Below are 282109 nucleotides of genomic sequence, written 5' to 3'. Positions count from 1 at the left end.
AGACAAAACCATGACAGGCATTTCGAAAGCTGAGGATGGCTTAGTGCAGGTGATTGTCGACAACTTCGATGCTGACATTTCCTCGCAGAATGGGAAAGTTTCAACCCATTCATTAGCCGTATTGGTCACCCAGCCAGATAGGGGTGGTTCGGTCGATAAGTGCGAGATTCGACGAATCAGTAAGGATGAAATGTCTGAAGACATTCCATACGATGTTGACATTCAAAGGTATCTCTGCCTGTTACGGCTATCCTAACTCGAAATCATTGTCTGAGGCACGTCTTTTTGTTTGGGCTAAAAAGAACGGAAAAGGAGTCACTTCAGCACCAAAACTCTGTGCGATACCTCCAACAACTGAGGCGTTCCAAGAGAACGTAAAGCGAGCGCATTACCAGGCAATCATCTGGCGATCTTTGGATAGTGATGATGTGCCAGACCTAGACCAAGAGAACTTTGGTTGGAAGAAGGACATGTCAACTAAGTCGCTCACACCAGTGACAATCCCTGAAAGTGTTCCACTGGCCCCGGACTACATTCTGAAACTCATCTGTTGTGGTTGCTGCTCTCAAAATCCATGCTCAAAGAGATGAAGCTGCAAAAGTGCAGGGTATCCTAAGTGTTCAGTATTTTGTGCGTGCTACAGTGTTGGTTGCTCGCGTTAATCTTTCTCGGATGAAAAGGAATGTATAGGCTTTGGAACTTGTTTCGCTTTGTCACTATACGGTTGGCCACCCTTTGTGGGACAGGTGTGGGGGTAAAAGGGCTCTTGAACTTCTTAAAGTATCACTGGAAATGGAAAGGTGGAAATTTGTAAATAAAGTACAGAGTTAATTTCACAAAAACAAATATCTCTGGATTTTATATCCGATATGCACTACATTTTGGGCTGTGATTTTGAATTCAATATGAAGCACTCACAGTAGCTTTGGTTTCATCTGATTTGTTGCCCATGAAAACCTAGGGTTAGACCGCAAATTCAACATCTTCATAATGTACACTGTCCACAGTATGGCATTTTACAGGTTAGCGGATATGCCATGGTGGCCATATTGAATACGTTATGATGCAATCATCTCAGTTCCCTAGGAATGGTCTCATATGATTCCTTGACCTTGAAAACCTGGGTATAGACACCATTTTCATTGCTCTAGCATGTTCACTTCCACCAATATTGGGCAAAAAAAGATTTCTGGTAATGGCCACCTTAATTAGCATATTACTCAAAATGCCCAAAGGTGATGCGATGTCAAGTGGATTCTCAATTGGGACCACCTGGGCTACCAGAATCTGCAAAGAAAAAAACTTTATCAGTCGGATCCAGGTCCAACCCCACGGCACCTGGACTATTAGGTAATTGACATGTAGCAGATTTAGTGTCCCTCTTGCTCCAAATGCCCCTTTTCCTTCTGTCTCCCTTGCTTTCAGCCTGTCCTCCAACGTTTCCAAGCTCAAATGAGGCAGAACACACTGTAATAGTGTTGTGTAAGCCATTTAAGGTGACACACTGAGTAGACAGCTAGTGGAAGTGAAGAAATATTCACTGGATTTGATAAAAGTGTACGGGTTTAGAACTGTGTCTCGTGATTGTAAGTTGTATCCCCTTACACTAATTGCATTACTTCCAAGTTGAACAGTAGAGTATTTGCTCTTATGTAACTGCGTAAACAAACAGTTTAAATTAATGGAACAAGTCAGTACTGAGATTTTAATCTGTCTTTTGTTTTCAATACCTTGTATTTTCCACGTTAATTTTTAGTGAAGGACTCGATCCTGATCCACACGGAGTGTTGCACAAATTTCTGTAGGCGTGTTGTGTTACTCATCAGAGATTAATTAATTCAGCTGCTCTTTGTTGGAGAGGGTGTGTTGCTCTGCCTTTCTCTTTAAAATACTTAAAAGTGTTCTTTTAAACCTACATCCTATTGCATACTGGTTCACATCACAGCTTTTTTTATAGTTTGGGATGTAATGGGCAGCAAGAATTTCTTGATACTTCAGGCTGTTGATGTTTCCATCCACTCTGCAGAGCTCTCATACACCCCATACTGGATGTAACCCCAAACCATGATTTTTCTTTCACCAAACTTGACTGTTTTCTTGATGAATCTTGGGTCAGTGCGGCTTCTGCAGAATTTGCGTTGATTGGGATGCAGTTCAATGGATGATTCATCAGAAAAATCAAACTTCTGCCACTTTTCATTGTCCCAGCTGTGGACCTTGACAAATGCAACGCGATTTTTTGTTGTCTTCTGTTTGATGCGGGTTTCTATGCACTAATTTGACTATGGAGAACACCGCGTGAGAGAATTTGACAAACTGTTCGTGTAGATACAGGGACTTCTGGCGACCAGTTCATGTGTAACTCTGTTGCAGTTGAAAAAGGGCTGGCCCTGGACTGTGGAAGTAACAAATGCTCTTCTCTCACAGGTGTCTGCCTAAACTGGGCTTGTCATAAACATCACCAGTTTCTTCAGATCTTTTTCTTAGCCTCTCTACTTGACATCTGGATACATTAAAGCTGTCTGCCACCTCAGCAGCAAACTTGGTCTTCAGGGTCTTGCTGATCAGCACTTTGGTCTGTGGTTGGATCTTTGGCATGCTGACGGGGTCAGGTTGGGCTTCATATGAAGGTCTTTTTATACACACCTGGGAATGTGTCAGTTACAGTATTTGTCACAGGTGAACTTCTAATCTGTGATTGGTTGAATCATTCAAAGCCATGACAAGACTTTTGTCCTTGCAAAAACAGATGTCATGGGCTTTACCAAGACGTGAACATCAGGACACTTTATGACGGGTTCAATTTTCACCCAGTTATTAACGTGAAACCCCTTGACATTAAAATGAACCATTTTTTGTGAGAACTGATTGATTAGAAATAAAGTTATGTGCCATTTAAGGTTACTATATCCTTATGCGACAAGATTTTTGTCAGGGACTGTAGTGGCATGGCCTCACTTTAACTATGACAACAAGTGAACACTACGTCAGCTGCCTGCTGACGATCACATGATTGTGATTGTACTACAAATCCACCACTGAAGACTTCTCAGGACTTATCCGTCAGAAATGATACAACAACTGAGCAGTCTTAGAGTACTGCACTCTCTGAGTGCTTTTCTTGTTCTTTGTGTTTTAGTTTATGCTTTGTGGCCTGTACTATTAACATACACTTTGTAAATGTACTTGATTGTTTTGTTCAAGAGGAGATATTCTACTTGTCAACTTAGAAATAATGCAGTTATTGAGAAGTGATTCAGTTGTGAATATTTTGACCTTTAGGCTACGATGCACAGGGGTGTGCTCACTTCTGTTGTATACTAAATTAAAATGTGCTGTAACTTTTTCAGTGCATATGATTAAAGACAAACACACAAAATGTTTGTTTCTGAAATGTTCTAGTCATTCATAGAAGTCAGTCGTTCTGATAGTCAGGTCAGACGGATTTACTTGTTTCTTCAGTCTTAGCTTCCAGCCAGCTGTTGTAGTCTCCCACATCTGTCAGCCCAGTAATGATTAATCAAAGTCACATGCTTCTGGATATTGCACACAGCTACAGTGCTCCACTGTTTTGTGGTCGAGCATAGACAGACAAAGTGTTTCCAATCATTGTTTTTGTGACTTTTCAGCTGAAGTGGTTCTGGTTCTGGATTTCATCACAGTTTGGAAATTGTGGCTTCTCTTTCCTTTAGTGCAACCCTGGTAATAGCAATGGAAGACCAACACTTCAGCAGAGAGTTTGTCAGACCTTTTGGCTTGATAAGCCCTGTAAAACTAGATAGTGAATAGGCCTGTGAACACAAAGGTAAACAATACAGATTTTTTAAATGTTTTTTTGTTTTTTTTATCTCTTCATGAGGAAGGAATCATATAGAACTAGGATCTGACCAGTGTGGTTTTACCAAGTAATGGAGGAGACTAACGCACAGAACTGATGCACATTTGCAGTAAAGATGAAAATCTCGCTGCCAAAATGATGATTAATACAAAACACAACAATAAACTTGCCTTTGTGTATCTACATTTTATATTAAATGTGCTGTGGAGCCAATCAAAAAATGATCATCAGTTAACAGTCCAGAGGAACACCTATTATAAACAGGGGCCAAGTTGAATTTTTACTGAAATAACAGAATCTTGTTTCATGAGCTCAACATAAATTCTCTTCATTCAGCTTAGGGTCATAGACTGTATACAGTCTATGCTTAGGGGTCATTCCAGAATTGAAAGACATTTTATGTCCCACCCATCACATTTCAAATAATCCATGTACAAAATACGAAAACGTGCAGTTGTTACGTAAATGTCTTGTCCTGACTTGTCCTGATTTGTGAGAACAAATTGAAAAAAAAAGCTAGGAGAAAAGAATGTTCGAAAATATTTTTAAAAATACCAAATAGGTCTGCACCCTAAAATGCCATTTCCTCTGGTCCCCATCCCCTGATGACCAAACTGAATCTGGAAATATAACAGTTAAAATCAGATTTAATAGATTTTTTTCATTGATGTCTCTTGTAACTGTGAAACATTTTTTCAATCAACATAATATTTTAAATAATAATTATCATGCAGGGCTGCACGGTGGTTAGCATCGTTGCCTCCATTGCTCCCCGGTTCATGTCCCGATTAGGGAACCTGGGATCTTTCTGCATGGAGTTTCCATGTTCTCCCTGTGTAGCGTGGGTTTTCTCAGGGTTCTCCATCTTCCTCCCACAGTCCAAAAACATGCTGAGGTTAACTGGTGATTCTAAATTGTCCATAGGTATGAATGTGAGCTTGCTTGGTTGTTTGTCTCTAAGTGTAGTCCTGCGATAGAGTGACCTGTCCAGGGTGTCTACTGCCTTCACCCTAAATCAACTGGAATAGACTCCAGCCCCACTGCAACCCTACAGAGGACAAAGCAGTGTCTAGATAATGGATGGATTGTCATGCATGGAATGTGTGTCCCACAACATGTTATCATAACTTTTTTAGCTGGTAGAATAAGAAGAAAACCGTGAATCACATGATACGCTGGAATTAAAATCATCAAACTGTTTTCCTAAAGAATGGGCTATGTCCTCTCTTCTATTTTTCATATTTTCATAACATTGTCAGCCTTGATTGAGTGTTTCACTCGACATCATGTTACTAGGATAAGACAAATTCTTTTGATTTTTTTCTTTACTTTTTTCCATCAGTAAGTTTGTCCTCTTGGTCAGCAGTAACAGCTAGCTACAGTCGTGGTCAAAAGTTTACATACACTTGTAAAGAACAAAATGTCATGACTCTCTTGTGTTTCCAGTTATTGCTACAACTCTGATTTTTCTCTGATAGAGTGATTGGAACAGATACTTCTTTGTCACAAAAACATTCATGAAGTTTGGTTCTTTTATGACTTTATTATGGGTTAACAGAAAAAGTGACCAAATCTGCTGGGTCAAAAATATACATACAGCAACATGAATTAGCAATTTTGGGTACTTAGAAAATTGTGTCAATGAAATGAGCTTCATAGCATTGCCTCTTAACTTCTTGTGAGTGATTATGAGTGACTACAGCTGGTTACTTCTCTGAGGCCATTTAAATAGGGCTCAGTGGATACAAATGCCCACAAACGCTACAACGGGAAAGTCAAAGGAGCTCAGCACGGATCTGAAAAAGCGAATCATTGACTTGAACAAGTCAGGAAAGTCACTTGGAGCCATTTCAAAGCAGCTGCAGGTCCCAAGAGCAACAGTGCAAACAAGTGTTTGTAAGTATAAAGTGCATGGCACTGTTTCGTCACTGCCATGATCAGGAAGAAAATGCAAGCTATCACCTGCTGCTGAGAGAAAATTGGTCAGGAGGGTTAAGAGTCAACCGAGAATCGCCAAAAAGCAGATCTGCAAAGAATTAGAAGCTGCTGGAACACAGGTGTCTGTCCATGGTCAAGCGTGTTTTGCATTGCCATGGACTGAGAGGCTGCCGTGCAAGAAGGAAGTCCTTGCTCCAAAAGAGACACCTTAAGGCTCAACTGAAGTTTGCTGCTGATCACATGGACAAAGATAAAAACTTCTGGAGGAAAGTTCTGTGGTCAGACGAAACAAAAATCGAGTTGTTTGGCCACAATGCCGAGCAATATGTTTGGAGGAGAAAAGGTGAGGTCTTTGACCCCAAGAACACCATGCTTACCGTCAAGCACGGTGGTGGTAGTATTATGCTGTGGAGTTGTTTTGCTGCCCATGGAACTGGTGCTTTACAGAGAGTAAATGGGATAATGAAGAAGGAGGATTACCTTCAAATTCTTCAAGATAACCTAAAGTGATCAGCCTGAAGGTTGGGTCTTGGCCACAGTTGGGTGTTCCAACAGGACAATGACCCCAAACACACATCAAAAGTGGTAATGGAATGGCTAAATCAGGCTAGAATTAAGGTTTTAGAATGGCCTTACCAAAGTCCTGACTTAAACCCCATTGAAAACATGTGGACAGTGCTGAAGAAACAAGTCCATGTCAGAAAGCCAACAAATTTAACTGAACTGCACCGATTCTGTCAAGAGGAGCATTCAAAGATTCAACCAGAAGCTTGCCAGAAGCTTGTGGATGCCTACCAAAATCGTCTAATTAAAGTGAAAATGGCCAAGGGACGTGTAACCAAATATTAGCGTTGCTGTATGTATATTTTTGACCCTGGTCACTTTTTCTGTTAACCCATAATAAAGTCGTAAAAGAACCAAACTTCATGAATGTTTTTTGTGACAAAGAAGTATCTGTTCCAATCACTCTATCAGAGAAAAATCAGAGTTGTAGAAATAACTGGAAACTCAAGAGAGCCATGACAGTATGTTCTTTACAAGTGTATGTAAACTTTTGACCACGACTGTAAATATCTAGCTTCTACTGCTGAGAAAAAGTTAACAGCATGAATTAGCAACCCTGTTACTGTGATTAGAGTACGGTTAGCAAAAAACTACATGGAACAAAAATGGTCCCATTGATGTGTAAGCTGAGCGAATCAAGCCTTTGATAGCTTGTTACCGATTATTGATGAATATAGCAGAAAACTGTAAAAGAGAAGGTATATTTTTCATAAATTTTGAAGCTCAAATCTTCAATTCTGGAGGGACCCTTAGTTTGACTTCCTGACATGTTATTCTCCTGTTCGTCTGTGCTCCACTCTCTCCACTGTTGTTGAAACACTGTGTCACTGCTGTGACACTGTTGCTGTCACTCTGTCCTCACCACAGCTCCACTCTGCTGGTGAAAGAAGACACGTTTCCACCAGCAGGGGACGACTGTGAAACAGGAATGACTGAAGCTGCTGTCTGTCTGCAGCTCTAACAGGACAGCAAGCTTAGAGTTTTTGTTTCAGACAGCGCCACCTACCACACTGGATGACTGCTAAAGTGTGCAACTTTCAGTTTCAAGGGCTGATTACACCCGAAAGTACTACTTGATGTTCAGGTTCTTATAGATTCAAAGGTCATTGTACCAAAATACTACTTGTAGTTTTAAAGGTTTATTTCACCCAAACAGTACTTTCTGTCTAGTTATGGATTTAAAAGTTTATTAAGATAAAATGTGTCCTTCATGTCCAAGTACTGATCATTTTAAAGGTTTACTCCATCCAAATAGTATTCTGTAACTAAAAAGTTGTGGTTTTAAACCTTGATTTTAAAATACTTCTTTCTGTATTTCTTCCTGACTTAGAGTTGCATTAGGACAAGTTGTGTCTGGAGCATACTGAGGTTATTATCAGATCAAATAAGACTGGAATCATAAGTTAGGGGCTTTGTAGTCACTTGATCTCACATTGGAAGGCTGGAAATGTAAGGCTTCACAGGAAGTTGTAATTTTCTAAAGTGACATTTTGCAGAGTGTGATGATAAGTTAAAACATTGTTTGCTTCACACATTTTGGCAGGTAACGATAACTGTGCTGTGCAACATCAGAAGTGTTTTAACAAAAAAGCCTGATTCACAGACTCAGTAGTCACACTGCGACTATCATTACTAGTGCTCAGAAAGGACATCTACAGACACACTTCAGCTGACTGAGATGGTCACGAAGGCCTTCTGGGATCAGCACATCATCTCAGCTTGTGATTCCAGTGCGCAATCGTCAAAATATTTTTCTCTTTCTAGAGGAAGCTTTTTTGGATTTCAATCTGAGAAATGTGAAAATGTTCGGTGTTTCATGGTTTCATGGTCTGCTGCTGTGTCTGTCACTGTTTCTGATGCACTTTGTATTGAACTCTGTTAGCTTGTGCGTCAGCAATTCACTATTTATTTTATTTTGGTATATGCACATTTAAATTCTACTATTAATATTGCTTAATGTTTAACTCTGTTTATTGTTATGAATATGTTATTGATTTATGTAACTGTTATTTGAATTTATGTATATACAAGCTTGAACAACTTTCTTTTTTTAAGAAAAGGAAAAATTAATGTCTTGAGCATGGTCCAATGCTTCCGAGTGCTTCTTGTGCTTCTTATGACAAATTATGAGGGCACAAAATACTTCTAAATTATGCTGTGTATGGATGAGAATCTGGAAGCACTTTGAAGGCTCATATTTCAAAGTAAGATACAGAGATGATTCCAAGTGTAAATGGTAGCTTGCAGACAACTGACAACTGAGTGTCATATATATGTGTGTGTGTGTGTGTGTGTGTGTGTGTGTGTGTGTGTGTGTGTGTGTGTGTGTGTGTGTCCATATTTTGACTTTATCCAAGGTGTAAATTTGCATATTTGCATGTGGTCTGAAGTCTTGGTGACCTTGTTTAAAATTTTCAGTAGCAGCACTTACTCTGCACAAAGTTGGACCCAAGTTGAAAATCTGGTGTTTTAAATGGGAACCTGTAACCCTCACAATCATTTCTTCAGAACACTCCTGGCTGCATGTTTCCATCCAGTAGAGCAGGCTTGTTTTCTAGTCGTCTCATTATCGATTTGCTATTAGGGAAAAATGTTGTGGCTTGTTGAATAACCTGAAAAAGAAATAAAGATCAGATTTTAATTATCAGTTATAATAGCAGTTGCTAATGTTCGCCATTGGAGCTTAAATATTTCTGTAATATATTTATAATTATTCCAAAAAATATCAGAAAAATTTGATATGATTGAGTATTAACACTCTGATGAGTCTGCAGGCAGTTCAGAAGGTTTCGGACTGGATCTGTAAATCCCTCCCATTACCAAGCAAGCAAAGCACTCAGAGAGCACAGTCGTCCATAAGCTATATTCTTCTTCTTGTACAAATTAAAGTACCCTTTTACTGTAGGTTGCCTGTCACATCTCTTAGCTTTCACCTGAGCCTTATCAGTGGTTTCCTAACAGTAGCATTAATTTAGACCGAGATCCAACACCACATTTCTCTTCTGATTGTCAAGAGGGCTGAAACGGAGGTAAATTAGCCTGAAACTCCTGTAGTGTGAGCTGGACCTTAGACATTTGGCATCTGGGTGGGTCTGGGAAATAGACTTAGAAGGGAAATTTTGACAATCTTCCAATGAAGCAATGGGCATCGGAACTGGTGTGCTGATTTCCATGGGATTGATTTGGAGCTCCTGCAGGAATGTGTTATGTTCGGTAGCCACTACACTTGTAAGAGTACGACGGAATTATGTGACAATCGGTGTTCATTTGTCTGTCTGTCGTGTTTGTTTGCCTGTTAGCAACATTAGCAAATTAGCAAAAAATCGTTTAACGGATTTAGATGAAATTTTCAGGGAAGGTCAGAAATGACACAAGAACAAAGTGATTAGATTTGGCAGTGATGCGGCTTATAGTCTGGATCCACAGATTTGTTGGATTGCAAAATAGTGGCATGGCGTCACTGTAACCATGACAACAAGTGAACACTACGTCAGCTGCCTGCCGACGATCACATGACTGTGATCCTACTACAAACCCACCTCTGAGGACATATGAGGACTTATCTGTCAGAAGTGATTCAAGGAACAATTGATTAAATTGTGGAGGTGTTTCTGAGTCCCATCAAGCCCCGCTGCGCTACATATTTAGGTCACATGATTCTGAATCTATACATAAGGTACGCATGTATAACACATGCCTGTGCTCAGCGCAAGGTCATTTTGTTTGTGGGTACATCTATATTAAATGAACACATTCTATGACGTCATGATTTGTGGTCATCAATAAAAAATAAACAAATGCTGCATTCCTGACAATGCCATCTTGGGGAATGAACAGCCTTGGCAGAGTACTGCACTCTCTGAGAAATTGTCTAGTTTAAAAAGTTGGAATTTTGTTCAGGAATCAGTGCATTCTCTTTTAAAAAGTGCTGTGTTTGGTTGCTCTACAGACTCTAGAGAAAAACAATAAAGTTCTAACAGATTGCACAACCTACTTTTGATGTAAGGCTAGATTACAGTTGGGATATGGTTAAATTAGTGCCAGTTAAGGATGTAAAGATTAGACTAAAGTTAGATTAAGGTTTGTGGAAGGCTTGATTTAGGTCACAGTGACATCAGATTTAAGTGAGGGTAAGGTCAGGGTAATGCTAGCCTCAAGTTAGAATAAGGTTGGGGTTTGATTGGAGTTAAGTTCAAGGTTGGCTTAGAATACCATTAGAGTAAATGCAGGTTAAAGTAAGATTGTGTGCGGGCACTCCGATAGCTCAACGGGTAAAGCGATGGACCCAGGGCTGGTGCCCGATGCCTCGGCCTGGGTTTCAGTCCTGCTCACAGCCGTTTACTGCATGTCTTCTCCATCTTTTCCTGTCTGTCTCCACTTCACCTATTGAATAAAGGTGAAAAAGGCTAAAAAAACAACTTTAAAAAAATAAGGCTGTGTTTATGTTAGGTTATTGAGGGGTCACGGTAAGGTAAATAAATGTTAGTCACTTAGGCAGTGATGGAAGTCACTAACTTTCAAACCTGTATTGGCTCTCTGATGCAGGGAGTGAACTGGGCTGAGTTTTCCCTCCTTCCGTTATCTAAAGAATCAGACATGCTTAAAATATAAATCCATATAATCTGATTATTGTCAAGAATAAAGAAAGAGAATAGCTGGAGCCAAACTTCCCAAAATTCAGAATAGAATGTCTCGGTTGTTACAGCTGCCATTTTGCAGAGAAGCTTTAAATGAGATCATGTGGCAGGCTGCTTCAATTTAAAGATTTCAAGCTGTAATCCTGAATATAAATACAGACGGTGGAATTCAAGCATTGCATTTGCTCTGTTAATTAACCTTAATATGAAACACTGAAGTTTAAAAATTGAAATTAGATTTTCTTTCTTTCTTTTTTTATTTTTTGTGGGTGGCTTCTGTCTGTCTGTAGATGTAAATGGTAAATATGTAAACCTCTTAGAACTCTTAGAAAGTTTGACTTTGGTGCAGTAGGATGAGGTTTATCTGAAAGGACGATCAAAGCTTCTGCTGCTCCGGGTAGACAGAAAAATAGAAGGGAGAGAGGGAGGGAGTGGCGGAGATAATAAAACAGAAGAAAGGGGAAAAGAAGAGAAGGAGGAAGAAGGAGGGAGTGGTGGAGATATTACACAAAAGAAGAAGGGAAGTGAAGCGTTTACTTTCACACTCAGTCCGGTGGAAACGACAACAGAAGATCTGAGGCTTTACAGACTGGAGGAAGTTCATATCCGTGTCTTCTTATTCTCACCACCACCACTATGTTGGACCAGTGACACGCAGCCGAACAAAGAGGGATTGTGGGGAAAAAAAAGTGGCACGCCAGCTTGGTCTAACACGGCTGTCAAACAGAAATCCTTCCAGTCCGAACAGAGTTAGCATAATCCTCTGAATCTCCCATACCACATACACATACAAACATACATCCAGAGTCGTGTGCTCAGAGGGCAGACAGAAAACAGAGACCAGCATGAAAGTGTAGATCTCCATCAGAAATAACTCGAGAGTTTAAATGTTTCTGTAAACTGTTTCTGTTTTTGCTGCAATTAAACAGGCAGAAGTTTGAACCGAAGCCGTGCAGCTGCCACAAATGAATTTGTTTTTAACTCTTTTAGTCTTTGCTTAAAGGCCCATTTTTTCATGAGTAGTCGATATCTCAGCCCATCTACTGCTGGTATCCCCTGGTCGACCTCTGGAGGGTAATGTGAACCATAAACTGTAAGATGCAGCTACATTTGTTCCTTTTAGCTCTGTTCTTAGGCTCCACCAGCTACTAGCTGCTATCTGTTCTCTATTTTCTCTCAGAAAACAACAAAACTGCAATGCTCAAGTGCTTTTAGGCACTTGTTTAGAGATGTTTAGGAAGGGTTCCATTTCAAGGGGAAACATGTTTTATTTAGTCCAGACAGACAGCAGAAACTAAGAAGAAGCATCTTGACTGACAAGCTGAACTTTTCCCTGAGAATGATTTCATAGGAACTTGTGATTTCTTTACTTTATTTTATAGGCACAGAGGAGTTCATTATTTTTTCTTAAAAATTAAAACTTTTAGCCACTTTTGCCAAAAATATCCTAGTAACAACAGATGAACTGAAAAACAACCAATAAAATTGCAGTGTGGCAACAGACAGTGAGCCATCTGCTTTCATCACTAAAAATAAAATAACTTTTTATGTTCCTCAAGCATTTTCCTTTATTTTTACTGGGGGTGTCCCATGGCAACTTCAAAGATCAGGATCAGGGTGTCATGGCCCCTCCCTCTCCTGCTTTGCGCATCAGTAATCACCAAAGTATAAACCCAGAATCTCCCCATTGCTCCATTGCTGGGTCATTACCTGCACTCCCCAACGTATGCACACCTCTGCCTGAGCTCTGTCACACTGCCCCCGGCCATCGGACTTCCTCGCCTGCTCCGTCCTCCCATCATCCTGGAACCCTCGTCTGCTCATCTCCCCTCCTCCAATCTGCACTCCCCTTGTCTTCCCAGATTCCGCCTGCTCTGCCGTCCCTGCCACCGGCTTCATCAGCTCTGCCCCCGCCTCGTCTCCTGATTCCCCCCTGGACTACCGTGAGTGACCTCTCCCCGTTTTAGTTTAGCTCCCACCACGGTCGTGAGCCGTCGCTTTAGTTTCAGTTTAGGTCCCCGTTCTGTTCATTCCTTGTGCCTCCCGTTTTGGATTATTTGCTGTTTAATTAAACTCACTGTTAATTCACCCGCCTGCCTGTTTGCCTGCTGCTTGGGTTCTAACCGCCGCAGCTCCTAACACAGGGCTGATCGGAGCATTTTTAAACATAAGCCTCATTCTTTCTTTACAGCTGCTGGCAAACAGGTGTCATGAAGAGAGAGGAGCACAATTTGTGGCAGAATGCAAAAGATGCAAACTCTGAATAATTTTCTTATTGACTACAACAATAATAATTGATTCACTTAGAACACAAACTGAGCACAATGATTATGTGTCCTGGAGCTTTGTCATAGTAAATCCTTGATTGCAACATAGAAGGATCTCTGGAGATGTCATTAAGTATCACAGAAGTCTTTCTCATTATGGCCCATTGCTAGCAAAAAGCCCCACAATGCTCTCTGTTTGCCAACACACAGCTGCTAGTAGTCCATACGACCACCTCCTCAGGTCAGTACAGGTTTAGTCTGACTCAGCATATGCAGTTTACTGGTAGAAGCCTGCTACTGGTCAATTATCTTAGTTGGTATTCTCCTCCATTTTCTCTTTCAACAGAAACATCCAGGCAACAAACTACCACAAATTAATGAAGCTGAAATGAAAGTTTTGCCAAGAATTTAGATCGTACAGTAAGGCAGCTCTGCTTGTTTTTTTGTTTGTTTTTTTGTGATGGATGGTCCATTTAAATCACAGCGCTCATCTTCCTGCTGCAAATGTTCCACCACAACAACTTCAGCCTTCACTATTTTGAGGGAACACAGAAGTCACTTTCTTTGTTTAGCTCAGCCGACTACGACAGTTATAAGTTGAAAGAGATGCAATAAAGACAAAGCATGTTCTTTACCCATGGCAGAATGATGATAGTGTGGGGCAGCTAAGTGAGACTATCCATCCAGTCCCTATACACCGCTTTATCCTCACTAGGGTCATAAGGGGCTGGAGCCTATCCCAGCTGACCCAGGGGAAGGCAGGGGACACCCTGGACAGGTCACCAGTCTGTCGCAGAGCTACACAATCACGCTCACATTCACACCTACGGGCAATTTAGAGTAATCAATTAACCTCAGCATATTTTTGGACTCAACTTGTCCAGGGTGTCCCCTGCCTTCGCCCGAGTCAGCGTGGATAGGCTCCAGCACCCCCCGCGACCCTAGTGAGGATAAAACGGTGTATAGAGAATGGATGGATGGATGGATATTTTTGGACTGTGGGAGGAAGCCGGAGTACCCGGAGAAAACCCACGCATTCACAGGGAGAACATACAAACTCCATGCAGAAAGATCCCAGGCTCAGGCCGGGATTTGAACCAGGGATCTTCTTGCTGCAAGGCAAAAGTGCTAACCACTACCGCACTGTGCAGCCCTAGGTGAGACTACTATAGATTAAACAATGAGTAGTTCCAGCTGCTGCAGCAACACATATGGATTAACATAGGACGGCCAAAGTGCACTTGCTGGCTGCTTTTCCTTGAATCTGCACTCCAGCTCATCCCAAACCATCCGAGCTGAGTTCATGGGATCATGTGGTGGATCGGGTGGTGGAGCACTCCGCCACTCTGCCTGTTGGCCAAACAGCTAACAGAGTCTGGAGGTGTTCTGGTTCACTGGCCTGCTGAAAAACTAATAGAGGAGTCCCTCTAAACCCAGACCAGATGGGACGGTGCGTCTCTGCAGGATGCTGTGATTGTCATGTCGGTTAAGTGTTGTCTTGATTTCTGAATAAATGCCTAACAGTTGTGTGCTGCTTGAACTCTGGGAAATACTGATGCAGCTCTGAGCTATGAACTTCACATCATAATTTAATAGTTTTCACACTTGAAGAAACATTTTTGAAATGCTCTTTAATGACCAACCTTCTTGTTTTAAAGTAACGGCGGACTGTTGTTTCTCCTTATTTAACAGTTCTTGCTTTAATATGGATACCTGATGCACTTAAATTGTTTGCTGACTTGTTTGTTTGTATAACAACATTCTCTAATACAACACAAGTGATCATCTCAAACACACACAGAGAAGAAAGAAATTCCACCAGTTAACTTCACCTGTGAAACTATTTCAGGTGATGGCCTCATGAAGCTGACTAGCAACCATGTGTAAAGCTGTCATCGAGGTAAACTGTGGTTACTTTGAGAAATAAACGTACACAACAGATTTTGCTTTGTCTGCTCCTTTTTGGGGCTGCACACTGGATGGTGGTTGACGCTGTCGCCTTGCAGCTAGAAGACCCCTGGTTCATGTCCCCGCCTTCCTGGGATCTTTCTGCATGGAGTTTGCGTGTTCTCTATGTGCATGCGTGGGTTTTCTCCGCATTGTCAGGCTGCCTCCCACAGTCCAAAAACATGCTTGATTGATTATTCTGAATTGTCTGTAAGTATGAATGTGAATGTGACTGTCCAGGGTGTCCCCTGTCTTCACCCTAAGTCAGCTGGGATAGACTCCAGGCCTCCATGACCCTATAGAGGATTAGCAGTGTATAGATAATGGATGAATGCTTCTTTTTGGTCCACTTCATGTAGTTTTCTTATGTTTAGCTTTGTTCTACACTGTAAGCTGTCAAAATCTATGAATGAGCAGGTATTTTGAAACTTTTGACTGCTACTGCATGTATATTATGTTGTGTTCACATCCTGTGGGAGTAAAAAGGTAATTATACAAACCTTCCCATATGTATGATGCCACTTTTCCATCTACTTGAGTAACCATGGCAGCCGCCACTTATGCAGTAAAAATTTAATTTACTTGGCTGTGTAAACTGACAGTTTTGATTTGACTCATCTCTTAAATCTTCAGGTCAAAAGGTGAAATATTTACTTGTTTCATAAAATGTTGAAACCTCTAGAAGTCTGCAGACATAAAAGTGAACCGGTTACAGTTTACAAAGTGCATTTTATGAACATGTCAGAGAGCTTTACGTTGTATTACTGAGGCTAAAGGTCACACTACAGACCTGGAAATTTCCTTCACACTGATCAAAATTCAGTTTCATCAGCAATAACAAGAGTATCTTTCCTGTATTTCTAATCCATCAACACCTTCCTCTCTCCTCTCCCCTCCTCCTCTAAGAATGACAGACAGTTCAGAGGACTTCAAGAGATGCTGATTAGAGGGTTTTGGCTTTCAGTTGACCTTTAATTCTTTAAAAAAAAATCCTCATTTCAGAACAGGATTATTTATTTGCTTCCACTTTCTTCCCTTTGTGTTTTTTTCTCTCTCTTTCTGTTCTGTCCTTGTCAGAAAGGTTCATGTCGTTCAGCTCACCTGCTCTTTCTTCTTTTTTCTTCACATTTTCCTTTCTTTTGCTCTCTGACTTTATCCCTCCACACTCTCCTCCTCCTCCTCTTCTTCATTGTTCCAGACTGAACAAAAGCTGTCCTCCCTCCTCAACATCTCTGAGTCTGCTGGACACTGACCATATAGTGTTTAATTTTTGTAGTTTACTGTTGCAGAAGCCACTGCTATCCTTCCATAGTACAACATCATATTTTACTCGAAATAACTGACTTGTGTTTTTTGCTCTGTGACAATCAGGTTTTTGTATGTTATATCTTTTATTTGGCCCTGTGACAGACTGGCAATCTGTCCAGGGTGTCCCCTGCCTTCTCCCGAGTCAGCTGAGATAGACTCCAGCACCCCCCGCGACCCTAGTGAGGATAAAGCGGTGTATAGAGAATGGATGGATGGATGTATAATTATAAAAAAGGAAAAAGGGATGTTCGAGATGAAGCAAAGTCAGATTAATCCCAGAAACAAACTCCACTCTGCTGCAGCTGACCATCTACTCACCTGTAGATTGTCATTGACTTTTTCTTGTTTCAGTTCAACTACTTCTGATAAATCTTTAAAACGTGTCATGCTTGTGTTTTATGTTTAATCTGTCCCTAAAAACAGAAAAAAAATGTTTTCCATTTCATTTCACTGCAGACAGGTTGACCTTTGAACTTGTGTTCACTTAGTTTCCTGCAGGGAAACTTTGTAGTTTTGTGTTTCCTGTGGGCTTTAATCAGAACCTGCAGCGATGGACTCTGTGTGAGTCTTCATCTTCACCTGTTGGTTGCCCGACAGTGAAGAGGAGGATTTTATTTGGATGTTCCTGCAGGCTATGATTAGGGGATCTGAGGAGGGGGAGGAGGGTAGTGGCTCTTCCTCCTGACCCCGCCTGCAGCCATGATGCAGTCCCTTCATTTTTCTGCTTTGAAAATGAATTGAAGGCATAGTTACAGGTTTGATTTTTTTTTTTTAAAACACACACACAAACTTGAAGTTAAGCTAGAAAGAGCTGTTTTTGCCAACCAGCCTGCTCCAGTAAACATCCAACTGGTACAGAGCTCCTCAACAAGAATTTTAGTGTTTAAATTTAAAGTTTGTCTGGTTAAGAAACCTCCATGTTCCCTTTACATCTAATGTGTTGGTCACAGTTAAAGCAAATTCTGATGTGAGTCAAACCAAACCAAGACTACCGGTAAATGAAAACAAAAATCTTGCTCTGCTTCCAAACAAACTTCAGTGCATTATTTTAGTGTTTCTCAGATTCCTTCTCAATGTTGTCCTCTGCAGAAGTGGACAAAGTAGCTTGTAAGTATATATATAATTTTTTTATATATTTGACATGCTTTAGCTTAATTATATTCCCATTATATATCAAAGGCCATTTCACGTCATAAGCAGTACTGCACATGTAAAAGCCTAGCATGGTTTCTTGCTGACATTCAAGCCGTAGCACAACTCAGAATTTGTCACCTCTCACATAATTCCTAAAACAAGATAATTATGTGTAGCCACAATGGCAGCCATCTTGGTGCCGCTGGAAACTGGCACGAGTGAGAGACAAGTAGTGAAAAAAAAATTAAGCTCTCTAAGCTGTTCATTACACCAAGAAAAATCAAGCCCAACATGATGCTACCAGATTGCTAGCTGGTCATGACAGGCAACGTCTCTCTACCCACCAGATGAATGTGCACTCATCCGTTCCTATGTCAGGAATTGTTGCCTGATCTCAACTAAAAATGAGTGGGCACTGGGGAGAAATGTGACTTGTTCAGTTGGATACCGAATCTTGTCTGAAGTCACAAAGGGCATGAAAAAGCCTTTCATCAACAAAAGGCAGAGGAAAGCCCTTTTACTCTTTGCTGGGGATCACAACGACTGGGCTGTTGATGGTTGGGCTGAGGTTCTCTTCAGTGATGAATCCAATTTTCAGTTGATGTCCACTCCAGCCAACTTACTGGTTAGGAGGAAGCCTGGAGAAGCTACAAACCAGACTGTCTTGTCGCTACAGTGAAACCTGGGGGTGGATCAGTGACCATCTGGGTTGTTTCAGTTTGGGTGGAATGGGACAAATTCAGTTGTGTGGAGGGTGAATCAACCAGGTCATGTACAGGGCTACTCTTGAAAACGGTCTTCTTCCATCAGCTGGAAAACTCTTTCCTGCCTCCAATGACTGAATTTTCCAACAAAACAGTGCCCCTTGCCACATGGCAAGGTCAGTTCAAATCTGGACGGAGAACCAGAAGACTGGAACCATGCCTTGGCCTGCTCAATTACCACATCTAAATCCAATTGAAAACCTGTGAAAAATTATCAAACGCAAAATGGAGAGCCACAAGCCCCCCCAAAAAAAGCAAATTAGTTTGAATTTGTGCATCAGGAATGGGCTGTTGTGACAGCAGAACAATGTCAGAAACTGGTGGAAAGCATGCCAAGACTCATGGCTGCAGTCATCAGGAAAAATGGTTATGCCATCAAGTAGTAACTCCTGTGTGAATCATGTGACTAAACAGACAGAAAAGAAAACATGAAATGCCTAAAAGAACTGGTTTTAGTAGTACAATGCCCAACCCGGTCTCACGGGGATTCGTGAAACTGTCACATAAGTTTTAGTTTCGGTTTCGTGCGCACCAACACGATTTCGTCATGTTTTTCGTGCCGCTCACCACGAAATGTTTTTCGCTGTGGTAATCACATCTGAAAGTGGTTTATACCGGCGGATTCATGACGATCTAAGCTGTCCATCGGCGTATACTGCTTGTGTGATCGCGTTTGCGTCCGCCAGCCGCCGGACATTCTCGAAATTCCTATGCAAATTAGGTAAGTGTACTACCGGCTTATGGTTAGGTTATGGTTAGGTTATGGTTAGGGTTATGGTTAGGGTCATGTTTAGGGACGATGTCATGCAAAATATAGCGTTGGATTCGCCACGGTTTTACATTAAAAATATAATATACACATTCTTTTGAAATACGTTCTGAGTGGCACGAAAAGTCCGCCGTTTAAAATACATTGGTGCGCATTTCGTGGTGAGCGGCACGAAAAACATGACGAAATCGTGTTGGTGCGCACGAAACCGAAACTAAAACTTACGTGACAGTTTCACGAATCCCCGTGAGATCGGGCTGCAATGCCATAGCTATTGATGAAAGAACTTAAGTGACTTTGGTAATTATCAAAAAAAACATGGAAAATGGCTAGATATCAGCTCTTAAATTAAACTCTTATGAGCTATTTTTGTTGTAATCATTATATTTGTCCAACCAGGCATTAAAATGAATAAGAAAACAAGGGTGGTCTAATATTTTTTTCCATGACTGTACATGTATATATGGAGAGACTCCATGTGCCAGCTCCAACCTGCTATCAACAGCGAAAGTACAACATCAAATTTATTGCATCATCTGATGCAGCAGCCCAACAGCACTGTGAAACTGGTCTAAACAAAAATTGTCACTGATAGGGAAGCCTCTGCTGCCAAAGATGCATGCACTCCAGTTAAACAACAATTTCAGATGTAGTGGTGGAGGGACCTAAAGTGGACATGATCCAAGAAGCTCATCACTGGATGCATCTTAGAGGAGATGATCTCGACTTTTACAGATGATTCACTTAGTCGCACTGTACAGAAAATAGCCACGAATGCCACAGAGAAAGATGTTTGCTTGCTCCAAAGAGAAAATACGCAGTGATGAAAACTGATTTGAAGGCCACACTTAGCGAGGCAAACTTTGTTTCCACCACTGCTGGAACTTCAACAGCAAACAATAAAAGTTATTGAATCTGTATGATAAATATGATTTACACCAATTTAATGCAGTTCCTTTGATCCCTATGACATGTTCCAGTCTCTGCAATAAGATGCTGTGATCAGCTGTATCAAATTCAGCACTGAGATCCACTGAACAAGGATAGAAACTAGTCCACTGTCTGAAGCTGGTAACAGACAAAGCAGCACTCCATGTATCTCATGTCAGAAAAGGAGGTTTACAAGACTCACTGTTGTTATGGAACTTTATAATTTACTCTCAAAGTCTTAAAGCTGCTGTCCGGAGTTTGAATCGCAGCGTCTCCCAAAACACTGTTGGTCCCACCCTCCCTCCCTCTGATTTCGCCCCTTTATTTGTGCATGCGCGTACATGAGAGTGGTGCCCGGAGTGCTGCAGCATCTTGCCTGTTTTGCTGTTTTCCCCTCTTCTACATTTAGTAAATAATAAAGGAATTACGTTAGAATGCTGTATTGAGTCTAACTTGTCCTAATACCAAAATAACATGAATCTGCTAGGACGAACTAGTAAAGTTTCAATATGTGATTACACTCGTGTATCCCTCTCGATGACGTTGTTTATCAAACTTAGTGCATTTACGCGTGTATATGTGTTACATTGTTTATTTATTTCTATCTAGAGTTCAGAATTGCATGACTCCTCTGATGAAGAGTGTGTCCCAGATGCCCCAACATCTTCCTCCAGAGGTCGGGCATCTAAACGAAGCCGTCAGGCGGGCTATGGAGGCCGTGGTCGGGAGCGACGCGAGCACCCCGAGCCAAAAAACGTCCTGCAGTCTCTTGGCCTGACAAGCCGTGGGATTGGTAACTTTTCTGGAAGTTGCTGATCCCTGCTGCTCTCTCCTCCACAAGCAAAACAAATGTGCTCGCGGTTGCGTAGTGCGTAGCTCGCCCACCTCTGCATGGGCTTGCTTGCTGTGCGCGTAACCGTTGATTGACAGCATGACAAAGCTGAAGCTCGAACTTGATTGGTCGGCAGTGACCGGCGCTTTTTGGAATAACATGGGGGTCTATGAGAGGAAGGCGGAGCTCATGAATAAATTTTCATATCGTGTTATACTAACTTTATATTATAGTATCGAACTAGACTAACACATTTAAGCTTTGTTAAAAAATGATACATAAATTGAAAACAAACGGAAACTCCGGACAGCAGCTTTAATGTCAACAACTCTTGCCCTAAAAGATACCCTTTGGTCTTCTAGATGTTACAGTATGAAGGTATCCCGATGTTCTCTTATACCTTTTTCATAGTTATGCAGTTTGGCTGACTGATTCCTCCTATAAGGAGTAGGAGGCCATGCCAGGTAATAAGCAACATAATACGATTATAAAATATAGATCATTCTGAAAGGGGTAAAAGGTAAAAAGTATGCTTACTTCTTAAGTAACACCAAAAACAATCATAAAGAGACACAGAGATAGACTGTCTTATAGGAGAAAAAGTCATTGATAAACACAAAAAAACTGCTATCTGTCTTTTTGTTGAAATTTAGCTTATAAATTCTAACTGCGGGGATTGAAATATTAAAGCATCATTAGCAAAGTAATTACAACTTTTACCTGTAAGAGATTATTTTTCCATTGGGATGCTGTTGCTGATACTTCAGTGAAGGATTTGAATGTTTTTTCCTCCTCTGAGGTGAAGGGATTTTAGATTTCTTCATAGTTTGGGAGTTTTCAGAGGCCAGCAGGGAACATATTGGCTGAGCTCACCAAGGTGTGCTAATGCCTGGTGGGCAAGTATTTTAAATGCTAATTCTACCCGCCTTCCATCCTGCACCAAAAAATATCAGCCGCTAACTACCTCTGAGCCAATCTCTTCCTCCACATTTTTGCCTCCACCCCCTCCGCCTGGCTGCTCCCTGCCGAGTGACCGCCGCAAACAAACACAACCAGGCTGTCAAACTGCTAATCCAGCCGCTGCCCGCCCAAACACACTGTTTGTCTCATGAGCGGCCACCACTCGATGAGAAGTCACGCGTGTTTTGACATGTTTGAGGGGTAGAAAAAGAGGAAAACAGTGTTTAGGCAGAGAGTAGGAAAAGAGGAGAAGCTCAGCATGCAGCTAATGGCCATCCGGCTGACAGGTCCATCATGGATTTAACCGGCCGCCTCGACTGCTTTGCATCTGTCTGACAGCTTCAGTGCTTCTGCCTAAAAGGCAGATTATGCAGACGTTCGGTTCACTGGCCTCCATCACCACCAGTACCTCCCTGACGGTCGACCATCAGCAACCCCCCCAGGCTGCTCCATCCTGGTGTTTCTGTGATTGGGAGGCAGCAAGTAATTCTGTCCATGTGTGATGAGATGTGAATAATCGGCCATTTTCAGGTGTCGAACCAACAGTAGTCCTCTGGGTAATAATTAACCCCTTAATTCTCTCTGAAAAATTACCAACTGGTTGGTTTGTGGGAGACTTCTACAACACATGCACACTGGTATGATAATAGTTATGAGGACCCTCATTGACATGAAGCATTCTCTGGTACCTTACTCTAACCTAAACGGATTCTGTCTAAAGCATGGAACGCTTTGAAGCAACAATGTAAAGAACAACCTAAATTCACCCCAACATCACACCAAGTTTTGTCCTGATGTTACACACAGGTTAATGTCCACACAATATGAGTAATACACTAATACACACACACACACACACACACACACACACACACACACACACACACACACACACACACACACACACACACACAGGCAGCAGGTCAATTAAAGCCTGATGGACGAATCAGCAGACAGTCCATTAAATTGTCTGTCTGTCTGATTCAGAGGTTGGACCCCTGCAGAGATGCTTTGTCTCCTTCAGCAAGGACAAACAGAGAACTGAGCTTCAGACTAAGCAGGGTCTGAGGTTTTCTTTAGAAACAAAGACAAAAAGAACCATTGAACTCAAATACAAATCAGACCTGATTTCCACCTGGTGTGGACTTGTGATCTGGATCTGGTTCATACTGAGATCAGTATGTGGAAAAACCTACACTCCCCTCAAAAAGTATTGGAACAGTGAGGCCAGATCCTTTATTTGAATGAAAACATTGGGGTTTGACATCAAACGGTGAATATGATGACAAGAGATCAACATTTCAGCTTTTATTTCCATGTGTTTACATCTGGATCTGTTGCACAACTTAGAAGATAGCACCTTTTTTTTGAACCCACCCATTTTTCATCTGAGCGAAAGTATTGGAACATGTGACTGACAGGTGTGTTTTGTTGTCTTAGTGTGTCCTATTACATTTACTATTCAAACAATAAATAGCACTCAATGTCTAGGTTCAGTTTCAGATTTGGGTTTTGCCTGTGCAGACTGCATCTGTAGTTAGAGGTGTAACCAACATGAAAACCAGAGAGCTGTCTATGGGGGAAAAACAAGCAACTGTAAAGTAGGGAGAAGATGGAAAATCAATCAGAGTCATTGAACAAGCATTGGCCATAGAACAGTACAACCATCTGGAATATCCTAAGGAAGAAAGAAACCACTGGTGTACGAAGGAACAGACTTGGAACAGGTAGACCAAGGAAAACAGCAGCAGCTGATAACAGAAACATTGTGAGAGAAAGACCCTAAAACAACTGTGACATCAGCAACAACCTCCAGAGGGCACGAGTGAAGGGATCACAATCTACTGTTCACAGAAGACTTCATGAACAAAGTACAAAGACTACACCAGACGATGCAAACTACTGATTAGCAAGAAGAATAGGATGGACAGACTGTAATTTGCCAAAAAGTGGAAGGATGAGCCTGAAAATTCTGGGACAAAGTTTGATGGACTAAAGAAAGAAAGCTGAACCTTTACCAAAGTGAGGGAAGGACTAAAGTTTGGAGAAAGAAAGGATCTGCTCAAAAGCACCCAAAACAACAAAGGAGTTCATCGGGATAGGAAATGGAAGATTTTAGACTGGCCAAGTCAATCTCCAGACTTCAACCCTGTAGAGCTGCGATTTACCTGCGAAAGAGAAGACTGAAGGGAGTAATCCCCCAAAACAAACAACAACTGAAAGCCTGGAGAAGCATCACAAAAGAAGAATGTAAAAGTTTGGTGATGTCAGTGGGTCACAGGCTTGATGCAGTTATTGCAAGCAAAGGATTTGCAACTAAATATGAAGTCTTATTTACTTTAATCTATTTTTAGTTAATCTGTTCCTATATTTTTGACCAAGAAAATGTGGTGTTCTGTGACAAATAATCCTATCTTCTAAGTTGTGTATCAGATCCAGATGTAAATACTTGGAAATAAAAGCTGAAATGTTGATCTCTTGTCTCGTATTCATCTTTTGATGTCAAACCCAAATGTTTTCAGTCTACAGTCACTGTTCCAATATTTTTGGAGGGGAATGTATGTGGGCTAACACTTCCTTCATATCCCTTACATATAGCACCAAACTGTATGAAACTTCCTTGAAAATATCCTGTAATAAATTGCTATAATGGGCTGCACAGTGACTTGGTGGTTAGCACTGTCACCTTGCAGCTAGAAGATCCCCGGTTCACATCCTGGCTTGGGCCTGGAATCTTTCTGCATGGAGTTTGCATGTTCTCCCTGTGTATGTGTGGGTTTTCTCCAGGTACTCCGACTTCCTTCCACGGTCCAAAAATATGCTGAGGTTAATTGATAACTCTGAATTGTCTCTAAGTGTGAATGTGAGTGTGATCATTTCTCTCTATATGTAGTTCTGTGATACACTGGTGACCTGTCCAGGGTATCCCCTGCCTTCGCACTAAGTCAGCCGGGATAGAGTCTAGCTCCCCTGCGCCTCTAATGAGGATTACTGGTGTATACAAAATAAGTGGATGGATGTTCACCTCCTTTCGTATTGCTTTTGCTTTTTTTTTAAAGTTTACGTTTTGTTCATTTAATATCTGCTCTCGGTGTCAGCATTTGGGTCCTTTAACTCACTGTTTCATGTCAATGCCTTTCAAACTTAGAAAAGGTGATCAATATTATGATACTTTCCAGACTGGACTACAGAAATTCACTTTACAATTACAATTTCATTTAGCAGACACTTTAATCCAAAGCAACGTACATCTGAGAGGTGACACAACACAAGGTAGGTAGGTGGGACAGTACGCAGGACCTTGCCTGAGGGCCCTAACTGGACAACTGCAAGTGAAATTTACAGAGTTGGTTCATAATATTACTGCCAGATTTATAGAGCGTATTAAGAGAAGCAACCAAATGTAGCCACAAGGGAACACAAGCCAGTGTTCCAAGTCAAGTCGGCCCCCAGCAAAGTCGGCCCTGACTAAGTCGGCCCCTTGTCTACTCGGCCCCATCATGACAGCAATTACAGGCAGTGACTGCAGTTGTTGCAGTAAATGATTGTATTGTTAGTAATACAGGGCTATTATGACGGCAATTACGGCCCCATTATGACAGCAGTTACAGGCTGTTTTTACAGGCAGTGACTGCAGTTGTTGCAGTAAATGACTGTATTGTTAGTAATACAGAACTAATTAGAACCAGTTTTCAGTTTTTCCTAAATTTTGCGGCTCTCCAGTCAACATCCGTTTGGCTATTACTCGGCTAATGCCTGCTAAAATAGGACGAGAGCCATCATACTAAACTATGAAGTTTTTTGTCCGTTGTCCCACGACATACTAAACTATGACTTTATTTGACAGCCTGTCAAATAAAGCCGAAATAGGCCCAAAAATAAAATTAAAAAAAAAAAAGTCATAGTTTAGTATGTCGTCCGAAAATGGAAAAAAAATGTCATAGTTTAGTATGTCGTCCAACAACGGAGTATATTGCTGTCATAATGGGGCCGTAATTGCTGTCATAATAGCCCTGTATTACTAACAATACAATCATTTACTGCGACAACTGCAGTCACTGCCTGTAACTGCTGCCTGTAATTGCTGTGGGGCCGAGTAGACTAGGGGCCGACTTGGTATGTTGCCGACTTGGTCGGGGCTGACTTGGCTGGGGGCCGAGTTGACTGGTTCCCACAAGCCAGTGTCTTATTGTGTCGGTCCCAAGGCCGGATAAATACAGAGGGTTGTGTCAGGAAGGGCATCTGACGTAAAACTTTGGCCAAATCAAACATGCGAATCAAATGTATGACTTCCATACCAGATCGGTTGAGGCCCCGGTTAACAATGACTGCCATCGGTGCCGTCGACCTACAGGGTGCCGGTGGAAAATGGACGACTGTTGGTCGAAGAAGGACGGGAGGAAGGTGTGTTCGTAGGAAGAGAGAGAAGAGGAACACCAAGAGTCTCGGACTGAGAGTAGGGACTTTGAATGTTGGAACTATGACAGGAAAAGGTAGAGAGCTGGTTGACATGATGCAGAGGAGGAAGGTGGACATACTGTGTGTCCAGGAGACCAGGTGGAAAGGTAGTAAAGCTAGAAGTTTAGGAGCAGGGTTCAAGTTGTTCTACCATGGTGTAGATAGGAAGAGAAATGGAGTAGGAGTTATCTTGAAGGAGGAGTTTGTTAAGAATGTCCTGGAGGTAAAAAGAGTGTCAGATCGAGTGATGAGCCTGAAGCTAGAAATCAAAGGTGTGATGTTCAGTGTTGTTAGTGGGTATGCTCCACAGGTAGGATGTGAGCTGGAGGAGAAGGAGAAATTCTGGTTGGACCTTGATACAGTGATGCAGAGCATCCCTAGAAGTGAGAGAGTTGTCATTGGTGCAGACTTCAATGGACATGTTGGTGCAGGAAACAGAGATGATGAGGAGGTCATGGGCAGGTTTGGTATCCAGAAGGACAGATGGTGGTTGACTTTGCAAAAAGGATGGAAATGGCTGGAGTGAATACTTTCTTCCAGAAGAGGCAGGAACATAGGGTGACCTGTAAGAGTGGAGGTAGGAGCACACAGGTAGACTACATCTTGTGTAGACGGTGTAATCTGAAGGAGATCAGTGACTGCAAAGTAGTGGTAGATGAGAGCGTAGCCAGACAGCATAGGATGGTGGTGTGTAGGATGACCCTGGTGGTGAAGAAGATGAAGAGGACAAAGGCAGAGCAGAGGACCAAATGGTGGAAGCTGAAAAAGGAAGAGTGTTGTATTACTTTCAGAAAGAGTTGAGGCAGGCTTTGGATGGCCAGGAGGTGCTTCCAGATGACTGGACAACTACAGCAAATGTGATCAGGGAGACAGGTCGGAGAGTACTTGGTGTGCCATCTGGAAGGAAAGGAGATAAGGAGACTTGGTGGTGGAATGAGCAGGTGCAGGAGTGGATCCAGAGAAAGAGGTTAGCTAAGAAGAAGTGGGACACTGAGAGGACTGAAGAGAGTAGACAGGAGTACAGGGAGATGCAGCGTAAGGTGAAAGTAGAGGTGGCAAAGGCCAAACAAGGGTTTTACGATGACTTGTATACTAGGTTGGACAGTAAGGAGGGAGAGACTGATCTGTACAGATTGGCAAGGCAGAGTGACAGAGATGGGAAGGACGTGCAGCAGGTTAGGGTGATAAAGGATAAGGATGGAAGTGTGTTAACAGGTGCCAATAGTGTGATGGGAAGATGGAAATAGTACTTTGAAGAGTTGATGAATGAGGAAAATGAGAGAGAACAAAGAGTAGAAAAGGTGACTGTTGTGGACCAGGAAGTAGCAAATATTAGTAAGGATGAAGTGAGGAGGACATTGAAGAGGATGAAGAGTGGAAAGGCACTTGGTCCTGATGATATACCTGTGGAGGTATGGACGTGTCTCGGAGAGGTAGCAGTAGAGTTTCTGACTGGGTTGTTCAACAGGATCTTAGATAGTGAGAAGATGCCCGAGGAATGGAGGAGAAGTGTGCTGGTACCCATCTTTAAGAACAAGGGAGATGTGCAGAGTTTGGGACACTACAAAGCTGATGAGCCACACGATGAAGCTATAGGAAAGAGTAGTTGAAGCTAGACTAAGGGAAGAGGTGAACATCTGTGAGCAGCAGTATGGTTTCATGCCAAGAAAGAGTACAACAGATGCAATATTTGCTTTGAGGATGTTGATAGAGAAGTACAGAGAAGGTCAGAAGGAGCTGCATTGTGTCTTTGTAGATCTGGAGAAAGCTTATGACAGGGTGCCCAGAGAGGAACTGCGGTTTTGTATGAGGAAGTCTGGAGTGGCAGACAAGTATGTTAGAGTGGTGCAAGACATGTATGAGGACTGTAAGACAGTGGTGAGGTGTGCTGTAGGTGTGACAGAGGAGTTCAAGGTGGAGGTGGGACTACATCAGGGATCAGCTCTGAGCCCCTTCTTGTTTGCTATGGTGATGGACAGGATGACAGACGAGGTTAGACAGGAGTCTCCATGGACTATGATGTTTGCAGATGACATTGTGATCTGTAGTGAGAGCAGGGAACAGGTGGAGGAGAAGCTAGAGGCATGGAGGTTTGCCCTGGAAAGGAGAGGAATGAAGGTTTTTTTTTTTTTTTTTGGAATGAAGGTTAGCCGCAGTAAGACAGAATATCTGTGTGTGAATGAGAGGGACTCAAGTGGAAGAGTGAGGTTACAGGCAGTGTTGTTTTTGGCAGCCAATTTAGATTTAGTCTTAGTTTTAGTCTTTTGGACGAAATCCTTATTCTATTTAGTCACAATTTAGTCATTTCTATAAGTGATAGTTTTAGTCCAGTTTTAGTAGACGAAAACTCAAAAGGTTTTAGTCTAGTTTTAGTCTAGACGTATTAGCCTTTTAACAAATTATGTATTATTAACCTCACTGACAAAATGACAGTGGATTCAATGTTCATTACTACAAAAAAGCCAACAAAGATATTCCTTCTTCAGGACTTGTGGGTTTATTTTTTTTGTCATTTTAGAGTAGTATGTTAAGGTTAAGGTTTTGTAGAATAAATATCTTCGTCTCTATTATTGCTCTACGTCTTTAGAAATAAAAAAAATACCTTTAATTCTGTTTTCTGTAAAGTCAGTGCATTTAATTTACAATGCATTGATTCTATAGAATACAATGTTGATTAACTTGCAATGTCCCAGTAAAATAAATAAATCCTGAATAACGGGGGGGGATTAGATGAAGCATATCGACGTTCTGAAGGCTGGAATGTGAAATCTCTGGTTAGAATGTGGTTAGACGGTTTATATGATATCATTGTTTGACTTAAAATCTGTTTAAAAGTAGAACAAGTCAGGTCCAACTGGTTTATCGCAGTAAGCTTTGAAAACGGTATGAGAACTTCTCTTGCTGTTTCTGTCTGACTGTCGGACTGAGGCCACAGACTGTCACCAGTTAATCTGATCGTCACTCTCTGCCGCAGTGAAGCGATATTTCCACTCCGTTAGGTGGAAGTCCTCATTAAACCGAGAATTTTACTGGTAGACTGAACAGCCGTGAGTCCAAACAGAGCAATAATGACAACGTTAAAGCTGACAACAAGAACATTTCGGAACAGTTTATTGACATCTGTGTGTTTTGAACAGGCATCGGTACAGTCACCTATGCTATGCATTGCCGTTGTAACAGCTGCCTCGCTCACTGAATATCACCAGTTGATCGAAACCATCCATTAACCTTTTCGTCCAGTCTCGTCTCTTGAACGAAAACTAGCCCACGTCTCGTCATGTTTTGGTTATCAGAGAGCCGCGTTTATTTCGTCATCGTTTCGTTTTCATCATGAAAAAAAGGGGCGTCAACGAAATAATTTCGTCATCGTCATCGTTAACGAAAAAAAACACTGGTTACAGGGAGAAGAGATCAAGAAAGTGGAGGATTTCAAGTACTTAGGGTCAACAGTACAGAGCAATGGAGAGTGTGGAAAAGAGGTGAAGAAGCGTGTACAGGCAGGCTGGAATGGCTGGACAAAAGTGTCAGGTGTGATGTGTGATAGAAGAGTTTCAGCTAAAATGAAAGGAAAGGTTTACAAAACTGTGGTGAGACCAGCCATGTTGTTTGGTCTGGAGACAGTGTCCCTGAGGAAAAGACAAGAGGCAGAGCTGGAGGTAGCAGAACTGAAGATGCTGAGGTTCTCTTTGGGAGTGACCAGGATGGATAGGATCAGGAATGAGTACATCAGAGGGACAGCACATGTTAGAAGCTTTGGCGATAAAGTCAGAGAGGCCAGACTGAGATGGTTCGAACATGTCCAGAGGAGAGAGAGTGAATATATTGGTAGAAGGATGCTGAGTTTCCCACTGCCAGGCAGGAGGCCAAGAGGAAAACCAAAGAGGAGGTTTATGGATGTGGTTAAAGAGGACATGAAGGTAGTTGGTGTGAGAGAAGAGGATGCAGAAGACAGGGTTAGATGGAGGAAATTGATTTGCTGTGGCGACCCCTGAAGGGAAAAGCCGAAAGGAAAAGAAGAAGATGAAGAAGATTAAGAGAAGCAACCACATGACACAATCCTTGCTACACCTAACTTCTGATCTCTTAGCTAGTCACCAGAGGTAACTGGGTCTTTGATTTTTTTTTTGGCCCCTTGGCTACAGAACTCCCTGTCTGAGGATCTCAGGCAGGCAAACTCAGTGATCTCTTTGAAATCTTTTCTTAAGAGTCACTTATTATATCTATTTTTCTTAGCTGATAGTATTTGTTTTCACTGCACAAGTCCTTGTTACATCCTCCAAGCAGTTAAAGTCTACTTGTCCCGTCATTTGCTCCAGTGTTTATGCTCTCTGGCTTGTTGTCTGTTTGTTTCTGCTATCATGTCTTCTCTCCCCATTTCCCTCACCTGGTCAGGTGGAAATCCACCCTCCCTGAGCTTGGTTCTGCTGGAGCCCTCTTCCTGTTACAAGGGAATTGTTTCATTCCACTGTCTAAAATATAACATAAAGTCTCAACTTCAATATATAATCTTGTCAGTGTATAGGTACTTTTGTATGCAGTCAAACATGGCATACAGAATACTTTTTACTGCAAGGCACTTTGGCGCAATAGCTGTAATTGTAGGAGTAGAAGAATTAAGAATATTAGGTGCTGTTATTAGGAGTAGTGGTATGGAGTTAACAATGATTTGGATTTCACATCTGATTTAAATTCCAGTTCTTAATGATTCTTGACTCTGACTGTGCAGATGTTACGCGGCGTGGTGGTTGGAGAACCCAAGCGCAGACACAAGACAGGCAACAGGTGTGATGGAGATGGGGGTTTTATTTACTTGGTTCTCAAATTATACTCACAGCGCTTACTGATGGCTGGAACTATAACCAGGGCCGGCCCTAGGACTTTGGTGGCCCTAAGCAAGATTTTTTTGTGGCCCCAAAACATGCACAGGGTAACTACCAAATCACATGCACAGCTTGTAATTGGGTTAAAACACACATGCACATGATTAACAGCAAATATTCAGCCCACTCCTGAACTTCCTTTTTGGAGCCATGATGCCATCTCTAGTGCTACTGCTTTTCCATCTGTGGCTTCTCCAGACCAGTGTAATCGATCAAGTTTGAAACGGTGCCGTGGTGTCACAGTAGCCTAATTTACGCACGAAGCATGGAGTCACCAACTGACTGCTGGTTTATTTTTTCTTTCCTGTATTTTTCCCATATAGTTTTCTAATAAGCCAGTTTAAATTGATATGTTACCATGATGACTTATGTTTTATTGGAATAAAGGCAGGCATGGGCGTAACCACCATCTCAGAAGTGAGGGGGACAAATTTTTCAGAGCGATTTATCATTCTCTGACATTTAATTGCACCGTCCTTAGTGGCTAAAGAACCACATAATCCCTAACAGCCACAGTACAATACCAGGGGACCAACTAGGCTAGTTCTTTAAACTATAAAGTATAAAACTTTAAACTATAAAATCTAAAGTTTCAGTGGCCAAACTCTAGTTGAGTTGACAACAATGTCCCTTGAACATCTACTGGACGAGTAGCCAAAGGTGCCAAAGACTGAACATGAAATGATCAGTACTGCCTGGTTTCTCCCTGCAATAGATATCTTATTTTCAGGAAGTTATAATCTCTCCTTACCTGTAAAGACCCTACATCCTTGTCCCTGCTGCTGGCCTCTGATCCATCTCCTCCCTGACTCTGCTCTTTCTGTTATGGCAATAAACATAAAAAATGTGGTAAGAAAAATTCTGAAATAGCATTAGGAAGAGTAAAAATTGCAGTAGAATTTAACCTCAAAATCACTTTAACCCATAGATACATATTTTTTTCTCAGCCACTTATATATTTTTTTCACCTCTGCAGACCCTGCATGGTTAACATTACTGCTGGCCGCTGCCTCTGGTCCATCTCCTGCCTGACTCTGCTCTTTGTTATGGAAATAATCGTCAAAAAATCTGAAAATCAAAATTCTGAGATAGAATTAGAAAGAGAAGGAGTAAAAAACAGTTGTAAATTTATGCCATAGATAGCCTATTCTTTTTTCTCCTCCCTGACTCTCCTCTTTTGGGACCAAAAGACTTAAATACATGGAGAGCAATTGTGAGCACATCTTCTGCCCAGAAATGAAAGAGGACTGGGTTTATTCCAAGAATAAACTAATTAGCGGTAATGTAACAGAGGCAACCACATTTGAATGATTGTTAACTAGCTTAACATATTGATATATTGCCACGTTTTACCTTGTCATCATTTAGCTAACAAGTCTAATATTGTTTGCATCCAACAAGGTCACACAACTTACACGGTTTGTTTGGAAAAAACAGTTTTTATGCTTCTTGCTGGCTCTAGTTGGTTTGCTAAACATTACTCCAGATGCACGTTCAGCACTGCTCAGCACAGCAGCACGTCTCCTGTGGAACACCTGCGTTAGCATGCGCTCATGGTGCATTCACAGACGGCTCGGGAAAACTGGATGCTAATAACGGGTTTAGCTGTTGTAACGGCTGAAAAAAGTGCCTTGATATGTCTGGGGCTGCGGCTGCCGCCCAATCAGCGACACTGAACTTACAACGCGTGTTGGGTGGTTGCCAGGTTAGTCCGAAGCAAGTAATGTTAGATGGCAGTCTGTGGGTCAGACCATCAGACACAGTCAATTCGGGGCCCCCGAGTGGCGGCGGGGCCCGAAGCAGCCGCTTAATTCGCGTATAGGGAGAGCCGGCCCTGACTATAACTACTAAGAAACACAATCACTACTCTCGGTGAACAACACTCAAGCACTACAAATCAGCCGCTTTCTATAATTCCTTAGTGTGAGAGAATGCTATGATTAACGAATTCTCTTAAACGCTGCTCTATACGGGAGCAGAAACTACGGTTGGCTGAGAGGTACTCACACACTGGGAGTTGTCTCCCAAGAGAGCAGACATACGGTGGCCCTGAAGTGCAAACCACAACATCAAATAACTAAACACATTGGCAAATGACTAAACACAACAGCAAATTAAAAAACACATTGGAAAATAGCTAAACACAACAGCAAATTAAAAAACACAACGGCAAATAACTAAACACAACAGCAAATTAAAAAACACAACGGCAAATGACTAAACACAACAGCAAATTAAAAAACACATTGGAAAATAACTAAACACAACAGCAAATTAAAAAACACAACGGCAAATAACTAAACACAACGGCAAATAACTAAACACATTGGCAAATAACTAAACACAACAGCAAATTAAAAAACACATTGGAAAATAACTAAACACAACGGCAAATAACTAAACACAACGGCAAATAGCTCTGTATACCGGAAGAGGTAGGTACTTGTGGCGGTATTAATTGTCCGTGATTGGACGAGAGAGAGAGAAGGAGAACTTGCTTGTTTGGCCAGGCATCACGCCTATCGATGCCTGGCCAAGGACCTGGACGCTTACGCCATGAACACGGACATGACAATGGACGGCATCGGCAGCCTCCACGGCGGGGTGGCAGTGAGCTCCGTGGCCCCTAATGCGGAGCTGATGAGCGGCGACAGCCCGCATCACGGCCGCGGCGGCTCATCGGGGAGACACGGGGCTGCGGCGGTGGCTGCAGATATTACAAAACAGGGAGAAAGAGGAGTGCTCCTCACTGTCTTGCCCACTGTGTGCAGGAGAACATGTCACTAGGTGGAACACACTAGTTTAGCTGTGTTTAATTCATTAAAGGTTTGTTTATTTTAATGCACTGTTATTAATATGTTGTGTAAAATGTTTGTTAAAGCTTTATTAGAACAGGGTCACGTGAATAAAAAGTTTTGCTATTTGTAATAGTAGTGCTGATTTCAACCCCCAAATCGTTGTCTGTGAAAAATCAGATAGTGATGTTTGACTTTTCCACAGACAACGATGACCCCAGCACACTGATTGTAAAATATTTCTTGAATGAATGGACTTTAATACACTGTTAATACACAAAATACATTTATTTTTAATACAGTGTTATATAATGTGTTTACATCATTAAATACTGATGTTCAAATTCCACGAACCCACATATTTATATGACATTATGCATAATAGAAAAGAGAACAGCAGATGACTGACATGACAGGCTCCGCACAGATTCACCTCGAATCACGGAAGCGCCTTCATCACTCAGATTACCAGCCAATCACGAGGCGCCTTCATTAGACGGCTCATTAATATTTATGAGATTCCTGGATCTATCCTACGAAAAAAATATCACTCACCGGTAACCATAGATATGCCGGTAACGCTAATGTTTAAACCACACCAAATGCACAATAACTTCCTGGTCAAAGGTAAAACGGTACTTTCGTCCAATCAAGCAAGTTCTCCTTCTCTCTCTCTCGTCCAATCACGGACGATTAATACCACCACAAGTACCTACCTCTTCCGGTATACAGAGCTATTTGCCGTTGTGTTTAGTTATTTGCCAATGTGTTTAGTTATTTGCCGTTGTGTTTTTTAATTTGCTGTTGTGTTTAGTTATTTTCCAATGTGTTTTTTAATTTGCTGTTGTGTTTAGTCATTTGCCAAAGTGTTTAGTTATTTGCTGTTGTGGTTTGCACTTCAGGGCCACCGTACAGACAGGCTAGGGTAAGTCCAAAAACAATTGAAGCACAACAGAGTCCAGGAGGGAGGAATCCAAAAAGGGGGAAAGCTGAAAAGTCCAAGGCTGACGAGGTCCAGAAGGGAGTGGGTTTGTTGAACAATGTCCCAGCCCAGAGTGAGGGGAGCAGCGGCATAAGGTACAGGCAATTTCCGCCCGAAATTTCTACTGAAGATGTACGCAAAGTAAATTGAATGCTGTTCTTGAACTGTTTTGAGTACATGCATGGTTATGGTCTCATTTGAAAGCTGACAACCTGAATTTTCACCCAGTGCAGTCAGAATTATTCTAAGTGCTACTGGCACAGAGTATTTTATGTTGAAAGACAGTGAATTAGGATTAATTTTTTCTCGCCTAAATTTTTTCCCTATTAAAACACCTGAAAATAAGTGTGGCAGCACTGTGAAAGCTTGAAAACACAATAGTGCAACAGCCTGGGGTCTTACATAGTTCAGGTCAAAATTTCAGAGCAATACTACAAGAAATGAGTGTTTCACACATGTAGTTGTAGAGATATGCACAGGCGTTATACATTCTGTACACCCTCTGTACACCCTCTGCACACCCTGGGCACAATGCTATATTTTTGTTTTTCAGTCCATTTTGAAGTTATTTTCACTCCAAAAACTCATAAACAACTCAAAAAACACTGAATAATCAGCTGCAATGAGGAGCACTCCAGTGGGAGACTCTGTCTCCCCAGCTGCAGACACACAGAGCAGCAGCGAAGGGGGGGAGAGGTGTGAAAATTCACAAAACTTTGCTAAAGGCCCGGTCACACCGCCCAAACTTTGCTGGAGCGTTCCTGGAGCGGTGAAAAAAATCATCACCGCTCGTAAATGTTCACCACCGTTTAACAGAAGATGGCCCCCGTTAAAGCAACGCCGTCCACGCTCGGCCACCGTTGATGTTTCTGGAGGGGCCCTCCTACCGCTCCGAAAGTTTTGAGCTGCACAAAATATTGCGAGCGGTGAGGAGGGGGCAATTTTCCGCCCCGGCAAAGTTCACCCCCGCTCCACCAATGCCCAGTCAAAGTTTGGCACCGCGAGACGCAAGTTCGTGGACGCTTGGGTCCGCTAGGCCAACGCAGAAATCTTGAACGCTGGACCACCGCTGCTTCGCCAGCGTTGCCCGGGCGGCAATTAAACATTGCACAAACTTCGGTGGAGCGGTTGTAAGCATTTTACGAGCGGACATGGGGTTGCTGGAACGGTGTCGGGAGTTGAAGCAGCGATTCATGGCGGCGATGAACTTTGGTTTGGCGTTGGTATAGAGGTGTCGGAGCAGGACCAGAATTTGGCTGTAAATACGGGGAAAAATGGACCAGGAGCTCATTTGGAATCGAGCTGCCGTTGAGTTCAGACCTCATCTATATTGAATTTGCTCAACGTTACAGTAAAACTGTATCACCATGGATGCTGAGAGACTTGCTATGATTGGTGCACTAGTCCAGCAGCAGAATCAGAACCTCCTCAGATTGCAACAAACTGTTGACAGAAGGAGAAGAGAGAGAAGAAGGAGAGACAGAGTTGTGTGGGTCAGACAGTGGATACTGAGAAGGCCTGAACATGGACTGTATGACAAGCTGATGGTGGAGCTGAGGAATGAGGATCCACAAGCCTTCCAGCACTTCTATCAAAAATCTATCAGAACTTGTATCAAAACGATCCGTTCAGCTCCGTAGTCACAAGCGGTATGCTGCTAAACCAACTTTATACCCCCGCCGAGCCAACGCCCGCATGCGCAGAACGCCGCTAAACCAACGCTCGCTACCGCTCGTTTTGGACAAAATATTTTACTTGCTAGTTTTTTCTGGATGTCCAAGCTTGGATTATGGCTGTGTCTTGTGGAAATTTTTCATCTGTGACTAGTTATGAGCGTTCAAAGGTGAGTTATTCTGTTTACGTGATTTGTTGTTTGTTGGACAAATGTGTTTATATTACCCACTGTGGTAATCACATCTGAAAGTGGTTTATACCGGCGGATTAATGAGAATCTAAGTTTCCATGGGTGTATAGTCAGGGGTGAAAGTACTTTTAAATTCTTGCCGGAACTATTACCAAAACCCTCATCTCACTTTAACTTCATCCATTTTAAAATAGCAAAGTCAAAACGCAAATGAAACTGAAACTCATCTCCAGTGCCCCTGTATTTTCTTTTAAACAAAGAGATTATTTTCCTCTGCATTTTTACTTTGACAAAAAAAACGACCATTTTTCGTGCTTCTCCCTGTTTTTATTAAATGTCTGTCAATGCTAACCGTTGTAAATCCTGTTGAAAGTTTTTCAGCCAATCACAAGAACGTGTGGAATTTCAGGTGTAATTTATTGCTCGCCCCGTTCTGGCGCAAGCGGCGCTTATTGACGTGTATTGTCTAGTTGTGGAAAATGTCCCGGTGCAATAAATCAAGTGCACCTATGCTGCTACTGGCCATAACAATCGCTGTGTTACGGAAGTAGACAAGCATGCGCACTCACGTACTGCTGAGTGAACGGTCAATAGCAGGCAGCCGGGCGGCGTACCCATAGATACCAGTGGAAGAGCGGCGTACTGCCACCAGATCTTTTCCCGGAACTGCGTTCCGCCACCAGATCTTTTGCCGGTACGCAGTTCCAGATCGTTCCGGCATACTTTCACCCCTGTGTATAGTGTTTCTATCATCGAGTTTGCAGCTTCGGACATTTAGTAAAATGCTTATGCAGATCTCAAAACGCTGAACCGCAACGGGTTAAGGCAGAGGAGGGGACAGGTGAGTGGAGTTTGGCTGATTAATTCCAGCTGACGCCCATCCACAATCAATCGGCAAAGCCAGGGGGCGAGCAACTGGGACTGAGAGAGGAGGAGAGGACGGGAGACAGAGGAACTGAAGTGGAACCATGACAGCAGACAAGGTCAAAACGGGCACCATACCTATTTAATTTCAGCTGGCAAATACTTTGGGCATTGTTGTTGTTCATTCTTAAGCGTTTTATGGTTCAAGATTCACAGATGTCAAAATTTTCATTTTGTTTTTGATTAATTAGTAGTTACTGAGATTAGTACTGGAATAATACAACAGGCCAGTTTCTCAAAATAATGACACCAGTGTTTCCCCTCCTATATGACCGACGAGGCGAGCCGCCTCGCTGGTATAGGCCACCGCCTCATTACAATTTTGCCGACATTGCCGCCTCACTGGTCCGCCCCAAAAAAAAAAAAAAAGTAATGCTAAATATTAGAAAGCATTGATACATAAGTCCGGTAGATTCACCGCTGAAATCAACAAGCCAGAATGACAGCCTTTTCTCGCCGTGGCTGAAGACAGCAAGGCACATCCCCGTTGGTCGGTAACACTCAGTTCTCGTATGACATCCTGTGAGATCGTGTTTCAAATGTCGGTCGTTCCGATTGGCAAATGTTCCTAGCGTCAACCCGTTCTCACGAACGAGACAAATGATTTCAACGAAATATAAAGTTCCTAGTTTCTTTTGCTAAAATGATTTATAGAGTGCCCGAAATTATATCATTCAATGTCAAAACAAATCCTGTGTTCAAATTCTAGTTCTTTGTTCAAAAAGGTAACAGTTTTGAAAACAGAACTAACTCCTTCAGAAAACCAGTTGTTAACCCAGAGTTGAAGTTTTCTTTCACATTTTTAAGTAAAATGAAGGTCATGACATAACCTTTTTATTATAAATAAAAATGAAGTGGGAATTTGGTACCTAACATGTAATTGTTTTTAGAAAAAAAGCAAAAGTCACCACTTGATTCCAGATTCAAGTCCTTTGTCATCTTTTTCAAATTTGTAATAAGAACTGATGTGGCATTTTGGAATGACTTGTGGAAATCTGACCAGAATATAATAGACTGGACTAGTTGACATGTTTTGATCACAAGGACAAGTGGGTTTATATTTTTCATATTTTCTCCCTATCACTAATTTTTAGAAAAGAAACATGAAAATTTTATTTAATTTAGTTTTTGGAAATGGCTACAAATACAACAAAATGTGCTCCAAATTGTGCCAGAATGCCCCATTTTGCATCTTGATTTTCGGCCCTTGCCTACACCCCACCACCTCACAGCCATTTCAACCCAGGGGAAACACTGGACATAATTTAAAACTGATTGTTTTCTGAAGTTCACTGCATTATTATGCAGAACTGAAGGAGTTTCTAATTCACTTGATCACACCTGATTTCAGTATTTAAGATAGCTGTCATGACTAAACAATGCCAGAATGATCACTTTGCTGTGAAATGGCAGATGAGTTAGGTCAGACAGGACATTTTCTAAAATGTAGCTGTTTATTTTGGAATTTAAGTGACTTGATACGAAGGAAATATACTATGAGAGATAAAGACTCTGTGTGGTGTCAAGCATGGCACATTGCCTTTGAATTTGGGCAATCATGCACAACTTTCAAGACCTGACGTGAAACAGTGCTACACATAGTTATTACATATTATGTATAATATGAACTAATCATGACCTTTGAGCAATATTTGATTGTGTTCAGGCATTGGAAATGGTCACATGCTGCCGAGGATGAGTGGAAAGAAGGGGTTGTGCAGCTTTTGTGGGAGTCCACGGCGTTGACATCGAATGTGGAAGCAAGCAAACCAAGGCCTGGACAGGGCCTTACCAGAGTCCTTGTTGAACGAAGGCTCATCTTGCATTGGTTAACCCTTCCAGCACCTACTCATAGAAGAGAAAGAACAGAAAGCATCTGAGTGTTGGCAATGAAGATCAGAGCACCTTACAACAGTATTAAACAGCCTAGATGCCTATGGTCAATGAACAGCTAATGCTCATCAGGAGAGAAGACAGAGGTCATACAATAAATACGTTGTTTCACTACATGAAATAAACTTAAAAGCATCCTGAGCCACAAGGACGACTGTTCGAAGATGGTATCTACTTATAACCCCTGGACATTAAGTGAAAACTGATTTTGCACCAAGAAAGTCTACTGGTCAGATGTTTATTGTTGCCTTCTGAATGAACTTCTTTGGTCCACCGAAGAGTAGGTTAAAATATCCTTTCCCAAGAAAGCTAGAACTGCAGGGTGTGGAGATGTGCAAGAGATGATATAGGAGCTTTTAAACTTCTCCAAATAAATCTAGCTTGTCCTGGGACAGATACTCATTTGCTGTAATCTAGAGACAAAGTCAAGTTGCTGATAATGTAGCGTATTTAAAACAAGAGCTGTTGTGGCAAAGTGATCCCCAATAGAGAAATATATAAGTACGTACTACCTGATGAGTCAAAGTTTTGTGTTTATGTCCATACTGAGTTACGATGATGTGAATTTCCTGTAGTAAAAGCAGGTTTAAGTCTCTTGAACATATATGATACTACTTTACCTGACCATAAGACTTGCAAAGACTAAAACCCTGTGGTGTTATTAATTCTGGACATTAACCCACCCAGTTTAACATTATCGCTCAAATGTATGTAATGTATGTAAGGTATTATTAAATGTGGAAATTTTGTTCCATTTTACATCTGGAAATTTACCTAAATTTAATAAAATAGCTCACAGATCTCAATGCTATTTTAAAGACAGATCAGCCCACCCAAGCATGATCACAGTCAGAAAGTAATACCAAATGTCCAAACACTGAGTTTTATAACCTGTATCAGGATTTCTGATGAGGAGATAAACAGCAGCGATGATTTGTGGCTCTTTAGTAGCTGGTGTAGCAGTGATGTGGTGAGTTTGGAACAGGCAGAATGAATGAACACTGCTTCAGTTAGAGAGCACATTAAATGAGTGGGCTGGACTGCAGGAAACGACTGGACGGAAAAGGGCCTTGTGACGCCCTGACTCCATGCTTGAGTGAATTGGTGTGAAGCTCCATTACTTTCAAACTCTAAGCTGTTAACTCTAAAGCCAGATCTACACAATATTTTTGCCTTTTTTTCAGAAAGAAATGACCAATGTGAGAGGACTGTGGTTGGATGTAGCTCCAAAATGGTGCTCATAGGTCAAGAATTGTAATTGCAGCTCTTGGATTAGTATCAAGCCAACAAACACACATACAAATTGCACTATATAGTAAAGTCATGTCACTCTTTTAACATACATGATTTACATTATTTATTAACGTGACACTTGATACCTTTGCAAGGCCTCACAACTAAAGAAGTAATAACCCATTTAGTCCTCTTCTGCACTTAGCAGGGAGTGCAGAAGAAGGCTATTGTACGTACACTTTACATTTCTGCTATGCATTCCATTCCATTAAATTGTTATTAGTGGGCTAAATGTCTTAACAGTTAACAGCTCGACTTCCTTATCTGGTATAATTATCTTATGAGTTCATGTGAGTAAAATTAAATATCATGTTTAAATCACTTGTGCATAAAAATCAGATAAATAATTCTAATTTGCTCAAATGTGTAAGTAGCATAATGAATTAGATCAAATTACTTAACTGAAAGTATACACAGAGTGGAAAATAGGTTGCACCTTGGCATAATCATCATTTAACAGGTTTCATAAATGTATAATAACATCTAATACAAGAGATTACATGTCCATATTTTGTCCTTCATTCAGCTAGATCAAATTACACAGCCATCAGTGCTAACAACACCTGGATAATTCTGACACCAAGGAACTTTTCTCGTCAGCATACTCAGCACAGGACCCATGGCAGCAGCATGAAGCCTTACCTAGTACAAATTCAAATTTCAAAACAATACCAGCAAAAAATACACACGTGGACAAAATTGTTGATACCCTTCCATTAAAGAAAGAAAAATCCACAAAGGTCAGGGTTAGGGTTAGGGTGTGCCACACTGAACATGGACTACAGAAAGCTAAGGAGAGAGTTGTCTCTGGAGTTTAGAAAGAAAATTATAGACAAGATGTCTGTCAAAGGTATGTTTAAGGTAAAGGCTGTAAGACCATCTCCAAGCAGACGGATGTTACTGTGACAACAGTTGCACATATTGTTCAGAAGTTTAAGGTCCACGGGACTGCAGCCAACCTCCCTGGATGTGACAGGAGGAAATTTAATGACAAATTGAAGAAACATTAATATGAATGTTAACCAAAGAGCCCAAAACAACTTCCAAAGAGATTAGAGGTGAATTCCAAGGTCAAGGTATATCAGTATTAGATTGCACCATCTTTCACTGTTTGAGGTAAAGTGAAATTATGGAAGATGACTAAAGAGGACACAACTGTTGAAAACAAATCATAAAAAATTAGACTGGAATTTGTAAAAAAGCTTCTGGGAGAATTTCCCATGGACAGATGAGACAAAACTTCCTTCATTCATCTGGGGCAGGGTACAATGAAATCTCAAGACTATCAAGGCATTCTGGAGTGACATGTGAAACCCAGTGTCAAAAAGCTTGGTCTCAGTCGTAGGTCATTGGCTATCCAACAAGATAATGACCCAAAACACACAGAAAAAACATCCCGGAATGGCTAAGAACAAAACTTTGGACTATTCTGAAGTCAAGTGATTTAATCCTATTGAACATCTGTGGAGGGATTTGAAACGTGCAGTCTGGAGAAGGCACCCTTCAAACCTGAGACAACTGGAACAGTTTGCTCAAGGGAGCAGGACAGAATACCTGTCAACAGGGACAGAAGTCTCATTGAGGCTTTCAGAAATCGCTTGATTGCAGTGATTGCCTCAAAAGGTTGGGCAACAAAATACTAAAGGTACCATCATTTTGGACCACATGTGAATATATTTTGCACATTTTTCAATGGGTATGTCTAGGAGTTTACTGGAAAACATCATTTGGGGATTCCAAATTGGTTTCCATAGTCACATATACAAGGGTACTTTGAAAAGTTCTCCCCAGAAAACATCCCAGGAGAGAGATTGTTCTTCCATTATTTACAGCAGTTTTCTTTACCTTAAATGCACTTGATCCACATTGTTCCATCTTTAGTATCCCTTTGCAGAAGAAACTCACATCGTAAGCCTCAAGAGAGCTGGGATTTGGATAGAGAAATAACAAAGGATCAATCTACCTGTTTTAGAGACCATTTGTTCCTAATACAACTACAACTAAGACAAATGTGGTAAAAGAGGCAGCTGTCATTCAACAAAACACACACACACACCTGTGCAGACTGTACTGCGCTGTTATCCAGTGAGTCGTCCCGAGTAATTATGACTCCCTGCCTGGACTGTAATTAGCTTCATTAACTCAAGCACTAATTACCTGAGGCGAGACCAAGAGCAGCTTTCTGAAACTCACTCTGAACCGTTTCTCTGGAGCTGGTTTGGTTTGTGATGGACAGACTCAAATCAACATTATCAGGGAGTGAGAACTCAACAGTAATTTTAGAGGTAGTAGCAGCATAGTGGCTGGAGTAGAGGTAGTAAAAGTTTTAGTGATACCAGTAGTTGAGACACACTGTAACTTTGCTGTAGTGGTTGGGGTGTTAGAGTAGCTTTATAGGAGAACTGAATATGGAAAAATTAAATTTACAATTTACTTTCTTGATTTTTTTGTTGATTTTCCTGAAATCTTTGTTTTGTAAACTGTTTTACAAAATCAGTTAGGGCCATCCTTATCCATCTGAGGTGATGGTTTTGTAATATTTGATAATTCATGCTTCAGTTCTAACTGAGAAATATAGCGGGTAATTACAGTGGTGCTTGCACGTTTCTGAACTCTTTAGAATTATTTATGTTTCTGCATTAATGTGATCTAAATCGTCATCAGATTGTCTCCTAAAATGAGGTCATAAATCTATTCTAACATCTAATACAGTAGTTTACATGCCTGTGTTTTGCCCTCTATTCAGCTCAAATTTTACTGCCATCAATGCTAATGTTGACTAACACCTCAGTAATTCTGACATCAGAATCTTCTCTCATCAGCATACTCAACACAAGACTCACAAAACCTGCGCCTCATTTATACTGGACACTTTTTAGATGGTTTTCTAACAAATATGAAGCAAGTCTTTGCTCAACCTCTGATATTGTTAAGCATTTGCTAGAAAACCACAGTTATGGCGAAATCATCATGTAATTCCATACTCCAGCAGCTTATGCCATGTAGAATGAAGAAGTGCTGAGGTGGGATTTATGAATGGTATAAGTGAACTAATAAAGAATGAAGAATCCTCTCACGACAGACCTCCAATATAAAATGAGGTAGAAAAAAATAATTAAGCAAATGACACAAAACATATTATAATTGTTTATTTAAGAAAATTATCCAGTATTGCATATCTATGAGTGGAAAGAAACTTTTGCTTTGTATCTGCTGTGACTCCTTTGTGTGGAAATAATTGCAGCAATCGAGGCTTAACAAGCTGCCAGTTACCAACATATGACTAGTCGCTAGAACTAAGAATTGGTCGTCAAAGGCTAAAAAAGCAGTTATAAACTAACAATTCGTACCTCCTAACAAGCAACCAGCATCCAACATACAACAACTGGCAAAACAACTAATAAGCAGTTGCCATTTTATTGTCTATGTTGTGTTTTTATGACCCTGTTTGTCTGGAACCGAGGGTTGTATTGTATTGTTATATTGTCTAGTTAGGGCCCCTTGATGCTGTTTGTCAGTAACTCAATGCTGTCTTGTTGTGTTATTTAAGGACAAATCTCTCTTAGAAATGAGACTTAGTGTCTCAATGAGACTACCTGTTTAAATAAAGGCTAAACAAAAAACAAATAAAACAATATAGAACCACTGGTCAAACATGGTAGCTAGAAACTATCAGCTACCTACTAACTAACAACCAGCAGCCAGTGATCAACAAAAGGACCCCCAAGCTAACACTTAGTACCCGCTAAAACACAGTGAGCAATATGACAGCCATTAGTCAGACCTAAAACCCAGTTGCAAATAACTCCCCAAAAATCAGTTGCTAACATATATAACTAACAACTAGTATTCCAAAATCAACATTAGTGCTATCACTACTAAAAACCAGTAGTCAACAACTAAATGCGGTAGCCACAAGCTAATAACCAATAGAACGACACCGAGTTCTTCGCTCTGATTTAATGGTATTCTTTGAAACCAATCAAGCGGCGCTTTAAGAGCAGAAGGACCAGTGGAGAACCTACTTTCCTTCTGGTTGATGTTACCTGAACCAGATGTTTCCTGAGGGTTAAAAAGAAAACTGACTGAGGTAATGCAGTTTTGGTATTGTGCAGTAAGCTCTCTCTCCCTCCTTCTCTCTCTCTCTCTCTCTCTCTCTCTCTCTCTCTCTCTCTCTATGTCTCTCTCAGTGTACATGGTCAGTGGTTGTCGAACGCCCGGCGGTCTCTGCATTTATTCATGGGACCCTCTGAAAGTTTAATAGTGCAGCTCCATTAATCTGTGGGCCCATTTTAAAAGCAAGAATTAAAGATTCATCTACATTATTCTCTCTCTCGCTCTCTCTCTCTCTCTCTCTCTCTCTCCCTCTCCCTCTCTCTCCTCCCACTCTTTTTCCCTCTCTATCCCTCCTCCTCGTTTTCTTGCTTTCTGTCTGAAGCTGACACTCTGAAATATTTATGAATGCTGAATCACTGGATGAATGGAGGAGAGTCCTTACTGCATCAGAGAGCAGAGTAACGGCTTCACTGCCATCTGTAGTCAAGAAGTACTAATACTATACATTCTCAAATAAAAGCTGCTGTTTGGGAAATAGCTCAGTGTCAAATAGTACAACCTGGTATCATAAAAAGGTGTGTGAATAACAAACTAAGTCACTTTGTGTGTAATCAAAACGCAATTTCTACGTTTAGTCTAGGCGCAAACAAATGACATCCCTCCCCTTGACCTCAACCCTAACCTTATGTCGTGGGTTGTGTTTTGGTTTTTATTTTTCCTTGCTCCTCTCATTCCCTCCCTGTTTTTGCTGTCATTCCCTTTCAGTGTGTATTTGAGGTTGGGGCTTGACTCACTGCAGCTGGCTGGTTGAATGCATCCATAACAGCCTTGTGTGCTACTCCACGAAACTTCAGTGTTGTAATGTATAGATCCTTCTGTGGCCTTCAATGCAAGCTGTTAATTTTACTCACCGGTGATTCAGCTTTTCTCATGTTTTGCCAACTCTTCAGTCCCACCATGCCGTCTCCAGTCGATCACCTCTACCAGCCAGGCATCAGCAGAACATTTGTTCTGATTTTAGGTCTAAACAAAAACCAAAACTTAACAGAATATTCTGGACCCAGCAGAAACTGAGAGAATCCGGCAACCTCTCTCCACCCAAGGAACCTTTGTCAGGCAGTATGAGATGGCTCTGTGGGAGATCTGCAGAAGCCCTGTATGGAATAACTGCTGGTGTGCTGCAGATGGGCAAATGCATGGACCATGTGGCCACCCAACTCACCTCAATGGCACTCGTATCCAGAGGCATTTCTTATTCCTCTCTAACTGTAGCTCTAGTCTCCAGCTTGAGCGTTCCTCGCTAGCCCATCGCCCTCACTCCCACAAGATACTCAGGTGACATAGGGAGGTGCAGTCAGTTTTTACACCAGTGTAGCCTTATTTTTGAGCACCAGCTTCAAACCCTTAGCTGCTAGATGCCTGCTCCATCTGTGCTCACAGCAAGGCTTTACACCTACCTCCTTCAGAAGATAACATTACAATTCACACTATTGTTGACAGGTTTTGTACGGCCTTTCATTTTGTTTCGCTTCCCAAGTTCCCTCCGCTTGAGAGACTGATACCCTCCTAGTACTACACATATTTAGGCTTCATGGTATCACACAGAATAGTGCCAGATTGTGGCCCCACTTTGTCGCCCCAGTTTGGAAAACCTTCTATCAGGCATTGGGGGCTTTGACACTCCTATAATGTGGATATCCCCAGACAGAGTGGGTTAACAAAGGGCTGGAGTTGACTCTTAGTTGTGTTGTCCCCTCATCACCCTGTCTGGTGGTCAACAAATAACTCCCTGGTCAGCTTCCCCACAGGTATGTCTTCATTCATGGCAGTGAATAGTTTCCAAACCCCCCACTCTTCTCTCTCACTCTTGAAAGCAGCAACTCCTTCAGCATGTCCATCGAGTCTGGACCACACTTACCAGAACCTCTGCTAGAAATCAACAACTTGTGTGTGTGTGTGTGTGTGTGTGTGTGTGTGTGTGTGTGTGTGTGTGTGTGTGTGTGTGTGTGTGTGTGTGTGTGTGTGTGGGTGGGTGGATGGATGGATGGATGGATGGATGGATGGATGGATGGATGGATGGATGGATGGATGGATGGATAGATAGATAGATAGATAGATAGATAGATAGATAGATAGATAGATAGATAGATAGATAGATAGATAGATAGATAGATAGATAGACACGTGGACAAAATTGTTGGTACCCCTCAGTTAAAGAAGGAAAAACCCACAATTCTCACTGAAATCACTTGAAACTCACAAGAGTAACAATAAATAAAAATTTATTGAAAATTAAATAATCAAAAACAGCCATTACTTTTGAATTGTTGATTAACATAATTATTTTAAAAAAAACAAACTAATGAAACAGGCCTGGACAAAAATGATGGTACCTCTGTAAAAGATTGAAAACTATTTGACCAGAGTGACATGATTAACTCAGGTGTGTCATTTAATTGACATCACAGGTGTTTCCAAACTCATAATCAGTCAGTCTGCCTATTTAAAGGGAGACAAGTAGTCACCCTGCTGTTTGGTGAAAAGGTGTGTACCACACTGAACATGGACAACAGAAAGCGAAGGAGAGAATTGTCCCAGGACATCCGAAAAAAAATGATAGACAAACATCTTAAAGGTAAAGGCTATAAGACCATCTCTCAACAGCTTGAAGTTCCTGTGACAACAGTGGCTCATATTATTCAGAAGTTCAAGACCCACGGGACAGTAGCCAACCTCCCTGGACGTGGCCGCAAGAGGAAAATTGATGACAAATTGAAGAGACGGATCGTTGGAATTGTATCCAAAGAGCCCAGAGCAACCTCCAAAGAAATTAAAGGTGAACTCCAAGGCCAAGGTACATCAGTGTCAGATCGCACCATTCGTCGTTGTTTGAGCCAAAGTGGACTTCATGGGAGACGACCAAGGAGGACACCACTGCTGAAAAAAACTCATAAAAAAGCCAGACTGGAATTTGCAAAAATGCATGTTGACAAGCCACAAAGCTTCTGGGAGAATGTCCTTTGGACAGATGAGACCAAACTGGAGCTTTTTGGTAAGGCACATCAACTCTATGTTCATAGACTCAAAAACCAAGCATACGAAGAAAAGAACACTGTCCCTACGGTGAAACATGGAGGAGGCTCAGTAATGTTTTGGGGCTGCTTTGCTGCATCTGGCACAGGGTGTCTTGAAAGTGTGCAAGGTACGATGAAATCTGAAGACTATCAAGGCATTCTGGAGAGAAATGTGCTGCCTCGTGTCAGAAAGCTTGGTCTCAGTCGCAGGTCATGGGTCTTCCAACAGGACAACCATCCAAAACACACAGCCAAAAACACCCAAGAATGGCTGAGAGAAAAGCGTTGGACTATTCTAAAGTGGCCTTCTATGAGCCCAGATCTGAATCCCATTGAACATATGTGGAAGGAGCTGAAACATGCCATTTGGAGAAGACACCCATCAAACCTGAGACAACTGGAGCTGTTTGCTCATGAGGAGTGGGCCAAAATACCTGTTGACAGCTGCAGAACGCTCATTGACAAATACAGAAATCGTTTAATTGCAGTGATTGCCTCAAAAGGTTGTGCAACAAAATATTAAGTTATGGGTACCATCATTTTTGTCCAGCCCTATTTCATTAGTTTGTTTTTTTAAATAATTATGTTAATCAACAATTCAAAAGTGATGGCTGATTTTGATTATTTAATTTTCAATAAATTTTTATTTATTGTTACTTTTGTGAGTTTCAAGTGATTTCAGTGAGAATTGTGGGTTTTTCCTTCTTTAACTGAGGGGTACCAACAATTTTGTCCACGTGTGTATATATATATCATGGTAGGGACTGCGATTTGGTAGAATTGGAGTGTCTACCAGTAGAGATTGCGATTGGAGTCTCTACCAGTAGAATTGGCAATTCTACTGAATTGGTTAAGGTTAGGGTTAGGGTTAGCAATCGCAATGTCTATGAGGAGAATTGCCAATTCTCCTAATAGAGATTGTGATTGGCATCTCTCCTAGGGGAGACTGCGATTGGCATCTCTACTAGGAGAATTGCCAATTCTACTGAATTGCCATCTCTACTGTGACATATATATATACATCATGGTAGAGACTGCGATTTGGTAGAATTGGAGTTTCTACTGGTAGAGATTCCAATCGCAATCTCTACTGGTAGAAACTCCAATTCTACCAGGTTAATGGTCTAATTCAATAGAGGTCCATCAAATTGTTGCCAATAGTCTCACAATTAATGAAATGAAGATCACCTGAGTGGTGTGGGTGTGTTTCAAGTGATTGAGTTGTAAAACACCTGTGTCTGAAGGGTCCAGAGAGTGGTTGATCAGTATTCCTGGCCACCATTACACCATGAAGACAGAAGAACACTCTAAGCAATTTTCATTTCACTAATTGTGAGAGTATTGGCAACAATTTGATGGACCTCTATTGAATTAGACCATTAAATTAAAAAGGGGGTGAATAATTATGCAAACAATTATTTTTATTTATATAATTTTCTTTCAATAACATTACTTTATAGAAATCTGTTTTCACTTTGACATTAAAGAGTTTTTTCCAATAAATGTTTTTGTTAAAAAAGCTAAATTTTATTGACCATGATTGATTTATGAAAGCAATAAAAGGGTAAAACATCAAAGGGGGTGAATACTTATGATAGGCACTATATATATATATATATATATATATATATATATATATATATATATATATATATATATATACACACGTGTGTGAATGTGTTATTTTGCACAATTTGACCCTTTATATTTATTTTGCTTACTTCTGTTAATATATATGTATATAGGCATATATATATATATATATATATATATATATATATATATATATATATATATTTGTTGTGTGTTTTTTCTTTATTCTTATTATTCTTCTTGTTTCGGTCTGAACAGGTGCACAATGCATTTTCAGTTGTGTTTGTGATAAATAAAGGTCTTGAATCTTGAGTCTTGAAAAGCCTGTACTCTATTGTTCAACTTATATGCAATGCAAAAAAAGTCATACAAAATACAAACCAAAATCATTTGACATTTAAATCATATTTCACAGGGGGTATTCTTACTGTTGTTGTATCTACTATACATTCATTGATTCAGAATCTAAATGTCTGGAAGTTGTGAAAAATGTCTACTGTTACTCTCTGAAGCCCTGAAATGACAAAGTCCAACAAATATCGATGCGTGGAACGTTGAAAATAGAGTTTTTTTTTTTTTTTTTTTATATTCAGTTTAGAAGATTCTGAGGTAAGCAGGTGATCCTGATGTGGAGCGAGTCATCAGAATCCTTGGTCCAGTCTGGAGGACAGCAGTTATCACGGTGTTATGATCATATATTGCACTATCCCATACTGTGAAGATGCTCAGCTGTCCACATACTTTTGATTATGTGGTGTACTACTGATAGGGGAGAGAGAGCGGGGAAGGGACGCCGTGAATGTGAAGCGCCGCCCTCCAGGACGCACCGGGAGCAGCAGTTTGGAACTAAGCCGGTAAGCAAGCCAAACGCTCCTCCTGCTGCTGCTGCTGCTAAACTTTCACTAGGATTCCCCCCTCTTTGTTCTTGTCTTTCGTGGTCTTTTCTCCGGTCTCCTTGGGTCGGCGCAGCTCGGGTTGGTTCTGTCTGCAGCAGCAGAACAAGGAGCGAATCTCGGAAAGTTTGGCTCCACGTTTAGAGAGAGGACGGAGAGGAGAGAGAGAGAGGAGAGCCGCTCCTGCTGCAGACTCACGGCGGGGACTTGAACTTCCAGAGCGGCTCTTAACGAACGGCGGGGACACTCTGGGAAAGGTCGCGGCGGAGCTCCGGTGAACTGCTCGGTGCTCTGAGCTTCTCCTCGGTGATATTTAAGCGTTTGCGAGACAGCAGCGGTCTCTAAAAGTGTGGAACAGTTAAATAAGAGACACAAAGAAGACATAAATCGTGCCTGGGAGCCCCGCGGTCTGAGCAGAGACTGATCTGGACTTGTGCCCTGCGCGTAAATGTGGACCTGAGTTGAGCGGAGAGGGAGCAGGACGCACATGAGGACGGACTGTGAGCACACGGTCCAGCTGCGGGGCTCATCTGGTTCTGACTGAGTGAAGATGAAACTTTGGGACAGTTGGTCCCATTGGCCGCGGATCTGGAAACATTTTGCGACTTTTGTGGTCAAACCATCGCCGTGAACATTTATTCGTCCACATAGGAAGAAGTGATTCCTGCAACGGTGTATCTGAATGAAATGGATTCTTGTCAGTCTGCCTGCTGGGAAATAAGAAGTTCCGCGTGTGAGAGCGGGAGAATGAAGCCAGTAAGCACTGATTACTGAGTATTGATCTTCACTCAATACATTTCATCTCCTCTCTGTCTTGAACCCCTGGAGCCGCACAGTGTTTGATGAGTTGCGGTTCTCCGGCCTGCGGGTCTCAGAGCTGAGTAGAATACACGCGAATGTTTGCCGGGACGCAGCGCGCCGCGCCCCCGCACATGGAGCTCTCCGGGCGGCCGCTGCTGCTGCTGCTGCTCGGCCTGCTGCTCCGACTCTGCTCCGCTGTCACCGACGACCGCATCATCTCCGACCGGTACGCCGTCTACTGGAACAGCTCCAACCCCAGGTGAGTCCCGGGCGGAAACATGGGGGAAGACCGGACAACTTTATAGAGTGAAAACCCTGGAACTATGTTCTAATGATCTTTAAATCCAAACCAGATTTCTTTGTGCGTTCAGGGGATAAAGCAGCCTGAGCTAAATGAGAGGAAATGTTGAAGCCGTTAATAATGAATAGGAGCAGACAGCAGGAACATGTAGTGCTCTGCTCGGATCTGCTGGAGGTCAAGTTCGACCATAAAGTCTTCTTGTAACTCCAGCTGCTCCTGGTTTGCAGACTTTTTGAATGTTGGTGTGTTGTCTAGAAAGGGGCCTTCCTCGTCTTTTTGAGTCACATTTCTGCACGTGATGCGGAGAGAAAAGACAACATTTTAGAGGCATGTCAAAGAAGGACGTTGACTGTTCTTGATTTTCTGGAAAAATAAAGCCAGCACATAGCAGAAATAATAGAGACCTCAGATTTTCATATAGAATAAGGGTGTGGGGTATCTTTACATTCCACTATATTTAGAGTTATGGAGGCAGTATGTGTTGAGTTTCCTCTCTGGCAGAAAAAAAAACTATGAGGAAACAGCACTGAAATAAGAGATGTGAATGACTGTCACTGTGTATTCAGTATTATATTGCTAATAAATCAGCTGAATACTGTATAAAATAAAGGGCTCTGATCCATAGACATCCAGCTAAGATCAGAGGGGTCATTTTATTCAAAATAGGTGTTTATTAATATTAAGCGTTATCTCATCCAGGTTTTGTTAAACACGGCAGAGTGTGAAGACTGAGCTGCCAAAAGGAAAAAAAAAATAGTTCACTCTGCAAAATTTAAAATATGGATTTTTAGTTTTAAGTAACTGTTTGAGAGGTTCATGAAGCCAAAACTCAGTTCTCTGAACAAAACCAGACATCTGAGGACGTCAGCTTGGATGCCTTTATAGTATTTACTTTTATTTTGTCGACTACATGAATAATCATATCATGTGTGAGGTGTTAACTGATAACAGGAACACTAGTGATGATTTTTCATTTTTTATCTCTCTAAAGTCTTTAAATATTTTTTTTGATACATGTAGTGTTTGAAACATAAAGAAAAGAGGAACAAATGGCCAGCACAGTCTCGCTGAGTTGAAGGTGACATTTTCAGATGTGCTGTTTTCCAAAAAATATTCCGTTTCGAATGAAATATGACAAAAAAATACTCAGAATCCTCCCATGTGAGAATGTGGGGATTTTTCTTATGATGTTTGTTGATAACATGACTAAAATGATTAATGGATAATCGAAAGAGTTGCAGAATACAGACAAACAAGATATCTGAAGATGTCACTTGGACATTTTTATAGACAAAAAATAAATAATCAGTTGATTGGTAGAATAAGCCAGAGGTTAACTGATAATTTGACTGCTTTTAAAGAGTGTCAAATAATCTCCCTGTTATTTTTTGAGTAATTGATAAATATGTGGACTAATGCCCATTGCAGCTCTGCTGAACATCTTCAGTCTTGGTTTGTTCAACCAGAAAGCTAAAATCTCAAAATTTTCAATTCACAATAAATTATGACAAAAACATCAACAACAAAAAACAAACAATAAGAAACAGCTGGAATATGACAATTTGGCTAACTTTCACTAATTTTACTTGAAATATGACTGAAAAAGGGAATCAATGATCAAAGTAGTTCCCCAGTAACATTTTAGCATTAAGCAAGAAAATCAAATATTTATTAAATTTTACTATTTATAATTTAATATTACATATTTAGCTGTATTTTCTTCCAGTTGACTAATGGTTTCGGCTTTAATTGATAATGGAAGTAGTCATTAGTGGCAGCACAGCTCAGGTTGAATTCGTAATGACACGAGAGTTTAGGAACTTTATACATTTGTGTTTTCTTTTAGCTTAATAAGCAGTAATTCAGCATTTCTGCACTGCAACTGGATCACAAATAATCAAGTAACCCTGTAGCTAAAGGTGACTGCAGCTGCCACGAAAACAGATGATATTCTTGAAATTCCGTCGTTAAAATTTGGTCAGAATGTAAAAAGTGGTAAAACAGACCCCAAACTGACGCCGGCCTTTGACCTCTGCTGGCAGCATTTCACTGTGCTGGCTTTTCTGCTGTTGTTTTTCAGTAATATTTCCATTAGAGCTCGCTGTATTCTGAGCCTGATAGCAGAGACTTCACGGTTCTCTGTTCTGTGCTCTGATTGGCCGGCTGAGGGCTCTGTCCAATAGGATCCTGAGGTGTTCGGAGGGTTTTGTAATCTTGGGGGGTTTTATGGTTTTAATTCAGAGATCTTACAGAGGCTGCAAAATATTTCGATTTTAAATAAAGAAATGTGTTACTAAAAACAAATGAGTCACTTGTGGAGACTTCAGTGCCCAGCTAGACTCTGTGGCAGGAAAAGCTTTTATATTCCGGCTTCATAATGTGTTTAAATGTGTGTGGTCCTCCAGATGTGAACAATATCCTCAGTTTGCAGCTGCCTGATCTTTAGTGCCCGTGTTGTATTCCCGTAATGCTTCATTAGCAGTATTCCTCCTTTGAGCTGCACTTTCAGCTTTTCAAAATTGATGCCATCTCCTCAGAAATGACTTATTTCACATAATATTTCTCATGTGAAATGACGTAATCCACATGTGTCTCAACAAGAATATATATCACATCTGCAAGTTCAGGAAACTCTCAAAAAGTATGTTTCTGTAAAAACCAGTCTGCTACGTCAAATACATTTGAAAGGAAACTAGATTGTGTTGTTTTGTTACTTTAATCAGACAATGCTGTACATTTATGTAGCTGACAAGTTGCAAATATATCGATCCTGAAAGTGTCAGCAATCATTCAACCAAAATATCTGTTTATATCTGTACTGTCAACGTCCCAGTTCAGGCAGCTCCTGGTTCTGGCTACAGAATGATTGTGGTCTTCTTAACACAGAATAAGTCCACAGTGACGTTTGATTCATGTTTGTTCATGCTGCCCAAAAACACAGTATTTCCCAGAACATAATGCGCTCATACATTGTGTTGCACCTAAATGTGACGGGAAAGACAGAACAGGTGTGGAATCATTTATTTCTGGGAGGCATGGTTGGTTAAAGACAAATGGCAGCTCCGCCTGCTCAGGATGAATATAACGATGATAGAAAATTCCAGAACAGAGCGCGCTCACTTGTAATTTTATGTGTGAAATGGCTGTTGTGATGTGCAAATCTGTGGAATTATCACATATACGGATGTGACAAACATGAAATGTATCTACCAGGGAATTTTACTACAATCGTCACACGCGTCTGAATACTCCGTGTGCTGAAACACAGCTTTGCTGAGCTGAGACCAATGTATTCTGATACCTTTATTTTCTTATTTTTGTTTTAAAAAAAATCACAAATACTAAAGGTTGCGTCGACTAATAGCAGCAAAGTCAGCAAATATCTTGTCACTGTCCGCTGTGTGTTGTGTGTATGTGTAGTGCTGTAGCACAGAAGGTCATTCTTGGTCTCAAGACTACGTTTTCAAGGTCACGTCTTAAAATCCGATTTCAGTTTGCTCAGTCTTTCCTTGGTTTCAGGTGTAGAGCAGACCATTAAATTGCCCGTGCTGTCTGGCTTTTTCATCAACATTGTTACTGTGATCGGATGTAAAACTTGCTCATACAAATGCAACTAATAACTTGACTCATTCTAAATACAACAGAAATTTGTGTTACAGCTACTGGCTGCCCCTCCTCCCTGCCCCCCACAGCAAAGAGCTACTTATTGAGACGACTGGGACCCCTTAAACTTTTGTCATTATTTAAGCATCGATTATTCTCCCTTATAGTTATTGACTCAGATGCATGCAGACAACCATGGCAGTGTAGTTGTTGCTTTTTTACCTCTCCTCTAGTCTGCTGGAGTCTGCTCTGTTCCAGACATGTTCAGTACGTCATATCAACACATAATGTACATACATACATACTACCTTTATAGAGTATTTTCCATACAGACTGTGTGCAGAGTGGTCCATATGAGCTCTGGCATTACTGAGAAAATGACTGAATGTACATCATATGCAGTTTTGCACACTTGCACAAAGTTAAACACTGGCCGTGAAAGTGATGCAAGCACAGCTCGCTAGCAAATGCTAGCAATCTTCTTCTTTGTCAAAACTCTTCAGAAATCTGTACCCTCCCTGACCCAGAGCGATTTATCAAATATTAACTATACATATTATCTATGAGTGCATACAGTGTATGTTTCAGGGGCCAGTTTTGGGACTCATACTGGGCCTGACTACAAATCCTGTGCAAATAAATGGTGTTCGTACCCAGCACTGTCTCAGTAAACATCCATCTTTCTCCATTTCCATAACCAGTTTTATTCGTAAATACCAAGCCTTAGTCCAGTGATCATTTCAACAAAGCCTTTTTCCAACAAGATGGCTGTGTCCTCACTGTTGGATAGGAGAGATAATGGCATTGGTTTTTATTGTGAAAACTGCATTGCTAGATTTAATGGTTGACTTAACTTTAAGTACTTGTCTTAATAGAGCATTTTTATTTCATTGATTTTATACTTGAGAGTGAACATCTCAGAGTCTTACTGTCAGTATATGCCATTTGAGAGCATTTTAAGTTACAGTAAGAATTGTGGCCTATTTGGACATTTTTGAGCAGTTTTTAATTTATGGACATTTAAATATTTTCATTTTTTAAAAAATACTTAAACATCTGACACTTAAAAACACCTTTAAACGTCTCATCTTGTTTATCCAGAACTCCAAAATTGCAAAATATTCAGTTTACACTGAAATATAGGGAAAGCAGGACATCCTCCCATCTAAAAGGCAGGAACTGGAAAATTCTGGTCAATGTTTTCACTATTTTTGGTTGAAAACTGACGGAGAGGCTGTTGTTTCGTTGCTATGTGTACATTGACTGTGTGCAGAGTTGCTGCTCGCTATTATCTTTCCTCGTCTCAATGCAGTCGACAAAGAAATCATGTCTAAAAACATTTGAGTATAAGTGACTGAGCAAAATCTACGAACATCCACAAAGTTCAGCTGAAGTTAATGGGAAGCTTCAAGAGTTGGAGATTTTCCAGAGTTAGTGTTTTAAACAAAACAGCGTCTCTGGGTCACTCAACAGCGACGAGAAATGAAAGGAGGGATTTTATAACCTCTGCTCTGCTAGTTAGAAAGCAATTAGAACACGGATAAAATACTTTGTCACTGTACACTTGTGTGTCACAAATGTATCATGATATATTCCCTTTTACAGAAATTCAATATAAAACGGAAATATTTATGCATAAATCTGACAGGAATATCTGTTTTTGTGTAATCACAAGATTAAATCCGAGCTGCAGATTGACAGAAAGGCAGCTGTTTTAATCATGAATCCTCATTGTCCTTTTTCTTCTCAAATGTTTTGTTTTTTTGCTGTTTGTAGTCACTTCTGATTGTAAGATGTGCGTCATTGGTTTTTGGTCAATGAAAACATCTGAATTTATGAGAAACAATGGAACTCCCCTCTAGCTGTTTATTTGTTGTTGCCATTTTGCAAACAAATTCAAGAATTAAGACAAAAACGCATCCATTATGAAATAAGCAGTATAGCTGATATATTTTCACTGTTAATTAATTATTATGGAGATAAAACATTTCCATCATGATGTCCCAGAGCAAAAACATTTATGTCTGAAACACAAATAGTCAGTTTTTGATGTAGATGTATGAGGGAAATCGGCACATTCTTCAATTTGAAGACACTAAAATTATAGAATTTTTGGATTTTTTTTGCCAGAAATGTGACTTTAAAATCGATTAATTATTACAATTTTCGGCGACTAATTACTTTCCATCGACTAATCTTTGCAGCTGTAAAACCTCAGCAAACAGAAAAGCTTCCATAGTTTAAATATTGCAGAAGTTTGTGCCATCTCTCATTAAATTATTATATTGTCCATCCATACATGTGTAATTCTGTGTCTTAGGCTCCACATTGTATTTCCTGCAGTTTCTTTTGCACGTCAGATGTCAGTGCTCTGATCCCGTCTGCTGGAGTTCCTCTGACCTCATGTGACCCTGTCGTATTTTTACTACCAGCTTCTTTTTGCTACAGTTTGGCACTTTCCTCTCGCTCTGATTGGCTGATGAGCTGCTGGTGTTCAGTTCTTTGGACGTTTCACCACAACAGCATTTCAAATATTTCATATGTCTGGTATATTTCTGTGCTTTTCTACATTGTGTATCAGCAGAGGATAGAACTTACAAATGCAGTACAGGCAAATAGAATTTATGTGAGAAGTCATTCCTGTTTATCCACGACAGCGCTGTCAGAAATGACGAACGTGTTTTCAATTGTTAAAATGAAGAAAATTTGATGTTGGAGTTTTGTTCAATTTACAAAAGAATTATTTGTTGTGAAATTCCTTAACGACGCCATGAAACATTTGTATTTGGCATTCGCATTAACGGTCCTGTATTTAGCTCACACTACATTTCATCGGCACAACTGGAAGTATTCTGCATCTGCATTCATTCAAAATCTAAAGTTTTGAAAAGGAACGTTTCTACAGAAGTCCTCATTTAACTTCCATTTAAAGGTCAGTATTTATTTCCACACCTTGCAGTTTGACTTTATCACAGCTTGTTGAGATTTTTTTTTTGGTGCAGATGCAGATTACAAAATCATAATATCCCCAGTTGTCTTATGTTTGGAAACCTTTTTTGTGTCGTCTGCTCCCTCTCTGTCTCTCCCGGTGACTCTTCTCTGGTTCTGTTTTCTTTTAAGGCCAAAGGCTCTACGAAATTCAGTTGAATTTTTTAATCGACACTATAAGAAGTCTTTTTTTCCTCAAGCCCCTCCCTTTTAATGCTGCTTCTTTCACTTTCACTGTTCCTAAAGCATCTCTGTTTCACGGGTGCATCATCTTACTGTCACTCAACTCTTTGACCATAATGATGCTGCGAGGGTCCACAAAATGTTTTTTATTAGTTTAAAGCCATCGCTGTATTTCCCAGTTGGATCTCACTCATTCTGACAACAGATTCATTTAATTTAACTTCAATAGTTGCAAAACACAACAAATAGAGCAGGAAAAATGTTAATGAAGATGTGGGGCTTTAATTGTTTTCATTGCCCGATAATCTGTCAATTCATAATTGTTTTGCAACTGTTAATAGTTTTGCCTACTAAATCACAGAGAATTCTGTTATAATATGATTATCCAAACTATCTGAATAATAAATGTCACTCTGCTGTCTGCTGGCCAAACAAATGCTTTTCATGACTTGCAGCATTTTTTTTAAAAATAAAAATGAATTGGACGATGCACAAATGGAAAACTGCATCATGTAATTAAACCTCCTTTATGCAGATTCTGTCATATACTCAATGTAGAGATTGCAGTTTGTGCATCTTTTTCTAGTATTTACATGTATATATGGTGGACAAAATAACCAAAGCACCAGTCATGGAAACACAAAGCAGAAGGTACATATAACAGAGGTCGAGTTTAGCTATTACTATGAACTAAGAAGTCTGTTTTTTCAGCAGAGTGGTTTCCCAGACGCTGTGGAGCACGGTGTGTTCTCTGTATTTCATTTGTTAAAGTATTTCATTTCATTTTCAGATTGATCCTTTGTCAATTTATTTGAGGCCTACCGTATTCATATAATATTTCCGTTAGACTCCAAATTATTGATTAAATATTAGATGTTATAAGTCCGTTTTTATTGGGATTTAAGTGAGCTGTATATGTACACTGAGACTTGCAGTAGATATATGAGACATCATGTAAAAGTTATGATGCAAACTCTAACAAAAAGAGCTTCAGTATCATCGTGGGGCCTATTATTTTTCGGTGAAAGAGCAGATCTGGTTTGCCTTCTACTGTTGTAGTGGTGTCACTCATGGCTGCCTACAACTATTGCTGCTCTTGTGATCAGCCCAGCACACTGCCACCTGCTTCTTTAGGACACAGAAATGTCTGAATGTGAGGAATGAAAGATACAGTTGAATTCACATGGCATTTCAAAAATAGGTTATATTCTTTTAATTATTTTTTTTTTAGCACTGACAAAATGAATTGAACACACAAATGACAAGAGCACACAAATGAATGAAAGGAGGAGACAGAAAGAAAATAAGTCCCACTGAAAAAAAATAGCTATAAAACCAAAATAAAAGCCCTTTTTAAGTGAGCTCTGAAAGATTTTTAAAAAGGCAGACACTTTAACGCAGTCAGGCATTGGCTGATCTGATTGGAGCATGGATCTAATAAAGTTCTGCTTTTAAATATATGAATGATGTTTGAAAATATAAGTTGAAATGACCAGGGATATTTCCTTCCTGAGTTGTCATCTGTATTTAAAAAGGTTGTTGCTAGAGGTACGGACCCATACCCGTAGCCTGTGGACTACGGATACGGCACTTGCCATTTGCCAATCAGATACGCGAGATCTGGTCACGTGACTCCCGATAGACGCTAGCTGTACGGACCCGTAGCATCGGTACGACAGGTACGGACCCTAAACCTGACCCTAACACTAACCCTAACCTTAACCTTTGCTTACCTTTCAACAGTTTGCAGTGGTTAGCAGCTTCTTGACTCGCGAGACTCGCGTACGGGTCCGTATCTGTCTGGCAAATGGAAAGTGCCGTATCCGTAGCCCACAGGCTACGGATACGGACCCGTATCCGTAGACACTACCATTTAAAAATGCATACTTGAATGAGTTGAAATTCTGACACTGTTTTTTCAGAAGAAAATTTCTTTAAGGAGTCAAGGGAGATGTTTTCATCCAGATCGTATCATGTTCTGTGCTCATGTGCCGCAGAATAAGGCAGACTAGCTGTGGTTCACATGTGAGCTTCCATTTTGGCTATTTAAATTATTCTTGTAATTGCCAAATACTTTAGCTGGAGGGCCATGTTGGCCCATCTCTGCTCTGAAATTTGGGGTAAAAATTAAGTGGAAGGTGACGTTCTCCATGCAGACATGTTGGATTAAGATAACATATGTGCTGCAGTGTTTTCACCTGACCTTCATTTCAAGCCTTGTGTGTGTGTGCGGATGGAATTTTCATTTTTAAAAAATGACTTCCTTTAGATGGTGTCCTCCTGTACGAATGCATTCTTGAAATCTACCTGGAGCTATCTCAAGAGTAAAGTGTATACGACTCGACCAAGAACTCTGGATGAGTTAAAACAGAGAATTCAGGATGAAATTCACAGTATCCCAGCTGAGATGTTGCAGCTGTCAATGAGGAATCTCAACAGCAGATTTCAAGAATGCATTCGTACAGGAGGACGCCATCTACAGGAAGTCATTTTTAAAAAATGAAAATTCCATCATTGTTTCTTAAATGGCATGTTTTAAGGTTTCAATTACTATGAATAAAATATTTTTCTTCCATCACTCTTGGTTTTATTGGATTGTTAAAAATTTCCCGTTTTTTGTGTCACCCTGTATATATATATATATATATATATATATATATATATATATATATATATATATACATATATTTATACATATAAATGCATTTTCCCAGCCCTAATATATTAATCAAGGCTGGGGCTTTAATGTGTTAATCTTGATTAAATAATGACAAAACAGTTTTGTTATCACTGCAGCACTTAAGGCCAACGGTATCACCTCAGTGTAAAACATGCTGCTGTTAGCACCAGAGCAAACGTTAGCTACGACAGTCCTGGTACCTTTAAGCAGTGTAGACATCCCAAAATAGACTACTTTTCAAGGTACTGAAAGTGCCTGAGTTCACAATAAGTCAGAAAAAAAATTCTTTAAATATAATTGCGATAATTGCATTTTGAGTTTACAGTAGTCTGTAAATGCAGTAGACAGATGAAAAATACAGATAAATAGAAATGAAACAAACATTTTTGTTGTTTAAATTCATGTATTGATATTTGATAAAAAATGAGATTAATCGCAATTAATTAAAAAGCCTCCAATTAATTAGATGCATTTTTTAAGTGTGTCCCACCACTAATATGTGTATGTGTATGTGTATATATATATATATATATATATATATATATATATATATATATGTATATACAGTGCCTTGTGAAAGTATTCGGCCCCCTTGAACCTTTCAGCCTTTCGTCACATTTCAGGCTTAAAACATAAAGATATAAAATTTAAATTTTTTGTCAAGAATCAACAACAATTGGGACACAATCGTGAAGTGGAACGAAATTTATTGGATATTTTAAACTTTTTTAACAAATAAAAACCTGAAAAGTGGGGCGTGCAATATTATTCGGCCCCCTTGCATTAATACTTTGTAGCGCCACCTTTTGCTGCAATTACAGCTGCAAGTCGCTTGGGGTATGTCTCTATCAGTTTTGCACATGGAGAGACTGAAATTCTTGCCCATTCTTCCTTGCAAAACAGCTCGAGCTCAGTGAAGTTGGATGGAGAACGTTTGTGAACAGCAGTCTTCAGCTCTGCCCACAGATTCTCGATTGGATTCAGGTCTGGACTTTGACTTGGCCATTCTAACACCTGGATACGTTTATTTGTGAACCATTCCATTGTAGATTTGGCTTTATGTTTTGGATCATTGTCCTGTTGGAAGATAAATCTCCGTCAAAGTCTCAGGTCTTTTGCAGACTCCAACAGGTTTTCTTCCAGAATGGTCCTGTATTTGGCTCCATTCATCTTCCCATCAGTTTTAACCATCTTCCCTGTCCCTGCTGAAGAAAAACAGGCCCAAACCATGAGGCTGCCACCACCATGTTTGACAGTGGGGATGATGTGTTCAGGGTGATGAGCTGTGTTGCTTTTATGCCAAACACATCGTTTTGCATTGTGGCCAAAAAATTTGATTTTGGTTTCATCTGACCAGAGCACCTTCTTCCACATGTTTGGTGTGTCTCCCAGGTGGCTTGTGGCAAACTTCAAACCAGACTTTTTATGGATATCTTTGAGAAATGGCTTTCTTCTTGCCACTCTTCCATAAAGGCCAGATTTGTGCAGTGTACGACTGATTGTTGTCCTATGGACAGACTCTCCCACCTCAGCTGTAGATCTCTGCAGTTCATCCAGAGTGATCATGGGCCTCTTGGCTGCATCTCTGATCAGTCTTCTCCTTGTTGGAGGTGAAAGTTTAGAGGGACGGCCGGGTCTTGGTAGATTTGCAGTGGTCTGATACTCCTTCCATTTCAATATGATTGCTTGCACAGTGCTCCTTGAGATGTTTAAAGCTTGGGAAATCTTTTTGTATCCAAATCCGGCTTTAAACTTCTCCACAACAGTATCTGGGACCTGCCTGGTGTGTTCCTTGGTCTTCATGATGCTCTCTGCACTTTAAACAGAACCCTGAGACTATCACAGAGCAGGTGCATTTATACGGAGACTTGATTACACACAGGTGGATTCTATTTATCATCATCAGTCATTTAGGACAACATTGGATCATTCAGAGATCCTCACTGAACTTCTGGAGTGAGTTTGCTGCACTGAAAGTAAAGGGGCCGAATAATATTGCACGCCCCACTTTTCAGGTTTTTATTTGTAAAACAGGTTTAAAATATCCAATAAATTTCATTCCACTTCACAACTGTGTCCCAATTGTTGTTGATTCTTGACAAAAAATTAAAATTTTATATGTTTATGTTTGAAGCCTGAAATGTGGCGAAAGGTTGAAAAGTTCAAGGGGGCCGAATACTTTCGCAAGGCACTGTACATATATATATATATATATATATATATATATTCCCCGACTAACGTAGTGTTCAAGCTATTACTCTGCATCTGTTCACATGATAAACTGCATTTCCTTGTACTGGAATTTACTGAGACGTGAAACCAGAACAACCTGAACCTCAGAATAAAATGAAGTGAAACACTCACTGCATGGCCATTTTCAGACTTCTTACAATAACCGTCTGTGACAGCAATATCTTTACAATATGGACTCCAAAAAACCCTTTTACTGTACCTCCCAGGTTATATTTTTACAGGAAGTCTTCAACGAACAGTTAATTAATCAGGTAAATTAACTCATTAAGCTTCAGGCGATTTTCCACAGCCTTAAGGCAAACAGATTCAGTTTAGTCTGACAGGACACTCAGTCACATTTCAGGTGTTTGACACTATCTTTAAAAACAAGCAAAAAAACAAAAAAATAAAAAAACAAGCAGAAATAAACACACAGACAGATAAGAATTTATTGATTATTACAGGTGAAAAAAGTAATAAACCTCCATTCACAACTCCTCAGAATGTGATGATTTTCTTTGTCTCATGTTATAGCCAAATTAATATTTTAATTAAGCAAATAATAAGAATTTTGTCCATTATTTTATCCACAATTTCTCAATGTTCCCTTTACTGAAAGCAACAAATTTACACATTTGAGAAGCTGGAATCTGTTTTTTTTTTTTTTAATATGTGGCATTTTAGTGTAAAAATGACTTTAAGATTAATTGCATATGAAATATTGTGGATGAGACAGACTGGTGACCTGTCCAGGGTGTCCCTTGCCTTCTCCCGAGTCAGCTGGGATAGACTCCAGCACCCCCTGATAGGCTCCAGCACCCCCTGTGACCCTAGTGAGGATAAAGCGGTGTATAGACAATGGATGGATGGATGGATATTGTGGATGATGGTTTTCTTTCAGTCAACTAACTAATATGTCGAGTCATCTTTGCTTCATCAACAGATGCAATGTAAACACACAACAAAATGATCAATGAAACAATCAATTAATCAGTCAATCAATCAAAAAGAATTCATCTGCAGTCCTTTTTTGCTGTTAGCTGTAGCCCTGCCAGATCGTAGACCTATCCCTCAAGTCACTGGAAAAAAGCCACCTGGCTGTTTTTGTAGAAGAAATCTGACAATAATTCTTTACACGTTGGTTCCTTCTGTTCAGCTACATCAGAGCTACACATTAGTCTACAGGAAAAGAAGTCACTGGTTAAATGTGCGACCTTTTTCTCCTGAATGATGGCCTTTGTCCCTGTTTGGTTCAGTGTTCCTGCTGATGGTTGTGCTTCTCAGTGTACTGAAGCTCTTTGTGTTGTCTTCCTGATGTTTTTTTGTCTCCAGACTCTCTGCTCAGATCTTCTGCTGTTTGGGGGTCAAATAAAACATATTTTAGTTGTGAGTGGACTATTTCAGTAAATGAAATTATGAGGAAATTAAGAGGTTCTCTGTGGCTGCGGCGTCTCCCTGCTGCCTCCCCGAAGCCAAAAACATGAAAACCCCAAAAATGTTAACTTCATTAAGGTTTCCTCAAAGCAGAAAAGCTCCAGAAATGTCCCGAGGCCAGAAAAAAGCAAACACCCGAGTAAAGACTTAAGTGAGCGGAGTGGGAAGCTCCTGATGGATTTAATAAAAACCAACGTGTGAGTCTGACAAACAGTGGAAAACATGTGCTCACCCTGAATGAATCCAGCGCAGACGGATTGACTGTCTGCAGGCTCCAGTTCTGACTGTTTTCTGTACAACATGGAAACTTCTAGAAACAAATACGCAAATCTTGAGCCTGCACCTTTAAAGCGGTTGTTTCTCTGTGTTTCGCCACTGTGTGTGTTTGCTGACTTTACAGGAAATTTTTATCTTATTATAAGGAAAGTGTTAAGAAGGATTTTAACACCAAACTAAAGCAAAAGCTTCCCCTGACCTTCTGTGGAATGAGATTAGTTCAAAGCCTGCAGCTGTACGTCAGCTTGTGTAAACCTGTGAAAAACTCTCATTATAAATCCAAATGTGCAAATGTTTAGAAATGATTTGTAATTGTATATATAGAGTATGTGAACAAATGATATCACCGAGTGTTTGCACAAACACTCTGCTGCCAGGATGTCGGGGATCAGACTAAAACCAGAATACAGAGTCTACAGACACAAATTAAAATCTTATTAAGTTCATTTACTCAGAACTGAGGTTTCAAGAAAGATGCTCCACCAAGAATCATGTTTGTACTATTTACGCTGGCCGTAGCCTCATCCAGAGGAGACATTACAGATGACTTCACAGGGTGGCTTTGTGTGCAGATGCATCCCTAATGGGATAAATTTGGGGACTGAAAAAATGTACAGCTTGATCACATCTCCCTGTTACAACCAGTAACAGTCAGGTCTCTATTTAGCTGAAGTCTGGGGACAAATATGGGCAACAAGTGGAAATACAGTCATTTCATTAAATAATTGCATGCATGCTGTAGTGCAACCAGATGGTAAAATTCCATAACATTTTGCAGACATGCTCAGTAGAACGATGTGGTCGTTTTTCAAATTTAGTCCAGATGAAGTTATGCCAATTTATTATCACTTCATTAAGTTAGAACTTGCCCACTTGATACCCACTTAGAGGAAAAAAATCTCAAATATTATAAAACAACCTTCACATTCATTTCCATTGTCCTCCAAAAAGAGAATGTGCCTCTGTTGCTGAAGAGTACAGAAGTCATTAGACAGAAATAGATGAAAACAACATTCAAGGAATCCAAGATAAAGTCCATCGTTTATTCATTCTTAAATGGAGGCTTTTGGATGGAGTTTTGCAAACTGAAATCTCCTGAGCTTGATTTGTTTGGGGAAAATGCAGCGCACTGCCAAGATGGAATTTAATTATTGTAGTCAGTGCTCACATTTAGCATCTTAGATTAATGCATTTGATTCCATCACCACAGAGAACCAGAGAACCCTTGAACATAGAGAGGCAGGAGCAGGGCAACAGGAGCCCAGCTGTTAGGTTTCCTCCTGGAGGCCCCCAGGACGCTGGTCCCCCTGCACTGATGGGCAAACTCAGTTTAACATTGGATGGAACTCTTTCTTGATGCTTGTTAACTGGGGAATCTGACCAAATGCGCTGTTGGTTTGTTCTCTGTCCGGTTTCACTCTGATTAACTGCAGACTTCAAAGGAGGTGGAGCCTGAAGGTGGACAAAATGAATGTCCAGGTGTTCTTTACAAACGTCTCAGTTGGCTTCCATTCATTTCTGCAGTAAGTAAGTAAGTAAGTAAGTAAAATTTATTTATATAGCACCTTTCACAGACAAATACAGTCACAAAGTGCTTCACAAAAAAAAAAAAAAAAAAAAAACAGCATAAAAGAAAAGAAAACACAATAAATAGATTTGTGTGGAGATTAAAGACTTCTGGTCAGAACTGATGAGTGTAAATGAGATGGGGTCTGCTGGGAGGAAGTGACTGAACCTGTCATCTCTACTGTGCTGCTTTTAGCTGAAGCTTTAAATTCACATCCTGGAGACATGCAGGATTTTGATGAATTTGTTAAAACGTGGATTCATGTGGGATCTTTAATAACCTCCATCAACCCAAAGAGTAAACACTGAACTCTTTATTTTCCTGATAGTCAGTTTCTGTTTGTTCTGGATGTCCAAAAACACAACCAGAAAGCAAATTAGAGCTGACATTTCAGCTCAAGCCCAGAGGGAATGACAAGGGTCAAACATGTACAGTAAAAAGTGTCCATCTGCTCTGAGAATGGATATTCAAATGAACACACAGCACTTTAAAATGTAGGTTCTTACAGTATTAAGTCATCTGATCACTCTGATACTATTTATATGAATGAGGTGTTTGTTGGACCCATCTATTCAGCCAAAATCAAGCTTTCAGTTTTTGATTTTGACAGGCAATTTTGTATATTTATGCCCTGAATCCCAGCACCTGCCACTGGGTTTGAAAGGCATTTTAGGTTTAAAAATGTCTGGTAAATGGTACCATTCAGCAGAGTTAGAAACCGTAAAAAGACAAACTATTGTCAGATTTTAATCTTTCCGATGATCCTTGAACAAGTCATTTGTGAGACAATTTGCATTGGAAAAATTGTCATTGCATCATTCTGCATAATCGTAAAAAATCTGCACTCAGTACAACTGAGAAATGAGTGACTGAGCCATGACTCAGCTTTGACCAACAGTTACATGACAGAAACCTTTTGACTGAACTGCAGGCTGTGTTTTCTTAGTGGAAACACTTTTCTACAGTGAATTAATATGATTAAAAGCATTGCATATGTTGATTCCAGGTTTTTTCAAATTATGTAAAATATTAAATAAAGCCCAATTTTGTCTCACCATTTTAAAAATGATTTATGGCATTCTACTGTGTTATACTGCACAAAAGACATTTTTGCATTTTCTCTATGTCTAGCCATGGCCGTCCTGTTTCCATAGAGGTGCAGAACTTTACACTGCAAAGAAAAATGAGGCCACAGTGAACAAAAATGTAACATTAACGAAGAAACCCAGCAGCCACTTGCAGCTCAGAGGGTTATGGCAGTATTTAATAACAGAATTAGTGATGTGATTCCCTGAGCCTCCAAACATCATCATCACCTGTTTATCACTTCCTCATCTCTGTTAATCAGCGGATAAAGACTTGACAGTCTGATTGATTAAGTGGCTCGTTAAGCCGCCTCCCACATGGTTTGGGAATTTTTTTTTTTTTTAATCCTTCCCAGTTTGGTCCGTGTTGGTCCGCCTGCCTCTCTGCACCACTGGAGGAGAAAATGGCGGACGGTTTTGTGCAGATTCAAAAACAGAAATGCACTGCTGCAGCCGCCATTTTGTTCTGCCTCTTAACTCCAGGGTCAGGCCCCTCCCTCCCCTTCCTCCGCTAACCTTCACCCCCAACCAGCATTGAAGATCAGCCGGGCGTTGCCTCAGACAGACAGCGATGAGACAGAAATAGATTTACTAAAACACGGCAAACTGCTCCGAGTTCTATTCTCTATTAATGCTACTACTAATAATACATGACAACTGCCACTAATTTTCATTTGTTAACATAATTGCACAAGGGTTTTCTAATCATCAATGAGCCTTTCAGCACCATTAGCTAACACAGTGTAGCATTAGAACACAGGAGTGATGGTTGCTGGAAATGTTCCTCTGTACCCCTATGGAGATATTCCATTAAAAATCAGCTGTTTCCAGCTAGAATAGTCATTTACCACATTAACAATGTCTAGACTGGATTTATCATTCATGTAATGTTATCTTCATTGAAGAAAACAGTTTTTCTTTCAAAAATCAGGACATTTCTAAGTGACCCCAAACATTTGAATGGTAGCGTATACACACACACACACACACACACACACACACACACACACACACACACACACACACACACACACACACACACACACACACACACACACGATATAATAAAATATATAAAATCTAATATACAAACTCCTAAATTCAGAAGTCCAAAGTCTTCAGAATGTCTGAATACACACATTTCTCATAGAACGTTTTTCATTATTAGGACACATTAAACTGCTCATTAAATCCTCATAACTCATATCAGAGTTTTTCTCCACCATCATCTGGATTCAACTAAAGATTCGGAGACTAAATGTGGAGGATTCGGTCTCAGAGTCACTCCGCAGTTATCAGAGATACTTTAATAATGGTGATCATCTTAGTGCTGCTCTCAATATTTTGTTTTGCCAATGGTGGCTCGACAGCAACCATAAAAGAATTGATAAAAGAATCCAAACTTTGCGATTTTTCTTGAACAACAGCACACTTGCTTTGCAGTGCTCATCATCCACCTACAGGACAGGAAAAAGTGGAATATCTCACTGCAAACAGCCTCCAAATTTTACAGTTAAAACTGATTTCATATTTCCGATAGTATTTCGGGAGAAAGACATTTTATTTTGCAACTCTGCACTAACAAATGTGTCTGGGTGAACTGACTGAGAAAGTTGTGGACAAATTAATAATTTATGCCTAAATTAAAAGTGAAGTCCAGTAAAAATAGAAATAATATGAAGACATTTGTATTATCAAATGCAAAACAAAAAAATCAAAAATGTATTAAAATCATTAGGATTTGCTTGACCAGTCCTGTATTTGAGATAAACAAATATTACATTTTACTTTTTAACCAAAAATGAATGAAAATCCACCAACCTTTGCAGAATCTCATGCAAAAACGTGCTCTGAATTGAAAAATTACAACAGCTAAATGCACAGAGCCATGCAGACTTTGAAGTGAACTGTGGATGTGCACATGGTTGTGTTCATTCTGCAATAGATCTGCACACGTCTACGTAGCTGGTTGCATTTCCCCTTATTTCACAGAAAAACATACAGGGCAGTTTTGACAAGATGTAGAGCTATTTACAGACTGGGTAGTCACACCATGTCAGTGATTATTGCAGTGGTGTGTCGAGCACACTGGGTGACACCGCACAGGACCTCTGGAGGTTTTCAAACTCCCAGCTGTGTTTAGGCTTCTTCGATGGAAAGCATGTATGAGTCAAAGCACCCCCAAAGTCCTGCAGTGACCACTCAATTACAACTCTTTTCAGGATAAATTAAAAGAGGTTTAGAAGTTGCCCTGCTTGCTCATGTGCATTTGCCGTGGTTGTAGAGTTGACAGTCCACATAGTCACAAATAACGGGCTGCAGACACGTCTGTGTTCGCGGACATGGAAAACATTACCTGGCCTCTACTACATTACTTTTTACTACCGTGTCTGTGTTCTGTCAGGGTTTTTAAATTGTCTTGATAAAAATCAACACATTACTTTTGTTTTTAGATCATAGTGACATTAGTGATTTGCCCCAGAGTTTGTCTTTGTCTTAGATCAAACTGAGCAAAATTCAAAGTTTCTTCCACTTTAAAAACAGTTTCCATTAACATAGTGATTCTGTTACTGATAGCAATCATACTAAAAACTTCAGTTGTCTGAACACAGACTATAGTAGATAATCTCTCCTCAGAAGGCTGCACTGGAAGGCCATTTTCTTCGAAATGAAGTGAGACAAGTCGCTGAAAGGATTACCCTAAAAATGCTGGAATGGTTCTTAAAATATGAGAAGAAACCACACGTCATGCCAGAGTGACGTGAAAAGCTTGATGTGATGTCATGATGTAACAGCGTGACGCGATGTGATGCGAAAGGGCAGCACACAAAGTAAGTCAGTGACAACAATGAGATGTGGTGTAAAGTTGTAACCCTGATGTTTGGTGGACTCTCCTCCTGAACTTCTTTCTCACCCACTCCTCCCACATACCCTCTGCTCAGTCTCCACCTGCATGCACTCCCACTCTACTACCCATGTGATGGAATAGTGACATAACAGAGCGATGTGATGTGATGCTAAGTAGCGTTGTGAAGTGAAGTGAGACAGCAGCAGGACGGGAAACTTTTGACAAGGGTAAACATGCTGCGATGGAACAACTTGATGTGGTGTAACACTATGGTGTAAAAACAGAGAGATGTGATGTAATGATGGGAGTTGGCATTGGGATGTGACGACACACGACAGGACATATGATGTCATATTAGTGTAACTTGAGGGGTAACACGGTGATGTCCCATGATGAGAGGGAGTGACGGGATGTGGAATCATATTTGATTGTTGGCCTGGTTTGCTCCAGTCTGACTTTTGATAAGATAAAATAACTTTTTACATACTCAACTTCAGTGAAAGTCTGAATTTTTGGTGTCTTTAGCTGAACTTTGTTCAGTCGATTGACATCTGAACTTGTCATCTTTGTCTTCATGGAGTTAAGCTGCCTCTTGGTGTCAGACATTTTGGTGCATTTAGTTGGTTGGTCAGATCACATGATCACAGATGCTCCTCTTCAGGTTGAAGAGAAAATAGTTACCTTATGGTTATGCTTCTGATTTGTCCATTGAAAAGAAACCATGATGGGCCGTTAATCTGATGTACTTTTTTTTTTTAAATTGTTATTTTAAAAATACGACCAGTATTCCTGACAAACACCCATGTTGTCTCAGATAAGTGTGGGTCCCTGTTGGTGGTGATGGGAGCTGTGCAGATCGTCCAGGCAGGAGGAAACATGCTTCCTTCTTTTCCTCTGTTTTTTTGTTTTTTTTCTGTGCTAGTAGGGACCAATGGCTTGGCAGCATGGTGGCAGCAGGGAGAGGTTTCTGTCAGAGCCGCTCCTCCAGTTATTTTTATATTCTCTCCTCCTCGTGTCTCAGCACTTCATCATGCTTTCTGCTCCCCGCTCATGCATTTTAATGTCTGACCCACATTTCATTGGATCTGCCTGCACACACACACACACACACACACACACACACACACACACACACACACACACACACACACACACACACACACACACACACACACACACATGCACAAACCAGGGAAACTTTGAAGTCCTGGCTTGAGCACACAGGAGGAGGGGGGTGCAAAGCTGCAACCTTTCACTGTTTTCTGATGAAATTTGCCCTGAAAAGCATCAAAAGAGAGGAGCAGGTCAGATCAGGAGATGTGCACGGCATCACTGCAACCCCTCAGAAGACTTCAGATGATGCTTTTTTCCACTGTTTGTGTGAAGCATGCATGTGGTAATACTACAGGAAAAAATATTTTAAAGGAGCATGTATCGGTTTCATCTGTGTGTGTCCAGTACAAAGATACTAGTAGTTCAAGATGTGTTTAGCCTCGCTCATTCAGACGACAAAGAGAATCCACCTTCCAACAACTGCCAGTGTGTCTTTCACCAGTCAGACCAGCAGTGAAAAGTCCTTTTTTTTTTTTTTTTTTTTAGAAAAAGTTAGCAAGTGATGTGAGATGGATTCTAACCAAATTCAAGAGAGACTCTGTTTAAATTAGCAGTTGCTGGTCTGAATCCATTATGTTTCAGGATACTGAAGCTTAGCGTTTCCAGAAACTGATTTTTACCATCTAGACTGATGCTTCTTTCTTGTTTGAAGACAGCTTGTAGGCCTTAAGATCAGAAAGACCTCTTAAAACATATGTATTTTTAAAATATAGTCCTGTATGTCTGAGGATTATGTAGTCTAATGTTGTCTTGATGGACAGAACCGGCTGCTGTTTTGTATCTTGAGTGTTGAACTGGATTTCCATAACTTTAAGGGTCTTTAAAAATGATTGAAGAATAATTTGCAATCTGTAATTACGCGAGAATGAATAACTGTTCCGAAGCAATTTTCAACTAGACTCTAATGTTCAGCCTGGGAAATAGAAAATGGAAATCCTAACATTATGAAATTAATAATCAAAAAAATTAAGCTTGGCTTAGCAAAAATTCATATATGCAAACATTAAATTGAATCATATTTATAATACAGTAAAAACAGTATTGTTTTTGTGACTGTATTGTATACAGTACCCTTTCCAAAACCTCAGTTGACCACGAAAAATGGTCATCTTCATTTTTAAGAAGTAGCAAATAATTCAGAAGACTGCAGCACTGTATATATAATTGTGTGCCTATAAAGCAGTTTATCAGTGCTTATTATGGTAGACGTATATCTACAAAATATTTGTCGCTTCGTCTACAATGATGTTATTGCAAAAGGGTTTATCAGTTTAAGGTTCAAAAAGCACTCAAGTCTTAATATAAAGTTGCTATTGTATATATACTAACTCTAATGTATATACAAACCTTTAATGTTACTGTTACTAACCTGACTTTTTGTTATTTTATGTTGTTAATGTAAGCTGCTGAACACTTGAATTTTCCTCAGGATTAATATAGTATCTATCTATCTATCTATCTATCTATCTATCTATCTATCTGTAATATTTTTGTGGAAAGTAAGCGCAATTAGGTTCCATTAAAATGAGTAGGAGGTAATATTAAATTTCCTGTTATACTTCTTTATTAGTGTCATGTATAATTGGATAAAGTGGGGAGCTTTGGATATGATTTACTCAGCCGCTTTTTGTTCAACCAACTCTTAATGTGTTTAGCACACTTAAGGACCTCCAAAATGAATATGGACATTTCATTTATGGCTGTGAATACGAGGGAATTCCCTGTTTGTGTGTTGATGTGTCCGTGTGTGTGTGTGTGTGTGTGTGTGTGTGTGTGTGTGTGTGTGTGTGTGTGTGTGTGTGTGTGTCTGTTTTACAACCCATCCATAAATCCATAAAATGAATGAACTGGCAATTATTCAATCAATTTTAGTTTTAAAATGACTGCATTTTAGATTTAGATTTACAGTGGAGATGATTAGATTGAAGGAAAAATAGTAAAAGACAAGAAAGGCAGCAATTTTTTGCAGATCCTATCTGACATCTAGTTATAATGTGAAGCAAGAGTAAAATGTTTTTTATATTTTGTTATTTAGGCCTTGTAGCCTCTTGATTTTTGTGAAATATGAAACAAGAAGTCGGAGTTAAAATCGACACTGGTTTTAAAGAACAAGATTATTGAAGTCTTTGCAGATTTTGGGATTCTTTCAGAATTCTAACTCACTGTCTCAGTGAGTCACGGTGAGATTAAAATCTGATTTTTTTTAGAGATGAAATACAGAATAAGAACACTGTCACCACAGCAAATACAAAATATAGAGCCCGAAGAATCTAATAAAAGTCAAGTGAAAACAGATTTTTTTTTTTTACCTCAAGTCCTTCAGTGTGTTGTTTTAGACTTCCTGGTTTTTGGCTTGTGAGCAGCTTTAGTGGTTTAATATTCGTTTTCAAACAATGAACTGAGCATTGAATCCTGATGGACCCGGGTCCTTTTAAAATGCATTTTACTGTTGCTAGAGACATCACTTTGAACTGATTACATCTTATACCTGTAGCTAATAGTGCTATTATGAATTGATGATGACTGTATTTTGAGAAATACAAATAATTTTGAGTAAAAACTCTCAATCTGTTCAAACTTGAAACATCGTACAGTGTTTAAACTAATACATCACAAAGAAATCAAGATGAAAACACAGTAAACTATCAAATATTATCTTTTATTTTAGACTTCATAATGCGGTTGCTTTGGTCAAACCGTGTTTGTGGAATGAGTTTTTGCCATTTCAAATGTAAATACATAGATTTGTTACAATTTTGCGCTGATAAATGATTCAAGTGTTATTTTAATTTGAAATATACAATCAATAATTCATATATAATATTTGTTTTAATCTGGCAAAATAGTGTTTCACATGGAAAAAATAAATAGAGATTGGTGTAAATCTGAATTACACTGTGTGCACAATTATGACACAAGTATACTGACCCATTATTTCTTTTGCACATTTTCCAGCTTCGAACTTCATAAACTTAATTTCTTGTTGGACTTAATCATTTTCTGATGGTATTTATTTGTGTACTGAGGGAGGCTGTGGCCTACAGTAATAAACACCTCATATAAACTTGTGTCATAATTATTAGGCAGCTTCATTAGCATAGCTAAATTGGGCCACAAAAGAGATTAAACTCATGCTAAAAAAAAAATCGTAAAGTAAATTTCACAAGTATATAATGCTACTGAAATAGCTGGTGTATTGAGACGTGACAATCGAACACAGACATTAAGGAGGTAAAAGGCTGAAATGTGGTGACCTCTGAATAAGATTCACAAGTTGGGGATCAGGATGGAACGATGAAACGCACAAAGACAGGTTGTTCAACGGTTCTATTAACAGATGAAATTAGAGCAACTGAATGCAGCAGGAGGATGAAGGTGTTGGGATCCCTGAAGGACACCAGACATCCCTGTGCGTCAGCCACCATCAGGGTGGAGCAGGGCTACTGGGACAGACTGCCATCAATATTATGAGCTGCTTTTATTAATATGAGCTAGTTGGACGTTTTCACGTTAAAAATGAGCTAAACATCAATTTCTGCTGCCAGTTTCCAGATGATACTCTCATCTGGTTCAGGAAGACGATTTTAGCTTTCAGGAAGGCTACGGTGTGTATGCAGGACAATCCTCCATCACGTGGATTCTGATACTCCACTGCTTGTTGGCCCTTCTCAGATGTGACATTTACAGTGAGTGAAGACAACACACATGTATGAGCAACATTTACGATTTTGTGGTTTCACACAAAGTTGATGATGAACAGATGAAGAAATGACAGACTTCATGGTCTGAAGGCTCATGACACTTACTGAACAACATGGCTGTATTGGTCACTTAAGATTCAGGAAAGGCCAATTTTAGTTTCTTATTTGACATTTACTCTAAAAAACTAGTAATGAATGATGAGTTGGGATATAAATAAGCTCCTTACTCAATGTGCACGCTTTTGTTTTCCTCTGTAAAAGACAAAACTCCCCTTTTCTGGAGAAATGGACTCTTCTTGCATATGCCAGTCTGTCAGGAATCAGGGCACAGACTGCAGGGTCGTCCACGGTAAGGTGACCCCTGAGCTGACAGGGTGAAGGGCCCAACGATTAATACTTGGGCTTGACCCCAAGTCCGAACCCACAGCTCCCCACTACACGACAGGGTGTCACATTGTGATAGTGTGATGTTACGTGATGCGTAAGTGTTGCGTGATGGTGCAATGTGCCAGTGTGCTGTAATGTTAAAATGTGATGAAACAGTGGCGCAATGTGACATGAGTGTGTCATCACTATGTGGAGTTTAGTGGCACAACATGATGTGTGACGGGACATGAAAACGTGATAATGTGACAGTGTGGTGTGACACGAAGTGAAACTGGAGCGTTACAGTGTGTTGTGATGTGAGGTGAGAACTCAGTGTGACGTGATATGTGAACATGTTATGATGATTAATCAGTGTTCTGTAACAATCATACTCTACAACAAATGTAACTGTCGATTAGTTAGTGATGTCTTCGTATACGTTTTTATGCAGTAGTTGTGAAGACTCAGTATTTTAAACATGAATACATAAACACATTACTCTTCCTGAAGTAAAGTGTGTAAAGTGTGTCACTACCTAATATGAGTCACTTTGATGATAAAAGCATTGACCACATTCTTACATATCGAATAAGGTCGCTCCTGATCTCACCTCAGGAGTTCTGGAGGACCACTGATTTACCAAAAATATAAGCATAGCTTTGCACGTTCATCGTCACCGCTGAGGCCTGCTGGGCTGAAGAGGTGTTTCAAACTGCAGTGGGACAGTGGTATCATTGCAAAAAGATGTGATGGTTGGAAAGCTCACCAGCACCATCCATCATATGAGCCTCCACTGAGTCAAGAGCATTAGCCCGGCCTCAGGTTGACGAAGAGCAGCTGGTGAGCACCTCAGTCCGTTATCATAGAAACTGTAGGAACCACCCCTAATGCTGCTCTCAGTCTGTTTCTGGCCATCCCATGGTCAGAAAAGCCCACTTAGCTGAGACGGTGTAGCCTAGTGTTTGCTGCATCGGTGAGCTGGTGGACAGGCTGAAAAATCCAGGGTTTTCCAGCTCTGCCTGTCTCTTTACCTCCCCTCTCTGTGTGCCTGTCTGTCCAGGTTTTCTACATAAAATAATAACGTTGGTATCAGAAGCTGCAGCAATTCACAGATACATGTATGCAAGTATTAAAGAAGTATACAGCTAGTATCACTACCGACTTTATTGTGAGTTTACTTATTTCTAATATAAGCTCAAACTAAATTTAAAAGCTGGTCGCTAAATAAGAGCCATTAAATGGTTGTGCGATTCATAATTCCAGTCGTTATTCTTTTCACTAATTGATAGATTATTCATCTATCAAAATAGTGGTTACTGGCAACTCTAATGGTAACCTGATGCCATGTCGCAGGTGGCTGCTGTTGGATTCTCTACTTGTGCATTCTGCCCTGTTTCCTGATTGGTCCGTGGGGTCCTCGCTGAGGGAACTGGAGGTTTCTGGAGCTCAGAGCAGATGGTGACTTTTAACCTTCCAGGCGGCTTGAGAATCGAGGAAAGGAAAGAAAAACAGTGTAACATTACACATGAGATCTCTGAGCAGACTGTTGGCGCTGTCAGTCCTATGTTCCCCGAAAGGTTGTCTTTAAATTTTATTTTCTTTTTTGGGTGAAAAGATGGATTTGAAGAAGAACTTCTCACCCCCTGCATACCACTCTGATGTCCTGTCAGAGCACCTTCAGTCGTAGACTCAGACCTCTGAGATGCACCACAGAACACCACAGGACGTCCTTCCTAATTGTGGCAATGAAACTGTACAATTCCTACCCTTCTGGAGGAGGGATACATGATCAACGGACTTATTTCCATGTGCAATATCATCGGACATTTCCTCAGTAATCTCACTATCTGTACTATCAGGTGCAATATTTCTAGTGTAATACATCTGTTTAGTTTCAGCTCACTTTCTGTTCATCTGTTTCTTGGTATTAGTCCACAGTTTGCATTTTGTACTTGTGTTATTTTATTTATTTATTTGTTTTTTAGACACTTTTCCTTGACATCCACTTAGACATATCACACAGACACTTTCCATTTTGTACTTTGTATTCTTTTTTGATTTCTGTTTTACTACAAACATCTGTAATTGTGTATATTCCTTTAACCTTTTAATGTTTATTGTATTGTACTCAAGGCAAAACCATTTCTTCTGAGAGGAATAAAGCTGATCTTATCTCATCGTAAGAAGCTGTCTGTGGTTACTGCTGGACCAACAAACCCACCTCTTGTGGTCAAAGACAGAGAATGAAGCTTTATCTTTACTGACTATCTCTAGTACTAAGCTGGTATCAGTTAGCCTAGCCGCACTAGACAACCCATGGCAACGAATTTAATTCTCTTCCAGGGTGGGTCTAGTTACCCTCAGTAAGCCTTGAGGTTGGATGCTCCTAAAACTGGCTGACAAATCACCATGAAGTGTAGAGTCAGAAGGCGGGCGTAACTAAGTGATGACAGAGGCGCGACGATTCTGACAGAAACAACCGGAAACAACTAGCCTAGCCACGCTAGACAACCCACAGCAACGAATTTAATTCTCTGCCAGGGTTGACAACAAAAACGACAACAGTCGTTGAGCTCCATTAGTACCGACTCTGAATAATCTTTCTGTTAACATGTCTGTAATATACTTGAGCTTCACCCATTGACTGTATAAATAAGGCTTCACCGAACTACCGCATCCTCTGATTTCCGGCGCTCTAGGAACTACGTCAGCCTATTCGTTGCGCTGATTGGTTGTATACCTACCCAATTGCTGCAGAGTGATTTGAAAGACAACCTTTTAGCCCGCCTCCCTCCCTGTCGAGAGTTCCTAGACCCTTGTGTCTTCAGAGCTGGGTCTAGCGCGGCTAGGCTAGGTATCAGTAATAGTAGCTCTGTGTTTTGCCGTTTTAGTATCGGTTTCAAATGACTTGTACTGTAAAAGTTTGCTGCCACAGCTTTGGATTTCTTCTTGCAGGCTCAGATTCTTTCAAATGTTGTAAATGTTGTTTGTTTAAGCTGGTTTTGAATTTCAGCACTGACAGAGAGTCTTCACTCTGCTTGTTTTTGGAATCAAACTCTCTTTCAACATAAATCATCAAAAGCAAAACAGACCTGTTCAGATGTTTCAGCTCTGGAGTCACTGTGGGATTTTGCTGATGGAGTAGAGCATGTAGACGGAGGCTAAAAAAGCACAAAGTGCAAATTAGTGGAAAGTTGGTTTGAAAAAAAAATGCTTTTAAAAATGCTTTTCTTGGTATTTCTAGGACAGTGTTTGACCTTCTGCATCTGGAAATGTATGTTGATCTTTTCACTATGCTTCCTGAAGTCTCCTATTCTGTTTTTGTTTTTGGTGAGTGCTGATTGGCTAGAATTGGCTTGCAGAAGTAACTTGGGCAGATAACGCCTGGCATGTTTGAAATGGTGCAAAAGGTGAAGGAGTTTGATTTCTTAGATCAGGAAGGCAGTGGAGCTGTCCTGCTCTGTCAGTACTCTAAATGATGTGATGTGATGTGATGTGATGTGATGTGATGTGATGTGATACACAACTCAGGTGACATCCTGAACATGACCTTTAATGACCTGTCTTTTGACAGTGTGACGAAACATAGCTATGCAGCCGGACATCCTGTAACCTGAAGCCACAATTGGAAAATGACATGTTATGAAGCTGTAATGTAACATGACTCTGACGTGATGCAATGTAACATGTTCCATGATGTAACACATGATGTGATGTCACAGTGCGATGTAGCATTACACGATGAAGTGATACAACTCTGTAAAACTACTCCACGCCACACAGTGATAACTTGTGATACTGGAGTGATTCCACCATCCATGTTTGGACCTGGGCATGCACAGTGGATCAGTGGTTAGCACTTTCACTTTGCACCTTGAAGGTCCCTGGAGTTTGCATGTTCTCCCTGCATATGCGTGGGTTTTCTCTAGATTCTCCGGCTTTCTCCCACAGTCCAAAAACCAGCTAAGGTCAAATGGTGATTCTATATTGTCCGTAGGTGTGAATGTGTGATTTTTTGTCTCTATATGTAGTCCTGTGATAGACTGGTGACCTGCCCAGGGTGTCCCCTGCCTTCACCCTAAGTCAGCTGAGATAGACTCCAGCCCCTCGCAGCCCTAATGAGGATTCACAGCGTATAGATAATGGATGGATGTTTTGACCTGAAACTGAATGTGAAGAGGAATAATTAAAGACCAATAAAGACAGGTTTTAACAGGACAGCCCCTCCTTGCAAGTTGACAGGACTGATTACATAGGTTTGTTACAGAGACCCCAGAAGACTGAAGTGATGTATTTATCACTGTGTTCTGTACACTACAGTTTCAATGCAGAAATACTCAGCCTGTGCATTGACTGCTTACTGTGCTCCTTGTGTGTCTTCTAGCATGTAAAAACATTATATGTAAATGTTTACACAGTAAAAACTGCATTTTAGCCTGATAGGGTCTCAAACGCAATGCTGTCGAAGACCAAACTCTTCCATTAGGGAGGAGCTTAATGTTACCTTTCTACATCCATGGCTGCTATCCTTTCAGAAAAACTTCAGGCTTCTGAAGTCTTTATTAACCTTTACTGCGGGGACCAACTCTGCAGTGATTTGGAGATTCAGAGAGGCTCCATCATAATGTTGCATTAACCAGACCTTCACAGTGGCTATGACTAGATGCTGCTATCATAGCTTTATATCTTAGTTGTCACAATGCAACAAAGTCGCAAAGTACTTGTGAGATATATTCCATTGCCTTATATATGGCATTATGCAATACTTAAAGAAAATGTGGGTGTGCCGTATTACAATAATTAAATAACAATGATTTAAATGTCTATATTTACTGTTTACAATTCAAACTGTATTTGTCTTACTACAGAGAGAGAGTAATATAATGAAAAAAGTAGTTTGGTACAGTACTAAATTCCAAGTACCGGTGCTGGTATCAGTTCAAGTGTTTACCAAACTATAGTGCAGCTTTACATAGAAAGATGTTAGATTTGTCAGAATGTGAGTGTAACTGTGTGACAGTTTAAAGACTTCAACTGCATGCTTGTTTCTAAATCATAAAAACTACAATGTGAACACAGCTAAACACATATTTGGTTTGGAATTTACATTCATAAAAACAAATGTGTAGTGCAATTGTGTATACCCTGATGAAAAATCAGACTCATGTCACATTCAGAGAACGAGAAACAGCAGAAGTCAGCACAGAGCAGCCTCAGCAATCCAGTGCCATCTTTCAGGATTTAAAAAATGTGAGTTTTCTGGCTGATGCTCTGAGAGAGGGCGTTCGAGGACACAAACACTGAGGTGCAGTGAGAGACAGCGTTAAAATGAGCTCAAATAAAGTCTAGAATTTGAGTAAGGGAGATGAAGAAACATCGAGAGACACTTTGAAGTCTGATGCCTAAAGGTGCATTTCACATATAAAGATCAAAAAGAAACGTTTTTATTGGACTAGATGGAGCCCGAACTAAGTCAAATCTGTAAACCAGAGTCCGATAGTGTCAAGACGGAGAGACAGAGTTACTGTCAGTGACTAACTGCTTATGAAGCCATGACAGATCCAGTATATCGTAATGAAACGAGGTGTGAGGAACAAAGGAACAAGCAGGATCCTGTTGTAACACCTCAAACCCATCTTGAGGGAAACACACTGCTGTTGCTTACAACCATGTCCATTGTTTTGTGTGTAAGGAACCCAGGTGCTGCAGTGTGTTATTGTTCCCAAAGCTTGATTTATGCTTCTGCACTGAATCTATGCTCTAGGTGTGCTGTACCTGTGCATCCCATACTAAAGCTTGTGCCGTAGCCTGACCTGTAACTACATGACGCAGCAATGCAGACCGCCATAGCTGTTATGGTGTGCTGGACTGTAAAATGCCACAGCATACTGATTTCTTCTCCGGTAAAGCTCTAGTGAAACAAAATGTTATAGGTTGGAATTGTATTGTAAATGTAAGAGCCAATCTTCCACATGTGCAGCCATATGTTGTTTCCTTTTTATAGCTTATCCTTGTGTAAACTCAGTCCGCTCTGACATCTCTTTATTCTGTTACAGTATTTTCTTATAAATAAATGTTGTTCCACATTCATTAGCTCCAGCTTCAAAATGTAGAAACCACACTGCACAAGCATAAATACTCTAAATGATGGAGGCCACTTTCTTAGGTTATTGCCTAAGCTCTGTAGAGATTCATCAAATTGTACAATTACAGCTTCAACATGCCAGACTGTATTATCTCCTCTTTTTTTCCATCACAGTAATATCTGGAAGTTCGCTTCTGTGCTCAGACTTTGATGTGTGCTGTGCGGCACGTTAGATGGAATACTGTAAGACTAAAATACAATGAACAAACAGCATGGTCACATTCCAGCAGTATCATAGACTATATAAAGAAGGAAGAATCCTTCATGAAGTCACCCAGAGGTTTCCTGCAGAGCGGCTTTGAGAGCTGATCATAGCCGTGGTGACTCCGGCTGTTGCCATCTTGGCAGTGCGCTACTCCTCCTAACTCCCAGCTAATCCTAAGACGGCACCCACCTGTGACCCAAAACGTCCATGGCCTCAATTATGCATATGCATCATGCTTTATTTTTCAGCCCTGCAGGTTTTTGCTTGGTGAGAATGGAGCATTTGTTTGTGCCTCTAAATAGTAAGCTAAGATTCCCACAAAATCTTTGATAACGTAGCATTAAAATTTCTAGCACTTCACTTCTGTGAACAGATGTCAACAAGATGGATTTAGTGTTGTATGCTGAGCCTATGTTTGTTTACAAATTTCTTTTTGCAGTATACCCATAGTTGTATAGATAACTTCTTAGATTTCCAAGTGGGTTTATGGGAGTTCATTTCCAATAGATATCAGATATGATATCCCAAGAAAGTGTAAGTTACACTGAATCTAATGTGTATTTGCTGTAAGTGTGTTCAGATCTGAGTTATGAGTCAGAATTTTAACACAAGTAGCATCAGTCAGGTTGCAAATGTTTTAAAGTATCCTGCCCTAATTTAAAATGTTGATGTGCTGAACCTCCTGTTGTCTTTTGAACTCGTACAAGCACTTGTTCATTCAGTTTGCGTGGTATTTCTTCCTCTGCACTTCTCTGAGAGCAGTGGTTCTTAACCTTGTTGGAGGTACTGAACCCCACCAGTTTCATCTGCGCATTCACCGATCCCTTCTTTATTGAAAAATAAAATATGATGTTTGTCAAATTCAAGACATAGGTATATGCTTTACTGGTGCACAAAATGAACCGTGCATTAAGATCACTGTGTTCAAAGAGCAAAACCAATACAATGCATGACCTCACAACAAATGACACACCTTTTCACAAAGACATGACCTTTTTAATACTACCACATTGAAATGGGTTTAAATTTTAACCTTATGTATTCCAATAAGGAACTTATTGTATTTATGCTATTTATTATTTTTAACATTATAAGACACACTCATCACCTAATTTCCATCAGGCTACAGTAATAATATTTACTGCAAATCAGTGTGACTTCTGCTGTTGCCTTTGAGAGACCAGTTAAAAAATGTGTGGCTTCACCTTGGCAAGTACCATTCTCATGTCATTTTCACAGCAAAGTCTGTTCCTTTTCTTTGTTTTTATGTCCAGCATCCTCGAAAAGGATTGGTCGCAAAGATATGTTGTAACAAACGGTATAAAAATTAAAAATAAAGCAAACACAGCTGGTTTTATGAGTGTTTAACCAATGGTGTGTGGTTTGCCCTGCTTTGCGATCGGGTAAGCAACTTCGTACGATGCTGTGAGGATTGGTTTGTTGATAGGTACAAAGCCGAGAGCAGGCAGAGTAGCCTTTTCATCGAAACTGGCTCTCTTCACCTTGAATTCAGCAAGCGTTGTGTTCTTGTATTCCCCATCTCTATGCAGCTCAAGAAAGTATTTGTTTAGTTTTGCGGGGCTACACTAGAATTGCTTAACTTGGCATTGCAAATCATGCAGATAGGACGCTGACTCCCATCACGTTCCGTTATACATGTGAATCCGTATTGTCCATATTCGTCCGACCACTTTCTTTTATTCCTCAACATAGTTTGTATGGATTAAAATATTAAGAAAGAAATAACACGACGTACCATCACGACAGTCACAAGTTGACTACTGAGCTCACCAAATTCCCTGCAGCACAGATTGGCCAAGCAGTGTAGCTTGGCCAGTGATGGCCAAGCGGGGCGCGTCACCACGAATCATATGAGTCGGGTGTGTGTCTTGACCTCCGCCGAACCTCTGAGACTGACTCACTGAACCCCTAGGGTTCGATCGCACCCAGGTTAAGAACCACTGTCTTAGAGTTTTAAAGTTGGAGTACAGACCAATTGTTAAGAAAGCTGGAACCACAACTGATGTGTAAATATTAGCCCAAATTATCACCACCCTCCCAAATCAGTCTTTATCTGCCCAATTAAAGAAGAAAGTAACCATCCAGGTGTTGTTTCTGTCCGCTGTTGAGGCTCAGCAGTCTGTTTACTGTGTATGTGTGTGTACGTGTGTGAGTGTGTGTGTGTGTGTGTGTGTGTGTGTGTGTGTGTGTGTGGCTGTTTGGAGGTTTAAACAGGATTAGCCTGCAGCTCAGGTGTTCCTCTAACAGGATTAGTGAGTCCTCCTGAGTGTTCACGGCAGTGTTAATCTGAATTATCGACCGCTGAAAACAAAAGGTGTGTCTGTGGATGTAGCTGAGACACAGAGGGGAATGATTCATGGCGGCTGGTGTTACTCTGCTGTACGTTCTCTCTGGCCTGCACGAGTCCTTCAGGTGCTTCAACCACATCAGGCTCCCATTTGGTCCTTCAGGGGGCAGGAGGAGTCTTTTGTTGAGCTGGAAGGCCTCAGGTTGCTGGTTCAGATTCCTTTGGTCCAGCTGTGGAAACATCAGGAGGCAGACGTCCAGCAGCTTCCTGACCTGCTGCTGATGTGCCCTCGAGCAATCTGCCCTATTTAGCCTGTTCACCTCCTGTTGGGGGTTTCCTGCCTGTGGGATTCAAACCTGCCGCACTCAATTTTTTCCTGCCAGCTTATATTTTTTATTTTCATTTAATCTCAGACAACTGTTCAGTCATGAAGAAAGTGCAATTGAAATATTATACACTTTGGTTGTAGTTAAATTTTAAATTATATGTGAATAATAACAATTTTAGGCTTTTATTGCAGTTACATCTGCAGTTAAATAAGAGACAAATGTATGTTAAAAGAAGATCGGAAAAGCAAATTGTCGAAGCTCAATTTTTTTAAAATAAAATTAATCACAACAGCCTTGAAATAAACATTTTGTTCTATAGCTCAATAATTTCCCACCAATATGAAAAAATGTGATATGAAAAATTGCACCTGCAATTAATTAATTTGAATGTGCAATTCTGTTCTTTTTTTTACTGCTTCCCCATTTTCCTCATTATTATTTCCAAATAAAATTTTTGTTTCTGATAATTGTGAGAAAATGATTTACTAGTTACTGAAATCAGTTCTACTTTTACTGTTGAATCAATGTAACTGCTAGACTGTTGGAGATCCCCACTGAACCAGAAAGACCCCAAATAAAACCTGTTTGTTAGAAAGTGAATTACAACACCAGTGTAATGAAAAATTAAATAAGGTACCGTTTCTGATAATGTGTGAAATATAGTCCTCCAAATGCTGCTAAATGATGAGTATACATCACATAGACATTCAGCCACTTTTTAAATTATTCACAATTTGTGTTCTAATCGAAGTGAAGATGTCACATTGAGCAAACAAAACAAAACAAAAAAAACAAACACACCAACAAAAAGAAATCTGTTCATTAATATAAAAATATAACATTTAATTTATTTTACATTAAAACATCAAACAGTGACTTTAATTTCTGTATTTCTGACAGAAATTCATTTCAGCACATGCAATGAATGTGAGACTGCATCAGCCAACACATCAGCACAGAGCAGATTTTATTTTCCTTTTTGCTCAAAGTAAAGTGTGTTTGACATTGATGTAGAGATGGATTTTAATGAGGAGCATTTGAATTCTGCCTGGTGACAGCCCAGCAGGGCAGGTGGAGTTAAGGAGGGGTGGGGGGATACTGAATCGAATATTTGTGCTTTTTTTTTAAAGCCAAGTTCCTTCATTCTTCATTTGAAACCTCCCACCGTCCTCCCTTCTTCTCCATCATTCACAGAGCCCAAATGTTAATTAATGTCCTTCAGCTGATCTGAGGCCAGTCTGGATCCGACCTTTTTGTGTATGAGCACAGATGCTCTGGCTGTGGAGGCCGTTAGCAGTAGAGCTAAAGAAACTGAATTTTGATATTATTTAAATCTGGATTTCAAAGAAATTGGTCAGGAGATCAAAATAACTTAAACCATAAATGCCAACCTTAATTATTATTCCTACAATAAGATGGTCATATGTTGATAGTAGGGCTGGCCTGAATAGCAGTTTCTGTCCTCCGGATATTCGGCCCCTATTAATGAAGAATATCTGAATATTCGGTCCGGTCCGCTCCATAACATCCGGGGTGGGGGGTGGGGGATATTCGCATGTCAAAATTATTATCCAGATACCACCGTCACGAATGAATATTCGGATATTCGGGTCCAACCCTAGTTGATAGGTCACTATGTGTCGTAGAAACTATCTGGTTGTAATGTGTGGATACAGGGGGGAAGTAATAAAGGATCGGATGATTGACATGGCTTGCTTGTGATCGACTAGCATGTTGGCTGTCCTGAAGGTTTATTGTTGTACCTAAGAACAACAGAACATGGTGCCAGAAGTCAAACAGAAAGTCTGTAGAAAGTAATAAATAATTTGAAGTCTTTTATGTTATATCTAGGGGTGAAAGTAAGCCGGTACGGTCCGGTACTGCGTACCGGCAAAAGATCTGGTGGCGGTATGCAGTACTGGTAAAAGATCCGGTGGTGGCACACGCTGCTCTTTCACTGGTACGCCGCCAGACTGTCTACTGTCGACCGTTCACTCAGCAGTACGTGAGTGCGCATGTGTGTCTACTTTCCGTAACACAGCAACTGCTATGGCCAATAGCAGCCAATATCAAATTGGTGCGTTTGATTTAGAGCACTGGGACATTTCCCACAACTAGTCAATAGACGTCAACAAGCACTGCTTGTGCCGGAATGGGGCAAGCAGTAAATTACACCTGAAATTCCACGCGTTCTTGTGATTGGCTGAAAAGCTTTCAACAGGATAACAGCGATTATCCTCGACAAACAGATACTTTAAATAAAAACGGAGAGAAGCACTACAAAACAGTCAAGATTTTTTTTCTCAAATTAATAATGCAGAGGAAAATAACCTCTTTGTTTAAAAGACAGGGACACTGAAGATGGGTTACCACAGAAAATCAGAAACTAACGACTACTACTATAACTACTTGAGGCCTCTGTGGAAAAATTTTTAGGTGATGTGTTTAAAATGTTTAGTTCCATTTTGAGTGTTTGCTCGTGACCTCATATCTGTTCTTAGAGCCTTGTATTCTAGATATTTATCAGTGTTTCAGTTAAAGCAAAAAGTTTACCATACTTTCAAGTGTTTTTAATTCCTACCTATTCCATTGGCCTACAGTGAAATACTGATGTTTTTTTTGTTTGCATTTTGACTTTGCTATTTTAAAATGCATGAAGTTAGAGCGAGACGAGGTTTTTGGTAATAGTACCGGCAAGAATTTAAAACTACTTTCACCCCTGGTTATATCACAAAGTTATGATAATTTAGAACGTTAGTGAGCCAGTAATTTCAGTAATGTCAGCTGCTAGCTTGATTGTGCGATGAGAATGTACCAGTTTCAAGTCACCCCACTGGAGAAGTTTTCCTACAAAAGTGAAGACTGGACAAAATGGATAGAGCATTTTGAGAGTCACTGTGTCACCTCTGTGTCGCACTGTGTCACACAAGCAGAAGAGAACCAAGTCAATGCTTTGATCTACGCAACGGGCCAGGAAGCAGAGGATATACTGGTTTTCTTGCACCTTACTGCTGAGCAAGCAAGTACAACACTGTCAAAGAGAAGCTGGATGCTCACTTTATCGCTCGCAGGACAGTAATATGTGAGAGGGCCAAATTTAATCAGCAGCAACAGGAGACCGGTGAGTTGGCCGACAGCTTCATCACTGTGCTGCACTGCCTGGTGGAACGCTGCTAATATGGTGCCCTACATATCGAAATGGTGAGGGATAGACTTGTGGTTTGTCTCAGACAAGCGCTTGTCCAAACAATTACAAATGGACCCTCAGCTGACACTCGAAAAAGCTGTAACAAGAGCCAAACAAAGTGAGCTGGTGAAAAAGCAAGAAATGCTGAGATTTCATTTTAAAGGTGACATCTCAAACACACAGTTAAAACAGCATGGCAGCGCTGGCACTAGCGTGAGAGCAAGACAGGCCAAGTCACAGCCCAGACAGACACCCCAAAAAGTACCCGAAAGGCAGGGGCTCTGCAAAAGATGTGGAAACACAAAAGGGCCATTGTTCAGCTAAGAAAGCCACATGCAATAAATGCAGAAACACAGGATATTATGCCAGAGTGTGTAAAACTAAACAAATGTGTGAGTTGGTACAGCAACTGAGGACTCTGATGTCTAAAAAATGGACAACTACGCAATAGTTAAGATCTGGACTATTGAGCCGAAGATCAGAGGTTCAAATCCCAATGCGGCTACTGTCGGGCCCTTGAGCAAGGTCCTTCACCCTTCTTGCTCCAGGGGCGCCATAACATGACTGACCCCACGCTCTGACCCCCTCAATTACGGGGATTTGCAGAAAACAGAATTTCCCCCCTGGGGATTAATAATAAAAGGTGGGAACACAGTATTCAAGATGGACACCTGTGTAGATGTGTCAGCACTCCTTGCACTGCACACTGAAGGTAAGTTCTGCAGTTTAGTGAAGGCCACAAAAATTCTGAGGGGCCCAGGAAGGACAACTTTGGGAGTGAAAGGCAAGTTGAAATCAACTCTTATCAGAGAAAACAGAAGCATGATGGAAGACATCTCCACACGTGGACAAAATTGTTGGTACCCCTCAGTTAAAGAAGGAAAAACCCACAATTCTCACTGAAATCACTTGAAACTCACAAAAGTAACAATAAATAAAAATGTATTGAAAATTAAATAATCAAAATCAGCCATCACTTTTGAATTGTTGATTAACATAATTATTTTAAAAAACAAACTAATGAAATAGGGCTGGACAAAAATGATGGTACCCATAACTTAATATTTTGTTGCACAACCTTTTGAGGCAATCACTGCAATTAAACCATTTCTGTATTTGTCAATGAGCGTTCTGCAGCTGTCAACAGGTATTTTGGCCCACTCCTCATGAGCAAACAGCTCCAGTTGTCTCAGGTTTGATGGGTGTCTTCTCCAAATGGCATGTTTCAGCTCCTTCCGCATATGTTCAATGGGATTCAGATCTGGGCTCATAGAAGGCCACTTTAGAATAGTCCAACGCTTTTCTCTCAGCCATTCTTGGGTGTTTTTGGCTGTGTGTTTTGGATCGTTGTCCTGTTGGAAGACCCATGACCTGCGACTGAGACCAAGCTTTCTGACACGAGGCAGCACATTTCTCTCCAGAATGCCTTGATAGTCTTCAGATTTCATCGTACCTTGCACACTTTCAAGACACCCTGTGCCAGATGCAGCAAAGCAGCCCCAAAACATTACTGAGCCTCCTCCATGTTTCACCGTAGGGACAGTGTTCTTTTCTTCGTATGCTTGGTTTTTGAGTCTATGAACATAGAGTTGATGTGCCTTACCAAAAAGCTCCAGTTTGGTCTCATCTGTCCAAAGGACATTCTCCCAGAAGCTTTGTGGCTTGTCAACATGCATTTTTGCAAATTCCAGTCTGGCTTTTTTATGAGTTTTTTTCAGCAGTGGTGTCCTCCTTGGTCGTCTCCCATGAAGTCCACTTTGGCTCAAACAACGACGAATGGTGCGATCTGACACTGATGTACCTTGGCCTTGGAGTTCACCTTTAATTTCTTTGGAGGTTGCTCTGGGCTCTTTGGATACAATTCCAACGATCCGTCTCTTCAATTTGTCATCAATTTTCCTCTTGCGGCCACGTCCAGGGAGGTTGGCTACTGTCCCGTGGGTCTTGAACTTCTGAATAATATGAGCCACTGTTGTCACAGGAACTTCAAGCTGTTTAGAGATGGTCTTATAGCCTTTACCTTTAAGATGTTTGTCTATAATTTTTTTTCGGATGTCCTGGGACAATTCTCTCCTTCGCTTTCTGTTGTCCATGTTCAGTGTGGTACACACCTTTTCACCAAACAGCAGGGTGACTACTTGTCTCCCTTTAAATAGGCTGACTGACTGATTATGAGTTTGGAAACACCTGTGATGTCAATTAAATGACACACCTGAGTTAATCATGTCACTCTGGTCAAATAGTTTTCAATCTTTTATAGAGGTACCATCATTTTTGTCTAGGCCTGTTTCATTAGTTTGTTTTTTTAAATAATTATGTTAATCAACAATTCAAAAGTAATGGCTGTTTTTGATTATTTAATTTTCAATAAATTTTTATTTATTGTTACTTTTGTGAGTTTCAAGTGATTTCAGTGAGAATTGTGGGTTTTTCCTTCTTTAACTGAGGGGTACCAACAATTTTGTCCACGTGTTGTCCAAGAGCATGAATTCCCCCTCATCCCTGTTCGTGGCTCTCTCAAAATCTGCCAAATGACATGACAGTGAGACGCTTCTGATGAAGGCGAGAGCTGTCGCTGAAACTGTCAACAAGGTAATTAACATCTATCTATTCACCTGATGTCTGAACAAAAGAACTCAAAACTAATACAAAAGAAACTATGCTGCCCACAGAATGTTGGGGCAGCTCTGCTTCAGACTGACAACAAAAAATGCTACTTAGTTATTGTAGGCTGTTTCTCAATATACTTATTATTAGTAGCCAAACTCACATCCACAACATCAGAAGCTGTAATAGCGAACTTCAAGTCCATCATTGCACATCATGGGATATCTGAGGTGGTATCTCAGACAATGGACCACATTTTGCCTCTGAATTATTCCAGTTTTCTTTGGTGTAAGTGGGTTGCTGATGGAATAGGCAGTTTCCACCTGCTTCCAGTGTTTGTGCTAAGCTAGGCTAATCACATGATAGACTCGAAAAAATGCGCAGAAATCCTTTTAAAGCCTGTTGATGTAAAAAAAAAAAAAATTCAAGTTTATGAAAAAAATGCTCAACATTTCTCTGGTATTTGTTCCTTCAAACATGGCCAGAAGTATAGTAAATGTGTTTATGTGGAACTTGAAGTTTTAACTTTACCTCATATCTTGTTCAGATTCTGAACCATAAAGTGTACTAAAAGCAGCTCTGCAGTTGGACCAGACTAACACAACTAAGCGTGCCAGGATTGTACATTTGTGTGCTTGACGTGAGTCTGAAAGAGAATGTTTCAAACTCTGGATCAGCGTCAGACACACTGATGTGGATGTTTTTAGAGCACTTGGTCCAGTGTCTGCAGCCGGTTGGTCTGCATCAGTTCAAACTGTTCAGAAGACAGATTCACCTTAAATTATCAGTCTGACACTTCTGGTGAAATCTTGCTACAACTTTTTACAACTATAAACCTTTTCTACCCTTATTGTAATGTTTACACTGTGAGCGTCTAGCTTTAAATCTGAGCATTTTACAGATTCAAAGCTTTACTTTGTACTGAAGACCTTGTCTGTATTAACGTGGATGTAAAGCTGAAGAGAACAAAAAGTTAAACATATGGATATGATGTTAGATTGGAAAACACACACACGCTCGCGTGCACACACACACAGTGTGAGCCGCTGACTCAGCTGTGTGTCTGATGAGCTGCTCAGACCGCACCGTAAAAAATAATGTGAAGTTACTGCATTTAAATCTGCACTAAAAATCAAATGATCTGCCAGATACCCAGCCGTCCTGAAATAGACCTGTGTCTGGACACACAATGAAAGCTCTGTTCTTAAATTGTCTAGAGGTTAAAGGCGAAGGACACAAAAATGCAAAACAATATTCAGATACGTAAGTCCAATGTCCAACTGCTGGTGCCTCATTAGAATTAGGACTCAGTGTTGCTTCTGTTACGTTTAATGTCAACAGTAATTAAATGAGATGTTTCATTTAAGATCAAGATTAAGAGATCAGGTGTGTGTGATGAGTTCAGGTTTCTGGGATTACTTAAAGCATTTGTGATGAGAGATGAGTCTGCGTGTCTAGGATAACTTTGGACATTTGTAATGGCTTTAGTTGTGATGAGTTCAGGTGCGAATTATGAGCTTAGGTATATGTGATTTGTTGGGAGAATGATGTGATTATGTGTCTGTGATGAATACGTTCAGGTTTTGGCCTTAGTCTGTATTTCTGTCATGGACTAGCTTTCTTGAACGTACATAGCTGTTCTGATTTTGTCGGACAGCGTCACCATTATAATATGAGGATAATACATAAAACTGCTGCAGTGATTTTATCAGCAGATTGAGAATGACTGCTGGTTTTAATGAGTTGCATGAATAATAGTTTCATTTTCGCTCACTGGTGTGACAGCAGAAACTACCCAATACTGTGGGGAATCAGTGAGTGAGTGAGGCTCACTGCTTAACTGTGGTAGATCAGCAGGTTGACTTCACAGGATCACATCAAACAACACTTTTATAGATTAGTAGGAGCGTTTTGCTGTTCCAGGTGTTCCAGTTGTCACTGCTTTTCTTTTTCCTGGCAGGATTCCTGACTGTGTTGATGCTTTTTCATTCTTACTCCATGACTGTAGCTCAGAATAACAGGGGAAGACTCCAACAATATCTAAACTCACTGTCGCCTGATCACACCTTTAGAATGATTAGCACAAAAAAGCACAAAAAAGAAAGAAAAAAACTCTGTGCTAATATGTCCTGCCCTGTTTTATCTGTAGCCTTTGTTAAATATTTGAAAAATGGTGTTACTGTATGTGGCTGTGATGCTTTGTTGGTGCATGAAACCTGAAAAGAGCTTGAAGAAGGAGGAGCTTCACCTGTTTTCATGTCCAGGTGTTTACTGTGGGTGGAGGATTTTTCACCTGTCCTGATTTGATTCATTTAGTTGACCAGCCGCTGCTCTGTGTTGGTTTTAGTTTGGTTGGAGTCTCTGTTTTTTGTGTATCTCTGCTGGAAGCAAAGATAGCTAATGGAAGAAAAACAGAGGTAAGGGGGCTCATAACGACAAAAAAATGCCGCACAGATCCAGTCAGTGCAGCATCAGCAGCATAGGTCCTGCTCCAGACTGTAATCACTTCATTGGCTATACAGGTCTACAGTCTAGAAAATAAGCAGTGACTGCTTCTGAATGGTTGTATGTGTCAGTCGAACTTCTTCTAGCCCATTTTGTCTGGGGCTGTTCATTGAGAACCAGGTCAAGCTTAGGACTAATCCCAAAATTCAGATTTGAAAAGAATAATAAACACATTTTTATTTCGATTCTTGCTCATCACTTCTCAGTTCCATTAGTACCAATTTCAGACAGCAGCTATATATCTACCAGGACCTCACTATCTGTCTGCGTCGTTGGTCGTGTGCTGAGTTCCTTAATTAGCACATGAACAGTACTAACTGTAGATTTTCTCGTCACAATCATCTTCATTCAGCAAATGCTGCCACAGAGCACTTTACAAGAATGAACTGGACTCTGCTATCATTACAGTAATGTCGCTGTGGAATGAGAAAAAACACCGTTGCCACTGTTACCATGATAAGTAACATTTTATGTGACTCTACAGTACAGAATGCAGAAGGCCGTCATAGTAACACAACATGACCACGGACGTTATTCTTTATTTCTCTTCTGTGTGGTTGTATCTGTCCGTCTACCTGGATCTGTGTGTTGGTATCCAGCAGATGTAAGTGGTTCTTACAGGTTCTGTCTGTATTTTCTGCTGCAACCAAACACTTGGAACTCTTCTCACAGATTTCCTTACAGACTCTCTTCTCTCTCAGGTCAGTATTTGTGTTATTTTAGTGTTTTTCAGAGAGCTCTGTCAGTACACGTCAGAGAAAGAACTCTCTTTAATGTTTGCTGCCATTCATTATGAATGACCCGGAATTCCTGCTTAGAGACGACTCATGAATCATTGAAAGCAGACCAATCAGAGCAGGAACCACTCTGTTTTTTTTTGTTCTGAATGTCATCAAAAGCAAAACTGGACCTGGACTGGACCTGACTCCCCTGGCAGGTTTCCAGACCGGCAAGAAACTACTGGTGTTTTTAAAAAAATATATATTATATGTCTGCAACAAATTTGTCAGACTGATCTATTATCAGAATGATCGTCAATTTATAATGAGTTTAGTAGAATACATAATATCTGCCTGATGTTGGTTTGCACGTGGACAAAGATTTTTTTCTCTTCTGATTCTTCTGATTCAGAGGAATAGTTACAGGCAGGAGCTGGACTGATTTAATGAAATATGGAGTTTTTGTTCTGACATGTCTGTAAAGCTCTATCTGTATCTGAAAATTCAGTTTTTAAATTGATTTCACAGAAGATGCATTGTTTGTACGTGTATTTATACATATAATATTTATTTATATTTTTTATAGTTAGCATTGAAATAATATGAAACACACAGTAAGCATCCACTTCATCCATTTTATGACACAAATGTACGATCTCAGTATCAATAATTCAAGCTATTTTCCATTATAAAATAATGTGTACGACTTGTGAAAGTAATACAAACATGCCTGGATAAGCTGTTTTTATTGACTTAACATACATATTGATTGTGCAAAGTCTTCGCATGCTTCCCTTCGAAATAAAACATTTCTGTATAGTCTTTTTTTATTGATTGCTGGAAGCATTTGTTCAGTGTGTCTTTTGTCTCCATATGTTTCTGTTTAAACCTATTAAAATTCTTGATTCAGGTTCAGGGAAGGTTCATTAAACACTGAAAAAGTCGGTGCTGACTTGAAGTATGAGACTGGACGTGTGGAGTGTTCAATATTTCACCAAAACCAGCAGTCAGCCAGCCAGCAGTCATCAGTCCAGACGCAGTGATGTATGTTTGAAAAAAATGAGTCACATTTTTATGAAGACTGCTGTTGTCGACATATCTTGACCCCTTCTTACTTTGTCATCCGTCTCTACTCTGAACTGTAGAACACAAAGCGGTTATTTTCTCTCGTGGTTCATTACTGTTTCCCTCAGGAAGCATCTGTGGTTAATTAATCACCAGATCACTTTCCTGCTTTTTTATCCACCTTTTGATCTGTGATGGATGTTTCATTTCCGTTGTCGTCTTTGAACTCACAGCCCTCTGGACTTTTACTCTCTGTTACACAATGGTAAAAAATCAGTTTGGAGAAACTCTTAAGCTCTCTGCAGCCTGTTGAGGCTTCAGGTTTTCCTCAGTGAGGTCAAATTTGCTTGGAGTTGAGCGAGCAGCCAGTCGCTGTTTTACGAGTGTCGGTGTGGCGGTGAAACACCCGGATTTGGTCTGAATTTAAATCTGACCTACTTTTCTTGTCATCAGAAAGCGTGAATCTGTTTTTCTTCTCCATCTGAGGAGGAGGAGGAGGAGTGGGGGGAGGAGGAGGAGTGGGGAGACAGGAAACGACAGGAAACTCTGTAAGCGGACCCCTCTCCAGACATAGGGGAAGCACCACCAGATTTACACCAGGATGAAACGTTTAGACTAAAAGATTTTTATTTTGTCTCGTCAGAGCAGCTTTGGCTCACTCTTCATCGCCGCACAAAACTGTCAGGCCTCTTATTTTCCTCGTCTTTCATTCATTCAGGAACCTGACACAAACTAAATCTGCCTTTTCTCTGCCATTTTTTCTTCCACCTGAGCTTGAGCTCCTGGCGGCTGTGGCGGTGTTGTCGGCTGCAGCGCTGCAGCTCCAGAGTTAATGGGATTATGCAGATGGCAGCGTTCTTAAAGCGCCCATTTGAAGTGTTTAATGGAGATTATGGAAATGGTCGAGTGGCTCAGACCTTCGCTTGCTGAATGAAAAGACGACACAATGACAAGAAAGGAGCAAAGCAGCAGCTGCTGAGAGGGTCGGCTCAGGAAAGTCGGGGTGAAGGGTCGCCTGGTGATTGACAGCTCGGTGCCTAGCTCTAAAGCACTTCAGCAGGAGGGCAGCATATGTATTTCACAGGGCCATCCAGTAAACATTGTTTTGCACAGAAACATGTTGTTTTTTACAGATAGCATTTTCTGGGGCATGTAAACATTGTTACGCCATAAAACATTATGCACAATTACACATGTAGATATGACCCTGGTTTAAACGACATTTCCGGAAAGAGCTGTCGGGCCTTAAAGCAGGTGTGACTCAGAAGTTGTCTTCAACAGTAAACTTTGAACGTTTGTTGTTGAATGTTTCATTTTCGCGTGACGGACAGAAAAATGTAAAAATTACCACTTAGAAATGGATTTAAAGTGGCGCCCTTAGTCTGCAGTGTGCTCCTCAATAGCAAATGTAATTCTAAAATTGTAGCAATGAATTGTTATTTTTGCAGTAATGAAGTTTTATCATATACACTAAAGTCTGTAAAAGTCCTGAAGGAAGATAAAAGCCATCTAAATGTTAACTCTTCATCCTGTGAAAGTCTTGTTGAATGACTGGTTAAAATGAGCATCTTCAAGTGACGTTCTGAACATGGAGAGTTTGAACCTTACAGTATTTTTTGAGGAACTTATTTTTTTTCTAATTTTTCTTTCATCATTTAGTTTGAGAAGAGTTTTTGTGTCGTTTACTGCAGGAACACTGAACGCAGTTGTGGTGAAGTAAAATTCTGGCTCCAACCTCTGTCCGTCTTTTATTTCTTACTGGATGGCAGAGAGTGTAAACTGAAGCCTCTCAGAGAGACTCCCAGTGATTATTCTGCCTGTATTTCTCTGTAAAGTCGCCTCTCAAGGTCTGTGTTCTCTGCAGATGTTTCTCTGCAGACCTCTGCTCTCTCACAGCTTACTCATTCATAAAAAATGCAGTGTGGTAATAATAAAACCTAATATTTCTGCAAGTTGAGCAGCGAGGATAAACATGGCAGCAGAAGAAAAGAGGAATGCCGTCAGTGTTTCACGCTCTGATTACTGGGATGTCTTAACGAGGTTTACGTTGTCAGAGGATGAGCTTCAGGTCCATACCAGGTCAATGTAGCACACATACAGAATATTCATCTGAGACCCTCAGGAGACTGCTGGGATGCACGAACTGCATTTATAGATTGAGTAGAAACAAAAACAAAAAACAAGGAATTAGACCTTCTATCACAATACATGCAGTCCTTCCCACCAGAAATGCATCAAGAGGATTTGATGTTTATCAAAAGATGAAATTTTTACCACCAGGCTTTAGATGTGATTTTAGCACAGTTTGAACATGAGCAGTGACCAGCGTTGTTGAGCATGCAGCAAAGCAGAAGTCCACTGTTGGATACACACACACTCATGCTGATTAAGTGTCTGTCTTTTAAGGTCCAGAAAGTTTTTTAGGGTTTTGTTCCCAGTTTTCATCACCTCATTCCTGCTGATCATGTTCTACGTTACCTAGTTTGTAGAGTCATTTCCGTCCTTTCAGTCACCTTTTGGCTTCACTTGATTTCTGTGAAAATCATCCTGCAGGAACAAGGTTGTTTATTCTATGAAAGCCAAAATCAGACTGAAGTTATTTCTTTGACTGATTTCAGTATTACATCCACTTTCCATAGATTTAATATTGTCCAGAATTCATGTGTGGAATTTTTCTTCACAGAGTCTAGTAATAACCTCAGCCTCAGTTGCCTGCTGTTTCTGTCATTGTTTAGTGATGCAAATGTGATTTTAGTCCTGTCCACAGAAACTATTTACATTCTAAAAGTACTCAGATTTAGTGTGAGTGAGTTCACACTGCATCAGTTGGGTGCTGCACATTATTTTTTGTAAAAATGATACTTAAAGTGGAACTTCGGTTTTTTTCAACCTGGGGTCTGTTTTCATGTCATTTCATACATGTAAGTAATGGAGAAATGAATTTTCGACATAGCTCCAGTATTTGGCCAGGCAGGCAGCTTCGCAGCTCAGCTAGCGAAAAGTATGGGGCAACTTGCCCTCCCACGTCAAAGTCCACCCTAACGTGCTTTTTTTTCCCCACACTGGTCGGCTCGGATAGTCTCAACGAGTGTCCCACAACATACTAGAGATGAGAAGTGAAGGAAAACCTCCACATTACCTGCCGATTGCTATTTGTTGTGGTCTGTATCCAAATCTCGGGACGCTAGAAAACAAATCTTGTTCCGAAATCGCGCGATAGCTCCCGCCAAAACACCTGTGGGGGAAACAGCTGTTTGCCTCAGGTGAGGCAAACAGCTGTGTGTCGGATTACAGAACAGTTCGTTTTTTCTAAACCTGGTAAAACTAATGGGTCGTCAGTGCGCATTTCCGAGTTGTGGCAACAGAATGGTGCGCTACACTTCACGCAGCTTTCACAGACTACCGTACTCAGAGAAGGAAACGCTAAAGTTGTGGCTAAACGTTTTACAAATGGACCCTGAAACTCCAGTTGATGCATTTCGACATAAAAACTTCGGTAATCCGTTCACTTCTCATCTCTAGTATGTTGTGGGACACTCGTTGAGACAATCCGAGCCGGTCAGTGTGGGGGAAAAAAGCACGTTAGGGCAGACTTTGACGCGGGGGGGCCAGTTGCCCCATACTTTTCGCTAGCTGAGCTGCGAAGCTGCCTGCCTGGCTAAATACTGGAGCTATGTTGAAAATTCATTTCTCCATCACTCACATGTATGAAATGGCATATGAAAACAGACCCGAGGTTGAAAAAAACGAAGTTCCCCTTTAAAGTTGACAGTCAGTCAGTCAGTGTCCGTGGTTAGTTCACTGTCTCCAGATGGCTTATATTCATTTAAGCTAAAGGTTGTTTCCAAACAGCTATCTATTGTCAATCCATCTGTCAAATATTTTCATGACTAAATGTTTTGTCTATTGAAAGTGTGAAAGAAAGTAGTGAACAATCTCTGTTACACCCAAAGGGATGTACATAAATGTCTTTTTAAGAATTTTAGCTTATTGTTGTATATTATAAACAAAAGCATCATAGTCTCAAATTTGAGAAGCTCAAACCAATTCATATTTCATATTTTTTCACTATATTTTTCTGAAAAAACATTAGAAATACACTAGTCACCGGATAGTTCATTGTGTTTTGGCTAACTGACTAATTGATTTATCAGTGAATCCTTGCAGCTCATATTAAATCAGGAAAAGAGTGAGGGGAGGAAACCTGTAGAGATGGAATTTAATAAAATCAAACCAGGAGAGCTGGAAATCAAAGGAAAGCAGACAGGAGGAGAGATGTATATTTGGCACCCAGTTACTGTGATCTCTGCATTCTGATTGGCTGACATTCTAGCAGCTCTGTGTTTGGTTGACAGTTTGGGGAATTCTGTGATTGGCTGATGGTCTGCAGACTGTTTTCAGCAGCCAGTAATAATTGATGGAGTCTGTGCTTCCATAAATATATAATCCTCAGCAGCTAGTCATTGTGTTTGTGTTTGTCGTTCCATTTAAAAACATTTCTTTCCTTCTTTTAGTGAACTACACTTGATGTTGTTCCCTTCATGTGACTTTCTTGAAACTGTACAAATCACCTGAACTTGGAAGTACTGCTGTTCACTGTGTCGGGACCACAATAAATGTTTTTGTTATTGAAAAGTCAGGCTTTTGGTATAATATGACTTTAGATCTGGATCCCTCTCATCCTGCTCTCTGTCCTCCCAGCAGCCCTTGCAGCCCTGTCTGCTGCCACACACACAGGTGTACATGAGGAAAACAGCTGAGCTGATGACATGGCTTCCTACCTCCCTCCATCCTTCCTTCCGTTCTTCCTTGCCCCCCACCCACTCTCTCCTTAACCGGCTCTGGGCTCCATGGAGAATGTTGCCGCGGTAATGTCTTCCCTGGCTGCCATGGTGATGAGTTGTTGGCCGCTCGGGGAACAGGGTCAAGACAGCTCAGGGTTTTCTCTCCCTCTCTGTTTTTCTTTCTCTCTGACCTGTCCCTGTGTGTCAGAGCTCTGAGGCATGCTGGGAGCTGTAGTTCTTTCTCTGCAACACATTGACCAGATTTGCAGGTTTGCTACCTTAAAAGTGGAGGTGTCAGCAGAGCTTTAATATGAGTTATCTGTTGGAGAAGATGTGACAACAGTTGAACAAGACGGTTGGGTCACTGTTTATTCTACTGGTCCTGTATTTACCAGCTAGTTTAATGGAGATGTTCCTTACAGTGGCTGAAAATATTAATTACTGTTTAATTGTAAATTATCTGAGAAAATCCTGTCCAGTTTATTACTAATTCATAGGCAAAAGGGAAAGTCTTTGCTTTGTCTTTCACCCTCAGAACCCCAAAACCCACCACTGGTTTTGAAAGGCATGTTGTTTTTTAAAAATCACCACAATTACACCATTCATCGTAGCAAGAAACTATTAAAAAAACAAACAAGAATTGTAGTAAAAGAAAGTGCATCAAAATGTAGTTTCTTTGGTGAAAACAACCAAATCTAAGCTTAAAGTTGAGTTTTTCTATCACGCTCAATCTATTCTACATGTCTCCGGTTGCATCACCAGACACTGTAAGAAGCTCAAAATGTTGCACTCTTCATAGCAGCTGTGCAGCAGTGACTGACTCAGCTGCGACCAACAGTCACGCGACAGAAATTCCCTGACTTTTGGACTGAACTGCAGGTTGTGTTGTCCCTAGTCTGATAGTACAAATATTCAAACTAATTTTATATGTAAAATTAGGTAAATACAGTCAATACTTTTTTTCCAGTATCGACAAATGTTGGAAATACCAATTTGAATTGTTTTTAAATTTTTGTAAAATGTATATTAAAAGAAATTCTTTCTTTGTCTTTTATGACATTCTAACTGTGTTATGCTGCTGAAAAGACATTTCTGACTGTGTTGCTTTATTGGAGGTACATTACTTTACACCCCCTGTCAAAAGTTTTAGGACCCTTTCTCATTTAAATAAAGTAGAACCTGTCCTACAACTTTTGACAGGGGGTGTATCTACCAATTTTGGTACACATATGCAGCACATCAGGCTGAACAAAAAAGTCAGTGACAGCCACATTCCAAGCCCAACAGGAAGTGAGCTATTTTGTGTTGAATGTCAGATTTTGCCCTTTTTTTTTTTTTCTAGAGCGAACTCCTCCGAGGGGGAAACTCCAATTCACCTCAAATTCGGCCAGTACATACAGGAGGCCTTAATGATCAGAAGTCATTAAAATCTTTTTCCAAAGTCAAAGGGCGTGTCCATGGCGGCCTCTGGAATTTTGATCCTTCGCCATGAAATTTCAAATGCTGTGTAAATGCCCTGAATGTGCTCCAATCTGCCTGAAACTTTACATGTATGATCAGAGTCCTGCCCTGATCACATCCATATGATGAAATACACAAAAGTTGTAGGACAGGTTCTACTTTATTTGAATGAGACAGTGTCCTAAAACGTTTGACAGGGGGTGTATGTGTCAGTGAATAATTAGCCAAAATCAAGTAAAATATATTCAGAAACTGCTTTGTGTCCACAACATATCCCTTAACCCTCATCAGTACACATGGCAAAACCTGCTTCATCTTCAGACTTGTCGTTCAGCTGGACCCCAGTAGTATTTCATCTGTTTCACATTTCTGTACCTGTCTATATCCTCTCAGTGTATATTTTCCTAGAACGTGTGTCGTTTATAGATAGAAATATGAAATGACATTACTATTGATGATTACTGATGCGTATTGCTTACAATATCAGTGTTCGAACTCCTGAATTGAAATGAAGCACAATGCAACTGAAGCAGTCCTCACAAGAGCAACAAAACACAAAGGTGCATAGATAAAAGATGCACAGTCCGGCTGGGGTCTGGCTGGGGTCCCCGTGGTCCCCAAATGATTTTTCTATATAATACACCATAAACCTGGTTGGAATCAAAAAAGCTTTGGTGTATGTGATGGCAACTATGTGGGTGACAACTACCTAAAGGGACTGAAAAATTCAACTTGTAAATAAAAATATATGATAACTTATGTACCCCTGGGGTCTGCATGGACTGCAGGTGTGCTGATGATGGTTCATATAATATTTTGGTGGGATCCTAAATAACAAAAAGAAAGCAACATCAGTTTTTTTTAAGACAACACAGGACAGGACTGGACAGGTGTTATTCAAAAAGGAAATTTAAAGCTGGATAAAGCTCCGTGTCATACAAAAAAAAGTTAAGTGAAATATCCAAAAATTATCTGAGAATTCTATGAGATCCGTGCCTCCAATCTGCTTCACAAACCACTGCTGGCTTTTTGACATGTACCAGGAAATGCTCAGCTGTATTAATGGCGGCGGCATTCCAGTCTGCAGAGAGCCTGCTATTAGGCATGCTGGTTCACTGCTATGGAGAGACTTAATGGAACTGAGCTATTGTTAAAATTGTTCATTCAAACTGTGCATTTCCTGCTCTGACAGGCTAAAATGTCTACCGTGAAAAAACTTTGAGACTGGCTTGACCTATAGAAAACAAACAGGTACTGTCTGTGGGTTACAGGCAACATGGAGGGAAGTAAAACACACCAATGAGCCACACCATGAAACCACTGACAGGTGAAGTAAATAATGGCAATTATTTTGTTCCACCTGGGATATATTAGACAGCAAGTGAGCAGTCAGTTCTTGAAGTTGAGGTGTTGAAAAAAATGGGCAGCGTGAGACTCTGGCAAGGACCAAACTGTGATGTGTGGACAGCGGGTCAGAGCATCTCTGAAACAGCAGGTCTTGTCTGATGTTCTCAGTATTCAGTGGCTAGTAGATACCAACAGTTGTCCAATGGAGGACAAGAAATGATCTGGAGATAGGATCATGGGTGTCTAAGACTTGATACTAATGGAAAGGGAAGACTGGCTTGTGTGGTCCGATCCCACAGAAGAGCTGCTGTAGCACGAACTGCTGAAAATCTAAATGCTGTTTCAATAGAAAAGTTAATATCAGAAATATACTTAAAGGATCTGCTGCTTGGTGCCTGCTTTGACAGCCAGAGGGGGACCTACATAGTATTAGGCAGGTAATGTTGTGGCCAATCTGCATATCCTTCACAATTTATATTGATTTTACAAAGCCTGTTGGAAAATGGTGACGTTTTCCTTTCATACTGGGGTTAGGGTTAGGGTTCATACCCCAAGAAGACAACGACCCCAAGCATACTTCAAAGCTGTGCAGAAACTACAGGACCAAGAAAAAGGAATCTGGAGTACTAGAACTGATGAACTGGCTAAGTCAAAGTCCAGACTTGAATCCTATTGAACAGATCTGGGATTTATTACCTTCAAAAATAGATGGGACAAAAGTTTCAGCCAAAGCAAGTCTCTGGGAACAGCTAGAAACTATTTGGAACTCAACAACAGAAGCGACTGTGGAAAGGTCCATAAAAACAATGGCAGCAAGAATGCAATATTTTATATAGCCAAAGGAGGTAATATAAAATATTAAGTTGTTTGGTTAATGTTTGTGAATAAGGACTATTTAGTTGTTCTGTTTTGTTATTTGTCTAATAAATAACAATACCACTTTTTATTTGAAACAAGTTTTTGACAGATTTCTGAACTATTCGTGTTTTCTTGTTCCTATGACAGGTGGTAAAATAAATGTGTTAGGCACTGTACATATATATATATATATATATTACTTTGGGGGGGTGTTCTAAAATATCTAAGTAGTGACACAAATATATTAATATATAATAATTATATTTCATTTCCATGTTTCAGGATCTACAGCATAAACTCCAGCTGTGCTAATGTAATTGGCACAGCTGGAGTTTCAGACGCCTAATAATCACCTAATAATCAGACACCTCATCAACATTTTTAATTTTGACTTTCAGCTATGAAGTTGTACAACGGTCATTTTCACATCTATTGTGTGATTATCAGCAGACGGTAGTGTACATACTGTGGAATTTAATTTCTATAAATTATTAGTGTTTCTCATGTTCTTTGTATGAACTCTGTCTCTTTGTTTTTGCACTGTGAACATCGATTGAAAAAAGAGCGGCAAAAATGCAGGATTTAAGCATGTTTTTTCATGTTATTTCTTGGTAATGATCACATATGAGCGCTTTAAATGGTTTTCTTTAACATTTTGGTTGTATTATGCAGTATTATATCAGTTTCCAAGTTATTTTCTATGTCACCCAATTTTACGAAAATGCTGATGAAACAAAATGGCGGCAGTCCGTACAATGAACAGGGCAGTCAGATCCCTAATGCCTAAATTTAATGTTTGGATGAAGCAGACTTTAGATCCTTCAGATCAGCTCAGACATGCAGTTCCCATCATGCCTCATTTCAGGAAGGCGTGGGCAGAGTCATGCTGTTAGGTCAAAGAAAATCACTTTAGTCTTCAATGAATACATAAACAGGCCCCCCGTCTCTCCGTCCTCCTGTGATGCCTTACAGTCCTGTATTCGCTGTGTTTTAAAGGAAGCGGTGCCTGCGGAGCCCATTTTCCCCAAAAAAGCAACCCCAAACAGTGCCACCCCCACCCCCACTGCATGCTGGGAGTACACCTTCCTCTTACCATTCATCAGCTGTCTTCATCCTCAATGCGAGGAGCGTCGGCTTCCTCAGCTCTTGCTGCAGGCCAGTTATGTTTTTGTGTTTTTAGCCGAAGTGAATTGCGGTGAGAATGGAGGTCAGAGGGGCTCAGAGGAGAAATGCCAGCAGTCACCTCAGTGGGAATCAAACCGTCCACTCTAAGTTCTGACTCAGCCATCGTTGAGATTCATCTAACGGTGGAGCTCCTGGACTTACCAGGACTCTGAAGTTGCTCATAGCAAGGAGAAAAGACGCATCCTGTGTTGAAAATTTTACTCAAGTAAAAGTATTAAGAACATTAAAAGTCAAAGTACTCACTGCAAAAAACTGTTATACCGCCACATATTTTATATTATTGATAGTTATTAATTAAAGTGGAATATATTGCCGTTCTTTGAGTAGAAATAATTATTATCAGTTTTATAATAAACTGCAATTACTGCTATATTCATTTTTTTTTATCATAGATCACTCAGTTACTGTGAACACATTTACTGTGATTGTTTTGTTAACCAGCAGTTCAAATTGCAGAATTAAAGCAACAAATCATTAAATTTGAGAAGCTAGAATCATGACAACACGTTTGCATGAAAATGTAATCATCAAAAAAGTTGATAATTTTGTCTCAGTTGACTGGTCAGTGTGTCCACTAATCATTCAGCTGCTCTCGTATCCCCTGTTGAGTGTTTTTATGTGTAACTGAGCATCATTTGATATGTTAATTGTTAGAAGTATAAAATACTATGAAAAAGAAATACTCAGTTAAAGTGAAAGTACCTCAAAATTCGACTCAAGTTGTAATGAAATATACAAAATAAATGTGATGCTGCGTTGTATTCAGGCTTGTGAAAATATCTTATTTCCTCCAGGCTCTGTTGTTAACAGATCTACATCAGCCGGTAGTAGAAAAACATAACCAGAAAGTGAAGTTGCTCCTTAATTTCCTCAGACACCAAACTTCTTCACATCTTATCTGTGAGTTTTAGGTTGTTTTCAGACCTAGATGCAGAACACTAAGAGAATATTGTGAAATGCAGATTTATTAACAAAAGCAGCTTTTGAAGTTGAGCTGTGGTGACAGAGGACTGGCTGGAGATGACCAGCATGTGGTGGCGTGAAGAGTTGCGTGTGGCAGTGAAGGTTTGGGCATGTAAAACACAGAGCACAGGTGAGGTGAATCAGCAGCTGGAGGCACACGGGAGGGGCTGCACATGGAAGTAGAATGGATCAAGAAAGTTGCAAACAAGAAGCACTAGAGAGTTGTACTCTGCTACTTCACAGGTGAGGACTGGAGAGCTGCTGTGACAGTACCGAAGTCGTGGAACAATCTGGCACTGGAGAGCAGGAAGAGTCAGGGTTTTATAGATGTATATTTATATATCAGTGGGATGAGATAAGCTGCAGATGTGTCTACACCTCAGCCAGGCGAGGAGAGCCTCGCCAGGCCCTCAGCTACACACTGAAAGGGAATGAGTAGAACAGAAAGAAGGAGGAGGGGAAAAGGGAAAAAAAAAATATAACAAGCTAAACACAGAAGATGATGGTACGCCCCTCCTTGCATCCCAGGCTTAAATGTATTCAATCACTTCAGTTACCAAAATTTAAAAAGAAAGACATGCATGAATGCTCCTCTAGGCCGTAACCTTCCCAGTCCACTGGTATCCATGCTTTGTCTTTGTCATGTCCAGCAGTTGTCAGGCGGTGAATGTAGGATGGACATCGTGGAGTGGAGGGGGTTCAGCAGGAGGGCTCACAGCACTAGTTTGAGCAGATTTCAGGAGAGACACTTTAAAGATGGCAGTCCGAATGAGTGCAGTCTGTACTTCTTGCCAGACTTGGTGAGCAACTGAAGGTGTTGCTGCACCAAGGAGACAGCCGTTACTGTCTCCTATCTTGGGAAGAGTGGCGGTTGGAAACAATTACAAACCATGAAGAAAGACATACAGTGCTTAACAGTTTTTTTTAGACTACCTGTCAAAAAAACAAGAAAACACAAATAATGTAGAAATCTGTCAAAAACTTTTTTCAAACTAAAAGTTGTATTGTTTTTAAATAGGCAAATAAACGGGAACAATTGAAAGTCCCTATTCACACACATTAACCAAACATCTTAATATGAAATATTAGGATGTATATTAAGTCCTGATAACAGCTTGCATTCTTGCTGCCATTGTTTTTATGGACTTTTCCACAGTCTCTTTTGTTATTGAGTTTCAAATAGTTTCTCGCTGTTCCAGAGACTTGCTTTGGCTGAAACTTTTGTGCAATCTGTTGTTGAATTCAATAAATCCCAGATGTGTTCAGTAGCATTCAAGTCTGGACTTTGACTTGGCCATTCCATCAGTTCCAATACTCCAGATTCTCTTTTCTTGGTCCGGTAGTCTCTGCATAGTTTGATGTATGCTTGGGGTCATTGTCTTCTTGGTATGAATCCATGACCAATCAGGTTCGATCCAGAGGAATTTCATGTTGCACCAAGATGTTGTGGTAAACTTTTCTGTATATGATACCATCCATTTCACCTAATTTTGGAACCCTATACCATAATGAAATCTCCACCCTGTTTTACCGTGGGTACATTGATGATGCAGTGCAAAGATCAGCAGTGGTCTTCCTTCTGTCTCTCGTACTTCAAATCTTGAGGTGTCTGACATCTGCTTCACTTAACTTTAGTTTTTGCGTCTTCCTTGCTGTATTTTGTAAGTACCAGTCTCTGCAGTCGAGTCCAAGGCATACTTGACCACACTGTGAGAATGCTTCATGTCTTGCCCTATTTGTCTCAAAGACCATCCAGCATCATGTGTTTATACACAAAGTTGAGCCACCACACTAGACTTCTCTGAGAAGTCAAAAATCAATCAAAAGTAACATATGATCATTTAAACAAAAGACTGTGTTCAGAAATTTTTTTCTTTTTCTTTGTAGTCACTCTGTGGCCTCAAGCAATGTTCCGCCTATGGCTATATCTGATTGGCTGCAACATTTCATGAGTAACAGCCAGCTTCAACTACTGTTTATACAGGAAGACAGAGAACTAATTTACACAGAGCAGCTCCAGTCAATTAGCTTAGGAGGTAAGGTAGCAGATACAGCTGAAGGTTTAATAAAAACCACAGTGTTCCACAAACACTCCCAGTGTGCCTGTTGCACAGAAAAGACCTCAATATTTAGTTTGTAGGGGCTAACCAGTGGTTCAATTGGAGCTTACTTTGCTGACAGTGGCAGGCTATGGCTATTGCTAAGAGGTTTGCTGTGTTTCTTACCCATAGCTATCGCTGTTTAGAGTACCCAGTATCTTTCTGAAATCAGATTGACTTCAACACTCTGATATAACTGACAGACACTTCTCTTTATCAGAGACAGATTGCAAACACAGAACCAGAAACACAGCCATCTGTACAAATCAGGATATTAGCTGCTTTCACAGTGGCCAGGTTAGGAGGCAATCAAAGTAACTGTCAAGCCAGACGTAACAATTCAAAAGAAAGAAAGATGTATTTCCCATACCTATTTACAATTCAGACATCAATATTTAAAATGTGTTCAATTAGTCTAGTTTGCATCAGGTTTACCTCAGAGTCCTGCTCTGTGGGGTCTAAGAATTTATATTCATCCAATTAAACTTTAAACTAAACTGCTTTAATCAGCAAAACATCGTCAAGAATCATCCAGAGGTTTATAACAAAGTAGAGATAAATAATCGTCAGAGCAGAACAGGTTTCTGATTATATTTCAGCAAAAAGAGAGAATCAAAGGCTCATTACCATGAGCTGAACCTCCTGCTGATCATTCGACCTACATGAGTCTGAAAACAGCTGAAAGTTGCAGAGGGGCTGATTTATTTACAGATACAGTCCACGAACAGCTTTATGAACACACAGATGGCTTTATTCTACTCGACTTCTCATCGAAGCGTTGGTGAGGTTCTGGAGCAGGAAAGTAAATCAATCACTCTGCCAACAGTAAAGATCTCTTTCTGTTTGTCACGTGAAAACATTTCAGATTTTTAGATTTTGTTGACATTCCAAACGATGAATCTTAATGATCTCAGTGACTGTTTTTGATGGCCTTTGCTGACCGATATATAACTGTAAATTCCTTTGACGTTTCCTGGAAATGTTTAAAATTATACTTACAAAAAACGTTTTTCTCCAAACAATGTAGACAATTCAGCAAATATCAAGATAAAAGGTTTCTAAACTATTTAATATTTATTTGAATTTTAATGTAAAATCTCAAGAGATTAATTGATTATTATGTTTGGAGTGTGATGACTGATCGGTATCAGTCTGAGTCAGTTGATGTGTTCCAGTCTGACTCAGATGGTCAGGTCTGGTCCACTTGGAGTCAGGTGAGCCTGGTCTATCCCAGTCTGGCTCAAACTGGATCACTTAGCATGTTCCAATATGGGTCATTTGGGTCAGCTTAGCTACATTTCTTCCACTTAGGGTCAGTTGTTCTGTTGGAGTCTGGATCAGTTCGGTCAGTTTGTTTAGAGACTGACAAACTGCTTCTGTAACATTTAGGCTGAGGTGAACATTGGGATCAGGAAATGCATAATGCCAATGATTGTCCTCTCAAGTAGGGTCACACACACACACATACACACAATTCTACAATTTCATTTAGCAGACGTTTTTATCCAAACTGTCGTACATCTGAGAGTAGATACGACACAATAAAGATCTAGTCAGGAAAAGACAACCTGGACAAGAGTCATAAAGCAAGTTCAAGTGTGATTCTAGGACCGTGATGCCTGCAGGATGTGCGGGAGGTTTCTTTTATATTTTTCTGCAGTCTGTCAAGTGCAAAGGCTCTCAGTGAAGACACCTTTGTACACACACACACACACACACACACACACACACACACGCACACACACACACACACGCACGCACACACACGTCCTCGCTCTCTCTCTCTCTGTCAAGCTGTCCACAGATGAACCCTCTGACTTTCTGTCTGTAAATACCTGTCGTCTGTCCTCAGGGACCCTCCCCTTCTTGTTAGGTCATCTTAATTAGTCCCATATTAATCACCCTCTCCCTCTTCGCATAATTACTACAGGGTTGGTTTTGATGACCGGCAGTGCCAAACAATTAGTGTTTCTATTAGTGTTTGGACAGGAAACACCCCCAACACACACACACACACACACACACACACACACACACACACACACACACACACACACACACACACACACACACACACACACACACACACACACACACACACACAGATAATTAATTTCTGTAACCACTGACATTACAAACCCTCAAAGCGCTTTTGAAAAAAAAAATAGACTGAAAATCTAAACTGGGTCTTTATTGTCATTCTGTAGCATTTATGGTACATTACAAACAGGAGCTGCTTTTATTATGAAAATAAGAAAAAGTGTGAAACAAGCAGAAGAAAACAAAGATATGCAAGTTATACCAATTTGTTGCTTTACTATGTACTCTGTATATCTTCAGACTCTTAATACTGTGTGTGTACTTTGTGTACTCTGTCTATTCTGTATGTTGGATTTACTGTGTTCATATTCTATTCTTTGAGCTTTCTGTATATTTTCTCTGTATCTTCTGTGCACTTTATGTGTTTTTTTTTTAACTTTCTGAATACTCTGTATATATTCGGTACTCTGTCTATTCTTTGTACACTGAGCACTCGTGTATGTTTTGTGTATTCTCTGTATACTTTCTGTATTCTCGGTCAGTCCTCTATGTGTCCTTGGCGTCTCATCTTCATCCACCCTCATCGCTCGCTCAACGCATGTCTCCTCTTCATTAATTCGCTCCCATGCTGCCCCCTCCCTGCTTTCTGATTGGCTGCTGGGTGGGCCCGCTGTGGTAAGACGCCACATTTATACGGGACGGTTTCTGACAAACAGGCCGCAGCATGTTGCTGATGAACTGAGAGAGATTAGAGAACACTGAAGCTAAGTCTGAACACGAGTGTAAACCAACGCTAACACATTTCCCACAATGCAGCTGTGAACCGTCAGTCCACAGGCCTGCAGATTTTTCCGTTATCACTCCACTACATTTACTTGACAGCTTTAGGTCCTGTTTTATGTATTGTTTCAGATTTTTAATGCAACAGACATGATGAGCTGATAAATACAAGAGTTTTAAAAGTGGCTCCACCTTGACCTCCTACAGCAGTTAACTGTAGCATCATTTCAGCCGCAGCAACGACCCACTATTACAGTGGGACCCACAGTGAACGTGTTACACAACCGTTATTTGCAGTGAAATGTTAATGTGCTGGACAGCTACTTTCTGAATCTGAATACATCTGCATTTTAATTTGGTTACCTAATGTTATACTTGCTTCATGATGTTTAAATGTCTTTTAGTGCATCTGCTACAGACAAAGTCAAAGCAGGAGAACACCTTTCAGTCTACCTACATTTTTATCCCCTTGAAAATATATTTTTCTGGTTTTATGGAGGTTTAGTGGTTCTTTTGTCTTCTGTGATCCTTTTTGGTTTAATCGGGTACTCTACTACTGATTTTCCACTAGAAAAGCCAAAGTTTCAGAGCCAGTTCTGGCTTTCATCCAGAAATTTCATCCTCTGTTCCTGCCGACATTTTTATGTCATTTTTATTGTGTCACACTAAAGAGTGAATGTACCAAGAGAACCCAAGCAAAATGACTGATTGTATTGTTAACCTGCAGGTTTTATTTTGTGACGTCCTCTTGCTAGCTTGCATTGTATGATTTGCTTATTTCTGTCAGGTTCTTTTTAGCGTTTGACTTTCTCTCTGGTTTGTTTAGGACTTTGGTGTTCCTGTGGGTTTTACTACAGTTTTTTTTGTGGTTCTGTCTGGTTGTTTCCCACTGACTCTTTTGCCAATTGTCTAATTAGACTGTACATTCTAAAATCGACTGAACCCGCTGATTTATTTATTTTTTTAATTTTTAGAAAGTACAAAAAAAGGACTCCTGTAACTTCTTGCTGATTTTTCCACACCTGCTAAAATACTTTAATAACCATACACACACACACACACACACACACACACACACACACACACACACACACACACACACACACACACACACACACACACACACACACACACACACACACACACACACACACACACAGTTACAGCTGACCTGCCAGGTGTAGGAACGTCCTCTCAGTGTGTTTGTTCTCAGTGATCAGAGTTTTCTTATATTTATGTAAAAATGAACGATCATTTCAACACAGTTTTTACTTATTTTATCTAATTTATTGTAGACCAGTGCAGGCCACATACTGCCATTTCTAAGCTTTCAAACCCTAAGATTTTTTAGCCAACAATTTCTTTGGGCTTTGACAGATCAAATCAAGACACAAAAGTAAAACTTTTTCTTCAGCATGAATAACACAATAATGTGAATATAACATACTAGTAGCTTCATTGTCTTTCGGTTGAGGTCAGACAATAATGGATTGTGCTCCTGAGACACGATCAAAAAAAGAACAATTAAAAAAACCCATTCACATACACCACCTATGAAATTCATTTCAGTGAGCACTGATACATTATATACTGTATGTCAGTAAATTAGAACACTTTGTGTCAGATTTGTGAATTGATTCCCTGAAGCAGCTGGTTCCTTCGGATTTTACAAACTTCAATTTAATGAAAATAGAGGACGCAATTTATTTGGGCAAGTCAACCACAGAAATTCAGTGAAGAAAAAAGAGTGTACTATTTCAGCAAATATAACAATTTCAGCAGCTGAACTGCAGAATTTCGACTTCGCCGTTGTGCTGTTGCCATCTGTAAGCTTTCAGGTTTATGCATTTCTGGTGGAGAAAAACACAAAGCGAGGAAAAACAAATGTAGGTAACTCTGTGTGGACATGGTCAAATAGTGCCTGCATCCTGTTTCATGAACGCATCATTCAGCAGCTGCACATAAATATAACTTGCATGTTGCAAATTTCCTCAAACAGCCTCCAGATACACAACCCTGCATATACCATTTTCCACATTAACTGATATTCATGACAGAATAATGTGTCTGTTCAGGCAGACCTCAGATCAGTATATACTTCTTTAGCGCTGCAGGTGACATTATGAGATTTAATCTTAACGTAAGACATTGTTTGTTTGGCTATGTTGGTAGATTTTTCAAATTCTTTTGCTGTCTCTGAAATCCGTGCCACAGTTTGTAATAGAAGACCAATATGTATATTTATAGGCCCAATTTTAAATTATTATGTATGAATGATGCACTTTATCCTTTTTGTTTAAATCACCATAGTTACTTTCTTTGTCATTGATCTTTTAAAGAGCTTAAAATGAGCTTTACTGTGAAGTCTTTCTGTCTGTCAGGCATGTAATAATAATAATATGTATAATAAATGAGCGGTCACTGCGGTGTGTAATGTGATGAAGACAGCTGCTCTCCTGATGAAGAAACTGCTAACATGAAAATCAGACAAACTGTACACTATTTTTGCCACTTTTGTACTGTTCTCTACAAATAGGGACTCAAGAACATCTTTATGTCAATTTGAGTTGAACGGTGGTAGTGGAACTGATACGTGTACAGTTTTATCAATCTGATGAAAAGAATGCAGGTTTCTGCACCTTGTTTTACTGCTGAAGTAGAATCAGAACCTTTTATTAAGGCTGCACGGAAATTGAAGGGTTTTTTGCATCAGCTATGTGACAACCTGTCAGTGATTTCGATCAGGTATTTCTGTGGCTACACTCAGTTGTCACTCAGATGATGCTGACTCAGTCAAAAGAGGAAAACCAGTGAATCCTGTGTGTGTTTTCAAATCTCACCTGCTACTTTTTCTTTATCAAAAACTGTAGCTGTTCACATTTCACTTCACACACACATGTTCCCTCTCTATAATCCCTGCAGTGGTCTGGTTATTTTTCCTCCTGTCTAAAAGTCGAGTCTTCTTCTTGACTATCCGAATGTTCTGTGTGTTTCTATTGGAGTCAGAGCTCAAACGTCATCTCTTCTTTGAGTTTGGGAGTGAGACGACAGACAAAAATGAGATCCATTCAGAAGCAGGAGGTTCAATAGAACCTGTGCAGGACTTTATGGATAAGCAGAAGCTAATTCACAGGAAACAAGCAAAGCACTCAGAGAGCACAGTACTCTGTTAAGGTTGTTCATTCCCCCATATGGCATTGTCAGAAATGCAGCTTTTCTTTTTTTTGTTTCTTTAGAAATGCAGCATTTGTTCATTTATCAGTTCTTGATGATCAGAAATCACAGCAACATAGAAAGTGTCCATGTAATATAGATGTACCTACAAACCGAATGACATTGCACTGAGCACAGGTGTGTGTTATACGCGTGTACGTTATGTACGGATACCGAATTGCGACCTAAATATGCAGCGGGTGGTGGGAATTGATGGGACTCGGAAACACCCTCACAATTTAATCAGTTGTTCCTTGAATCATTTCCAACATAAGTTTCGATAAGTCCTCAGTTCTGGATTTGTAGTAGGATCGCAATCATGATCGTCAGCAGATAGCTGATGTAGTGATCACTTGTTGTCATGGTTACAGTGATGCCGTGCTGCTATCTCACAATGATGCAGAAATCTTTACCAAATTTGTGGATCCAGACTATAAGCCGCATCACTGCCAAAATCTAATCACTTGGTGCTTGTGTCATTTCTAACCTTCCCTGAAAATTTCCTCCAAATCAATTTGTCTGTTTTGAAGTAATGCTACTAACAGACAGATGGACAAACGTACGCTGATCGTCACATAGCTAATGATTGTTATGAATTAAGCCTCCAGGAAAATAAAGGACCTGTTTAAACCATTTTAGAGAAAAGACAAAAAGAAAAAGGTCACAGTTTAAGGAGTTCTTTATTTCACACTTACTATGGATGTACAGTTACAGAGACATTAGTTGGAGGTTTTCAGAAATAATGGAAATTGAAATATACTGATGATATTAGTAAAGATTTTTTTGATCCTTTATGGTTAATAACTGCCAATCTTTAGAAAATAATGTGGAAAGTTATCAGGAATTAGTTTATAACTTGTGTAAATAATATTGCTGGACAGAAATGAATCATCAGTAAAGGGGAACAGTGAGTCCTTTGTTTCACTGATGCTGCACCACCTCCTGGTTTCTGATTCCTCTCAGCTGGTTTTCTTTGGTCTGCTGAGTTCGTCTCTGTGGCTTTGACCTGTCTACAGGAAGGAGAGCATTATGGGTTAAACAGGCCATGAATTTCTGGTTGAAGGATGAGTTTTACCTCGGGATAAAACCTTTCACCCCCCTGAAAAGGAAATGATCCGTCCCAGCTGACTTCATCTGATGAGTTATAGTCGGGCTGAGAGGCTCCGAGGATCAGCTACAGCAAGGTTAAACTCCTGGAGGGTGAGAGGAGGATACGGAGACAAAGATGAAGGAGAAGACAAGGTTGGACAGCTGGAGGAAGAGAGAGCAGGACAAGGAAGACAGAGAAGACAACACATGATGATGACAGAGGCAAATTTGAAGAAGATGAATACGAACAAGAAAATGAAGAAGATGAGGAAGGCAACGATGAAGAAAACTACGAAGAGGAAAAAGAAGGAGACCAAGAAAACAAGGATGAGGAGGACAAGAAAGGTTAAACATCTGGTAACGAGCAAGACAAAATAGATGAAAACGATGAAGAGGAAAATGAAGAAGACCAATACAAAGACAACAAAACGATGTAGTCGAAAAGGAAGTCCAAAACAGACAGCAGTCAAATATTCATATATACTGCATCAACAGACTTAGGATGTCAAAACAGCAAGTTAGTTATTGTAGATTGGCTTCTGCTTCACCCTACAGTTTATGTCAAGACTGCGTGACCCATTGTTTCTTTATCATCACTGCAATGTGGAGGACAGCCACATCATGGGAAATGCAATATGAGCAAAAGCAAATCAGCTTGGACACATCAGGATACTATGTTTTTGCCGATTGATACAAACAGATAACTTACAGCACACAGTTCTCATTTACAACAGAACTCTTTCTGTTTAGAACATCATTTATGCCGATTTAAATGTTCTTGCATACACATATTTCAATTTTAAATGTTTAACTTTATTAACAAGATGGAATTTGTTGACAGTCAGCCTCCACATCTGTACAGCAAAATGAGTGAAGAACAGGAGATACTCACTGAAAACAAAGATCTAGTTGGAAAAAATATGTGCAATATCCATTGTTTATTTAGGACACCTGGTGAAAATTATACACTGAAATAATATATTTCACAGAAAACCTAAATATTACAATGCCAATGTCCTGCAGACATATTCGATGCCAAAAATCACAGTCTTCAGAGTGATAGCTCAGTTCAACTGTGAATCTTCATTCACTGAGACTTTTATTTTTATGTGGGTAAAATTATTCCTGGTGCCATTTAATACCCTTAATTCAGAGCTGCAGTACTTGCCTGATAAATCATGGCATTATTCCATTTCCTTCAGTCTCACAGTAATCTGGTAAAAATGTTCTGTGCATTCATGGCTACGTTACAAACAGGACGGAGCTCCTTTTAAATCTGTCAGGTTGACCACATGCTGTCTGACTCAGCAGGTGTAGGTTGCAGGTGTAAGGCTGCCATTGGTCAGTAATCTCAGTCTGCATTCTCCCACCTTCCACAACCTGTGTGTTACACTTCTCTTTGCTACAGGAAACAACAAGAAGAAGCAAGGGCTGCAACCTACTGCACTGCAAATCAAAGTCAACGTTTTCCCAAGTTGAACAGTCAAGCGTCTCTGCTATTTTTTTTTTCCCCAGTGGATTATCGATTTTATTCACAGTGTTTGTGTCCCTGCATGCAAATGTTCCACCAAGAAAATTCCACCTGTCACTATTTTGAGGGAACAAGCTTTTGACGAATAGCTCCGCCCACGACGACTGTAATTGATTTAAAGAATTGCAAATATAAGCCAGAGTGTTTTTTTCCCCTTCTGTAGCAGAATGATAATGTGGTGCAGCCTGGCCATTACGTTCTACAGAATGTGGTGGCAAAGCGAGATTAGACTACATGAAAACAAATACACACTAAAAAACAAAGATGCTTGATTGCTGGGCTGCATGACGATGCTAACAGGTTTTCATCACACTGGCAAAAAGCATTTTGACACAGAAGTTAAATTTCATTCTGAGCTGATCAAATGCAGGAGAAGGAAAAACCTCAGAGATTTGCTTTAAAATACAGGAATGAGGCTTCAGACAGGATTTAAATTAGAAGAGCAGCAGCCAGTTCACTTAAGAGCCGGAGACCATTTCAGCTGTGATAATTACTGGGCAGGGAGTGAAAAATGATTCTAATACGCTCTGGACTGGATTAAAATCACTGAGGGGAGCAGGTAAAATTAAAATTACCCTACCTTCCCTGCAAACAGCAATCCCTTCTAAGTGGAGCCTTAAAAATCCTTTTAGGACAACTCTGTCAGTGCAGTGAGATTGTGTCAGCCTCTTGACACTTGATGCTTATTTTTGTAAAATTGAAATAAAATTGTGGTCCATTCTTTTCTCAGACTACTGGAATATAAAGCTCCCACCTTGTGCCCCTTTTAACCCTCATCAGTACATGTGGCAAAAACCTATTAAATCTGTACGCTTGGCGTCCAGCTGGACCTCAGTAGTATTTCATCTGTTTCACATTTCTGTACCTGTCCATATCCTCTCAATATATATTTTCCTAAAACATGTGTCATCTATTGCTACAAATATGAAAGAAACAATGAAATTACGACTGATGATAACTGTAGTGTATTGCTTACAATATTAGTGTAAGAACTCCTGAATTGAAATGAAGCACAATGCAACTAAAACAGTCCTCACAAGAGCAGCATAACACAAACACACATAAATAAAAGATGCTCAGTTTGGCTGGGGTCCCTATGGGCCCCAAATGATTTTATATATATACACCACAAACTTGGTTGGAATTAGAAAAGCTTTTGTGTATGTGATGGCAACTATGTGGGTGACAACTACCTAAAGGGACTGAAAAATCCAACTTGTAAATAAAAAAATGACAAGTTGTATACCCCTGGGGTCCAAACGGACCACATTGACCCCAGGTGTACTGATGAGGGTTAAAAAGATGAGCGAAAATCTCGCGTTTCTAAATTTTCATCTCAAACTACCACAAAGATGCTTCACATGACAATGACTGTAACCTCTGATTTCAGCGTTATTCTGAATGAGCTGTTTCAGTGTCGGCAGCTTGCAATCTGAGCTGCTGTTGTCCACTCCCTCTTCAGGAGGAAAACTCTGCATAGCTACTCTGCATGACCACACAGAGCGAACAGCTGACCACACGGCTGCTGATACAGATGTGAATCAATGAATAACAGCAGGATGTCCTGTCACTTCTAACTTTCTCTCTGATCAGTCATTTTACATGGAGATGGAACTGAATTCACAGCACAGTCGCTGTTTACACCACATGTTTAAGATAGCTCCGTGGTGGCAGCTGGTTAGCATGTAGTCTTACCGGGCTGTGTTTCAGTCACTATTTCTTCCTTGTTCCATTGTCTCATAACATAATCAGAAAAAACATCTAAATGAGAGCAGCTTTGAAGGGAGTTCAGCTGTATTAAAATTCCCTGTGAGCACAGAGAGCATGAGTCTGCAGATATTCTTGTAATTTACAGTCAAATGGTAGCACAGATTTATGAAATTATTATGTTTCCACCAAAATTAGCTTGGTAATACAGAACCTATATGTGCTACCGTCGGTAATCAGAGAAAAACCTGTAAAAAAGAGAGAAAAATAAGGATCAGGAACCTCTGACTTGTGTTTTATATAAAGTAAACCTGTGGTGTTTCTCTTTGTTTCCTAATTCTTCTCCTTCTCTCGTTTTTTTTTTCCGGTGGCTGTCTACCTGCTGCTCCTCTAAAGGTAGGTGACATGATTTTTTATTTTCTCTCTGATTTGATGTGCATTTCCTCTCTGTGTTCAGCAGAGATAAATCTCTGGTGTAACTTATTCTTACTCTATTTGGTTTCATGTCACCTCATTTTATGGTGGGAAACAGAAAAACGAGCTGCAAGTGTTCAGCTCATGATATCAGGTTTAGCGGAGGAGAAATTCTCTGAGACTTGAGAGAAACTTGCCTCTGCTCTGTTATAAACAGAAAATCTGAATTAAGAGACAAATTCACCGTGAAACAGTTCATCACTCAGATTCTGGAATAGATGGCACGCAACATAATTATTACACACAAACTAACAAACTATACTTCAAACAAACAAACATTGCTACATAATTATGAGCATTTAAGCATTTTCATGAAAAACATCAAAGATGGAAGTACAATAAGATTTAAGTTGTGACATTTTAAAGTAATATAAAATAACATTTTTAAAAAATTAGTCCAAAGTGAATGCTTAAACTGGACATTGATGTCTTGATTTATTTGTTGTGTTATAAATGTACGCATCTGTGATTTGTTCTGAATGTTTGCTGTTAGCAGACAAAAAACTAGAAAGAGAGTGCAGTACTCCACCAAGGCTGTTCATTCCTCCATATGGCATTGTCAGAAATGCAGCTTTTGTTTGTTTGTTTGTTTTATAAATGCAGCATTTGTTGATTAGTTAATGATGATCAGAAATCCCGGCAACGTAGAATGTGTCCATTTAATATAGATGTACCTACAAACAAAATGACCTTGCACTGAGCACAGGTGTGCGTTATGTATGTGTGCGTTATGTCCGAATACCAAATCACGTGACCTAAATACTGTATGTAGCTGGCAGCGGGAATTGATGGGACTCGGAAACACCCCCACAATTTAATCAACTGTTCCTTGTATCCTTGTATTCCGATTAATAAATCCCGATAAGTCCGCAGCAGTGGATTTGTTGTGGGATCGCAATCATGTGATCGTCAACAGACAGCTGATGTAGTGTTCACTTGTTGTCATAGAGACACTGACGCCATGTCGCTATCTCAGAAATCTTTATTAAATTCATGGATCCAGACTATAAGCTGCATCACTGCCAAAATCTAATCACTTGGTCCTTGTGTCATTTCTGACCTTCCCTGAAAATTTCATCCAAATCTGTTCATGTGTTTTGAGTAATGTTGCAAACAGACAGACAGACAGACAGAGCAGTATGGCGATTGTCACATTACTCCGCCACATTCCTTTGCAGAGTAATTGAACCTCTTTACGATATCAAACACCCTAAAAATCACATTTGTCAAATATACAGAAATTATTTTAATGCTACTCAATCTACTATCCGGGATTAAACTGACCATAAAGCTTGGTGCTCTGCTCCTGTCTTGCTTTTGTCTTTTGGCAGCCTGGACTCAGTATTTTTAAAAACAGTTTGTCTTCGTATCTCTGCATGAGCCCAGCCTGGTCTTCTCCCGTCAGTCAGAGGAAGATGGCCTTTGTGGGCGTCTGTACAGTCGTATGCAGGTGGAGGGACTGTAGTTATCAGATCAAGGTCGTCACTCCCTCCAGCGTCAGGAGAGACGGGAGCAGGCTACCCATGACTAGACATGCTGTGTTACCAAAATTCTAGTAGCCCATACCAATGCAACTGAACTTGCACAATCCTCAATACAAAACCAAAACAGTTAAATAAATGTATTTTATTGTAAACTCCTTTATTTTGTCCGTCTTTGAGCAGTTTAGATCAATTTGAGAAGTTTGCTCCTATAAAATACTCTGTGACGCTGTTTGTGTTCTGACTTGTGCTGTCTACAACCTGTCCCTGATCCTCCCCTCAAACGCTAAATATCTCCTTACACAACTCTTAGTGAAGGTTTCAGCAGTCCCCGTGGACCTCTTACTGTAGTTCACAGGTTGTTGTTGTTGTCCAGTATGTGCAGAACTTGCAGCACCTACACTGTCTTCTCTACCAGAACCAGAGAAACACAAGCATCGTCACGATTTCAGATAATACTTGTCGCTGAATTACTGGTTCTCGTCATTCCTTACTTAGGATATACAGAAACTCATCTGTCAAAAGTCAACTATCAACTAAGAAGAAGAAAAAAACAGCTGCAGCTGTTGACTGCTGCTCCAACACCAGCCGCAGTCTGTTCCTCATCTATCAGCATACATTCAGTCACAGCCATGACACTGCCATTGTTTTTTCTTAAAGTAACCGGGGATGAACATCCTGAAAGTATCTCTAAAATCCTGATAGACTCTTCTAACAATGAGAAAGAAAAATATTTCAGCTTCAAATGGTTTTGAAGTTGATTGTCAAATTGAGATTCTTTTCTGGCACACTAAACAGAGATGCAGCCTGGGAAATGTGCACAAAAATCTTTGTCATTCTGGAGATGGAATGTCTTCATCAGCAGAGTCTTTAATCATTTTCAGAAATACTTTGAGAACAATGGTGCGTTTTAAGGACCTTTGGGATTTTTCAAACTGTAAATGACTTTTGAAAAACCAAACTGTTGTGTGTGACGGAACATCTGCTGATAGATGAGGGTAGAGTCCTGCATGGGACTGTTTTCTTACTCTGCTCCCATAAGCTGCACAAGATAAAGTTTCACTGTTTTTTGTGTCGTCTCCCATCCCATGGAGGAAACACGTTATTTTACTGTATAGTATTGAAAAAGAGATGCATACTTGTCAGAAATAAAAAAGCTGGATTACAGTTACTTTCAAAATAATTTTTCCAGGGCAGTAAGTTTACATTTCTCTACAGTACCTTGCTTAAAGCTCGTGTCCGGAGTTTGAATCGCAGCGTCTCCCAAAACACTGTTGGTCCCTCCCTCTGATTTCGCCCCTTTATTTGTGCACGCGCGCACTACCTGAGAGAAGTGCCCGGAGTGCTGCAGCATCTTGCCTGTTTTACTGTTTTCCACTCTTCTACATTTCGTACATTTAGTAAATAATAAAGGAATTACGTTAGAATGCTGTATTGAGTCTAACTTGTCCTAATACCAAAATAACATGAATCTGCTAGGACGAACGAGTAAAGTTTAAATATGTGATTACACTCGTGTATCCCTCTGGATGACGTTGTTTATCAAACTTAGTGCATTTACGCGTGTATATGTGTTACATTGTTTATTTATTTCTATCTAGAGTTCAGAATTGCATGACTCCTCTGACGAAGAGTGTGTCCCAGACGCCCCAACATCTTCCTCCAGAGGTCGGGCATCTAAACGAAGCCGTCAGGCGGGCTATGGAGGCCGTGGTCGGGGAGCGACGCGAGCACCCCGAGCCAAAAAACGTCCTGCAGTCTCTTGGCCTGACAAGCCGTGGGATTGGTAACTTTTCTGGAAGCTGCTGATCCCTGATGCTCTCTCCTCCACGAGCAAAACAAATGTGCGCGCGGTTGCGTAGTGCGTAGCTCGCCCACCTCTGCATGGGCTTGCTTGCTGTGCGCGTAACCGTTGATTGACAGCATGACAAAGCTGAAGCTCGAACTTGATTGGTCGGCAGCAACCGGCGCTTTTTGGAATAACATGGGGGTCTATGAGAGGAAGGCGGAGCTCAGGAATAAATTTTCATATCGCGTTATACTAACATTATATTATAGTATCGAACTAGACTAACACATTTAAGCTTTGTTAAACAATGATACATAAATTGAAAACAAACGGAAACTCCGGACACGAGCTTTAATATATGTCAAAAGAATTGGTCTATCTTTGAGGAAAGGCTGACTTTGACCAGGGTGAACAGAGCAGGAGTTGCCTCAACCCAGAGGTGGCAGATTTGTCACTGCTGTATATCAAGGATGTGCACATTTGTCACAACAAAGTCCTGTTCCTTTCCATCTCTGTCAGTAACATCTGGGAAATGTATCCATGTCAGCCTTGCCTTGCTTTTGTACTGTAAAGAAGTACTTTAATCTTCTTTTAAAACCTCATTCATGACTCCATCACTGTGCTTATGGTAAATCCAGGAACCTGCAGTTTACTTTTGACCATCATAAAGGGAAAACCAACCGCTCCTGCAGTCCTCAGCGTTACTGCTTCAACATGAAGCCTGTTTTATCACAGTGTCATAGAACAGTTCAGTTGATTGCTGAACAGCAAAACAGACACAAAGGAGTAATGAATATTAGAACTAAATGTGCAGCGAAGAGCAAGTGGAGTCAGTCTGAGTGAATAAATGAGGTAACGACTGCCTGGATGTTGCACTGTAGCTGTATATTCTTTCTGAATGAGTTGAGACAAAATAAGGAAAATTCAAGATTCATTCATGATTCAGATTCTACACATGCCAATTTTTATACTTTTATGAATAAACATGAATAATTCTGTGGGGACTGCCTGTTTGTACAGTAGTAATATAATGCAGTGTTACAGTAAAGCTGTTTCCAGGACAGCAGCTCCCATCAGCCGGCACATCGATAAACAGAGTAGAATGGAAGGGCTTTCCTTGCAGCACCTTCAGCCTCTTCTTTGCTCAGAAGCCACTCACACCCCACCTCCTCCACCCCAGTCAAGATGAAAATCCACTTCCTGTTGGATCAAGGAGCCAGTGGAGCTCAGGACGTATCCAAGTGTTAAATCCTGTGAGGGCTGTCAGCTGACTCTGAGTCAGTTTATCAAACAGAGACAAGCCAGCGTGACCTGATTAGAAACAACCAATCAGAGCCTCAGCTGCTTTCATGAATGAATGAGAGAAACCGCCTCATGAAGTCTGACAGGATCCACAGTGTGACGGAGGTCAGAGGTGACAGAAACAACAAACATTGTTTGAATGTGGAGGTCAGGGGAGTGCAGTAATAAGTCTGGGCAGTAACAAACAGATGACACAAATACCAGAGAAATAACTGCAGGGGCCTCAGTGGAGGAGTTTTAGTCGTAGCCACACTAGAGCTGTCCTGAGCCAATCCTGAGGGTTAACACTGACATGTTTTGATAGATTACATCATCTGAAATATTTTATGTATGCTGCGTTTTTTAAATATTTGATAGAGGATATACAGAAAGAGAGAGGGGTGGGATGACATTTATCAAAAAATAGGAAAGAAATGTGAAGCTTCTTAAAGCTGAATTTAAGACAATCAGATCTGTCCGTCCTGAACTCTACCGTGTGTTGTCTCCCTCAGAGGGACACTTAGCTATGTCAGGTCTTGTACTGGGCCGAATCTCCAGCTGCTAAAATGATGACTGACTCCCAGCAGCACAGAAACACTGTTAAACCATAAGGTTGGCTTTAAAGAGAGATGGAGAGGTTTCAGGCAATTTGTCCTCAAATGAGGTGGGAATTGTTTAACTGACGGAAACCTCCTTTTCATTGGCAAAATCTAAAAGAGATGGTCCGACGGTTTCTTTAAGTTTGCAATACAGTAAATGTCTGCACTGGTTTGTGAAATGTTAAAAATTTCTGTTCCACTGCAAGTTTAGCTTTAGTCAAATTTTAGTCATTTTTATACTCAAGTTAAATTTTAACAGTGTTCAATGTAGTTATGTTTTAAAACTGCTTTGTTCAACCAAACATGTAAACCTTCATGATGGGTCTGGGATCCCACACTAGAACCAAATCTCATCCAAAATAAACGCAAAATCTACAAACCTCTAAACTAACAATATAGGGAGGAAATCTAAGAAAACCACAGATTCATTAACTAAACTAAGCTAACTTACTGCTTACGAAAGGAGGGAACTCAACTGAAAGGGAGAGGCAGACTTGGGGGTTCTGGGATCTGCAGAGAGGAGCTGGTGAAAGCCAGGGAGAATCAAATCAAATCAATTTTTTTTAAAGCACTTTAAAACAACCAGAGTTGACCAAGGTGCTGCACAGAAGCGTCAAAACATGATGAAAAGATAAAAATAATAAAACTAAGATAAAAACATTAGATAAAAAGCCGAAACGGGCCGGCAGCAGGAACAGGCAGGATCGGGCCTCTGAGTATGTTGCTGATGTGGGACAGGCGGGCTGGAGACAGGTCAGGAATACAGAGAATATGAGTCTCTGATCTGGTAGTGGGTAAATGAGTGGACCAGGATTTTATTGAAACGGTGCAGATCAACTTTCTATTGTGTACAATCAGAAATTGCGACCGCACGCGTGTGTGAACGTGTAACAGTATTTGTCAAACAGTGACAGACAGGCGTGTACGCGCTGCTTCATACGCACGCAGCTTCTTGTTACGCGTGACAGAGTTGGCGCACGTCATTTCCGCGTACGTGTGAGCGCGTGACCGAAATGTTCTATTATCTTCATGTGAGTGTTAATGCGTGCGTTTGTAAAAAAAAAAACAAAACGCTTGAATGTTAGGCGTGACCGCTCCATGTTGTGTGATTGCCAGGGTGCAGCAATGATCACACGTGAACATGCGCGTGAACGGGAGGCCATTATAAGTCAATGGGGAAACTACATTACACGTCAGGCGCACAGGCGTCAAAGCACACGCATGTGACATGTTCAGTTGATAGCTGCGCATGCTTTTTGAAACGATTCTGACGCCATACCGTGGCGCTTTGTGTGTGTGTGTGTGTGTGTTTGTGTGTGTGTGTGTGTGTGTTTATTTGAATCATTTTACTTGATGTAATAGATCCATCCATCCATTATCTTTACACCTCTTAATCCTCATTAGTGTCATGGGAGGATTTAGGACCAAATTAATGGAATGCTGCATTTCTGTGGAACAATCTAAATAAGGAGTCAAGAGTATAACAGTATCATAGTGTGTGTTATGAGAGAAAATTCAATGAGTGAGAGTGGCTGTGCAGACCTCTGTGACATTAAAGTCATTTTGTTTGTTGTTGTTTTTTTAAATTTTCGCTGTAAACTGATTGATTGTTATAAAGGGGTAGATTACATAAATGTATTCTTCTTTCTGTTCCCATTCATTCAGTCTTTTAGAAACTTTTGTTTTTCTGTTGTATTGAATTGCTTTTTTCTTCTATCAAACCACTATGTTTCAATGTTGATGTCATGTTCTTCTTGTTGAATGCAGTATTAGCTTAACACCAGATGTAACTTACAGAGCAGATCAGAGACTCACACGCAGCACGACAAAGACACAGCACACCAGTACTTTAAATACTAAAATTATTTTTTTTACAATACATTTCTAAATACAGAGCTGCACAGTAGCACTTTCGCCTTGCAGCAAGAAGATCCCCAGTTCAAATCCCGGCCTGGGCCTGGGATCTTTCTGCATGGAGTTTGCATGTTCTCCCTGTGCACGCGTGGGTTTTCTCCGGGTACTCCGGTATCCTCCCACAGTCCAAAAATATGCTGAGGTGAATTAATTATTCTAAATTGCCCGTAGGTGTGAATGTGAGTGTGATTGTGTGTCTGTATATGTAGCCCTGTGACAGACTGGCCAGAGTGTCCCCTGCCTTCGCCCGAGTCAGCTAGGATAGACTCCAGCTCCCCCTGGGACCCTAGTGAGGATAAAGCGGTGTTTAGAGAATGGATGGATGGATGGATTTCTAAATACATGTGTATACTTAGGCCAGATAAGGGAAACCGAAATGAGGAGTAGCAACTTAACAGGTTATGCATGACGGCGTTACTGAACACAGAGGCAGCAATATACTACACTATACTATCAGATGGACTAAATCATACGAGTAAGATTTAAATATGAAGATGACTGACAGGGCTTGGTACTACCAAGCTAGGAAAGTGAAACAGGCTGAACCAAAGTGACAAGGGCGGTATGTCGATGCGCTTTTGGAAAAATATTGGTCATTGGTCCACTCCTGGGAAGGTTCACCACTGTTCCATGTTTCTCCATTTGTGGATAATGTCTCTCTCTGTGGTTCTCTGCAGTCTCAGAGCCTCAGCAATGTCTTTGTAACCCTCCAGACTGATAAATGCCAGTGATTTTGTTTCTCATCTGTTCTTGAATCTCTTTAGGACGTGGCATCATGTGCTGCCTTTTGAAACCTTTTAGCTACTTCCCAATACCAGACAGGTTCTATTTAGTGATCTTTAGAATCGACAAGCCTGGCAGTAGTCATATGTGAGTGTGGTTGGTGAGACTGAACCCACCGACCAAATGAATTTGGTAATTTGGTAGACTGGTAACTAAGGGGGCAATTACTTTTCACATAGGGCAATGTGGCCTGGACACCATTTTTCCTTCAAAAAGTAAAATGATGATTCAAAAACTGCATTTTGTGTTTTCTTAGGTTATCTTTAATCTTTTTTTAATTAGTCTGATGATCTGGAACATTTAAATAAATATGCAAAAATAGAAGATTTGACCAAATACTTTTGCACGGCACTGTACATACATAAATGTGTTTGAATATACATTTACATATATATGCACATATGCCAGTAAATGTATAGTGAGGTCAGTCTGAGGTCAGTTACCCAGTCAGTGCCCTGGGGGTGATTTTGGCAGTGTGCTCTGACTGACAGGCTCAGCAGGTCATGTGCTTATCAGGCTGCAGCTGATTGGCCAGTCAGAGAACCAAACAACAACGGGGACTCCCAGCTAACCAGGACGCAGAGCTGAGAGAGGAGAGCAGCTCCAGCGTCACAGCTTTCAGTCTCTCTCGTTATGTCTCCTGGCAGGATTTGCTCTAAATATTAATGAGTGGTCAGATTAGCAGAACTCCCAGCAGCCACGGGGGCCATGTAATCCAGGCCGTGTCGGGGTGGTGATAAGACCAAGCAGGGGTCCACCGAGACCCCTGTCAGGAGCTGAGGGCCCGTGGCTCCCCTCCTCTCATGTTTGGGTTCAACACTGTCACTAGGTTGTAGAAGAGAAGTGCTTTTAACACAGCAGTAAAAGCAGGGACGCAACTTTGTTACATCCTGATGATGTTGGGTTGAGCTTTTTGCTGTTACTTGGATTGATGGGCATTGACTATTATTATGTGACAAACAACTATTCTCGATAGATGACTTTGTCAACATCCATCCATTCTGTATACACCGCTTTATCCTCACTAGGGTCGCGGGGGTGCTGGAGCCTATCCCAGCTGACTCGGGCGAAGGCAGGGGACACCCTGGACAGGTCACCAGTCTGTCACAGGGCTACATATACAGACAAACAATCACACTCACATTCACACATACGGACAATTCTAGAATATTCAATTAACCTCAGCATATTTTTGGACTGTGGGAGGAAGCCGGAATACCCGGAGAAAACCCACGCATGCACAGGGAGAACATGCAAACTGCATGCAGGAAGATCCCAGGCCCAGGCCGGGATTTGAACCGGGGATCTTCTTGCTGCAAGGCAAAAGTGGTAACCACTACATTACTGTGCAGCCCGACTTTGTCAACAGAAAAAAAGAAATATTTTACACTAAAACTATTGTAATTCAGGAACCATAGGCCATAATCAGTAAAGATCAACAATAAAGAAATTTTGATTTGATTTCTATCTTTCTCTTTCAGTGGTATGTGGATGCTGGCATCTACAGTTTGTTTCTGTGGAAAACAACATGAACCTAAACAAAGAGTTGTATCATACAATATAGAATTATCAGTTTATACATTACAATACATGTGAGGGTGCTGTTGATGTGTTGTAATTAATAAAAAATGCAAATTAAGTGCACTATTTGGATCTTAAGGCGATTTAAAGGCAATTCTTTTCACTTAAATATATGCAATAAAGTAATTTTTGATAGTTGTGCATTCAGTGCCCTAGAGACCCAGTACCCAGAGATAAATCATTTGGCTGACTAAAGGAATATTGATAGTAGAAATATTTAGAGATTTATATGTAGAAGTACAAATATATCCCCATAAAACATAAGTGAGCTCCTGCATTAACATGTGCTTGCAATAAAATGTCCCCTGTGAATGATGTTATATACACCATTATTAGGCTGTCTACACAGATACAGTAACATTTTATTGTCACGGCTGCTGTCCGTTCAGTTTTTTTAGTTTTCTGTGATTGGGAAAACTATTTAGTGACATGTAAGCATAATTTCAACTTACAGACTGAACAGGACACTACTGAACTCTGACACTATCAATGTGTGCCTGGAGAGACTGTCTAGAAGTGGGACTAGTTATGTCCATATTTAAAGAGTAGCCGGTCTGTCCACTGTGGATAACTGGATCACTTCCAAACAGATGGGGTGTCAGAATGTGGACAGACAACACAATTCTTGACGGTTTTAGCATTGTATTACAGTGTAATAAGATGCTGTAAAGAGTGAGTGAAGGGTTGAACAGGACTGGCGGCATGTTGCTGGATCACTCAGAGGATCACTGGCTGCAGACTGATCGCCTCCATAAACTTGAAGATGATCAGAGAGGATTTCATGGTAGCAACTGTGTACAGAGACAGAGCAGCCTCAGGTTTCATCCAACACAGCATGGACAGGGGAGGGCTTGGGGGGCTGCTGGGTAAATTAATGGAAATTACACACTTGTCCATTTTGGTAAGATTCAGTGTGGGGCTGATTGCAGCTCATTGATCAGCAGGACGTCTCGACCTGTTGAACCAAACTTGTTTCTGTTGGGTTCTCACCCATCTGCTCAGAGACAGGGGTAACAACAGCATGTCCGTGACCAATTGATAGGCTGGGGGCGGGCATCTCTTCTCCACCCACCCCCATAGACCGAGGAGGGTTAGTGAGAGGACACACTGTTCCCACTGAAAGTGACTGCTGATCTGTATCGTGCAGAGGAAACTTGAACAAACGGTTCAGGTTCTACTGATGGACTGTTCTGATCTCACTTTTAGGTTCAAGTGGAGCCTTGTAAAATGTGAAGTCTTTCTTCAGTTAAATTTTTGGCATAAACACATTTGACACATAAACTGCTTCTTCTTTACGATTCTGCTAGCAGGAAGTGAGGTGACGTTTGTTGTAGAGCAGCAGAGTTGGTATCAGGAGGAGGCTGGGGCAGACGGATAGAAGGCTGGAGTCAACATACAAGGCTACTGTTTATTTGCTGTTTTAAACCAATAGTAATAATATATAAATAATAAAATATATAATATATTACTATATAATAAAATGTTAATAAAACCTAATGCAATTGCCGTCTCTAAAGCTCTTTGCTGCTCACGTTTACAGTAGACTTAGTGTTCATCTGTTGGTTCTTTTATCAGTAAATCCCAAAACACCTCGCATGTTTTAAACCTCCACCATTCTCAGCGTCTTATCCATGTTTCGAAGTGCATTTGGTGGAGATAATTTTGTATCGACTGATGTTTGGTCTCTTTTTATTTTGAGTGAAATGTCAAATATTCTCTGGTTTCACCTTTCCAAGTGCGTCAGTTTGATAAGTTTCTATCAGTAAATTGAATCTCTTTGGGTTTTGGATTGGTTGACTTGTAAGACTCTAAAATGGGAATATCTACAATTTCATAGACCAAATGACTGCAGATGAAAAACAGCATTTCAAAACGCACCAGATCATTTTGTCACAGATAATCTACATCCACTTACTTGTTCGGGACTTTCCAATCACGCTGTCGTCATCAGGTGATGGTGCTGGATAAAACATTAAGTACAAATTTGATGAAGTTGACTTGAGTATTTTTATTTTATGATACTTCTACTGCAATACATTAATTTTACAGCTTTAATGATTGATTTTCAAAGTAGGATTCTTACATAAAAAACATATGAAAATACTCTAATTCATATAATTGGCTACAAATCCACTCAACAGTTCATTCCAGCTCAAACTATTAATCAGTTAGTTTAATTAATTATGATGGATGGATGAATGGATGGATGGATGGATGGATGGATGGATGGATGGATGGATGGATGGATGGATGGATGGATGAATGGATGGATGGAGAAGTGACAGCCTTTTGCTTTTTCCTTCAGCTTGGGATTATTTTTAATTTAATTTTAAAGTTTATTTAGTTGATACAACCTGTATTATATTTAATATTCATCAGCAGTGATATTCTCATGAAAAAAATAACTAACTTTATTTCACTGCAAACTTTTAGTTTAATTACTTACGTGCAGTTTGATTATATTTACACGCTTTTACTTAAGTAATAACATCAATGTTGGATTCCTCTTTGTAATGGAGTAATTTAACAGAATGGACAGATTTTTTACTTGCATTAAGAATCAGAGTTGTTGTCTGTCTGCAGGCTGCAGCTGCTGAAACTCCACTTTTAGGGCTTGTCACCCAGTAAGAGGACAGTGAGTGGAGACAGTTTCCTCAGGTGCTGTTTCCAAAGTCAAGTCCAAAATCTCAAAGTCACAACCAAACAAGAAAGATCCATTGGAATATGAAGCTGGAGTAGGAACTGAATCCTGAAAAACCATAGAAACACTTGATTTTTTAATTTATTTTTTCATCAGAATGTCATGACAAAAGCTGACACAAGTAAAGAAAAACAACAAAACAACAATTTACAACAGACTTAAAGAAAATCTAAAATTGTGAAAACACTCAGAGGGCAGACTGAAAGCGGGCTTTAAGGTCAGAGGTCTACAGTGTTTGATTTGTTGCTCTCCAGACGGTGAAACATGAAACCTTCCTGCTCTGCAGAGACACACTGAACGTGTGCACCTTATTTTTGGAAAATACTCAAGGGTAAATCTGATCGCTCTGTCATCTTCTGCACCAGACTCTGTTTAATGTTTTCATATATTTACACTTTCAGTCACAACTGTATTTTTCAGGAGAGTCCGTCTGATCTGTCTCATTGTGACCTTAACTGAAAAAGACGTTGTTGCTGCTGTTACAGCACTTTTCATTCTGTGTGCGCTCTGTGGATGTACTAATGAAAACACCAAAGTGATGTGATATTGAGGAGTTTTCAATTTTTGTTACAATAGGCATTATTACATACCTCTCATATCTCCGATGTTTTATTTTCAAACTAATTCCGATTTTTAGACGTACAAAAATGAAGAGTTCAAAATGTTTGGTGCAGAAGAAGACGTTTGGAAAGTTAGATTTGAATCATTAAAATCAGAGGATCTCACTTTGTACACTTTGAGAAAACCCTACAATAAGTCCAAATAAATAAATAAAACTGAACTGTGATTGTGTAACCTCGAGGCTGTTTTTGCAGTGAGCAGCCTTCTTCTTTTTGCTGATAACAAGAAGCTGAAGTCGGTCATCTGTGTCACATTTCAGCAGTCGGCAGTGTCATGAAATCTGCGTAAGGCTCTGGTAGCCACAGGGAAACACAGAAAATTAAGTCTTCATGTGTTCCATAATTATCTGTATTTCTGCAAGTAAATCTGATCAAAGCGCCACCACTAAAGTCTGCATTTTTTGTAAACCACAGCTGAAATGAATCATTTTAAACAAAATTTGTTCAATTAATTTTTCAAGCCGAAATTTTCAGAATTCAACTTCTAAAATATGAATATTTGTTTTCTTCAATATTTTCTCTGACAGTTAACTGAATCTCTCGGCTTTTTGCACAAGCATCGCAGAAATCTCTGATGGACATTTCTTTGCAATTTGCACAGCATTTCTTCATCAGCTACTGCAGCAAAGAGACAATTCTATGATAAATACAAATGAAAAACAAAGTGTTGGTTGCAGCACTAATTTAAAACAGGTATGAATATCCTGCAGTTGGTATATTAAGATTCTAGTTTTACACTGAAGCTGCAGCATAATTTGAGATCGAACACAGTAATGTTACTTCAGTGATTCAGATTTCAGTGCAGAGCTGAAGAACAAATGTAAATTATTACAACATATTTCATCTTTTAAAAATCACATAGAGGACGATATTCACGTGTATTCTTTAAATTCTATAAATTCTTAAAAAAAGATTAAATTAATGAACTAAAGCTATTTTAATTTATTTGTATATTTTTCATATTGTAGTTTTGATAAAGTTATGTACTGTGGTAATATTGATGGTTTTAATAAACTGAATTAACACACACACACACACACACACACACACACACACACACACACACACACACACACACACACACACACACACACACACACACACACACAGATATTTATTTATGCCTTATAGTTTAATCACCATAAAAACATTTTGATTGTGTTATTAATAATTTGTTAAGGAAGCACATGAGAATAAATTACATATTAGTAATACTGTCAAAACTGTATTAATATAATATTATCAAAATAGAATGCAAAATATATCATCATTATAGAAAACATTTTCTATTCAAATTCATGCATTTCATCAAAATGTATGCAGCTTGTCCCATTTTAATATTTGAATTATAGTAGAATTTTGTAAAACTCAAGTATATTAGAAGTTGATCATAGTAGTTATCGCCAGCACTCTTTTTTAAAAACTATTAATACCAGGATTGTTATTATTTTAAATATGAGATGTCCTTGTAGTTTTAAAAACAGAACATAGAATAGAATATTCTTCACTAGTCATACAAGGCAATACTCCATGCAGAAAATCCTTGACTCAGGACACGAACCAGGGATCTTCTAGCAGCAAGGCAGCGGTGCTAACCACTGAGCCGCTGAGCAGCATAAAGCCTTTTAAAGCAGCTAGAAGTAAAAATGTTTTACTTTAGGATAAAACAGTGAAAAGACAAAAGTCTGAGTTCTACAACATAAAATAATTCAATATTGAAAAAGTGGAAAAGACTAGAATCTAATTAAAAATTTTTAGCAGCTGTTAAAAAGCTGTAATGGAAAATTACATGACAAATCACATAAATAAAAGAGATTCTAAATGTTGTTTAGGGTTCAGGTTTGGACTGAACTCTGGGTTCAGTTCTTCTTTGTGACCCTGCTGCCCTGCAGAGCCACCGGAGGGGGGAGAGGGGTCTGCAAGGTCTGGGCGTGAGAAGAGGCGTGAGTCCAGGGGGTGAGGAAGGGCTGGATTAGTTCTACTTGGTCGACCATGACCCCCCCTCTCTTTGTCCCAGCTGTCAGCGGCAGACACGCTCCACCAATCACATGCTGCCGTCAACAATAGCTGCCATCATTCCCAGAATTCCCTGAGAAGACGGAGAGTTTTCTCTAAAGCAGGACAAGCTCCCACTCCTCATCTGACCTCCAGTCTGGTTTTATCTGGGAGGGTTCAGGTCATTTACTTCAGTGAAAGCAAAATGCTTCACTGTAAAAACACACCGGTACAGGCCTGTGACTGTTGGCTGTTATATAGTGGGATATTAGGACCTGATGCGTTCATGTAGAAGCACATTTTTACTGCTGCTGTTGGTTCAGGTGGAGAAATGTGGTTTTTTTTAACCATTCAACATTTACAAATAATTCATATTAGGATCCACCAGCTGATAATTTACTGAATTCATTGATTATTTTGTCAGAAAATAGTGAGAAACGCTTTCACAGTGACCCTCAGTGACACCTTCACACTGTTCGAGTCCAAATTATAAAACGAATAGGAAAAATAATTTACATTTGATAAAAATCCTTAAAATACTGTGAAGGAATGTATATGACCACTCGTCAAAAACTCAAAATGATTAAAAATAACTTTAATTATTAGAATGATGTGAAGGAATTTATCCAAAGCAATATTACTAATCTCTAAATGAATAGAAATAATCTAAACTATTAAAATTATTTGAAGGGTTTTCCCTAAAACTACAACCTCTGAAATATTTGACGTTATTCATTTAGCAAAATAAGTGAATGGGAAAAAAGCACTTACATTTTGGAGAGATGCTTGTATCGGTTCAATGTGAAATGACAAGTTACTCAAGTCATGGTGGAATTTTTCTTTACTTAGCAGATCTTGTTTTTTTTTGTTTGTTCGTTTTATCTAAACCAGAAGCTGGCAGAGTCTGACGGTACATTAAATCAGCTGCATGTCATCATGCAGACCTCTGTTTTGATTGAAGAGCAGCTCGTTTCAAATCCACACAAACTGCAGATGCTTTTGTCCACACTGCAAACAGGAATTACTAATGATCCAATAGTTCGTGGTTTAAATGAAGTCAGAACGTCATTTCTATGGCTCAGCGTTGCTTCTTTCAAATCCCTAAACCATAAGAAATACTCCAACCTGTCAGGAGTTGGTTTGTGTTGCAACACTTGTAAAATTGCCTGAGATAATGGCATTTACTTTTGTTTTCTTTCATCTTCCTTTTGAAACCAGCAGCCGTTGAACAAACCAGTCCACTGGTCCCAGACACTCTAGTTTGTTTTTTCAGTGCAACAATTTGGAATGTTTAGCGCATAGCCTCACAAAGTCATTTATTATTCTTCTGTATCAGTAATCCAGCTTCAAGCATGAACACCTGTGAGCGCTCCTCCCTCTCAGCAGGTGACTTTTTATTAACAGAGGGATAATCAACACTCAGGCTAAACAAAGGACGGCTGCGGCCTCTCAGGACCCCCCAATCATTGAACTACAATACATCGCTATTGCCAAGGTCAGAGTGTCTCTTTGTTTTTGTGACAACACCGACTGAAGTCTTTGTTTCAACAAAGACACAGAACAGAGAAAGACTGTTTAGGTTGAGCTGATTCTGGATCAGGTCTCATTATCATCAGATGTGTTCTAAACCAGTGTGGCTTTCTTTGTTTTTTTTTTTTTATACAAAAATCATACACACACGTCAGATTTGGTGAGATTCTTAATTTCAGATCAATAATAATAGGAACATTTTCTACAAGTTACAAATGCTCTCAAATTTCTACATGCATTTCCAAATCGGTGCTCTGGAGCCGGTTCACTGTCAACATCAGCAGTCTGTGAAGCTGATGCTGAATACACTTTAATGAAACCCGGCTAATGTAATCTTGAGTAATCAGTAAAACAGCACAAATCTTTTTTATACTTGAAATTGTTCAGCATTCAGGTAAAGATGAATGTGCAAAAAAAAAACTTGTATTTGGCCTCAACAGTCGGACCACGGATTCACGGTGCACCACGAGCATCCTCCTGACCTGATCCACCTTGTCTGGTTTTAGAACCTTTCCATCATGAGAATTGTCGTTTCTTCTTTCGATGGTTACCGTAGAGCCACGTCTCATCACCAATCATCCTGTTTGCTAAATAACACAATGTGACACTTTCTGCTCTGCACCACGAACACTCCAGAAATGTTTAATTACCCGTCGTAGACCAAGAAATATGTATAGACTTTCAGGAGTGCATAGTTTTAAAAATGATGTATTTCCAAAATCGCGTGTCTCTCCAAAGCCAGAAGCCTCTGTCTATGTTTTGCCCATTTTCCTCCATGATCTTGAAGCTTCCTTTTGGCTCTTGAAACCCAAAGTCAAACAGTTGCAACAACGTTTTCAGAATGTGTTCCAAGGACTCATTATTTAACCTGAAAAAGGAACTGCCTTTCCAAGTATAAAGCCTATATGTCACTGGAGCTTCCTGTAAACAAACATTCAATTCTACCTTTCTCCTCCCTGCACTTCACACAAATATTCACAACACAAGGATACATTCCATAAAATAAGTTCACATTAATCCTCTGAATTGTAAGAACTTTTATCTTGTATTAATGCAGTGGGTCTGGGATGTATCCACTTCAGTATTTTTACTTTCCAAAGTGTAAAGTAGTGCAGCGTAGTGTTACAGAGTTTGAGCAGAGTTCTACGTGAGCTGGTGTGCTGAGCCTCAATGAGTGCAGAGAGGTTCATTGCTCTTTACTTTCTAAAGGAGTGAACATTGCAGCATTACATCTACGCCATTTTTTATAACCAAATTTTTTTCATCAGTCTGCAAAATTCAAAATAATATAGCACAATGCATAGATTATATTGTTACAGACTTCTCCCTCCCCACAACCATCCCTCCCTACCCATAGAAACAATAGTAATAGCTCAATGGGATAAACAGGCGACCCATGTACAGGGGCTTCCCCGACGCAGCGGCCCAGGCTCGATTCCCGCTTGCTGCATGTCTTCCCCCACTCTTCTCCCTCCTTTCCTGTCTGTCTCCACTGCACCTATCAATAAAAACCTGAAAAAGGCACCAAAACAAAAAACAAAAAAAGCAACCCAAAACTAAAAAGTAAATAAATAAATAAATAAAGGACAGATAGGAGGGAAAAGCAAGCATAGCTCCAGGCCCAGCATGTAATTCTGAACCTGTCTACATCCAGTGGTTATGTTTCTGGGACTGCAGTGGTCAGAAATGGGAGGAGGAGAGGTTGCCAGTGTTTGTAAAATATTTCAGATGAGCCACGGACAGCAAATTAAATTTTTTCTAACTTAAGAAATGACATTCGGTCCTGCAGCCAAGAGGAGTTTGAGGGAGGTGATGGATTTTTCCACAGAAGAAGAACACAACGACGAGCCATTAAGGAGGCAAAAGTGACTATGTTATGTTGATTAGCAGTCAGTTTGATACCCTCCCTGGGGATGCCAAAGATGATTATCTGGGGTGAAGGAACCAGAGGAAGTTCCACTACCTTGAATATAAAGTCAAAAAAGAATCTTCAATATTCCCTGAGACTCGAGCCTGACCAGAAGATGAGTCAAATCTGCTGGTGCCTGAGAGCATCTGTCACAGTTATCAGACAGGTTTGGATAAATGTTCATCTACACCATTTTAAGGCAGTTTTGAATGTCATAGAAAACCTCTAAATATGTAAGTTTGAAACACAGACATGATTTTTTAGCGGTTAAATCATCGCACTGAGAATTAATTTTAGCTGCTGAAATGCGGTGTTTCAAATGAGAAAGACTGTTTAGCAAAAAGAGACGACAAGGACCAATATGTATGCTCACACTAGCTGTATACAACAGCAGGTAGGGGCAGGTGAAGAGAGACTGATGACAAGAGCTGAGGGACACACACACACACACACACACACACACACACACACACACACACACACACACACATCTGCCTCAGCACGTGTTTCTCTGTGACTGTTCTATTAGCACAGTAGTTTCGAACCACACACATATAATAAGGAGCTCATGTTACACAGCAGAAGCTCTAACAGATGTTTCCTCCATCAGCTGCATAGTACATACTACACACACACACACACACACACACACACACACACACACACACACACACACACACACACACACACAGTCTACATACTACACACACACACACACACACACAGTCTGCATACTACACACACACACACACACACACACACACACACACACACACACACACACACACACACACACACACACAGTCTGCATACCACACACACACACACACACACACACACACACACACACACACACACACACACACACACACACACACACACACACACACACGAACACAGCAACCACAGCTCCCTGAAGCCTCATAAAGAGACACAGAAACAAATCCCATCCCATGATGCACAAACACACACACACACACTCAGTAATTAGTGTCTCATTTTTTTCCCTTCATTAAACCAATCAACCAATCAAATCAATCTGCGCTGCTCATAACCTCATTAGGAAGCAACAGTTTGACTAATCAGACTGTGTGTGTGTGTGTGTGTGTGTGTGTGTGTGTGTGTGTGTGTGTGTGTGTGTGTGTGTGTGTGTGTGTGTGTGTGTGTGTGTGTGTGTGTGTGTGTGTGTGTCACAGAGGTTACTTTGTCTCTCAGAAGCTGTTCAGACTCTAAAAACTGCACCTGTAGTAAAGAAACATTTCAATATGGCTGTTTATTTATTAGCTTGTTGACACTTTCATGGATGTATATGACAGTGTCAACCAAACTTGAACATTATAGGACCATAAAAGGGAATTAATAGCCCTCAGTTTTCATGACAGAATGCTTCATGCTGCTACTGTTATAGTGAATGAAACATGCTGCGGAGTAAACTCTTGATCCTGGCAGTGTGAAGGGTTTTCTCATTAACTGGGTGTCCATCCATATATGGCACAACTTTTTCACAGCACATTCACAACAGAATAAAGAAATTGCAAACTAATTCCAATTTCTATTTACCCCATTTAATGCAGTATTCCACAGATGCAGTTATAGCATTCACCCTGCATGGAGAGATCTCAATCAGTCTTGCACATCTGAACACTGCAAATTTAACCCATTATTCTTGGCAAAACTGTTGCACAGGGATTGTGAGTGAACAGTCCTTTTTAAAAACAGTCACAAATTCTCAGTTGGGTTGAGGTCTAGGCTCTAACTCTTCCACTCCAGAACATTCAACCTTGTTCTCTTTAACCCTTACAAGGCCATGTTTCTGGAGAAGTACATAGACTAAAACATATACTAAAACCACCTAATCCATAAAAATATCCATCAAGTCTTGCGAGGTCGCATTGTCGTAGACGTTCGCCATTGTGAATTCCGGCCGTGTTATTACGGTACACGGCCCTGATAAAAGCTTCGTAATTGCGGCTTCGGTAAAACGGCTCATACGGCTTTATCGTTTGAAATAAGAAAATATGGGGCCAATGTTTATATCTTACCATTGGTCGACCTAAGCATACGGGTGTGTGCATATTTTATGTTAATTAGCGAGCCGAGAATGTTAGGTTTCGGCTGTGTGTACGAGTAAGCATGAACCAAGTATACTCGGTCCCGGCTTTTTACGGGTTAAGCCATTCCTGTGTAGCTTTTGGTTGGTGTCTTGTTAGAAAACAAATCTTCTCCAAGTCTCAGTTGCAAACACTATCAGGTTGTCCTCCAGGATTTCACCTAGACTTTGTTGCATTCATTTTACCCTCTACCTTTGCAAGACTTCCAGCATCTACTGTTGAGAAGCATCCCCACATCATGATACTGCCACCACCATGCGTCACAGTGGCAAACATAGTGTCTAGTTTGATGGTCAAAAAGCTCTATTTTGGTCACATTTTTACCTCTGCCAAGGAGGTTATGTGACACCCGGCGTTTGTGTGTCTGTCTGTCTGTTAGCAAGATAACTCAAAAACGCCTGGGCAGATTCAGATGAAATTTTGAGGGGATGTACACTCTGGTAAGAGGAAGAGCTGACTTAATTTTGGTGGCAATCCAGAAAGGGTCCTGGATTCTGGATCACTTTGAATTTTTTAGTGTGTTTTAGTATGTGGTCCAAAATATGACAAAAACATCATAGGTTAGTATGTCGTCCAACAAATTGGAGCAAGGTGTCCAGATAGCTCAACTGGTTAAGAAGGTGATTCGTAAACAGGACTGTGTCAGCGATGCAGGTTCGATTCCAGCTCATGATCCTTTACTGCATGGGTTTCCTGTTTTCCTCTCTGTCCTCGGCGGAGGTCTGCACTCTCTGAGTGCTTTTCTAGTTTTTTCTTCAATTACATTTGATCAAGTTATCCTCCTTGTCTTCCAGATACCCCTATGCTTTATAGCTGTATAGTAAAATGAGTAAATACACCTTGAAATTTTGCTCATCCTACAGTGCCTTGTGAAAGTATTCGGCCCCCTTGAACTTTTCAACCTTTCGCCACATTTCAGGCTTCAAACATAAACATATAAAATTCTAATTTTTGGTCAAGAATCAACAACAAGTGGGACACAATCGTGAAGTGGAATGAAATTTATTGGATATTTTATACTTTTTTAACAAATAAAAAACTGAAAAGTATGGGCTTCTCCGGGTGCAGTTCAAAGACATGCATGATAGTTTAATTAGTGATTTGAAAATGACTGTAAACGTGAGAATGGGTATGCATGGTTGACTTTAAAGACAGACTTTAAATTTAACCCACATTAATTTCCAGGCACCTTAGATTGTACTTCAGGATGGTTCTTGGAGGATAATGGAAATACTTCGGCACCCTGCCTGTACCTTACTATTTAATCACTAAGGCTTAGCGTCATGTAACATTTTTTTCTAAGTGCCAACATATTTTTTCCCAAAATTCCCCATGATGAGAGAGTGTAGGAGGCCACATGTTGCCAGGTAGAGAGAAAGCACTGCACTCAGTGTCATTTTTAGAGCGCTAGTGGTTTAAATTGAAAATAGCTTTTTCAGAAAGGCGCTGGTGTCATCACTGTCACTGCCTTTTCAGGCAACCAATCATACCTATCAGTCTAACATCAGTGTATGTGGTGATACATTGTCAAGATATTGCATTGCTTTTTTGATGAAACATTGGGATAGAGCTCTCCTTGACATCCTGCCAATGCCCACATGCCCCAAGTCTGGTTTCTTTTTTGCAACTTTTCCCCTTCAGCCAAGCAGGACAATTTTTTGGTAATATTTTAAGACTTAGTACAATTTTTAGTGTTTCCACTTAAGCACAAAATGAGATTGCACACAAACAGGAGGATGTAAATACACTTTTAGCTTCATGGAATGAGTGATAATCTGATTAGACTTCATCTGTGTGTGAGTGTTCCTCTACCTCTAGCTTTGTAGGAAGTATTGTGTTTTTTTTTAGACCTTCAGGGTAAGGACATTTTTGGAAAGTGAGGACAGCACTTTGACACAGATCCTGTTCAGTGGAAGGGGTGAATTCATTTTGATAAGAGTCTTCGCAAAGATGGACATGAGCATCAGGTGAGGGCTGACACTAAGCTGAAAGGTGTATCATGGGAGAGGAGGTCATGTTTGTACTTATCTCTTTAAAACTAATAGTACCTGAACTCTAAAAGCAAATCTGAACCCCCAGACAGCTCTGTGAAGTTCTGCCCCAGAGAGACAACCACACAACATGTCCTCACAATGCACGTGTCCTCACTACAGTAACCAAATTTGTCTGCACAAACATGCAAACACCTATCAACACACCTTCCTCTTTGATTGGCACCCTGGTGAATGATAAATACCATGCTCTTCGTGTTTTACACTTTCCTTCATTTCTTCCTTTCTTCTTTCTCTTCTTCTTTCCTAGCTCAGATTAACTTTCTGCTGTCACCTTTCTCCTTACTTCCTCCTCTTCATCATCTCAGTGCACATCACTCTTTGTCATTCCCACAATGGCGACAGTAAGGAGCTGATCAGTGTTGGATCTAACAGACTCAGAGGGACGGAAGAAAAGAATGACAAGAATTATGGAGGGAATGAGAGGTTAGGGTTAGGGTAACAAGAATAGGAGTGTTTCACTGACGTTACACATCCGGGTCAGTAAGTAACTCAGCACCATGGTGAGTGGCAAACTTTGTTGAGTCCATTTGTTGGCTATGGCTGCCACTCAGCTGAAAAAGTATATTGACACACTTGATAGCACTTCAAAATACCGATATCAGAGGAAGTTGGAGTCAATTAAGTTTCAGCCGTTTACGCTCATAATATGACGAAGTAGCACTTCAGACACAGATTTTTTTGCCGAGATTTTGAACACAGTTTGGTGTAGAATTCATCCGAAAACAGCATTAATTCAGGTCGCCGATTTAACTAACAATGAACCTAATGATTTAATGATTTTTTTCTATTAATTAGCGTATCATTGGTCTATCTAAATTAAATTAACTGGAATAAACAGGGGAGTCTGGCTAGGATCACGCTAATGTGAGCTAACCTCCCAGTATGGTGTCCTGTTGGGGCAACGCGAATCCTCGCTTTGAGAAGCAGCTATTTTGAAAAGATCTTTAGGTCAAAGCAAATAATAACGGTTGAAACACCTAATTTCCACAATTGTCTAAGTTATGCATTTGTTGTCTTTCATTCGGCATACATTAAAACTCCCGAAATGTTTTTTTTAAATAAAATAATCAAATTTGAGTAAGACTTTTGGCTGTTTGCAAGATTTCAATTATGTTTTCAAAGCAATTCATGAACTAAAAGTTTATTTTACCACAATAAAGTGTATTTATGGAAGACGAATTGAATGATAGAATACAAAGTTAAAGTGAAAATGACAATTTCTTAATAATACCGGTTAAAAAACAGATACTAATTGCCAAGTGTGGTGCCTCAGCTGGCTGAGTTTCCTTGTCTGTTCACCCTCGGCTCCATTTAACTGGGCCTTCTGCCCTGTTGTGGCAGCCATGGACACAACAGGCTTTAACCATTCTTGTCCCCAGTCACACTGCAACTTATATTTATCTTGCCACTTCAAACTATTTCCCTGGCTCGCTGACTCCTGACCGCAACACTCGCCACCCAATATGGTGGACCAGCTAATAGCCCGGAAGTGTGACGTCATCTGAAACACTCCTATAGGAAAAGATAGGAAAAGTAGAAGAAAGGAAAAATGTAGAAGCAACAAAACAAAACCATAACAATAGCTTCAGCAAAGAAGGTAGAAAAAGGATGAATTTAGAAAAGAGAAGAAGAAAAAAATAAAAACACGAAACAAAGAAGAGCGAGAAAAAGAAAAGATAATGGAAAAAAGGAAGAAGCACAGAAAAGAAAGGAGGGAATGTTGAAAGAAAAACAATTAATAAAAGACTTGAAAACTGATGAAAAGCCTGCAGCAGGTTTTGCTTTCCCCCCTGAGTCGACGAGAAATTTGTTGAAGGTCACCAGCATCACTGTTAGTTTTAACCCATCCCCCCCCACCCTTAGTCCCCCTCCATACAAAACTTTAACCTACACTCCCCTCCCCTCCCCTTCCACCACCTGAAGAGCTTTGAAGTGCTAACGAGCTGCTGAATTTTACACAGAGAGGGAAACCGCCACGCTGCATTCATTACTGCTGCCACAGGGCCGTGTTCAAAGCTGCACTGGAGGGGGACAAGCAGGGGGAGGGAAAGGGCGATTCAGAGGAGTGTGGTCGCTAATAAGTCTGTTTCTTATATTTTTGCGGAAAACCTCTGATTCTCCCTCACTAATCTCAACCAGTTTTATTTAAGCTGCAGTCCCTCCTTAAGAGCTGCAGTCCAGGCTCTGTTTACATGACAATGGTTTTACGATGAAATGCAAAGGTTTTGTTCAATTCCTCCTTTTTTTTTTTTTTTTTTTTTTACAGAGAAACAGCATTTTAGTTGACCTAAAATGGAAACTTAGGGCCTCCATAGTGGAGTTTTTCTCAAACGCAAAAGCCAACGTCACCATGTGAACGATTAGCCAGAGTTTTCAGTGAGAACGTTGATCTCATGCTCCGCTTTGTACATTGCACTTTTATTGTAGTTGCCATGCCCAAATCGGCATCAACAGTAACAGTGGTGGGCTACCATGTTGGCTTGTGCTGCGGAGTCTGCTGGATTTATTGAATCTCCTTCGGCAAAATGTGCATTTGTTGCACCATTACTGCAATCAGCGAAGACGCATTTAATATATATGCCAGATAATGAGCCCACCTCTATCTCGACAGCTGTTCTTCTTCTGGTCTTTGGAGGAACAAGTCGTGGTCACATGGGGTGTGCCTCTATTAAGTAACATCGCCATCTACCAGCCAGGCATGTATACTACAGCATCTTCAGTCCTTCCAGCATTCCAATCTAAACACAGATTTTTTTTTTACTCCGTTGTTTTTGGGTGAATTGTTGTAGTGTAAACGGGGCCTAAGTGTGTTTCTTATATTTTTGAGGGAAAACTCAGATTCTCCCTCACTAATGTCAGTCTGTAGCTTAAATAAAATTTATTTAAGCTACAGTCCCTCCTTAGCAATCTAAAGGAACTTTGTTTTACATCTGAGTTTACCTGGACAGCATGAGACAGTCAGTAAAAGTATCTTCTCTCACTTTGTAGCCTCATTTCAACATTGTTGTTAAATCAAAGAAGCTCAAGCTCGCCTAGATAAGACAAACCAACCACAGGTTAATGTTCTGACAATCAGTTTCAGTTTTTTCAAGTGTTCCTGTAGAATTAAACTCATTCAGATATGTATTCCTCTTCATTAATCTGACACTATCTAAGTATTCCAGCCTCATGTATCAATAAACACCCTGCTAACTTTCCCCTATTCTTCTTGTCAAATTAACTTTGGCACACAATTTACATCTTATAACGACACTGTGAAGAAAACCAGAGGTCAGATTAATGAAATTCACAAGTAATGAATGTAATTCAGGATTGCCAAATGTGGACAGGAGCTGAAGTCCATTCTGTTGCTACCAGCTGTTTGTAGGAGTCTTTCCTCTGAGTTTCTTAAATACCTTAAATAACAGCTGTGTAATAACTTACCCCTGACATGGAGGCACAGTAGATGAAAATCTCCCAAAAAGTCACACCGTGTATTTGTCTTCATCTTCAACAGGTGAACTGTCACACACAGTCACAGATTATTAGCTGCATTCAAATCATTTGTTACATAGCAGATTTAGATTTAGTATTTTATTTATTAGCAGCATTATGAACCACTTCTGCTGTTCAATTTCTCTTGTTCGACAAATATCCCGCACGTACCATGACTCTTTCTGTCACTGTGGTGGGTATGTCTGAGTGAAGCTGTGAGCAACAATAATGTAAAAGTCAGATTGATGAAGGTGCAGTTTTATGTATTCATGTCTGTAAAGGGTTTTAGTCCATTTGGTGTGCAATATACACTGCAGTATATACTTCCACGGGGGGCAGAGAGACAATCACACACAGGTGGAGCACATTAGTGTAGGGCAGGTAATCACATGGACAGGAAGAGTGTAAACAAAATACCTGCAGCGAGACAAGGGCAAGTACAAACACACAACAGAAAATATTGAAATACAACAGAAAGTACGCAAAATATGACCTAAGAGTGGGATCTGGTCACAATGATGGCCCAGGCTCCACAGGATGAATGTAGTGAAAACTTTGGATGAGTTCAGGGTCCTGGGTGTTGCTGGTGGAAACCCATTACCTTGTAGGAAGATATACCATAAGTCAAGTGGGCAGAGGAGGAGAAGGTGTGGCTGTCACCAGCAGCCTTTCAATGGCAAGCTTGGCACATCTGACATTGAAAGTGGGTTGGAGCTTCAACAGTCAAAGGAGTTTCATCCTCACAGCAGAGGGATTAAAAACTTTTTGATATAAGAATAGGACCAACAAAGTGTCAGCCTAGGAGACTCTGTGCAAGGGAGGTCCCGGGTTGCCAGTCACACTTTGTCACACACATTATATTGGGAAACAACGGTCCAACAGTGGCCAATGACTTCTTGTAGTGAGTGACATTCTAGAGAAATATCTGTTGGTCGCAGGTCGGAGTGCACACTACACTGTCAAATAAGGGCCAAGGTAGATGGTGCCTCAACCTCCTTGTCCAGGGCAGAGAACAGTGGTGGTTGGTAACCATAGACATAATGAAAGAGTAGAAACCAGTGGCAATCTGAAAAAAAGAGCAAGGCAGGGTGTTGTGGTCGTATTCAACCAGAATGAGCTGGTAATCTAGGCAGCAGAGGCCAGTCTCCAATTCCTGGTTTAGTCTCTCCGTCTGTCCATTAGACTGTTCATTGTGTCTGCAGGACAGGCTCACCAACACACCCAACAGAGACCAAAGCATCTTCCAGAACTGGGAGATGAATCAGGACCGGAAACACCGTTGCACTACGAATAGTGTTCTCTCGACTCTAGGGTGACAGGTGAGGACAGACTAGCTGTTTTGTGGGGCACCCTTGAATCTGCTGCAGAATGTAGCCCAGCTGGCCTGTCAAGTGTTTAGCCTCTTGGCAGTGCAAAGATACTCCAGATTCTTGTGATCAGTCCACACTAGAAATGGTTGCCCCGCCCCTCCAGCCAGTGTCGCCACTTCTCCAAGGCCACCTTCATGGCCAGTAGTATTCTGTTGAGCTCATAGTAGTATCTTTCTGCTAAGGAGAGTCTGCAGGAGATGAAGGGGTACAGTTTCCTATCATGGGGGTCTTGTTGGAGAGGATGGCACCCACTTGAGAGGCTTCTACCTGCACCACAATTGCCGAACAATTTCTGGTAACACTGGCACTGGAGCAACCACGACGCTTTCATTTAGCTTCAAGAAGGCTTTTCAGCCTGAGGGGTCCACTGGAACTTGATTCTAAAAGAGGTAGGAACATGCAGAAGGGCAGCAATGCTGCTGAAATTTCTGATAGAATTGCAATAGAAATTGGCAGAGCCCAAAAACCGCTACACTTGCGGTTTGTTGCAGTGAGCCACTCCCTGACCACTGTCATGTTTGGTTCATCCATCTTCACCTCCCTCTTAGACACCACATACACAAATAAGGAAATGGTTGAAATGTCTAACTCACACATTTCCACTTTCACACAGAGCTGGTGTTCCAGAAAGTATTGGAGAACCCAGCAGACATGCTTAATATGGACAAGGTCAGGAAAAAAAGATGAAGATATCATTCAGATATGCAAACAAAAAGATATTAAGCATGTCCCTCAGAACATCATTAACCAGGGCCTGAAGCACATGGTGTTAGTGAGTCCATAGGCATGACTAAGTACTCCTAGTGTCCACTAGGAATTTTAAACACTCTTTCATTCATCTTCCTCCTTAATTCTGACAAGGTAGTAAGCATTTCTGAAGTTTAACTAGGTTAAAACCTTTAGAGAGGTACAGGTACCCTCTAGGTGGTGAGGTTAGCAGGCTAGTCACTGGGGTAGTGTGGTGGGTTTGTATTCTTAGATAACATAAAATGTTCTGTAAAGTACCTTTTAGGCTTGTAGCTGTTAGAAAAAAATTTAAAATGTCTCTTTACATCTCAAATCAAGTTCTGCAAATAACTGTTTCAAGTTTGCTCTAAAGAACATTTTAAAATGATTTGGTTTTCAGCAGGAAGATACACTGAGGTTTCTGCTCTGGTCTCTCTGTAGAAACCTGGTTCTGTTGCCCTCAGCACTGGTGTAAAGCTAATGTCACAGAGCTCAGGCCTCCTGACCAGCAACATGTTTACAATCTACAGGCTTGTAAACCACTCAGGAGGAGGAAGAAGAATGATAACAGCCTCCTTCTCCAGCAGCTCAGGCTGGACATTCAGAGTGTGACCGTCCTGAATCACTAATAACTCACAGACACAAATCCTCCTGCTTTCCAGAAGAGAAGAAATGAGGCAGCGTAGGGTAGCTCTGTTTGTGTGCATGTGAGTGTGCACATCTTTAAATCTGTTTACACAGTCACACTGGGACTCATGGGGACTCCACTTCCTTTGAGGATAAAAAGCCGAAGTCCCCATAATGTAAGTCATTAGGGTGAAGACAGGCTTGGGTAGGACTGGGTGATACAGTATCCAACAGAGGAGTGCTCCCCTGTACAACATAGTTTAAATGTCATATAATTTTAAATTGCATCATCTGAGTTAAACAGTAGGGTATTTGCTCTTTTGCAAAATAAAATCTAACAGTTACGATTTAAAAACACAGACCACACAGTAGGAACTCAAGCAACAAAAGTCAGTACACCTTCAGTTACTGAAATTCTTTCAGTATTTCGTATGTCCACTAGGATTTTTGACTATAGACACATGGAGGACACAAGTGTTGCACTTATTTCTGGAGAGATGTTCAGTCATTTCTCAGAGACTATTTTTTTAGCAGTGTTTTTTGCTTGTTTGTTTTGTTTTGGGTTTTTTTGCTGGAAGTGCTGTGTTGCTCTACTTTTCTCTTAAAAATACCCCAAAAGGTTGGGTTGCTGGATTTAAATCAGGTGACATACTTGGCCAGCTCATAGCTTTCATTATATTCTTCTTTTTCTTCTTTAAAAAAATATTGAGTGATTTTGGCAGTGTGCTTTGAATGCTTTTCATGTTGGAATATTCCTCTTCTGCCAAACCCTTGTAGAATGGAAGTCAACCGTGGAGCTTTGACAGTCAAACACACCTAAATGATGGCAGCAACAACCAAGACAGACCAAAGGCAGGCCATTTCTAACTACAGTGACATGGAAACATTAGCAACATCTGATGTCAAACAGACATTACACAGTTACATGGTGGATTGACGTGAGTATGAGCAAAAAGCTTCCCTGAGATGTCATTAGTCCAAAGAGAAAATAGTAATCTTCACTGAAGCATTTTCTCTGATGAAAGAAATGAAACATGAGATACACTGATATGTCAAACCCACATTATTGTATCTGGTCTATCAGTGACAGACTCACTCTCACCTGTCAGGCTTTGGAAGCTCTGAATATTTTCTTTAACAGTTAGAATTTTTAACGCTGTCTTTTTTAACTCATCATCTGTGACAGCTGTAATTCTCCCTCCTTCATTTCAGCAGTAGAGACGTCAAGAGACTCCATGATCTAGTTTTCAGTTGTCAAGTATTTATTTCCTGTGTGGCAGCAAAACATGTTACTGGAGTCTTTAAAAAGTCATTTTTAGTGCTTGATCACTATACACTAGCCACTGTCACTAGACTTGCAACATTAATGCTACAGACATCCCATAAACTGACCCTGTCCATGGAAGAACTTGTTAGTTAGACTGCTACTGTGTCCATTCAGAACTATATCTGTCCCAGTTCTAATGTACACTTCTTTGAAAACCTAACTTCTACATGAAGTATCATGCTCTGTTCAGGTCTATAGTTACCACTGTGATGTGCACACAATTTTGTTTAAAGTGATATTTTTTTAATTAGACAAATACTGTGCACTGATGCCCTGGTGCTGCTGTGTTTTGTTCTCGTTGCTTAGCTACTTGTGGTGTGTTTCTTTACAGTGGGGGCAGTCCAATACCTGTACAATATTACACAAATGCCAGAAAGATGTAGACTGTCATGTTACATAGTATATCAAATGGAGTGTGCAAAAATACCAGAATGTCCTGCTACATCTGGTTAGATTTTGCAGTTTACAAACCAGCAGGTTTTCTGAATCATTCTGAATCACAATTCTCTGGACAGTTATTTCACATATATGTAACAGTTCCTTGTAAAGGTATAAGCAATCTTGAGATGTTGAGAGTGCACAGACAGATGACAGATCATTTTACACCACAGACTGTGATGGATATATGACGGTGAAAGTTTGAGGTGCAATATTATGACCATAGAATACTGCATGCATTTGAAACACAGCCAGTGTTTACAACATGGAAATAAATATCAGCCTTACTCGTGATGCTTTGATTTTGTTGGCCTTGCACAGGCAGCCACAGTCACTGGGTGAAGTAAAGTAATGTAAAGAAAACTATCTATTAATCATGCTTTGTTGAAGTTAGTATCATGACCATTTACTTTGCTGAAAAAGCCACTGGCGGGCTGCTATTTGGGAACCGTATTGAAATCTGCTTTCAAACAAAATCCCCATTTTTGTCCAAGACCAAAGTTCTGATTTATTATGCAGATTAATTCAGCTCACCACCTGCCGATGTTCGACAGCGTCCACTTTATTACTGTAGATGAAACAGGACGAGTTACACAAAGACACGTTGCAAAATAGTTGAGCAAAATAAAATCTGCCTCCTGATAAGTCAGCAAAACCTAAAGCTGATCAAAGTTGACTTCTTTAAGGACAATCTCACTGCTCTAAAGAGGAGAGATCTGCTTGGTGATCTGAGTTGTAAATGTAGGTTTAAGTTAAAGGCAATGTAAGTCTCACCTGACCAGGAAAATAACATAAGCCATTGTAATACCTTTCAAAGGAATTAATTTGCAAGTGTATGTGCATGTGATTGTACCTGTTTATGAAGACCAATGTGAGCTGTTGACCTTGAGTGTGAAAATGTTGCACCTTTGGGTCTGTCCTCACAACTTCGCAAGACTATTAATGGATTCAGCCCTAGGTTCAGGCTAAGAAGCTGGACAATGTCAATGACCTCATCAAGAGACATTCAAATCTGTGTGTGTGTGTGTGTGTGTGTGTGTGTGTGCGCGTGCGTGTGTGTGCGCGTGCGCGTGCGCGTGTGCGTGTGTGTGTGCGTGTGCGCGTGCGCGTGCGCGTGTGCGTGTGTGCGTGTGCGTGTGCGCGTGCGCGCGCGTGTGTGTGTGTGTGTGTGTGTGTGTGTGTGTTTTCATAGTTTCTCCTCCTGAGAGCTGAACCCTGATTCTCCTCATGCAGCTCTTCATTTCTACATCTTCATCCCTGTTGTCTGTGTGAATCCCTCGTTCACATCATGTTGCTGGGATTACAGCAGCCAATCAGCTTTAACTCTACAGACCAGAAGCAGCAGGACACCAAGAAGAAGTGGTGGAAAGGTCATAGCGGGATTGAACAGCATGTAGTTATGGGCTTAAGAGGAAATAAATGTTTTTATTAGAAAATCTGTTCAGAGGTGACTAGAATTCCAAAAACCCTCCTAAATATTGCATTTACCATCATGGGCTACAAATAAGACCAGCACATCGTCTATTATGGATGATGAAATCTGTAAATATTTGTCATCTTCATTGTTTTTGCTTTAAAATTGATGGAAATGAATAACTGCATATCAAAATAGAGCTTGTATCACAACTTATCAGTAAAATATCTGCTGACAACACATTTTCTGTTTTGATGGTTTGATGGTTCTGTTTACATTCAGCACGTCTTGTAGCCTAGCCGCTCTGGACAACCCACAGCAACGAATTTAATTCTCTGCCAGGGTGAGTCTAGTTACCCTCCATAAGGCTCGAGGTTGGATGCTCCTAAAACTGGCCGGACGAATCACCATGAAGTGTAGAGTCAGAAGGCGGGCGTAACGAAGTGGCGACAGAGGCGCAACGATTCTGACAGACACAACCGGAAACAACTAGCCTAGCCGCGCTAGACAACCCACGGCAACGAATTAATTCCCTGCCAGGGTCGACAACAAAAACGACAACAGTCGTTGAGCTCCATTAGCACCGACTCTGAATAATCTTTCTGTTAACATGTCTGTAATATACTTGAGCTTCACCCATTGACTGTATAGATAAGGCTTCACCGAACTCGCGCATCCTCTGATTTCCGGCGCTCTAGGAACTACGTCAGCCTATTCGTTGCGCTGATTGGTTGTATACCTACCCAATTGCTGCAGAGTGATTTGAAAGACAACCTTTTAGCCCGCCTCCCTCCCTGTCGAGAGTTCCTAGACCCTTGTGTCTTCAGACCTAGGTCTAGCGCGGCTAGGCTACACGTCTTGAGTTCTTAAAAGAGAGTGACTTGTTTATGACTAGAGATACAAGGTGTTTATTTACATTAAACCAAAACCACCATCGTTCCCAAACATTAAGATGTGGCTCATGTAACATCATGTGGTGTATCTCAGGCAGAAGTTCTCAACAGGCAATGAGAACAGTTTTCACTTTCTTTCCTCTTCAAAAAAAAATTTAAACCAGCTTCCCACCAAAGACTTATTTCATTCCATGATTTTCACACCACAATTAATGACTAGCCAGATAAAGCTCTTGTAAGATTTATTGATAATCCTTAGTCCTGAGTGCAGTGCCCCTGTTTTGTGGATGCTGGCTTTTCTACAGTTTGTGAACAAAGTTGCTTCTTAAACACAACCATTAAGTACATTTGTAGTAAATTTATATATGTGCTGCTGTAATTTTTTGAATTATAAAAAATATTTTCCAAAGATTTACACTTCTATTACAACTGAGTGCATTTTCATTATAGCAACAAGTAATAAACATTTTCAACCTGAATATATGTGATAGTGAAAAAATGCTTAGGGCTACCGATGGTATTTTTTTGCTAATACTATCATAGAGACTTTTTGATAGTCACCTCTTGTAGACTTTTTTACAAGTTGTAGAGTTCATCTGTCTGTCCTGTGAAAGCAAAGAGAACAAAACCTTGTGTAATCCACTGAGCGGCAAAGCTGTGACATGTTGCATCTGCAGCTCTCTGTAGAGAGTTTATCAGACTGAGGATGGCGAGGTGAAGGGGTGAAGGAGGAAGGTGATGGAAGGATGAGGATCACATTTCCTCCGTCTTGTGTATCACAGTACAAACTCTGTGAAATTAGTCTAAACTCTTGGTGTCTGTAAGCTGATTTCAGAGGAGGAGGTTAATTCCAGGATTTTCTACAGCAGAAGTGTGAAGTGCGAAGCGTCAAGGCAGCAGGCCATGCCGGCACTGAGCCAGCGTCAGGCTGGACTCAGAGTTAATAGATGTGATAAAGAGGCTGCCAGCTGGCAGGAAAAACCTTCTCGTCTGCCTCTGTGAGCTGTGATAGCAGCACAATCCTCTGGAGACCAGCAGCGAAGAGCAGAGGGTGGCTGAGAGAGGACTCTTATTCATGTTCAAAACTTGTCCATGATAGCTTGTTGTTTTCCAGGATATTCTTGCTCTCTTTTGTCTGGGACAAAGGCTGAGGTCTCTGACACGCTTATCGGTCTAATATTTTCTTAAGAATTTTTTCTGTTTTCTCATTTGCTCATGATTTCTCTGAGACTGGTAAACTTTCAAAGATCAGTGGAGGAGTTTTAAAAATGTCCAGGTTTGTCAGGATGTATTGAGACATGGTCCAACATCTTCAGCCAGCGATTTCTTGATGCCTGTCTAGATATCCACCTGTTTGTTCTTGCTTCTCGTCCTCTACCTCCCTCCCTATCCTTCTGTCTCTTTTTCCTGTCTTCTCTTTTTTTTGCTGATCTGCGACTAAGCTTTTTCCCCACACCACTTCAGCTCAACTCAGTCAACACCAACGTAATGATCCTTTGCATCCAATAAACAGTTTAGCTTCAAATCGATGGTGTGGTCCTAGCTAGTGAACAGTTTGAATATAGGCGGCTCTTGGCCCTCCTCTTCTTCACTCTCAACTGTTCCACTAAAAAGGCTTGATTGACAGGACAAAAGATAATAGAGGGCCATGCGGGGTCCCGGGGCCAAGGGGGCCACCTGACCCACAACAGGGAGGGGAGGGGCAGCTCTGTGTGTGTGTGTGAGTGTGTGTGTGTGTGTTAGTATCTGACAGGCTTCACCTCTTGGATCAGAAAACACAAGGAAGCAGCAGCCTCATATTGTATTTTTCTTTGTTGGGTTGGGGGCAAGGGGCGGGTTAACAATATGGGTGGGGTGAGGGCGGGGGGCACTTTGATTGACAGCTGGTGAGTTTTTGGGTCTCTTTCTCCCTTTCCCTCACTCAACTCTTTGTCCTGGTGCGGACTTGACACGTCTAACTTTAATCTTAATCTTAGTTCAAACTCTGAAGCATTCTGGCAAATCCTGAAGTCTTTTGTGTAGTCAGAGGAGAAGATGGATATCAGTTTCAACTCTGTAAGTCCAAGACAACATACAAGTCAAACAGAAATGGGTAAAAAGGGAATTTGTTTTCATAATGTGGAGCTACGCTAACAGTCTCTCTGTACTTTCAGCATTTGAGCTAAGCTAGGCTAATTGCAGATCAGTTGTGTGTGTGTGTATATAAATCAGTTTGAATATTCAGCGCTGAACATTCAAACTGATTTATACACACACACACACGTACATGCATGCTCTGTGTGAAGTTCATCATGGGTCACTGTGGTAATGCCAGCAAACAGGCTGGAATCATGTTACAGGGAACATGTGGCTGCTGCTGCTGCTGCGTGTGTGCAGCGTGTTTCGTTAACATGATCTGACATTTTCTGAGTATTACAGCACTCAGGAATCTCAAATCACCACAACATCTGCCAGTTCTGCAGTACTACCACAACCTTTCTACATCATTAGTACAAATATCGGCTTTCAATACTGCTGTAATACTGCAGTAAAACAATGCCTGTAGCACTACTAATACTACTAGTATCTGTCTGGCAGTGCTACTCTCAGGACAAACTTTACATGTGTGGCTCGTGCTTTGGTCAGAACAGGTGAGATGCAGTTCAGTCAGAGTAGACTGAAGGTGCACACCAGAAATTCTGGAATTAGTCTGAAGGAATTTATAACCCAGGTAAGTTACCGCAACATGTTGATTACTTTTCAGAGGATTTTAGGCTATTTGAACGTGCTTTGTTGTGAGATTAACCTTCATCATCACAAAGCTGACATTTATTATTTTATACCAGATTTACTGACTAATTCTGATGTTTGTACTATGTCAGTGTTTTAGTCTTGGATTGGTCCAACGTTTACTGCGAATTTGCCAGTGGCATAACTCACAATTTAGCCCTGATTTGGTCCAGTATTCTCTGATGTTTTTAGATTTGTTTGGCCAGCCACAACCTAGCCCTGGTGTGGGCTAAGTAGTAATCTCTGGGGATGTAGGCCTGGTCTGGCCCACAGTTTAGTCCTGGTATTGTCAAATATGATCTTGTGTTGTGGTTTTGGTGTGGTCCAGTATTTTATAGTGTTTTAGTTCTAGTTTGGCCCCTAGTTTGTCAAACTAGGTTCCCCGGGTTTGCTACACAATTTAGCCCCTTATTCAGTCACTTTCTGTGAGGATCGAATCAGGCTGCATTTTCTTAAACAAAGACAACATGTAGTCTGAGTATGGCCTCACTTTGCGCTGGTAGTACAATATCATTTTGTTGGATTTTTACAAATAATTATTCACCAACTGTTGTGTTGCCTTACACCTTGTCAGTTTGGTGGATTTTGGAGTTTTTGAACTGAGCAGTGCATCAAGGGAGGAGATGAAGGTTAGTCTTTCCAACAAAACAAAAAATGGTGTGTGTATTCTGCAGGTAGGATCAAGTGTTGGGACAGTTGATCAGATAGTTTTGTCTTGTAGCTTGTAGCTTCTTGTCTGAACCTGAGGGAAACACTGTGGGTATTGTAGCCAAGCCTGTCAGGACAGAGTCAGGTTACAGTAACACACAGAAACACAATGGACTGCCGAGGATCTCCAGGGGGCATTGATCATGTGACTGTGGGACAGAAATAATAAAGCTGCTCTCTGCTTCTGCTGTGGGAAAATCCTGCTCCATGATGGACTCTAGATAATTCAATAACTGCAACTATGTGTTTACCTGGTGCTGACATCATACCTCTGAGTCTGAAAGAAATAACTAGAGGTAAAAATAATTACGTGCTTTACACAAACATTTGCAAGAGAGATTTGCAACTGTATAAAGAGGAAAACGATGCATTGAGCAAAAAGATGCTTTAAGCAAAATCTGACTATGCAAAATGCTGGACATATATAAACCAAAAATGTATTACAGCAAAATATTATCTGTGATTTTATTGGATATGTCCAGTATTCTGGCCTGTTTTAATCCTGCTTTGGTCCAGTTCAACATTTTAGTCCTGAATTTCTGTGTTTTTATATACTGTTTTTTGTCCAGTTTTCTCTGTGGTCACATCTCTGGTTTGTTCCAGAATCTGGGCTCGGTTTACTCCAGTACCGCTTTGGCCCTGCTGTAGCCTTTGTTTTCTTAATTCTGTATTCTCTGGTGTTTTAGTCCACATTTAGTCCACATCCTCTGGTCTTTTAGGTCTTGTTTAGACCAGTGTTCTGTTGTATGTTAGCATGTATGTTTGATCTTGATCATTGCAGGTTTCTTTAAAATCAGGTCTTTATCCCGAGGATCTGTGGCACTTTAGATCTGGTCACTCTTTCACTACTGACTAGATTTTTGAAAAACATAAACAGCAAATTCTAAGTGACAAATGAAAACTGAAAACATTGTGCTATAACACTGAATTGAGAAAATGTTGGTGGAAATGGATCCAAAAACTTAAAATCCTTGCTTTTAAATATGCTTTTCCACCCCGTCTGAGACTGCCCCCTCAGTTCAGACCACCTGAGCAGAATAAACCTGGTTCTTCCTTCTCTGGTTCGCATTTATGCTGTGTTGACTGTCGGAACAGATCTGAACATTAATCTGTCAGCAGGTCACTTCTGCTCAGCTCAGAGGATCGTTGGTGTCTCCGCTCTGTCAGGAACTCTGACGAATGACCTCGACCCGTCCCAGTCCACACCAGACCTGGATCTAATCCACCTAACCTTCACAGACCTGCACAGATTAAACAGTAAATCACACAGAGGTATGCTGGAAACTGTGACATCACAGGTGTGGATGGAAAAGAAATATATTTCCTCTGCGGAGAAACCAGAGATTCAATACAGCTGCTGGAGGAAAAACCAGAAAACAAGTGGAAATCTCTCAGAACTGCAGAGAAAATGAAGGAGAGGAAAAGAAGTGAGGAAGGAAAAGATGAGACACACTAAAGGCATCTTTAGAAACTGCATGTCCCGTTTCTTTCAGCGATGTGTTAAATCGAGGGGATGTTCTCCTGTGTTCTGGATTATAACACATACAGGAGCAAATGATTTGCCTCCAACCAATGAAATGACAGAAAGAAGAAATGACTGAAGGAAGGAAGAAGGAAAGAAAGCCCCTCTGCAGATGTTTATATAATCAGAAAACATCTACACTGCTTAAAATTAGACAACATTCACTTTGTTCAAGAGCTGTTTCAGATTTTAATGCAGGCTGTTGAATTCTGATATATACTTTGTTTTTTTGTTTGTTTTTACCAACTTTGTACATGAAGCAACAGCCATGTGACCGTTTTTACTGACATATGGACATAGGTCCAGTATCTTCTGAGCTTTCACTCCTAGTTTGGTCCAGTATTTTTTCTATCAGTATTAGTTAATTATCTGCTCATTCATTTTCTGTCAGTAGACTGTTAATCGATTAATTATTGCCAAGCTGAAGATAAATAGTGATTCAACTAAAGATTTTAATTGCATTTTTAGCATTGATTAATTTAAGTGTTTTTGTAGTTCACTTACTCATTTTAAAAGCATTTAGTCACCTTTAAATGTCCTGCTTAAAAACTAAATTTAATAATATTTGGATTTCTTTGCACCATTTGTACTTGAAAAATGACTAGAGTGATTCATTGATTGTCAAAATAAGTGCATTTTTTTTTATTTTGTCAGTTTTCCAATCAATTGATCTACTAATCGTTGCAGTTCTAGAGATGATCATGCTGATGGTGGTGACCCAGCTGGGAGGGAAACAGAGCCTCCCTCCATTAGAGTGATGAGTGATGTTGTGAGAGCCGAGGGGACAGAGTTCAGTGAATGCATCAACTGCTCTCTGAGCTGTTAGCGTCACCCGATCCTTCAGCTAACAAAGTTAGTCTGCACTTTGCTAATGGTGTTAGAAAAGACAAAGAGGGTGAGGCGGAGGACTGATGTTTCCCTCCATTCTCTCTCAGCATCAGGATCGTTGTTCCAGCTGCTCTCATCCACCCTGCAAACTCAATCAGGACAACACTGATGCTGCGTTTAGGTCAGATGGGAATAATCAGCATTATGATTCAGCCAACAAACTGTGAAGGGAAACTTTGTGTTTCAAATACTTATGATGCTGTGGTTTTAATGAGCCTCGTTTGATGTCTATATTACATTACAGGTCCAATCAGAGAAAAATAGATAAAACAGTGGGGTATTTTTTTAAGGCACAGCTTGTTGTTGTATCAGTGTACGTAGCGCCCGAAATTTCTCCAGTTGGAGCCGCTACTTGATTGTTGCATCCGGTTTCAAAAGCCCAAGGTTCCAAACTCAAATCTTCAAAACGGTTTTCCATAAACCAGTGGATGACTTCACGGTTGCTGTGTTTATCTTTTATGTCCAATCTATGGTTATGACACAAAGAGAGCACCTCTTGAGTTCGGTTGTGGAATGTAATGAAGTTTAAGTATTTTGTTGCTGTACCTTGGCATGCTATCTAGTTATCAGTGCTTTAAGTAGATCTAGTTAAGGACACTTTTGACTTTATCTTACATAAATTACAATTTACACTATATAAACACTGTGTATCTTTTGGTCTGGCTCTGTACACACAACCACAATCACAGAGAATACTACTGACTTCAAAGTTATCTAGAAGACGATCATCAACATCCTCTACAAGGAGGGTAGATCACAGAAGGTCACTGCTTTAAAGGTTGCTGGCAGTAGGCCGTATTGAAGCATATTAATTGAAAAGTGACTGGAAGGGAAAAGTGTGGCACGAAAAGGGGCATAAACAACAGTGATGACTGCAGCCTCGAGAGGACTGTCAAGAAAAGTCAACTCAAGAACTTTGGAGAGGTTCATATGGAGTGAGGCTGGTGTCAGTGCATCAAGAGCCACCAAGCACAGATGTCTTCAGGAATGGAGCTACAACTGTGGTAATTCTAATATGAAGCCATTCCAGAGCAAGAGACTGTGTCAGAAGCATCATACCTGGGCTGAGAAGAAAAAGAACTACAGTGTTACTGAATAGTCCAAAGTCATTTAAGATTAAAGTGAATTTTATATTTCATTTGAAAATCAAGGTTCTGGAGTGTAGAGGAAGAGTGGAGATACACAGAATCCGACATGTTTGAAGTCCAGAGTGAAGGGTGTACTGTGTAATGTGTAATGTCATCTGCTGGCATTGGTCCACAGTGTTTTATCAAATCCAAAGTCAATGCAGTCATCTACCAGGAGCTTTTAGAGCATTTCACGCTTCCATCTGCTGACAAGTTTTAAGAAGATTCCGATTTCCTTTCCTAGCAGGACTCACCACCTGCCCACAATGGTGTCAAAACTACTACAGAAATGGTTTGCAGACCATGATGTTACTGTGCTTGATTAGTCAGCATACTCACCTGACCCGAACCCCATTGAACCCCAAATGGTGTATTAAGAGGAAGAAGACAAAACATCTGACCCAAAGATACAAACTGAAGGCCACTGTCAAGATAACCTGGGCTTCAATGACTCCTCAGCAGTGCTACAGACTGTTGTTGGACATCGATGTATTGTAAATCCTCATTTTGATTGATTTTGGGAAAGTTCCTCTTATTTAAGATACTGGATTTCCTTTCCAGTACCTGTTTTTGTTACTAAAGCATTTCCAAAATAATAATCACAAGCATCTTGATCAGTATTGAGAGAACAATTATTTATATTATGTGCCACATTATGTGCATTATGTGCCTGTTTTGCATCAAGACAAGACTTAAAATAGGATTTTTCTTCACCTGAAATCAAAGTATCTCTTAGAGGCCAATTATGAATTAAGTTTTAACCTAAATGACTTGCTAAACATCTGCTTATGGATAGACACTATGGTTCTGTCGTAGAACCTAGCCTGGCACCTGTGCACAAAGGAGCCTCTAGTCTCCACTCAGTTTATGCAGAGCAGCAGCTCAGACTGGTGTGTAACCATTTTTTTAAAAAAGGCTGAGATAAGGCATTGTAATGTCAGATTTACCCAAGTGCACATGTACATCACAGTGTAGATGCTAAAACGATGTATGGAGCAGCCATCTCATCAGGCACATTTTGTGTAACCCTGTTTACAGATAGCTATTCCTATAAATGATTCAGTTCATAACTCAAAAGCCATCATGCACACTGAACCATGAGTTTTGTGATCTGTTGCACCCCTTATCACAAGTCCAAGTGTGAATTGTGTCAAAGAGGATCAGCAAAATGATCATGATAACTTGCAAATAATAGATATTACATTGTTTGCCAGAGTAGCACCATCTATAGCATTCTTCATTAAAATGTCACAGCCCAAAGTACTTTATATTAAATAAAATATGCTTTAAGCTTACTGATAGTGTAGACTGTTGCATTGGAAACATTATATCAGCCAACCTTTGTGTCTCTGATTTTGAATTTGATAAAGAGCGATTAGTATTCACCTTGATGTTTCTGTATCTAAATCCAACAGAATCCGTTTGATTTAATGGGTTTTTAATTTGAGGCCAGTAAACAGTGACTCATCTCATCACAAATTCCTCTCCTCCACACGTCCCACGTCAAACATGTGAATCACACTTTTTTTTATTGTTAAATGAAACCGGAGCTGAATTTAAAATAAGCCATGATTATCCAGCACTGTTCAGCCAATCAGGACGGACCCTGAGAAACCAAATCAGTCAGTTCAAACCTCATTACCAAAATCCAAATTAGCTCAGTTGATTGGACGTTCCTGCAACCCCAGTCACTGTGTAGGACAAAGGATTTTAACTTCACTGTTGTTCTATAATACATGAATATTCAGGAAGACATGAAGTTTGATTAGTTTGTTTTGTGAGATCAATTGTTGCATCTGTCAGAGTATGACGGGCTGTGTGTTTGTGCTAAATTAAATTATGTAAATTATGGCAACAGTGTGACCGAGCAGCTGCGAGAACGAATCATGAAGAAACAAAAACACTTATTATTTTACCACTGAAGACAAGCTCGACGTTTCCATCAAACTTGTTTTGTTACAAGTTCAAACTGAGCTGCTACAGGTTCTATCGATCTGTGAGAATCTATAAAATGATACTTACAATATATGAAAACATTAGGATTGCAAATGATAAAAACTAGTGTGTGGTTTCTAATGTACACATGATAAAAATGTCACAGTCTTCTGCCGACAACACTTGTTTCTGACACAACTGGGCAATAAAGCACAAACATTCTATAGTTCAGTAAGGAAAAGACAGAAAACAAAATGAAACCATTTCCCCCGAGGTCTTTCATTTTGACACATTAGATGCAACAGTGCAATTATCAACAACACTTTCACACTACAGCCTGCCCTTTACCCTGAGTGGACAATAAACGTGTCACCAAACCCTGAAATGTAGAACAGCATGCACACGTGTTTTGACGACCCAAATACATCTTTCTTGTCATTTGCAGCTAACCAACACCATATCTGAGCTACAAATATGTTCCAATGAGACTCACATGGTTTCTGTGTGTCAACAGCCAACTCTGGTGCATATTTATGTACAACCAGAAAATATGGAATACATGCCCACTGTAGCACAATCAGACACAAGACATTTTGAAAATGTAGAATCCTAAAGGTACTGCTTTTTACCAAAAACTACAAATAGTAATGGCAGTAAATGTTTTACTAGTGTTAGCAGTGTGTCAGCAGTCGTCATATTCTAGGAGTAGTCATAGTATTTTAACTGTAACAACAGCACAGTGTGTATTGAGCACTGGGATGAGTTGTTGAACAGTTCAATTCCAGAGAGACAAAGAGACACACTAATGAGGTTGATTTTTGAAAACATGAACACACACTCACACAGCTGGTGTCAACATCTGCCCACCTGGGAGTAAGTGGAGGAGGATGCAAACTGCTCCAGGTTGGTCCCTGCAGACGAGTAGAGAGAGAGAAGCACAGCATTTTAGTCACTTAGGAGGACATTACATGGATTCAAATTTATTTCCGAAGTCAAACCAAGCCTGCTTTGTGTCCACAAACGGATGTCAAATCTGCACAGTGTAACTGTGGAGACAGATTTTTATCAGCATTGTAGGAGTAACGCAAGTACGCACACATTCTGTGTGGTATCAAGGCATCCTGAAGAGTCAGTTTAACTTGCTAAAGCTACAGAAACCCTGAAGAAAATGTACATGTGACCTCCAAATGTCAGCAAAGTTTATGTTGTTGTGTTGTCTTTCAGATCAAATGCCCAATATCTTCAAGGTCCATCCTACTGATGTCTGCTCTCTGTAGGACTTGGAGAAAGTTGATGTTATTTTTCCTTGATGGCATGTAGGGACATGCATGACTACAAAGTTATTCAGAGAAGAAAGATCATAGATACAATCGTAGATTTCGTTTGATGTTGACTTGCAAAAATATATTTTGTCTGATATTTATTAATATGAGAATAAATTGTCAGTTGGTGCAAGATCCTGAATAAAAGGGTTTTATTCTGCCAAAAAATAAAGAAAGTGAGATGGGAACTCACTTTACAAAAACTAGCACTAAAGTTCTCAGCCCTTAAAAGAGGTCAGATGAACAGAACTAAGCTCAGGCTATGATAATGAAATAACTTAACAAACCAACTGAACTGACCCAACACACCTCAGATCTTATAAACCAAAAAGGAAACATATACTGGGACAAGGGCCGGCCCGAATAGTGGTTTCTGGTCTCCGGATATTTGGGCTTTATTAAAGACGAATATCCGAATATTCATTCTGCCCTGTAACGTCCGGCCAAGGGGGGGACGGCCCGAATATTCGGATCCATTCCTCTGGTCTCCTGGACGCAAATTTTGCACACTGCCTTCGTTTTGTCTTCAGTTAAACTGAAGAATTCCCAAACAGCGGAGGTCTTCAGCATCTTGTCTTTGTTTATTTAACGAAGTGAAGCGTGACGTCAGAGTCGGCAGCCACCCGGCCATTCGGGTGGTGGTAACAAACACGAATGGATGAGCCGAGATGAGCCGAACACAGCGGGATGAGCCGAAGTGGGCCGAAGGGGAAGGGAAGACGAGCTCCAAATATTCCTATTTTCGTCTGAGGGGAGGAGGGGGTGATCAGATAGACATATGTGTATATGTCATAGACATATGTGTATATGTTTATGTGATCACGTGACGGGATGAGCCAATATGAGCCGATGTGGGCCGAAGGTGGAGGGAAGACAGTAACACCGAATATACTAATATCCGGATACCGCCGTAGCGAATGAATATTCAGATATTCGGGATATTCGGGTCCAGCCCTAACTGAGACACGATAGAGGTAGCATAAAACACCACAGTTATTCTGCCTACCAATATATCATGGTCTTATACATGTCCATAAAAATATAAACACCTAACTTAAGTGAAATGGAAAACATTATATATTTATTTTTATGACTGCTGCTTCCTAGCTGCCATCTTTTGCCCAAACCTGGACAGATGACAAAAGCAATAGAAGAACGGACACCACATGGTGCCAGTTGGAAATATAGTACAATTTCAGATAACTTACACTGGCAATATATTGAACATACAAAAGTTAAGCACGTGCAGGCTACAGACACAAGTAATATGCTAACATATTTAATATAAAGTAATACAACAAATGTTTAATGAACAATTAGTATGTTGTTTGAAATCATGGATCATGTGACATGATTTATGTGTTTGTAAGTGCAATTTGGGTGTCAAAAATAGCCATAAACACATTTGTTCCTATGACTCTTTGAAGCCACTGTGAGAATGTGACATTTAATTCCGACGAGTGGTTCAAGATGAAGTACTTCAATTTCAATACATGAACAAAATTTTAAATTTTTCCATAGGACTAGCTTTACAACTGTTTATCTCAGGAGAACGTTCCCAGCAGCTCTAACCTTTGGTGCAAATGTTAAGCTTATAAGGAGACATTTATTCATTTGTTTTGGTCATGTGACCATATTCAATCATCTGTCATACAGGAAGTCACTGGCAAACATTTTACATTGTCCGCCTCATTTTGTTTGTTAAACCAGCTACGGGGCAATCATTTTGATACAGACATTAGGTCTTTGTTAACAGTTCTTTTACATCTTGCTAAAAATGCGTATTATTGTTATGGTGTCCCTAGAGTAGATATGTGGCTATCACAGATTTCAGCTTTCCTCCCTCTAGAAAAACTGACTTATGATCTGAATCATAAATCTGAAGACTTTTGGAGAGTCTGGCAACCGTTGCACACATTTGTACAGAAGCTCTAACTTTGCCTTTGTTGACTTTTAATTACTTCCCTTTAACGCTTTAACGGTTTTCTCTTAAGAGATACTGTATATTCATTTTTGGATTTTTTTTGTGTGTGTGTGTGTGTGTGTGTGTGTGTGTGTGTGTGTGTGTGTGTGTGTGTGTGTGTGTGTGTGTGTGTGTGTGTGTGTTGTGGTCAGGTGCTGGCTATACTTGTGGGGACCTCATTTCAGTCCCCACAAGTTTAAACAGTGTTTTCTTGGCCATGTTGTTGTTACTGAAAAAAGTAAAAGTGCAAAAACGTTTCTTTAGGGTTAGGCATTGTTTTGGTCTGGGTTAGGGTAAGGGTAAGGGGTTAGATATGAATGGAAGTCAATGGTAGGTGCCCACAATGATAGAAAAACATAATGTGTGTGTGCGTGTGTGCGTGTGTGCGTGTGTGCGCGCGCACAACCCCCAGCAAACACAACAAAATGCTTCTTTTAAACGAGCAAGAAATGACCTCAAATGTCCTGTTCCTCAGGTTTTTTCGGGGTGAGTACACGGTGGAGGTGGCAATCAACGACTACCTGGACATCTACTGTCCTCACTACGAAGGGCCGGGGTTGGCAGAGCGCATGGAGCACTACGTGTTGTACATGGTGAACTACGATGGATACATGACCTGCGACCACCACAGGAAGGGCTTCAAACGCTGGGAGTGTAACCGACCACAGAGCCCCAACGGACCACTCAAGTTCTCTGAGAAGTTTCAGCTGTTCACGCCCTTCAGCCTGGGCTTTGAGTTTAGGCCAGGACATGAGTACTACTACATCTGTGAGTACTGCATACTGTATACTGTGGTACAATGCTGAGCAAGTTTCTGAGATTATCATGCTTTCCATTTTTCCAGTTTCGAACACGAGTTTCAAGAACTAAGTGTTCACTTTCTGCCTAATACATCCCACTCACTGCATTGTAATGAGGTAATCATTATTCACTTCACCTGTGATGACTGATCTTTGTACATTCATTTTAATTAGACAAAATAACAAAATAAACACCGAGAAGCACGTTGAAAAAAATTAAATAAACTCCCAACTTGTTGGTCAAACATCACAGAATTCGCCATGCTGTTTTGAAGAAAAACATTTCAGCTACTCAGTGTTATATGAAACGAAAGCCGATATTTATAGCATTATTTTCAGCAGACGCTGACCTACCAATGTTAGGGTTAGCGTTAGAGTTATGTATTTAGGACATGTAGTGAAGTTCAGATTTTGATTAAGCCAGCACTTTTTAAAATTTTTCCAATTGACTGTCCCAGGTTGTGTTTATTTCATTTTTTAATATTTTAGTGACAAAAAAGGACATGAAAACAGACCATGCAAATAGACCACACAAAGCAGGCACGTCTTGTCAGTTGTGTTGGTGCATTGTTGTGACCATTACCTTTTACAGAGACTGGCTCCAGCTATGGTTGGGGTTCACTATAAAAAAAATCCACCTGTGATGAACAGTAAAACATGTCCCATCCTGACACACTTGAGATGTCAGGAGATGAACTTGACTAATGGGAGTACAGAAACAGTAACCATGGTGAAGGCAAAGACACACTTAAGGATAGACAACTCATACTATCCTCTTGGTGTGACCCATTATTCGATCCATTGTTTAAGGATACACGTCAATATCCATACTACCATACTATAGTATGCCAGAAACAGATGGAGTATGTCCTAATACATAATATCAAAAGCAATATGCCAAAAATACCGTGTCCTACCACATCCGGTTGGGCTTTGTAGTTTGCAAGTCATCATGCTTTCCTGGTCATTATGATCCACAATCCTTTGTAATTCTGTGTAGTTGCATCAAATATTACAGCAATATGACAAAGTAGTATGTCTCAGTGGTATGCATACTACATGAAACACTCCATACTTTGAAGGGCAGCTGTGGTATGTAACTAAAGTAAAAATAGCTGCAGTTAGTAGGTAAGTGATCCTCAATATCGCCCTCAATAGGCACAAATGTTCTAATAACATATACAGGGTTTAATGCGCTGAGCAAGTTTATCAGCAGAGATGAGACATGTTGCTGAAGTAAAAGAAAGCTTAAAACCCAGAGAAACACAAGCTTTCTATAGTCTGTGTGTTTCTGTCAAGACTTAATTTGTCCTCCAACCTGGAAAACATTTCCTAAATTGTGGCTCATTTGGACTGAAAGGCGTCCCGCAGAGACACAGACACATGGGCAGTTTGTTTTAAATGACACTTAATAGCTGTGTGTGTGTGTGTGTGTGTGTGTGTGTGTGTGTGTGTGTGTGTGTTCTTGTACTTGCTACATGGTGAGGACCATTTTCTGCATTTAACTATCAAAGTGAGGACATTTTTACAAAGTGAGGACATTCTGGCCGGTCCTCACTTTGAAACAGCCATGTTTGAGGGTGAAGACTTGTTTTTAGAGAACAGGTATGAATTGAGGTTTGGTTAGGGTTAGGGTAAGGATTAAGTTTAGGCAATCAGTTGTGATGGTTAAGGTTAGGGTAAGGCTCTAGGAAATGCATTACGCCTATGGATGTCCTCACTAAGATAGAAGTACAAACATGTGTGTGTGTGTGTGTGTGTGTGTGTGTGTGTGTGTGTGTGTGTGTGTGTGTGTGTGTGTCTTTCTGCTTATGTGTGTGTGTGTGTGTGTGGGTGGGTGTGTCTTTGTCTGTACGTGTGTGGCGTGAGTGCGTGCGTGTGCGTGTGTGTGTGTCTTTCTGCATATATGTGTGTGTATGTGTGCGTGTGTGTCCATATGTGCATGTGTGTGTGTCTTTGCATGTGTGTGTGTGTGTGTGTGTGTGTGTGTGTGTGTGCGTGCATGCGTGTGTGTCTTTCCGCATGTGTGTGTGTGTCTTTGCATGTATGTCGGTGTGCATGCGTGCATTTGTGTGGGGGCATGTGTGTGTGTTTGTGCTTGCGTGCATGTGTGTGTGTGTGTGTGTGTGTGTGTGTGTGTGTGTGTGTGTGTGTGTTCAAATTAAGTTCATCTTTAAAGACTTGTCCAACCTGAAACACAAAGGGTGAATTTAACGTAGGAATCAAGTGACTGATGTTGCCGACCAACACATGACCTGCATATGGTAGGTATCCACCGTTCAACCTCTTGAGGAGGCCTTCAACAAAGAGGACAAAAAAAACATACTTCATATTCTAACCACAATCTGTCTCCAATCGTCACCTCCTTCATTACATTTATTAGTGCTGTACATTTATTTCACAAATACCAAATCAAATATATGGGCTGCACAGTGGTACACTGATTAGCACTGTCACCTTGCAGCTAGGGGATCCATGGTTCATGTCCCCACCTTTCCGGGATCTTTCTACAAGGAGTTTGCATGCTCTCCTGCGTGGGTATTTTTCCAGGTGCTTAGGCTTCCTCCCACAGTCCAAAAGCATGCTGAGGTTCATTGGTGATTCTAAATTATCCGTAGGTGTGAATGTGAGTTCTGCTTGTTATGTATAATCCTGTGATAGACTGGTGACCTGCCCAGGGTGTCTCCTGCCTTCACCCTAAATCAGCTGGGATAGACTCCAGCCCCCCATGACTTAATGAGGATTAAGTGGTGTATAGATAATAGATGGATGGAAGATCAAATATATGGCCTCCAGAACTCTCAGGTTGTCCTGCAAAAATCTTCTCACTGCCCCTGACTTTGGACTAAATCTGGAGGACTGACATGTTTGCTGCTGTCTTTAATTAAATTAGAGTTGGGAATTTTTTTTATCTTGTACTGCACGTCTTATATTATATTTTACTCTCTTTGTGTGTATTTTGTATTGCCTTATCAGATTGCTTCATGTTTCCTGTATATCTCACCTCAGTGTGTTTTTGTCTGATGCAAACAGCAGGTTGCTGCATAAGTAAATGTTTCTTACCTCCCTCTGCTCTGTGTGTTTCTTCTGCAGCGTCGCCACATCCCAACCTGGCTGGGAAACCCTGTCTGAAGCTCAAAATCTACGTCAAACCAACCAGTGAGTTCCCTTTCTTTTGCTACTGATGTTCACATCATTGAAGGGTTCACATTGATTCAGTCTGAAACAATCCTCCATTTGTCAAACCTCTACATGAACTCAGTATTTATAGCAGGGGTCGGGAACCGTTTTGACTGAGCGAGCCAAGAAAGCCACATATTTTAAAATAAATTTCTGTGAGAGCCATGTAATGTTTTTTAATACTAATTACAACTAAATGCGTGTATTTTTAAGTAAGACTAACAGTTTTAGAGAAAAACAAGAAAAGCACTCAGAGAGCGCAATATTCCACCAAGACTGTTCCTCAATTTGTGTATTCAGAAATCACGACAACACAGAATCTGGCTGTTTAATATAGATCAATCCACAAACTAAATAAATTTTTAAAAGTCCTTGCATGAGCACAGGCATATGTTGTGCATGTGTACTTTATGTACAGATACCGAACTGCGTGACCGAAATATGTAGCGGGTCGAGTGAATTGATGCAGGTAACTGAAATAGCGTTCACTTGTTGTCGTGGTTACGGTGATGCCGTGCTGGCCACTATATCTAGCAATGGGAAATCCTTAACAAATCCATGGATCCAAACTATAAGCGACATCACTGCCAAAATCTAATCACTTGGTCCTTCTGTCATTTCTTACCTTCCCTGAAAATTTCATCCAAATCCGTTGGTGCATTTCTGAGCAACATTGCACACAAACAGACAGATTCATAGATTCACAGACTAACACTCGCCGATCGTCACATATCTCCGCCGCGTTCCTTGGCGGAGTAACAAGAAAAGCGCTCAGAGAGCACAGTACTCCGCCAAGACTGTTCATTCGCTGAACTTGTGCTGAGTACAGGTGTGTTATGCATGTGTACGTTATGTACAGATACTGAATCGCGTTACCTAAATATGTTGTGTCCATCGTTCATTGATGGGACTCGGATTGACCCCACAATTTAATCAATTGTTGCTTGTACCATTTCCAATAAGTCGGCAGTGGTCAATTTGTAGTAGGATCGCAATCATGATTGTCAGCAAAGTGTTCGCTTGTTGTCATAGTAACGGTGATGCTGTGATGGCCGCTATATCTCTCAATGGGAAATCTTTAAATCTGTGGATCCAGATCATAAGCCACATCTCTGCCAAAATCGAATGAGGTGGTCTTTGTGTCATTTCTGACCTTGCCGACCTTAGTTTTCATTCCAAGACAACTCAGTCTTGCTCATCTGCTAATTGAAATAAAACCAGCGATATTTTTTACTGTGAGTAACACAGTCTTAAAAAAAAAAAAAGTAGACGAGATTGATCTCTCTCTTTGACAAGTCTCTGAGGTCCCTACATTGCTGAACACTTTATACTGACTGAGTCTCAGCATCTGACCCTGATGACGAGCCAGGATCATGGGACTGCATGTTCCACCAAGTTGTTAATGCTGCAGATTTGGCCATTTGGGTCCTTGTAAGCACGATGACTAGTCATTTTATGAGTTTATAGTCTCAATTAGGGAAGTCCCGATCCAATATCAACGGCCAATTTTTTGTTCACATCCGATGTCGCACAGACGTCGTACAGGGAGGACATCAGTTTTTCAAATGTTGAAATACTTTGTGAAGCAGTAATTGCCATCATTCTCAATTATGAATTAATTAGTTGATAACACAAACTGCACAGTGGAAATGTACCCTGTGCTGAGATCACCATTGTTACATATTCTACTGGGACAAAGTAATGTTGCGCTATTTGATCTTGACTTGTTTGGATGATATGAGCTCTGGCTAGAGACCATTGAGTGACCACCAGGTTGCAACAGTAATAAACAGTCGGAGGCTGGTGGAAGAGCTAATCGACAAAAATGTATCTGAAATGCATATAGCCATATAGCCAGAATAATGAAAAAAGATCTTTTAGAGCCTTTGGAACCACAGTCGTCCCTACCTTGTCCAAACAAGTCTGGAGAAAAAGACCTATCAGAGCTTTACAACAAGGTTCCTAATTCGTTGCATAACATTAAAGAACAGCTCAGATGCAGAAATACTGTTTTTTCTTCGTGCATTGTATAGCTATACAGTTGCAAAGCATGTTTATTGGATTAATGTTAATAACTTTAATGTACTTGAAGTGCGTGTTATCTAGGAAAAGAGTATTGGATTAGGCCTTGGTATTGGCAAGTACCCAATATATAAAATGAGACCCACGCCAGCAGAGAACATACACAAAGAGATGTCCCGGATGTGAAGGGATGTGAACCCAGGACCTTCAAGCTGTGAGCCAACAGAGCTGGCAGTGCAACACCCTGTCACACTCATAGTAAACCTTTAACAGTAAATAACAATATAGACAAAATAGTCTTTTTGAATAAAGAGCACAGTAGGTGATATGTTTTTTCAAGCCTTTGGTAGTGTCGGCAGAGCTCAACGCCAACCTTCAAACAACGTCAACCAATAATACCAATAAGCACATATGTAGTCTATGACACAAAGTCCAGAACAAAAGAAGGTCAGAAATATCTTATTGCTGCTTGTTTTTTTGTTTTTTTGAAAACACTGAAGGAGCCTCAGTTGATTAACATTCCTCTCTTCATGTGAGCTGGGCTGGTTCCACAGAGGACAGTGATCAGTGACTTCAATCAGAAAATCTGTAGTGAAACTTTAAAGTAACCATTAGCGACTGTAAATTGCATGTTTGAGGTGGAAGTGCTACTATATAACACCTTGCTTTGATTTAGCGTTAATGTAAATATTCTCCAAAGGAAACCAGTTCTACTTTGAAGCTGACAACTGTTTGTAACTAAGAGTTACCTTCTACATGCTGTACATCTCGACTGAAAACACCCTTCTCAACAGTTTATTCAGAGTTGGGTGTTTACATGAAGCCTTTTTTTGCATTTGATCTTCAGTGAAATAAAAGCGTCGACAGTCACTGAGTGATGAGTCAGGCTCACATGAAATATCTCTGAATTCTTAATTAATCATTCCCCCATGATATAAAACTGTAAATGTCAGTTTGAAGCAGGGAAAGTGTGAAGACTCCCAGCTGTCACAGTGAAGGCGGTAAACAGTTCCTCCTCACAGTTTTAAAGGAGATTCTGAGAATTTAAGTGTCACAACAGAAAGCCACATTAACACATTAACGCCGCCATTGGCAGGAAATCCTCCATCTTCCTAAGAAAAATCCATCTTCATCAACACCTGTGCTGATAAAAGCTGATTTGTGACTGAAACACAGGATTGGGAACTTGTTCTGTGTGTTGCTGAGCAGGAAGAATAAGTGTTCACAGATGTTGCAAGTGGATTATCTGCACAGGATACTGCTTCTGAAAATGTCAACCACTGAAAACACAAGATGTTACTATTTAGGAGAGAAAACAGAAACTCTTGACATCCTATGTTCCCAGAATCCCTCTGAAACAGAGGATTTATACCACTTTTTCTGAAACAAGGACATGAAACATAAAAAATAATAAGAGTGTAACACTGCCTTTATCAGTCCATGCAGTCGTACAGATAGGATGTACGAAGGTTGATGGGCGTAATGTTCAACCAAATTTCACCAAAGGCCCACATTATGTAAATTTTGTCATTTGCCCAAGTCTGCAACAGTCTGAGTGGACACCTCCATGGATGCCAACATGCAGCCCAAACTTTGTGCCTGCATGGCGACAATAGTGTACATGCTTTAGTGTGTATGTGCAGAATACGTAGTTGCCAACCCACCGCACGTCATAACTTGTAAAAACAAGTATTTTCTGCTGGCCACCTATTTAGTGTTCACAACCTCAGTTCCAATGAATAATGCCAATCAAGTATTTTGTTACTTCTCCCTGTTTTTATATTGACTAATGCCATTCCAATCCGACATCTCTTCCAGATGACTCCGTGTACGAGTCTCCGGAACCTTTCCTGACCGACGACACCACCGGCGGCTGCAGCCTCATTCTGCCCTCTGCCATGTTGCTCACCCTCCTGCTCATCCTCCTCCTCGCCTCCTCATAGCACCCCCTTCTCTTCTGGTAATACTTCTTCTTGCTGGGCCGAGCTCCGCCCTCCTCCCGCTGCTCTGAGGACAACCTGAGGCAGGAAACCAATCCAACACCGTCACCTCCAGCCTTCACTAGAACGCCACTCAGCAGCTCCACCAATCAGAGGAGGCTGAGGTTTGTGGTGGGAGGAGCTTGGAGCTGCATATCTACTCCACATGGAGTTTCTGGGATCATTTCTGCTCTGTGATGTTGCTTCTGTTGAAATGTCAAAACTGTGTTACAGATCAACAAGCTGAGACTTCATTGACTGCCCTGTTAGAGTTTCTGGTTTCTGATACATGGAATATAATGCCTAATTCTACGTTTTAAAGACTCTAAGGATGATATACTGCCTTTTGAGTGCCAGAGATTGTTTGACAATTTGGGGTTTTATTTTTTTGTTTGTTTGTTTGTTTTAAATTCTGTTGTTGAAATGATGCATCAATTTTCAGGTCTAATGCCAAAACTAAACTTTTCCTAGTATTAAAGCATTTTTCTACAAATTCTTTTTGAATTCCAGCCAGTCCTTAAGACCATGCCAGTGGTTTAACAAGTTTTTAGCTGTTAAAAGTCATTGTAGATTTGTAGGTATATGGCATGTAGAACTTTCTGACTTGTGTGCACAGAGAACTGCCTAGATGCAAAGCAAACAAACTTTTTTCTGCTCTCACAAAACTAGAATCAATTCTTCCTTTGTGGCTTTGTACCAATGAAGAACAATATAACTTATACATACAAAATTTTGATGTAGTATATTGTCTAAAACTTTGTGTAAAGATTTGAATGAAATTCTGGCTGTTTAAACTACCTTTTTAATGACCTCAGTATATTGTTCAATTGTTTTCTGAAACAATTTAAATTATGTAGCTGGTAAGTGAAAAATATTTCATTTAGAGTTGATCAGATCTATTTATTTTACATCCATCTGTGAAAGATCTATACTGTACAGATGCTCAAAATCAGGAAGAATCCACTCTAGAGTTTTAACTTGTGTTTCAGAAAGCAGTTTGTAAAGCTTTTCTTTCTTTTTTTTTGACCAGCCTGGTAGATTATTTAGTGCTTTTCTCTTAAAATGTGGAACACAATTAGCAGGTAGGACTTTTTGGAAACATGCTGTAATTTACAGCCAGAGAACAGCTAATTTGAATGTTTTTTAGTGTTCTAGGCAGCTGTGTAATTTCATTCATGTTAATCCTGAATGAAAATCTTTCAGCAAACTCTTAACAATCAGGTGAACATCAGGTCTGTAGTGATCTGAGGTTAGTTTCTAATCAATTTACAAATACCCTGCTTTATCCTGCCGCAATAATGACAACAATAAACGTCGACATTAAAATATTTACCGAACACCTGCAGTCCCAAAGACGTAATTTTTCTTAATCTTATGCAACAAGATAGTGTATTTTTTTCCAAGAGTTGTATGCACATCTTATTTTGCACCTCTTATATCTGCATTTCATATTTTGTACAAGATATTGTACAAACAGATTATTATCTTGTCGCAAGCCATGAAAAGAAAACTTTAATTAGGATGTGTAATGTAGAGTTAAGCAGCTGAATCTTGCTAAAACACTGATGTGGTCTTTGAATATGACAAAAAAAAATAATGATTTAAACCAGGAAATATTTGACAAATAAGAGTCAGTGTCAATCACAGAAAGGATCACATGACAGTGATTCAAATCAAAACATCTTCACACACACTGAAGGGGTTAAAAAAACCATGACTGTACAGATTGAAGTGTGGCAGTCAGCGGAACTTAAAGACGCTTTTGTCTGTTTCTCTGGGAGGCTGTAGATAAAGGATGCTGTTACACAGAAACACATGAGCTGAATAAAACACAGACTGAACTCATCGGGACGATTGCCATCTTCAGTATGTCATCCTCAGCATTCAGCACAGCTCTGGACTTCATCAACAAACAGAACGTCATCCGGTCTGCATGAACACCAGCACAGATGGGCAGACTTCCTCAGATGATCCCAGCAGCGTTCACAGCAGCTCTGCAGTGACTTATATCAACCTAGTTAGTCCTGCAAACATCCATTTTATCTCTCGGACCTCTTCACTGATGACAGTCACAGAAATGAGCTGCAGTGGCCACGTAAAGGAATCAGAGTGAATCTGTGAGGCAAACAAATCTGAAAAGACTCAGATAAATGGGCATCTGACTGGGATGTCACTGGTCAATTTGTTTAATATAACAATTAATAATTTTGTCAGAAAGTACTCATGAATACCAATCTTCAGTTTTTAGCATCCAGACTGATACTTTAAACTGCTTCAGACACGCAGGCATTAATTTTATAAATCTCATCTTGTGTGCTCTGTGACAGCTGGGACAGTGTCCAGCCCCCTGCAACCCTCTGCAGGGGGTTAGGGTTAGGTATAGCTAAAAGACGGATGAATTACTAAAATCCCAGCTTTTAGAATCTGAATATTTATCTGTTTCACACTTTGAAAGCATTCTGTCACTTTGATACTTGTGGATGTTGTGGCTGATTTCTGTGACTATAATCTTCATCAGTGTCGAAAACAAAAATGCTAATCAGAGGAGAGGAGCAATCTCTCGTCCACCTCCATCCCTGCAGCAGCACACTTCTCTGTTCAGTCTCTATTCAGCCTTTTGTTTCTTTATATCTGCCAAAGACTCTTGTTAAACTTTTCTAGTGGATGCTTCTTTAGGGGTGGGTAAAGTCATCCAGCAGCTAGGGGTCATCTTGACCCCGCCTACTTTGAACATAGGGGTGGGGTCACTTGAAGGGGTGGAGTCTTTCTCTTTCTTTTTGTTTTTTTAATGGTGTCATTTGTTGTAAGAATAAAAAAGAATGTTCTGCGCAAAATACAAACCAATCAAAAATGGCCTTTTTCCCCCACTGGTGCTGAATTTTTAATGACATGACTGACAAACAGCGACACTGTGTGGTCAAGGTGAAGCTTTTCATCAAATTCCACACTTTTTTGTTCTCTTCATTTCTTCATGCTATCCCTCCATCTCTGCTGATGGAGGAAGAGTGTGTCCTTGTAGGTGGACGAGCAGGGGCATGCTGGGAAATGCAGTATATGTACTGGAAGCACTGTGACGAAGGACAGATGGACGATGTAGCACTTGGACTCCTGTGGAGAACGATGGAAACAAACTGGCGTCAATGTTTCCATGTCGGTACGAAAAGAATAAAAATTCAAGTTTTTTATTTTATGTTTTTTGTTTGGAAAAAATGCAGGAGAAAATTCATATAAGATATGAATTCATTAGCAGAGTTATGAAGGAATCAGTCTGTTTGTTGTTGTTGTTGTTGTTGTTGTTGCTGTTGTTGTCCCCCCCCCCCCCTCTTTTTTTTGTTCCTGCTTGCATCACAATGCATTCTGGTCCCTGTATTCTTGTTTGTCCTGGTTCTGTTGGCAAGTAGTGGTCCAGTGGATTGTCTGGCTCTTCATATTTTTCTTCATTGATTTCTGTATGGATGGAATCAGTTTTTAATGGCGTAAGGAAGTTTAAAAAGGAAGGAAATTTTACAGAAAAGTACGGTTTTGTGAATGAGGGTGACACCTCCCTGCTGTCTCTGGTTTACAGCATCTCTGAGAAGAAAATGTTTTTCTACATCCAAATGTCTGCATATTCTATTCTTTGAAAGACAAAAAATATGTTTTTGTATATTTTCATATTGGATTCTATAAAGTCCTGTTGAAAAGAATGCATTTATCTGATTGGCTAAAGAACTATCGAGGGGTCAGAAGTCATCAGGACATTTTCTTTGCCTGCACTGCATGAGCAGGAAAAATACAACTTCAACATACATTTACTTCATTAACTTTGAAGAGGATTTCAGAGAGAAAATGTTAAGAAGTGTACGAATCTGTGTTTGATAAATTCACCACCAATAAAAAGAAAAAAGTTCCACTAAAGATTTTTTTTCTGCTTTGTCCAATTTGTTCCAGGTTATTTGCGTCCAGAGAAAACATTGTGACTGTGTGGGTTTGGAACTGTAACCACAGATGAGTGCAGTGGAATATAAAACTAGGAATGTGTTCACCAATGACTGCATACTCATGTTCACTTTCAGTTAATTAAAAAAAAATACATTTCGTTATTTTTAGTGGGCTTTTTAGCCTTTGTTATAGTTTGAAAGTGGAGGGAGACGGGTACCTTAGGGAAAGGAGTGGGGGAAGGCTATGGGTCGGATTCAAACCCATGAGTGCTGCGTCGGAGACTAAAGCCCTTCTTTATGGGTCTCCTGCTCAACCTCCTTTTTACAAACCATCCTAAGATTAAGATTTGCTTCCCAAAAGCACTGAAACTTAATGAGTAGCTTCTCAGCACTGAGTGGGTCTTAAGACCTGCAAAAGGAATCTTTTTTTTAAAATTTAATGTATGTTTGCATTGCTTTTGTTTATTTTTCAATTTATACTGTCATCCTGACCATGGACGTTCTTTGGTAAAAATGCTAAAAATACACGACCACAAACACCTGACCTGATCCAGCCCCTCCTGTATTTATTCCTGCACTTTGAACACATCAGCACCCCCATTTTAATACAATCAACAGAGCCTGTCATTTGTCACATTTACTGTAGATTTTACTGGAAGTCAAACTCTGGAAAGTCTTTCAGTCCTTTCCAATTAGAAATTAATTCAAAATCTGCCAGCACAGCAGTCATTCACAGCAGCTGCTTTCGGCAGCTAAGTCAAAAAGAAGGCATTTTTAAAAATAATAATTGAAGAAATGTCGTATAATAATACATCTTTAAAAAAGGACAAATAAAAATAAAATATTTCACTTTTTATTTATCAAAGCTTGTGAACAATTTTGCAGTGGCTAAGCGGATGACCTAGAGTACGAATTCACAATTCAGCAAACTGCGGGATTTAGCCATGCTAACAAACATAAGGAGGCACCACATCCCAACATGCAACATGGAGTCACGTTAGCTTCACATTCAGACATCAGATCCTGTAAACAGATAACAGTAGTGTTTAAAATCACTAATGAAACCTGGATTATCAGCGGCAGCTTTTTCACAGCAGCAGGAGTTTCTCTCTGCAGAATCCAAACTCGATCTTCAGCTGTTTCCATCAGAGCCGCCAGTCAAACAAACAGTGAGTTTCAGACCAACTGCAGAAACACTGAGTTAAGGGGAAGAAGATGGCAGTGCTCCAGTTCAATCATATTGTCATTATTATCTCATTTAAAGGTCAGGTTAGAGTTTTTCTCTGTTTTTCTGGAGAGCCTCACTGGGTGTCTGGTTAGAGGCCAGCTGTGTTTGGCACAATGCCTGGACAGCCCCCATCATCAGAGAGGAGAGCAATGTGGCGACAGCGGTGGAAAGTAATCAAGTAGTTACTTCATTAGATCTATTTTATTTCATTTAAACACCATTTCTGAAAATGATCATTTCTGGCGGTTAAGAAAATGCAACATATAATAGTAGTCAAAACCATGACATACTCAAAAACTCATTTTAAAGGAAATAGGTCATTTTCATTAGCTTAAAAAAAAACAAAAACAAATGTCTATTTGTTACAATTTTCCAAAATAATAAATTCCTATGGGAAAATTATCAGATAAAACATCAAAAATATTAAACAAATAAACACATGGCTTACAAAGAGTATTTTTTTTAATTAAGACAAAACATTCCTTTCAGTTTTTTTTCTTTTCAATGTTTCACACTAAAAAAAATATGTAAGCAAATTTAGTTAGTTTCAATTTGAATACATAAACATCTGTAGACCTGAATTCCCCAAATCAGTTCTGAATGGAAACACAACAAGCTCAGTTTTTCACATTCACACACACACACACACACACACACACGTTTGGTTCTTATATCCCCGTGGGACTTACCATTGACTCCCATTCATATCTAACCCCTAACCCTTACCCTAACCCTAACCTTAACCCAGACCAAAACAATGCCTAACCCTAAAGAAACGTTTTTGCACTTTTACTTTTTTCAGTAGCAACAACATGGCCAAGAAAACACTGTTTAAACTTGTGGGGACCGAAATGAGGTCCCCACAAGTGACATTGTTTTCGGTTTTCCTACAGTTGTGGGGACATTTGGTCCCCACAAGTATAGCCAGCACCTGAACACACACACACACACACACACACACACACACACACACACACACACACACACACACACACACACACACACACACACACTCACTTCGCCAGCATCAGACAGAGGTCATCACATGGTGGGGGTGGTGTGTTTGTGATAATGAGCAGTGTTTCATTTCCACCAAACATACTGTGTAGTCTGTTGGCCAAGAATCTCAATTTGGTCTTGTCTGTTCAAACAACCTTCTTCCAGCTGACTTCAGTCTCTCACATGCATTCTGGTGAACTGGTGATTTAATATAACATTTTTTTCAGCGTGTCACCTGTAAAGCTTAAACAGTTGTATCAACGGTCTCTCCCATCTCAGCCGCTGAAGCTCGTGACTCCTTCAGAGCAGTCATGAGTTCTTTGTCTTGGTGCCCTCTTTCAGCCATCCCCTTAGTAATGATGGGCGGAGCTCAGAAAAGTATGCAGCTTGGTGTTCCCTCAAAATATGGAGCTCTTGTATTGAAATGTTTGCACACAGGGAGACAAGCGCTGCAATTAAATTTCCATTTTCACCATGGAAAGAAGCTGCCCTGAGCGTGCTGCTGTTGTTTTCTGGAGAAAAGAAAAAGGTAACCCACAGATAATGGAATGGGAGGAGAAACTGAAAATTTTCTTGTACCATCCCCTGAATCATCTTTCAGTAACCTTTTCACAGAATTGCGTGGAGTGACTTGATAGTGTAGTTCTGTCCAGGAGTACTGGTCCACCGGTCACAGGATCATCCAGATACAGGTATCATTATACGACAGTTACTTGAGAGACATTCACCACACTCTGCTGATATCCATTTTCAGTAATGTGTGACTTGCGCTGCTGGCATGAATTAGGTGAGTCACTTTAAAGGGGGTGAATACTTGTGCACTTCACTTATTTTCTTTACTTTATTTACTTATATTACGCTTCTGTCAGTCTGCCCCAGGGCAGCTGTGGCTACAAATGTAGTTTACCACCACCAGAGTGAGAATGTGTGAGTGAATGAATAATGGATCCATTGTGAAATGCTTTGAGTGCCTTGAAATCTAATCCATTATTATTATTATTATCATTATTATTATTATTATTATATTTTTAAATAATTTACTTTAATGTCCATAAATCTGTTTATACTTTGACATAAAACCGTCTTTTTTTTCTTTTTTTTTGTAAAAATCTTGTCTATGCTTGTAACATCTTGTGGTCAGATTGTATTTTCTATCCAAATCATGCAGAAAATCAGGTTGGTCTTGCCACTGCAGTTTGGTTCTTCCCTTTGATACAACTAATAGGAGCATAGTGGCAGCAGGAGACATGCAGCAGATGAACTGTTGAATCTCCCTGTCTGAAAGCTACTATATCCATGCAAATAACAATAAAATTCACAATGCTGTTCAATGTTTGGTAAAGTTTAGACACACAACTTGGTCAGATTTAGTGAAAAATTATACTTTGGGCTCAAATATAAGTTTGCTTTTAATGAGCTTCACTGACAGAGGGATGAACAAGTGTTTGCACTGGTTGTGTTTGCATGGTGGAACCCTGTATCTTCTTCCTGACTTCACTAGATTGCATTTGGGGTGCAGTGCATGAGAGGTATCTGAGAAAACATTGTCTGCCTGTCTGAGGGTCATTTGTTCGAACAGGTCTGGTGGGGTTTGAGATGCTGGAACACCGATGACTTTCCCTGCTGTCTTTAACAGATTAACTATCTGAGCTAAAGTTCCGAGCCAGCTGGTAATGCCATACCGTAACACAGACTCAGTTGTTGCTCTGTAAAAAACAATCAGAATATTTTTACAGACACCAAACACTCTGCGCCGACAGAGAAAATGCAGGCGTTGGTGGATTCAGGCAGACACTTGCCACTTGTGTGTGCCAGCTTAAGTCATTGTCGATATTCTCACCTAGCTATTCGTACGACCTGACCTGCTTAATGTTGTCAAACATATATCAGCATCAGCATGAATACCACCTGCTAAATATTGTAAACATCGCAAAGAAGCTCTTTCAGCCTTATTGAGCAGATTACCCCGGATGAACAGAAAGACATGAAGCTAGTAAGGCCATCCAGATAACCATGTGTGTAAAAGTGTAAGGGCTGGGTTTTGTACTATTTTTATATGTGATGCTGAATTTGCACTTTTATTTTTATTTCCACTTGTGACTAGTGGTTGATTCATTTTTTCTTCTAGATGTTTGTTTTATTGTTGTATGAGTAGTTTGTGTTTTTATTGCGGAGCAGATCTCTCTGTCCAAGACAAATTTCTCCCAAGGGAGACTAATAAAGGCACCTTGACCTTGATTCAGATGTCTGTTTACATATTTTTACAGCACTGACTCTGAACAACAGCGGTACTTGATAAAGGAGGCTCAGGAGCCTCATGAAGGGCTGCAGGTCAGACATCAGTGAAAGCCTTCAACTGTTGGAGCAGTTATTGTCAGAGTCACACTGACACCTGCTGGTTGGGTACAAACACTACAACCTGGCTCTATGTGCCTGCATACAATGAATAATAGCCAATCAACACTGGAGCATAAATATTAATTATTATTAGTTTTCGTAGAACAAAACATTTTCCAAACGTAAACAAAGACAATTCAAAAAAGTTTTTGTGTAGTTGTTCTGTATTTTTTCACCAAGATCTTAATTCTTCCTGCAGTTGCATTTCCTGCATTACTGGTAATCAGTATTGGACCAGGGAAACAATGTAAAAACATTTGTTGAGCTGAACCACCTCTGACAACAGTCAAACACCAATATGTGTTTGGTACAACCTAGTGTCATTAATTTAATGGATTTCTTTCTTTTTTTTTTTTTTTTTTTTTGTTAAGAGCTTAGAGTCTGCTCATTTTTGCAGAGATGGATAAATACCAGATAAGATGAATTAGCAAAAATCTCCACCAGCTAATGAGACAAGGTCAAATCATGCACTGTAGAGGTACAAAGATTTTTGGACTTTCACACAAAATGAAAGATGTTTCAAATATCAGAAAGGCTTTTTTGCAAGCTTTGAAACATAAATGAATAAATATAGGTCATGTGTAAAGGACACTGGTTAAATCAGTGTGTTTGTAGGTGATCTGGATATCAGACTGAGAGATGGTACCTGCTTACTTGAATTAAAATTGCGTTAGCATTTCCATGCTGGTCTAACCTGTGGGTAGTGAGTGCCATTTGGCCCACAAACTTTTCATTATAGTGATGACAAAAAAGAGGCTCTTTTTAAGATGCTAGGGAGATCCTCAACCACTGTGGATTAAAAATGTTTAATTGAAAGAGCAAAACACATCCTTGTTTGCTGATGGAGATTTCCTGTCAACATTTTTGCAGGCATGTTCCTTTTTTTATGTTAATCTTTTTTAGTGGAAATACAATAGTGATACGGAAAAAAGAGGTTATACATAATATAGGTTTCCCACTTTTTTCTTCTTTTTTTCCCAACTTACAGAACAACATCAGACCCTCACAGGGGGGTCAATGGCAGGAACAATAGAACAGAGTCTCTGTACAGTTAAATAAAATGCAACATATATAAATAAAATTGAATAGAAAAGAAAAAAATGAATGACTAAATAAATTAAAAACAATTTAATTTAAAAAGGGGGAGGGGAGAGGAGGAGCGGTGAGGAGGATCAGTCTAGGGGTAAAGTTTGCATCGAATCGAAGTAATCTATGAAGGAATGCCATTTATGTACAAATTTAGAGGAAGCACCTTTTACAGAGTGTCTTATCTTTTCCAATTTGAGAAAGAACATAACATCCCTAAGCCAGAGAGAGATGGATGGAGGTTTGGGATCTTTCCATGAAAGTAGAATGTATACGTTTTGCTAAATGAGATGTGAAAGCTAATACATCTGACTGTATAGTGCTGATATGTCAGGAGTCAACATAGAGCCCAAATATTGCCAGGAATGGGCCCATAACAATATTTTTCCCCAGAACCCTAGACATGATAATAGAATAATCGCCCCAAAATTTCTGTCAGGCATGTTCCTTTTAGTTGTTTTTGTTCAACCAAGAAGGAAGAGAGGAATTTCTGCTTGAAAAATGTCTGTAATATAAACGCTTCATAGTTCAAGTGCTAGACTGTTTCTGATTACACTGATTTCACTATTAGGGTAGCTCAGTCATTCATCAGTAAATGCACTGAACAGGTTTTATTTACAGAAACAGGATTTAGTATTTAAACATCATGTACAGACAGGCTGTACTATGAAGAACCACATGCATTCACATTCAACAGAAAAAACATGTAAGAACCTCATGAGGTGAGTGGTGGTTATCAGTCATCACTGAGGGGATGGGGGTTGGCTGAATTTACTCTTTACAGCTTCTTTTTGCTGTGTACCAGTAGATGTACTGACAACTAGCAGTCAATTATTTTGATACTGAAGAAATAGCAAACACTTGAGCATCCCCAGGCAAGCTCGAAAGTGTTCCTATTCTTGTCCCATCACTCTGTTGTACATTATTTCACAGTTATAAGAAAATTATCTCAGTATCAGGAATAGAGTGCACATTAGATTCCACAGTGTGAGTCAATGCATCCATGTAGAGGGCAGGAATCTAAACACATGTCTGGTGAAAACCACAAAGAGACAGAAAGGGATTTACATTTAAACTGAGAGCTATGGCTAAGGGGAGGCGGTCTGGCCAGTGTACATAGAGCTTGTCGTGGGATTTTGCTTGTACTTTTGACTTGAGGTGTAAATTTCTGTATAAACAAAACAACTTAATCTTAGTATCAAATTCCTTGCTGAGTTGGTCGGGGCAAACGATAATCCTTTGGCAAATCCCCGTCTGAGGAGAGCACTCAAGTACTTTCCAGAGATGTTAATCACATACTACTGTGGTCTGAGGGAAGGACAGAAATGCCAAAAAGGCTGATCAAGGGGGGGCAGTGGCTCAGGTGGTAGAGTGGTCTGTCCACTAATCATAAGGTCAGCGGTTGATCTACTGTCCCTCCATGTGCTGAAGTATCCTTGGGCAAGACACTTAACGCTCAAGTTGCTCCCAGTGATCGTGAGCACCTTGCACGGCAGCTCTGCCACCAATGGTGTGTGAGTGTGTGAATGAGAAAAATACTGTAAAGCACTTTTCAGAACCCAGCACACATGGACCATTTACCATTCATTATCATCATCTAAATACCAGCGTATTACCTGCCCTGTACATTCACTCAAAATAGAACCAAGAGAGATTCTTAGACAGCAAGGGGAAAGCAGTTGAATTTTAGTAACTGAACTAAGATTCCTATATAATAAAATCTACATGATTTAGAAAGCACATAAACATGTTTAAATCCTCCAGGTTGTTGGATTATTCTGCCTTACTTAACTTTTGTTTATTAACCCGTGTGCCTTTATTGTAGAAGTTTAGAATAGTTCACATACATATTAGTAGCTGTAACTTAGAGTAGTATGCTGCAGTGGAAAAGCACTGGCTGTCTGGGCCTGTGTAAACCTTTGTGTTTCAGAGATCAACAAGGGCAGTATCTCGTGTTGAAGACTACACAACCAGGACCGCTCAGTGGCTCAGGGGAGGGGTTGCCCCACCCTGAGGTGAGAAGGAGAACATGGTGCACGGTCACGAGCTGTGCACGAGCGGACACAAGATGAGAGAAGAAGCCAATCAGATGGAGAAGACATCAAAAAAGCTTGCATGATTTTGTAGTAGTATATGAGTGTGGGTCAGGGTGAAACTAGGCGTAGTCAGACTTCCATGAACTGACAGTGTCTCTGTTTCTGTTAGGGAAAGAAGTCTGGACCCAGAATTCTGTTCTGTTATATTTAATCTTCTGGACAATAAACATTTATAGTAAGACCGAAATACCTTCTCCTGTTGCTTCATTCGACGAATGCGCAGGAGCTATCTTACACATAGTTTATTTTGCTGGTAGATTGGAATTGAGCTCCATCAAGGTTCAGCCTTGCTGAAGGAGTGTCAAGATATACTTTTTCATTAAACGTCTGGTCTAGATGATGACACAACCATAGGATATAGACTGAGCAGCTCTTGGACATTTTTGAGTACTTGGTCAGAATCTATAATGGCCCCCGATGATTTCATATTGTAACGGACAGAATACGTCATCATTTCTATTTTTCTGGACAAAGTATTTAAGCAGACAAAAGGAGGTGCTATTGGGGCTTGCTACAGTCTCTTTAATGCAGGTCTTTACCTGGGTAAAGGCACAACTTGTACTATCATGCTTTTTTTTAATCATCACTGAATTTTTAAAAAATTTTTTAGATTTTGTGACTACAATCTATCTTAACTTTTATAGACACAGAGACCATTGGGATTCATGTAATCTTATCATGTCTATGTTATTACAACAGCCTTTTACCTGCCTGAACCAAAAATGTACAGATCGACTACGGACTGTACAAAACCCAGCTACCATGCTTTTAATGAGGAACAAGAGCAGAGATCACATTGCTCCTGTTTAAGCCTCATATCATGACTTCCAGTTTGTTTTGGATGGTATGCAATCTGAGTTCTTCAAGCAGAGGTCTTTGATTGTTCCAGGGGCCCAGCTGGAAACTTCAGGGGACAGAGGGCTTACAGTCAGGTTGGCTGAGTCAATGACCTCTTTTAAGTCTCTTCTTGAAACATGCTTTAATTGGAAAGCTTTTCCTGACTATACGTGACTTTTGAATTTCCTTTGATGTGTCCATTATTTTGAGAAATGTCCTTGCCTTTTCTAACACTGTTTTGGTTGTTCCACACAAAAGTGTGCTTTTACAGCTTGGTAGTTTTATGACTGCTAGTTTTGTTGCAATGTGAACAATTTTGTAACTTAGATTCTGAAAAGTGAATTCCCCAGCAGACCACAACTCAAAAACAAATCCGTAATTGTTTGAGGAACACAACCAAGAGTCCAAGGCATCCATCCACCTTATGGTATGTGTCCGGGTGCTCCACCTTACAACCAACACAGCCCAAAGAATCTCTTGTTCCAATTCCAAGTCCCATTCCCTGATGAGTAATGGCTATTTTGGCGGCATGCGGGGGACTTACTAGCCATCTAGTTTTAATGTTGTTGCTGATTGTTGTGTGTTGCATGTAAACTCTTGTCTCCAGGAGTTTGCTCCCCCACCTGATTGTGCCTTATAGTCAGTTCCAATGAATCCAGTTAATCTGTGACCAGTAAATGCACTTTGATGTTAAATTGATGGAAACTGTCATGTTGCATTTATCTTTCATAAATGTAACAGTTACTTTCATACAGTAACACAAATTGAGATTCAAGTGGATAAATAGTGAACATAAGACATCCGTGCACATTTTTCTCTCTTGAACACTGAACCTTGCTAACATTAGTTTGCTCTGCCAGCAGCTGTGTGACCAGCCTCCTGCTACACCTGAGGAACATCTGCCTGGCCTCAGTCCATTCCCCTTTTGGATCAAGCCAGTACTCAGATCTCTCTGCCTGTCCCCATCACCTCCAGCTTCTTGCTCCAACCTCTGTTCTGTAAGCCTGCTCCAGTCACAGCAAACTCGCTGCTCAGCAATGTTCCTGATTCCAGCACCGCTCTCAAAGGCTGCACTGACCAGCCTGTCCATTTAGTGTAGAAACCTTGCCTGGTCAGTTCTACTAATGTTACTTGTGCAATCCCTATGCCTTAGCTCTAAAGTCCTGTTTGCATGCTGCTAATGCTAATTTGTGCTCTTTGGTTTTAGCTCTGTGCAGTTCAACGACGGTAGTCTTGTGAACTTCTGATTCACTTAAGGTTACGTCTTGTTGGCAGCCTAGGTAGCTCTGATCTTGTTCTGTTAGTTTGGGCTTCGACCTTTTAGCTTCTTTCTAACACTAGTTCTCCTGGCCTTCTTAGTGGTTTTAGCTCTGGGTTTTTTTGTTTGTTTGTTTCAGTTGGTTATTATTTCTGAGCAGTTTCATTTTCCCATTCTTTTTTTACAAACTTGATTTTAACTTGGATCTGCCTGCTTAGCAAGTACAGTCTGACTATCTTTGTACAGTGACGTTTTTCCACAGTTCTGATAAATTCTTTGTTAAATGTGTTCTTCATCTCATAATGATTTCCACTGGATACAGGGAAAAGACAGAGGATTATTTCTCCCCCTCCTATTTAACTGCAACCCATGTCAAAGAGGAAAATTCCTGTTTGTGCAATACCACTAGAAAAGGGCCAATAACTCTACAAGATCTGTTGACTCTTGAATTTGATGCCAAAACTTAATTCCTCTGAGGTGCAACTATTTTTCAAATGGTGGCACAGTGTGGCAGATTTTCACTTGAAAACTGGTGGTGGCTGGAGTCAGTTAAATGGTTTGACAATACATTCATCCATCCATCCATTCTCTATACACCGCTTTACCACACTAGGGTCATGGGGGGTGCTGGAGTCTATCCCAGCTGACTCGGGCGAAGGCAGGGGACACCCTGCACAGGTCGCCAGTCTGTCGCAGGGCTACATATACAGACAAACAATCACTCTCACATTCACACCTACGGGCAATTTAGAGTTATCAATTAACCTCAGCATATTTTTGGACTGTGGGAGGAAGCCAGAGTACCCAGTACCCCACGCATGCACAGGGAGAACATGCAAACTCCATGCAGAAAGATCTCAGGCCCAGGCCGGGATTTGAACCAGGGATCTTCTTGCTGCAATGCAAAAGTGCTAACCACTAGGTCACTGTGCAGCCTGACAATACACTCAATTTCAAATTTTCAATAAAAAAAGTGCCAATTCATATCATATGTTATCTCATAGCACTTCACAGAGTCAGGTGAAGACCTTACAAAATGTAAAGAGAGAGCCTAACAAATCCATAGTTCCTCTTGGACTCCCCTCAGATATGTGCAAACACTATTTATTTAGTGACCCCAACCCTAACTACACCACAGGATCTTCCTTCATTAAAGTTAAGGATTTCCAAGCGTAAAAGAGCAAGCAGGGAGCTACATGTTTTATCTGTATACTCATTAGTTTTCCAGTTGGAACATGGCACAATATTCAGAGAATATTATACCTGGAGTATGTTGTTTCCCACTACTGCTAATAGTTATTTGTTTTTGTTCAGTGCATAAACATACCTGTTCTGATAGAAATACCAATACAGTCAGAATTAGAGAATACAAAATAAAAGTGCTGCACTGTAAATACAGACTGTGATGTGCCATAAAGAGGTGACATTTTATTCTGATTAGATGAGGTCATGATATATGGAATGTAAAAAATAGCTTAAGACATTTTTCTTTAAGATTGATTAATTGATTTCTTGAAAATGCAGGCCTGCATGTTTTCAGTATGAGTTCCTGCAGAGAATCTTTGTTTGAGCATCCACCTCACTGACTAGATACCAGTGTGGCAGAGCCAGTCATTTTAAAAAGAGCAGGGATGGTTGAGACCATTGGTCACTCCAATTGTTATTTGATTATGCTGGCAAGGCTGCCATGTAGAAGTACAGAGGTGGAAAAAGTTTTTGGACACCCCATGCATTTGTGCCATATTGCATTAAGAATCATTCTTAGGTCTTCAAGTGTAATTTCTTTTATCACAGTCACAGCCAAAATACTAAACAAATCTTTAAAAAAAATCATAAAAAACTTAAAATTGATTGGTTCCACAAAAATACACATGAAATTTATGTATTGGGTCATTTTGGTTCCAGTGATCCACTAATGAAAGTCGTGCTTTTTATTAAAAGCCACATTTTTTGTTGCTGTAATTCGTGTATATATTGTCTAATATATAAAGCCAGTACATTTGAAAGTTCTTCAGAGACAGAAATGTCTGAAACAAGGAATCCAATCTGAGTAACATGCCCGAAGATACAGATTCTCAGCTAGGAGGAGTACAGCTGCAGCCAGATAGCCAGGAAGTGCAGATGCAGTCCTTCAGCAGTTGGATACACTCTGCAGAAATACAGACAACCAACAGCTTGAAAGATAAATCAAGATCTGGGCATCCAAGAGTTTCTTCAGCAAGAAATGACCACATCCTGATCCACATGTGCAGGGAAAACCGCTGAATGACATCACAGGAGCTTCAGTAGCAGTGGTCAAACCAAACTGGCATCCAGTGTTCCACTCACACTGTATGTGGCCAACTTTTAGATCATGGCTTAAGGTCCTACAAGACTGTCAAGAAGGCCATCAAGGTCAAACTGGATGTTTCAACAAGATAATGCCCCTTGAACACAACCAAGACCAGTGGAACTTGACTGTAGAAGTACAGTATCCAGGCCTTAGTGTGGCCAGCTCAATCCCTGGACATGAGAGTCATTGAAAATCTGTGGTGGATTATCAAAAGGCCTGTTTCAAAGCATAAATCAAAGAATTCAGAAGAATTAAAAGCAGTAATTCAAGAAGAATGGGACCAGATTATCACTTATCAGTGCGAAAGGCTGGTGGGGAACATGCCAGTCAGGATTAGAGCTCCACCGCTGCCGATGGCAGGACGATTAAATATTAATTTGATGATGGCTTAGTTATTTTTTGTACAGTTTTGAACACAATCTCTGTTATTAATTTTTTTACTTTGAAACCAACAATGTTGAGAACTAACATAATGAAACTGTCAAGAATTTAGCTTAGTTTTTCCTGTAAACAATAAACAAAACAAATATCATTTGTATTTGTTTGTGTCTGACTAATGCGGCCGCACCTTTTGAAACACAGAAAAGATATTTTTTTCACGAGTATTTCATGACAACATTTGAGACTGTGTACAATTTTAAAGATGTCCGAAAACTTTTTTTCCAGCACCGTAAATGAGAATGTTTTTATGCAACAAAGAACTGGTTGAACGTTTGCGAAAGATATGTTGCTGTTGTTTTTTAATTGTGAGTGAAGCTCATAATGTAATTACACAAGATGGATGAAGCAACGCGCGTGTGTCAAAAATATCCTTGTGCTGCTCAGGACACTTTTGTTTTGTTCTCTTTCTCTGACTGCATGTTCACGGTTCAAGAAATATTTATTGTCCCGGTGGGGCAAATCACTCTACAGCTAGCAGAACAAAAGTCAACAACAATCGCGGACGTTCCGGTTCTGTTTCGTATTGTTCCGCATTTGCTTTCAGAGTTCTTCAAAGTAAGTTTCATCACTACAGTCAAACAGTCTGTAGAAGAGCTTCAACTAAGTCCACAGCTACACCTAAACGTAGCTCCAGTTCTTTGAGTCTGTGTCTTTCTAACTGGCTTCACTGGGGTCCCTTGTCCCTGGCGTCAGGTGCTTTCCACAAGTATGGAAAAAAGTTGACATATGATTGAAAAATGTTGGTGCGGTAGTTTTCTGCTGTAATACAAAACAGTGAAAAAACCCTGAAACTTTCTCCGAAGTGTGCACGTCTCTAAAGGGCTCTTTAAATGCTCCACGGTAAAAGCAGCTGCTGGTGACGTCTCTCCACACGGTGCTGGACGTAACGGGACCCCGTCGAGCAGCAGGGAGGAGGGGGCTGCTCTCCGCTGGATCCGCTAATCGCCAACACTCTTCATTACAGGGATGTTCTGTTACCGCTAATGCTGACTGATGCATATCAGCAGCCCGGCCGACCCTGCGACACTAACCACCGACGGATTTGAGGTCAACTTGATAATTAACGCTATCCGTCCAGTAAGTCGGTGAATCTCCTGCTAGCCTAAACAGCTACTCATGCCCATTAGCCACTGGTAATATGGCTTATTTCCAGCATACTGATATCGCTGTCGTCCTGCTGTTGTGTTGAAAGACAGCGGCTTGTCCAACCGGTCTGAGGGCTTAAAAAGGCGCTAATAAGCTTTCATTAATGCGCGACATGCAAACATACTTAATGAGCTAACTAGCTGCTAGCTGCCTCATTTCCCTGTCCCCGTGCTTAATTTGCTCTGTTACATTTTGTTTTGTTTTATTTTTCTCATATGATAACCCACATATGATATACTGGTTTAAATGTAGAGACAAAACTCTAAAATGCAAAGACGAGTCATGTGAAGCACAGTATTTGCTGTTCAAAGCTAATTACAGGCAGCATACAAAGCTAATAGTGTCATGTATAAAGGTAAAACAACACAGTATGAAGCCACTGAAAAGTTCAAATGATTTCTTTCCTTAGCAGCTCTGGCCTACCCATGCTAATGGTGTGAAGTTTTAACGTGGAGATAACCGTTATTGTTAATTCAGACACCACACTATCTGTGTTGACATAATTCCACTTACAGTTCAGCGTAAATGAAGTTCTCTATCAAGAAGAGCACACATGCATTGGAGGTTATAATTCAGTGCTATTTTTAAAGTCTCTCAGTGCAATGATGTTAGGATAAGCTCACAGGCCTTGATTGATCAATCAGTGCAGTGAGAGTGCAAAGAGGTGTGGTGACAATCACGTGGAGAAGTCTAACTTCTGCGTCTCCCTTTCAGGAAACATTTAGAACAGACTAACTGCTGCAGAGGCATGTTGCATCTTTTGTGCAGTATTTAAACAAAGTTGCTATTTCACAGATATACAATGCGTGCCATCATGGCGAGGGCTTCCAAATTCACCTTCTTAGTATTTTTCAGTTATCTTTTGTGTGCATGCGAAATAAGCAAATATTTCAACAGACAGAAAAGCTAACTCCAAAGAGATATAAAACATGTAGTAAAACTTCACTTCAGGTGCCAGTGTAACCCTTTGTGTTGCATATAATATTTACACTCTAATTTCTTTTCTCATTTTAAGTTTACGCTGTGTCAGGAAGAATACACCAAAAAGCTGTTCCAATGTCTTCCTGAAGAAGGCTGTAGTTGTTCACTGATGTTTGCCTTGTGTTATCTACAAACACTGTAGAAAAAGCTTCCCTGCTTGTGTTTTGTGATGTAATACATTCACACAGTTTTATTCAGTGCTCACTGCTCTTGGTAGTTCACTGTGTATGAAATGTGAGAAACAAAACAAGAAGAACAAAGTGAATAACAAAGGAATATTGTATTAATATCTGTGCTAATGTTGAATTATTACAGTAGTGCAGCCCTACATTTAACGCATAATAAGCAGTTTTAGATTGTTTAGCCCTTTATTTGCAAATTTCAAAATGAAAAATTAAGTTCTAAGTGCAAGTCTATGGAAAAGTGTGCTATTCTTGTGAAATCATCTAGACTAGACTAATTTGAAGCCAAACCTTGGGTGTCATATGTTAGAACTAAAGGTCTGAAATGACTCCTTGGAAATCCCACGTGAACCTGACATGCAAAACTACATTTCCCCCACAACAGACATGTGAAATGAAAAGACTATGTAGATCATGCTTCTGAATTCGATACGTTATGGTGCTGAGTCAGAGGCATTTGGCCCCTGTGGTGGATTGTTGTGACTAATAACATGTTGTCTGTGAGGGAAGGGCTGACCAGTTTATTCTCTCTTCAAACAGGCTCCAGAGTGGGATGTGCCATGTCTGCTAGGTGGAGATGAGAATGAAACCCAGTCGCAACCTCCTCCTGGGCATGTGCTCCATGCTGGCCCTAGGATTCCTCTACTACTCATCAGGGAGGATCAGTTTACGAGGTTGGGGCCACAAATCATGTGAGTCTTCTCCTATAAGTGGGTATAATGTAATGTGTAATGTGGAATTTATTAGCTAATTTTATTGACCACTGGCAGCTGCACCAGCAGTGATCGAACTTACCTCCTCTACTTGTGTCACTGATACAGACGACGCCTGTGAAAGTTGTCAGTAACTGATACAAACAGGAAAGTCTCATGGTCAGAGAAGAGCCGTATATGCTACCTGTTAATTTGTTAGCTAGCATATGCTAGATGTTATTGTGGATTTAAAAAAGATCAGTATCACAATAAATGATCACAGTTACCTTCGTAACAAGCAAGAACAATGTATTGGTCAGGGAGAGCAGTGGGGCAGACAGCAGAGATGTGGTTTTGGTCAACTTCAGGGTTACCTCTCGTCACTACACCGAGCTCTAATATTTATTTATTTCACGTCCAATGAGACAGTCTGTGGTTTGCAGGCAGCACTGCAGTCTGTTGAGTCAGTTGTGTTGCCCAAATCCAGTTCCCAGAGACCCTCAGGTTTGTCTGACCTGTCAACAGAAAGACGTCAGTCATTTGTGACTTGCAGAAATATAAGAAAGGAGACAAACTTGTCTAACCAGCTGGAATTTGAGAAGCATGTTTTCCAATGTTATGTCTCCAGCTATCTTTATGCTTTTGTGTTTCCAGTTGGAAAAAAAATCTTCTAAAATAATTGTAGCTTTTGCTATGCACAAGTTTGGCTTCTGTGGTAAGTCATATCTTAATATGTGCAAAAACAAAGAGGAAATGAAACATGTCACCAGGGCACATTAAGTGGTGTGGAGGACTGATAGTGATGTCATTTCCTGTATCACTTCGTATGCCCAGATGTTTTGAAATGCAACTCTTCACATTTAATCTGTTAAAAGCAATACACTCTGTCAAAATGATGAAGTTTATGTTTAGGGAACAAGCCCATTAAATAGATCAGTACACTATTGGAATACTATATGTTAGTCATCCGATTGATGCCAAGACATTTAGCTAATTAATGTATGTATTCACAGAAAATTTGCAAAAGCAATTTTAATAGTCAGTTAGTCTTTTCAATCATTTGGCAAAGAAAGCGCTAAACATTTTTTGTTCTTTAATTCTAAGCTATTATTATATATTTCTCTCATTTCATGTAATTCTACTCAATCATCTGAAAAATCTGAACTTTGCACTGATGTTCAGGCTAACAGGACTACTGATGTTTAGGGCTGGGTTCCGTTTACATTACTCGTACCAGTACTTGGAATCCGGACTTTTTTGGTGTGGGTAACCACTAGTTGTTGTGTTTTGTTTTTTTTTTGTATTTTAGTTGTAATACCAAATATATAATTTCGTTTTATATATAATTTCCTTTGTACAGAGTGCATAAGCCCAAGCTTGTCAAGTTCAGCATCGTTATTTCTTTAGAACATTTTACACAGCACAGAAAATAAAACCACCCCTTTGTCCCTCCAGACTGTAAGCCTGTCACCAGAGTATAACATGGGATTGCTGCTGTGTGTCTTATTTTCCACCAGAAGTGCAAGTCACACAGAATTTGTTCAAGGACTGGTGGAAAGATGACAATCCATTTTTTGTCTGTTTTTACAGTTTGTGGCTTTCAGTGATCTTTAACCCCTTCATCCCTAAATTGAATTAAACAATCACATGCCTTTCATGCCCAAGAGCAGATCTTTTTCTGACTACTATGAACAAAAGGAACAGTACATCCCATGGTTTAATTTAAGAAATATAAATAAAATGCCAACATATCCTTGGATATTTAGTGCAGACATTTTTTTTCTTATTATTATGCAGTGTTAATGTGTAACTTTCAATAATTTGGACCAAAATGACCTCACACAGACTTTTATGCAGTTTTTCCAGTCAGGGAAATGAAGTATTTGTGCACTTAGATCCACTTTTGGTATTCATCTGTGCAATAACTAATAATACAGGAAGATTAGATTATTACATTAATATATGTCTTGCAGTTTTTCAATTTTAAACATTCAAAGCAACATATTTAATAAAAATTCTGAGCCCAATACAGCTTTGTGGGCTATAATGGCTTTGGTAGTCATTGTACTGTGCATTTTATTGCAATCTGCCTGTGTAGATATTAACACCTTTAACAATGAAGGTGAGAAGAGACTTAGTCATTCCCCTGAGCAGTCACATCACAAGAGACCCTCTCCTAGCTAGCCATGTAAGCTTTTACCAGAGGGGGGAGCCAGTCTATTTAAATACAGGAGGGATGAGTTTTTAAGTTTACCCATATGTTGCTGTATCCTGCCCGTTGACTGCTTTAAAGTAGAGACATATTAACCAGACATCATGTCCTTGCTGAGCTCAAGTGAAGTGGTGAAATTCCTGCATATTGAATATTTCCTAGACTGTCCAGTTTAGAAACATTAGGGCCAGTTTGAGGTGCTGATAATTACACAGGGAATTGGCTTGGATCTGAATATCTTCCTGACACCCACGGAAGCTGTCTGTTACTCCTTGTTTTACTTCTTGGCAACTAGACTTTTTTTGTTTAGATAGTACTGTTTTTTTCTTTGTTTGTTTGTTTTCGGTGTTTAATATTCCATTCTGCCATTTATTCTACTGCTACTTAGAAATAGGCAACTGCTGAAGCCCATGTGGTTTACAATATACAGCCTTAAATAATGTATATGGAAAAGATTCTTTGTGATTCCCTAATAACTGCTGACTTTTATGTCATATTGCCATTTTTCTCTCATGAGGCAGAGCAGCTTGGATAACTGCAAGGCTGCGACCATTTTTGGAGACAGGGATATTAAACTAAGAGCAACTTGCTAATATATTCCAAGTGTTTTTTTGCGTTTGTTTGTTAGTATGCCATGAAAAACACCAGGAGTGAGTGAGAACTGATGAGTGGAGAGCTAACATAAGGCTCTCATCTTCATAACAACATGGAATGGGGACAAAGCAGAGTGGGATGCCGTCTACCTGTGTCCGTTCCACAAGTCTAAGAACTCCCACTCTTGCTTGGCCCTTTGGTGACAGTGAAACAAACGACAGTCTTAAATTTTTGTGTAAGGTCACGTGATGAATCATCAGCTGATTTCTTTTTTTTAAAGCTGCTCTTGAAAAGAGGAATAACTCATGTGGTTTGCATGGCTGAGATACTGCAAAGAAAGGAATGCCATGGATTGTTCTTTGTTTCTTTTTGCTATCATTTTCTCTGTCCTTTTATTCTGACTTCAACAGCTGGAGGCAGATGGCCTGCCTCCCTGAGCCTGGTTCTGCTCAAAAATATCTTGATACCTTTGTTATTGTATTGTCAGACGCTTGTCTGTGTGTTAGGGATCGACCGATAATGTTTTTGTCAGGGCTGATACTGATGCTGATTATTGGTTATCAAGAAAGACCAATAACCAATATTTGAATCTGATATACATTGCATGTTATCGGCATGTCACAGCAGGAAACCTGTCATTCATAACTCGACATCTTCATTAGTAACAATTGCTGTAGCTGCATATCAGTGATAGCAATAGAAAGGATGCCATTAGAATGCTATTACACTCTCCTCTGTGTATTGTTAGATCAACTGATTAAGATTGAAGCGTTTGAGTCCTGCAGTTCCATCTGCTTTTCTTCTCTATTTTCACTATTATCACTTCTATTGTCCACGAAGGCCCCCATCTTACAGCATTATTAGTGAATGATTTTCAGACACTACAGTAATGTGTGAGTAATTTCCAAACCTGTTAAAATGAGCTGTTAATGTAGCTGCAGCCACCGTAAAAGTAGTTTATTTCCTAGTTTACGGTGATGGCTTGTGTTACTTGATCAGTTTTTGCAAGTTCCATCTGTGGTAGAGAGAAATTGGTAAGACTACACAGTGACTACTGACAGAGAAACAGCTGCTTCAGACCCAAAGTCGTGGGTTTAATTGATGAATAATCAGTTGGTGAGGATAGTGATACTGATTAATTAAAAAAAAGCCAAATATCAGCCCTGATTGGGCTCAGGGCCTTAGCGATTGTCGGTGAGTGCAGAGTTCTTGTCTGGAGACACCTAGTCCACACAAGCCATTAGGAGTCTTACCCTCATCTGTCATTAAAAATCAACGATAACAGTATCACCATCATCTATTGTGATACATTTGTCAGTTGCCCAGCCCTGTGTCATAATATTCTGCTGTTTATGGGCCCTGGGATGAATACCTGCAGTGGTATAGCTGATGAACATTCTAAAAAACTAAAATATATTGAGGGAAGTTTATGATATTGCACCACTATGTTACAATAGTGATGGCAAGAACAACATCCCTGCTGGTATTGATCTGATGATTCACTCATGCATCAATCATACATCAATAATGTCATAATTTTATGAATGATCTATAAAGAAGAAGTAACAGAAAATTTAATATGCCTGATGAAAATAGCATATTGTCAATATCTTAGAGATAAAGTTTCATGTATCATATATTCAGATCGTGTCTTGGTCAGAGCTTCTCACTCCAAACTTACTTGTAAAGTAAGGCTAAATGGCCAGTATTTGATTCTACTTTCATGCTGTAGTATTTTCAGATGTTATTAATACTCTCCATAGGTAAACACTGTGCTTGAGCTTTTTTTATTGTAATCCATCATACATACTAAAATCCAGCAAGATTCAGTTTAGACTACTCATGTGACTTCATCCATTGTGCTATTAGTCCTATTGAAGGGAGCCTTTGCTTTTCTTTTTGTGCTGTTAGCTGGATGTTCTCTGAAAATACACTTGGAAAATTACTTTTTTACCTGAGGCACATCAGCATTTGATAGCAATTTGCTCGATGGTTGGAGTGTATGTTTGATCGCAGCTTGTTATGGATGAAGGCTTCACTCAGAGTTCAAAAAGGGGTTGGTGGAGTTGAAGTTGGAGAATAACTGAGCCTCTGCAACCTGTGTCCAGACTTGATTAGAAAATGGTGGGTTAAGGAGGGCCAGGCAAATGCTTGTTATTTAGTGCACTTAAGATTTTCCTGACACTGTAACTGTTTGGCAGCCAGAAAAGAAACTGTGCCAGATAATTCAACTGTAGAGTAAACCAACCTTGTACACCAATGCAACTCTGTAACAGCTTGTACTGTCTGTGTAGATTGTAATAGTAAAAAAAGTAATAGTATTTTACCTGGATTAACTACATTGTGTTAACATAAAAACAAAAAATCTTGTATAAGTAGAGCAATCCAACACAACAGCCTCTAACTTGATGTGCTTGTGAGTTGTATAGATCAGTTTTATCAACCTCTACAAATTTTTGAAGGAATGTTTCCACAACTGTCTGAAACTTTATCAGCATTAGCTATTGGTACCTTTTTTTTTGTAAGGTCTGTGGAGGTATGTGCCGGTAAATGGATTTGCATTAAAAAAGCAATTAGTGTGAGACATGCAAAGTTTCACTTGACTGACACAGAATGAGAGCCAAAGCGTTAAGCTGATGGCGGTAGGTTGGCTCTGCTCAGTTAGATAGTCCACCAGGAAATGTAACCTCCTGCAGCATCCAGAAACAACAAGCATTGCTTATCTTCCCTCCAGCCATGTTGTCTTTACAGTCAAGTTTTCCGTCAGCCATCCAGAATCTTGCTTCAGCTGCCCACCCAAAAATCACGCACTGTTCTCCCAGAGACAGCATCAGCAAATACAAAAACATGCTCTATAATAGCAATAATATTTAACATAAAATTACAAAACACAAACTAAATTTGATATTGGCCCTTTCCACCTCCACATCCTCACATAATTGCATTCCCCATAGTTGTCCTTGTAAGAACTTGGAAGTGCACCTGGGCGCAAGTTGCACTGTGGAGGTGCTAATGTTTTGTGAAATAGTGTTGGTTTGGACTGAGGTCAGCCACATGAGTATACATAGTGTCAATGAATTTTCTAATTATTTGGGTGTTTAGCAATGACAATGAAAGACTATATCTTCTCTCAGCTTCACTCTGACTGTGTAAATCAGGAATGTACTGAACTCATGTTTCCTCACTAACTCAGTCATCTGGAAATATGAGCAGCGGCAATAATGGCGTATTTACTACATCCAGCTGCAGAGTGGATTGATTTGCTGTTTTCTTTGACTTCAGACCTTCTGATTCAGTCGCGTCGTTTGTATTGTAGTATCTTTCAGATCAATGTACGGGATCCACTGATACCCCGCTCTGGTCCTCATCACTTCCAGCATCTCACCGGCACCCTGTTTGGGTGTGAAAGACAAAACTTGTTGCATCATATTCTTCACATAGTCTTCAGACTTTGCAAACTGCAGCTCAGTGTAACATTGCTGTTCTTTCAGTGCAGAAGTTAGCATTCAGCTACATGATATTATAAAAAATGGCATGGTGAAAATAGTTTTTCTGCATTATATATTGCACTATAAATACCTTAGTAAATATAGCTTTCTGTCCTGTTCTTCATTCATTTTGCAATGCAGTGGTATGTCAACAACCTTGTGAAAACGTTTGAAAAGGTCACTCATCCTTTTTTAACAGGCTGTGAAAAACCATAAAAAATTTGAGCGAGTTTTTCTTACTTCATATCACACTTCCTGCAATGTGAATTTTGCACATAAGACACATGGATTAGATTTATATAGCGCTTTTTTGGGCACTCAAGGCGCTTCACAATGGATCCATTATTCATTCACTCACACATTCTAGCACTGGTGGTGGTAAGCTACATTTGTAGCCACAGCTGCCCTGGGGCAGTCTGATGGAAGCGTGGCTGTCAATCCGCGCCTCCGTCCACCACCAGCATTCACACTCATTCATACACCAGTGTGAGAGCAGCACTGGAGGCTTCTTTCGGCTTTTCCCTTCAGGGGTCGCCACAGCGAATCAATTGCCTCCATCTAACCCTGTCTTCTGCATCCTCTTCTCTCACACCAACTACCTTCATGTCCTCTTTAACCACATCCATAAACCTCCTCTTTGGTCTTCCTCTAGGCCTCCTGCCTGGCAGTGGGAAACTCAGCATCCTTCTACCAATATATTCACTCTCTCTCCTCTGGACATGTCCGAACCATCTCAGTCTGGCCTCTCTGACTTTATCTCCAAAGCCTCTAACATGTGCTGTCCCTCTGATGTACTCATTCCTGATCCTATCCATCCTGGTCACTCCCAAAGAGAACCTCAGCATCTTCAGTTCTGCTACCTCCAGCTCTGCCTCCTGTCTTTTCCTCAGGGACACTGTCTCCAGACCAAACAACATGGCTGGTCTCACCACAGTTTTGTAAACCTTTCCTTTCATTTTAGCTGAAACTCTTCTATCACACATCACACCTGACACTTTTCTCCAGCCTGCCTGTACACTCTTCTTCACCTCTTTTCCACACTCTCCATTGCTCTGTACTGTTGATCCTAAGTACTTAAAATCCTCTACCTTCTTGATCTCTTCTCCCGGTAACCTCACACTTCCACTTGGGTCCCTCTCGTTCACACACAGATACTCCGTCTTGCTGCGGCTAACCTTCATTCCTCTCCTTTCCAGAGCAAACCTCCATGCCTCTAGCTTCTCCTCCACCTGTTCCCTGCTCTCACTACAGATCACAATGTCATCTGCAAACATCATAGTCCATGGAGACTCCTGTCTAACCTCGTCTGTCATCCTGTCCATCACCATAGCAAACAAGAAGAGGCTCAGAGCTGATCCCTGATGTAGTCCCACCTCCACCTCGAACTCCTCTGTCACACTTACAGCACACCTCACCACTGTCTTACAGTCCTCATACATGTCCTGCACCACTCTAACATACTTCTCTGACACTCCAGACTTCCTCATACAAAACCACAGTTCCTCTCTGGGCACCCTGTCATAAGCTTTCTCCAGATCTACAAAGACACAATGCAGCTCCTTCTGACCTTCTCTGTACTTGTCTATCAACATCCTCAAAGCAAATATTGCATCTGTTGTACTCTTTCTTGACATGAAACCATACTGCTGCTCACAGATGTTCACCTCTTCCCTTAGTCTAGCTTCAACTACTCTTTCCCATAGCTTCAGCGTGTGGCTCATCAGCTTTATTCCTCTTTAGTTTGCCACAACTCTGCACATCTTCCTTGTTCTTAAAAGATGGGCACCAGCACACTTCTCCTCCATTCCTCGGGCTTCTTTTCACTATCTAAGATCCTGTTGAACAACCCAGTCAGAAACTCTACTGCTACCTCTCCGAGACACTTCCATACCTCCACAGGTATATCATCGGGACCAAGTGCCTTTCCACTCTTCATCCTCTTCAATACCCTCCTCACTTCATCCTTACTAATCTTTGCTACTTCCTCATTCATCAACTCTTCAAAGTACTCTTTCCATCTTCGCATCACACTATTGGCACCTGTCAACACACTTCCATCCTTATCCTTTATCACCCTAACCTGCTGCACGTCCTTCCCATCTCTGTCTCTCTGCCTTGCCAACCTGTACAGATCAGTCTCTCCCTCCTTACTGTCCAACCTAGTATACAAGTCATCGTAAGCCCCTTGTTTGGCCTTTGCCACCTCTACTTTCACCTTACGGTGCATCTCCCTGTACTCCTGTCTACTCTCTTCAGTCCTCTGTGTCCCACTTCTTCTTAGCTAACCTCTTTCTCTGGATCCACTCCTGCACCTCCTCATTCCACCACCAAGTCTCCTTATCTCCTTTCCTTCCAGATGACACACCAAGTACTCTCCGACCTGTCTCCCTGATCACATTTGATGTAGTTGTCCAGTCATCTGGAAGCACCTCCTGACCATCCAAACTCTTTCCTGAAAGTCATACAACACTCTACCTTTTTCAACTTCCACAATTTGGTCCTCTGCTCTGCCTTTGCCCTCTTCATCTTCTTCACCACCAGGGTCATCCTGCACACCACCATCCTATGCTGTCTGGCTACACTCTCACCTACCACTACTTTGCAGTCACTGATCTCCTTCAGATTACACCGTCTACACAAGATGTAGTCTACCTGTGTGCTCCTACCTCCACTCTTATAGGTCACCCTATGTTCCTGCCTCTTCTGGAAGAAAGTATTCACTACAGCCATTTCCATCCTTTTTGCAAAGTCAACCACCATCTGTCCTTCTGCGTTCCTCTCCTGGATACCAAACCTGCCCATGACCTCCTCATCATCTCTGTTTCCTGCACCAACATGTCCATTGAAGTCTGCACCAATGACAACTCTCTCACTTCTAGGGATGCTCTGCATCACTGTATCAAGGTCCAACCAGAATTTCTCCTTCTCCTCCAGCTCACATCCTACCTGTGGAGCATACCCACTAACAATATTGAACATCACACCTTCGATTTCTAGCTTCAGGCTCATCAGTCGATCTGACACTCTTTTTATCTCCAGGACATTCTTAACAAACTCCTCCTTCAAGATAACTCCTACTCCATTTCTCTTCCTATCTACACCATGATAGAACAACTTGAACCCTGCTCCTAAACTTCTAGCTTTACTACCTTTCCACCTGGTCTCCTGGACACACAGTATGCCCACCTTCCTCCTCTGCATCATGTCAGCCAGCTCTCTACCTTTTCCTGTCATAGTTCCAACATTCAAAGTCCCTACTCTCAGTCCTAGACTCTTGGTGTTCCTCTTCTCTCTCTTCCTACGAACACACCTTCCTCCCCTCCTCCTTCGACCAACAGTCGTCCATTTTCCACCGGCACCCTGTAGGTCGACAGCACCGATGGCGGTCGTTGTTAACCCGGGCCTCGACCGATCCAGTGTGGAAGTCATACATTTGATTCGCATGTTTGATTTGGCCAAAAGTTTTACGTCAGATGCCCTTCCTGACACAATCTTCTGTATTTATCCGGCCTTGGGACCGGCACAATAAGACACTGGCTTGTGTCCCCTTGCGGCTACATTGAGAGCAGCACTGGAGGCAAGGCAGGTAAAGTGTCTTGCCCAAGGACACAACAGCACATGACTAGGCGAGAGCGGGAATCGAACCGCCGACCCTTTGCTCATTGGACGACCTGGTCTACCACCTGATCCACAGCCGCATGATATCGCATGCACATGACATCAATTCTGAGACAATATATAATGCAGGCTGACCATAAACATAAAGTAAAAATTGATTAGTTTTTTATTCAAATTGCTACAAAGGCTGTATGGAAAAACAATAGAAATTAAAAAAATTAACTGCATGATTTTTGAAGGGAGTCTGGGTTTTTTCTTGCTGTGATACAAAGATCTGTTTTTTGTAAAATTGGACATGGTAAGTGCTAAAACCTTACAAATGAGAGTATGGAGGGTATTTTTTAGTATAAATCTTAAGATCAGTTCAAATGGTATCTACACTAACATCTGTTGCTTGTCCTGGCAGGCAAGACACATATTTCAGTAATAGTAATATTAGGTTAATTAATACACTCAAACTCTGCAGCTCTACTCTCTGCATGTCTCTTGATGTCCTTAAGAACAGTAGTTGGTACTTATGACTTGTTAATCTGAGGCCTAAACAATCTTTGTATCGTCAAACAAATGGAAATGCTGTTTTCTGTTTGGAAGTGTGCCAAAGTGAGTTATGTAGAGATTCGTAGAATTCAAATAATAAGGGAAGGCGTCACACTATGCTAGCTGTGCGAAAGATTAACAGCTCTGGAGAGGACTGCCCCAGCCTACAAGTTGTCTTATCAAGTTGTCTTATGTTTCAGTAACCCTTTGAATCTCACTGTGCTAATGCCACAGTAGTCTAGTGGGCTCAGAACGGCTGTGAAGCAGCAAAGACAGAAGCTCCGGGTTTTGGATGCAATGACCTTGGTCCATGCGAGGTCCCATCACTTACCATGGTCAAATTACATATGTAGTCAGCTTAACGGTGTTCAGGTGTGTCCTCACCTTATTATATATATGGAAATCTGACAACTGACAGTTAAGCCATCTTTCAGAATCCATCGTGAGTAAAGGATAAGGATTGATTTGCAAAAGGGCCAGATTGGCAGTCACCACAATTGGCGTAAATGTAGAAAAAACAACAGCAGAGGGTAATAATGCATGAATGGGTACAGTCTTTTCTTTAAAAAGTGTCATCAGGCTTTCAAGTTTAATTCAAAATGGCAACTTTCTTAACTTTTCAGTGGCAATGTTTTTGAATTAATAGCTCATACTGTTTTTGTCCAAAACAACTACAGCATTGTGAAAATGACACAACTGTGCCATGCACTTTACATTTCCAAACAAAAGTGTGCACAGATGATTTTGGCATCTGCTGCTGCTTTGAATGGGCTTCAAATGACTGAACAAGTCATTCAAGACTTTGCTGAGCACCTTAGATTTTCCCACTGTAGTGTTTGTGGCTGAGTCTGATGAGTATAAGATCAGACTCAGCTCTCATTCATCTCATGAGAAGTTAAGATCCATGTCACTAAGAAAATAATGACCAGCACAGCTTTCTACATCTTTAAAATTGTAGCAAAAATGAATGGGTTTCAATGGTTCCATCACAGAACAACCAAAGTTATAGGAGTCATTGGAAACTCAGTGATGCCATGTGCATGGTCTTTATAAGTGTATGCAAATTTTTGTTTACAACTGTTCATCATATAAATGATGCTTTGTGCTCTAATTCACAGCTGTACAGTTACATTCAGCAATTCTTGCTTCTCTAATTGTGTCTGTGCTGGTTCCTGCTCGATCCTCCATCCTTTCCCTTCCTCTTTCAGAGCTATCTTCACCTGTTGGTTTAAAGTGTAGAGCGTTTATTAAGTCATTTTTTAAAAAATGGCTGGCTCTTTCATATTATACCTTATGGACTATGATGGAAAAAATAATTCATTAATTGTCCAGAGGAAAATGGTCAGATTTACATGTTTAGTTAACCCATTTACAGTCGAATAAAAAAAAAAAAAAACTTAGAGAAATACAGCAAACAACTTTTTTTAATTGCTGGTGCACCCAGTCTGACATGTAAATCATGGGAATATGAAACCTGCAGCAGGACTCCAGCAATAGCGTTTAAAAGTTAACAAAAACATTTCGTTAGTTCATTTGCTGCATGGTGTATGTAAGAATGTTAATCATTGCTCCCTGTTCACTCCTCTGATGTTTCTGTTGCTTCATCATCAACCTCATCATTACCTGCAGACTGCCTAAATACACCTGTTAGAATTTACCACAGTTGGCAGCATCAGCCAGCAAAGCTTTTTTGTTCTTTGTTTGATACCTTTCCTCTTGTTTCTTTAAACAGTGCTGGATATGTTTAACAGGTGTTCACTGCTTTCACTTATGATGGCAGCTATGACCTGCTAATACAGATTTCAACAGATGACCTATTGAATATCTATATGTAGGAATGTACACTAATGATGCTGGGGATTGGAAAAAAACAGCTGGGAATATTTGCAAATGTCTAGCTGACCAGTCCACACCTGCACACTGCCCTTCCTGCCCAGACAGTACACATGTAGAATACTTTATTACGAAAAAAAATATTGTTGGACACGGTTATGAGTTCACAGATGTGCCAGAGCAGTTTCTAAATTTTAATGTGTGCCTTTTATTGTCACTATATTTGCCTCCTTTTTCATTTTGCTAGTGTATGACAAGCAAGGATTCCTTTTGAAGCTGGATGCTACTCTGTGAGTATTCAACTGATTATTCCTACAATTTTTACTTCCCACTCCAAGTGGAGGCACTAATGGGCTCTACACTAGGAGCTTGTTTTCAGGCATTGTGTCAGTAATGGCATTAGGTTCATGGGTTAATACACACTAAATTGTCCCTATTATTATTATTATTTGTGTACTCTAAACTGTATATGTAATGCGTGGGTGCATTTTTAATCATGGTTTGATTTCTTTTTTCCATGTCTACAGGCCTTTGGAGCTGATGTACAAGTATGGCAATATCAGTGAGGGTGTCTGTAAGCCAGGTTTTGCAGCTGCCAAAATGACTGCCATTTATCCAAAGTAAGTAGACATATAGCATATTTTTCTGCCTGTTTGAAATGAGTCTTTATTTTAGACATGAACCATGATTGTCAGATGCTCTGTTGTTAGTAGGACCTTATTTTACTGCTTTAAACTCATGCAGTCAGTGGTCCATCTATTACCAGTGCTATTATTAATGATTTTGTTCTTTTAGAGCATGATTGTGTTTCACTTTGGTAACTTGGTTAGGTGTTACAAATCTCTCAAAACGTCTCTGCCTGCACATATCGGCAGCATAAGGTTTCATAGTGAGACTGTAGGCTAGCGTTATTATTGCTGCACCACCTTTACTGCTTTCTTCAGTCAATTCTTAGTTACATTTATGAGCAATAGACATTATGATGTGTGCATTTGGCTCTGTGGGTTGACTGGAGAATTCTTTGTTGCAGTTTGCTGGTAGGAACTCACATTAGACAAATTGTTTTAGGGTGAAAATGCTTTAAATGCTGTAGTTTCTATTACAAATAGTTTATCAGTAACAATTTAAAAGTGCAAAATGTACATAAAGGTGATGAACTGGCATGGACATGTGTTTGTATTATTTCTTCTTCTGCTTTTTTGTCAGAATGAACCAAATAACAGAAACACTTCTCTGTATAACAGACCAACTCCATCTTCCGAAATGATCAGATGAGCTGACTCGACATCTCTCTAGAAGAGAACATTGTAATTTTCATGAGGAGGGAATTTATTGCAGCACTGGTACATTAAATGAACTTGTTCTGATTAAGTGCACCTTACAAACCTGACAAGCAAGTGTATATGCATTCAAATCCCATCTGACTTGGCATCACATTTGTATTTAAAGTTGTTTTTGTCATTGTTGGGGCAGTGGTGTTGCAAAAACCGGCTTCATAGTATCAATAACAGTATTACTCAGTAATGCATTAAGACAAAGATGAAGAGCTCAGGCACCAGGTTTGAATCAGTACATTATCGATGTTACTGACTGTTTAGTCACATGTATCTAGATTATGGCCTGGAAAGGACATACTGAAGCAAAGATATAGAATAGAATTTCTAGAATGGAATAGATCCACTTTTTTATTTCTTTTTTCCACGACTTTGCAATGTGATGCACTTATTACCTCCGCCAAGGATGTTATGTGACACCCGGCGTTTATCTGTCTGTCCGTGCGTTCGTTCGTTCGTTAGCAAGATAACTCAAAAATGCCTGGGCAGATTCGGATGAAATTTTGAGGGGTGTAGACTATGGTAAGAGGAAGAGCCGATTTAATTTTGGTGGCAAGCCGGAAAGGATCCTGGATTCTGGATCACTTTGAATTTTTTAGTATGTTTTAGTATGTGGTCCAAAATATGACAAAAACATCATAGGTTAGTATGTCGTCCAACAAATTGGAGCAAGGCGTCCAGATAGCTCAACTGGTTAAGAAGGTGATTCGTAAACAGAACTGTGTCCGAGACGCAGATTCGATTCCAGCTCATGATCCTTTACTGCATGGGTTTCCTGTTTTCCTCTCTATCCTTGGCGGAGGTCTGCACTCTCTGAGTGCTTTTCTAGTTTATAAATGTGAATTAAACAAAGCACCTATCAGTTAATCACTCACTGAGTTCAATCAGACAGTGATGCATCTCATCTCACTGTCAGTGGAGTTACTTAATTACAATTTAAACAATCAGCTAATGTGGCCTTTACTGTGTGATGTAGCTCCACTGCTCATTTTTTCAAATTTAATAAAAAGATTTGCTAGAAAATTGCCAGTTTTATCTGACATTGGTAGTAGTACTCTGGTAAAGTGTAGCTTTTACTTTTGCATCACTTTAACAGTTCGACCGAGCTCCGTTTATGCTGTTGGTTCAGACAAAAAAACATTCCTGCAGGCAGAGTGGCATTAATAAAGCACGGCAAATCATTTTATTTGGGTTCTGTGTGAACAGACATTGAATTTATATTACCGTATGACTTTATGGACAGTCCCAGATAGATCCAGATAATTCCACATTTAGTTTTGTGTACAAGGTAATTTTTACAATAAAACTAAAGCTGTTCTATTCTATTCATCCAGAAACAGTTCCTACTATTAATCCACTTGTTGTTTTGCTTTGTCAACATGCTAGGGACTTAATTCCATCCCACATGTGACCGTAGTCCTCTATTACAATGCAGCTGTGATGTCTAATCCAGAGTCATTCTGCACATTTCTTTACAGTTTCCATTAGCACATTGAATCCACACATTGTTTGTTGATCTACAAGGCCTCAGCTCTGATTAAGCAATCTAGCAAACAGCCCATTGAGAGTGGTTTCCTTTTGTACTCATTGCGGTTGTAATGGACAGATAACAAGTCATAGAGGACCTGACACCAGCGCGGTGGGAGAATGAGTCAAAGAAACTTTACCAGGGCTGAATAGAGGTACTCTGTGTGCAGTTTCCATGCTCTCCCCATGTCAGGTGCTGTGACATATAGTTCGGATGACTAAAATGTAAAGGACATCTTACCATCTTGAGAGCTGAACACTTTCTCAACACTCAGCTGTGCTTAGTTTACTAGTTTGCCAGTGGGAGCTTCTATCACTGTGCAGACAGGGCCTTGGCTGCTCATGTAGACATGCAAAACGTAGGGGTGTAAAAAAATATACAGATTTATTGACCAACAATACAATGGAATTGGCAATCTATAAATCAAGCCATATCGTGCTCCTTCATTTTAGAGTTGCCTGGCACATCCCTAGCAATTCCACTTTACCATTTCAGCCATTCCAAGAAGTGGAGCAATACTATGCTATCCACTAAGAATACATGGAATTGTTTACATTTGCTTTGCTCTGAATTTCGTTTTTACTCATTAAGGTACTCTGCAGAGCTATGTGATGATTGGTGTACGTTTGTCCGTCTGTTGGTCTATTTGTCCATCTTTCTGTATGCAACATTACTCAAAAATGGATCAATAGAGTTGGATGAAATTTTCAGGGAAGGTCAGAAATGTCCCAAGACCCAAATGATTAAATTTTGGAAGTGACACGGCTTATAGTCTGGATCCGCAGATTTGCTAAAGATTTCTGTATCATTGTGAGATAGCATGGCGTCACTGTAACTATGACAACAAGTGAACACTGCATCAGCTGCCTGCTGACGATCACATGATTGTGATCCTACTACAGATTCACCGCTGTGGACTTATTGGGACTTGTCTGTCGGAAATGATATGATTGAGCAGCCTTGGTGGAGTAGTGCATTCTCTGAGTGCTTTTCTTGCTTTAATGTAGATTCAGAAAGCATTTGGATCAACCCCACATTTCTTCTAGTGCACAGTCAGAGAGAGACAGACAGGTGATAGCTAGCCTATGATTCTACAAGACTGTGCTGACTTTGCACTTACAAGTATAGGTTAAGTGGTGACCTTGTTTGTTGTTAGTCAGTTTGTTTTATCTGCTAGAAGTGATTTTGTTAATATATATTGTTTAAACACTAAATATTAGTGAAGGATCTATGAATAAAATCCTGCTTTAATGTGCCCTGCTTTAATGATAAAGTGACTCAAAGAAACCCCTTAAACTTGAGAACTGTGGCACTTTGTAGTGAACCTTTTTAAAAAGAATAGACTGTTTATCATTTCATGTTCATGATTTCGTCTTCTCTTTTTCAGATCCAAAATAAATTTAGTGAAACCAGGCTGCAGTTGATTTTTGTGAGTTCATAATATAGCTGTGATTGATTAACAGGCCAATATATATGCATATTAATCACCTCTTTGGAGTCAAATCGAAAATGTATTTTGGCAGACTTTGTAATATCAACAATATCAGATTGTTGTTAAAACAATCAATATAATACTGGATCATGGTGAAACCTGTGATTTATTCTGTATCAATTAGTAGGGGTGCCAATACCTCAACAGTAGTGGTTTTTACATTGCTCTCAGACATTTCCACCTCATTTTCTCTCAGTCCTTCTCACTGTCCATCCAGTGGCCACCAAGTTTGCACTGTCTTAGAAAACCAGGTGTTGTAACTTTTTTTTTTTTTACATTTCTGTTGTGATCAGTGATTATAGTTTTAGTTTTAGGACCCTAGAATAGGATCATTTTTGTACAGAGCAACATGCAGTTAAAGCATTTCTGTGACTGCTTAGTGTTTTCCTGAGCTTGAAATTGTCTTTGCCTGTCTACACTATTTTGGTGCTGAGCGCACTGTGCATATGTTGGTAGAGAAGGACTTTGCAGCTCTGGTCCTTTCAAGATCAAGGAAGATAGAAGAATTATGTGTTTCACTGACATTGTTTAGCCCTCAGATCAACAAGTGGACTCTTGCAAATTTTTATGACACTCATATCTGATAAATATTTGCATCCACCTTGAGTTTATATTACAGCTACTGAATGGAATACTCGGTGGCAGCTAACTAGTGAAGTCTATCATAAGACCTTCACTTAAGCAAATGAATGCATCACTGGGAAGGTGTGTGTGATTTTAAACCCTTTCAAACTTCAGTATGGATGCGTCAATACGCCACCCAAAGGTAGACTGATACAGTGACAAAGTAAGCACTTTGAAGGTGGTGCTGCTTCAGTGTTCTAAAGAACCACCTAATTCACTGACTGTACACCTAAAAACTGACCTCCCAGGCAAACTGTCACGTTTTATACAATAGAAAGCTCTCTGAGCTCAGCATGGTCTGACAGAGGAAGGATCCCATTTCTGGCTCTGCATTATTAAAGACTTAAGAAGTCCACACACTGTGAAAGCTCTTCACCTGCTTATGTTTTCAGCACTATGTATAAAATGAGTTTGAAGACGCAGCATTCTGAATGGGCCTGTGTGTCATGCACATCTATTTTTGCCCCCTTCTGCTCTGTTGTTGTCCCAGTGCGTGAGAAAACCTCAGGTCAGTTGACTTACACACTCGCTCTCTGAGCACCAGAGACACGCAACTCTGCAACCCAGCAGCGCCTTTAGACGGCAGTGTTAATGAAGTGTGCTGACAGAGTCCAGATTGTAACCTGTTAGAATAATACAGGAGGATTTTCCTTTGGAAAAAGTAGCGGTAGAATGCCTAGGGCGTCCTTGACCCATTTATTCTGCTGTTTTTGCCCAGGTTCCTCTGCTGCAACTGACAGCAGGTGATGCAGGTGAGAGAACAGTCAAGAAGCTCTAACCGAGTCACTCCACTCCACTTTGTTCTCACTAACCGTTCTATACCTAATCTGCCATTGCTTACAAATAATACAGTCAGAAGAAAAATATTGCAAACGTTTAATGGCTTATCAGAGAATTTGTTTCAGATGTTCATTCACACAGCTAGTTTGAAAGCAGACTTGAGATGTGAGAGGAAATGTGGGACGGTTGATATGCAACAAATATTTCAATTTGACTTGATGATGTACACATGTAGAGGTTCAATGCGGGGCAGATACTCCTGCTGAATGAGGAAAAACGAGGTTGGGCTCACATCAAAGTCCTAATTTCCATTCTCGTCCGTGGCTCTACCATTTGCAGCTTGGTAGGGTCAAGGTTGGGGCCGGTCTACAAATGCTGGAATTTGTCACATAATTACAGAAAATTCTTGATTTTTAGATTCAAGAATTTTCTGTAATTATGTGAGAAATTAGGGTAACATGTTTCCTTTTCATTTCATTGGTACTCTAGTCTCTTTAGACTAAAAATGCATGTTTTAGCTGATTTTTTTAACTGGTTCTCTAAGACTCAGCCTTTGGATGCGATAAAGAACTTGATGATGTTGTTGTTGTACCAAATGACACATTTTTTGAAAGGCCAAAGTACTGAAGTTAAACAGCAAAGGTACAACATTTTTATATCAGTGAGGAGTATTGATAGTAGCTGCTTTAGTAGAACATAATTTTGTAGGAGAAGATGTTTTAGATCTCAAGAAAATCACATTCACAGAAAATGATCTCATTTTATTTTATTTGTTATTTTGGGAATGAAATTTCTACCTTTCTAATTTATGGGGACTGATTTAAACCAACTGACTTTACAGATGGACAATAGAACGAGATAAATCCACCAAACCACACTGTCAATCATTAAAACAATATGCAAACTGAAAGGCAAGTAGCTGATTTCTTAATCGAGTTTTTGTGTTTTCAGGAAACATTTTCTTTCAGTTACTTTGTAGACCACAAACTATAGAGCAGCTACTTTGTGCTGCCAATTTAGAGCTCAACTGCAGTTAATTGTGTGATAATAGCATGAAAAAAACCAATGCATTGGTTGACTCAGTCCAAGGAGCATTCTCATTTAGTCTTATGGTTCTTCTGCAGCAAAATTGCTCATTTAGTTGATGTACATGGTACCTTTTTAGAGGTTTTATAGAAGTCAGTTTTTGAGTGACATTTTAAAGGAAAAAACCCATAAAACTGGTTTTGAAAATGAGTTGATCAGACTTATTATTCATTTTAAATAGCAGCAGAGTGTTTTGAAGTACTGTGATTGTGGTTGTTCTTGCTAACTCTTTTGTAGTTTACTTTTAGAAGCAGTGTCCTGACAGAGTATGTATTTAGTTATTGTCCAGTGTTACTGGAATAATTCCATATTACAGTGTTGTCTCCATTAAAAGTAAACAGTAGTAAATAGTTTACATTGCTTCTTATTTGTATATATTTCCTGTCAGAATGTAAATTAAACCCAGTGTCACGTTTGGATGTACTGGTGGAAATCTCTGCCATCATTATGGTGAATTTTTCTTTGATTATGAATTCATGTTTTTGTCAGCTCTTTCCAGGGGATCTTGACAAAGTACACATACACATGTCGATACTTAAAAGGACATACATGTCGAGCTGTGCTTTAACAGGAAGCTCAGCTATGTTGGCCTTCATTAAGGTCCAATCCTCAAAAGTGGAGACATATGTGAGGATTAAATAGAGCATAACATATTCAATGCCCTGAAGCACAGAATTAACAGTATACACTTTGTAATTTTTGTTTTACATGCAATGTTGAGCAGACACTAATTATTTGGGCACTGTAGGTGGTAACCAGCAAGTTCAACCCCCCAGAATAAGTTCTTCACCTTGAAGTGATTGTGTTCCCAATCGTAAAATTGTGGTGGTGTTAGCAAAAAGTTTTGTTAGAGCAAGCAAAAGATCACACCAAATTCTGTGGCTTTGGAAACTGATGTAATCACTAATATCATAGAATTCCAGTTGCTTCTGCGCCGGTATAGGCAACAGGGTCGGCTCCAGGGTCATAGAACTGATAGCATCAAAACCAGCCTCAGCCATGGTCTCTGGAATGTTCTGGTGCATTCTACCTGTGCTCCTGGCACTGTGACTGTCTTGAAGCTATGAAATACTATACTAACAATATATTTGAGCGCTGCATTATGGGTTAGTCATAGGTGCAACATATTTCATAAAAGATATTTACCTTAACCTGCTGCCCTCATTTACTAATGGTTATTTGCCTTATATTGAATTAAACATCAATATTCACAACATAAGTCCTGTCATATCACCTCACATAATTACAAATTTTAAACAAAAGACAGAGAAGCCAACAATCCAACAATCCTTCAGATATCTATTTATCTTATACAGAAGCAGTCAGAGTACATAAAACTGTATCATCAGTGTTAGAAATAAATACCAATGTTACTGCGTTACCAAGAGGGAGGCAGTAAATGAACAGTAGTGCCCCCAACACTACACTTTATGACAGACTGTGAAGCTTTCTAAATGGAAACTGGAGTGAACAACTACTAGAAACACAGAAATGGAAGTGCAACAGCACAGTCTTTGTTGTGGCTGTGATTGGTTTGCTTGTTACATCTGTGGTGGTGGAATCATTGAAAGGGTTCAGATTGGTTCGTGCTGTCTTTAAACCACCGGCTGGGCCTTGGCGGAAAAGTGAATGGATCATGCTTGTCTGCTTTCCCGTTACCATTATTGAGGTGCTTTTAAGCAAGGCATTTATAATACTACTCCTTTGTTGCTGCAAAGTCAACAGTATGTCAGCCAAAAGATCTCATAGCCTTACTGTGTGAAGTCAGCTCTGTCCTTTTCCTCACTTTGTTTTGGAAAAGATTGTCTCAGATTGTGGATTAGCTGGAAACACGATCCGTTAAATCCTCTTAAGCATTCTGCTATTAATCAGTGCATCTACACTGTTCTCATCTGGGTTGTAATGCTAGATTCATGAATATCATTTCTTCATTCTTGTTCTAACATGTTTTCCTTACATCAACAGGTTCACTAAACTGGCTCCCATGTTCCTTGATCCAAACTACAAGCGATTCTCAAGAATTGGTGATTATTTGCCTCCGTTTGGAGTAAAAACACAAGGTATGATTCCACATTGTTGTTTCAGTTGGAGGCAGCACAACATCAAGGGAGCACTGCACTTGTCACCAGTTAAGACTAGATCATTCAAAGACTATTTGGGAGAACACCCTATCACTGTCAGGGCATCACTTTGCTTTAAGGAAACTAGTCTGTCTGAATGTCTAAAAATAAAACTTGTTGTCCACATTTGAACAAAGGGTGTAAAGCCTGTTGTTTTGGTATCCTCCTGGCTGGATCACACTGTGTTCCTAAACTCAACATAAATGCTGTCTTTTGTGTTTCATTGTAAATGAAAATGGGAATAACAGAGCACCCTGTAGAACTCTTCAAAGCACTCCTGATGCAGTAACTGTTCATGAAAAATGACAGAAGAGCTGTGTAAAGAATTAAAAAAGAGCCTTAACTCTAGCCTGGCTAACTATCTTTTGACTTGAGTTCCAGATTGATAAGATAAAGAGATAATCAATGCAAATAAATCTAATACGCAATAACATGGAGCTATTCTTTTAATTGGACCTCTTGACCCTGTCCTGTATTCATTTTCAGCAACATGGTTCACTGTTTAGCACAGCTAGATGATTGAGAGATTATGCAAGTGTTCTATTGCTATCAAAACTTTGCTGTTATAGACGAGATGATCAGATAGGATGTTGGCGTACCTTCCTGCATTCATCTCTACTGTGTATTTTAAATGGAACAGCTATTTCTGAGAGATGGTTGAATGTATCAATAGGGACTGCGGATGTAAATTAGCATTGTTGCTATATTCCGGCACCTTTACATCTATTGCTGTCTAAATAGACGTTAATTAATGGGCACTGTCCTTATCAAATAAATTATGTTATGTGTTAATTTAACAATATATGATAGTATATTTAATCAAGTTTTTTGTAGGTTGATATACAGTTGTGAAGAAAAATTTACACACACTTGTACAGACCATGCATATCATGGCAGTCATCAGTTTCCATGAGTCCTACTGCCCTTAATTTTCTTTGACAGAATCTTTGAAACATGCATTTTTGTCAAAAAATTTATCATGCATTTTGATTCTTTCATACATTTATTTTAGATCTTCTATAAATCTGCTGAGTCAAAAATATACAAACAACAATTCAAATTATCAGTGGGCATAGCCCTCCAAGCCATACTATGGGCATGAATTTCATTTGCTCAGAAGATGGTACTTTTTCATAATCGCCTGTATAGATACGGTTGTTTTGGCTGTTGGTGTCGGAAATTAATAGAGAGGGCATTCATCTGAGAAAATCTAGTTCTCCCAGTCTTTTGGAGTCAGTTATTTACTTCTTTGCTAAAGCCATTCTCTTCTCCTTTTGCAGTTTGCTGAGTTGCGGGGTACATTGCCTCTTATAAGCTTTCAGCCCTAATTTTTCTGTTGGATAACAATACTCAGAGCTCTTAGAAACATCGTCTCCTAGATTTTTCAGCCTCTGACCGAGTCACTGGCATCTTTTACCCTTGGCCTTTCTCGTCAGACCCTTGGCTCTTGCAGATAGGCCAGATGGAGATCCTGAGCGAGGCAAATCTTTAAAGATCCTCCGTTGTTGTACCTTTGCCACCACTTCTGCAACCAGTAAATACTTCTGCCAAGGGCTTGAACTACCTGTTGACAAGTTTTTCCTGCATTTTGTAGAGCAATGGCCTGTGCGCGAATCTCAGACTCTGAAAGAGTAGCTTTTCTACCCTTACTCTTGGCCATGGTAACAACACTTCCAAAGTTCGGTTGTGAGTGTAATGCGTTTTCATCAAACAAGAAATGTATATACTGGGACCTGACAGTTTGACCAGACACACAACGAAACAATACCTGATTGACCAGATGGAGCCCATTTTGGTGACATTTCTACAGTAATATTTTTTCTCATTCTCTCTATTTACATTTGAGTTGTTAATTCCCTGTTCATGATCCTTTCATTTTATATGGAATTGTGCAGTTCTTTGTCAAGTCATTTTCACTGATCATTCTTTTTAGGTTTAATAATGATGACTAAGCTATCACTGTGATGATGGTTTACAGATACATGTGATGAAGTAGTGGCATAAGGGCTATAAACAGTCACATCCATGAGCAGCAGTTACAGGTGAAAATGTTTCTAAATCCATTTATAGATGATTGTGCAAGTGGCAATGAAGTCAGTGCACCTTCACTGGTTTTCACAATGACTGGAATTTATTAAGTTGAGTCAGGATTTCATGTAGCTTTAATAATCAGATAAAAATAAATCAGTTATTCTCAGCACACGCAGTAGTACACAGATATGAAAAGAAGTGTTCATGGAACTTATCTTTCCAAAATTTAACAATAAAATCACAAAATGGAACTCATGTTGCAGCTCAGTGCAGTTGACTGCATCTTTGGCAATATTATTCTTCCTCTTTCTCATAAAGTCACAACCTTTCACATGACATTTTCCAAAGTACTTTTAAGTCTTTAAGTTCAGTGTTCACTGCATTCATCACTGTCTGGGGGGAGCAAATGGAGAGTTTATAGGCTCCTATCTTGCCATCTTTACCAGTTGTGTAACACGGCAACCTGAAGTGACATCCCTCCCAAATGTTGCCTCATAGACCTGCCTTATTTATCACAGCTTGTCAAGTTGTGTTGGAGATGTGGGCATCCTAGCTGGGTGGAATGTGTTGGGAAGAAATCTTCCATCTTTATCTCACTTGTAATCTTTGCTTTTTGCCTCTTTCTCTGTCAAATATCTGCAGAGAAGATCATAGATATTCTTCTATCTGCTACAAACATGTATGGCCTTGGAGAAGAACTTGACAGGTAAAAGTTAAACTGCGTATTGTAATGCTCTACAGTACACTTTGCAGTCATCAAAACATCCCTGTCTTCACTTTTCTTTCAATTGTGTATTTGAAGCTTCAGTTTCCAGTTACTTTGTATATAGTCCATCAATTAGTCATCAGGTTTTTAAGTCTCCATCCAACCATGGAGGGCGCAGGGCCTTTTAAGTCTCCATAACTATATTATATAGAAAACTGTATTATCATTGCCTTTTAAGAATAGTTTTGGATGTCAAAGATGGCTATAAAAGAGTTAACATGAAAAATTCAGATACATGCAAAATAATTACAAAACAAGCAGGAATGCATGAATCTTAAAGTACTCTCGAATATCTAATGCAGAATTTTTTGTGACTAAATGCTAAGTCTGTCCATCTTAACTGAAACTTCAACATTTATGACTAGATCTCAGGCCAGTTTTCAGGATAGCCATATGTTTGTATGTTTGCTTATGCTTTGGCTGGTAGTTTCTGTCTCTATATGGACATTTTAAGTTGCATGAAAGATGTGTACTGATCCTGATAAATTAGCCAGCTCAGACAACTGAGAATGTGTTTATTTTCCTTTTAGATTTAAGCTGTCCAGACATTCTACTGACTTTACACCACAACATTGTAATTATACGCTGCCTGGCCAAAAAAAAAAATCACCATCTGGATTTAACTAAGCAAATAGGTAAAAGCCTTTCATTGGATAATTACTGCATTGATGAATACGTTTCAGCTGCAACAACTTATTTAACCCTAGCTGATGGAGTGAGGAGCTTCCCATTACTTGAACAACCATGTCAGAAGACATATCCTGTGGTCATGGTAAGGATGTTAATCTGTCTCAGAAGGGTTAAATTATTGGCCTGCATCAAGCAAAGAAAACAACTAAGGAGATTTCTGACACAACTACAATCTGGTTAAGAACCGTCCAAAACATTATTAAAACCTGGAAGGGTAGTGGTGAACCATCATCTTCAAGAAACAAATGTGGTCGTTTATGTGGTCTGATGACTCCAGATTTACCCTGTTCCAAAGTGATGAGTGTATTAGGGTAAGTAGAGAGGCAGATAAAGTGATGCACTCATCATGGCTAATGCCTACCAGCTTGTGGGGGTTATGGTTATGATCTGGGGTTGGTCAGGTTCAGCAACATTATTTTCTCAAAGAATGAGGTCAGCTGACTACCTGAATATACTGAATGACCAGGTCTGTCCATCAATGGAGTTTATCTTCCCTGATGGCATGGACATGTTTCTAGATGACAATGCCAGGATTCATGGGGCTCATATTGAGAATGAGTGGATCAGGGAGCAAGAGACATCATTTTCACACAACCATTGACCTCCACCGAGTCCAGACCTCAGCCCCACTGAGAATCTTTGGGATGGAGAAGACTTTGCACAGTGGTCTGATTCTCAAATAATCAGTGCAAGATCTTGGTAGAAAATTAATGCATCTCTGGACAGAAATAAATGCTGTGACATTGCAGAAGCTTATCGAAACGATGCCACAGCGAATGAGTGCCATACTCAAAGCTAAACAAAATATTAGAGTGTGTGACTTGTTTTTTTGGCCAGGCAGTGTATTAACTAAAGTTGTGACACATTGACTGTTGTCCCTGATCTTCTTCTGTATTTGTCTTGATACTGATGTATGCAGTAAAAAGTTAATACTAAACAACTGTGGCAGTGGTTGTACTTTCATACATTAGTATCACAAAGATTGGAATGAAGAAGAAAAAGAAACAACAAGAATGAGAGACAGTTTTTAGCGAGTGATTGTGTGTTAAATAGATCTGTGTCTGAATAGTCAGGTAGTAGGTCAATTTCATGGCAAGAGATTAATCATGTTGCCTTTTTTCTGTGTTATAGTAAGAGCTGTAAGACATGCATCATTGTCGGGAATGGAGGAATCCTTGCTAACAAGTCTTTGGGACAAAAGATCGATGACTTTGATGTTGTTGTCAGGTATGTTTTGACACATTACAATACAACACAGACAGTACATATTTACTGTCACATTGTTGGCTCAGTAATTATTTCAATCCAAATTTTAATTCAAATTGATATGATAGTGTCACACAAGATATTATCTCAGCTATATCCCCATATTGTTTTTAAAAAGTTTGCTTGAACAGTGACTCTTTAGTCCTCTGCACTGCCTCTGACATCCATCAGATTTTGTAAAAATGTTTGTGAATTACCACTAGATAAACACATGGCTGTCCACAGCGTGGCCCATGAGGGCTGATCATGATGCTGAAATGGTTTTAAATGGTGCTTCTAAAGCTAAAAATCTTAATCTGTTACATTTCAAAACAAATTCACATGGTGACCAACTCAGTTTCCAGTACAACCGTTTTACACCGGTCTTAAGAGTTTTTTTTTATCCTTTTTTATCCAAATTGTAACAAATGAGGGCTTTTTCATTCATGGGTGTTTTAATCTGTAAAGTTTATGTCTATTGGACAGAATTTTTGGAAAATCTTTTGTATTTCCTTGGTGGCTGATACGTTTGACCTTATCTGTAACTTGGCCTCTGGAATATTTATTTATTTAATATTTGTATTCAATTGTCAGATTATTAGTGATTTCCATGACCAGATAGAACATCTGTAAACTCAATAACTGTATGTGGATCAGTTTCGTTGCTCTTCGCTGTGCTCTGCAACAGTGAGTTGCTTTATACCATTATTTGATGTGAAAATTCATCATGATAAAAATCTTTTCTTCGAGATAGACTCTGTCAAGAGGGTACCATGACAACATTTACAACTATACACCAGCTTTCCAGTCACTAACTACAAAAGAACAGCAGGACTTTTTGCAGTGTCGTCTGGTATATCATTAAAGCTATTTAATTAGGCAGTTTGGCAAATGTACAGTTGTTTTGTCTATTGTGGACTGCATTTGGTTATGGACTGTGCAGCTCTTGTGTTGCAGGTTAAATGAGGCCCCAGTGAAAGGTTTTGAGAAAGATGTTGGCTCCAAGACCACCATAAGGATCACCTATCCAGAGGGAGCCATTCAGAAGACGGAACGCTATGAGGCTGAGTCCCTGTTTGTCCTTTCCGCTTTTAAATCTCTGGATTTTAAGTGGCTCAGACACATGGTCTTCAACCAGCGACTGGTAAGGCAACTTAAAACAGTGTGTTTTGATATTACACAACCTGCAGGCAGCTGTAGCCAGGCATTTTGCAATAAGGGTCACTCACTTTCTCATCTCTTGACTTATGGGCTGTGAGAATGTTTCCGTACACTCATTGTTATCACTTTGTTTTTGCCTTGAAGAAAACAGAATGAAAATTTGAAAACACCATAAACAATGTTGAAAAGGGAGATGTGATAAAGATTCACTGATTTTGTTGACATTTTGTGGCTGTAAGCTGCTGTTGACATTAAGTTGTATTTTACTGGTATGGGTCATACCTGTGGATGTCCCAAGGATATGGTGACTGTTTGTCATTGTCATGTCATCGCAAACAGCTGGGACTGTCCAACCAGAAATGTACCCATGACTTCCGGTTATTCTGCAGAAGAAAGTTTCAGCAAAACACTCTAAGTAGTACAATGGCAACATCTAAAGAGATGAGAAAAGAAAAGGGGGAAATGGCAAAACAAGCAAAGCTAACTAACTTTAGCGCTAGCAGCTCAAGCATTTTGATATGTTTTCCATACAGTTAGGAAGTTGGTCATTTGACTTAATGTAATGTTTCCTTTGCTTTTCTTGTGCTTTTGATTTTTGCATTTTTTTCCTCAGAACGAGTTTTTAAATTGTATTGGCTGGATGTCTGGGTCACAACATTTCCATGAGGGCAGGTGTTGTGGAGTGTTCTGCAGTAGTTGGTACCTACTGTGATGACTCCTGAGGTCATCTTGTGGGCAGCTCTAGTAGTTCATCTCTGAGTGGCTGTTTAATGTAATCAGGAGCACCTGTGGGTCCCAGTGTGATCCTGGGTTTCTCTAGAGCTGTCTGCATTCTAGTCACTCTCTCTGCTTCCCTCTGCAGTTACCACACACCCAGGTCTACTTATAGTGTTTTAGTTCTTCTTTTGGGATTTGGTTTGCACCTTACAACACCTGCACAGACGTGATTCATGCATGCAACACACCCATACACCACTGACTCTACTGATTCTCATAACCCCATACTGTTTCAGGTTGAAACAGTATGGCCTCATGGTCTCAGGTAGGACAAGCAACAATGTCATAGAAGACCAGGGCTCATTGATACGTGTGGGGAGTGAAGGCTGGACGGTGTGGTTTGGCTTCACAGAAGAGTGACTGTTGCACAAACTGCTGGAAATCCTGATGCTGCTGTGGTGAAAAGGTGTCAGAATACGCAGTGCATTGCAGCATGCTGCACAGATTCTATCACTGAAAGCTCCTGCAATGTGCAGGTGAACATCAGACCTAGACAACAGAGCAATAGAGAAATGTAGTATGGTCCATTGAAGGACACTTTTAGAGATCTTATGGAGTCTAGGCCTCAACAAGTCAAAGCTGTTTTGGTGATGTGAGGTAGGGCTACACCATCTTAGACAGGTGGATTAGCAAAAGACTCTCATGTATTACCTGAGAGAGTCATATTTTAAAGCAGGGATAGGCAGTTGTTTTTTTTTGTTTTTTTTGCATCATTGGAAGAGAAAATAACTGCAGTTGTGTGAAATCCAGCTTTAAATTGACTTGTTGACTTTTAGAGGGTAGACCTACTCAGTGACTGTGCATAAACAAACATACTTTGCAGAAGAGATGAGATTCTGTCTGCGGACTGTCTTAGGCCCGTTTCAGACATGCACTCCAATCTGTTAATCTGATGGCAAGTTCACCTGCCAGCTTCATGTCTGAATGTACACCCTGGTTATGCTTTTGTAAGAACTGTGCCTGAAACCTTTCTAGTTTGGACCTAGTAACATTTCTGTATCACTTTCAGCATAGCACAAGTCTGTACTGAACTGTCACATCAGCGGATAGATGTGCACAAGCCACAGTACTTCCAGTTTTGTGAGGTAATTAACTGAAGGACTTTTACACATTTCAGCACCAATACTTGTCCATCTATATTACTGACAGTTTCTGTGCCACAATAACAACAATCACTCATTTTGTGCTACAATTTCAAATGTAGTAGACTTCAAAAAAGTCCATAACAATAAAGCTTTTCAGCAATGAAAACAGACACAAACAGCCTGAAGATTAATGATGCTCATCAATGGTTTGAATAATCAGAGTTTTTTTCTCAGCACAACACGAGCTGAAGGTTATTCCTTACCGCTGTTGAGAACTGTTGCCCCTGAAATTGTTTAATACTTGCAGTGTCAGACAGCAGCAGGACTAACGTGTGTCTCCAAAGAGAGAGTTGTGTGCATTTTCACATGAAACAACAGGGTCGTAACTTCTTTAAATTGTCATAAATATAAATCATCCCTGAAAGATCATAGAGAGCTGATCAGTCAGGTCCAACATCCAACAGCAAGTCACACTGTATAGACCTACGAGTCTTCTCCCTGTTATAGGGAAGTGTGTCTGTGACAATAACTATATAGACTTTTATCAATATTGTTCCTGTCTTTAGAGCCTTAGGTAGTTATTATAAATCTCAGCATCAACCCAACATAACTCTTTACAGTTGCAACTGCCTCTGGTTAAAAAAAAATAGCTGTGGGCACAAGATTTATGGTTGTATAAGTTTGAGTGGGGAATGTATATCACATTCCTGCAACTAGAGTACCAACATACCAAATTTACACTCCCTTTCTGAGCCTTCTCCTTCACAGTTGAGGAAATGGGTCAAATGTTCACAGACCTAAGATATAAACAGAAGGCAAGAGTGGCGTAATATACTACTGTGATCTTTTCTCCATAGAGAAGCCCTGTCATCACTTTGTGGGTCTTGTTAATTACAGAAACACTTGGACCTCTTAAGATTAATGTTGTCAGAGAATTGTGTGTCTTTTATCTCACAAATCTTTATAAGTGATAAAGCGCTGGCAGATGTGACAATCTATTTATTTGTATTGTGTTATGGGAAATTACCCAGCAGTAGTTTGCATATCACAGAAACACACGTAGACTGTTTTGTAAAAATCATTCTATGCTACAGGTAAATCATTAGGGATTTAGGCTCCCCGGTGAGTTCTTCTCTACTGGCAGCAGTGGATTAGCTAGCGCTAGTCGTTGGGGAAAACAATACTTCTACCATTAGACATTGCAACCTGTCACAACAAAGCCAGAAGTGCCAGGAAAAATACTGTTTACCACACAATGATGACCTGCTGTAACCATTGGTGCAGTTCACTCTGATACTCTGAGATGGATTTGGGTTTCAGTATGATGGATGGATGTGAGATGTTGCCATTTCCAATCAAAACCAAGAAATTATCAGTGGGTTTACAGTTTACTTTGGAACCTTCGCACAGGCAAGAGAATGGGGCAGGGTTCATGAATAAAGACTTCAGCAAAGCCAGCCAATCAGAAGAAAGAGATGGTACTCTCTCTTTTTTTTTTCCCTTTTGAGCTGTGAATCATGCAACTGCAGTGAAGTCCAGGTCAAAAAAAAATGGAGACGGGACTGAGCATGACAGTTCCCCTTCAATAACTGTATCTGTACAGTTACTCCAAGAATATAGTAGTATAATAGTTATTTTTATTCCATTTCTTAAATTAATTTGATGCACCTTTAGAGATGTATTGACAACATTTTTTCCCCTTTGCTGGTCATAGATTCTTACCAACGACAATTTCCTGATGTTTAGTGTGCAAACTTATCCAACTCCCAGTCAGTGGAGGGTGAGTAGGGAGTATGAGACTTCAGCTCTGATGCACATCAGAAAGCAGCTGTCATTCTGCCAGAGCACTGGAGGCAAAACAGGAAGCCTAAGCTTCATGTGGCCTGTCAGGATGAGGTGATATCGCCAGGGTGGGCCCAGTCGTGGATCACATATCACATCCACTGACAGGTGGAAGAACAGGCAGTGTGGACACTCTAGCAGCTGTATTGTAGCATCCCAATGCTTTGTTGTCAAGTCTTTCAAAAACCTACAGGCTCATGTCTCTTCTACAGTGGGAGTGACTTAAACACTTTTCTGTAACCACTGTTGCATTCCACAGTGACTGTAGACATGCTCCATTGCATTGTTATCACTGGGATTGTGACTATTGTGACATTTCAGATCTGTCTTCTTTTCCCTGTGCATTTAAACTTGTGTGTAAAACCCACATGCTCGAACCATTTCAATATGCTTCTGCACATTGCTTTTCAAACTGCTTTTTGTCGACATATGAATGTATGTACAAGTTTATCTGCAGCATCACCTTTAATGTTCTCAAACTAAGGATGAAGTATGCGGATGTAATACTTACACAAACTACATGTTTTCAAGAATCCTGACCTTTTGAAGCAGCTGTCCATGAACATTGGCACGGAAAGTAGAATTGGTTGAATGTGTCTTTGTTAGCTCTGTGTAGGAGCAGTACCAGTGTAACATGTGACACTGCATGCCAAAGTGTCCTTGGGCAAGATACTGAACCCTAAGTTGCTCCTGATGTCATGCAGACAACCTTGCATAGCAGCTCTGTCGCCATTGGTGTGTGACTGTATGAGTGAATGAGAAACATTGTAAAGTGTTTTCAATACCACTAAAGTAGGCAAACAGACTAACGCCGTTCATCACATTACTCCGCTGTGTTCCTAGGGAATTAACACATGGACTCATGCACCAGACAAACAGTTTTTATGTAAGTAAATGGGTGCAGTCTTTGGTTTCTGTTCATGACATCCATGGCTGGAATCATATTGTAGCTGTACTTTGTCAGTTAGAATGATTGATTTACTGTAGATATAGTTACAATGCTTGCACATTTTTTGGAGTAAATATTATGTCTACCTATTCAATGATACAATTATTACAGAAATCTGAGAATGCCTTGTCATTTGATCCTCTCTGCTGTGTGCAGATGGGTTTTCCACAAACTGTTGCCTCCTCTGCCAGTAGTGCAGAGGTGTTGGATTTCCAGCTCAATAGAAGAGCAAAATGGTCTCAGTGTAAAAGGATTTCCAGCTGATCTGTTAGATCTGTTACTCCAGTATGCCAGAGTGAATCCACAAGCAGGTATCCAGGTAACTGTCAATAAAAAGCCATCAGGACTGCTAGTCAGGCTACCTGTAATTAGTGTAATGGCCCCAGGCATACTGATACAGGGGCTTCCTTCTCTGGCTGCCTTTGTTTGCTCTTCTTGTTTTTCATCAGCATTTTAATGGTGTTGACCTCTGCCCCCAAACCTCAGTTCAGGATATATCTTTCACTGAGCACCATCATATTTTCCATTCCTGTCCCCTCTGCATCCCACTTCACCATGTGATTGTCAGAGGAACTGATCAGTATTTACAGTGTCGGCATTAATGGTGATGACTGAGTGTTAACATTTCTAGTAACTAATGTATGTACGCCTATAAATATGTAGGTTTACTTAACAATATAAAATTTCATATTTTGTAATAGCAGTAAAGAAAAGAACAAGAGAGAAAACAAAAGAAATAGGTACCATTGTGTTTTAAGATTTTTAACAGTTTTCAAAAATATGTAAAGCACAATTAGAATGTAATATTTACTTCACCAAGGAACACGGCAGACTTATGTGACAATCACCGTTAGTCTGTTCACAACCTTACTCAAAAACGGGCCAACGGATTTAGATGAAATTTTCAAGAAAGGTCAGACGTGGCACACGGAACAGCTGTTTAGATTTTGGTAGTGATGCATCTTATAGTCTGGATAGACGGATTTGTTAAAGATTTCTGTATCATTGTGAGATGGCGTCACGGCGTCACTGTAACCATGACAACAAGTGAACACTACATCAGCTGCCTGCAGACAATCACATGATTGTGATCCTACTACAAAAAATCACTGCAGTGGACCACAAATTCAGCACGTTTACATGAGACCTTTAATGCCTCTTTAATTTGGAATTAGTTATTTCCGCTTTAAAATCTCCTTGTAAACACTTAATTCCGAATTAAAAAGTTAATTCCAAATAAACTTAATTCCGAATAAACTACCTGGTTTATTCCGATGTTAATTCCGAATAAACTACTTCCTGTGTGCGTTCTATTCATGTATACAGTTAATTCCGCTTTAGTTAATTCCGGTCATTCTGCGCATGCTTGGCTCCTCCCGTAGCGATGACGTAGCAACGTACACGTTCTGCAACCTTACTGGTGCAACAGAAGTAGTACGCCATTTTTGAGTTGCTGTTTCAAAACGACAATAAAAGCAAAGCAAAAGGTGTGCTTATTAGTTGTTCCTCCATGTTGTTGGGGAAAAGAAATGCCGCAGCAAATGGAGTTTGTTTTCTTCTGGTAAACAGGGATAGGTCACGTCCACTCCCTGTCCAATCAGAATCCTTTCCAATGCCCAAACATGCGGTCCATGAAAAACCTTAATTCGGAATTAATATTTCCATGTAAACGCGAAGCACAAAACTTTAATTCCAAATGAGTTAATTCCGAATTAATAATTGCGAATTAAAAAACTTCATGTAACCGTAGCGCGTTTAAAATTTCATCCATCGGAATCATACAACGACTGAGCAGCCTTGGCGGAGTACCACACTCTGCTTTTCTTGTTTCCTGTGTATCATATTTTTTAGATTATCTAAACTAACTCCTGTGTATTAAAAAAAAAAAAAAAAAAAAGAGAGAGAGAGATCGTTTTAGTATGTTCCATAAGGAAACTCAGTTTGCCACACAGGAAGTAACTTTTACAACTGATAATTGTGCATTGTTGTTTGGTGTGAAGGCCACACTACTCACTGTTTAACTCTCTCTGCTTTTGTTTCTCAGCGCAGCACCGATGGTTTTTGGAAGTCAGTGGCCAGGCACGTTCCAAGAGAGCCCAGTGACATGCGCATCCTGAATCCCTACTTCATCCAGGAGGCCTCCTTCAAGCTGATTGGCTTACCTCACAACAATGGACAGATGGGCAGAGGGGTAAGAGTCCTGTTGCTCTGCTAGCTGACAGTTTCTGTTCCCTTTTAGGTGGAGAGGAGCAGTGAGATGTTTTACACAGTTAGTTAATGGTCAGAGCTGGAGCTCTGGTAGCTGATTCCCTTGTCTGTTTGCATTATGAAGGCCTCTATGAACACACAGCAGATGCTGCAGGGAGCCGAGCAGCCACACAGAGCCTGACATCACTGTGAAAACAAACATTGCTACCATTAGGCTGTTATAAATAGTTTCATGGTTCAGAGTTCACATATGTAAGTTGTCTACACAATAACCAAAGTATAAATGAGGCTCTGCTCCACATTCATGTATGCATACTACTTACTGTACATATTTTAGGATGTTCAGGTTATTGCTCAGTCATAAAGTTCAAAGAAATTCTTTCTCTGTTTTTCAGAATATTCCAACCCTGGGGACAGTGGCCATAACAATGGCCCTTCATAACTGTGATGAAGTGGCTGTGGCTGGATTTGGCTACAACATGAGCACCCCCCACGCCCCACTGCACTACTATGAGAAGATCAGGATGTCAGCCATTAAAGAGGTTAATGAATGCCTTGTTTATCAGGATACTTCCATTAGGAAAAGGAAACGATGGTGATTAGGGTAGGACAAATTGGTCTGAAAGTTCTGCCAATCAGTTTGAAATAACTCCATCTTTTTTTTATCCATTCTTTCGGTAAAGGCGACAAATGGCAATATTACCTGAGTCAGAGCATCTGCTCTTCTCAAGCAGTTTTTCTCTGAGGGACACCACACACTAGTAGTGTCAGTATATGCAACATTAAAGCATTATTTTCCACAATTAATGCATCAGCACTGCCCATTGTTGTGAAGCAGTTTTCTCTTGTTAACTCCATGCATCATTTTAATCAGCGCAGAGCAGCAACTGAGTCTCCTTTACAGTCACACTGAAACACAGCTTTATCTGCTGTACTATGGCATATTTGTCAGTGTAGTCCAGTCGGTAGTGCAATGCAATAAATGCCAGTTCAACTTGCTAGCAATGCTTGCTCAGTATTTCTATTGCTTATGCTTGCAAATGTGCAATGTGTGGATTACAGTTTCAGTGTGGCTTCAGTAATAAGTGAAGTGTCTGCTGAAATCTGAAACCTTGTGGCCATCTGATGAGGCTTTCTCTGCTTTATTTTCTGAGGCAAAAACAGCCTAAACTTGAGAAGGACTTACTTTGACCTCACAAACTTAGCTGTTAATTTGTAGTTTAGGTTGGTGATTCATTCCCTCCATCCATGTGTGTCACCCACTGTTCTCTGCACATGTTAGTCTTATTGAATGATACTCCCTCACAAGATTTCTAATATTTGTTAGTTCGTATTCTGACTGACTTGTCAGCCAACATTAGTTAGTTTTTTCAGGTTTACCCTTACTGCATCAGCTTAACTGTGACCTTTCTCTCATTTAAAAAGCCTCTCATGAATCTAGGAACGGTTTACTCAGCATGTTTAGCAGGGACTTGGGATATGTATGAAATCTCAAATGTAGAAACATTGCTGGTCCTTGAGAGCAGTGCAGTAACAGAGCACTACATACAGTGTCTAGCTGCTGTTTACACTACTTCATAATCAGTCTCCTGCCTGCTCATGAATCACTTTAACCCAGGTTGTTGAGACAGACTGTCATCTGGCATCCCTGTCTTTTCTTCCATTCTTGCACGGTTATGATGTTTTTACTTTGTAACAAATGTGACTGGAAATGAAGCAAGGGACAGTACTTGAATTTAAACAAAACAGTACTTGCTTACAGTCTCTGTCCTCTCTGCAGTCCTGGACTCACAACATATCTAAAGAGAAGGAGTTTCTGATGAAGCTTGTGAAGGCTGGAGTGATCCAGGACTTGACCGGTGGGATCTGTGGTGCAGGATGCTGATGGTCTCCACTCAGACTCATGTCTCCTGGTTTGTAGCACTGTGCTCAATCTCTTCCAGCTACTGAAGAGGAAGAACTCCAGGCTGTGCAGGCCATGTTACCAGCAGAGAGCAGCAGCTGTCACACACCACGGTCCCTACAGACAGACTGTGTGTATATGAGGCTTACTGAGCAGGACACACTGCCCTAGTGCTATATATTGACATATTGCAAGCAACTGGCCTCTGCATTGTATCAGTATCACAGTATTTAGCTTTTTCTAGCTGCAGGTTAGTGTATATTTACATGGATTTGGAGTCCTGGCTCAGGGGTACATGTTTGGTTGCTGAGTTGGGACTTAAACCAGCGCCTGGATCTGACTTCCTTCCTGCAACTGAAGAGAGAATAAAAATATTGGGTTTAAACATTGAGCCTGTGCCAAGAATACCTCTCTAAGTGTCCTTCTGCTCATACATGTGAATGTAATCCATATCAAACGTACAGTCACCGATTTCTATCTTCCAGTTCCTGTTAAACAGGGTGCACACTACATGACATATGAGCGAACCGTCCTGGACCAGGGTACACCCCCTCATCAGAGCAACATGGCAATCATCAGAGCTGCTTTGTTCTGAGTCAGAATGTATCTATTAAGATCTTCACATTCAAATGCAGTCTTAGCTTACAATACTGATCAGGCAGATGGAAGCTTCCATGTCCACTGTATTTTACTTTAAATTTGGCCAGAGCAGCTCGTGTCTCCGAAGCATGAAATTCACTAATGAATGTACATTAATGGCTGTTTTTGTTGACTGATGATTTTCATTACTGACTTTGCCTTTACGTACAGTAAAGCCAGTCTTACTTGCACTTGTGACTTTGTGTCACTTCCTCTTTTAGGAATACTACCATTTCTCTCTGCTAATATTTAGTGTTCGGAGGATACTGATAAGAACCTTTTTTTTTTTCATTTTACCCTCTGCTATCCCTACCCAGATCCCAAATGTCTTTGTTTTTCCTTTTCCTCAAGACAGGCGGCGCGCTCTTAAGGGTGCAGCAGCCCGAGCTGCCATTGGCAGGGCAGCTCAAATGAAATTTCATTGTATATGAAAGTGTGCAATGACAATAAAGGTTTGATTGATTGAAATAGAAATAAATGTGCTGTGGTAAAATAATTAAGTCCAGTCGGACAGTATTTGTTGTTGATCATAACTGATCCTAAATAAGTTGCACACATGTTTCCAACCTTCTGTCAGAGAAAAAGATATGCTTCTGAACCAACTAAAATTTTCATTGCCTCATTCCAGTGGACATGAGCTGTTACCCCACACGGTCTTGAAGTCACTTTTTAATGTGTGGCCTGCATCTGGATTACACTGTTGATTGCTAATGTGTTCAGAAGACAGAAATTCATTCAGTCTCTGTACTTTTCTTACAGTAGTGTTCTGTTTTTTGTCTTTTACTTTGGTTTACTTGATGTTTTTGTATCGATCTCATCAGCCAGTGTTGTCAGTGTGCTGAACACTGCCAGTATGTGCTCACCCCACTCACAGAAGACAAGCGCCTTTGTGTTTCAGTTTTTTTTCCGAATGCTGAGTAATGGAGAGCATATATACACCTGGACATCACAACTGTTTCTGTCTGATGAAATGAGTTTCTTGCATGACTGCTGTTACTGGGAATCATATCACACTGCAGTGTTTTCATCACACCTGGGCCCTGTTCTTCATATAAAGTGACTTAGCTAGATGTGGTTGTTGATGATTTGACACCGGACTTTTCAGCACCCCAAAGCTGCTTTGAACCTCAAGTGTGAAACATTTTGTCTCCTACCTCTGGTAGCAGTTACACAAACACCAGTGCTATGACATATGCCTCACCGTCAGTGTTTCTTCATTTAGATAGCAGTCCTTTCTATTTTTGTTTATCTGAAACATCAGAAATTTTTCTTGAATGCTTCATTACCTACTTTGTCTCTGTCGCTGCGATTGCCTCCCTCTCTGTCTTCTTCATTCTAACAAACCACTCATTGCTGATTAAAATAAAATTCATTGGTACCAGTGCACCAATGCCAGATAGCTGCCACAGACAACAGATTAAAAACCTCAGTATGCTTCAGAATAAAGAGACATTTAGCTGCCACTGATGGGCTTTAACAGCAGTGTATGAACTTGTTTGACTTGCATGTAAAAGATGTTCATTCATACATAAAAGTTCCACACTCCAGCTCAAGTTCATCTGCAGCAATTGTTTTAGCAACAAGACTTTCAGCTCAAATCTGCAAAAGTGGAGCCAGTTAAAAGGCAGCTGCATACTGTCTGACAGTTTCCAAAGTAAACATCAAATGCTGAGCCAGTATCAGGTATACACGGGCCTTTCCTTTTCATCATGAATAGCAAAATATACATTTCGTATTTTAGATGAGAGCATATAGCACATTAAGATCTGTTTGTCGGTCTTGTTCTCCATCTGCTATCCTACCCTAAAAATCCTTCATCCTTACTCTCACCCTAACCACCTTCCCTGAGCCTGGCTCTGTAGGAGGTTTTATTCCTCCCTGTTAAAGGGTGGTTTTTGTTGTTTTGCGGTTCCTCCCACCATCGCTGACTGCTTGCTCATATGGAATCCAAAGGCAGCTTTGGATTGTTGGGTTCTCTTTTTAAATTTTGTAAGGTCTTTACCTTATTACACAAAGTGCTATGAGATAACATATGTTGTGAATTGGCACTATATATAATAAGACTAAACTGAATTAAATGTTTGTAGCAAACAAATTTGTTTTCACATTAAAGAGTAAAATGTGTAGTTAGAGATCAAATAGGTCAGACAACAATACAAATGTGCAATAAGCTAATGATCTAAAGTCAAACCTAGTTTTAGATACATAGTATGCTGTAACCAAATGAAGTACTTTCATCCAAACACTTCCCAATGTTAGACCTATGAGATGACAAAATGTGAATAATTAACTCGATCAGGGTCTTAAAAAGAGGCAAGTGGGTGTTTTGATGATCTTTGTTTTTGTTGGGTTCCTGTTTTGTTTGTCTTGTGTGCCCTCCATCAGGGTGGGTGGCACAGAATACATTCCTGCCAATGATGTCACACTACTCCAGTGATTTGTAGGTTGCTGTAATAGACAAGCACACAAGCAAAGATATAGTTGTGCAAGCTGGTGAACACATGTAAACAGTGTTCAGACCTAGAGGGTTTACACTGTGGTTTGGTGATCAACTACAAATGTAAGTACAGCAGAAACGCACTCCACAGGACATCTTTAGGCTGCTTACATCATATTAGTATAGTTGTACCACGGTTCAAGAACAGGGTCCAGGTCTGATTGGTATTGAATCATTTTCTGCCTAAACTGTGTTTCAGGTGCACTGAATGATGTGAATGTGTAATGCTGATTTTAAAGACCCTTCTCTTCACATGTTAAGCTCAATCTGACCTTTCCCTTTTCTTTTGATCAACAACAAAACAGTTCAGTTCTTTCTCGTTATTTGTGTGTCCATCGAACACAGAAACATTCCCCTCAGTCACCTTGCTCAGTACAGCCAAAGGCTGCTATCTCAGGCCCTTAGACATTTCTCCCAATCGGTGTTGCTATCAAACATATAAACTGAGCTTTATCAATCTGTCTTACTTTAATTATCATGATCAACTGTATTGTGAAGCCTGTATGTGTGTTGGTGTTGCTTAATCCACTCTGGCATGCACAGTTTGTGCTCACCTCACTGTAGGTGCTCATGGACCTGATGCTGACCAGATGCTGATGCCAAAGTATTCATATATTTATTGTAGATCCTGCACAAAACAGTTAATAAAGATAGAAGAATGCACATTTTGGGGTGTGGGGTTTTTGTATTGATACAACAATATTTTAAGTACAGTGCTTTTCCATGCAGAAACAATAAAGGATTAAAAAGAAAAATCATTGTAACTTTACAATCCAAACAGACATGTGCTGCCACAACACAACAGAGAAGCTGCTTCTTGTTCAGGCTACTGTACAACTATTCCCATCCATCAACGTTTTCACACACTACCAGTCAAAAGTAACACTACTTTAATGCAGATAGTGGGGGTTGTAAGTAATCATGAAAAGTTGGGACACCTGTAGGATTTGGTAGCACCAACTTTCAAGGCTTGATCAACCTCCATTGCTGCAGAGCAGCTTTAAGTTGTGAACCCATTTCTTTTTCCCTGAAAAGGCCTTTTTGTATAATTCTGAAATGTACATTATTTTGCAGTTTTGGGTAACCATACATATTTTTAAACCTCTGGCAGTTCACCATTTACCTTTGTACCATTCCAAGCTATTCATTGGACTTGAACTACTTGAATTTCAATCGAAAAAAAGTGGAAATATTGGGGTGTTCTAAAACTTTTGACTGGTAGTGTATATGGACCACAGAGATTTGAATTGTTAATTTGCAGAATTTGGATTTCTACTTATTTGATCCTATGCTTAAATAATTCAGCTGACCAGTTTATCAACACTGTACTCAAACAAATCCTGCAGCTTTTGACATGGTGAGCCACCAAATCCTCCTGTCAACTCTTATCTGAACTAGGTATTGAGGTAGTGCTTCTCTGATAGGAGTACCGGTCAGTGACTGGATCCCTGCCTGTAGCACTAGTGTCAACTGATGTGTATTGGAAACAAGACAGATAGTTCTGTCAGAGTCAACCAAATGACCTGTGAGATGGAGATGTTTGTGTGCTGCTGACATACATGCTGCTGCAGTCAGGAGTAATCTGAGCTGCAGTCAGTATGCAGGAGCTGCAGTCAAATGTTTATGAGTCAGTAGTGATAAACGTGAAGGGAGTCACTGTGTGATGGTCAGACAGAGGCACAGCTGTTTCCAAGTCATCTGTGCTGCATTCATTGTAATGACCATTTAGTGAAGACAAACATTCTAATTGAAACCACTTGCAACTATCTAACCACAGAACCTTCAAATGATCTTAATAGCTCCAGAAAACTCTATAAAATACAACCATGTGCATCATTTGTAATCCAGTCTTTCAGTTAGTTCACACTAGAGGAAGATAACTAATCTGAAACACAGAATTCCCCAAAGCTTTGGAGTAAAAGTAAAGCACAACGTCCTGATACCTTGAACCACTCATTTTGAAGAAAGCTGCTCACTACATGAAACTTTCTCTTGACTTACCGTTTGCTTTAGTTTTATATGAAAACCCTTTAATGTATGAAGCACCTGCTGTGATTAATGATAGGCTACTATTGTCACTGAGCTTGCAGTTCTTGTTACAGTAGTGGTTTGTCTAAAGCCTAATATTGTGGACTGTGCAAACATGAATTGAGATTTCTGCTTGAACTGTGCAGTGATTTGCCAAATATGATCTAGCAGGACACAGTCAAGGATATTCACTGAGACTGTCACAACTTTACACTGAAGAGCCAAACTAGATTTAACTACAATTACTGTAGGTATTCCTTTTTATGAGTTCTGAACATTAATAAGCAAAAGCGTCAATGACCAGAGTAGTTTCGAGAGTTAAAGGTACATTATTGAATAATTAATAACACAGCTGTGAACAACACTTTATGTACACTTGTAAAGACAATGTATTATATATTTCTACATTTATACATCAAGAAAGAGAGTGATTCAGTGATTTCTACTTGTGGAGTATCAAAAGGATATCTGAGAGAGAAAGAAGGCGTATATATAGTTAGGAAGGTCTGTCTATACGGTGTTGATGAAAAAAGTTTTCCATGACTGTGCAGCAAACATTAATTTTCATCATATTTTACTATGTATTTTCCGTGACTACTCTTAGATTAGCAGGTTTTTCAGAACAGCCCGTCACGACCAGTATATGAATTTGATCCAACATGCTGCTTAAATGATTGAGCTGATCTTGCTACAGGCAACATAAGCCTTCATCTTTCTGCTGCACTCCACTAATAGCACTGCTGAAAGTTGGGACCAAGTCTTTGGCTTTTCACTGATGTTAGCAAATGTAAACTTTTGGGAGGAAACAGTGAGGCTGCCAAATTGCAAATTAGAGAATGAAGCAGTGCAGTTGTGAATATTCTCCACACTAGATGTGTTTCAGTATGTGGTGGTGCTGCATAAACTCTCTGTGCACAACTTGAGGGAAAATAAATCAGCACAGTTTTCACGCAGACCAGAGTCACACTGAGGGGACCTGGTCCTCTCTGCCATCACTGAGCCATGAACCAAAGAATCTACCAGAGTGCTGTTATTATTATTTAGTGTTAACTTTAATTGTATTTTGCCAGCTAAAGGTATTCTAAACTAAAATAAACTGAAATAATGACATACATTCCAAACAGAACAAACAGGGCTCAGGAAATGCAGGGTTAATTGAAAGCATTCATGCAGCAAACAGTGATTTTCTTTTTTTTGCCAGGTGAAATTTACACAATCCATCCATCCATCCATCCATCCATCCATCCATCCATCCATCATCTGTACACTGCTTAAAGGTTTCATAAGGGTCACGGGGGGCTGGAGTCTATCCCAGCTGACTTAGGGTGAAGGCAGGGGACTCCCTGGACAGGTCACCAGTCTATAACAGGGATACATATGCAGACAAACAATCACACTTGCATTCACAACTCTGAGGGACCATTAGGTTCTGATCTGATCCTGAGCAGGTTGGCTCTGCAGCACTGGACAGAATGCAGAAGTAGTTTGTTTGAAAGTGAACCAGCATTGTGATACCAGAAAACCAGCCCAAAGGTATCTCTATACTTCACTAACCTTACTTCAGAGGCCAAAGGCTGGTTAAGAAGACCTAACTGAAGCTTTACAATTATGGGCCATGAATAACACAGTGAGGTAAAAGAGGCTACAAAGCTCCATGATGCTGAGGGAATGATGCAATATAGATACTGATCTGTGCAGCTGGAACAATGTGGTGCTTACAGGATGAGGGAAAGTGTTAATTTGTTGTTGGTTTTACTGGTGGTTTTCTTAGATATGCCCCTTATGCCCAGTGTAGAATGAACAGCATGCAGTGAACAGAAAACAGATTTAGAAAGCGTGAGATCACAAACAGCTTTGCTATGGCCTGAAGGAGCAGGTGGCCACTATTAAAAGAAGATCCTTGAACTGGACGTGTTCTCAGCCTGTAGTGGGGGAGGAAGGGGCTCACTGGGTGAATGCACACAAACAGACAGTCATCTCTACTATGTAGGTGGCCTCGGGATGACAACATGGGAATGGTGAGGACACAGAGCGACAACATCCACATACCAGCTACAATGGCCAGCCGGGCTCCAGTTACAGATGAGGTTCTCGTCTCACTTGCTCTCCTTTCATGTGTGGAACCTCAGCCCCGCTGGTCGCCCCAGACCATCATTTTGTTTTAATTAATCCTGGAGTTGGGCTCTGTGCTGCAGGAAAGTGTAGCTGCACAGGCTCATATTGCATTCTCCTTTATGCCCAGTGACAGTGCATCTGCACTGCATAAGGTCACATCAAGCTGCCCTTTGACAGCCTCAACTCCACAGCGGTGCAGGGGGGCTCCTGCACATGGAATCCATGCATCTGTCTTTACCTGACATAAAATCCTCAGAGGGATCCTTGTAAAGTACTTCTTACCATGTAATGTCACAACAGGTGAACAACAGAAAAACTCTTTGCTCCTACAATTCTACAATTTCATTTAGCAGACGCTTTTGTCCAAAGCGACGTACAACACAAGCAAGAATTCAGACATAAGGAAAAACCTGTAGTAAGTGCAAAAAGTGCTTCAAGTGCAATTGGTCAAAGGTGTTGCCATCAAGTTGCAGAAGAACTGGAATGTAACTGAGTACTGCTGTTTGTGCTGTTGTTTGGGCCAGGGGTTACTGTCACCTCAGAACATATTTTTTAAACCAACCAGCCAGCAGAGTCCTCCCTATGTGTTGTTCTCCCATTGGTTCTGTGGGTTTACTGCTAATGTGTTCCTATTAGACAAACTAAACAGTTAGCTCTATGCTATTTGACAACTCTAAACTGGCCATAGGTATAATTGTTTATGGGTCTCTGCTTGGTCCAGTCCAGGATGAACACATCCAGGCCAGTGTGAGCTGGTACAGGCTGCAGCCCCAAACGAGCCTGATCAGAGCAGGTGGGTCTAAAAATGGATGGTTCAGTGTAAGTTTAAAAAATGATCTGATGGATCCAGGAAATACAAATACAATAAAACAGTATATGATAGGACACACTGTGGGGGTTTTCATCATCATTTCAAACGCTAAGCAAATACTAGATCTGACATGGTTAAATTCCAACGATTGAGTTGAATTGTAATTCATTTATATTTCACCAATTCATAGCACTATTCTCTGGACACTTCACATAGGAAGTCTATTTTCTAATATGAAGAAAATCAAAAAATGTTCACAAGTGATCCCCAAAATGTTTAATGAGCTCCTCTGCATTCAGGCTTCTTTTCTGCATTAGTTTATCAATGGTAACAATGCAAGCTTTTTATATTTTAGATTTTTTGACACAAAAATGTTCATATATCAGACATGCTCCTACCTTTCCCAACTGGCTCCTTCCTGCTTATTAGTGTATTATTACATTACCTGGAATCTATGAATCCTGGGCCTGCATGCTGCCACCAGCAGGAGATGTTAGAACTATGCATGACCACCCAGGATACCGACGACCTCATGTCACCCTCAACCCCTCCAGCTGGACCTCAGCGCACCGCTGGAGTCAGTAACAAAAGGTGGCTTGAACAAAGTGACATTAAGGTATCAGGTCCTTCAGTATTGTGAGACTTGATAGCAGGAGCAGCAGTGTTCTCTGTGAGACAGAGAGTGAGATCGACAGGAATCCAGTCCTGAGGGTGTGTGCTGATTGCAGGTTAATGTTGAGCTTTCAGCGTACACACTGATGATCAGGGTTATTTTGTCAGAAGGCCTCTGTCTATGCCTGCCCGCTCTCTAACATCATCTGCCAGTAGTAATTGACCATGACTATAGTTGTGATGTGAGGTTTGGCAGTCGGCTCACATCACTCCATCACTCACCACGCTGCTCTATAAAACACAGACATATGTGTTGCTGTTGGTTCTAAAGTCACATGTAGGTAGCAGCTTACAAGCAAAACTACATCAAATAGGAGGTCGTGTTGTGGTTTGTTCAACCTCTCCTGAGATCCAATTTCCTCTGCATTATTCATCCTGTACTAACACACTGTTTGTGCAGCTGATAACCATACACCTGAAAATACATCATACTGGCAGGGGCTCCTCTGACCTCAAATGAGTATTGAAATGAAATTATTTCAGTCATCAATTCCTTTCTGAAGGGTTAAGTCATCATTCTGTTGGCAAGGAAAAGTTAATTATTTCCTTTGGGAAGTGTGGAGGACAGGACTGATGATGTAGTGCTAAGTGGAGATTTATGGATAAATAATTAGGTGCAGGCGGTCAGACACGCAGGAGGATGAGAAGTCAGACCTGGCAGGGAAGCAGAGCAGAGTCTACTTCTTGAAGCGCCAGAATGGAAGGCATAACAAAAGCGGATTTGGGAACACACGGGGAAAAAAATCTTCTTCAAAGTAAGTCGACTCTCAAGATCTGAAATCTGCCTGAGGGAAGAATTACTAGAATTAAAAGATCGTCATATCTGCGTGATTCATGAGGAGCAGCCCATTCCACATTTGAAATGTTGTTTGCTCACTTAACTTCTGTTGTTGCTACCATTTGAACAGACTTTCCTTAGAGCAAGAAACATGCACAACCTGACAAGTTTTAAACAACCCATGTCACACTGTTGGATCTTCTTTACACCACAGGATGCTAACGTTGTTCTGCTAATAAAATCTGTTTCACTTCGCACAAAATGTAAACAGAGGATCAAAAGCAGTCTCCTACACAGCAGTAAGCAGAGGTTTGGGGATCTCGAAACAAAAGTGGTTAGCTGGCAAACATGAGTGTGCGTTCCTTCATGGTTTTCAGTTCAGTGTAGAGTCTACAGAAGTTAGAGACTCACACAAACTGGACACGGTTTTACAAGAATGCTCTTATAAATGTGTATTACCACTGAACCTCATAGGGAAAATATCTTTAAATAGCAAAGGTTGCTGGCTATGGCTGATCATCAGTTAATTTATTTTAATATTGATCTATTACAATCCTCCATCTTTGTCCACATATTTCCAATCATAGAAGACAGAAAAGAAACAAGGAAACACCTAAAAAAATATCAACCTGTCTACTTACTGACAGTATTGCAGCTATCGTCAAATGATTGCAAAGGGTAGCTGAGTGCTGAATGCGTGAGCAGGTGGTCAGTGTTTTCATTGAAGCTGGCTGGGGTGGTGGAATTGGCTGGCTGAGAATGAGACTCCCTGCTGGGGGGCACAGCCTGGACCTGAGGAGGACTGCAGTACTGCTGCAGCTAGGAATTGTTTCTTAGACAGCAGAGGCAAAGAAGAGCTCCAGCTTGGTGTGCAGAGCATCAGGGGTCAGGACTGACTTCATCTGTCTGTTACTGGAGGCCACCTCAACTCAGTCTTCCAAAGTATACAGCATAGTATGTTCCTGATAAAACAACAAGCAGAAATGATGTTTAGTGAGGGGAAGCTACCAGGAGAACGGACACATTCACTTCTTACCCTGGGCATGGGTGCGCACGCTTCTTACACGTGCTACACTGTATCTGCATGCTAGCTGACTGAAGTAACTCACTCTGCTGTTCACAGTGGCACAGATTTTGTGAGTGCACACTAGTATCCCAGTTATCCAATTTTATGCATTGGGATTATGTGTTTGTGGATGTGAACACGAAATCCTGAATGAAGAAAATTGGTCAATGTTTAGCACTGCTTTTGTCATGACACATGCTACAGACCAATTAGTGTGATGTCGAGCGCAATGAAATGGAGGCAATAAACTATATAGAGCTGTTGGGAGAGAAGTGTTAGTCCATGATAAAGGATCCTGGATTAATCCTGGTGCTCTAAGCAGATGGTGATGATAATTCCACTGAGGCAGAGGTTCAAAACTTCAGAGGTGTCCAGAAGGGTTTTGAGAAGTTTTTTTGTTGTTGTTCACAAGTTTCACAAGTATCTTTGACTTAGTTAGCAGCAGGAGGAGCTTCTTCTTGTGGAGCGGATGCAGCAGAGGTTAGACATGAATAAATGTGTGCCTGAAGAGGTGCATCCCAGGTCACTCCTCAGTGCCTCTGTGAGCTGCTGTCTCCTGCCCTGCTGCCCCTGCCCAGTCTCCACCACCATCCCCTCACACCATCAAACAGCCTTTCAAGCTGAGAGGGGACCCTGGTTGGCGGAGGGTGGCGGGGTCAGGCTCCAGCAGTGATCAGCCAGCCGTCGCTGCCCATAAATGGAGCTGCCGTCTTCAGAGGGTTTTAATCTTGTGTTTCTGGCTTGAGGGCTGCTGGAGATGCTGTGTAGAGGGGAGGGAGCAGGGGTGGGTGGGTGTTCCTGACTGGAAAGCAACAATCAGGACAGGGGTTTAAAAGGCTGGAGTGGAGTTTTCCTTGAGTCCCAGCCAATCTTGATAAGTCACAAAGGATTGAGGATTGCACACCAGTAGTGGTATGATGTGTGTTCCTGAAACCTGCTGACTCTTTTACAGCGCTCTACATAAAAGTTCGTTGTCTGAGGGGACAAGCATTTAAAAGAACCATTACAGTATTTAGGACTCTTTAACCTCATTTATCTCTTCACACGTCTTTTTTCCCCACAAACTCTAATTTGGCCTATTTATCCATCTATTCATCTACTCAGAGCTGATGGTATGAAAAGTTGATAAATGACTTGATGATCTGGACTAAAAAAACCATTGTTCATTTATTATTTTGTTTTTTCTCAACAATCTACTATGTTCTACTTCAGCACTCTCTTTAAATATCTCCACAAGGTGGTGCACTGATTGATCGGTTGGATATGCAAGAATGAAGGCTTTTGCATCACATCACACTGCAAAATATTGTTTTATTTGTGCAGCAGATAACAGTGCAATGTAGTGCAATGCACACTGTACTTAAGTGAAAGGAACTATGAAGTACATGTTTCCACGTGCTTGGGTATGCAGCGAATTTGCACTTGTGGTCTTTGCATACATGAATACAGACATTAAACGTGCACATATATGTGTACATAATGAGTGAATTGATAACTGCAGTTGAGGACGTTGTTGTGATACAGAAATACAACACTTTATTTATATCATGTGTGTCCGTCCTACAGATTATACATAATATATTGCAAAATGAATGGCTTTGGATAGATGATAGATACATACCACAGAGACAGATTAGTTGTAAAAAGAGAAGACTGACAAAAACTCATCAGTCAAAGTCAAACTCTGAGTATGTCTTGAGGGCTAAAAGGCTGAGATGATCTGTGATTCTATTTTTCTAAATTCAGACAAAACTAAGGTTACTGTATTTGGCCCCAAACACCTCAGAGACACACTATCTAACCCGACAGATACTCTACATGGCATTGCCTTAGCCCCCAGTCCTACAGTAGAAAACCTTGGACTTATTTTTGATCAGAATATACCCTTCACCTCACACATTAAACAAGTCTCCAGGACGACCTTCTTTCACCTGCCATCATGTCCCAAAGTTATGTTGAAAAACTAATCCATGCAGTTGTATCATTTCTATTTGTTGGCTGTTTCTCTGAAATAACAATATTGCAAAGTCTTCACCCGACTATTTGAAGTGACCTGAATTGAATTGACTTTACAAGGAACCAATTAAGCTTTTAACTGGATTTTGCGATCTGATGCCACCATCAGCAAATGGTGGCATCATTTGTCTGTCTTGGTCACATGTCTGACAACTGACTATGTTATGGTAAAGGGTTGTGTAGCTTTAGACACAAAAAACACAAATTGCTTTGTTTTCCATTTCGTGTTTTTCATGCACATTTTAATGTGTGCTAGTTGTAAAGGTTGTAATTATCTTAAACAGTGATTAAATGCACCTGTCCTGACAAAGGTGTCATGACACTGATTACTGACTGTATTTGGGATAAAAACGTGTTTAAAAAGACTCTTTCAAACACAAACGTATCAACCCAAAGAATTTATGCAAGCTGACGTAACTACAGTAAGTATCAGCTGTATTAATGAACTCCTTCATATTGAAGAGGCTGATGCTTCTCCTACCTTTGAATCTAAGGGGCAAATACTGCGTTTGTTTAGAAAAGAGCAGGAAAAGTCAGAGTTCCATCCCATGGGAATCGGCGCTGTGGAGCGTTCCTGTGTTCTACGTTATGTAAAGATGTAGTCAACACTCTGGGGATTTTAATGCAACACGGAGGGATCATGTGATGGAGGAGTGACACGCACACATCGGTACGCGGAACTTCACGGCCCACCTGTCTGTCCTGCAGCGGGACAGCAGCTCCTGTCAGCAGGATCCGCCGCACAGCAGCGCTGCGCTCACATCTCCGTGCGTCCAGCCATGAGCAGCACCGCGCTACGGACTGCGCCACTATGGCACACAGAGTAACCCGGACAGCACCGCAGGACCCCGCAGACAGGCTCCGAGCCGGTGTGGATTACCACAGAACAGGGACGCCTGTACTTTGTTTGTGACATTCACGTCCATGACCGGGAGGACGAGCAAACTCGGCAAAGGTAAGACGAGGAATGAACCACTGAGACAGCCGGACTGACCTGAGATCAGTGTCAAAGTTCCTAAAGACCGTCAGAGCCACTGATCACAGTATGGAGACATCTGTGCCATGTGCCAAAAGGGTCAGTTTGTCAGTGTGATACAGCCTGACAAACTGCACGTCTTAACAGAGAATAATCAAAACACCGGAATATATATATATATATATATATATATATATATATATATATATATTTAGACAAGCCCAAAAATGAAATGACTGAAACAGAAATAAATCTCACATTGTGATTTCATTGGCAAACCACATTTTTCCTTGGCTGACCTACAGGGAACCTACCCAGGAATTAGTCTTATATGAGCAAAACTGTAACTTTGTTTTCACTGGATAAGCTGTAAGAACAAATAAAACACATGCATTGTATGTGCTGATTTGTAGAGATGCAGCTTCATGATCCATAACTCAGATGTGTCTAGCTGCTAGAGTCGCTCTAAAGGCTCTAAAGGTTTGACTTCTTTGTACATTATTTGGAAGAAGCAACTGAGGACCTGAGAGCTGGAATCAAGCTCCTTCCATTCAGTAAATATGCTGCAGCTCGGTATCACATCTGAAACTTGGACATGGTTTTGTTTTGAAGGATTCTATTCTGGGGTACAACCTGAAAGAAACAATAAGACAGCAGATGCAAAAATACAGTTGTATAAAATACAGTAAATATTTATTCCTCCAGATTGTTGCTAAATATGCTCGGTCTTGTCAAAGGATTTACAGTAGGAATGCTCCTAAAACATTATTGTCCCATAGAGCTACAACTGTACTAGTTTCATGGATAAAAAATTGTTAAATGCATTATCACCACAAACTGATAGAAATGTTGTGATTTCACTATGATGATTACCACTATGGTAATCACTATATTAAAGGCTTTTTGCATTTTAAAAAAAATGCTGTGATTTTGAATTTAGTAAAACTAAGATCGGTGTTAGGTGATGCCACATGTTAGTCTAGAAAATATCTCCACTGGACTTTTTTATTTTGCTTTTTGCTGTTCTGCATCTTGCAGCATTAGCGAAGTGGAGAACAACATGCTTTTTAACCTTTTCTGTTCTGTAATTTCAGCTTTGTCTGCTTCTCATTAGCTACATTCTTACACGCTGTAAGAGAATGTGGATAACAGCTCATGTCGAGAACACAGATTCAGATTAAACTGAAGTTGATGATCACTCTGGGACGACATTACAGCCAATGATTTGTTGGACTGAGCTGCAGCTTAGCAGTAACTTGCTTTCCTGTCCAAGTGTCTATTTTAAGTACATCTCTGTAATGTGTTAAGGCAATATTTAACAGCTCTGTGTACCGCTTGCAGAACCAGAAGCTATTTGCCAAGAATATTACATGTGGGAGGAATTTATGACTTCAGATGCTTTCACTAAAGCTTTTATTTGAACAGGAGCACATAGGTTACAAAAGGGACAAGCAGACTAGCAGGCCATTGTTAAATATTTTACATTTTTGCTTGAATATAAGACTTTAATGTCTGGCTCTGCTCTGCATCTCTCTGAGCTATGTCATCTCTTTCAGCTTACTGTTTTTATACACTGCAAATCTGTACCTATTGTCCTAGTTTGTGCTCTCAATTCCAGTTCTACTTCCTTTGATAATTACATTTTCCACAGTAAAACTAACTTTTTCTTTATCATTTATATCCCTTTAAAGTCCCTCTCTGGTCATTTATTAAACTCATAAAATCTAATTTGTGGGTGTCCAAGTTCCTTAAGTAGAACTTTTTTCCCCCATAAAGTTATTCTCTTCCTTCCTTAAAGTTACTTGATGTAATTCTGCACTGTTGCTTCCTTTAGAATGTCTAGCTCAAGAAATGACCTGCCTCTCTCTGAATGCCATTGCTGCTCGTTACAGCTCGAGCACACCAGCTCACCTATGACTTTACACTGGCTCTCTGTCATCAAACGCCAGGTTAGTGACTAGCTGGGGAACAAATTGGGGCAGGTAAAGAGAAAGATTTCTTATAAGTTAGTGGATCTAAAGTGCCAATTAATTTTGAACTGAGAACTGTCGGATGGACAAACTAATAACTAAACTTCAGTCATGCGTCAATAAGCCGGTGATGCTGGATGTGGTGGCTCAGCTTGTAGTGTAGTTTAGAGTTTTTCAATGCAGCCTCATGTTCATTGAAAACACAGAATACATGGGCATCTTCTAGTGCAATAAGTCTGAGTCAGTCACTGTAGAACTTTGCAACGATAAAAAAATCATTTTTTTTATGCAGATGGGGATGACTGAGGCATGTGTTTGATGTTACTTAGCTTATGTTGGCTTATTTACATTACTGAGCATTGTTTTATTATTTCTGTACATTTCCTCCTCATATTTACTTTTCCCTGATGACAGAATAACCAAACGGCCTGCAGAGTAAATGTGCACCAGCCTGACCTCTCACAGCAACACAGCCTGTAGATGGTTTTATTAAATCCGCCAGTTGTGAGCTACACTGACTGTCAGATTGACCGAACTCGCTAAGCTACAACCCTGAATGGTTAGCCAGAAAAGTCATCAGTATTTACTGATAACATGGAGGAAGAGCCACAGAAGGGCGCTGTTCCTCCAAAGCAGATGCAAATAAAACAGATGTGTTACAAAGACAGATGTGGAAATCACTTTCCTCCTGTAGAGGTAGGTGTCAGATCAACAGGTTTTATGGGAAATTGGTTCTAAATGTGGAAAAACATAAATACAAGCAGCAGCCAGTAAGAGAGAAACCCTGGTGTTTCCAGACCCCACCCCTCATTCATAAACCAGGGCAGTGATGCAGAGTGGATGAGTAAGACTTAAGGCTGGCACAATGACAGTTCCCTGCTTTGTTGCAAACTGTGCTAATGGTCAGCTCAAGTTCAAGTTTGGTGGACATAAAAACATACAGCAGCATGTAGACACCGATCATCTATCACCTGAAGGAAGAAAACTCTGCCCTGCGCCTCCTTAGCAAAATGACTGCTTTGTGTTTAGAATTGACATTTCTAAACTTCCCTCTTCACCTGTTTTGTGTCTTGAGATTTGACTTTATGTGAACTATATTTACTGAATTTCTTTGATTTGTTTCCATTTAGAGAACGTTAACTACACAAGCAGATTCATTAAGGCAATTCAGAAATACGGACTTCATGAGTTCAGGGTCTCTTAGAAATGTCCTAATTTGTGAAAGAAAAGCAGTATTTTTCAATGAAGATGACATTTAATGAATCAGAAATGCAGTCTACACGTGGTTAATGTGGTAAATGACTATTCTATCTGGAAACGGCTGATTTTTAATGGAATATCTCCATAGAGGTACAGAGGAACATTTCCAGCAACCATCACTCCTGTGTTCTAATGCTACATTGTGTTAGCTAATGGTGTTGAAAGGCTAATTGATGATTAGAAAACCCTTTTGCAATTATGTTAGCACATGAATAAAAGTTCTGTGTGACTCTAAACTTTTGAAGGGTAGCGTAAGTTTAAAAAAAAAGAAGATTGTCCTAACTTTTCCTCTTTTCTAGCAACAGGAGAAATCCCTGGCATCAGTTTCAGTAATGGTTTTAAACACATTAACAGTCTGGTGCACCTGAGTCTTGTAGACATGTTTTTGAGCATTTAAAAATCACCAAAACCAGATGCATATAATACAAGATTTGAATTGCAGCCTGTCTGAATTACTGACATATATTGGCTTATCATCTGGATTTGTTAGAATAATGAGATAGTACACATGCACAAGTATTTCTGTGTAAATTGAGCTCCTTTAGCCTTATTTGGTTTATTTCACTTTCAGCTTCTTAATAAATCCACAGCATTGCCCACAATGAAACTGACATGAGATAGCCTGTTTCAAGTAGGTTTGCCATGTTTGATATTCAGTTCTAGACCACAGTAAGTGTCATCCCTCAAAAGTTTGAAATGTCACAATACTTTGGACTCCTTCTGAGACACGGTCACCTTTTACAACCTCAGTCGACTGATGCGTCTTTGACTTGTCAACTTCTGGGGGTCAATCAGAAACACGTGTAACAGAAATCAGCATACTAATTAATGCTATTTTATGTGCATTTAAAGTCTCTCTTTGGTCATTTATTAACCTTTTAAAATTTCCTTTTTGTGCATCAGTGTTAAATATTTTATTTTCCATGAAAGTGGTCCCTTCCAGCCTCACAATGGTTTAGATCTAACTCTATGCCGTTGCTTCCTTCAGAAAGCCTAAACTGAACTGTCTATGAAGTCTTCGCCTTTCTCTCTCACTGCACTCATCTATGATTCTGCTGTACACAGTTTTGTGATAAAATTGCCAGAAGCTTGTTGGTAAGAAGAAGAATGATACAGAAAGTCCTACCCTGCATGTTGGTCCTAATGAAACCTGAAAATCTGAGTCTGTTTTTTTCAAACTGTCATCAGTGTAGTTTTAAGGTGGAAATACTCAGCCATGATGCTGACTGCTTATTTTACTCATGGTGTGTATTCTAGCACATAAAACACACCAAATGGACATGTTAACAAGTACAAAACACTTTTGTCGATATGTGCATCTGTTCTTGCATGTGAAAAAGTCACATTTATTCCAGCAATGTACAAAGAAACAAACTCTATTCTGCTATTTTTACATATTGAACTTCAGTATTTCAAAAGAATGATTCCCTTCTGCCTGATGTTGTGATGTGAGCCTATGGTCTGGTCTGTTAAATTCATGTCTTAAATGAAGAGGCAGCTTGACGAAACAAATTAGTTTATTATAAAAATGTCTCTGTATGGACTGACAACACCTGTTAATGAGTCAGTTTGCAATAAGTTTAATCAACATGCTGGCGATGTGGTACGTGCTTCTATACTGTAGGTCAGTCTGTTTTCACAAATGATTTTGGAATATTATTATCACCGCTTAAGGACAGCAATAATTCATGGAGAATGGAGAGCAGACAGACCTAATGTTTCACTCAGTCATAAGGCCGTCTTATTCTCTGAACTCTGTGTGACTCAGACAAAACACAGCAACCCTCAGCATGTGTCAGGCTGCGTAACTCTGAAAAAACTAATCATAAAGGAAGTGTATTCAGTTTGTTTCTCTATCTCTGATCATAAATTATAACTTCTAAAACTCAAGTTGACTGCACGTTTACATCCATGTATGGCACTGCGATCACATAGTTTTATTTCAGGCTGCAGCAGGAAGGTGTTCTGTGCCTGAGCTCCAGAGATGCTTGTAAATTAACATGTTTGATCAGTAAGAGAGCTCTGGTACTGAATAGGTATTTGACTACGAAAACTACACCATCACAACCATGGTGTGATATATAAATACAAACTCAACAAAAATATAAACGCAACACTTTTGTTTTTGCTCCCATTTTTTATGAGATGAACTGAAAGATCTAAAACTTTTTCCACATACACAATATCACCATGTCTCTCAAATATTGTTCACAAATCTGTCTAAATCTGTGATAGTGAGCACTTCTCCTTTGCTGAGATAATCCATCCCACCTCACAGGTGTGCCATATCAAGATGCTGATTAGACACCATGATTAGTGCACAGGTGTGTCTTAGACTGCCCACAATAAAAGGACACTCTGAAAGGTGCAGCTTTGTTTTTATGTGAGGGTTACCAGCATCTGTGCAGTTTAAGAGACATATAGAGCTCAAGTGAAAAACCTGACAAAGAAGTTTGTTCAGTGAGACACACATGAGTCTGAACACAGCTGAAATGCCTCCTGTACAGACATACTGTGAGACACACAGTATTCGTGGCTCTGAGATTTGACTTCGACTCAGACTGGTACTGGTAGGCCTACATGACTCTGCTGTAGGAAATGTTGTGGTTCAGAACTGTGCCAGTAGAGGGTATCACTGTCACTGCTTGTCCTGAGGCCACATTTCATCTCCATACTGGTGCTCGGTTCCTATTGGTGGCCCTGCATTCACTTTTTCAGTCTCTGTGACTTTCTTGCACTGTACTTTATCTGAGGTTTTAACTTTGCGGGACCAAAAAAGAGCTCTGAGGTCATCCAATCAGCGGCTGCTTGAAGTACCCAGCTCTAAATATAAACATTGTAGCTGCACTCAGGCTCTGGAACGAGCTCCTCCCGACATGCGCACCTTCACTGACCTAGGTCTTTTTAAATCAAAGCTCAAAACCTTCCTGTTTGAAATGGCTTTCAGTACCCAGCAGCACTGTGACATTTTATTACTTTTAGATGTATATTTTAGTGCTCTTTTATTGCTGTTTATTTTATTGTCTTATTGTACATTTTTTGGGCTGCACAGCGTGGTGGTTAGCACTTCTCGCCTTGCAGCTAGAAGGTACCTGGTTTGCGTCAAACCTTCCGGGGTCTTTCTGCATGGAGTTTGTATGTTCTCCCTGTGCATGTGTGGGTTTCCTCCCACAGTCCGAAAGTATGCTGAGGCTGATTGATTATTCTAAATTTGCTCGTAGGTGTGAATGCTAGTGTGATTGTTTGTCCTGCTTTAAGTTACTGTTGTGTTTTTAAGTTATTTTTTTGTTTTATACTGTGAGGCACTTTGGTCACTCTTTGGGCTTTTGTAAAGGGCTATACAAATAAACTTGATTGATTGTTGAACTTGTGTCGTATCTCAAATAGTCTATAAGATTGTGATAATTTTGTCTGCTTAAGAAATGGTGTTTGTTTTACTGGAAGATCATGCACCTTCCTCTGTTTTTCCACATTAGGCTATCTTACATTTCTCAGTTTTGTATTTTACAAACCTAAGCAATAAACTTCTGAGTTGAATATGAAGATGCCTCTCATCGGCTTTCCATGAGTGAGCTTTGAACCAACATGGGGGTGTCATTTATGACCATTTGTCATGTTGGAGCTGCACTGTTGCAGACTGTGTGAATCACTTCTTTTCTTTGAAATGTGAAAGCATGCAGTGGTGTGGTTCTCTGCTTGTGTACTTTGCTAAATCATGTGGAAAGGTAATGTGAATACTTGTGAAATATGGAGTCCGTTGAGTTCTATGAACACTGAGATGTGGGAATGATGGCTAAAAGCATTTTTGTAAACGGAGCTAACCTCATCCAGACTGCCTAGACAGTGACATCCTCCTCAGTGACTCATGTAGCCTGGATCACATACAAGTTTACAGTGTCAGTGTCAGGACCGTGTACTACAGCTGTTATATTACTGTGGCTGTTCCTGACATATTAACTCTGGTACATGAATTTTTCTGATCATAACTCAGCCTCTGCTGAAATAATGATTATAATAATAAAAATAATGAAGTCTTGAGTGAACAGTAAGAAAAAAATAAGCTCCTGCAACATGCCTGATGCTGAGTCCCATCAGTGTCTGTTCTGCAGTCACACTGGGAAAACAGACAGCCTTCACTTTATTTATCAAAGCTCACTTTATATGAGATGTCTTTTGGACATGTGTCAAAAGCTTCAACAAGGTGTGCTGGTTCACCTGTCTCTGTAGAGAGAACTGAATCAACACACCACCCGTCTGGCTTGTTGGGAGTTCAGACCTGACTGTCAAGTCGGTAGCTTCATCAGTCACTCTTATTTATTTTTTTGCCTGTTCCATTTGATCCCAACAGAGAAGAGCAGAATGATGTACTACTCTAAACCCTATTCAATAATTTATTGCATTTATTTAATTTACACACGTGGACAAAATTGTTGGTACCCCTCAGTTAAAGAAGGAAAAACCCACAATTCTCACTGAAATCACTTGAAACTCACAAAAGTAACAATAAATAAAAATTTATTGAAAATTAAATAATCAAAATCAGCCATCACTTTTGAATTGTTGATTAACATAATTATTTTAAAAAACAAACTAATGAAATAGGGCTGGACAAAAATGATGGTACCCATAACTTAATATTTTGTTGCACAACCTTTTGAGGCAATCACTGCAATTAAATGATTTCTGTATTTGTCAATGAGCGTTCTGCAGCTGTCAACAGGTATTTTGGCCCACTCCTCATGAGCAAACAGCTCCAGTTGTCTCAGGTTTGATGGGTGTCTTCTCCAAATGGCATGTTTCAGCTCTTTCCACATATGTTCAATGGGATTCAGATCTGGGCTCAAAGAAGGCCACTTTAGAATAGTCCAACGCTTTTCTCTCAGCCATTCTTGGGTGTTTTTGGCTGTGTGTTTTGGATCGTTGTCCTGTTGGAAGACCCATGACCTGCGACTGAGACCAAGCTTTCTGACACTAGGCAGCACATTTCTCTCCAGAATGCCTTGATAGTCTTCAGATTTCATCGTACCTTGCACACTTTCAAGACACCCTGTGCCAGATGCAGCAAAGCAGCCCCAAAACATTACTGAGCCTCCTCCATGTTTCACCGTAGGGACAGTGTTCTTTTCTTCGTATGCTTGGTTTTTGAGTCTATGAACATAGAGTTGATGTGCCTTACCAAAAAGCTCCAGTTTGGTCTCATCTGTCCAAAGGACATTCTCCCAGAAACTTTGTGGCTTGTCAACATGCATTTTTGCAAATTCCAGTCTGGCTTTTTTATGAGTTTTTTTCAGCAGTGGTGTCCTCCTTGGTCGTCTCCCATGAAGTCCACTTTGGCTCAAACAACGAGGAATGGTGCGATCTGACACTGATGTACCTTGGCCTTGGAGTTCACCTTTAATTTCTTTGGAGGTTGCTCTGGGCTCTTTGGATACAATTCCAACGATCCGTCTCTTCAATTTGTCATCAATTTTCCTCTTGCGGCCACGTCCAGGGAGGTTGGCTACTGTCCCGTGGGTCTTGAACTTCTGAATAATATGAGCCACTGTTGTCACAGGAACTTCAAGCTGTTTAGAGATGGTCTTATAGCCTTTACCTTTAAGATGTTTGTCTATCATTTTTTTTTTCGGATGTCCTGGGACAATTCTCTCCTTCGCTTTCTGTTGTCCATGTTCAGTGTGGTACACACCTTTTCACCAAACAGCAGGGTGACTACTTGTCTCCCTTTAAATAGGCAGACTGACTGATTATGAGTTTGGAAACACCTGTGATGTCAATTAAATGACACACCTGAGTTAATCATGTCACTCTGGTCAAATAGTTTTCAATCTTTTATAGAGGTACCATCATTTTTGTCCAGGCCTGTTTCATTAGTTTGTTTTTTTAAATAATTATGTTAATCAACAATTCAAAAGTGATGGCTGTTTTTGATTATTTAATTTTCAATAAATTTTTATTTATTGTTACTTTTGTGAGTTTCAAGTGATTTCAGTGAGAATTGTGGGTTTTTCCTTCTTTAACTGAGGGGTACCAACAATTTTGTCCACGTGTGTAGATCAAATATCTCAAATGGCTGCACAGTGGCTATAACTGTTGCCTTGCAGCAAGAAGATCCCTGGTTTGTGTCCTTGACTGGGCCTGGGATCTTTCTGCATGGGGTCTGCATGTTCTCCCTGTGCATGTGTGGGTTTTCTCTGGGTTCTCCAGCTTCCTCCCACAGTCCAAAAACATGCTGAGGTTAATTGGTGATTCTAAATTGTCTGTAGGTGTGAATGTGAGCATTGTTTGTCTCTGTCTGTAGTCCTGCGATAGACTATGACCTGTCCAGGGTGTCCCCCACCTTCACCCCAAGCCAGCTGGGATAGACACCAGCACTCCACGACCCTAATGAGGATTAAGCAGTGTATAGATAATAGATGGATGGATATCTGAAATACACCAGTGTGTTGTCCAACCACACTGAAAGTTAAAAGTGTTACTTCCTTTGAATGACAATACTCAGAGACAAAATTTCCTGTCATAGCCTCATCTGCCTGCATCTCACTGCCATCTACAGTGCCTCCAACCAGCTACATGTCTCTGTAGGCTTGGCAGGTTTTGGCTAAAGTCCAAGAATAATTTGCCAATTTATGCTGCACTCCACCTGTCTGTGTATATTTGATGTGATCTATTCTACTCTGGAGTAGCTGCCTGCAGGTTTGGCATTAGTCACTGCTAGCTATCAGTTACACACACAGTCAGTGTTGTGTAATCTGATCTGGATCCTCTCCTGCAGCCTGGTCTCCTTCCACATGATACTAAAGTAGGCACAGAGTCTGTCTCAGCTATTTTTAGAAACATGAAGTTGTAAGACGCACACACATGAAAAGCACGGGATAACAAGTTTTACATTTGTGTCCATTTGTGTTGCTATTTTTACATCCTGGTGGATGTGTAATGGATGTGTGTCATTTAGAAGGATGCATTTACAGCATGGAAACCTACATATGTGTCTCATTTTAACCACCTATAAAGTGTAAAATTATAATCAACATAGCAGATTTGATCAGAGATCATTTTAGGGAAGTAGCCTGCTTTGTTCATTGTTTCAATAGCTTTCAATGATGATGATGATGATGATGATGATGATGATGACGATATTTTCATGGTCCATGGTCTGCTAGCTGTCCATTCTGTGTGTTGTCTAAGTGCAGGCTGGGAAAATAAAAGGGAAGGGGACTTTGAGGATGAAGGAGTAGTGGGAACATACAACCAGTAGTTCTGGCCAATCACAAAATGTTCACACTGATTTTGTAGCAGTTCAAAGATTGTGTATTCTTGTTACTGAAAACTGTATAAAGAATGTGCACATGTTGTTATTAGCTGCAGTGTTTATGGTTTACTTTCACAGTTTGAAGGAGGATAAAATGTTGGCTTATTTAAAAAGTCAATAATGTCCCTATAACCGCATCACAGGATGTAGACAAAACAAGGCTGAAAAAGTTCTGACTTGCAACTCACAGACCTGCTCCACAGACCCGTTCACAAATCACACATCAACAGATCCCTGAATAGCCAATAAATCCAAAACTGGATAAATTGCTTGGCCTCTGTCTGTCCCTGCTCAGAGGCTCCACATAGAATTTACTGCAGTATGTTAACACAACAGGAGAAAACTGCAGAAAACTTATAACTCCAGAAAAGAGCAAAGTGGCAGTAGATCGGTGTCCTCAGTATGCTGCAGCGGCAGCCAGCAACACTAGATGGGAAACAATAAAAAAAAACAAAAAACAAAAAGGCATTTTCTGTCAAGACAAAAGACTGTAATAGATGAGACAGATTGCAAGTTTGAGTGAAAACACCAGATCCACAGTGGACAAGTTCAGAATCTGATAAATTGCCTGCTCAAGTTTTAACTAGCCAATTTAATGATCTGAATGTGAACCAGAATGAACTGCCATCCATTTGTTTCTTTAAATATTAGAACAGGATTGTGTTAGTTTGGAAAGTTTTCACAGCTGCAGTATAAAGACTCAGGTGTTTGGGTGTGAAGTTTTCTCAATAACATTTACTAATAGTGTCAGATGGGTCATAGTACAATGTTCCTTCTAAACGCAGATGGAATTATACAAAATGAGTGAAGTGTGTCAGTCTGAGTGAACAGATGGCCCATGGCTCTGTCCCTCTCTGTGTTTCAGCGTTACGTGTTCAGAGACTCTTCCTGCCTTAAACCTGACTTAAAAAGTCTTAGATGTAACTCTTCACTGCTGTTCGCCTGAAAATGTACAGACGTGTGAAACCTCTCTGTCCACTCACCCCTACTCTACACTACACTACATGTTTGAAAACTGGAAACCAATTAGAATGACTGAATTAAAAAGCTTAACTCTGAAAGCTGACAGGAGCAGTTCTTCAGGTTTGTTTTTGAGACTGTTGGTACACTGCAGTATGAAGGTCGAACAGCTTGACCATGGCATTGACTATTTTTCTTGTCGTATGTCTTCCAGTATAAAAAAACACCATGTGGACATGGAAATTAAGATAAAGAACTTGATTTTCACCAGAGGGCATCATGACAGAAAAGTAAATGAACCTTGTTCTAAACATGAACGAAACCCTCGCACCTCGTGAAAATAATCCACAAGACATTTGAAAAGAACTATTACTTAGACCACTGAATAAGGAGTGCTGTTAAATTCTGGAATTACTGTTTGTTTCAGATGGAAAATTGTGGTGGAGGCAGGAGACGTCGGCTACCCAGCATCACCTGAAGAACTGGAAGGTGAGCATAGACGTTCTTGTTGTATTTCACAGTAAAGCAATGTGTTATGTCATCAGCTAGATGGTCCATCATCATTCTAGTTCAGCACATTTTAAGGTCTTAGATTGCACAATATTAAAGTGAACCAGCATTTTCTTTCCATTGTCAAACAAAAGCTGAATGTCAGATGCAGGTCCGATACAAATGTGAATCTTCTGCATGCAAGTCTGACGTGCTACACAGTCTACACAGCTACATGTAGATGTTTTTGGCATTTTAAGTGATCTGTAACCCAATACCATGAGGGAGGTGTGTGCTTTGGTCAGTCTAAACTACATGAAGACATACTGACACAGAATGAATCCACAGAAAAATGGTGACAACTTAAAGAAAATACTGAACAACCTTTCACTGTGAAAAAGTGGTGTTTAAGTGAACAGAGCAGAAACTAACGGTTCTGCTGTCCCTGAGCCACTGAAACAGAACTTGTTCACTGGTGTCACAACAAATACTGACACTGAAATATGTTACTTAGGTTTGAAACTATTAATGGTGTTATTTTTAAGCATACTCACCTGACTGTTAGTACCTGAAACTGTTGCTCATGTACTCTTCACCTCACTACACTGTTTTCCCCCTGTGCACTAAGCACTGTCAGTGGATGTAATCTGTGTGGTGTCCAGTTGTCCAGGATAGCTGTGATTCCAAGGAGGCTGTCCTGTATTGAGAATGGCCAGCACATTCTATCCTTAAAGTAGGGGGAGGATATAAATTCCTTTTGGGAAGAAAAACATCTGGTGATGAGTTTAAATCAATCTTTATTGTAGAACAACAAGATATCCTCCGTTAATTATTCTGTGTGATTTTGCTTCTTGTGTCTCCTGGCATTTTATGGAGTACCATAATTATGCTCAAAATCATTATTTTTCCAGAGAATGTTCAACATGCATCCTTGTATGTGTGGCACACAAAAAGCTGTGCTCATTCAGCCAAGACCTAATGTAATGGGAGTTGCTCCAAAGCCAAGCAAGAGTCTCTCAGTGTCACTGTAGACCTCTCCTTGGTCCTGCCTAATAGAACTTCAAGGTTGTCACCAAATTGTTGTGAGCATCTTCCGTTTTCGTCCTTCAGTGTTGAACATCCTGAAGACATGGCTTGTTCTGTGTCGTGATGCTGAGGTATCTCTGGCATAAACCACTTCATCTCTCATTCTCTTGGTCTTTGTCTTTAGGTCATCTACTTTGCAGCTACTCACCAACCTGTGCAGCTGCTGTGAATGGTCCACCTTGGGCATTCAGTCTATCCAAAATACTAAGTTTTCTGTTTTCAACATGCAGCAGAATAGCCTCCTTCTTGCTACTTATTTTTGTCCATCAATGTCTGTCATGCTGCAAAGCTAGTAGGATGCTGTGTGGTCTGCCTGGATACAAAAATATAGTAGCTTGTCTATGGTATTGACAAAATGTTTAGAAAATGCTGGTTAAACAGGGGCTTCATTAAGATCAGCTCTTTCCATGTTCATCTATCTCCGCCGTCACGTCACACTGCTGCTTATTAAAGGTTAAATTCTTGCAGAGATATATGCACTAGTACTTAAATACAGATTTTAATCAATCACTTTTCCTCTTGGGTGCACAGTAGCTTGCTGGTTAGCACTGTCACCTTGCAGCTGGAAGTTCCCCAGTTCATACTTTGACCTTCCCAGGATCTTTCTGCATGGAGTTTGCATGTTCTTCTTGTGCACGCGTGGGTTTTCTCTGGGTACTCCGGCTTCCTCCCACAGTCCAAAAACATGCTGAGGTTAAATGATTACTCTAAATTGCCCGTAGGTGTGAATATGAGTGTGTTTGTTTGTCTGTATATGTAGCCCTGTGACAGACTGGCGACCTGTCCAGAGTGTCTGCCTTCACCCCAAGTCAGATGGGATAGACTCCAGCACCTAATGAGGATTAAACGGTGTACAGATGGATGGATGGATGGATGGATGGATGGCACAGCCACTTGTGACATACAACAATGACATACATGGAGAATTATTGGTTTTGTGAGTGATTATATAGTAACTCATTATTGTTTAAATCTTAATTAAGTTCATCAGTCAAATGAATAATTGACTGGGTGCATTCAGTTTGACCACACAATGGCCAATATGATTTTGATGATACACTCTGTGTGCTGCTTAGGTGAAAATGCACATACAGGGTGACCCAAAAACTTGGAAACAAAGTTTAACTGTAGTGTCTATTTGAGTTGGGGGTGCATGAATTCACTCTTACTTTACCCATTTTTGTTATAGCATAATAAAATAACTTAAAAGCATAGTATTTGCTGAGTGCAATAACTCGGAAGAAAATTAATAGAACCATAAGGTCCAGATATGCTGGAGCATAACTTCAAAATGCAGGCCATCAGTGTCAGATTTCAAAACTCTTAATGGTAAAGGTATTGTCTAACAGTTTTAATTTTTTTAAACAGCCAAAAGTATTATGAGGCAATATTTACTGGCCAGTTTGAGGAACCTTCATAGGCATGAATGAAGGTACATTCCAGAAGATACCAGTGTAACCAGTTGGTGGAAACGTTCACGTCTTTGTATAAGAAACAAACATGAACATGTCAAAATATGTTTGTTTTACACTAATCTGTTACTCTTCTGAATATATCTTTAGTACTGATTTATTGAAGTAACATTATATTATTTGGATTATAGACTTTTCATTTGTTTCCAAATTTTTGGGTCACCCTGTATCTGCGCTTTTCTCATACATGCCAATGGCCAAGAGAAGCCGACTCTAAATACAAAATAAAGGTGAAAAAATTAGATTTTTGGATATATGGTTAATGTAAACTCATTACCGGCATTCTCCAGAATTATAGCCCTCCTACTTGAAGGCATTAAATGTCCAAACATTGTCAGATGCAGTCATTGATAGAATAGCACAAAAGTCTGGGGTTGATGCATGTACAATGCCGTATAAAAGTATCTGCCTACCTACAGAAATTCTTTTATTTTTGCATATTTCTCACACTTGCTTGTTCCAGATCATCAAACTCATATTGATATTTATTGAATGTAGGCAGAGATAACTTGCAAAACTCAAAATGCCATTTTCAAATTGTAGTTTCTTGAAGAATTTTTTAAAACCTATGTCACCTTTGTGAAAAAGTAACTGTCCATCAAACCTAACAACTGGTTGATCCCTTGACAACAACAACTGCATTCAATGTTTGTTCCAGTTTATGACCAGTCTTTTACATCACCATGGAGGAATCCTGGTCCACTCTTCTTTGCAGAATAGTTGTAATTTGACCACATTAGATGGTTTTCCAGCATGAACTGCTGCCCTTTTAAGGTGTTGTCACAGCATCTCACTTGGATTCAAGTTTGGACTTGGACTTGGCCACTCCAAAACCTTCATTTTATTCTAATTGAGCCGCTCAGAGGTGGACTTGTTTATGTGCTTTGGGTCATTGTCATTCTGCAGAACCGTTAGTGTTGAGCTTTAGGTCATGAACTGATGGTGGATATTCTCCAGGAGGATTTTCTGATAGAGAGCAGATTTCATGTCTCCATCAATTCTGACAAGTCGTCCAGGTCCTCAGACGTTCACACTACCACCACGTTTCACTGTTGGTGTGATGTTCTTCTTGTAGAAGCAACCAGATGTAACGGATCCATGTCTTCCAAAAAAGTTCCACCTTTGACTCTTCAGTCAACAGGATGTTATTCCAAAAGTCTAAGAACTCATCTAGATATTTTAACTAATGCCAGACAAACTTTCATGTTCTCTTTTGTCGATAGTGGTTTGCAACTCTCTCATGGCTCTCTTTTCTCTCAGTGTCTTCCTTATTGTGAAATTATGTAGACAGACCTTATCTGAGGCCGGTGAGGTCTGCAGTTCTTTTTATGTTCATCTGAGTTCTTTTGTAACTCCAGGATTTGATGTGGATGCGCTTTTGGAGAAATGTTGGTCGTTGATCCACTCCTGGGAAGGTTCACCACTGTTCCATGTTTCTCCATTTGTGGATAATGTCTCTCACTTTGGTTCTCTGAAGTCTCAGAGCCTCAGTAATGTCTTTGTAACCCTCCAGACTGATAAAGGCCAATGATTTTGTTTCGCATCTGCCCTCGAGTCCTTTTAGAAGGCATCATGTGCTGCTTTTTGAGACCCGTTAGCTACTTCACAATACCAGGGAGGTTCTATTTAGTGATGATTAGATTCAACGGTCCTGGCAGTAGTCATACATGGGTGTGGATGGTAAAATTGAATCCAACTGCTGAATGAATTTGATCATCTGGTAGATCGGTAGCTAAGGGGGCAATTACTTTTTCACATAGAGCATGGTGGCTTGGGCAGCATTTTTCCTTCACTAAATAAAATCATCTAAAAACTTAATTTAGTGTTTTCTTGGATTACCTTTGTCTTAAAATTAAAATTAGTTTGACGATCTGAAACATTTAAGTGTGATAAATATGCAAAAATAGAAGATTTCTGTAGTGGTCAAATACTTTTGCAGGCACTACAATTTCAATGGACCCTCTTTCCTTTTTAGTATGTCATCTGTCAAGAATGTACAATAACTGAATCCATGAATAAACAGATGCATCCAGAATGGTTCTAAGGGCAAACACTAACATGATTTTCAGACATTTAGGAAGGTCTGTACAATCAGAAATACCAGCATATTTCAGCCAGAACATTATGGACAATATTTCTGTCGTTGGGTTTTAGTTCTTCATTTCACTGTATTCATGTATTACAGTCAGTCACTCCACTTCAGTTAAGTTTCATATGCACATTAAAGGTCAATTTGTTTATAATAACTGCTGCCCCACAACACAGAAAGAGTACAATATAGTTCCAGAAAAGTCCAAATAAAGACAAAACAGCGAACCTAACTATGAAAACTGAATACAAAGATTCAGTCATCTGAGCAGAGAGAGCCATGTTCAGTAGTAACTCAAGTTGTCAAACCTTTGGCAGCTTGGCATATGGGTTCTGTAAAGGATCTTGAAACAATTTGAATTGTAAAATATAAATGAAATTGAATCAAATTGTCTGAAGTCCTCAGCAGCATTATTCTAGTTCTGACTCTGATTTTCTATCGAAAGCTAATGCTGATTCACATAACTGTTATCATACTGTCTGTCTGCCCATAGACTTAACCATGCGCTCCTTTCTGACAATATTTGTGCCAGAAACCTTTACAGGCAGGAAGACCTATAGCAAGCTCCCCCAAAGGTTCCTGAAAGATCAAGGAGGGCTAACATTGTTTTACACAAGAAATATTTTGTCAAATTATTTATTCTGCCAAACAATAGTTATCTTGTAATGCTATTGATGTGAAATTTCAAAATTGCTGATATGAACAAAGTCTTTATTTCAGGTTAAGGCTAGTGCTGTGCTTTTTATATTCATTAAGAAGTAAATTCAGCCGTCTCTCTAAATCCATGAGAGTTTGGTGGGAACCCTCCACACGTGTCCATGTGCAGCCCAGAATTTGTGTCTGAACAGATTACAGGACATGGGCCACAGAGCACATGCTAAGCTCCAATGTGTAGGCTCAGAATGTGTACTGTAGCGACTTCAGGAAACAAATTAAAAGTCAGTGAGAGGCTGAGGTCAGGCCTGGCTTCTCCTATTTGATGGCCAATGTCATAACCCAGCTCCAAGGCCATGACAAAAGGACAAGAGGAGTGCTTTTTCAAACTAATCAAGCAGTTTATTACAAATTAAAGAAAAATAAACAAAGGATAACTGTAAGCATGAAGTGTGTCTAGTCTGTAATATCAATAGTGTGTATGTGGCTGTGTGGAAATTATGTGATGCAAGGTGTTGAAAGGTGCACTAACAAAAGAAGCTAAATAAATGGTGCATTTGGCTCAGGTGACTGGAACCAGGAGCAGAGAGAGCCCAGAGCCAAGACAGATCACAGGAAGCAAGTATATATAGCTGAGGTGGAGCAGCGGGCCCAGGTGCTCCACATCTCAATGATTACACCTGGCCAATCCCAGCACCTTAAAGAGAACAGAGGTCTTTAGTTAACCTAATAGACGGACACACGGGGGCCGTCACACCAAACGTTCACTGAAATCCCAAAAATATATCTTATGCAGCCTTCATTACAGTTTTTCTCCATTGGTTTGGCTCATTTCTTGAAACCGAGATGACATTCTCAAAACTAAAAGATCATTTGGCCAAACAGACCTACAGTTTCGCACTTTTCAGATAAATAGCAAAAGCACATATCTTTCCCAAAACTGTTCACACGTTTCAAAACTAGTCTTTTTCTCATGTGAAATGTCAGTGCCACCAAAGTTGCAAAGATCCTTCTCAATTGCTTTGTCTCATTTGCAGTCACTTTGAACTTTTGCCAGAATAAACCTGGAATGCTCAGCATAACACCATGGATAAGCTGCACAAACGCATATCTCTGACAAAACAGTTTAGCCATATGTCAAAACTAAATTTCCTTGTCATATAATGAGTCAGTGCCCCCAAAATGTGTTGTCCCTTTGGCCTTGTGTGAGCACTGTAAGTCAAAAATGCTTAGCTGTTTTGTCACTGTAGCAGAGGTCTAGCTATTACAGAAGATATATGTGTAAAACTGCAAAAAAAAAAAAAAAGGTATTTTTCAGTAAGAGCAGGTTCCAAAGTTTTGACACAAGCTCAATTTTTATTCAAACAAAAGGTTCTTCTATATTTATCAGTATATAACTAAATCAGTTATTCTACATGTACAGCAAACAAACAAAAGAAATCATTGCCCAGAGTAAATAAAGTTTCCCAATTACCAGGGCCGGACTGGGAAAGAAATTCAGGCCGGGAGATTTCCAATCAGTCAGGCCACTTCCGCCACCGCAAGGGTTGTGTCACGTGGGATAATGCACCAAAATTTTGTTGTTTTCTTCCTTCTAAAAATATGCCTTTTACAGTTATGTTATAGCAATTACAACACTACTAAACAGACAGTAAGTCTGTTAAACACAACCATAATGACAGCTCCATACAGTAGGGTGCTCCATAATCTTCTCTCCTTCCACTCTCTGGCCTCACTCTTATATCACTGCTCTGCAGTGCGTGCTTCCCCATTCTCGGGCCATAAAGCAACTAACCACTCATGGCACGTTTCTTCTAAAAAAATGTCACTTTGACCAATCCCTATCCTTCTGATTTAGAGCTCAGAGCACTTGCTTTGTGTGAGTGACAGGAGGGTGGGCGTGTACTCTGTCAGGCTTCTAGCGCTGCTGTCTCTGGCCTGTCTGCCAAAAAGCCGATCAACTTTTTTTCACTGGCTTGCCAGTCCGTGGCTGGCCTGTCCAGACAGGCCAATAAGGAGGCAGGCCACCAGGAAAAGTCCCGCCTCTCCCGATTGCCAGTCCGGGCCTGCCAATTACTATAATTCTTTTACTGGTCACGGTCATCCTCCCTCTCCTGGTCACCCTCCTCCTCTTCATCATCAATGTGCTGCTCTCTGTTTGGCCACAGATTTTCATCCACGTCACAGCGAATAGTTTCTCTTGCAATGCAGCGCGGGAAAAAATGGCGAGAATGTCTCAACCATCCTCTACAGTGATCTCCTGTGATGTCCTCACACGCAGCATCCATTGCCTGGAGCAGGGTCCTCTGGTCTTGAGCTCGGTGTTCATACACTCTCCGTCTCCAAGCAGAAAAAAACTCCTCAATCGGATTGAGGAAAGTAGAGTATGGTGGTAGAAATACCATGAGCATCCTTGGATGGGTAGTAAACCAGGTCCTAATGAGAGGGCTACGATGAAAATTCACATTGTCCCACACAATCACATAGCGTGGTAGGTGAGGTCCTTCATCTTTCCTCTCGTTTTCTGGGATTAGATAAGTATAAAGTTGATCCAAAAAAGTCAGAAGCTTTTGAGTATTGTATGGGCCTGGGCTCGGGATGTGAGTGGCCACACCATTCTCGATATGGCAGCGCACATTGTTAAATTGCTGCCTCGCTGGCCTGGGACATCCACTGTGGCCGGCTGCTCAATGACATTGCGACCACGCCTGCGACCCTTGGCCAAGTTGAAGCCAGCCTTGTCCACAAAAACCAGAATGTGAGGCGTTTCATTCCCTTCGAGTGCCATAATTGTCTGAAACAGATAAAATAAAAAGACAGATCAGTAATATTATTTTCTATAGGATTGTTCTATATTCTACACAAGTTCTAAATCGACAATAACTGACTTACATGTACATATTGGTGGCGCAGTTCCTTTACTCTCTCAGAGTTTCTTTCAAATGGCACTCGGTAGACTTGCTTCATTGTCATTTGATTTTTTTTTTAGAACTCTGTCTATTGTGGATAGGCTTATTGTATTGACATTGTGAAAAATTGTGTTGTCTTCAATAACTGCATCTCGAATTTGTCTGAGGGTAATAGCATTATTTGTAATGACGAAATTGCAAATATGTTGTTCCTGCTGTTGACTCAGCAGCTGTCCTCTGCCACCCCTGAAAGGTTGTTGTCCAATCCTAGACAAAGACACCAAGGATAATTTCTTCATACACGAATATAAACATGTGTGCATGTTATATACATATACAATATAGTTAGCATCGAATTGTGTTGGTCTAAATTCACGTCATATTGAGGTTGGATTTTACTGTACTGTAGGCCTACACACTACATTCAATTGTGCGTTTTCATACATACCGGTTTTCCCTCCGAAATGTTTGAATGATGGAGGAGACTGTGGATCGAGGCACATTAGGCTGAACTCGACGACCAGCTTCTGCCATTGTAAGGTTGTGGTTGACCACATGGTCTATGAGTGTGGCCCGTATTTCGTCTGGGACAGCATGGTACCTTCTTGCCCCTCGGCCTCTTCCTCCAATACCACCACCCCACATTCTCACACCTCCTCCCCTTCTTCTTCTTCTTCTTCTTCTTCCTCCTCTTGCTTGAGCAGGAAGTTGTCCTTGAACATTTGCTTGGCCTGGAACCTCCATGTTCACACAGCAAATGATATAGGTCCTGGCCAAGATCTATATATATATATATATATATATATATGTGTGTATGTATGTATAGTAATCACAATCATAGACATCACCTGTCAGAGAACTAATCAAACTGTTTGATTGGTCAAGTGAGATATGGGATACTCCTCCTTCGTTAGTCAAGTTCTGCTTTCACCTGACTGTCATTTACTGCCAAGTATTTAAAAAAATATATACATATGAATTTTATGGTATTATATTCAAAACCAATTTTGACAATTGAACAAACTATTCTGCATATGATGGCTCACACAATGAAACAAAGCTGACACATTTTGGAGATGACGACCATTTGACTGAGAATCAGCTAATTCAGCTAGATCAGGAATATCTATTCATTTGGAAAATGTGCTAAATGTGAGTTAATTGTGCTAACTTTAGGCTACTTGTACATAACCAAAACAGAGATGCAGTAAAACAACTGAGACATGTACTAAAGCATCTGTAATTCGATGAAAGCAATGAGAAATGCCATTCTGTTGTCAGCAGCTGCAGGTTACTTTTGGTATTTGTCCATGTTGTTTTGAGAATCTCATCTCGGTTTCAAGAAATGAGCCAAACCAATGGAGAAAAACTATAATAGAAAAGAATTAAGTTAATTACAATGTGCACAAATTATATCAAAGAGTTAGCCTAGCCGTGCTAGACCCATGCTCTGAAGACGCAAGGGTCTAGGCACGCTCGACAGGGAGGGAGGCGGGCTAAAAGGCTGTCTATCAAATCGCTCTGCAGCAATTGGGTAGGTATACAACCAATCAGCGCAACGAATAGGCTCCTAGAGCGCCGGAAATCAGAGGATGCGGTAGTTCGGTGAAGCCTTATTTATACAGTCAATGGGTGAAGCTCAAGTATATTTCAGACATGTCAACGGAAAGATTATTCATAGTCGGTGCTAATGGAGCTCAACGACTGTTGTCGTTTTTGTTGTTGACCCTGGCAGAGAATTAAATTTGTTGCCATGGGTTGTCTAGCGCGGCTAGGCTAGCTGTTTCCGGTTGTTTCTGTCAGAATCGTCATGCCTCTGTCGTCACTTAGTTACGCCCGCCTTCTGACTCTACACTTCATGGTGATTGGTCCGGCCAGTTTTAGGAGCATCCAACCTCGAGCCTTATGGAGGGTAACTAGACCCACCCTGGCAGAGAATTAAATTTGTTGCCGTGGGTTGTCTAGCGCGGCTAGGCTATCAAAGAGTCACACCATCAACAGAAAAAACAGTGAATAATTCGCCCTCTCTGCCTCTCCCCACACAGGTGAACAAGTTTTCAGTTCCACTCGGCCTGTGAGGGTCACCGCCCTATTCATGTCATCCCAATACATACAATAATAAGCAATATACAAACATTAATAACATACATACAGTACAAACCATCACAAACCTTACTAATGCTAGCGAAATTCATGAATTACTGAAAATCAATAGGGCTTCAACATGTAGAAGCAACCTACTGTTTATGTATGGAGCAGAGTCCTCCAGTCAGCCCATAGACTAGAAAAGTGGAATAATACTAACAACTACATGTCTGTTGGTGCCTACAGCTGTATGTGAATATATTCCAGCCTGTAGGATACTGATGTTAATGTACTAATACTTTTCCCGTCACTGTGCCACCTCAGGGGTCGCATTGTTAGAAAGAAGGTTTCAGGCAGTCTAAGGCAGCATGACGAACTCTTTCACTTGAAACATCCTGAGTCTTTTACACTTTCTCTTGAATGAACGAATGTATGTGAATGAGGTGGAAAAGTAGGCCAGTAGGATTTACTGTCAGACCGTTTGGATATATGTTTCATCATCAGTTTCCACAACCCTGCCCATTTGATCTGGATCTTCAGTTCCTGCCAGACAATGCAGAGAAACTCATTTTATCAGTGATGCTAAAATATTAACTTTACCTGCACAGTGGAAAGGTGTCACGTGTCGGTTAAGTAATTAAAGAGGTGCTGGTGTTGGCGGTAGATGTCTCATGAGGCTGTGGAGACAGGACCTGCACAGACTCAGAGCCAGACACAGGGAACCCAGACACAATTTCCATGTCAAAGCACTGATGGATCAACTTACCTACAGCTGCACTCAGTTTCCACAATGTATGTAACACTGTATATCACTAAACTAAATGCAAATACTGAAAAAAAACCCTGAGTGGCATGACTCTTGGGACACAACATTACTGGTCACTCAGTCAGTCTCCACAGACTCAAATATATCAATGACTCCTTAGATGAATTGCTGTTAAATTAGATTTAGACAACAATGGTTTTAACAGAATGGACTCTGATGTCATTTTTCCTTAATTTTCATGTAGCTTCTGCTAACAAGTCAACCTTTTCAGCCTACCATGAGATGGACTGACATGAAATTGGGCACAAACTTTTATGGTTTCCAGTGGAGTTTTTGTACAAAAGTAGCAATGCTCAGAAATGTTTTTAAGGATGAGGATTATGTCTATCTATCTATCTATCTATCTATCTATCTATCTATCTATCTATCTATCTATCTATCTATCTATCTATCTATCTATGTGGTCATCCATTACCTGTCTCTGAAGACAGATTCAAGCAATTGGTTTCAGTTATTTCTTCCAAAAAACATGCAACCAAATACTGAGTGGAGGTTCCAACAATTTTGTCTGGCCCATTTTTTGAGTTTTGTGTAAAATTATGTCAATTTTGGCTTTTTTCTTCTGCTTTTCTTTCTTGTTCTGTTTTTTCCAATGCACATCAAGGAAATAAACACGTGTATACCAAAACATTTGTAATTACAACAATTTCTGGGTGGAATGGTATATTTTCTGGAAAAAATTCCAGGGGTGCCGATACTTTTGTCCATGACTACACAAAAAATGTCAGACTTTTACAGAAAGTTGATGGTTTTAGTCCCACTGCAGGTATGCCACATTCCAAGCCTAATGCATGCATGTTTATTCCTAGCTTGTAATCTACATACTCATCTCTGATTGAGCAAGTATTTTCTCACATTGCCAAAATGAGTGTGAAAAAACAACCCAGAAATGACATTTAAACATTTCTAAATACTTCACTAAATAGTGCAAGGGACTGCTCCATCCGCTGCACAAAATCTGGAGGGGGTGCTCTTCTGATCTGAAAATATGGAGGGACTCAGGGCTGTCCTGTGCACAAAGTCTATGCCTATGCATCAATGCCCCCTGTTGTTGGCTATCTGGAACAGTGTTGTGTGAATCAATTTGAGTCAGTATTTGTTTCCCATTTACAGAGCCAGGACTGTGTACAAACACCATGAAGAGATATTTCCTGAATAAGACACAAAATGAATTGGATTAGATTAGCTTACTCTACCTTTAAAGCATAATTTGATACTTTTACCCTGCTTAAGACCCATTAGTTTCCCCTTAGTGATTTTGTGGGCGTGGGGGTGGGGGTGGGGGTGGGGGGGTGTTTGCCTCCACAATATGCTCCAGTGAACAACATCAAACCTAACCACATGTATCTTCCTAACTTCTAACTCTTTCCTGTTGATCATGATGGTTTTACTATGAAGTGCTATAGAATCAGTGAAAGATCTGACCAACCAGCTATCCTGCTGACTAGAGCTGTCTCTTGATGTTTCCAGGTGATGCTGTGGGTGGTGGCTTCATTGCTGACTCTGGTGGAAGATGTATTTTCTAAGGAGGACAACAAAGATGCTCGGTCAGACCTCCAACAGTCCTCCTGGCCTCCTGCAGAGCATCTGGAACAGGACAGCAGTGTCCACTCACCCTGGCCTCAGGCATTTGGTAGCTATTTCATTTTCTCATTTCATCAGCAGTTTATTAGAATGTTGTCAAGTTGGGTTTTTTTACCCATACAACTACTTTGATATGGATTAAGTTCAGTCCCACACTCCAATAAAAACTCAATGAAGGTCTCAAATGAAGAAACTTTATAGCCTAAACTACACTTCATTCTTTGTCTGGGATTATTTTCATATGGCTTTACCTAATAAACTGTGATTAATAACCAACAGGAATGGTCAGTTCTGCAGGTCTTCAGAGGTGATGGATGACTAGATAGATAGATAGATAGATAGATAGATAGATAGATAGATAGATAGATAGATAGATAGATAGATAGATAGATAGGTAGGTAGAATCCCGAGGGAATTCAAGAAGAGGATAAACTTCTACTAAATATGTAGAGAACTGAGTTAAGATTTGATTTTGCCCTATATTAATCCAACAGACAACTAATGATCCATTGTCTCTAAGTTGCAATAATTCCTTCAAACAAAACAATGAAAAAATCATTAAAAAAATTACAAATCTTTCTTGATTGCCTATAACAGGTTGTGAAATGATTTCTATTTAAAATACTGAAAATCTAAGCTAAGGATGTGCACAAGGCCTTGCTAAGGCTGCCTAAACAGCAGCCCATTTGCTCTGTTTGGCTGCATAAATACAAGTCACCCAAACTTGCTGAAGTTAGATCAAATTAAATCACAATTTACATATTTTTGATTGGTTGCATCTGTGGATTGGTGGTTAGCACTTTCGCCTTGCAGCTAGAAGATCCCCAGTCCACGTCAACACCTTCACATGATCTTTCTACTTGGAGTTTGCATGTTCTCTCTGTGCATGCGTGGGTTTTTCTCTGGGTTCTCCAGCTTCCTCCCACAGTCCAAAAACATACTGTGGTTGGCAACTCTAAATTGTCTGTAGGTGTGAATGTGATTGTTTGTCTCTCTGTGTGCATCTCTTTGAGAGACACATCAGACAGGTTCACATGAGGATGGTGATGGCAGATATCGATATCGATATAGATATCGATATAGATATAGCCTGTAGTCTATAATCTATAGTCTCAAATGTAGTTTACAGCCAAACTGTTAAGCAGTTAAGCTTTTGTTCCCTCATCTATCAGCATCATGCTCACCGGTCATGTTCAGTCTTGTCTATGTCATTTAATTGTTTTGGTCAATGCCAGGATGCTCACTCATGTCTAATCCGAAAGGTAATCTGACACCTACAGTGTCAGACTCCTTAAGACATCCCCAGGGGTCCTCTGTTCATTGCACAGTGGGTCAGAGCAGCTTTAGAGCACAAGGGGGACTTTCACCATATTAGGCCGGTGACTTTAATGTTGTGTCTGATCAATGGGCATTCATCCCTTATCTGAATCACTGAATGTAGTGTGGGTGTAAGCCTGCCATTGACTGTGCTTTTCTCATGGCTTTCTACTTCCTTTTGCTATCTGCTTCTTACTACTTTGAAATGCCATTTTACTGTGAGAAACAACAACAATCATATCGGAGCAGCGACCTATCATAGTAAAAATGTCAAGCTCTGTGAGGATTTGGACTGTGCAATAAGGCAGGGTAGCCTGGTTCTTTGAGAGAATTATACATTTATACAGTGCTCATTTCCCTGCATACAAATGTTCGATCAAAACTATTTCTGTGACACTATTTTCCAAGGACACTTTTTCAGTTAGTGTAGAGTATTGTAATGAACAGATTTGATGGACTATGTTGAAAACATTAGTACCAAAGTAGAACTTGTAAGGAACAAAAATAAGTACAACTGAAACTAGCACAATAAATAATGCAATATATGCAAAATATTAATTAAATAATTTAGACTCATTATATAATATCCTGATAAGGCTAATTACATGACCAACACTAATAAAAATCATGGTGAACAACTTGAGTTGTTTTTTAATGTAAATGTGCAGGAAATTGCTTAGGCGAGAAGCAAAAACATGACACTTCATCATCACAGCCTGTGTCAAACCTTTGGAATATGTAAAACTTCCTGAACATTTGAGAGGTTACAAAAGATGAAACTTGACAGTGCCCAAGAGTACAGCCATTGCTCAAAATAGATGTATTTGAATCAAAAGAGGTCCAGCATATTTGCTCTGTACCTCTCAAGTGACTTGATAGGAAAGCAAGACTCTAACATGACAATGTTTCCACACTGTAACAATCACACTGGGTTTTAAAGGAGAAAAAAGGGATTACTATGACGTGACCAAGTATGTCAAGTTAAAAAATACCTTTAATCAACTGAAAAAAAAAATGTTGGAATGACAGAAGATCTCTGCAGATTTTTGACAGATGGGTATGAGCCATGCCCAGGAGGATCTATCTGTCATCAAATGAGAGCCAGGAATAAGACATTTAAAAACTAAAAAGAAAGAAAGAAAGAAAGAATGGAATTTCATGGATAAGACTGTGCTTACTTTTGCTACATTGAGGTTTCACTTCAGAGCCTGTATTTTTAATTACGAGTTAGATCAAATACCCTACAACTTCAAAATAATAGAGATACTGTAAAATGATGAAAATGATGCATAATTTTGAATTATGACATTGCACCGTGATCCATCCATTATCTATACACCGCTCAATCCTCATTAGGGTCACGGAGGATGTTGGAGTCTATCCCAGCTGACTTGGGGGCGAAGGCAGGGGACACCCTGGACAGGTTGCCAGTCTGTCGCAGGGCTACATATACAGACAGACAATTACACTCACACCTAGGGGCAATTTAGAAAAATCAATTTACCTGCAGCTTATTTTTTAGACTGTGGGAGGAAGCCAGAGTACCCGGAGAGATCCCATGCATGCACAGGGAGAACATGTAGAAAGATCCAAGAAGGTCCAGGACACGAACCGGGGGTCTTTTCGCTGCAAGGCCAAAGTGCTAACCACTACCCCACTGTGCAGCCCTTGCACAGTGACGCTCTCAGTTATTAGTGCATGCATTACAGCTGCCAGACCTGAACATACTCTATATATTCAGACATTTGAAAAAAGAAATGATGCTGTTGTTGTCGATAATCCAACAAATAATCATTGAGCTACTGCACTTTAATCATATATCATGCAGCAGAGAAAGCTGAAGTGGTCATTCTCAGGCTGCGGTCCTGTGATGATTATTAGCAAGAAACTTGTTGGTTTCCAATGGGAGGGTATGGAATTACAAGATCAATAAGGAAAAAACAGAGAGCTCTTATTATTTAGTGAATAGGTATTTTTTATAAGGCATGCTCAGTGGGAACACAAAGTATTTTCTTCAGTATAGGAGCTATGTAACACTGGCTGCCTGCAGACATACGCTGTGGGATTAACTCAGAAAAGGTACTCTTTTCTTCTTCACCGTGATATTTCTGTGCAGTTCAGAATCTTTCAGAAAACAAAATTTATACTTCTATGGTGATTACCATAAAATACAAGTATGCCACTATTGAATGACTTAAACAGATTGATAGCTGTTCCACTTAATGCTTTATCGCACTTTATACATGTGGTGCTCTAAGTACTGTTTCTTAAATCCCTCCTCCTGAAAATGTTTTATAATGATAAGATGTGATGGAAATATTACAGCATGACACTAAGAGCATATCCTAAATAAAAACAATAAAGATGATTAGTACAGTTAGATACGATTTCCTGAACATCTCCCCATTCAGTTGTAACATGAAACAAAATATCTTTATGATTACATGAAATAATGCAAATCTATGTGGCATGTTTGAACTTGGCTGAATATGTACTTGAGCAGGGTTTGACCCTGACAGCCCTCTGTGCTTTGCCTGGGGAACATTTCTTTGCATTTTTCTGTTCTTTTTTCTTCATGATTACAACTTTTCTTTTCATAAACATCAAGGCATGAACTGACAAGCCCCTGTGCTGCTGTAAATGAGCATGCTGCCAGGGGAAAATACTGCGTGGTGGCATTTGGAGAATGAACAGGGCAAAGCCATCCCCAGGTCAGGAAGCAGGAGTCAGTCAAACACCTGGGCACAGCCAAGTGCTTAAACCTTGTTTAAATGTTCCTGGCAACTGAGAAAACAACTTGTTGGAGTTGAGCCAGCAGCTCTGGTACTAACCCCATACAGTGACACTCTACTGATGACCACAGGAATTTCACTCCTTGTTTCAACACTCATGTCTGCTTTCAATTTAATCATGTTTTCCCCTGCTAACTCATAAAACCGCTTTCTAATCCACAACATAAAGTGTGAGAAATTTCTCACCTTTTAGTCTCCAAACGCCATACCACTGTGTCTTATTTCAACACTCCTAAAGAATTGACACTGAGAGCAAGCAATGAAGCTGCTTCAAAAGGGATTTGCTCCCTTTGTCTACACCGATGGTTTGACAGGTCCCCAGGCAGAGCCAATGATCAGACATACTCAAAATGGAAAGAATCTAAACGAAATTCATTGCTCAAGTGTTTAGTTTAAAAATCTGCTGCAAAAAGTGTCATCAGTCAAACACACTTAATGTCTAACCGATGTGGAAGTGAACATCTGAGCCAAGGGAACAGTTCTGACAGTTGAGATATTGTTTGTCAGCACAGATGACTGCATTTTCCAGTGTCTCAGTACTAGTTAGTGGTGAAACTGTTGTCTCCAGTGTTATTGATTTTATTGTTAGAAACAACCACCTTAAAAATCTGATTTTTGTTGTCATCTGGACTGCATCCACTTCTAATAACTAGGTCAGTTGGTCAAGACCAATTTTTACATGTTGCAGGATTTCTGACTATGGCCTCTCTGGTATCTGTGTAACTGTGGCTTTATGTTTGTGTCATAAACATAAAGCCCTGGTAATTGTACTGACTACTCATCAGAGAACAGTTGCCCAAATGCCAAATGGTTCATACAAGAGAAACTTGAAGATTGAGAGCACTTTAACATAAGAACAAAAGAACACAAGTGATACAAAATGTCTTTGAAAATGGGTTTTGCTTGAGTTGTCTGAATGAACCAGTTACCTCAGTATTTCCATGCAATCATAGGTTACCTTCATTTCAACCTTCACATTGCTGAATGTATGCCTAAAGTCAAAATTATAATGAAATAGATATTTCATAGGAGTTTATATTTTTTCACATCACATATTGCAAAATACTACCGTTAAGATGCCCTTCCCTAGTCTTGCAAGCTGCAGTACATGAAAATGAAAGATTCTGTATCTGCACATGTATCTGAGTGAACCACTCAACCACATTGTTATTTCCTTTTCTGTGTATAACTCTTATGTACTCATTTAAATTCCATCAATATTTGCCTGTAAATAAAGAATCAGTCTTTGTAATCAGCCCTAAAAGAGGCATAAATTATTATTCATAGTGAAGCAGTGTTACATTTCAAGCTTTATGTTTATATGAACTGATCAAAGGATAATGTACAATGTGTAATGAAAGATATTTCTCATTGCACAGACTATCAATAAAAGATGGATGTAGAGAATGGAACATCACCCATTGGTATCTGGATTGCCATTTGGAAGACTCGAAATTAGAAATCTGCTTTTGGCCATGCTGGTGTTGTGACATCAAGTGTAAAGAGTGAGGGGTGGATCTAACTAACAATTCAAGGACACTTCACATGGTGATACAGTAGCAAACCTGTCAATCACAAAATAGTCCTGCCCCTTTCCCACTTTATTTTCTGTTATAGTAAATGGGAGGACCATCATTTACCTAATAAACATTGTCCTTTATTGAACGAGACTTAGAACTAGTGACTGAACCCATGAACTCATTAGGAAAATATTTACTGTTAGATCAATATTTTATTATTTTCATGTTGACATCTGGACACTCTCAATTCTTTCTCTAGCCAGAAAAATCACCTACTGGCTGTGCATTTTTAAAACACTTCTGCACATGCTTTTCAGACTCTGACGCTTCAGTTTCTCTCAGCTCTAAACCATAATAATAATAATATTTAACTGAACAAATAATCTCATCACAAACATTTGGACAATCCGGCCTTTCTGTCTGTTCTTAAATTCTCATGAAAACTTCAGCCTGTTAACAACAGTTGTTTGTTGGTGAACAAAGAACTGACTTCCCATGTGTGTTTTCTTCTTACCGTAGAGGAGTGGTTACTGATGCAGAAGGAGGAAATCCAGCAGGGCAGATGGCAGCGCTCCCCTCGTGACCCAAACTTACCCAGAACATCAAGGAGGACCCACAAGAAGGCCAAGAGCAGCCGTGACTGCCATCTGGAGAAGAAGGAGATGCGGGTTCGGGATCTTGGCCTCGGCTATGACTCAGACGAGATAGTCCTCTTTAGGTACTGTGTTGGTACATGTTATAGTTCTCGGAAGAACTATGATGTGGCCCTCAAGGCTCTGATGAACAACGGGAGAATCTCCAGCAAGAAAGTCATCAGTCAGCCCTGCTGTCGACCCACCCGCTATGAGACTGTGTCCTTCATGGACGCTCAGACTACCTGGCAGACAATTAAGTGGCTCTCAGCAGCCAACTGCAGCTGTGTGGGCTGATTGCAAGGAAGAGAGTCTATCTGCAGAACACATACACGGATAAGCTCTTATGCGAAGAGCAGGATGCTCTCTGTAGGAAGGGACTTAATCCAGGTTCATGTGGTCTCAGGCAGGGGCCTGGGATGTGATCCACAGTGCAATGGCCAAGTGTTCACTCCACTCATAGCTGGGCTGTTGGTAGTGGAGCTTTAGATAGCGTTGGAGGCTGATGACGGGTCATCTGGATGTCTGCCCCCAGTCAGGGGCAGAAGAGGGTTTCATTATTAGCCACCAGCAATAAGCAGAGTGGAGCAAACTAGCAGTTTATCCAGTCCATGGTGGTTTAGACTCTGTGCCCTTCATTCAGCCTATTTAATTCAGGCGATGCAGTGCTCTGTAGCAGTAACGTTGGAGGTCCTCCACCCTTTGGCAACAGAAGCCCTGAGTTGTCGATTACATTCGTAAATGTGCAGCTCAGTTATCTCACCAAAGTTCATTACGGTTAATTGTTACCTTCTGTTTCATTTTTGAGTTGGAGGTGATGATTTCAACAGTAAATGATTCAGCAGTTTAGCTGATGTGTTTACTGTTCCTCAAGTAGATGCCAGTATTACGAAAGGCAAACTGTATCTGACTGAAACATACAGACTCCAGTAGGTATGAAGGGTAACTTAATTTGTGTTCAAATATTGTTATTTTTGGCCAGTTAATAAACCAAATTGGCCTTATTATTACGTATCCTAAGAATTTTAAGGAATCTTAAATTTACCCAAAGTCTAAAAATCAAAATCCAAAGTTCAAAATATTTTGACACGAATTACCTTGCATATTTATTTTGAAGGTACTATTTCCTAATTTAGGCTCACGTATAAATGCTTCAAGGAAAGCAAAATGTAGATTAGTAGGTATGAATGACTTGGTGCTTACACATTTGTCATGTTTACCCTTTATACTGTATGCTGAACAACAAACTAAACTTTAAATCATTTGTAATACGGACTTTCTCCTCAATTAATAACAGCCTTGTCACTCAGAATGTTTCAGCAAAATGAAATCCCTTTTGTCTGAACTACTGCTTAAGTCATGAAAGATCTATTTTTTTTCTTCTTGTGTGTTATATCACTGCAATACAACAATCAACAGCCCAACCTAAAATATAAATGCAGTTTTAGAAGTTGCACACATTGGCATACAAGCATAGTGATACATTACATCACTGACATTATCTTAAAGCAAGAATTTCTTCAGGACCCAGTAATCACAATATTTAAAAAAAAAGATCATGTGGGTATAATGAGACTATTTTTTGTTCATTTAAACACTACTCACTTACTGTAAATCCACACCATAGTATCATTTAAACATTTCTGTTTTCATTGCTTTTTTTTTTTTTTTTTTACAAGCTATAATACTTCAATATTATTTGTCAAAAGCCAGTTTTCGAGTAAAACTCCATTTTGGAGCCAAATGTGATTTCTGGATTCTTCTCAATCAAGTCCAGACAGCATTACATTAACAGCCTCAGACCAACCAAAAATTCTGTTTAACCTGTTTAAAGACCAAATACTATGATGTTATGACATGCTAATAAGAACTTGGAGTTATTTAAGTTTTTAGTTTAGTTTTGTTAAGTTTTGTTAAGACAATGGTCTTCATAAGACCAAAAATTGCTTTCACCATGTGATACAACTCTACCTTTCCTTCCAGGGCAGCTCCATAATGTACTCAATGGTAGTCAGTCTTCCAATGTCCACATAGTCTCTCTGTCTCAGACACACACAGCAATAGATAGATAGAGACTGAAGTGCTGACATTTTTGGATTACGAATACAAAAATACATTGTTTAATTTAGTTGTCTGACATGTATAATGCTTTACATGACCCCATTAACTTTCCAAATTCAGCAGGGAGATCAGCTCATAACATGCTGTTCTCTGGCCAACTATGCTAATTGTAAATGCCACAGTAGTTCTGGAGTACTCGTTACAGCACAGCCTGTTTACATCTCTGTCAGCAGTCTGTTGTAGGATGCCATCACAAATATAGTCGCTAGCCAACCATCACTCAGAAGGACAGCTTTTCACCACATAGTGTATTTTCAGATCAGGGTGAGACATGACACCTCTCACAACCACTTGACCTGTAGTTTAGACAAACAAGTGTGGGAAACCAGTTTGAATGTGATTCCTTGTGTTACTGCAGTGGTGGGCTACATGAATGTTACACTTTTATGTGTGGCTGTATTTGTCATTGCTGTTCCACAATTACCTTAAAAACAATCAATGAAACAACCAAGTTCTAGTCCATACATGTTACATTTCTCATCAGCATATTACTGGTGAGATTGCAACAACAATCACAAAATGATATTGACGAATTACATTCTAGGCAAAAGTTTGCACTTTATATGCTCAACATTTTCACCACAGTACACGTTGATTATTTCATCTTTGCTACAGCAGTCTGTTATATCGTCTGTATCAGTATTTTGGTACAAGCTTGGCTCCACTCATGTGTGCTGTACGTTTATGAGACTTGAGTGGGTCACATACAGCTCAGCATGAAAAGCATTTTCAGTCTCCAGACCTTCCACATTTGACTAGTAAAAAGATTTGGACCCTGACCAGTGGTAAAGTTTACAATATAGTATCACATATCATATGCAGAAATATTTCTTTTGTACATGCAAGCACTGTAAGCCAGTATTCATTCAGCTTTTTGTGTTCAGCTGTGTTGAAAACGAGTCTATAAATATTGGAATGAAGCTCAGTTGGACATTTATAGATAATAGCCTGCTTTGTAGTTTGATTCTTGGCAGTATAAACCTCTGAAGAGAGTGGTTCCACAGATAACACATTGCACTGCCACACATTTTTATTTCCACTATTGGTTCTGCTCACTAAAAAGATTCCCAAGATTTTCTTTTTTTTGTTTGCTATTGAGAATCATCTAAAGAATGCTTACAGCCACATTCACAGTCTAAAATCTGTTTTTACTTACAGTAATTTCAATTTTTATATATACAGATTTGAGTATTATGAAGCCAAATAGAAACCATGAAGCACATTTTCAAATAAAATGATGACAAATAAAGGTTCAGACACCATCCTACTGCTTGTGTATCTATGGTCCACAACGATCTCAATTTCTGTCTGACAGAGTACATTCAAATCATTTGTAGCACTACGCAGCTTTCAGCTTAACAATGTACATTCCCTTCCAAAAGTATTGGAACAGTGAGGCAAATTTATTTATTTCTGCTGGAGACTGAAAACATTTGGGTTTGACATCAAACAATGAATATGATGACAAGAGATCAACATTTCAGCTTCTGTTTCCAGGTATTTACATGTGAATCTGATGCACAACTTAGAAGATAGCACCTTTTGTCTGAACCCACCCACTGTTCATGTGAGCAAAAGTATTGGAACATGTGACTGACAGGTGTTTTTCTGCCCTGGTATGTCCTATTACATTGATTATTCAAACAATAGAAAACACTCAATCCCTACGTTCAGTTTCAGATTTGAGGTTTGACTGTGCAGACTGCATCTATAGTTAGAGATGTAATCAACATGAAAACCAGAGAGCTGTCTATGGGGGAAAAACAAGCAATTATGAAGCTGAGAGACGATGGAAAATCAGTCACAGCCATTGAACAAACATTGGCCATAGCCAGTACAACCATTTACAATGTCCTGAAGAAGAAAAAAATCAGACACAGAACGGGTAGACCAAGAAAACCAGCAGCAGTTGATGACAGAAATATTGTGAGAGCTGTAAAGAAAGACCCTAAAACAATTGTTATTGACATCCGCAACAACCTCCAGAGGGCAGGAGTGGATGCATCACAATCTACTGTTCACAGAAGACTTCATGAACAAAGTACAAAGACTACACCAGAAGATGCAAACTACTGATTAGTAAGAAGAACAGGATGGACAGACTGTAATTTGCCAAAAAGTGGAAGGATGAGCCTGAAAATTCTGGGACAAAGTTTGATGGACTAAAGAAAGAAAGCTGAACCTTTACCAAAGTGATGGAAGGACTAAAGTTTGGAGAAAGAAAGGATCTGGTCATGATCCCAAACATACAAGCTTATCTGTGAAACACAATAGTGGTAATGTCATGGCTTCTTCTAGGACAGGCTGATTAATCTTCACTGATGACAGAAGACATGATGGCAGCAGAAAAATAATAAACCTAGAAGTTGACAGAAACATTTTTCTCTGCCAGTTTAAAGAAAGATGCCACCAAAATGATTGGGAGATCCTTCATTGTGCAGCAAGATAATGACCTAAAACACACTGCCAAAACAACAAAGGAGGTCATCAGGGACAGGAAATGGAAGATTTTAGAGTGAAGGGAGTAACCCCCCAAAACAAACAACAGCTGAAAGCCTGGAGAAGCATCACAAAAGAAGAATGTAAAAGCCTGGTGATGTTGGTGGGTCACAGGCTTGATGCAGTTATTGCAAGCAAAGGATTTGCAACTAAATATTAAGTTTTATTCATTTTAATCTATTTTAAGTCTATCTGTTCTAATACTTTTGCTCACCTTAAACTTTGGTGGTCATTACAAATAATCCTGTGTTATAGGTTGTGCATCAAATCCAGATATAAATACCTGGAAATAAAAGCTGAAATGTTGATCTCTTGTCTCATATTCATTGTTTAATGTCAAACCCAAATGTTTTCAGTCTACAGCAAAAATAAAGGAATTGGCTTCCCTGTTCCAATACTTTTGGAAGTGAATGCATGTATTCATGGTTACCAAAGAAATAAATCAAACAGCATTGAACTCACTGTGTGTACTACTTTTACTTTTGTCAGGTCTATTCAACTGTATCCCTCTGTTTTATTATAATTTTGAATAAACACAGACAAAGGGTGCTTTGTCTCTATGTTTCACTCACTGTATCTGTGCATCTTGTTCCTTTCAATAAGAGAACAAGAAACCTGTACGCTTTAAAATTTGTATTTGCACAGATGATAAAATGTACTGTCCAAGTAATGGCACACAGTTACTGCATAAGAGCATTTATCAAAAAACCCTGATTGCATTTCTATTTTCACCAGAACCTTCAGACCAAAGTTTGTAAAGGTCTGTTCAGACAGCATTTTATTTACCTATGAATTATTTGTCTCAGCGTTTAGTCATTTTTCTGTGCTTAAATTCATTGTTTAATTAGTCAGGATGCGATGAGAATTTAAAGGACAAGTCAGTTACATATATTTCATAATGAAAATGGGAATATTTAAAATATCTCAGGTTAAAACATAATTTCTACGAGACACACAGATGACCAGTGCTTTGCCTGTGTCTAATTGAAAGCTTTTTCCTACCTAAAGACAACAGACTCACTCTCTCAGACTTCAGATGACCATTTGAGGAAGATCATTTTGCTAATTAAAGTAATTCTTTGCATCCATAGTAATCTGTGGTAATCAAATATACACTTACCACAGGTCGAACCATTTTAAATATATTGTGAATCAGAAAACTAAAACATCTGGAATGAATCTGTTTCATAATTAATATTCTGTTTCTGGGCTGGTCAGTTATCGTGTCCAGTCAGTTATCCAACAACAATTCAGCAAAGGACAGTTACTTGTGTCTCTATTCTTCTGTCTAAACAGCAATTACAAATGCACACGTCCTTCATGATGACATCGACGATATACTTTACTGAATAGCAAATAATACTGTTGAAGTATTCACTGTGCTTTCAGTTTGCGTGCATACAGTAGTGGTACTTTGCAGTAGTAGTGGTGGCAGTGACACCAACAGCATCATTCTGAGGCCTTCTGTCAACATCAGTCAAGTCAAAACTTTGCTCTGTTAGGTGCTATGGATCATGTTGCCTCACTGTACATAAGAGTATTTATTGTTTAAATTATTTTATTTATTCTGTATTTGCATTCTGGGGATGTTTAATTTTCATGAAGTAGCCACGTATATTGATGTCTTTTCTGTCATCACATTTTTATTTAGCAAGTAGAACTGAAATTCTGGAGGAAAGAAAGTCACACTTTACCTGGCACACATTTAGAATCATCCTGAAGCTTGCTGTACTCATTCTATCTATTCATATCTATTGTATGTATATCAAGGCCTAGTCCTGCACTTTGCAGTGACTCATGTTCCAAAGCATGTTTATGCATCAATTGAACTTGTGGAGTATTTCATTATACTCATTTAGTAATGTAAACATGTTATGAATAAGCATAATACCTCATAGTCACAGATTTAAAGTAGTCACAATTTAAAACACTAAATATTGAAAATATTGTAAACAAATGAAGCAAAAAAGTTAAAATCTTTAAAAACGTTTCTTATTCACATTTTAAATTTCTTCCTAACTTTTTTGAAAAAAATTAAAAGAGAATATGGAAAAATAGTGATTAGTTTATTAGTTTAAAACAAATTGAATAATTTCATGCATCTTCCAAATCTAAATCTCTGCTCCCTGTGAAAACCACATATTTTTAAGTGTCAGCTTTTTCTTATGCTAAGAAATGTATCTCTCTTTGTTACAATATGTTTTTATTTTATTTTATTTTTATTTGGAAAGAGTAAAATTACAAAGACATGTACATCTTAATAACCAATGTTGCCACTTGTTGTCATTTTGTTGTTTTCAAAGGCCAATTTCTCACTTCATAAGGGAAAATTTAGTCCTTCTGTTCATCTCTAAAGTTAAAAATCATTCAAAATGGAGATAAATGGCTTTCATCTGACAGCAGTGAAATTGAATTGGTCACTATATAATTTTGCTAATTAGCTAAATGATTATTCAGTAATGAATCAGAAAGAGTAACGTCCAGCTGACTTATTTATTGACTTATTTAAAAAAAAAAAATGTACAAGGTACACATACACAAAACATGCCAGAAATGGTGACAAAGAGCAACATGACTAATGAATTACATCACACAACAGTTCACTTTCTAAAGGTTAGAGTTGACCCATGGATCAATTACCCACAATTTTACAACAAGTTAGCATAGACCTAAAACATGCTCATCATGCCTTGTGAGTATGGCTTCAAAAAAAGGGCTTTTGCTGAGACGGGGTTGATGTGCATGGCTGCAGCTGGGCCTGGACGTGTGTCTGTCCAGATCCATGTACTGCCAGGAAAACCTGCCAACTGTAGAGTGTGTGGTGGTGCCTCTGCTAGCAGAGAGCCTTCACTCTGCACTCAGACTCTCTCCTGAACCAGGGTTACTACTACTCTGACATTAGGCTGCTAAACTCTGCTGTATGTCCTATTAGCCAGTATTCTCCTGTATGCCTGTCAGGTCATCACCCAAAAGTGTGCAGCTGAGGACTTCAGTAAATCAGATTCATATGAAAAATGTTCATAGTCTCCATATATGTCATGTATTCAAAACATTTCATTATGTATTGGAAAATGTTTATTTTTTGACAATATTAATAATAAACATTATAAATAATTTTTTGTCTGGCTTTGTAAATTTTAATTTTCCATCCTTAAGTCTTTAACTTCTCTTTCATAGCATTTTCTTTCCAATATTCGTCTGTTCCTTCTTCCTGTCTGATCCACTTTATTGTTTTATACAATGATCATCAAAAGCCATTGACAGGGGAAGTAAACACTGATCATCTTGTTCTGATCCCATGTTCTCTGGGAAGTCTTGTGTTCTGACATCCATTTGGGTGTTCCTCTGAAACGTTCCACCTACCTGATCGTTGCTGCAGGCTGAGAACATCCCTTAGTAGTACCAAGAAAAACAAAACCAGCCTGTTCTGTGAAAGCCCTCCCCCACCACCCACAGGATCGGAAGGATCCCCTGCCAGCATCCTGGGGATAGATACCAGAGGACACCCCCATGAACGCAGCATTTAAAATGACTCTTATGACTCATCAATGGTTCGATTAAAGACAGGAACCAACTGTGAGGGAGATCTATTATATAGTATTGTGCAAAGAAAATATACTTCAATATTGGAAAAGCTAATTTAAATAATTACATTTCTTGGCAGACTAATTCCTGGTGAACAATCACATCACTATCCAGATGTTATATCTTTGCTTTCATTTGAGCATTTTAAATCCTCTATATAAGATCCCATTTGCTGGGCTTTAGTAAAGCTAATGCGTTAACAGCTGAAATTGTTTATTATTCCAATTGTACATAGATGTTGGGCAGCTCACATATCTGTTACAAGTTTATAGATTTGGATAAATGACCAAGATCTTTATCTTACTATCCATGTGTAACAGCCAAAGACATTTGTGACGCAAAACATAATACGATGCCACAGATCTTTCTTTGTTTGCAATTTTTTGTACACAAATGTGTGTGTTTGCAGTGAAACAGGGTGAAAACTGTCCATTTTCCTTGTTTTATGCAGATAATATCAACTCTTCAACCTTTGATGGTTAATATTGCAACTGCCACTGCAGCACTCACAGTTCTGCAAATTCCTGAAGAAGTTTCAGACAAACCAGTAGGACTGAACAGATGACACACACTAGCAGTTGGTTCAGTGCGGTGCATTTTCTCTAATGCCAGCAGTATTAAGATACAGACGTGTGTTCTCTGAACAAATGTACCACTGGTAGTAGCACCACAGTAGATGTAGTTGAAGTGTCTGTACTCAACATAAATAAATCACAATAAACCTAGATTTAAAGAAAGGGGAGGCTGCCACCTGTTGGAAGAAAGTGTGTGTCACACATGACACAATCCTGGACAGAAACAAACTCTGTTTACTGTAGCAATACTGCACCAGCTGGTCTTTGATTTGTGTGTTCACAATGAAAAGAAATATTCATATTCTACTAAATTCACCTGATCTCTCAGTAAATAAAGCAGGTTACAAACCATCTTAATCTGGTAAGCATAGTCTCTGTGCCTACTAGATTAGATTGATTTGATCTTATACTTAATTCGAACCAGTCCAGTGTGCACTTAATACTGTTTTTTAAAGTATGTTTTATGTAGTTTATTTTTCATTGTCCTCAAGCATTAGGCTAACTGGAAATGGTTTGAGGAAAAGAGACAACCTTGTGTGGAGAAAATAGAAGATGTCTTTACTGATTTGAAAAAGACTTTATCTACATTTCAGCACCAACACTGGTCCATAAACATCATCAACAGCAGAAGACACATTTACAACCAAAGTCACAAAACATCTTCCTCCTTTCTCATTCACTTTGCTCTATAATTTCACATCCGTTACAAATAGATATGCACATTCAAATACAAGGAAACTGAGATAAAAACAAGGACTAATAGGTCGGATTATTGAGATGTACTAATGATGAAAGTAATCTGAGTTTTGTTTTGTTATTGTGAAACGAGAAGTGAGATTACCATTGCACAAGAACTTTCTGTGTATGGGAAATCCTAAAAAAATTGAGCTTTTCGTTTAGAATTTGCGTTCTGGTTGCCAGTGCATTCTTCTAGCATATGTTAAATATCTGTCCAGAGTTATTAGCAATAAATACAGGGTTAGTGACACTTTATTAATATGGCGTAGGTGGATGATGCAGAGTGCAGAAGGGCAGAGCAATGTAGTGGCTTCATGCATGCACACTGTCATTTTAACAGTAAACCCTGTGGAGGTATTGATCTGGGTGTTTTGGTTTGTTTGTTTTTTACTGTTTGGGTAGTTTTATCTGGAAATAGTGCTGTGTATTTCATGAAGTAAAGCATCTAAAATGATTTTTTTTCTCAGATAATGAGTAAAAAGTATATTTTACTAACTAAAGCAGGGGTGTCCAACTCACATCCAGCCCAGTTTGTTCATAAGTGGGCCGGACCAGCAAAATCATAACATAACAACCTATAAATAACAACAACAGTGAATTTTTCCTTTGTTTTAGTTCAACAAAAGATCACATTTAAAGAATTATTCTATTCTTATTATTGGCAACCTATTTTATGATAAAAGCGACAAAAATCAGACAACAAAGACAAAAAACAATAAAACCACGACAAAATATTACAAAAATTAGACACAAAATGACAAAAATGAGATACAAAATGACAAAAGATTAAACAAACGACGCAAAGGAAAACAAAACAGACAAAAAAATTGACAAAAAAGTAGCAGAGACAAAAAATTGAAAAACGACAAAAATGAGACAAAAAAAGACACAAATAACACAAACGACACAAAAATTGCAAAAGGAAGAAACAAATTGACAAAAAATAGACTAACAGCACAAGCAAGTCAAAAAACACAATGTGACAAAAATGATGCACAAAACAATGATTAAATTAAAACACAAACCGACAGACAAAAACACAAGCGAGACAAAAAGGAAACACAAAACAGCAAAAACGAGAAACAAAATGACAAAAAATGAGACAAACGACAACATCAGACCAAAAAAGACAAAAAAACAATCAGCAATCTAGTTTTTTACTTAATGATCTAAACAACTTGTCAAGGTCTAGAATTTATTTTAAAATTACAGTTTTACCAGTTTAAGATTTGCAGTTAAAGTCTTCTCTGTAGTGTTTTGCACTTTACAAAGTCGTCCCACGGGCGGCATTGGACCCTCAGGAGGGCCGGTTCTTGCCAGCGGGCCTCATGTTTGAC

General features: G+C 40.0%; 3 protein-coding genes across 3 annotated transcripts; all 3 read left to right on the top strand.

Moving 5' to 3' along the window:
• Positions 1 to 50539: 50539 nt before the first annotated feature.
• Positions 50540 to 175101, top strand: LOC110961064 (ephrin-A2-like). The gene is made up of 4 exons (XM_051959952.1): positions 50540 to 51653; positions 163699 to 163991; positions 167117 to 167182; positions 171044 to 175101. Exons 1-4 carry the CDS (start codon positions 51490 to 51492, stop codon positions 171166 to 171168), a joined length of 648 nt encoding a protein of 215 aa, XP_051815912.1. The 5' UTR covers positions 50540 to 51489; the 3' UTR covers positions 171169 to 175101.
• Positions 175102 to 188667: 13566 nt separating this feature from the next.
• On the top strand, positions 188668 to 230501 carry st3gal3a (ST3 beta-galactoside alpha-2,3-sialyltransferase 3a). The gene is made up of 11 exons (XM_022208530.2): positions 188668 to 188875; positions 190648 to 190799; positions 203329 to 203371; positions 203609 to 203701; positions 211891 to 211985; positions 214719 to 214782; positions 216664 to 216759; positions 217735 to 217921; positions 224636 to 224782; positions 225195 to 225341; positions 226580 to 230501. The coding sequence occupies exons 2-11, from the start codon at positions 190685 to 190687 to the stop codon at positions 226682 to 226684; spliced, it is 1092 nt and encodes a 363-aa protein (XP_022064222.1). The 5' UTR covers positions 188668 to 188875; positions 190648 to 190684; the 3' UTR covers positions 226685 to 230501.
• A 9320-nt stretch (positions 230502 to 239821) lies between these two features.
• Positions 239822 to 272867, top strand: LOC127537522 (neurturin). The gene is made up of 4 exons (XM_051959951.1): positions 239822 to 240279; positions 252227 to 252288; positions 264880 to 265042; positions 271142 to 272867. Exons 1-4 carry the CDS (start codon positions 240249 to 240251, stop codon positions 271549 to 271551), a joined length of 666 nt encoding a protein of 221 aa, XP_051815911.1. The 5' UTR covers positions 239822 to 240248; the 3' UTR covers positions 271552 to 272867.
• Positions 272868 to 282109: the final 9242 nt, after the last annotated feature.

This window comes from Acanthochromis polyacanthus, chromosome 15 (assembly GCF_021347895.1).
Source record: "Acanthochromis polyacanthus isolate Apoly-LR-REF ecotype Palm Island chromosome 15, KAUST_Apoly_ChrSc, whole genome shotgun sequence".
In the NCBI taxonomy this organism is placed as follows: Eukaryota; Metazoa; Chordata; class Actinopteri; family Pomacentridae; genus Acanthochromis; species Acanthochromis polyacanthus.
Note: the sequence above shows the minus strand (reverse complement) of the source record. Positions and strands in the feature narration are given on the sequence as shown.

Excerpts from the sequence above, each read along its gene's own strand:
- st3gal3a (XM_022208530.2), top strand. The coding sequence starts at position 190,685 with ATGAGAATGAAACCCAGTCGCAACCTCCTCCTGGGCATGTGCTCCATG. Across the intron at positions 203,372-203,608 it reads TTGAAGCTGGATGCTACTCT|GCCTTTGGAGCTGATGTACA; the intron begins GTGAGTATTCAA and ends CCATGTCTACAG. Across the intron at positions 225,342-226,579 it reads GGATGTCAGCCATTAAAGAG|TCCTGGACTCACAACATATC; the intron begins GTTAATGAATGC and ends TCCTCTCTGCAG.
- LOC127537522 (XM_051959951.1), top strand. The coding sequence starts at position 240,249 with ATGACCGGGAGGACGAGCAAACTCGGCAAAG. Across the intron at positions 240,280-252,226 it reads GACGAGCAAACTCGGCAAAG|ATGGAAAATTGTGGTGGAGG; the intron begins GTAAGACGAGGA and ends TGTTTGTTTCAG. Across the intron at positions 265,043-271,141 it reads ACCCTGGCCTCAGGCATTTG|AGGAGTGGTTACTGATGCAG; the intron begins GTAGCTATTTCA and ends TTCTTACCGTAG.
- LOC110961064 (XM_051959952.1), top strand. The coding sequence starts at position 51,490 with ATGTTTGCCGGGACGCAGCGCGCCGCGCCCCCGCACATGGAGCTCTCC. Across the intron at positions 51,654-163,698 it reads TGGAACAGCTCCAACCCCAG|GTTTTTTCGGGGTGAGTACA; the intron begins GTGAGTCCCGGG and ends CCTGTTCCTCAG. Across the intron at positions 167,183-171,043 it reads AATCTACGTCAAACCAACCA|ATGACTCCGTGTACGAGTCT; the intron begins GTGAGTTCCCTT and ends CATCTCTTCCAG.